Genomic DNA, 275,273 nt, shown 5'->3' with positions numbered 1-275,273 from the left:
TAATACATAGAGCTTTAAGGTTTGCAGAGAGCTTTATATACACTTTACATCAACAACACTGTGAAGTAGGTGCCGCAGTTATTGCTATTACAAATGAAGACATTAAGGGTTTCAGTAACTTGCCAATTCAGGGTCAGGCTCTGAACTCAGAAGTGGCTGCTCCAGATAATCTTCATTGGAAATGTGCAACCATTCATGGCCTTCAATTGTGTCTGGCCTCTGAGCTTTACGAATAAGTGGAAAATAACAATAATAATGATAATAATCTGCTCCAACACTCTCAAACTTATCTTTTAGTACCAATATTCTTTCATTGGTGCTAGTTAGCTGGGAATGTGCAATGACAGGATATCAGAAGACTCAGAACTGCAGGTAACCTGAAGGTCAATCAATGGAGAAGTTTATAATGGACATAAGTAGGTGGTAGCATATCACCAACAGAGACGTGTGTATGTGTTTGTGTGTGTTTGTGTGTATGTGTGTGTGTTTGTATGTGTGTGGGGGGGGGTATATGTGGGTGAGCACAAGAAATGATGTAAAAACTCTCATCCAGGAAATGGATAATTAGAACAGGAGGTGGGTGAGTCATGTTGTGAGGCCCGTTTGTCCAGATCACAGGACTGGGGGAGGGAGAACAATGAGGCTGGAAGAAGTCATGCTCATAATTCATACTAGTCGAGTGACCACAGGCAGGATAAGTCATTTATCCTTGCTGACCCTCAGTTTCCTCATCTGTAAAATGGAGATAACAAAAAGCACCTGCTTCACAGAGTTGTTGTGAGGATCAGGTAAGTGTCCATCTTCAGTCACTTTCTAGCTGTGTGACCCGGGTAAATCACTTAACCTCTGTCTGCCTCAGTTTCCTCATCTGTAAAATGGGGATAATTAATAATACCTACCTCCCAGGCTTATGGTCAGGATCAAATGAGCTAATATTTGTAAAGTGATTGGCATATCTTGAAACTCCATGTAATTATTAGCTATTATGATCTATGGAAAGGGCTTTGCAAATCTTAAAGTACTATCTTTTATTTTATTTTAGAGGTAGCTAGGTGGCCACGGTAGAAAGAATGCTGGGCCTTGAGTTAGGAAGACCTGTGATCAAATCTAGCCTCAGACACTCACTAGCTATGTAACCCTGGGCAAGTCACTTAACCTCTGTCTGCCTCAGTTTCCTCATCTGTAAAATGGGGATAATTAATACCTACCTCCCAGGCTTATGGTCAGGATCAAATGAGATATCTATAAAAAGCACTTAGCGGGGGCAGCCAGGTGGTGCAGTGGATAGATCACCACCCTGGATTCGGGAGGACCTGAGTTCAAATGTGACCTCCGACACATAACACTTACTAGCTGTGTGACCCTGGGCAAGTCACTTAACCCCATTGCCTAGCCAAAAAAAAAAGCACTTAGGCCAGAGCCTGACACATAGTAGGGACTAAATAAGTGCTTATTCCTTCTGCTATAGAAATGTGAGCTATTATCATTGACCATTGGATTTAAAGCTTGAAAGGACCTCAGAGACTATCTACTCTAACCTCCATTTTACAAATGAGGAAACTGATGCCCAGAAAAGTTACATGATTTGCCCAAGGTTATCCAGGTAGTAGATAAAAGAACTGGAACTGGAAACTAGGTCCTGCACCTCTTCAATCCAGAGACCTTTCCACTTCACCATGGAAGAACTCAGACTTCTAAAAGGCCCTTCGAGGTCTTCAGCTTTTACCAATGAGCAAAGGCAGACAGGAGGAGATTAAATGACTTACCCAGGGTCACCCTGTCTGAAGTAGGATTCAAACTCAGGTCTATCCTGCCTCCACTCACCACAACAAAGGGTTCATGAAAATGCTTAATTTAAGGCGAGCGACTTGAAGGAAAAATGGGTCAGAGTGAGGGCGTCAATGATCCCCAGGAAATATTCAAAGACCTAGAGGAAGACCTTCATGGGTTGGGTAGATCCTCGAGACACTGGGGAAGGCCAGGAAGGAAGGCACATGCAAAGTCAGAGTAGAATAGCTTGAATACCCCAGGGAGGCATCTGGGGAAGCAGAGTGGGAGATAAAGAATTAGATAAGAGTTTCATGATTTGCAAAAGTCAGATCTCTGCTTTAGTATATTGTTTTATTTTACTTTTCACTTAGTTACCTAGTGAGGCTGTTTTTTTATACTTAATATTATTTTATTTTTTCCAATTACATGGTGAACATAGTTTTCAACATTTACTTTCATCAAATTTTGAGTTCCAAATTTTTTTTCTCTCCCTCCTACCCTCCCCAAAACAGCAAGCGATCTGATATAGGCCACACATGTACAATCCTATTAAACACATTTCCACCTTAGTCATGTTATGAAAGAAGAATCGGAACAAAAGGGAAAAACCATGAGAAAGAAAAAACAAACAACAAAAAAGAAAAAACAGTACGCTTCCTTCCATCTGCTTTCAGACTCCATCGTTCTTTCTCTGGATGTGGATAGCATTTTCCATCATGAGTCTTATGGAATTGTCTTAGATCGGGGTGGGGAACCTGCAGCCTCGAGGCCACGCGTGGCATCCAGGTCCTCAAGTTTGGCCCTTTGACTGAAAGTTTGGCCTCCAGGGTGCGGGTTCCCCACCCCTGTCTGAGATCATTGCATTGCTGAAAAGAGCTAAATCTGTCACAGCTAATCATTGCACCATGTCGTTACTGTGTACAATGTCCTCCTGGTTCTGTTCACTTCACTCAGCATCAGTTCATGTAAGTCTTTCCAGGGTTTTCTGAAGTCCGCCTGCTCATCATTTCTTATGGCACAGTTGCATTCCATTACATGCCTGTACCACAACTTGGTGAAACTATTTTTGAAAAACCCAACCTTTATATTTCTTGTATTTAGAAAAGAGGAATAGGCCACACCCAACTGTGGAAAACTAGGGGATTTTGTCCTAGTGCTTGCTTAGTCTGGTGACATTCTGACAAATGTTTAACAACCAAGGGGGGAGGGAAGTACCCAAAAAACATTTTTAAGTTTAATCTGAATTATTAAAATTTTCACTGTCATTTTCTTAAGTCTAGACAAGCAACAAAACAATAAATCAAGCCCTGATGTGCAACACTAGGGGACTTCCAAGGTGTAAATGCTTACACTGAAAATTTTACAATTGGCTCTTTCCAGCTGACTTAGACCATTCTCCAATGTGAGTGTGTGTATAAGAAAGCTTTATGCACAATTCAAAATGGCTGGAATGGACTCCTAGGGAAGGTCAAAGACAAAAATCATTTCCCCTTACAAGAGAGATGACTTCCAGTTCCCAGTCCACCAAATTTACTGACACCTGAAATCTTCTACCAGGAACCACAGACATATGGAAGCAACTATTTTTATATTTAGTATTTTTTTTCTTTTTCCTCAGTTACATGTAAAAACAATTTTTAACATTCATTTCTAAAACTTTGAGTTCCAAATTCTCTCCCTTCCTCCCTCCCTACACCCCCTCATTCAGAAGGCAAGCAATTCGATATAGGGTTACATATATGTAGTTATCCAAAGCATATCTATAATAGCCATATTGTGAGAGAAAACACAGACAAAAAAAAACTCAGGGAAAATAAAGTAAGTTAAAAAAAAAAAGAATGCTCAATCCGTATTCAGACACCATCAGTTCTTTCTCTGGGGATGGTTAGCATTATTCATCACAAATTCTTCAGACTTGCCTTGGATCGTTGTATTGCTGAGAATAACTGATCACAGCTGATCATCACACAATATTGCTGTTACTTTATACATAGTACATTTCACTTTGCATCAGCCCATGCAAGTCTTTCCAGGTTTTTCTGAGAGCATCCTGCTCATTATTTCTTATAGGACAATAGTATTCCATCATAATCATATACCACAACTTGCTCAGCCACTCCCCAATTGATGGGCATCCCCTCAATTTCTAATTCTTTGCCCCCAGAAAAGAGCAGCTATAAATATTTTTGTACATATAGGACCTTTTTTGCTTTTTATCTCTTTTGGGATACAGGCATTGTAGTGGTTTTGCTAGGTCAAAGGGTATGCATGGTTTTATAGCCCTCTGGGCATAGTTCCAAATTGCTCTACAGAATGGTTGAATCAGTTTACAACTCCACCAACAATGCATTAATGTCTCATTTTTCCCACATCCCCTCCAACATTTGTCATTTACCTTTTCTGTCCTATTAGCCAATCTAATAGGTATGAGGTGGTACCTCAGAATTGTTTTAATTTGCATTCCTCCAATCAATAGTAAATTAGAGTATTTTTTCATATGGCTATAAATTGCTTTGGTTACTTCATCTGAAAACTGATCATATCTTTTGATCATTTTTCCATTGGGGAATGGCTCTTATTTTTATAAATTTGACTCAGCTCTCCATATGTTTGAGAAATGAGGCCTTTATCAGTGAAACTTGCTTCAAAAATTTTTTCACAGCAACTGTTTTTATATACTTTACAACCATCCTGGAACATGGAACTGTCACCGAAGCTCTTGAGCTAGCAGGAAAGGCATGAGAAAGTTTACTCCTTGCAACTTGCACCTTGCTGCCTGGGGTGATGATGAATTGGACTCTTGTATTAAGAAAGGCAACAACTGCTCAGTGGTGGTGTGTGTGTGCCTCCACCCATCCATAAATCTCTGACTGACCCAGCAAAAATGAGCATGATCTTTCAGGGCAGGAGATGGACATTCAACGAAATAGGGGACTTCCAAACCTTTCTGATAAAAAGACCAGAGCTCAACAGAAAATTTGATCTTCAAATACAAGACTCAAGAGAGACACAAAAAGGTAAACGGAACAGAAAGAAACTTGTTATTAATAAGGGCAAACTGTTTACATCCCTACAAGGGCAGATGACACTTGTAACCCTTGAGAACTATATTGTTATTACACCATTTTAAAGGGGTATACATAAAGGGGGTGGGTATAAATTGACTTTGATGTAATGATCAAAAAAAATCTAATCCAGTGGGTTAAATGGATCCAAGTAAGTGGATCAATCTGATCTAACTAAGAAAATGTACTGAGAGAAAAGGAAAGGAGGAGGCAGAAAAGGCTAAATTACATCACAGGAAAAGACACAAAAACCTATTAGAGCAGAGGTAAAGAAGGGAGAAGGATGAGCATTGTTTGAACCTTACTCTCATCAGATTTGGCTGGAGGAGGGAATAACATAATCAGTTAAGTATAGAAATCTAACTTGCCCTGTAAGCTGTAGGAGGGAAAGGGGGAAAGAAAAGGGAGAAAAGATAGAAGGGAGGGAAAAAGTAGTAAGAGTAAAGGGGAAGAAAAGGGAGGAGGCTACTAGAAGGGAGGCGGGACTGAGGGAGGCGGTGGTCAAAAGCAAAACACTAGTGAGGAAGGAAAAGGAGAAAGGAGAAAGAAAAGCATAAACGGAGGGGGGGGCAGATAGAATGGAGAGAAAGACAAAGATAGTCATCATAAATGTGAATGTGAATGGCATGAACTCTCCCATAAAACAGAAGCAGATACAGAAGTAGATAGTAGAATGGATTAAAAACCAAAATCCTACAATATGTTGTTTACAGGAAACACATTTGAAACAGAGGGACACACACAGGGTAAAGGTAAAAGGCTGGAGCAGAATATATTATGCTTCAGCTGAAGTAAAAAAAGCAGGGGTAGCAATACTGATCTCAGACAAAGCAAAAGCAAAAATAGATCTTATCAAAAGAGATAAGGAAGGAAACTATATCCTGCTAAAAAGGCATCATAGACAATGAAGTAATATCATTACTAAACATATATGCACCAAATGGTATAATATCCAGATTCTTAGAGGAGAAGTTTAAGGAGTTACAGGAAGAAATAGACAGCAAAACTAAACTAGTGGGGAACCTCAACCTCCCCCTCTCTGAACTAGATAAATCTAACCACAAAATAAACAAGAAAGAAGTTAAAGAGGTGAATAGAATATTAGAAAAGTTAGGTATGATAGATCTCTGGAGAAAATTGAATGGGGATAGAAAGGAATATACTTTTTTCTTGGTGGTACATGGCACATACACATAAATCTCTAATTAGAAAGGACAACAAATGACTATTTAAAGGATGCCTGGATTCCATGTTATCTTAGGACTCTCAACAACCATCCAGTGTCAGTAATTTTCAGTGGAATATATCTGTGTGAAATACACAAATTTAACATTTTTGTAATTCAATTTTCATTCATTTGGAAGCTTACTGAGCTCTCCAGCCAAGTACATTTCGTCTTAGCAGTAGTTAAATGTTACTGTGGCTTCAAAGAAGTTATTGATTTTGTAGCAGTGGGTTGTGATTGTAAAAATATATATGTTTAGATTTTAATTGTGATGCAGTAGTTAAAGTAACAAATATTGGGTCTTATGCAAACTTTTATTTCCACTCTGGTGGATAAGTTAAAAAAAAACTATGTTTTCCTCACACACCACACACACACACATACACATCTTGCTGTGGTTATTCAGTTGTGTCCAACTCTTTATGACCCCATTTAGGGTTTTCTTGGTAAATTTACTAGAGTGGTTTGCCATTTCCTTCTCTAGCTCATCTTACAGATGAGGAAATTCAGGCAAATGGGGTTATGTGACTTGCCCAGGGTCACACAGTTATTGTCTGAGGTCAGATTTGAACTCGGGAAGTTGAGTCTTCCTGACTCCAAACCTGGCATTCTATCCTTTGCACACCTAGTTGTCCTTTAAGGAGTAATAGGGAGTCCCTAGATATTTGGGATGTCAGCTAGGTGGCACAGTGGATAGAGTGCCTGGCCTGGAGTTAGGAAGACCTGAGCTCAAATCTCACCTCAGACACTAACTGTGTGACCCTGGGCAAGTCACATAAGCCTGTTTGCCTGTTTCCTCATCTGTAAAATGAGCTGGAGAAGGAAATGGCAAAGCATTTCAGTATCTTTGCTAAGAAAACTCCAAATAGGGTCATGAAGAGTTGGAATAGGACTAATTGACAAATTTAAAAACATATATATATCTGTGTGTGTATGTATATATATGCATATCTACACACATATGTATATGTGTGTATGTATGTGTACATGTGTGTGTGTGTATTTTGGGAGTTTGGCATATTTAGACCTGTGCTTTTGGAAAATTATTGTGCTATCTATGACAAATTGGCAAGGGGGGGATACTAGCAGCAGAAATAGAGATTACAAGGGCTATTATATTAGCAGAATACTATCTTAATTAGGGGCATGTCCCTAAGAATAGAGGTGATGCATGTGAGAGATGCTGGGTACATAGACTTATACAACACTTAGCAACTGATTGGATAAAGAGTCAAGGCTGACTCCAAGGTTTTGAACCTGGGTGACAAGGAGCTAATTCTTAACAGAACTAGGGAAGTTGGGAGGGGAATGGCAAAGCTGAGTTCAGTCTTCTAGGTATTTTTCTTTCTTTCTTTCCTTCTTTTTTGGTGAGGCAATTGGCATTAAGTGACTTGCCCAGAGTCACACTGCTAGTGAGTGTTTATGTGTCTGAGGTCGCATTTGAACTCAGGTCCTCCTGACTCCAGGGCCGGTGCTTTTATCCACTGCGCCACCTACCGGCCCCCTTCCTGGGTATTTCTAAACTACACTCAAACGATTTATGATTTTTAATCCAAGACCAAGGTTCTAAGGAACAACACTCGGGAGAATTTATGTGAATTCTGCGAAACGCAGAAGAGGCCTGTGGGGCGGGACCTGCTCTCGCCCCGCCCCCTCCTCCAGGAAGGAATTCCAAGTCGCCGAGAGCCCTCTCCTGGCTTCTCTCGGCTCCTTCTCCTCTTCTTCCAACCTCCTTAATCCTCCCCTCCTCCCAGAGCCTTAAAGACACTCACTGCGCAGGCGCAAACATCTCACGCGTCTTTCTCTTTTTCTCCCTTCTCCCCCTTTAAAAAAAAAAATTAGGGAGGGGGTGGGACCTTTTCGGTGGCTCCTCCTCCGAAGGGGTCCACGTCCAACGTGCTGACGGAGCGCATGCGCAGGCGCAGGGCTCGTCTCCGCTGTCAGAGTGCCGGGGTCGCCATTGTTACTGCTTCTGACTTCGGCGCTGGTCGGAGCCCATGCGCGGCTCCTTGTCGGGGGGCAGCCCTCCCTCACCCCTAGCGAGGGCCTCCGAAGACTGAGGTGGGGGAGGCCCCGAGCTGGGGCTCCAGTCCATTCCGCCATGAGCAAACGGAAGGCGCCGCAGGAGACTCTCAACGCAGGCATCACCGACTTCCTGACGGGTCAGAGGACGCCCCCTCCCCCTCCGCGCCCCCCCCAGACACAACCTACACCCTCCTCTCCCCCCCCGGGGCCCCCGCAAAGGCCACGCAGACCCCGATAGGTTTTCCCGAAAAACCAATTGCTTTGTTATCGTCATTCACATAATGGTGTTAATAAACCTCATTTTATTTGTTGGGGGGGAGCTGGGCGTTGAGGGGGCAGTGGCCTGGATGGGGGTCACTCAAGAGGAGGGCAGGGCAAGGTGCTCTACCTGCCGCTACCTGATCCCGGTTGGCTCACCTGTCAGACAGGATGGTGATAACAGGCGCTGCTGACCTCGGCAGGATTGCTGTGAAGAAAGTGCCTTGTTGACTTGTAAAGTGCTTTTAGAAATTCGGACTGGGGCTTTGGAGTCAGGAGACCTGAGTTCAAATCCTGGTTCAGACACCTCCCGTGTAACTCATGGACAAGTCGTTTTAATAATAGCATTCGTATGGCTCTTTAAGATTTGCAAAGCCCTTTACAAATATTATCTAATTTTATTCTCACAACAAACTTGGGAAGTAGGAGCTATTTATTGCCCCTATTTTAAGGATGGGGAAAATGAAGCAGAGGTTTAATGACTTGACCAGGATCACAGCTAGTAAGTGTCTGAGGTTGGATTTGAACTCAGATATTCCTGACTCCAGGTCCAGCACTGTACCCACTGTGTCATCTAGCTTCAACTTCCTTAACCTGTATAACATTGGGATGATACTTGTCTACCTCGATGTGGTGGGGCAAATGCCTTGCAAATATAAAAGCACTATAGAAATGTTATTTATTATTATTTGCAGTTCAAAGGTTATTTGACTGATGCCCTCCTTACCAAGGCCATCTTCTTGGCCTGGTTCTCCCTGTCACAAACAACAGTGGATGTGAGTCAGTAGGGGTATTTTTGCCCAGTCTCCTTGCAGGAAGTCCAGTTACCACAAATATGCCTATTAGATAGTCTAGCTCACCATATGCTTCTTGCTGCTTTTCCAGAGCTTGCAAATTATGAGAGGAATGTGAACCGAGCAATCCATAAGTACAGTGCTTACAGGTAAGAGGGTACTGTGGTTTCTGGTTACACTTGGTCTCACAGAATGAACTAGAACAATTTGTCATGTAAATTAGTAGTAATTTAAGTGAGCAGAGTTGAACATTATTGGACTGTCTTCAAGGGAGCTGAGTCTGTTGTGGTCAAATTATTCCTCTTTAACTATTCCTGGATAAAACTTGGCCAGAGCCTTTTAGGATTAGCTATCAGTGTGTTTTTTAGTCCATAATTCATTGCAGGAGATGTGATCTTGGATAGTAAAGATGTAAGTAGTGATGAAAACAAGATCAAAAGCTTCTAGTTCTCAAATTCTTTTAGTCTACTTCTTTTAAGTGTTTGCAATTTTCACTGACTTGTCCAGTGCTGTGGCATCAGTGAGAAATTGACTTTTGTGAAAGTATGACCAGTCATGTCAAGTGATGGCATTCTGTCAGACTCATTCCCCATTACTAATGGAGCACTTTACAAGTACTTACTCAGTTTGAATGCCTATGTGCCCAACACAGCTGTAGTCAGCCAGTTCTAAGATAACTGATATAATGATATTGAAGGATACAGCACGGACTCAGAAGCTGACATCAGACTGTTTTCAGATGATGTGGGAAATTCAGAACTACATAAGAATCACTTAAGCTTTTCAAAAATTACTCCTAGAGCTTCTTCTTGTTTAGTCATTTCAGTCATATCCAATTCTTTGTGATTCCATTTCTTGGCAAAGATACTGGAGTGGTTTGCCGTTTCCTTCTGCAGGTCATTTTACAGATGAGGAACTGAGGCAAACAGGGTTAAGTGACTTGCCCAGGGTCACGTAGTTAGTAAGTATCTGAGGCCAGATTTGAACTCAGGAAGATGAGTCTTCTGACTCTGGGCCCAGCACTCTCCACTGTGCCACCTAACTTATTTATGCTTTAATTATATATCTAAGGGTAGTATTGATATTACAAGTCAAAACAGTATTGTATACTACAGCTTCTATCACTAAAATCACATATATAGCCAAAACTTTTCATTAGCAATACAGAATGAAAAAATGTCACTGAAATTCTGCACATAGCAGAATATTATTGGTGATAGCCTGTTAGAGAAATTAAAATACAAATCAAGAAGTTCAGTTTTTTTTTGTTTGTTTTTTGGTATGGCAGAATAACAAAGTAAGGCTCTATTAAAAGCACTGAGAGACTTACTGTTGACTATGTGTATAAGTTTTTGAGCAATTTTGTCATCTTCACTTACAATGCAGAGTTCCTATTAAATGACAAGATTAGATTGCCAGCAGTGAGATTCTACAGTGTTCCTCATCTGCCATCCAGTATGTTCACTGAACTGGATGAATATAGAACAGTTCTCAAATTGTGGAGTATAAAGACCCCTTTTTATTATCAAATTTCACAGGACTTCATGATAGTAGATATACTACTGGTATATCCATTGATTGAGAAAATACATAGTAACAAAACACTGCTATAAATTCAGTAATACTTTTAAATTAATTTATATTTTATTAATCACAATAATGCCTAAATATAATAAAAAATTTGAAATCTCTACTTTTAATACTTATTAATGTTCAATTTGCAGAAGATATATTTGCTTATTTATGGTATCTTGAACTCCCTGTAAAAATTCCAAAGTCCCCCAGTGTTCATGACCTACACAGATTAGAAACCACAACTTTACAGCTGAAATTGCCTGGACAGCTAGCTAAAAATAGTTTTTACATTTTAAAATACAATAAAACTTTATTTTAAAATGTAAAAACCATTCTTAGCTTGGGCCCACATAGTTTGCTGACCCAAGTATAGAGGATGGGTGGCAGCAAGGAACCACAAGTGACTACTTTGAGATGAACTAAAATGAGGCAAACAAGTAAGGCAAAGTGAAGAAACATCATAAGAATGTTTTGAAGCATAAGTTCAAAATAAATGATAAATAGTTGTTAAAATATTGAGGAAGTAACAGTTAATAGATTAGCTTGCCATGGAGTGGTCAAAATGTGGGGGATACATTTCAGTTGAAAAGGTAGACCTGTAAAGAAAGTCCTATTGATTGGCTATTTCACAAACAATTCATTAAATACATATTAAGTACTTATAATATGCAATAGTATATTATCTAGGACCTGGGAAAGAAAAAAAAAAGATACAGTATCTTTCCTGGCCCTTAAAAGCTTACCATCTAGTTAGGATAGGAATTCATGTACAAAGATAGATAATACAAACTTGATGTAGTAGATTTTTGATCACATTGATGTATGAATACTCCCATCAGAAGTGCAGATAGCAAGTACCTTAATTCTTGTACATGTTCTGCAAGTCTTCCACAGAAGGACAACCCAATGTGCTTTCTTTAGATCTCTTGACATTTAGATCCATTGGAGCCCATGGATTATTTAACACCCTCAAACTTGTGTATCTCCAACATGAACTTCCCCTGTACATACAATATAGACTATGGGCAGATAAAATATTATAAGAGTAGATAAGAAACTACTTCCATCTTAGGTTAGGGTTAGGGAATGAGGGGAGGCTTCTTGGAGGAGGTGACAATTGATCTGATCCTAGAAAGATGAGTAGGTTATCAACAGAAGGGAACGACCAGGTATAATGAACAATGCATACAAAGACTCCAGGGTAGGGAAACCTGGGATTTTTTTTTTTTTAGATGACAGTAAGTTTGACTGGAATATTATATCTGTAATGAGAAAGAGTGTGGGGTAAGGCTGAAATGGTAGGTTAGTGCCAGATAGTTGAGGGCTTGTAATACCAGGGTAAGAATTTATTTAATATGGATAGAATCCTCGATTTAATACTGAGAGGCATCTTAGAGCATATCTTATAAAACCCAACAGTGGAAAGCCCTCAGAGTTTTGAGCTATGACATAATATGATCTGATCTGTGTGTTAGGAAGATTACACTGACAACTGTATATAGGAATGGAGTGGGGAGGGAGACTAGTTGGGGCAACCAAGCATTGTGTTAGCCTAGACAAAAATATGACAAGGGCTTGAACAAAGTTGGTGGCTGTAAGAATGAGAAAGATAGAAAAGATATAGTGTGAAGTTAATAGCTTATGACAGTCTTGGCCTATGCATGGTGAAAAGAGACTGTTGCTGAAAAAACACTTGAAAAACACCCCTGTGCCCAAAAGTTGAGGAATGGTTAAACAAATTTTGGTCTGTAAAAGTAATGGAATATTAGTTTACTGTAAGAAGTGACAGGGAATTAATGGCTAGAGAGGTGTCTTTAGAGGGAGGAAAACCTGGATTCAGAAGTATGTGCCTCTGGCATATACTATGAGACCCTGCAAGTCATTTAATCTTCCAATGATGAGACAGTCCACTGAGTTCATTTCCAAACAGTTGTTGATATGTTTTGGTGGAGGGAGTTTCTTCATGGGAGTACCCTACACCAATGAAATCACAGGTTCTGGCCAAAAAAGAAAAAAGGAAATGACAAAGAAATAAAGGAGCAATTTATATGAATTAATACATAATAATACATAGATTGTCTCCAATTAGGTTTTAAAAAGAGGCAAAATAAAACTATACATAGAGCTTAAAAGTGAACAGAAAAGCAAACCAAACTTTTGTACTGTCTTATTAAAATTAATATACATACTTTTTAAAAAATTGAAAATGACCTTTTTGTTTCATGTTTTTATTTTTGTTTGTGAATATTTTCATTAATAGTACCTAAGCTTAGAATACATTTTTAAAAGCACTGCTAGTGTTATGTTAGTCTTTATGACCAAAACATGAAGGTGGACACAGTATTTACACAGATAGAGCAGTGGAGGTTCAATAAATGGGTTGGTGCATCACATATGAGAAGCATAAAAGTTGTGTTTTGAGGAAGAAATGATGTTATTTTGGTAGAAATTGAGGGGTGGATGTTTGAGTGTATCTTAGTTCCGTAATAGAAAAGCTTAAAATCTGACTTTGTTGGATTTGGTTTTTATTTATTTATTTATTTATTTATTTATTTATTTTGTAAAGAAAAGCAGCCTCTGTGATAGCCAAGTACCCAAGCAAAATAAAAAGTGGAGCGGAAGCAAAGAAGCTGGTAAGATGTATAACCAATTAAAATAAAGAATTTGCATCCTGTCCAGAGACTCCCTTTTCTTGGAATGACTCTAATATATCATCTAGCCTGCTGAAACAGCTAAAACCCAAAGATTAATTTTAAAGGTCTTTTTTGTTTTTTTAAAATTAAAAGTGCTAACAAATTTGGAACTCTGCCCAAAAGGCTATAAAAATGTGCATGCCCTTTGACCCAGCAGTAGCACTTCTCGGGCTGTATCCCAAAGAAATCATAAAAATGGGAAAAGGACCCACATGTACGAAAATATTTATAGGAGCTCTTTCTGTGGTGGCAAAGAGTTGGAAACTGAGAGGATGCCCATCAATTGGGGAATTGAACAAGTGGTATATGAATGTAATGGAATACTATTGTGCTATAAGAAATGATGAGCAAGTGACTTCAGAAAAACCTGGAAAGACTTGTATTGACTGATGCTAAGTGAAGTGAGCAGAACCAGGAGAACGTTGTACACAATAACAGCCACATTGTTCAATGATTGACCTTGATAGACTTAGCCCTTCTCAGCAATGCAGGGATCTAAGACATTTCTAAAAGTCTCATGATGGGAAATACTATCCACATCCAGAGAAAGAGCTATGGAGTTTGAATGCAGATCAAAGCATACTATTTACTCTTTTTTTTTCTTTTTCTTCTGTTTTGTTTCTTCTTTCTTGTGGTTCCTCCTAATGGTTCTAATTCTTCTTTTCAACATAACTAATGTGAAAATATGTTTAATAGGAATGTATATCTGTAGCCTATAGTAGATTGCGTGCTGTCTTGGGGAAGGAGGGAAAGAAAATTTGAAACTCAAAAACTTATGGAAGTGAATGCTGAAAACTAAAAATAAATTAATAAAATGAAAAAAATGATATAAAAACAAAAACAAAGTGCTAACAGGTTTTCAAAAAATCTCCTATGGAATAGATAATAATACAGTACAGGACTTAGTAACCTAGCAGGCACCTTTTTTTGTGTGGCCCAAGAGCTAAGAATGGTTTGAACATTTTAAAATTCAGTAATTTTTTTTAATGTAAAAATATTCTTAGCTCTTAGGTCATACAAAAATCGTGTTACCCTAGCATAGTTCATAGAATACTAGGCATCAAGTCAAAAAGACTGTTTCAAGTTCTATTTCTGACATTTACCAGCTATGCCACCATGAGCAAAGGTACTTCACTTTCTGAGTCTTTGTCCTCATCTCAAAAATGAAAATAATAATATTTGTAGTGCTTATATTACATAGTTGTTATGAGACTCAAATGAGATTGTGATGCAAAGCATTTTTCAAACCTTAAACTGTTATGTAGATGTCAGCTAAACTTATCACAACTGCTCCCACTACTTCCACATCCCTGTTGATCCACAATCTGAACATCAAATCTCAACTGCAAACCAGTTTCCCTTTTCATTATTGTTTTGAGAGTCTATGAGCTGTTTACTATTATGTGATACGTATATTTGACAGCACCTGCATGTTTAGAAAAATTGGGTTTTTAAAGCATGACTAATTTTCCTTCATAACTTTTAATGTTAGAATGGGAAACATTTTCCCCTTCCTTGAACATTGCTCTATTTAATGTTTTATTCGTGCTCTTTTCTCATCAATAACTTCCCAATGACCCCATCCCCCCGTAGAATACTTAACTCCTCACAAAGTAGAATTAAGCAAAGCAAACCATCTTATTCTCTCTTTAGTGAAGATTTAAAGCTTCTAAGTATAAAAATAGGTTGTCACCAATATTCTTTTCATCAGTTAGAAGAGGCAGCATGGCACAGTGAAAGGGATACAGAATTTGGTGTCAGAGGACCTCAGAAACCTGGCTTTTCCTCTTACTATCTCGAACAAGTCACTTAACCTCTGTAGGTCTTAGTTTCCTCATCATTAAACTGAGGGGATTGGACGAGGTGGTCTCTAATTTGATAATCCTTTGACTACCTTGGCATGCCTAACAAGATATGCCTCACTTTGCACCTGTAGTCCACCTCCTCTTTGCCAAGAAGAGGGAAGTATGTTTCATCATCTGATCCTCTGATGTCCTTCAGTGCATTGCTTCACTCTACATCAGTTTATACAAATCTTCCCTAGTTCCTCTGAATTCCTCACATTTGTCTTCTCTTAAAGCACAGTGATACTATGTTTAATTTTTATAACACATTTGTTCAACTATTTCCCTCTTTGTTTCCAGTAATTTGATACTCTGTAGAAAATACTATATATCAATGGAACTTTTTTCTCTGTCTTTGACCTTCTTGTGGTTTAATTCGTATAGTTTCCCTGGGTCAGAGAGTGTATACATTTTAGTTCCAAATTATTTCCCAGAATGGTGGACCAGTTCACAGCTCCAGAAGCGCATTGGTGTGCCTGTTTCCTTAAAGCCTTCAAAATTCACAATTTTCATCTTTGTTACCTTTGCCAGTGGAATAACTGAAAGGCAAAACCTCAGAATTTTAAAAATTTGCCTTCTTTTTGCTCTTAGTAATTTGGGGCATTTTTTTGTGTGTTGACACTTTGTATTTCTTTTGAAAATTGACTGCTCCTGTCCTTCTGCTTATTCACTATGGAAAGGCTCTTGTCAAACATGAGAGAAGTGTATTTTTAGTTTTAAGAGGGGAAAAAATCTGTATCCCGCTACAGAAACTCAAAGGTCTTGAACTTTTTTCCTATTACTCACTTTTTTACTTTCAGCCTTTAATTTTTTTTTTATAGTAACTTAGACTTACCTCCAGTGAGCTTGAGAAATTGATTTAATATTTAATTAAGATCTGTTTACTCCATTTTCAATAATTGTGTGTTTTGATGCATATTTAAATCTTCTACCCCTCAGAGGAGATACTTTTAATTGGAGCAGTGTTTTTACCTATCCCTTATTTGAAGATTTTCTAGGTGATGGTCACTTATTTTCTTTTTTGCTTTTTATTTACTTTTAGTTAATGTAGTAGACTCCAAAGGTTTCATATTTTATTTGTGTGTACCCTACTTAGCATGTAGTAAGTGCTTAGTAAATGCTCATTGATTAATCTTTATTTCCAATTTAGGATGGAGTAGGAACAAAAATTGCTGAGAAGATTGATGAGTTTTTAACTACTGGAAAATTACGTAAACTGGAAAAGGTAAATCCTTATTTGATTTTCTTATAATTTTTTATACTTTTATGATGTATTCAGAATTAGTAATGTCTCCTAAAAATATTAATAAGATTACTAAAGAAAAGAGATATTACTGATAATGAAATCCATTAAGAACATTATATTTTTAAAATGTTTATCATTCTAATAAAACATTCACTTTTTACTCATTGTTTTGAGAGATGGCTTCAGCTGCTATGATCTGATGAGTTCCATATTCTCATTGTTATTCCAGAGGAGAGAATATAAGAACTAGCTAAGTGAAGAATTTACCTCAAATAGCTTTGCAACTTTGTTTCAGAAGTCTTATACAAATCAGTAGCTTTGTCTCTTCTGATTCTTTGTGTAGAATTGGATAAACTGGAGATAGGAAATCTTCAGGAGGTTCTATAACTGGCTCTGCCAGTTTAGAAAATTCCTTATATTATCCATTATACTTGAATATTTTCTCTCTGCAGATCAGAAAATGTCACCTGAAATGGCTATGCACATCTGTTGACTGACTGATGACTTAAATGAAATCATATTAGTTTTAAAGGCAACCCAGATTCACATGTGCCTTTTTTTTTTTCTTTTTTCAAGATTAGGGAGGATGATACAAGTTCATCCATCAATTTGCTGACACGAGTTAGTGGTATTGGGTAAGAAATGCATTTAAAATTATACTCTGCTAGTTTGTTTTGTTTATTTAGTATACATAACCTTTTAATTTTGTATCAAAGTAGGCCTTTTGGCACTGAGCAAAATAAAATATAGCAATGAAATATTAATATAGGAATGCCCATTTTATCTTTACAGAATGAAATATTCTTCCAGATTTCAAAAGACAAAACTTTTAACTCTTTTTAATAAACATCTTACTAAAATATGTGCTCACCTGTCTTGAACAGTGCATATTGGGTGTATGTGCACAGATTATGTTAACCTTGTCTTAATGACTACACTCTACTTACAGCTACATCATGTTCTAGGAAGTGGCACTATAGGAGATTGGAAAGAACACTGGATGGAAGATATTTGAGGCCTGGGTTCCAATCCAGCTTTGCTTTTTTACTACTTGTGTGACCTTAGGAAAGTCACTTAACTTCTTTGATCCTCAGTTTCCTCATCTTTTAATTGAATTTATAATGAAACTGGATGACTTCTACATTCCCTTTCAGATCTAAATCTATGTTTCTATGACCATCTAGTCCTTTCTTAATTTGGAATCTGTGAACTTGTTGTTTTTTTTTTTTTAGTGTGTTGATAACTGTATTCCAATATTGTTGGTTCCCTTTGTTTTCTCATTTATCATTTGGTTTCCTATTTTATGCATTTAAAAACTCTTTTCTGAGAAGAGGTCTACAGGCTTCACCAGGTTGCCAAAGGATTCCATGATGGGGGGAAAGATGTTAAGAACTGAACTAGTTCAGTCCTATCAATTTATAGATGAGGAAAATGAAGTTCATAGAGATACAGTGATATGCACAAGGTCACATAACTAGTGAGCTGGGACTAGAATCCATTTTAGTGCTTTTTATGTTACCACTGCCTTGCCATTGTGAATTTGAGTTATTGTAAAATACAGTCATGGTGCCCTTAAGGACTGCAAGGTATAAAACGCTTTTTTCCTCCCCAGTAAATGACCCGAGACCATTTATGATATTTGTGTCTACTTTATTATTTCCCATTATTTCTCTTTACTTTCTCTTCCAACTAAACTGGACTGCTAGCTATTCCCTGAATTCAGCATTCTGTCTTCTGCCTTTATTCACACCAGTGTTCTGTATGTCTCAAATATACTCCCTATTTATCTGTGCCTTTTAAAGTCCTTATATTCCTTCAAAGCTTCACTTGGATGCCACTTCTTCCTTTAAGCCTTCCCTGATCATCTTCCTCTTCCAACCCTCTGACATTTTAGTGAGCTCTCCTTCCCCGAATTTCCCTTTAAAATTTCCATCTCTGCTTTGCCCCTTCACTCCTTACTTTGTATTATATTTACTTGCATACACATTGTAAGTCCCCCTCCCCCAGGGAAATGTAAGCTCCATGAGGGCAGGGACTATTACACTTTCCTGTCCCCCAACTTCTGGTATGTGCCTTGCCTTGCACATAGAAGATGCTTAATAAATGTTTGTTGAATTGAGCTGAATTTCTTCCTCTTGCTATGAGCTGGCACTTCTTTAGGTGAGCAGTTTATGCTCTGTTCTTCTAATACAGGATAGGGGCCAGCTAGTGCCTCCGTAATTATCCTGTGGAGTAAGGAGCATAGACTTTGTGATAACTGGTCTAACATATGCCTTTTTCAATTTCGGATTCATGACGGTGTTACTTAATGATCGAAGTTAGTAGAGTAAATGATAAATTATCGTAGTAGCACTCTTTAGCTTAAATAGCAACTTCTAGGTTCAGTTGTTTATGAAGACATAATAACTATATATAGCATTCTATTTCAAGGACATAAAGTTTTCGCTTTTCATGTGTAGTTGATGATTTTCTTTCTTTGCAGTCCATCTGCTGCAAGGAAGCTTGTAGATGAAGGAATTAAAACATTGGAAGGTGAGTGTAAATTATTAGTCATCATTTGTAAGCTAAATTTTTAAAAATTATTTTTATTTCATTAAATGTTTCCCAATTACACGTAAAAAATTTTAACAATCATTTAAAAAAATTTTTGGTTCCAAATACTCCCCCTCCCTTTCCCCACCCTCCTCCTTGAGAAGACATACATTTTGATATCAGTTATACATGTGAGGTCATGTAAAACATTTTCATATTAGCCATGTTGCAAAAGAAAACACAAAATAAAACAATGAAAACAAAGTTTAAAAAAGTATGCTTTAACCTGCATTCAGAGTTCATAAGTTCTCTCTAGAGATAGATAAGATTTTTCATCATGTGTGCTCTGGAATTGTCTTGGCTCATTGTCTTGATCATAGTAGTAAACTAAATTTAGTCTTAGGAAGGGTCATTAGTATTATATGGAACCCAAAAAACCTATCACTTGTGTTGCACAAACGATAAATTATGGCTGTAGCTCTACTACCAAGATCTGAGATATAGTATTCATATGTATTTAGATATATGTAAGCTTATAACTCACAGGAAAGAAACTAATTTGGCAATAAAACTTACTAGCCAATATAATTTCTGTTTACATATTTCCTAAGTTTAAGATTGGAAAAAATTGCTTCTTTTTCCTTTAATAAAGGAAATGGGATAATTTATAGTATTTTTGTACTAGTTTCTAAGGTTGTAAGTTGCCTTTTTTCATTGTATAATATTTACGGATTGCTAGACCTTTACAGGTTATTATAGAATTAAAGTTTGTATGTGGAGAAAGGCTCTATAAAAGGTATAGTTACTGGAGAAATTGCTGCTTCCTAGGAACAGTCCTAGGTTTGTTTATAGTAGAAGAATGTACTTAGAAGCCAGAGCCTAAATCAAGTAATTGTAAAGCTTTTTAAAAATCTCATGTAGATACCTACTAAACGTAATGTGCATCTTTTCATACTTTTCAAGGCTATGATTTACCTTGGACAAGAACACACGATTATATTCCACAACGCCTTTCAACTCATTGATTTGGAACGTAACAACTGTTTATGTCCATGTTTTCATTTAACTATTCAGATACTGATTGAGTGCCTGCTATATGTATGCCTCTAGGGTATATAAAAGAGAAGACAGGTATGAGAAATTATTAAAACCCTTAAAAGTATCTTACTGAAGAATCAAGATTCAAACACATGAAACATTTAGAAAACAATATTGTAGTTAATAGTTAAACTGTGTAGAACTGATTATAGAAATTCAGTGCTATAGACATTTAGAAGAGGAGAGCAATGCTTATGAGCTGGAGTTTTCCAGGAAAAGGGGGTAAGTATTTAAAAAACAAAACAAAACAGAATTTAGGTATATAGAAGTGTAGGGAGGGTGTTTTAATATGGGAACACTATGAACAAAAGTATGAAGGTAAGACTACAGTTTGTATTGGGGAATTTTATGAATTAAGGTTAGAGAGGGTAAGGCCAGATTACTGAGAACCTTGAATACCAGGTTGGGATTTAATGATTTAGAACCCGTTATAGGTTTTAGAAAGGCAGGTAGATAACTCAGTGGATATAATGCTGGGCCTGCAGTTAGGAGGACCCAAGTTAAAAAATGGCCTCCAACATTTACTAGTTGGATGACCCTGGGCAAGTCACTTAATCTCTCTGTTTGCCTTGGAGGCAGCAAGGTGTTTCAGTAGACAGAGTGCTAGATTCAAGAAGACCTGAGTTCAAATCCAGCCTCAGCTATGTGACCCTGAGTAAGTCACTTAACTTGTCTTTGTCTTAATCCACTGGAGAAGGAAATAGCAAATAATTCCAATATTTTTGTCAAGAAAACCCCAAAGGAAATTGTAATCACAGAGAGTTGGATATGACTGAACGTCATAGATTCTAGAGCAGCAAAGTAGCATGATAAAAGGGATATTTTAGGAATGTTAATCTGACCAGAGATATGTTGGGTGTTTTGGAGAGGGGAAAGACTAGAAGACAGAGAAATATGTTTGAGGCTGTCATAATAATCTAGAGAAAAGTGAGAGAAGCTTGGGCAAGGGAGATTCTAGTTTATGAGGACGTAATAACTATATAGCATTCTATTTCAAGGACGTAATAGGCAGTTTTCAAAAGAAGAAATGCAAGCTATCACTGGCCAAAAGAATAATTAGAAATGCAAAGTAAAGCAAATCCAGAGGTTCTCCCTCACCTTGATTGGACTGGCAAAGATGACCAAAAAAAAAACCGATAATGACAAATAATTGACAAATAGAAAATGAGCACATTAATGCATTGTTAATAAAACCGTGAATTACTTCAGCTATTTGGAAAACAATTTGGAACTGTACCCCCAGAGTCATTAAACTGTACATACATCTTGATCCAGCAGTACTACTCTAGGGCTGTACCTTAAAGCGATCCAAAAATAGGAAAAGCACCCTGTTACACAGAAATATTTATAGTAGCTTTTTGTAGTGGCAAGTAACTGGGAACTAAAGGGATATCCATCAGTTGGCTAATAGCTGAACAAATTATAGTCTATGAATGTATTGGAATACTATTGTGCAATAAGAAATTATGAAAGAGAAGGGTTCAGATAAACCTGAGAGCATTTGTATGAACTGATGAAGAGTGAAGTAAGCAGAACTGGGAGAACAGTCTCTAAAATCACAACATCGTAGGGACAAACAACTCTGAAAGACGTAAGCACTGATCAGTGCTATAACCAACCACAAATCCAGTGGACTGATGGGGAAGTATGCTACCCACTTTCTCATAAAACGGTGAATGGATTCAATATGCAAGATGATACAGATATTTTTGGACACCGTCAATGCGGGAATTTATTTTGTTCTAGTTATATATGTTATAAGAATTTGGTATTTCTTTTTCTTTTTGTTGGGGAAGAAAATAAATGTTGTGAATTTTTTAAAAAAAAATTTTTAAAGAAAGAACTAATAGGGAGAGGAAAAAACTATTCCAAGAAGCATTTTAATGAAAGGAATGACATGGCTTAGTGACAGATAGAATATAGTTTCCCAGGGAAGGAAAGAGTCAAAGGTGACTCCAGGGTATTTGACTTAAGTGAATAGAAGAGTACAACTCCCTGACAGAAATAAGAAAGTTGAAAAGGGGAATAGTTTTGAAAGAGAAAGGTAATGCACTTTGTTTGAAACCTTTTAAATGAGGCGGCTGAGGACACCCAAATAGAGATGTCCTAATGATCATTTTAAAATATTAGATGTGGTGCACAAATGAGGTCAGGACGGGAAATGTAATTTTGGGAATCACCAACATAGAAGTGAGAATTAGTACAGTGTAGTAGAAAGAGTATCTAGACTTTGAGTCAGAAGACCCAGGGGTTAGTTCTGTAACTCGTGGCTATAAGCAAATCACTTAACTTTTTAAGTCTCCATTTCCTCCTCTGTAAAATGAGAATAATATTACTTGCCCTATCTATAGGGTTGTTCTGAAGAAAGTGGTTCGTAAACTTTAAAGGGTTACTTAGTTGTGTGTTTATGGTGATAGGCAAAGTCAGAATAAATGGACTCCCTGAAGAAGGAAGGGTAAAGAAAAGAGCAGAGAACCCATAGTTAGATGTTTGAATAAGGATCCAGAAAAGGAAAAAGAGCAGTTCAAAGGAAGGAGAGCTCAAGGAGGAGGAGATTTTGAAAAGAAATATGGTCAACAGTGTCAAATTCCTGAGAAGGTAAGGAGAGTGAGAAACAGTAGAAAAGAAGGTTTTGTTTTAGCCAGATTGATTCATAAGAGAGTAGTTTTAGTAGAGTGATGAGGACACAAGGTTGTAGGTGGAGATAATTAATAAGGAAATGGGTGTAGACCATCTGTTCATGGAATTTCACAGTGAAGAAAAGAGATAGATTGGAACAAGTAAGACTTAAGATTTGTTTGTTTGTTTGTTTCTTTTTCTTTCCTTTTTTTAAAGATGGGGAGTCTGAGTATGTTTGAAGCTAGGAAGCAATAAGCCAGTGTAGAAGGGTGGATTTTCCAACTAAAACTGCAGTGGCTGTTCCTTTCTCCATCCCTTCCAGCTACTTTTGGAAATCCTGAAATCCTTTTCATTTACTGCTGCATGTAGTCATTATTTTGTAGTTTTTGTGCATACAAAAGTGTTTTGTTTGTTTGTTTTTTTTAATTTTACCACAGTTCATATGAAGACTCAACTATATTATGTGACTACCTTGAATCTGTGATTGTTAGGTATATTGATTTGCTTTAGGTAGTCTGAAGGTGCTTAATTTTCTCTATTATATTATTCTCTTGCATCTTTTTATCCATCAGATTAAGGGTTTATCAGTTAGCTTTTGAACATATTAATATTGCTACATTGTTGTTCAAATGTAGTTCAGAGCCGGTGGTACTAGATTCAAGAATGTTATGTTGAACCTGTATCTGTTCTGTCAAGACGAAGAATTGACCATTCAAACTGTTTATCCGAGGAGATAAGTAATTTCCAGTACAAGTACCGTGTAGTGCTGTTCTATACTATACCCTGAGGAATTAGCCTCACACTTTGCTAATTTCATGAAATTATGTTACAAAACTTGAATGTAGTTAAACCATATCCACCATAAGAGCAGCAGTTTGTGGTAGTATGATTATGAAATGTCTGATTTGTAATCTCATCAAAGTATTTTTATCTTTAATTTCTTTTCGGATAAGCTTTTGAAAGATCATTTCAATGAACTAATACTTTGTTTAGTTCTTATTTTAAAATGAAGTAATTTTCGAAAGTGTTAAATTTTACTTCTCAGAGTTTTTTCTATTTCTGACATAGATCTTAGGAAAAATGAACGCAAATTGAACCATCATCAGCGAATTGGGCTGAGGTGAGATAGTTTTTTTGTTGTTGACACTTAAAATTTTAAGGCCAATTTCAAAAACATATACTTACATACTTCAAAAGACTCATATTTAAACCAGTGTAAGTACTTCTTCTACCCACACCAGTTATAACCCCTTTGTGCCTTTTGGTGATGAATCTCCCTGAAATTAGACTGGTTTTAGAGTGACAATCTTTTTTGTTACATTGACACTTGAAGATTTTCCAGCTTGTTAGGATCTTCCAAAGCTTACAATTCATTGAGGGTTAACCTTCAGGAACCCACTGTCACTTCCATGTCTTGTTGAGTCATTAGGAAAAGGCTTTATTGTAGGATATATATAATGTATATGTGTATACATATACACATTTATATGCTCTCAAATAAATATGTATTCTCCTTCACTAAAATCCTTCTCTGATATCTTATCATGGCATTGATGTTACCTTGGTTCTCAAATGCTATTCTGTGATAGGTGCCACTGAAAGGAAAGGACTTTTGGTCTCACTGATAAAATTGTAAGTTTCTTATCCAAGAACCAGCCTGAGTTTAGAGAGGCTTATCATTAGCCTGAATGCATAACGATGAATTATTCAGGCACAGTAATTCTGGGTAAGGCCATCTATAAAATTGTGGAGGATGTGTAGTCTGGTTCAGTGGCTGGAGTAACCACCCACACGGGCAAATACCAAATCTTAAAAAGTACTGTGTATGTGGTGTGGTGTGGTATTGATGTATGTGTATATATAATACATACATAATGGTTGAGTAACAAGACCAGAAGGTGAAAAATTTAATAGCAGTATGGGAAGGAAGTAAGTTATGGTTACTCAAATATTAGTTAAGTGTGTGGAACAATTATAGCTCACGTTTATACAGGTCTTTACATTTCTTGTATCATGTTGCTTAAAGCAGTCTTGGTAATGCAAGTCTCATCATCTCCAGAGGCTTTGCAAGGTTAAAGGCCTTTTCTTGTCACACAACTAGTGAGCAGTAGAGCCAGGACGTGAAGCCTAAAGGCCTCAGATTCCAAGTTCAGTGCTCTTTCCATCGTTGTCTTGGAAGGTTACCAATAATTTCTTCTCTCCCAAGTCCAGGTTGCATATAACAGGCATTTAACAGTCTACCTTGTCTCAGTCCTTATTCTCCTTGGTCTTTCTGCATCTTTTGACATTTAACTGCTCCATTCTCTTAGACATTTTTTCCTCAGTTGGCTATTTTGACACACTGCATTCTAGTTTTCTTCCTAATCAGTGACCAGCAGTTACCAAGGCCTTCCAAGTCCACCTCTGCAACATCTGTGATATTTGTCTCCTATCTGTCACTTACACAGCCACCACCCTGGTTCAGGATATCATCACTTCTCATCTGAACTCTTTTGATAGCCTTGTAATTGAATTCTGCTTCCAGGATCCCTTTGTTCTAGTATGACCTCTGCACATTTGCCAAAATAATTTTCTAAGGTACAGTTCTCTAGAGTAAAATACAAACTCCTTAGCCTAACTGTAAGACCATCTCATAGTCTAGTGCCAGCCTGCCTTTCCAGACTTATTTCATATTACTCTCCTTCACCTGCTTTATATTCCACTCAAGTCTGACTACAAGCTGTTTGTACCATGAACTTGTATTCATGCCTCTTGTCTTCATGTATTTACTCAAGCAGTCTTCTCGTTCCCACAATATATTCATCAACTCTGAATCCTTATTTTCCATTCAAGTTTTATCTGAGGTGTTCCCTCTGTGAAGCTATCCCTGCTCTCAGTTGTCTATGTTCTGCTTTTCCTTAGTGTTTTAATTTACTTGTGTCTATATAGCTCTCCTGACTCCCCAGTAAAGTTTAACTACTAGAAGGCAGAAATTATTTTATTTTTGTCTTTGTTTCTGCAGTGCCTTGCATATAACAGGCATTTAACAAGTGTTTTGTGATTTGACTTAAATTTCCACTGTATCACATTGTAGGAGAAGCAGACTGATATAGTGGAAAGGAAACTTAATCACTTAACTTTTTTGAGTGAGGAGACGTGGATTTGAGTCTGAACTGCCTGACACTTAGTAATTTTGTGACCCTGGGCAGGTCATTTCACCTATCTGAGCCTTAGTTTCTTCATCTGTAAAAAAGGGGAAAGTAATTTTTATACTCCCTACTTCATAAGATTGTTGTAAAAAAAGCAAAAACTTTAAATCACTGTATAATATTAACTGTTATTGTAGTCAGCATTAGTGACTAAATTTTTCTTGGTTCTCTTAGCTTTTAGAAAGGCTTAATTTTATGTTTATACTCTCTTTAAAAAGTGGGAACTATTTTTAGAAAGTGTTATCAGCCTTCTCAAATTTCCCCTTCTTGGGATAAGCATACTTTATACTGTACAGTAATCTTTCTAACTATAGAATACTTGATTTTAGAATATTCTATCATTTCTTTATCTAAACATTTCTATGAGTTAGATGAATATCCTTCTATCTAAACTTAACCTTTCCTAGGTTTTCTTCCAGGAAGAGACCAGTGTTGTTAGGTCATTACTTTCCAAGCTTTTATCCAATAATCTGAAATGTTACAAAGAATCTGGTTGTCCTAAGGGATCATATTAATTAATTGGTGCCTTTGTGAAGCCAATTGGCTTAACAAAATGCAGATTCAGGAAAATAGAAGCTGTAACTCTCTGAATTACCAGCAGAGAGTGATTTAATTTGTAAACAAACTTGCTGACTTGAATTCATTCATTTCTCTTCTTAGAAAGTGAGTCAGAACATAATATTTACTTATCACTAAGTGTAGATAAAGTTTTCTGAATTGTTATAGCACTTAAGGTTTTGGCTCCATCTTTAGGAGTTGAGGTTAAGAAACAAGTTGCTATTACTTAGCTAGTTCATAATGAAGCTTTATTTTTATGTAAGATTTGGTTGCCGAAAAGTCTTTTAATGGGAGGTCACTTACTTGGAGTGTTTAATTTTAACGACAATTGAAGCTCACTGTTTTTGATTTATTTTTTTTTGCGGTTGTAGATATTTTGAAGACTTTGAGAAGAGAATTCCTAGGGAAGAAATGTTACAAATGCAAGTAAGAGATTATTTTATTGTATTCTGATGGTTTGAGGGAAAAGTGACTAAAATAAAACAAAGCATTTTTAGATTTTGATTTACCTTTTTGCCCCCCTCTTGCTTAGGATATTGTACTGAATGAAATTAAGAAAGTTGATTCAAAATACATTGCTACAGTTTGTGGAAGTTTCCGACGAGGTGAGTGATTCCTAGTCCTATAATGTCATATAATAATTGGATTTCCCTGTAAGGGCTAAGATTGTAAACCCCAACAAAGTCATTAAAACCCAGTAGTATTGTCTTGAAGAAATGTGTGTTTGTTTCTGGGTGATTATTATCTAAGTTGGTTAGATTCAAGGAACAGTTAACTTGTTTTTGTTGTAGAATGATATTATAATAACTTTCACAGAATCTATGAAAATAATCTTATAAAACTGACCTGACCATTTTCAGCCACTTTTACCTAAGAAATAAAAATTAGGTAGTCAGAAGTGCTGTTGGCAATTGCAATTGCAATTCTCCTATACTAGATTAGGAGAAACCAGAAAGATTAATACTATGGCTTCCTTTTCTTAGAGTTAAAACTTAGAAGCAACAGTTGAGAAAAGGGGCTAGAAATACTAAAATTAGGGAGAGGAACTCATCTTCGTTCTTCCCATGGCACACTACTGGGAGAAAATGTGGGTGAATTCACCAAGAGTGTTAATCTTTCCAGTTAGGCACCCACCTTCGACATATGGTCAGGTGCCCATTTAACAGACTTATTTGCTTGCCATTAGTTAGGAAAGAATTCTGTCTTCATTATCTTTTCCCCCAGAAGTTGTGGACTTTAAAATAAAATAACTACAGCAAGCATCCATGGACCAAAATCCTCAGTGGTTTTAAATTTGGTGGGCGTGAAGGAAATTCAGTAATTTGGGGAGACAGGGCAAATGGTAGGCAGACAAAGTGATAGGAGGAAATTATTTTAAAAAGCAACATCTAGGATGTGTCCTGGAATCAGTACATATTCAATGTAATCTGTTCCTTGTTTACAGTACTGGACAAAGATCATTCATTGATGTTTAGGATGAAGATCCTCAGTCACCAAAAAAGCTTATGTTCACAATGCTGTACTTACCAGGACAGGAAAGTGTACCAATGTATTTATGAAAAATTTCCAACCATAAGGTTTGAACAAGGGTTTTTTGGTTAACATTAATTTATCCAAAATACATGAATGTTCCAGTTAATTAAGGTTTTCTGTTTTGAAGCTTAAACCATAGATGCATTTTCTAATACATTGAAATAACTTGTTTGTATAAACAGCATCAGTATTTACCCAAATAGTTAGACAGTTAAGATCTTTTTAACTTGCTCTGAATGTGAAGAACAGTGAAATAGAAAGTTAAGCAAAAAAGTAGCATCTTCCTATGTCATCAGCCAAGTTCCATGTCAGTCTGATTTCATGACTTTGCATTAAGAATGTAATTTATTGGTATTTATATTCACAGGTGCAGAGTCAAGTGGAGATATGGATATTCTCCTTACCCATCCTAGCTTCACTTCTGAGTCAACTAAACAGGTAGCTAAATCCATCAGTTAAGTCTAGTCGGTTTCTCATAGCAATGCTTATGCTTGTTTTGTTTGTTGGCATTTGAGTAGTCATAGTAGGTCTTATTCATGACAAGACACTGATTTAGGAGAAGTTTTTTGTGCTGAGTTCTATGATGAGGAAGACAGGTTAAGGAAATTAGGTAAAATATCTTTTCCCCCAACAAGCTGTGAAAAGGGCAATTGAACTTTGAGAGGGATAAGTTTTGGTAAAGCATTTCTGTTGCTGATTGACTATGTCAGGATTTAGTAGTAAATATTATAGTTAGTTTTTCATTAAAGGAGGATTTTTCAGTTAAAACGAAGTTGGTATTAATGAAAATGCAGATGACATAAACCTGGATATAGCTAACCACACAGGAATTATAGGCTCGTGACAATCTTGATAGCCTAGAATATTGGTTTGAATTGAAGGGATAAATGTAAAGTTTTATATTTGAATTCAAGAAATCAACTTTGTAAGATAGAGAAGACACGGTTAGATGGCAATTTTAGAAAGATCTGGGTGTTTTAGTGGACTGTGGCATTGAGAGCCCTTCCAACTCTGAATTATGTGATTCAGTGAAAAATGCCATTGCCCTGCACAAGAGATGCAAATATATTAAATTTGTTTTGGGGAATGTGTACTTTAAACATGACCTAGTTTATTAATATGATTTATTCAGATAAAAATATTAGTGAATTATGTATACTTCCTGGTTTGATGATTTTTTTTTTAATGAGCAACTATCTTTTCTAAAAATGTATTTCATTTACTTACATCAGTTTTTACTGGAGAAAAAAGTATTTCATGAAGAAAATAAGAATGCCAGATGTTCTTTTGTAGGTCTTTGGAAAGGTGATTTTTAATTCTTCTTCATTAACTTCTAACTTTTTCTTTTCCTTTTGTTTGTTTCACTAATTTTGATCCTCTAGCCCAAGCTGTTGCATCAAGTTGTAGAACAACTACAGAAAGTCCACTTCATCACAGATACTCTGTCAAAGGGGGACACAAAATTTATGGTGAGGTTTTGGATTTTTTTGAGTAACATGGTTGAAAAAACCTTGGAGACTTCTCAGTAACCTTCCCAGTAACCAGCCTGATTGGTTGCAAGCTTTTCTTCTCTGAAGTTCAATATTACAGTAAACAAAACTGGCATTTATAGTGCAGTGTAGATAAATTTATTTAAAAATTTGCTTGAAATGTCCCACTTGTTATTGATCTTTACTGTTGAAGTAGATAATCAAGGGGGAGCAGCTAGGAGGGTCAGTGGCTAGAGCACTGGGCCTGGAGGCAGGAAAACTTATCTTCTGAGTTCAAATCTGGCTTCAGACACTTACTAGTTGTGTGATCCTGGCTAAATCACTCAACCCTGTTTGCCTCAGGTTCTCATCTATAAAATGGTCTGGAGAAGGAAATCACAAACCACTCCAGTACCTTTGCCAAGAAAACTCCAAATGGGGTCATGAAGAGTCAGTCACAACTGCAATAACTAAACGACAACAGGATAATCAAGGGAACTCTGCAGTGCTCTTTAATTCAACTGGTATTTTCTAAATTACTAAAATGATTTAGATATAGAATTGTTACCATTGAAGTAAATTTGTTACTAAAATTTTCTACCAAAGTCTTATTCTTATGGAGGTGACCCTGAGTTATTGACAGCTAGGTTAGCAGATGCATAAGCCCTGGAAGGTTCTGTGAATCCGGAAAAGCTTTCAATATTCACCTAATAATAGCTTAGATATCTTGTGTCCAAGAATAAATCTAGCCAAGTTCAGAAAGGTTCATCCAAAGTTGACGGCAAGGTGATAAATTTTTTGGCTGCAACAGCTCTCAAAGTCCATCTTCTAAGTTATAGTGACGTCTGTGTCAGCAGAAATATCTACTCTAGTGAAATTGCAGCATTCCTAAAATTCATCTTTAATTTGAAATTTCTGGCAGACCTTTTCCATCATCGAGATTAGAATTAATCTGAAAAGTATTAGTTTACACAGGGGAAAAAAGGAGTAGGAGGTCTACAGGAAGATGCAGGAGGGAAGTGGCAGGGAATGCAAACAAGGCATAATTAGAGAAGGAAATGGAAGAACACTGTTACAGCAGTCTTTTACAATGAAACAAAGTCTAATCAGTCATCATAATCCCTCAGTCTTCCTAGAGGCTTAGGGGATAAGGATGTAAGAAGAAAAACTTCATATGGATTAAAGATAGATTATCAAACAGTACTTCATAAATATCAACGGAAAGCTTCTTCATAAATCTAGAAAATCCTTTTCCTTTTTGACTTGTTAATGTTTGTAATCATATCCTTCTAGCCTCTAATTGGAAGTGTAAAACCTCTGGTCTAAATTCCATCTATTGCTTAAATTAATTTGCCCAGTAACAAATAGAGTAAGAACTTTGTCATCTGGGATGTTATCATACACCCACAACCACCCCTACCTTTGCAAAAACCCTTCAGGAGTAATGAGCTATACTATATAGTTACTCAGCTATTCTTGTTAAACTTTCAGAGTCTCTATTCTGAATGGCATAACCACAGCCTAGCAGCACAGAAAACTATATTCAGGACTGTAGCAGTTGGCTGAATAATATAATAATAATAATAATAATAATATTAATTTATGTAGTGTCTTATCATTTTAAAGGTGCTTTAATATATTTATCTTATTTGATTGTACAGAACTGTTTACCAGAAGGAAAGAGTTATAAAAGGGAAAAGTAGCTGGTTTTAAATAGAGTAACTCAGACCAGACATAATGTTAGGAAATTGTAAGGCTCTGTTTGCTACACAAAATAGGAAGCATTTGAGTTTTGCACATAGCTATTAACTTGTCCCTGGCACTCATAGGGACCCTAGTTTGGTACTTTTGTTTTCAGAGGACCAAAGCCAGTGTTTATTTATAAGGATGAGGAACGCTTTACTTCAGCTTCTAAGTGTGATTGGAATTGTTTTGCCTGGGGCATCAGAATGTGTTTGAAAAGGGAAAGTAGCTGTATGTTTCAGGACTGTGGAAAAAGCAATAGACTAGGAAATGAGATGTAGATTGCAATTCCAACTATCTATCTACCTTCCCCATTTCTGGGCCTTGGTTTTCTCATCAGTAGAATTAGGATTATATCTGTTTTGCCTACCTCAGACATAAAGTTGTTATAAGACTCAAATGAAATGATACCTGTGAAACCGATTTGAAAAAAGTACAAAGTACACATACATAGTTGATGTATTATTTTCATTATAATATACCAGTAATCACTTAATTGCCAAATCTAATGTCTTTTCTCAGTCTACCTCCTCCTTGGCCTTTCTGCAGTACTTGACCCTTGCTCATCTCCTCCTGGATACTTTCTCTCCAGGTTTTTAAGTGTTCCTTTTTGATTTTCCTAAATGTCTGACCTCTCTTCAGTGTGCTTTGCTGACTGTGTCATACCTGCTAACTGTAGGTGTCCCTCAAACCTCTCTCCTAGGCCTTCTGTTTTCTCTCTACAGTATCTGACTTGATGATTTCTTCAGTTACGGTGGGTTCAGTCATCTCTATACAGATGATTCCCAAATCTATTTATCCAGCTCTGTTTTCTGTCCTGAATTCCATTCCCACATCATCAGCCATGTTTTAGACATCTCAATGTGGATATTACATAGACATCATAAATTCAACATGTGAAAACAGAGCTCCTGATCTTTTCTCCCAAACAGTCTCCTCTTTGCAAGTACCGTTCAGGGCACTACCATCCTTCCAGTAACCCTGGCTCTTCCCCTCATCTCCTCATTCTCACTTACCCCATATATGCAATTCTTGCCAAATCATCTTGTTTCTATCTACACAACATCTATATATGTCCCCTTTTTACCACTTACTCAGCCACTACCTTAGTTCATGCCCTCATCATCTCAGTCCGGACTGTTGTAGTTGATTGGTCTCCCAACCTTCAGTCTTTCCCCATTCTAATCCATTCAGCTAAAGTGATTTTCCTAATAGGTCTGCCCATGTGTCTCCATTTTACTCCAGAGTCAAATATAAAGCCCTCTATTTGTCATTTAAAGCTCTTAACAACCTGACTCCTTTCTCTCTTTCCAGGCTTTTTATATTTTGCTTCTCCTTACTCTGTCTGTGGTCCCTCTTTTCTGACCTACTTGCCGTTTTTGTACACAATACTCCATCCTCCATCTCACTTCCCTTGCCCTGGCTTCTGCCCCATGCCTAAAATGCTTATCCTTCTCTCTGCCTTTTTAGTTTGCTTGATGACTTAGTTCTAATCCCACTGTCTTCAGGTGGCCTTTTCCAGGCCCCTTAGCTGCTAGTGCTTTTCCCCCTGAGATCACTTACCTCCCATCTACTTTCTATGTAATTTTTACGCACCCCATTGTCTCCTCCATTAGAATATGAGTTCCTTGAGGTCAGGAGCTGTTTTTGCCTCTTTTTTTTTTTTTAAGGCAATTGGGGTTAAGTGACTTGCCTAGGGTCACACAGCTAGTAAGTGTCAAGTGTTTGGTCTGGGGCTGGATTTGAACTCAGGTCCTCCTGACTTCAGGGCTGGTGCTCTATCCACTGTGCCACCTGGCTGTCCCTGTTTTTGCCTTTCTTTGTGTTCCCATAGCTTAGCACAGTGCTTGGCACGTATAAATGCTTAATAAATGTTTGTTGACTGATTGATTGTCTGGGAATGGATTGTTAGAACAGAGGGAACTTGCTGAGGAAAACATTGAGGAATGGAAAATGAAAAGTGAGGATGAAATAATAGGAGTAAAATGGAGAGAATGACTACCAAGGAGTAGGCAAACAGGTGGTAAAACAATAGAAGAGATGTTTTAGGGAACTTAGACTACCTGACCTTAAAGTCAATTCAAATAGAATTAAACTATCAAAGTCATATCCCCTAACCTTTTGATGATACAACCTGTAGGCTGGCAATCATGAACATTTTCTGACCTACTACAAGGAAGTAGCTTGACGTTATTCCTAAATGCCTATTAAGTTGTGAGCATCTATGTTGTGTTAGTTATCCTCAGGATAGAATATAATTTTTTTTAAACAAAAAAATCCTGTAAGCAACAGTAATCCAGCCTTTTAAAAGCTGGGGCTAGTCCAAATCTTTTTTTGTTTTGTTTGTTTAATCAGACTCTAGATAATTGTACTGTTTATTCTTTAGCCATATCATTTAGAAGGGTCAAAAAAATGAACATTTCTCCTTTTATATGCCTACTATTGACCATAATAGGAATCAGTTTAACTGTAGTATTGAGTGTGAACTTGGCCTCAAAAAATTTCTATAGAATAGGGTAGTAAGGATTTCAAGGACAATAGAAGGTACCTAGAATTCCCTGAGGAAATGAAAGAGGTTTTATTTCAAACACTCCACATGAATCCATCCAATTGAAATGCCAAACAGAGCTAATCCATTCAATCCAGCAAGGAATTTTCAATAATACACAGAAATTCTTTAACACTAGCTCTCTAGCAAAGGTGCAGGAAATCAAATTAGCCTTGAGGAAAGGAGCAAAACCATTAGATAAATCCTTTTACCAACTTGACAAACTGCAAGATCATTGCCTCAGGAACAAAAACAGCCATATCCGTAAGGTATTACCGTGTGGTAATTCCAGATGGAAATAATTTCTGATCCAGCTGAGGGTAGAAGTTGAGTTGAAACTTGTTAATGCCTCAGGAAGATGAGCTTCATGTCGTGAAGCTAACCTAAAGTTTTACTGATCCTCTAGCCATGGGCCCCTTTCTGTGTGGGAAAGTCCTAAGTATAGTCTGCAAAATGAAGATAATCTAGTCTTTAGGGACTCATTAAATTACAGCACTTTAGACTAAATTCCACCCCAGTTTTAGTTTCATGTGTGGCTGTGTTTTTATCATGAAGACTGGATGAATGAATAAAAAAGCATTTAGTAAGTGTTTATTATGTAGAAAGCACTGTGCTATATAAGTGCTTGAGATTTAAATAAAAAGTAAAAAGTTCTTCCTCTCAAAGGGCACACATACTAATGCAGGGAGACAACATATATAGCACTTTTCAGCATCGAAGTAAAATGGAAAAGTCCCATGGTTGATAGGATACAATAGCAAAGCAGATGATAATGCATTGTCTTTAATATCAGTTCCACCAATCAAATCCTATCAGTTACATCATTTGACAGGGCCCAAGGACTTTGGTGGCAAGAACTTTGTTTTGGGGATCTTTAGTATTTGTGCCTGAAGTTCCTGAAGAAGCAGTTGCCAGGCCACATTTTCATAGGGATTGCTACCCAGTGGGCTAAGGTAAAAGGAACGCCAGTAGACTGGGGCCCTGCCTTTTCCAAGGCTTCTGGATTTACCTGTTGGTCAGCTGTTGATGTTAGTGGCAAGGAAGGTAGAGCCCTTCTCTGCAGATATTGGTCCTCTCAGTCATGGCCGTGGAGCATAAGCTAGAAGCAGGACTGCTAGTCTGGAGGGCACTGCTATTTCCAAGACTTTTGGGTTCAGGGCCCTGGGCTACCTACCTAAGTCTTAGGAGGTAGTGATGGGGATTTGACTTTCGTATCATCATGTCTCCTGGTTCTTCCTTAGGGTACCTTGCTGCTTCAGCTAGGCTGCCTTGCGCTAAGTTTGGTGGGGACAGCTGGTCTCTTCTCTACAGGATTTGCTTCCTTAGATGTTGTGCTAAATGCAGGACTGTAGGGGTGGCGGGGGGGGGGGGGACTATTATTTGTAAGGCTCTTGGGGTCAGGGTCCTAAGCTATCTCCACCCAAGTCTCACTGGAAGTAGTAGTTGATTTGATATTTGTGGCAGGTTGACTGGCCTGGTACAAACTGTCTCCTGTGTCTCCTATAGGGTTCCTTGATCTTCGTATAAGTGATAAATGAAGGAATCTGACCTACCTTTTTTTTTTTTTAAACATTAATATGAAATTGTTAGAAAGTATAGATTAGTGCCCTTATAGGTCTTTCTACTCAAATTTCTGGAAATGACAAAGAATTCATCTTACTGTATACATTTGTTTGGTGACTAGAAATGCATTGTGGGCTCATACCTATAAAGTAATAAAATACAGTAGTTTCTTTATCACCTGAAAAGCCCTTCAAGGAATTAGAATTGAATTTAGTAGTACCCTCAGCATTAATCTGTATGTACTTACTCATATTGTTTCAACCTATTGAAAGTCCACTTATTACACTTTCTGCTTCAAAGAAACTAATGTTTCACTGTCTATATGACACTGATGTTTTCTTTGCAGTGGAATGGATTTTTAAAATTTGTGGAATAGAGTTACATGTATAGTTTGACTTCTGGATTCTTTCCAGGATAAGGAAAGTTATAGTCCCATTGTCCTCTGCCCTGGTCAGACGACATCTGGAGTATTGTGTTTAGTTCTGGATGTCATATTTTAGGAAGGAAGTTGATAAACTGGAGAATATCCAGAAGAGGATGACGAGGATGGTAAAGGGTCTTATGTTCCAGCCTGCATAAGCATTAGTTTAAAGAATTAGGAATATTTAACCCGAAGGAGAGAGGATGTAGGGCAGCATGACAGCTGTCTTTAATTTTGTGAAAAACAGTCATGTGAAACAGTGCTCCACAGGACCAGTGGGGTCGAAATCACAGGCAGACAGAGTGCTGGGACTTGGAGTCAGGAAGTCTTGGGCTTGAATCCTGTATCAAACATTGAATAGTTCTGTGAACAGAGGCAAGTAATTTAAACCCTCTGAGCCTCAACTTCCTCATCTGTAAAATGGAGATAATAATGCCTGTAGCACCTAAGTCTAAGGGTTGTGAGTCTCAAATGAGATAATGTGTGTAAAGAAAGTACTTTACACAATTTGAAGTGCAATATAAAGAACCATGGAAAAAGTCAGGATGAGATCTAGGACCAAAGAATATTGATAACAATAGCAGCATTTATATAGTGCCTACTGTGCCAGACACTGTACTAAGTACTTTACAAATATGATATGATTGAACCTTACAGCAATTCTGGGAGGTAGGTACTATTATTACCCCCATTTCACAGTTGAGGAAACTAAGGCAAACAGATTTAAGTGACTTGCCCAGAGTCACACAACCAGTTTGAATACAGATTTTAATTCAGGGCTTCCTGACTCCAGGCCCAAGCCCCTATCCGTTGAGCCACCTAGCTGCCTACTCCATTGTAGCTAGAATGGAGAATGTATAAAGAACAATATTTGTGTAATAAGATTGAAAAGGAAGGCTGGAGCCACATTATGAGAGGTCTTAAATATAAACTTAAGGGAGTTGTATTTTAGTAATTTTATTTAAATAAATTTATATAATGTATAAATGTATTTATATATAAATTTAAATAATTTTAGTAATGTTGTATTTTAATAATGAAGTAGTGATGAGCTACTGAAGATTTTTCAGTGGTTAGTGACCTATATATCAGTGAACTCATTCAGAAGATAGTAATATAAAAACAGAAAAGCTGGTAGAATAGATATAGGGTTCTGATCTAAAATTTAAGCTTTCAAAAGTATAGATTTAAACATTTGCATTTTTTAAAATATGTAATTAAAAGTAAGTTTTCATTTTTTAAATTATCTTTTCTGTTTTTTATCATTTGTTTGCTCTTAGGGTGTTTGTCAGCTGTCAAGTGAAGATGAGAAAGTTGCATATCCATATAGAAGAATTGATATCAGGTACTCTTCACAGTCTGTCTCAAAACTACTTGAGCAGGGCAGCTAGGTGGCACAGTGGATAGAGCACTGGCCCTGGAGTCAGGAGGACCTGAGTTCAAATCTGGCTTCAGATACTTGACACTTACAAGCTGTGTGACCCTAGGCAAGTCACTTAATCCCATTGCCTAACAAACAAACAAAAAAAAAGACAAACAAACAACTTGAGCAATTTTTCTTCTGTTTCTCTTTCTTATCCAGTTCTCTTCTACTAAATAGACAAACCCTGGACTTTATTTCTACTTTCATAGTGTGCTTATTTTTTAGTAAAATAATAGTTTTCAAAAGACCATATATTCCTTCTGCAGATGTTGTTTAGTTTGAAGAAGTATGTAACGAAGTCAGATTCTAAACTCTGATTTTTGTCGTTAAACAAATATTTATTCTGTTCTTTGCAGAGAAGCTGAATATCACAATGGACTATATCTTACCTCTTTTTTTTAGCACCTAAAAAGATTCATGTTTGAAGGTCAAAGACTGTTGGGATGAAACATTCAAGGATGTTGCCATTTCACTCTTCCTTTACTTTCAACAGAACATTGCCTCCTGACATCCTGCAGTCACTCTCACTAGCCCCATTGTGGGTATATTTAAGTTAAGATCCACAAAAGGAGCCTTTCTTGGCCAATTTCATTTTCATGGCACTGTTTTCCTCAGGTTATCTGGCCACCTTGTTAAAGCAGAACATTTTGTGGCCTTGGCATCAGGAGACTGAGGCAGAGCTCCATCTGTCCTTGAACATTCCCTGTGCCACCATGGGCATATTATTTCACCTCTAAAAACCTCCATTTTCTCCTCTCTAACATGGGCATGATGGGAATTCCTGTTCTACCCGCCTACCTACCTCAGAGGGCTATTGAGGAGCACTATCAAAGGGTTAAAGCACTATGTCATATGATGTTTTTCTTATTAACAGCTTTTTAGGTGTTTTTTCACCTTTAATGGTACCTTAAAAATCTTCATACATACCACATTAGATAAAAAATTTTGTCCATTTTTTCTGTATTTTTAGATTGATTCCCAAGGACCAGTATTACTGTGGTGTTCTTTACTTCACTGGCAGTGATATTTTCAATAAGAATATGAGGGCCCACGCCCTAGAAATGGGCTTCACAATCAATGAGTATACGATCCGGCCCTTGGGAGTCACTGGTAAGTATCGTTCTTTTGTTGGCAATGATCGATGGGCGTTTTGAGTGAAAAAAGTCATTTACAGAGAAATTTTATTCTTAGCAACTTTGATCTGTTAGAAAACCTTCCATTAAATAATGTGGTTAATTTTAGCAAGGCCCTGTATCTTTATTCTTAGAGGCAGTATTCAATACTCATCCCAGGAAACATTCCCATCTCCATCAAAGCATAAAACCTGTTAGGGTATCCTTTTTAAAAAATAATATTTCATTTTCCCCCAATTATATGTAAAAACAATTTTTAACATACATTTTTTAAAAATTTTAAGTTCCAAATTCTCTCCCATCCCCTCCCTGAGACAGTAAGTAGTTTGATATAGGTTATACATGTGCAGTCGTGCAAAACATTTCCATATTAGTTATGTTGTGAAAGAAAATGTAGGGAAATCCCCCCCCCCCAAAAAAACCCACGAAAAAAATAAAGTGAAAAATAATATGCTTTGATCTGTATTCAGACTCCATCAGTTTTTTCTCTGGTTGTGGATAGCATTTTTCATCATCCAAATCCTTTGGAATTTTCTTGGACTGTTGTATTGCTGAGAAAATACCCAAGTCATTCACAGTTGATCATCTTACAGTATTGCTGTTACTTTGTACAATGTTCTCCAAGTTCTGCTCACTTCACTTTGCATCAGTTCATGGAAGTCTTTCCAGGTTTTTCTTAAATCATCTTCCTCATCATTTCTTACAACACAATAGTATTCCATTACAATCATAAACTACAACTTGTTCAACCATTCCCCAATTGATGGCATTTCCTTAATTTCCAATTCTTTGCCACCACAAAAAGAGCTGCTATAAATATTTTTGTACAAATAGGTCCTTTCCCTCTTTTTTTTTATTTCTTTGGGATACAAACCCAATAGTAGTATTGTTGGATCAAAGGGTATGCACAATTTATTTGGGCATAGTTCCAAATGGCTTTCCAGAATGGTTGGATCAGTTCACAACTGCACCAACAGTGCATTAGTGTTCCAGTTCTCCCACATCTCCTCCAACATTTATCTTTTTCCTTTTCTTTCATAATAGCCGATCTGACAGGTATGTGGTGGTACCTCAGAGTTGTTTTAATTTTCATTTCTCTAATCAATAATGATTTAGAGCATTTTTTAAATATGACTATAGGTAGCTTTGATTTCTTCTTGTGAAAACTGCCTGTTCATATTCTTTGACCATTTATCAATTGGGGAATGACTTGTATTCTTATAAATTGGATTCATTTCTTTATATATTTGAGAAATGAGTCTTTTATCAGAGATACTTGCTGTAAAAATTCTTTTCCAGTTTTCTGCTTTCCTTCTAATCTTGGCTGCATTGATTTTGTTTGTGCAAAACCTTTTTAATTTGATATAATCAAAATTATCCATTTTACATCCCATAATGCTCTCTGTCTCCTGCTTGATCATACATTATTCACTTTTCAGGATAACTTTTTTAACACTTGCAGATTACTTACTTTATTCCTGTCCATTTAACAAGCATTTATTAAGAACCTAATCTGCAAAGCACTATGAATATAGAGTTAGAAACACAAAAATGAAAATAGTCCTGTTTTTCAGGAGTCTTCCAAGAGTCTATATTCTGATAGGGTATTTGACATAGATACGGATAAATAAATACAAGAAAATCTGAAGAGAGAAAAAGCATTTAGAACTAGGAAATCAGGAAAGGTTTACTGTAGGAAGCTGCACCTGACCTGAATCTTAAACTCAAACTTCTCAGAGGGATTGTGAGAAGAGAGTGCATTCCAAGCAAGGGTATCAACCTGTAGAAAGTCACAGAGGCAAGGGAGAAGTGCTGAGTTTGGGGAACAGCAAGGAGGCCATTTAATTTGAACATAGCATGTGTGAAAAGATATATTGTGAAATAAGTCTGAAACTTTAGGCTAGAGCCATATTGTGACAGGCTTTAAAGGCCTGAGGAGTTTTTATTTTAGCCCAAAGGCAAATAGAAAGCCACTGAAGATTGAATAAGGGAGTGACACCATCAGATCTGTGTCTTAGGAATTTGGTAGCTATGTATAGGATGTGCAAGATGGCCTAGGACCAGAGGCTATTGCAGTTTCCAGTAAGAGGTGATGAGGGAGGGACTCAGCAAGGGTAGTGGCTGTGTGAATGAAGATAAGGGGACAGATGAGAGAGATTAATCAAGAGGCATTTATTTATGTGTCAGGCATTGGGCATACATGTACAAAGAATGAAACAATTTCTACTCTCAAGTAGCTTACATTCTAACATGTCAGTACTTGGCAACTGATTGGATGTGGGGGATGAATGAAAGTGAGCCATAGGAATTAAACCCCAAATCTAAACTCTAGAAATCTTTTTCTCCTCCATTTTACAGGAGTTGCTGGAGAACCCCTCCCAGTTGACAGTGAGAAAGACATCTTTGACTATATCCAGTGGAAATACCGAGAACCCAAAGACAGAAGCGAGTGATGCCTGTGTCAATGCCAAGAACCACCACACAGCAATCTTTATTTCTTGAACTTTACTGTGTAAGGGTCCTTACTGTTTATAAATAATAGCTTCCTTTTCACTCTTTAGCCTTGTAATCATTAAACTATCCAGCACAATCAAGTGGTATTATTCTTATTTTATTAGCAAATAGATCAATTTAAATATACACATTTTATTCAGATTTATTCTTTATGAAGGGTTTAAGATAAATATTATGAAGGGAGAAAAGGAAAACTGGTTGATCTCTGCAAGAGATTTTACTCTGCCACGTTTTGCCCCGCTTAAGAAGGATTTTTCAGTGCTGTTTCCTAGATCCTACCTGTACTTCAGTCAGATACCTTGTGCCTGGGCTTCAGGAAACAATGGCTTATTCTAGAAATTAGGGTTTTGTTTTTTTTAGCTCCATTTCATTCTTCTGTTGTTCTTATATTTTAGTCATAACTAATACTTGTAACCCAAACAGCTGCAATTTCCCTTGAAAAGAAACTGGCACTAGTAAATTGGCTTCTGAATCAAACTAGTTCATCTTTCTGTGTTTACAACTATTAAATTATGTCCTCTTCACTTTTTCTTGGCATTATCATTCAGATGTTATGGATAAAGATAAGTACGAAAGCCAGGTTTTTTAAGGTGAAATGTGTATTTTTAGTTCTAGAATTCCTTGGGAGTTATAATTCCATAACACAAAAATAAGTCATCTGCTAAACAAAACTTTTTTTCTAATACTGTATTTAATGTAAACTCTCATATAATTTCACCTACACATGATGATATGGCATTTGTGTGTTAGTGGATGAGAAATCAGTATCAAACCAGCAGGTGTTTGGTTTACCAATATTTGTGGGGGTTATTTTCACTGTAAGTCTGCAGGCATTTACTACTGCCTTCAAACCCCTTTACTTTTCTTCCGTATCTGTCAAGAAACCACTTAATGGTTTGTTATTAATTGAGTCACCAGGTTAAAACTACATGTTTTTGTTTTCAGGAACCTCAGTTTTCATGTACATTGAAGAACACAGACAAAGAACCAGCTCCTTTTCCACCATGGTTTACAGTAGTAGTTTCAAAGTATCAGATAGTCTAGCTTTAACTTACTTCAAGTGTTGCATGATCTATTACAAGAAATGTCTATATTAAAGGCTTTAAGAATCAGTTTGAGTTTGTGTTTCCACAAGATTCCAAGTATTTGAAGACTAGATTTTTTGGCAGACTCTTAAACGTGAATGTTTTCGAGGCCCAGTACTTTGACTTCGGCAAAACAGTCCAGGACCACAATCACAACGCTGGAAAATTTCTGGAGCTTGAGCACCATCTTTATGGCCACGTCTAGAACAAACTTGCCCCTCCAGGAGGACTGGCTTACAAATTTTTGTCCAAAAATGACGAGCACAGCAAAGTCCAGGATTGCAGTCAAAAGTTCGTAGACAGCTTTCGCCTTCTTGCCCTGTAGAAAAATCAAGATAGGTTTTTTAGTAACACTACACTTGTATCAGAAGATGGTGGTAGTTGTTTAGTAGTTTTTCAGTCATGTCTGACTCTTCATGACTCCATTTGGGGTTTTCTTGACAAATACTAGAGTGGTTTGCCATTTCCTTCTCCAGCTCATTTGACAGATGAGGAAACTGGAGCAAACAGAGTTCAGTGACTTGCGCAGAGTCACACAGCTAATAAGTGTCTGAGGCCAGATTTGAACTTAGAAAGATGAGTCTTCCTGACTTCAGACTTCCGTCCACTGTGCCACCTAGCTGCCCTGAAATTAATATTATCTATGCTTCATTGATTTTTATCTATCTTGTTAAACACTTCACAATTACATTTTAATCTGATTCCCCTTGGGAGTTTTGAAGGCCACAATGTTTACAACACAGCTTTAGGACATGGACACGCACGCACACACACACACATACATATATACACACATGTATATATGATGTCTGCTAAAGTCCCAACATTGAAATTATATGATGCTTTAAATTTCCATGGGATTGGAAGTTAAGCTTTCTTACCTAAGAATTGCCATGAAAGTACTTTAGTACTAAAGTTTTATGTTTACTATTTTAGAGAGGAAAATATTGCTGTCAGAATCTATATTCTGATCATGGAGTTATCTCTGGATTCTGTGGAACAATTTAGGGACTTCTATCCTAGTAATATATATTATAAATTAAAACAGAATGAAACATCTAGAAAATTACACATAACTTGATAAGGTTTGTTTTTCTGCAAAGGTAAAGAGTACAATTCTTTTACTAATGCAGTCTAAGGATCAAAGGATGTAACCTTGTGGGTTCTCTCATCATTGAATAATTTGTGATTAGTATATTCATGTTGCACTGCACTGGTTTCTGCTATTCTAATTTCATGTTCCCTATCCCTTTACCCCAAATTTGTCCTTTACCCACTATCTCTCTTAACACTGAGCCTCCTGCTTTCAGCAGAACTAAATTAGAAGGCAGAAGACAGGTTTTGTTTCATCTAGTCCCTTAACCCCAGAAGCCTAGAGGAAAAAAGGAAATCATTTTACTGTGTTAATGGTGTTCCCTTACCTTTGCTGCCTTGGGATCTGTTAATGTTGGGCTTCTTTTTGGGTTTGCTTTCTTGAATTGGATGCTGAGTTGTCACCTTGGAATCCAAGCCTTCTTGGCCATCATTTCTCTCCAGGATTGGGGTTGTCTCCTCAATGAGTGTACAAACATCTGAGAGACAGTCATTCAGGGCTTGAGTTACTACATTTTGTGGAGCAGGCACATGAGCATATCATAGTATGCTTTGGCAGCAACCGTATTTTCTACTTCTGTTATTTTAAATACTTGTTGCATGTTTCAGTACTTAAAAGAACCATGATTTCATCATTGTTAGTACTCCTTTCAATGATAGAGAACGTAATCCAGATAGTATTGAACTGCTTTGGCTAAAAAAATCAATTGTCTGGTGGTTTGTTTTATATTTTGTATTACCTAGGTAGTATGTAATGTCCTTGAGAACCAAGACTATTTGTTTTTATCTTTATTTCCCCAGTACATGGTAGATGTTTTAATAAATGCCTATTGAATTCACATACACACCAGTTTATGCAGTCCATGCTTTTAAGCCTTTCCAGTTTAATAAAGGACCTGCTTATGGTCTATTAGCATAACCTGCAAAAATCCAGGGTCACTTCCATACTGTGATGAAGACTAGAGGATAACTTTAGTGGAAGATTTTTTACATGTCCCAGAAAGTTAAAGTCAGTTTTATAATTAAGAGGGAAACATGAAATATGTATCATGAGAAAAAGTAATAATTACAAGATATAATATTCAATTTTGGATTATTACTTTTAAGCAACAAATTCTTAACACAAATGAAATTAAGAGTAACTCATTAAGAAATGTTTAAGTTAAGGAAGCATAAGTTGAATGTGAAACTATAAGAAACCTAAAATTTTTAGAGGAGCCTTTTAAGTGTTCTTGTATATATGGTATACATGTGCAGTGTCTTTTAAGGGCTATATCCCATTTAATGCACTGCATAGGTTCATGGCGGCTTACCATTGACACAGAGAGTCCCTGGGCAACACATGCCATTCCGCTGGCATCGTCTCCGTAACCCCCGGCACATTGTACAGAATGGCTTTTCATCTCTGGATTTGAGGCAGAATTTTTTGGAACCACAATCTTTGTCATTCAAGCACTGTGAAGAACCCTGTGGAGTAAAAATACTTACAAGAAATAGAAACTACAGAGCAAGAAAACCCATCAGTATTTCAAATATCTCAAAGGACTTGGAACAAAGAGACGCTAGAGATTATCCAGCGGTCCCCAAAGTAAGGGAAACCACCCCTGGGGGGCCGTGGGAATGATCCAGGGGGGCCATAGTGGCCTTGGGTACAATTGTACTCTTAATCTGAGACTTCTTTCCTAATTTGTAAAATTTCCAGGGAAGCGCTGAATAATTTTTTTCTAAGGGGGTGATAGGCCAAATAAGTTTGGGAACCTCTGATCCAACCCTCCTCATTTTACAAATTAGGGAACTGAGACCTTGAGAAGCAAAGCCAGGATAAAAGTCAAATGCCTACATTTTAAAATTCGCCCCACCAAACATTTATTAAGCAACTACTGTATGCCAACTTCATTCCAAGAGTCCACATTTGGCTTCTTAAGATCATCAAATTTCATGCCATTATGGTATTTATCTTTACCGTAGCAACTTCCACCATTCATGGAATTGTCATTTGCTCTTTGTGAACCTTCCTGAAAATTTAGCGCTGTGGCTTTGTGGCAGTGCCTTCACACATAATAAAGGATGCTAACAAACAAAATGAAGTTAGGTTCTTTATCCTTAAAATAACATAAGTACCACATATTCAGTTGTTTTCTTCCCAAGAGCCTTTAGGTTTATTATTGGAAAGAGTCTTAGCATCTCATTGTTCAGTGGCATTAGATTATTAGCTTCACTTTATGTGTGGAAAAACACAAGTTTCACTGTGTGTGTGTGTATATATACATATATATATGTATATATATATATATATATATAAAACACTATTTTTACTACTATTTAATTTTTTTTCTATTTTATTTTTTTACTATTTTATTACTATTTCCTATTGCCTATGCCAAAGCCCCCTCCCTTCCAGGTAAGAGACTGTAACCTATGGATTATAATGATTTCATTATAAAATCTGGAACTTCAGCAATGAGACAGACAGCATACCCGATTATAAGCATTCATCCCCAGCACAAATTTTACCTTCCGAGGGTCTTGTACCTCAGCAGAACTCTTGATGGTATTAGAATCCAGAACCAAGGCTCCCAGGGGAGAGCACAAATAACTTAGTCCCAGCAAGAAAACTACCACCATTTTTCAGGTATCCAGATCCCAGTGTTTGCTATTCTTAGGAGACTTGCTTGCAGATTTCACTCTATCTGCCCTCTGCACGCGTGCTCCTGCAAACTAGTAATTAGTTTTGCCAAGATATGAAAATATAAAGTCTTGCAAAGCTTCTTCTGCAATAGAGAATTTCAGGTCTAAGTAATGTGTGTGAAACGTGATGAATGAAAGCTGACCAGTAGGCTCCTTCCTGGAGTATTTATAGCCAGATGTGCCCATTTCTCTCATCCTCCCCCCAACATTTCCTTCCTCTTCAGCCCCACACAGGCTTCAACAAATCCCTTCAAATCTGTTTGATCAATAGTTCAAAACATGGACTCAATAGAGTGAGAGAGGAGGCAGGGCTGCAGCAGCTTCTTCTCCTCCTGGGGCTGAATCCCTCCTAATTATTGCATATCAAAGTGAGTTCAAAGGGCTCAGAGAGGAGCAGGATGTCTGTATCAAAGGCAAGCTCTGATAATCACCTGCATTTCCTACCTTCAGTAATCCTTTGCAAAAAAAAGAGTCTAAGATCTGTTTTCACAGCTAATTGTGCTCAAAGAAAGAATGAATCATATTGGCCTGTGTTGGAGAGAGGATGCCAAAAATTAACGAGTTACAAAATATACTGAGAATCTTTAAACTGTGCCTCAAATAGTGAAAAAGGTAGAAAAACACTTTCTGATTAGCTCTAGCATCCAGATGTAAAAAATCCTACCAGCTTAAAAGCAGCTGCCACAATAGCACCTGTTCCAACTAAATATCAATTTGGAAAGAAAGTACAATGTTCCTTAAATAAAAAAAAAAAAATTGTTTGAAGTAGGGTTGATTAATTCCGAAAATGACGAGTTTCATAAAAAATCTTTTTTTGATGTTACAGATGTAAGCAAAAAGTGCATTTTTTTTTTACTGAGTTACACACCACATTTGAAAGAACTAGCAAAAAGCTATTGGTTCATTTTATATGTGATGTAATTTATATCGTATTCTCTCAAATTGAATTAAATGGAAGCAGACTCCTTATGCTAGCTGATTTCTTATTATCCTGATCCATTTCCAAACTTCCTAATTAAAAATTGCTTTTCTCCAGCTCCAGCTCCTTCCTATCAGATTTTCAGTCAGAACAATTGAGAAGACAGGTCAAATGTCTTAAGGAATTTAAGATTGGAGTCTAAAGGGAGAACAAAAACAATTGCTACTTTCCCTCTTCATTTTCTTTTCTTTTTTTTTTTTCATTTTAAATTCATTCCAGTATTTCAGATGTGAGGTGTTTCTAACTGAATTCAGCCTTTGTCACATTTTCACTTATGGCTTATCATGATTTAAAGTGTTTCCAGAAAGTTTTCACGATATAGCAATCCATTAGAATTTATCTAAATATTCCTTTACAAGTATGAGATCTCTCCATTTTAAAGTTCACTATAGATAATAACCAATATAAAACTGGCTTACATAGGTTGCCTTAATAACCCAAGTCTTAACTTTATGGCTCTATTTCTCTTCACAGCCTTACTGGATTATTTACTGCTTATATAGTGTAATAATAGCTATTTATGCTAGCTAACACCACTCCCCCAATTGGAGAAAATATACTTTGTTAGGATAGTAAGGATATGGCTGGATTGTGTTTTATGGTTATTTTGATGCTTGCCAATCATTACAGAGAGTAATAAGGAAAGCCCCCAAGGCTTCCTCTCTTCCATTCATTCATTTAATATTTACTGATTACCTGTGTGTAAGTTCTTGTGCTAAGCACTGAAAGGACTTTAAAGATAAATAACAATGGTCCCTTTCCTCAAAGAGTTGATGCTAAAAGGGGAAATGAAATTTGTATGAATAAATATGATACAAAGGCCAAAAAAGTGCCTATGAAAAGTGTAAGCGCTATCTGAACTCTGGTTGGGGGAAGAGGGAAGACTTCATAGAGGCAGAGGCATTTGAGAAAAATCTTGAAGGATGGATATAAAATCAACAGGCGGAGATGGGTGGAGATAATCTAGATACATAATACATTGCAGAGGCATGGAGGGAAGGAAGCATAGGCTGTACTGGAAGACAGTGAGTAGTCAGGTTTAGTTGAAATGCAGAGGATATGAGTAGTATAAGATAAGGTAGGTTTGTGAGGATTGTGAGGAGCCTTGAAAAGCAAGATAAAGATTGTAGACAGGATCATAGATCTAGTACTAGAAAGTAAGGCCCAAAGGTGTTTTTGATTTGCTCACAATTGCATAGGTGGTAATGAGCAGAATTAGTACTTAAATTCAATCATTAATTAGGGAGTCATTGAAGGTTTTTGAGCAGGGAAGTGAGGTGATTAGGCCATAGAGTAAAGGATGAATTAGTTGTGAGAGGGACCAGAAGTAGTGAAACTCACTAGGAGATTTATTTCAATAACCCAGGGGCAGACTAAGATGGACTAAGATGGTGGCAACAGGAATGGAAAGGAGGAAACAAGGAGACATCAAGGTCTATGGCGGCAGAGAGCTATATAAAGCACTGGCCTGGGAGTCAGATGGGTTCTAGTCACATGTCTGTCACCAACAAGCTGTGCATTAAAGAATCACTGGTGGGACCAAAGAGACCTTAAAAATCATCTAATCCAACGCTCTCCTTTTTATGGATGAAGAAAGAGTTAAGTTATAGTCTAGAAGAGTTAAATGGTTTGCTCACAGTCACATCTGGTTAGGGGGCAATGACTAGAAATAGAAGATACATCTCTAGGCTTCAATTATCCCAAGTGGAAAATCAGTTTGGACTAGATAATTTCCAAAACTTCACTTCACATCTAACATCATTCTACAATTCCAGTTCTACAGTTCTCCTTGAATGCCTCCTCCTGATCTGGAGGTAGTGTTGGTTTTCCAAAGGCTAATCTAGCATTATGTAAATTTCTACAGTTCTAAGGATGCAAGAAATACTGTGAAGGTCAAGCCAAAAGAAACTGGCAAATAATTAGATGGGCATTACTAGATGACCTTTTTTTGGCTAGACAATGGGGTTAAGTGACTTGCCCAGAGTCATACAGCTAGTGAGTGTAATGTGTCTGAGAGGCTGGATTTGAACTCAGGTCCTTCTGACTCCAAGGCCAGATCTCTATCCACTACACCACCTAGCTACTCCAATCATGGGTCCTTTGGAATTGTCATGGATCATTGTCTTGATCAGAGCAGCTAAGTCTTTCACAGTTGATCATTCTTACAATATTGCTGTTACTGATGATGAGCAGGATCCATTCAGAAAAACCTGGGAAGACTTATATGGAGTGATGCAAGGTGAAGCAAGCAAAACCAGGAGAACATTGTACACAGTAACAATCAGACACTTGACACTTACTAGCTGTGTGACCCTGGGCAAGTCACTTAACCCCGATTACCAAAGCAAAAAAAAAAAAAAAAAAAAAAGGACCTATGATGAAAAATACATGGTTAGCATGGAAATATGTTTTGTATGATTTCACATGTATAATCCATATTATATTGCTTGCCTTCTCAAGGAGTGGGGCAGGGGCAGAAGGAGGGAGAGAATTCGGAATTCAAAATTTTAAAATGAATGTTTAAATTTTTATATGTAATTGGAAAATATTTAATGAAATAAGATATATTTAAAATAATTAGATAGGGTGAGGATATGGGATTAGCAATGGGCTAGGGAGAAATTTTTTTAATGACATTTTTTGACATTTTTTACCATTAGTAAAATGGTATCATTACCAGGGATATGCTAGAGCCAGCTTAAACTTGAAGGAGCCAGTTATTAAATTTTCAGTGTCAACATTTACACCTCGGAAATCAGGGCTTGATTTTTTTGTTTTCTTGATTGTCAGAAGGCTGCACCTGAGGACCTAGAAGGCCATGTGTGGCCTCGAGGCCACAGGTTCCCCACCCCTGACTGGACCCTTCTTACATTTCCAGTCTTCTTGCACTTGATTCCCTTTCATGCAGTCTACACTCCAGCAGCACAGGACCCTTCCTATTCCTTGCACATGCCATGCCATTTCCCTACTCTGCCTTTCATTGACTTACCTAGAATGTTCTAGGCCCCTTGCCTAGACTGTTCTCCCTCTTACTCTCAGCCTCCTGGTTTACTTCAAGCTTAAATCTCACCTTCTACAATAGGCCTTTCATGGCCCCATTCAATTTAGTGCCTTTCCTCTGAGATTACCTCCAATTTACCCTGTATGTATCTTAAATGCAAATAATTGTTTGCAAGTCATCTCCCTCGTTAGACTACAAGCTGCTTGAGACCAGGGCCAATTTTTTGCTGTGTTATGTTTTAACATATCTATCACATAGTACATGGAACATAGTAAGCACTCAATAAATGCTTATTTTGCATCAGTCCATTTATGTTCCTATGCTCCTCTATATGCTTCAAATTCATCACTTCTTGTTCAATAACATTCTATCCCATTCACATACCACAATTTGTTTAGCCTTCTCCACTTAACAAGCATTTACTTTGACTCCAGCTCTTTACTACTACAAAAGAGGCTGCTTTAAATATATTGGTGTCTATGACCTACTTCTACCATTATTTCTACCTTTGATCTCCTTGAAATCTATGTGTAGCAGTGAGTTCTCTCAGTTAAAGGTTAGGGACATTTTTGTCACTTACTTAACCACAATATTTATCCAGTGCTTATCAATTATCAAGGATTTGATCATTCCCACCTGACTGTTCTCCTGGATTTCATGATCTCTAGAAACTCATGCAAGATAAAATCAATTCCATAACTCACACCTCTCAGGTCATTTCTCACCTTGGCTGCAGGAATTCATCATGCCCCCATTCCTGGTACCTCCTCACCTTTTCCAGATTCTTTTTCTATATTTTCTTCCCCCATTAGAATGTGAGCTCCTTGAGAGCAGGGGCTGTCTTTTGCCTTTCTTTGTGTCTCCAGTACTTAGCACAACGTCTGGCACACCCTAGGCAATTAATAAATGTTTATTGACACTGATTCTGATTTATTGAGTATCTACTAGAGAAGTAAACACCTCTGCTTTTATCTCTGGTGCTTTCCTGAAGGGAGTACAATTATGTTCTCCTGGTCACTAAGAAGCATGAGGGTAGAACTAAGAAAGATTGGGCCTCCTCTGCTCAAAATTGTTAATGGCTTTGTATTGCCCAATGAGTCAAATTCAGACTCCTTTGCCTGGTATTGAAGATCCTCCTCAACCTTGTGCCAGCTGACCTTTCTAGCCTTATCTCATGGTATTACCCTCCATGGATTCTACATTCCATGAACTACTGACCCTAGACACATCCCACACTGGGCTTTTGAATTATAGGTTCCCTACACCCATAACGCTCTTCCCCAATCCATCTCCTCTTATTGAAACCCTACCTATTCTCCTCAAATGCCACCTCCTCTATGAAGCTTTTTCTGACAACTCCGTTCCAAGCAATAATGATCCCTCCTCACCCTCTCACCTCAAAAAAGCATCTCATATGTATTTATCACTTTTCATTACAGTTATGTCACCATATGACATTTATTCCTGTTACATTGTGAACTCCATGATAGTCAGGCCCCGTTTTACTTAATTCTTCCATCTCTCCAGAGCCTAGCACAATGTTCTGCATATAGTAGGAATGGAGATAGGGACCAGAACTATGATGTATAACTCCTTTCTCTTCTCTACCCTGCCCCTCAAATTGACCTACCTGAGTTATCTCAAAAGGGCTGCTAGGTGGCACAGTGGAAGGAACATCCAGGCCTTGAGCCAAGAAGACTCTTCTTCCTGAGTTCAAATCCAGCCTCAGACACTTACTAGCTGTGTGACCCTGGGCAAGTTGCTTAACCTTGTTTGCTTCAGTTTCCTCATTTGTGAAAATGAGCTGGAGAAAGAAATGGCCAAACCATTCCTGTATCTTTGCCAAGAAAACCCCAAATGGGATCACAAAGAGTCAGACATGACTGAAAAATGACTCAATGACAACAGAGTTATTTCGTTGAAAAACTGTCTCCTAGTAAGAAAAAGTTATTTTGAAAAGAATTCATTCCACAAAGTACTCCCTGGAAAACTTCTTTTGGAATAAGGAGACTATTTCTTCGTGAATGCTTTTTCGTGAACTCTGCCTAGTATGTCACCATTACTAACTAAAGAATCCCCCCCGAGCTTGTAGAAAGGTACTGTAATCTAGGATCACAATTACTAGAGCATTAAAGAGGGGGCGGGGAGGAAGAGGGATGGACGTTTGGGGGGGGGGGGGACTGTGAAAGGTTTAAAAATGTTCATTTCTACTTGAAAAGTATTTTCCATAATGGATAGTTTCAGGCTACTAAAGTTCACAGTTCTGACTCCAACAGTAAAATACTGTAGAACATGCACAGACGGCTCCCCTACTTAGCAATACCTTAAAGCCAAGAGGGCAGTGAGGCTGCCCTTAGAATGTAGCTTGAATTCACAAAGACAGCCAGAGCTGGTAGAACAAAGGCAGAAACCCAATCCACACATCACCCGCCAGGGAGCTGGCATTTTCACTTCTCCTGGCAAGGATTATAAATTCAGGTTCATATTTCAAATAGATCCATTTAGGAAGGCCAAAGGAGCACTAAAACTGAGCAATCTTGATCATTGTTTGGAAGCGATGAGAGGTCCTGGAAACAAATGTGCTCCCCAGCTCCTCTTTTCCAGGGCTCGGGTTTCATTCCATTTCCTGGAGTCAGTTGGCCTGCCCACAGAGAAGAATTCCAGACTCATTTTGATAGTTGTTCACCTGTAGCCTGCAGAATTACAGCTGCTATCACTTAAGTCAAAAGCAAGATGTCAAGACAGGTGATTTATAGTTCACATAGAAATGGAGATTTTAATTTTGTTAGAGCTCCTGTGTCGAAACCAGCTTATTTGCAATAAACTTTACTTTTCTCTAAAGAAAAAAAAAAATCAAAAAAACGAGAAAAAGTCACTCCCTGGCAGAATCTCACAGGAATTAATGAGTGAAGGTAAAAAGATGAAAAGGGATGGCATGTCATGTTATGGGAGTAGACAAAACATGGCTGCTTGGTTAGCTGAGGTCAGGGAATATTTACAACAGCATGGAAAGCTAGAAGTTTCCAGACTGCGGGGTGGGGCACCATGGTTGTAGGCTTAAGGGAAGACAGCAGCGGAATGGGACAGAAAAACATAAAAGAAAGGAGAAATGATTGTTAGTGTGAGGTTTCAGACTTAGCTAAGTAAGGTTTCAGATTGTTAGAGTAAATGGGGTGAGGGTCCAGATCGGGCAAATCTCCCTTCTCCAGTGAGAGTTGTTCAAATAGCCTTCCAGCTAGCTTGCACAGTAGATGGAACACTCTTGGAGTTGGGAAGACTCAAGTTAAAAAATCTGGCCTCAGAAATATACTGTGTGACCCTGAGCAAGTCACGAAACCCCTGTCTGCCTCAGTTTTCTCATCTATAAAATGGGAATCATATTAGCTTGTGCGAGGATCAAATGAGATGTTTGTAAAGTATTCTGCAATCATAACAGTTATAGAAATTCAAGCTATTGTTGTTATCCCAGCATCAACACTAGAAGCTAAGCCAGGTGCAACCACAGAAACAAGCTGCCTTCTAGCTTGACCCTCTTGCAGACATGAACTTCTCAATATATCACTACCTACATTTCTAGCCTTATTTAATATATTTCTAGAACTTGATATAGTTCTCCAAGCACTTTACAAACATCTTAACCCTGTGAAGTAATTGCTATGGGGTACTATTATCTCCATTTTATAGATGGGGAAGCTGCAGCTCAGAGAGGCTAACTGACTTGTCAAAAGTCATGCAGCTGTTAAGCATCAGAGGTAGGTTTCACACGAAGATCTCTGCTGACTTCAAGTCCAATATTCTTCACACAGCAACCTGCTGCCTTTCTGCTTATTTCTTTGTGCTTTTCTTCACACAACATTTTAGCCACACTGGACTAGCTGTTATTGGTTCCTGCTCTGCAGTCTCCCACATATGTGCAGAACATGAATTTGCACACCAATTGTTGGCACAGGTAAATATATATGTATACATGTATGCATATATATGTACACACACACACACACACACATACACACAGCAGAACTCTACTGGCATAAGCCTAAGAAAACCCAGCATCATCACAGTACCACAATGAGAACTGAGAGGAGGGCTTTTGTGACAGAAGACATAATTAATTATACTTCAAAGGACAATGTGGCAAATACACAAGATGGGTACCAAGGACTAAATGGGGAGATGGAGTAAAGGCTGATAAAGTAGCAGGAAGAAATAAAGCAAGCTTCCCCCCCCCCAAAAAAAACTTCCTCTAACAGATCTAGAGAACACACCAGACCAAATCCTTATTGGGAAACCCAAGTGCTATGAGAATTCAGAAAGGGATGAATTTTTAGCTTCAGCTTAAAGACAATCAGCTAGAAGAATCAAAGAAAGCTTGATATAATTATATAGAGTAGTTCATCAATGAAACAGATTAGATACACAATATACAGAAGCAAATGAGCCCAGTAATCTAGTTTTGATAAGCCCAAAGATTCTACTTATTGTAGTAAAAAGTCACCATTTGACAAAAACTTAAGAATACTGAGAAATAGTTGGCAGAAATTAAGGAGAAGACCAACATCTTAGACTGTATAACAAGATAAGCTCAAAATGGGTATATAATTTAGACATTAAGGGTAATAGTATAAGTAAAGTAGTGGGGCATAGAACAAATTACTTGTCAGATCTATGACTAGAGTAAAGAGTTCATGACCAAACAAGAGATATAGAGGTTCACAAAAGATAAAACTGCACAAACAAAACAAATGCAGCTAACATTAGAATAAAAACTGAAAACTTGGGGGGAAATCTTGGCAGCAAGTTTCTCTTATAAAGGATTCATTTCTCAAATATATAGGGAAGTAAACCAAATTTATAAGAATAAGAGACATTCTCCAATTGATGAATGGTCTAAGGGATATGAATAGGTAGTTTTGAGAGAAAGAAATCAAAACTATCAATAGTCAAATTAAAAAAGTACTCTAAATCACTAATACTTACACAACTGAAAATTAAACAAGTAGATTGGCTAAAAGGACAGAAAAAGAAAATGACAAATGCTTGAGAGAATGTGGGAAAAAGAGGTATACTAATGCATTGTTAGTGGATCTGTGCACTAGTCCAACCATTCTGGAAAGCAATTAGGAATTACGTCCAAAAGGCTATAAAACTGTTTATAACTTTTGACCCAGCAATACTACTACCAAGTCTATAACTCTATGAGATCAAAAAAAGAGGAAAAGGACCCACATGTACAAAAATATTTATAGTAATTGTTTTTGAGGTGGCAAAGAATTCAAAACTGGGGGGATGCCCATCAATTGGAAAATGGCTATACAAGTTATGGTAGGTGGTACAATGAATAGAGCACCAGGCCTGGAATCAGGAAGACTCATCTTCTTCAGTTCAACTCCGGCCTCAAATACTTACTAGCTGTGTGACCCTTGGCAAGTCACTTAAACTGTGTTTGCTTTAATCCACTGGAGAAGGAAATGGCAAACCATTCCAGTATGTTTGCCAGGAAAACTCTATGGAGTGTACGGTCCATGGGGTCATGCAGAGTTGGATACAATTGAACAACAAGATTAAAGGAAAGGATGGGAGGACTCCAAGACAAATTCAGTGACTAAGAGAATGATACTGCCATTAACAGTGATATGGTCATCCAGATGCAAGTGCCCAAAAGGCAATTGGAGATAATGCTCTGGAGCCTGGGAGAAAGATCAAGGGTAAAGGTAAGGTTTGAGAGTTATCTACACCGAAATAATAACTGAAAACTTGGAAGGAGACAAGAAGGTTAAGGAAGAGAGAGTACAGAGAAAAGAGAGCCTAGGAGAGAACCTTAGGGAATCTTTGTTTCATGTATGAGAGGAAGGTACTGGCAAAGAAGGCAGAGAAGGCATAGCCAGAGAGGTGGTAAGAGAGCCAGGATAGTGTAATGTCAGAGAAGCCAAGGCAGTTTCAATTAAGAAGAGGTCAGTCAACAGGGCCAAATGCTATAAAGATCCAGGAGGATGAGTACTGTGAAATGACTACTGGGTTTAGGGGTTGACTTTTGGTAGAGCAATTCAAATAGTGGAGGGAAATGAAGTTAGATTGAAATTGAAAAAGGAGAGAGTGAAGCTTGATGAAATAGAGGCAGCAAACAGACTACTCTTTCAAGAAGTTTGTCAGCAAAAGGGAATAGAGACATAAAATACTAATCATTGGGGTAGAAGCGTGGAAGGCAGTTTTCTTGCCTAGGGGAGACTGGGAGACTTAGTTATAGGCTTAGGGGAAGACAGTAGTGGAGAAGAAGAGCTGAATATATGAGAAATGGAGAATGATTGTTAAGGTAGAGTCCTAGAAGAGGATGGAAAGGATAGAAATGAGGACACAGAACTAAACAAAAAGAGGAGAGTGTACTGAATTGCCTTTGAGAAATTGCAGAGCCTCTACAGTGACTCCAAATTTTTCCCAGAAACAAAGGCTCATATTTTTAATACCAATGTTCTAACAGTGTTCTATGTCTGCAACTCATAGAATACTGCAGTCTCTGAAGAATTAAAAAGGAGTATCACTCATAGGTCAATAGAGAGGTGTGATGGGTGTGGTCAGGTTGCAACTTATAACAAACAGGAATGGCGAAATAAAGGGTTGAGCAAAGGTGAAAGGAATTAAGAGTTGTTTAGCTAAGAGAAAAACTGATGAAATTGCATATAACAATGAGATTCAAGTATTACCTATAAAAGCACAGCACATTGTTACAGTTAGCAATGTATCAGCTCCCCAGTTTCAAGTGGATCCCTCTGCTGCTCTAAGGATTTTGTATTAAATAAACAGTTAGAGTATATTCACAGTTACCCTAAGCCCCCAATTAGGAAAATTCCCAATACATGGACAGAAGTTTGAATATCTGCTTTAATTTAACTCAGCCTTCTTTGTGGTTTAAGGCAAAATTCAGGTTATTTGAAACTTTCAGGTAAAGAAGCAGCCAAGTATATTACAGTGTCTGTTAATACATAGGCACTGGGAGGGAAAGTTAGGGGGAAAGCAAACATTTTCTTAAAACTTCCTCCAGTCCTTGAGGAGATTAGTACAACTGATGGTGACGGCTTGAATATTCTGAGCTAAGATGGCTTCAGTACCGATGGCACTCCCTGATCTCTCCTCCTCTGCACAGTTGTGTCCAACTTTCTCTTTCTCCTTTTGCTGGTTTCTCCTGGGTTGCTGTTTCTTTCCAACTCAGCCCATGATGTCCAATTGATTGACTCAGTAAATGTTTTTACCCTAAAGTTACTAAAAAGTAAAGATTACTTTTTGTTGTTCAGTCGTGACTCTTCATGACTCAATTTGGGATTTTCTTGGCAAAGATACTTGAGTGGTTTGCCATTTTGTTCTCCAGTTCATTTTACAGAAGAGAGAACTGAGGTCAACAGAGTTAAGCAACTTGCCAGGCAGCTAGGTGGAGCAGTAGATAGAGCACTGGCCTCAAATCTGGCCTTAGACCAAACACTTGACACTCACTAGCTGTGTGACCCCGGGCAAGTCACTTAACCCCAATTGCCCCCCCCAAAAAATGGGGTAATCTTTGTAATGTTATTGGTCCTCTTCAAGAACAAAAGACAACAATAACAACGATCAATGGTCCCTCACTCTGACAAAAGAATACTGTGAAGATACTTTTTACTAGATTTCTCCGATTTAATTGATTCAGGGATGAAGCAGTCTACCATAGATTAGATTTTCACAGATGTTAATTGATCAATAATCTTATATATTGTGGGAATGATAATAACTTTCATATAGCACTTTAGAGTTTGCAAAGCATCTTACATATATTATCTCATTCAGTCCTTGTAACAACCCTATGGGGTAGGTGCTATTATCATCACTATTTTACTGGTGAGGAAACTGAGGCTGAGAGAGGTCAAATGACTTGCCCAGGGTCACACAGCTAGTAAGTGTCAGAGACTGAGATGTTGAATTCATGTTTCCTTGATTCAAAGTTCAACACTCTCTATTATGCCATCTAGAATCACTATGAAAATGACTAAGATAAAGAAAGCAATGCTGATAAAAATGAATTAAATTTCTCTAGCTTGAAAGGAATATTGAAAGAGAACCTTTTATAATATATTTTATATTATATACATTTAGAAATATTATGGCATAAAATATATACGATAATAAAACACATTTTATACCTTAATTTTGTCAACTTTTTTTCCCCTAAAGATCTCATTTTATGAGTATAGCCATACAATCAGATTACAAAGGAATTTGGGGGATGGGAATAGCTTTTCCATAACCCTTAAATCATCCTAATAATTTACTTTGCTTCTGCACAAAGCTGGCCCTAGCTTAGGCGGTAGGAGAGGAAAGGTGTATTTTGTAACCTTTAGTCTCCTCCCCTGTAGATGGAAAAGAGATCTGTGCTTTGCTTTCTTCCTCCCTAATTGGCACTCCCAGCTTTCTGTTTGAAGTCTGAGGTTTAGACTGACATGGGTTTGATCTTAATTTCTCAATGAAGGCATACTTGCGGAACTCCTAGTGCAGGGACTGGTTATAGAGCTGGACAACTCCAGAAACACCTTAGGATGGCCATGTGCACCTCTCAGTTCTTTTTTATTGTTCTGTAATGAGAACTGGCCAATGAGCTCTGTTCTCACGAGCACACTCTGCATGCTCTGCTGAATCAATTTCATGTACACTTCAGAGCACGGATTCTGGAGCCTTTCAGCTGGCTGCTGAGTCATAAATGACAATGCTTACAAAACACACCATCCAAGATGATTCTGTTTTCCTTCTGAGCTATGATTGAGGGAAAACATGTGGTAAGCCTTCTGGTAGTAAGAGAGGCCTTAAGCCTTAGCCTCCTCACCTCGAGCCACACATGGCCATGAATTCTGCCAAATACAACCATTTGTACTTCGTCCCTTTCTGTTTATTTCCTGCTCTTAGATAAAGGAGTATTAGGCCGGGTTGTAACCCTATGAGCTTTAAACATTCTAAAAAGGAAGCCTCCAGAGATGTAGGAGCTGGACTCCATGCCAGACTTTGCAGACAGCTGAGCCCCGTGAATCAACCTGCTTGACCCAGCACAGAAATAGCTGTCATAAAAAAGGAGTCAGTGACTTCCTCATTAGCTATTATCATATTAGAAGAAAATGTATACATATATATATAAAAAGTGCTATATATAAATTCCTTTAAGTTTGAGCCCATTCCTTGCCCCAGGGGTGAAGGTAGCATAGAGATGAGTGTGCTCCTGGATAATTAGGGAGCAATTTGTACTTCTGTTCTTGTTTAAATATCCCTTTGTAAAAGCTAAGTGAAACTGAGGCACTAATCACTGACTACTGACACCTGGGAGAAAACACCAAAGTGGACGCTTGAGCTGATATTGTCAGAGAAAGAACCTCTTTCCCCAGCAGCTCTGGGGTAAGCCTAGAATCTTGAGATGTGGCCTTTCTCTGGGGGACCAGACTCATCATGGATGGTGTGGTTTTAAGTCCCATCACAACTCCGATCATTCTCCTCTAATGGTATATGAACCCAGTTTGTCATTGTCCTTCCACAGATGCAATGACTGAACAGGGTACTCGAGATGTGTTTTGAGTAGAGTGAAATACAACACTACTCTTACCTCCCTCATTTTTAGGTATTATGCTTACGTTAATACAGGCTAAAACAGTATCATTTTGGGGGGAAAGCTGCCATACAATGCCATTGACTTATAATGAGTCTATGGCCACTGAAAAACATCCAGGTCTATTTCAGTTGAACTAGTCACATCTCTCTCGTCTGGTATTTGTGCAGTTGATCTTTTGAATTTGAGTGTAGTTTCCATAATTGTTTCATCTTATTAGATTTATCCAATTATTTTAGCTTTTCAAGATCTCTTGGGCTTTCATTTTTGTCACCCAATGTTTTACTTTTCCCAGCTCTGTGTCTTCTACAAATCTGATAAGCATGCTATCTATGCTTTCATCCAAGTCACAAAGAAAAATGATGGACAGAGAAGATTAAAATACCTCATAGGATTTTGAGGAAAATACTTTGTTGACCTTAAAACATTATATAAATGTGATTTACTACTACTAACAGGCCAAGGACAAAGCCCTATAACATCCTCCCTAGGGATTCCTCATGGCTAATAGTTATTCCTTAATAATCACCATTCTTTGAACCCAGCCATCCAGTCTGTTCTGAATCCACCTAATAGTGCTATCACTCAGCTCATTCAGTTATCAAGGATATTATAAGAAATTTTGTTGAAGGTCTCACTTCCACTCAGGTATTTGACCTCTATGGCCTCCCCCTAAACCATAATCAGTCCAGTAAGTAAACCTAACCAAAAAATCTGAAGTTGATCTGGCATACCTCGCTCTTTATAAATCCATACTGGCTCAAAATGATCAAAAGTGACTGTTTCTCTGAGTGTACACAAATCATACCTTCAATAAAGCTTTCTAAAAATTTACCAGAAACCAAAGTCAATGTTGTTGTTTAATTATCTGAGAATTTACCTTTTTTCCCATTTTGGGAAATCAAGTGGTTTGCTTATCTCTAGGTCTGTGGTCCTCTCATTCTCCATGATTAAAAAACCCTCCAAAACCTACATGTACTTAATATAAAACATTTTTCTTAATTCTTAATTCAAATATGAAAGCATATCTTAACTTGGTAGGTAAGCCATTGCGCGAACAATCCAATCATGATAGCTTTTGTTAAGTACATTTTAAGATGTGAATGATGAGGTAGTAAGAGAGGCATCATGTTGTAGTGGATAGAGGACCAGTTCAAATACTGTCTCTAACATATACATACTAGCTATGTGTTGGTAGATAAGTTCCTTAAACTCGAAATGCCCCTCAAGAAACTCTCTGACTACGAATTATAAGGGAATAAACAACTGATCACATAGGTAGAAAGGATTTCCCCATCAGGAATGAAATTACAAGTCCGATCCCAGCCCTTCCTATATCCCTGCCCCGCCCCCCCCCAAATCCAACAGCCTAGAGCAGAGCATTCTCCTGTACTTTGATAAGACAATGGCAAGGTATTGTCCTGTGTATGAAGTAGGAGTTGATGCTCTGCACCTACCATTTTTGTTTGTGTTTTCTTATTTCCTTGCTCCACCTTGTGGCCTAAAATGGGGCCAGGGCTCAGAAGAGTTTAATTTGGTAGAGGCATTATTCCAGAAGCAGTTCTCAATTTCTGATTGAGAGCTTCTGAAATCACAGAACCTCTTCCAAATAAATCTAAATACTCTTCCAACTTCTACCAATGGTCACGACTTCCATTTTTAAGGAAGAGTTTCCACTTCTACTATAAGAGTTTGTGCAATCATGTGTTACTATCCTATTTCTACAATGCAGTGAATGAGTTTGGAGATGACTGAAGATTTAATTCATTCATACTATCATTCAACAAACACGTATTGAGTGCAAGGACTATGTATAAACTCTTGCTAGGGGCTGTGGGAGAATATGAAGATGTGTACAAGGATCACAGCTTCCTGTAGCTAATAAGGATTCACATTTCACATCTATAGGGACACCTCCTTTAAATTCATGTTATAGCTATGTGATTTTTTAAAATAAAATTTTATCTTTTTCAGTGCTTTTTATCAAGAATATTTTTTTCTCCCTTTTACCTCCTCCTTCCCCATAGATGGGTGAAAAAAGAAAAAAAAACACTATATTAAGCACAGTCAGGTAAAACAAATCCCCATAATTGAAATATCCCCAAAAGGTTTGTCTCATTCCACATATTAATTAACTACCTCTGTTATAAGGTGAGTAGCATTTGTCATCATTGGTCCTCTGGAATCATAGTTGTTCATTTTGTTGAATCCATTCTTAAGTCTTTCAGAATTGTTCATTGTTTACAGTAAGGACATTATGGCATAAATGAGCTTATGTAATATTAGATTAATTGCTCTTTGAGTATTTGATAGAAATTGCTTATGAATCCATATAGTCCTGAGTTTTTTACTTTGGTAATTCACTTATAAATTTTTTCTGAAAGTGTTTTTTTTAATATTCTATTTTATGTTGTATTAATCTGGACAGTTCATATTTTTTACAAATAATCATCCATTTCGTTTGTCAGTTTTATTGGCATATAGTTAGGTAAAAAAAATTTCTAACAATATCCTTTATTTCTTCTACATTTATTATGAAATGTCCTTTTTCATTTTTGATACTGGTAATTTGGTTTAGCTCTTCTTTTTAATCAAATTAGCTGATGACTTGTCTCTTTTTATTTTTGGGGGAGGAAGCTCCTACTTTTATTTATTCAATGGTTTTTTTCTTTCAATTTCATTACTTTATTGTTTTTAGACTATTTCGGTATCTAATTGGGGTGTGTGTGTGTGTGTGTGTGTGTGTTTGGCTAGGCAGTGAGGTTAAGTGACTTACCTAGGGTTACACAGCTATTAAGTGTCAAGTGACTGAGGCCAGATTTGAATTCAGATCCTCCTGACTCCAGGGCCTGTGCTCTATCCACTGTGGCACCTAGCTGCCCCTTAATTGAGTTTTAAAAATTCATTAGCTTTCTAGGTTTTTTAGTCACATGCTGAATTTATCGAACTGTTCTTTCTGTCTTTTGTTGATGAAAATTTTTAGAAATAAAAGTTTTCCCCAAACAACTGTTTTGGCTGCATCCAAAAACTTTTGATATGTTTTTTATTGCTGTTATAATCTTTAATTAAATTATCTATTATTTCTATAATGTGTTCTTTGACTCACCGATTCTTTAGGATTAAGTTATTTAGTCTCCATTTGATTTTTAATCCTTTTTCCAACAGCCTTTATTCAATGTAATTTTATTCTATTGTGGTTAGTAAAGGATGTGTTTAATTGCTTTTCAGCATTTGTTTGTAAGGTTTTTATGCCCTAATACATGATTATTTTTCCTTCCTTCCTTTCTCACTCTCTCTTCTGCCCTCCCCCTCTCTCTTCCTTCCTTTCTTTTTTTGATCTGTGATTTCATTAGTGTAGGGAACTCCTGGATGAGGAAATTCCCTCTACCAATTCAGGCCAGAATCTTTTCTGCAGTTTATAGACTTGGAGGTCTGCTTAGAGCACTGAGAGAGTAAGTGACTAACTCCACATCACACAGCCAGCTTATGGCAGAGGTGTGACTTAAATTCAAGCCTAACTGGTTCCAAGGCCAGTTCTCTATTAACTTTACTACCCTGCTTCTCTATGTGGTTAGTTTATTTAAGCATTGAAATGAATTCATCGTCTATGGTATCATTCAATAAAATGCACTGTCCTACTGTTTCTCTCTTTTAATTAAATATATTTTTGCTGTTGACTCTTTTAAAATCGTGATTTTTCTAAACACTTTATTTTAATTCTATGTGTGTTACAAATAACATAATAGATTCTTTTTTCTAATTCAATCTGTTATACTATCCTGTTTTACCGATATGAGAGGTGATTATTTTTCTATTATGTTAATAACCAATTATTAAATTAGGATTGAGGTTTTTCCTTTCTATTTTTTCATTCAGGGACTAACCTTTGCAAGGCAGTCAGTCTCTGCAGAACATTGCTGATAGGTGAGATTGCCTAAATCCCTTGGGTACATGATCTGCAAAGAAGAAATGGAGTAGCCCTCACAGTTAATAAAAGGGTGATAAAAGCAATATTGGGGTGAAATCTCAAAAATGACAAAATGATGGCTGTTCCAATCCAAGGCAAACCATTTAATATCACAATAATACAACTCTATGCTCCAACCACTGATGCCAAGAGGCCAAAATTGATCAGTTTTATGAAGTCCTACATTTTCTAGAAATAATACCAAAAAAGATGTCATATTCATCATAGAGGATTAGAATGCTAAAGTAGGAAATTAAAACATAATTAGAATAATAGGCAAGTTTGGCCTTGGAGTACGAAATGAAGCAGGGCAGAGACAACAAAGTTTTGTCAAGATAACTTGCTGGTCATAGCAAACACTCTTTTTTAAAAGTTTTTACACAGTTTATTTGTGCTCTGATGAAAAAAATCCATACTATCTTCACAGATAAACATCATCCATAGTGCCTTTTATTCCTTGTTACGAAATCTCCAGCTCACTTTTTGCCAGCACTGACATTTGCCTTTGTAGTACCCCTGACTTTCTTCATTCTGTCCTAGTGTTCCTTTTGCTGCTTTCTTGATGTCTTTTTCTTCTCATAAAGGCCATGCCTTGCAAGATTGTTCTTTGGTTCATCTTTTTCTTTTTTTTTTTTTGCATAGCCAAGGGAATCATAAACCATGCCAAATCCTGTTTTTTTGCCACCACCAAAATGGGTTCTGAATCCAAAGACAAAAATCACATCTGGAGTTGCCTTGTGCATCTTAGTTTTTTTCCAATTTCAGTCTTAGGCACTGTATCCTTTCTAGGATGAAAGACACCTATACCCATCTGTTTACATGGAAGAAATGTTTGTCATGAACTTACTTGCTCTGATGGTTACAGTGTCATTCGCTCTTAGAGGAGGTTCCCCGATAGTTTCAACACTGGAGCAGACAAGAGGCCTCCAGGAGATGGGCTGAGAGGAGAGTCAAGAGCCAAGTTGAAGGATGGGGTGAATTCGAGACAGATGGTGTTGAGACTCTTTTTCAACAATCTAAAAGGCAACTCTACATGTGAACATCACCAGATCGTCAATATTGAAATCAGATTGATTATATACTTTGCAGCCAAAGGTAGAGAAGCTCTATACAGCCAGTTAAAGCAAGACGTGAAGCTGACTGTAGCTTAGATCATGAGTTTCTTATTGTAAAATTAGGCTTAAATTGAAGAAAGTAGGGAAAACCATCAGACTGTATAGGCGTGACCTAAATAACATCCCTTATGAATATGAAGTGAAAGTGATGAATAGATTTAAGGCATTGGATCTAGTAGAGAGAGTGCCTGAAGAACTATGGACAGAGGTCGCAATATTGTATAGGAGGCAGCAACAAAAAAAATTTCAAAGAAAAAGAAGAGCAAGAAAGCAAAATGGCTGTCTGATGAGGCTTTACAAATAGGTGAGGAAAGAAGGAAAGCTACGTCTAACTGAATGCAAAATTCCAAGGAGAGATAAGAAAGTTTTCTTAAATGAGCAATGCAGAGAAATAGAAAAAAACAATAAAATGGAAAAACAAGAGAGCTCTTCAAGAAAATCAGAAATATCAAGGGAAAGTTTCATGCAAAAAAAATGGGCATGATAAAAGACAAAAATGGTAGGGACTAAACAGAAGTTGAAGACATTAAAAAGAGTTGGCAAGACAATACAGAAGATAAAAGGAAGACCTTAACATTACCCATAACCATGATGGTGTGTTTACTGATCCAGTCACACATTCTGCAGAATGAAGTCAAGTAGGCCTTAGGAAACGTTGCTAATAATAAGGCTAGTGGAGGTGATGGAATTCCAGCTGAGCTATTTAAAATCATAAAAGATGAGGTTCTTAAAGTACCTCACTCCATATGCCAGCAAATTTGGAAAAACTCAATAGTAACCACTGGATTAGAAAAGATCAATTTATGCCCCAATCCTAAAGAAAGGCAATGCCAAAGAATCTTCAAGTTACTGAACAAATGCACTCATCTGACATGCCAGCAAGGTTTTGATTAAGATTCTGCAAGCTAAGCTTCAGCAATATGTGAACCAAGAAATACCAAAAGAGCAGGCTAGTTGTCAAAGAGGCAGAGAAACTAGAGACAAAATCGCCAGTATTTGTTGGATTACAGAGAAAGCAAGGGAGTTCCAGAAAAATATCTACTTCTGCTTCATTGACTACACTAATCAAACTTGGAACAAGTGACTGATTTAAGATTGGAAAAGAGTACGGCAAGGGTATATATTGTCACTTTATTTAACTTATATGCAGAGTACATAATGCAAAATGATAGGCTGGACAAATCAAAAGCCAGAATTAAGGCTGCCAGAAGAAATATCAATAATCTCAGATATTCAGACAATACTACTCTGAGGGCAGACAGTGAAGAAGAATTAAGCCTGTTGATGAGGGTGAAAGAGGAGAGTGTAAAAGCTGGCTTGAAGCTTAACATCAAAAAAACTAAGATTTTGGCAACTGATCCCATCACTTCCTGGCAAACAGAGGGAGAAGAAATGGAAGCAGTGTCAGATTTTATATTTTTAGGCTCAAAGATCACTGCACACAGCGATTGTAGCCACGAAATTAAAAGATGTTTGGTTCTTGGAAGGAAAGGTATGGCAAATCTGGATGGCATATTAAAAAACAGAGACATCTTGCCAACAAAGGTCCATATAGTCAAAACTATGGTTTTTTCTTTATCAATGTATGGCTGTGAGAGTTGGACTATAAGGCAAGCTGAATGCTTTCAAACTGTGGTGCTAGAGAAGACTTTTGAGAGTCCCTTGGACAACAAGGAAGTCAAATCAATCAATAATTGAAGAAATTAATTCAAACCATTCACTGGAAGGTCAAATACTGAAGCTGAAGCTTAAACACTTTGTCCTCATAATGAGAAGACAAGACTCACTGAAAGGTTGGGAAAGATTGAAGGCAAATGGAAAAGGGGACTGCAGAAGATGAAATGGATAGGTAGTGTTATGGAAGCAAAGCACATGAGCTTAGACAGACATCAAGAGATAGTGGAAGATAGAAGGGCCTGATGGCTATAGTCCATGGGACCACAAATAGTCACATACAACTGAATGACTCAACAACAACAAAATGACCACTTGTGACATTAAAGTTATAGAGGTACCTTTCATCATTCTCTTCCCCCAAAAGAACAGGAACAGTTCATTATTATAAAGTTTCTTCCTATTGGTCCCTTGTATTTAACTTTTTAGTGTTTCTTGTGCCTCCTGTATTTATATTTCAAAGTTTCCAATCAGCTCTGGTCTTTTCATCAGGAATGCTTGGAAGTCCTCTCTTTCATTGAAGATCTATTTTTTTCTCCTGTAGGACCACAACTGATTTTGTTGGGTATGTTATTTTTGGCTGTAGGCCTATGTCTTTTGCCTTTTGGAATATTACATTCCATGCTCTCTAATTTCTAATACTGGCAGCTGATAAATCTTGTGTGATCATGACTATAGTCCTTTGTACTTGAGAATGTTCTTGCTGGCTACTTACAGGATTTTTTTTCTTTGATCTGGAAGCTCTGGACTTTGTGATGCTCCTGAGAGTTTTCACTTTGGAGTTTCTTTCAAGAGGTAACTAATGGATTCTTTTCTATTTTCACTTTGCCTTCTTGTTCTAACTGATCTGGGCAGTTTTCTTTCATAATATCTGGAAATATGATAAACAGACTCCTTTTTTGGTCATGGATTTTTGGTACTCTTAAATTATCTATCCTTGTTCAGTTTTCCAAGCCAGTTGCCTTTTGATATGAGATTCCTTACGTTTTCTTCTATTTTTTCAGTCTTTTGACTTTATCTTAATATTTCTTTTTTTCTCCTAGAGTCATTAACTTAACTCTGTTTAGTCCATCCTAATTTTCAAGGGGTCTGTTATTTGGGTAAGGTCTTATACCTCTTGTGCTTACTCACTTTCCAACTCTCTTCTCTATAACTCATTTCTTTTCAATTCTTTCCTTTAGTGCTCTCATTTAATTTATAAGTTTTAAATGCCTTAAAAAACAAAACCAACAAACTTCTTACTTCATGTCTTCTAGAGACTCTTATTGATTTGGTGACCAAACTGTGTTTTCTTCTTTTTTGAGCCTTTGTTTGAAACAGTTTTAGAATTATTCTCCTCTTCTGAATTTGTGACTTAGATATCTAAGTCATCATAATGGTGCTTTATCTTTTTTTGTTTACTAATTTTTCCAGTTTTACTTCCCAGATTAGGATTTTGTGTTAGGGCTAGCCTCTGCTCATTTCTAGTGAGACTGTCACAGCTTTGAATAGCTCTGGCCTATTTTATCTGTAGTTCTGCTGCTGGGGTCACAGCAACCATGCTTTGGCCCATGCTTTAGCCCTGACTTTGAATCGAATCTACTCCCAAGATCTCCTCTCCTGGGTTATAGAGTCAGAGTTGTGACTCTTCCGCTCCAGAAGTATGGTTCTGACATTACCTCTCTTGGGTAGAACAACAACACCATGGGCCTCTGTGCCAGGGAACTGAGTCTTAGATTGCCTAATGACAAAGCTGGGACCCCTGTGCCATGAGGCCATATCCTGAGTGCTGAGGCCCTGTTCTTTGTAGGAGAGTGAGCCTAACCTGGATTAAAGAAATACACCTACACCCAGGGCCTGAGTCTGAGATCTTAATCTCCCTGTTTTGTTCCTGGGGTCTGGCTCCATGATTTCAAGCCACCTCTATTCCAGAGTTCCTGCCCTGGTCATTTGCCTGTGGGTTGAACCTGTTTTGGAAAGATGACCCACCCTGATCTCTTCCTAGATTTCTGATCACTATTCAATCTTGTACTTGTTTGACATCTTTGTTCATATAGCTGTTGGAAGGGTTAGACTGTACTTTGTTCTTCTATTCCACCAGCTTGGTTAGTCTCAAACTGTTCTAGCAATGTGATTTTTGAGGCACTTATCAAGAAGGACCTGATCAGAAAAATCTGAAAAGACTTACATGAATATATATAAATAAATGTAATATAAATATATGTTATATAATATATTAACAATAATACATAAAATAAAGTGAAACAAGCATAACCAGAACATTGTACAAAGTAAGAGCAACATTGCTTGATGATCAACTATGATTGACTTAGCTCTTCTCAGTAATACGACACAAGACAATTCCAAAAGACTCATGATGGAAAACGTTATCCACATCCAGAAAAAGAACCAATGGAATCTGGATACAGATCGAAGCATACAATTTTCACTTTATTTTTTGTAGTTTTTTTCTTTTGTTCTGTTTCTTATTTTACAACATGGCTAATATGAAAATAAGTTTTACATGATTGCACATATATAACCTACATCAAATTGCTTACCTTCTTAGGGTGGAGGGAGGGGAAGGAGGAAGAGAGAAAATTTGGAACTCAAAATTTTATTTAAAAAATTGATGTTAAAAATTGTCTTTACATATAATTGAAAAAAAATACTATTTAAAGAAGTATCTGATCACTTCTACATACCTTGGTTAAGTTTTCTCCATGAGATGCTGTGACTAAGTTTCCTCAAAGCTAGTTAGATCCTTGGACAAGTCTTCCAAATTTGTTAAGTCCTGAGAACTCAGTCACCCACACACTAAGATTAGGTGTTGGAATATTTACATAGCTAAGGAGAAAAATAATTGACTCCTGGTATTTCCACTATTTGTGAAGATTGATTGAGGAAAGAGTATAAAAGGGAGTGAAGCCGAATTATTCTGAGGCTGTAATTTTAGCAAGCTATTGTTTGAAATAAATTTTAGATAAATCTTAGAGGAGAATTTTTCCAATATATAAGGGAAGGAGAATATGCCCACATGGGTGAGCTGAGATTGCTCTCATAGGGAGGCCTTTGAAGAAAGAGCTGTTGAAAGGAACAATTTCCAAATCTCTGTTCTCCATCATATAAAGAGCAGGCTCAGGCCAATCCAGGTCAGATCTCTTCTTCAAGGCAATGTGATGCAGTGCAAAGAAAATGTAATTTGGAGTTAATGGACTTGGACTTCAATCCTGTCTCTAATCTTACTACCTGGGTGGCCTAGGCCAGAACACTGAACTTCTCAGAACTTTGGTTTCTTGATCTATAAAATAGGGGACTGGATAGAAGAGACTAAATGACCTTTTGGATACCTTCCAAATCTAAATGAATAATATGATATAGGAACACAGGTTTCTTAAGACATATCTGTTTTAACATTAGGCCTTGTAAGAAGGTCCAAAGACACTCCCAGTCATTAAACAAACCATCCTTTTCTACTTGATCTCATAGCACCCCCCTCCCCCCAGGGTTGTTGTGAAGATCAAATGAAATAATAATAGTAAAGAGCTTAGCGCCGTGCCTGGCATGTGGTAAGCCCTATATAAATGTTAGCTACTATTATTACATCATTCAATTTTTAACCATTTCTGGGTGAAGCATAAAATTAAGGAGTCCAAAGCATCCACTCAGGATGGAAGCAGAAGGGTTCAGGGTGAGGGGTGGGGAACCTGCGTCCTGGAGGCCACACGTGGCCCTCTAGGTCCTCAAGGGCGGCCCTTTGACTGAATCCAAACGTCACAGAACAAATTTCAAGTTTCCTCACCTACAAAGTAAGGAGTTGGACTAGGTGGTTTCTAAAATCTCTTCTAGCTCTAACACCCTATGCTAGGGGTGTGGAACCTGCGGCCTGGAGGCCGCAGATTTTCCCATCCCTGGTACAGGCTATTCCTAAATAATACATAATAAAAAAAAACCCAAAAAATCAACTAATTCATAGAGCCCTTCAAGGTGTTTGCAAAGCTCTTTATATTCCCGAACTTGAACCTCACAACAAGCCTGAGGTGGGCCGGTTATTATCACCATTTCCATTTTACAGAGGAGGAGACCGAGGGTCAGAGCACTGCAATGGCTGTCCCAGGGCCACACGGGATCCGAACCTGGCAAAGAGTGCCTAGCACCAGGCGAGCCCTCCGGAGCAGCAGCGCTCCGCCTTCCTTCGCCTTGGTAACAGAACCGGGGTCCCGCCCCCGGCAGTTCTCGCGAGAGCAGCCACATTTAGGGATGGTCGCATTTTTCTAGAGTCCATTCCCTCGCTCGCCTAGCTCCTCGGCTCCTCTGTGTGTCGGGGAGCCTTCCCGCGCACGTGTACACGGTAAGCGATTAGAGTCTGGCCCTTTTCGGGATGGCTTTGCGCCCTCCTGGATACCTCAAGTTCTCCCTTTTCCCCACCACACCACGTCCCGCCGCGCCGGCACTCCCCTCGGCAGGTGCCCGAAAACCAGAGCGCAGGCGCCGCAGAAGCGAGCGCTCAGGGGTGGGGTTGGGAGAGCGGCTTGGGCGGGGCGGAGCGGAAGAACGAGCCTCCCGCCGTGCGCAGGCGCCGCTCTGGGAGCGATTTCGGCGCAGGCGCACGCGGGGTCGGTGTGGAGAAGACCTTCAGCTTTGCCCTGGTGAAGAGGAGAGACTGGCTGCTCAGTTAGAGGTGAGCAGGCCGCAGGCTCGCGAGCCACGCATACCGGCCCCAGGCTAGGGGAACGGATCTGGGGATTGGGGTGGAATACGACGAGGAGGCAGGAATGGACGGGGGAGGAGAAGAGAACGCTTTGTAACTGTGAGAACGGCGCCTTGGGGGGCGGGGAAGCGCCGGAATGGGGGAGTGGTGAGGGAGGGAGGGAGTGAGGGAGCGAGCGAGGGTAGGGGGTTTTGTGTTAGGGCCGAAGGTGCAGGGCAGGACTGGGCGGGCGAGCGGGGGGAGGGGGAGCCCGCCCCTTGTAGTCCTCAATCTGAATGTCTGGAGCGCCTGTCGCGAGCCTCCGAACGTGCCCGGGAGCGTGCCCGGGGTGGGGGGAGGGGTTGTCACCTGCTCCCGGAACTTGGCACCCGGACCCCCCGCTGCGGTCCCGTGGGAGGAGCCGCGGCCGCGCCGGCGCCCTTGGGTCCTCGCGTTTTAGTGCCCGAGCTCCGTTAATAGAGGAAAGATGATAATATTCGAGCAAAGTTTGTACTTCTGGAATGCTAGGGCCCCGTCATAGATAAGTTGTTTAAAGTCTAAACCAGGACGCTCTCAGTACAGACTCCAAGAGAGTAACCCGGAACGGCTAAGTTAATATAATACTGTAGTCGGTGATGTGTTATATAGTTTTATCTAATAACTACCCGCACATGGTGCATAGCAGAGCTCAACAGCTATATTTCATTTAGCTAACATAAATAAAACATCACAGACTCTTTAGCAACATAGAGCCCCAGATTCTTCTTGCCTACCGTTTTAAAAAAAATGCCACTAATTAGCATTTGGAAAAAATGACATTGGACCAAGCAAAGTAGAGATCAGTAAAGAAAATAGAAACTAAATCATGAAATTTGCTCTATTTGGGAGAGGTTTTGAAGTTGAATGAAAAACTAAAACTCTTTGTAGGACTAAGTCAGACAGTGTCTCCTAAAAATAGCAACATAAAAAAGACCCTAGTACGGTCTTATTTTAATAAAATTGTCCTAGAAGTAAAATAAGAAATTTTGTATTTCAGGACAAAATTGAAGTTTATACTATTTAGTGATGTTGATAGAGGTCTTTCGTTACTCTTTTTTGAACAGCTAAACCTTTTTTTTTTTAACATTTTTTCATTTTTTGCAATATTTGATGGGTTTAGATTAAATAACTAGCAGAGGGCTGGGTTTAAGAATGGCATCATTCACTTAACATATTTTGCCTTGAATATGCAAATAGTCCAGGTACCCAGACTGTGCCTTCAGGAGCACTGTGCTTCCTAGTAATAACCACAAGTTTGGACTAAGGGGATGGTGTGAAATAGTTCTGCATTTGATTGATTTAGTCTTTTATATCTGATTGTCAGAAACGTAACCTAGATTTCTTATTATATAAAGAGGGCAGAGGAACATTAGGCTCACAAAGGCAGTGTGAGAACTTGGCAAAAATCATAATGGCAGGTGATGAATATTTCACAGTAAAAGTGAAAGGTCAAGCCACTTTGGACTTTTGAAGGATTTAATCTCTGTCTTTGCACCATTTTTATCTTGGATCAGAAAGGTTTTTGACCATACAGATTATTGTGTTTAGGCCTGGTTCCAGAACCCCATTTTTAGTGAATGATGTTCAATTATAGGATAATTCATTTTTTGAAGAACTGAATTTGCAAAGTTATGTTGAGTTTGTTATTTCCTTTCCAGGGTTCATAAAAAGTTTCCCTCCTGTGCTTTTTATTTATTTGTCTTTTGTCATTACATACCGGTCATTTCCTACCCCTTATTGTATCCTTATGTCCCAAGGTTGAACTCTCCCTTGTGACAATGAAAAACACTTATGCAACTGCATTCAATAAAGAAACCTTGTCTGACAATGTATACGATATTCTTTCTTAGTAGTCTTCCACTTCTGCCATGGAGGTATGTTCATTATCTCTTTTCCAAGGCCTTTATTGGCTTTTTCATTACTTGAGATTAAATTTCCTTTTGGTGATCTTTTCATTTACCTTAATGTAGTCATTTTGTATATTCTCTTGGTTCTGCTTATTTTGCTCTGCGTCTGAGATACTTTTTACCTCAGTTTTTATAACAGTTCCAAGAGAGGTTTTTATCTACAGGGGTTTTTTGCACGTTGTTTGAAAAACATCAAGCGTTATTGGTCTAGATATCTGGTTGCATTTAAAAGAAGAGAGTTCTTTTATATTCCATCAAGAGCACCTCTGAATATAAATTATGAGAGTGCTCTTTTATTTTTCTCATCTGGAAAAGCTCCATTATAAACAGCAGAGTGATCTAGAATTTTATTTTTTTTTAGCCTTTTGTAATTGTGTCAGTTAATGGATAACAAAATTTAATTTGAATGTGGGAATGTTAATCAAGTTTTTTTTTTCTAGTATTATATTACAGGTCTGGATGCAAACATCTTTCTTGTTGCTCATTTCTTATTCAGTCATGTTAAACTTTGAAATCTAAACAGTATATCTAAATAGTAGACAAGCTTTAAATACTTCTCTTTGATACTGGATAGTTGTTAATTTTACTTTATTGCTTTTCTTAAAAGTCTTAATGAGATAGCACTACCCCTTTAATTGGACAAGGTAATGAAAGAACTATTCTATTTTTGTTAAATTATTCTATTTCTTTGTTTCTCTTTTTCTTAGAAGAAATGTGTGAGACACCAACTTACTGTGACCTAGGAAAGGCTGCCAGAGATGTCTTCAACAAAGGATATGGTATGTATGCTGTTAGTGAATTTTAGTTCCTTTGCTTATAAAATAATGTTAATATTTTAACTGTTTTCATATTATTTAGAGAGATAAAGAGTAGATTTATATTAAAGCCCTGATACTCATTAAGAGAAGTAATATATTTTAAGAAAGACTTTTTTTGCTTTTGTTACTTTATTTCTAGTTCTAGACCAATATTCTTGTTAGGCAGTGCAGAAGACTGACAAGTAAATAAATATCATATTTACCCATAATCATAGAATTTGAGAGTTGGAATGGATCTTAGTAATCATGTAGTCTAACCCATACCCTAAAAAGAATCCTAGCAAATAGTCATCCAGCCTTTGCTTGAAGACCTCCATTGAGAGGGAATCCCCAGGTAGCCCATTCTATTTTTGGACAATTCTAATTATTAGTTTATAATGACGTTAAGATTAAGTTGCTTCTTTGCAGCTTATGATTGCTTGGGGTTTTGCCCACTGAGGCCCAGCAGAATAAATGCAATGCCTCTTCCATGTGACAGTCTTTGATATACTTGAAAATAGCCATTATAATCCTTTTCAGTCTTTTCTTCTTCAAGCCAGATATCCCCAGTTTCTTTACCCAATCCACATATAGAATGGGTTCAAGACCCATCACTATCCTAGTTGCCCTCGAGCTTATCAGTGCCCTTCCTAAGCAATAACGTACACAAAATCATTACTTTATCTGGAGCAGTGGATAGAGTGCCAGGCCCAGAATCAGGAAGTCTGATTTTCCTGAGTTCAAATCTGGCCTCAGGCCTTGTAACCCAGGGCAGGTCACTTAACTCTCTTGGCATCAGTTTCCTCATCTGTCAGATGAGTTGGAGAAGGGAATGGCAAACCATTCCAGTATCTATGCCACGAAAACCCCAGATGAGATCACAGAGAATCAGACGTGGCTGAACAGCAACAATTTATGTAGCAATCTCAGTGACTGAAAAATATTTTTAAATTGAATCGTGCTGGTGTTATTTTCCTTTGCTGAATGTATTATGACTATTCAGTAAATGTTATGAAACTTAGCTGTCATTTTTAGCTTGGGTATAGGTACATGTCAGCTAAATTGTTTTCCAGTGTGCTCAGTTCTCTCTTGTAATGTGGCAGAAGTATTTCTCATCTTTATGAATAACTAGGCTAATTCTCTTCTTCCTGGTCTTGTAAAGCTGCCTTGGAGTTACCTAGATATAATAGCCATATTAGATTGTAGCATGCATAGCTCTTTTTAATGCCTTCTAATTTAAAAAATATTGTTCACTTTCACCTTTTTAATATTATGATACTCTTTTCTATTTCAGGGTTTGGTATGGTTAAAATAGATCTTAGAACCAAGTCTTGCAGTGGAGTGGTGAGTACCTGAGGTTTTAAATGGCAGTTGGCCTAAAGGAACACTTAATGATTTGTGTCATTTTCCACATTTTTCATAGATGTGTACTTTGTTTTTCCTGTTGGCTCTTCAAAAAAATCTTTCATTGCAATTCCTTAAAGTTACATAATTTTAAAAAGAAGTCATGCCTATTTCTAATGGTGAATATCACTTGTTTTGGATATTCTGTCTCTTTATTCTAGGCTGTAGCACTTAGGTTCTTCTTCAGAGAATGAGCTAAGGTAGTTACAGTGTGCTTTGTGCACTTTGCTCTTTTTTCCTAGTCATAATCTTGATCCCATGATCATTCCTATTTAATTTTTCATTTAATAAGCATTTATTTTCTCTCCCATATTTTACCTTTCATTTAAAAGAAAAATACAACCTTGTAAAAATATGCATAGTCAAGCAAAACAAATTCCCATATTTGCCATGTCCAAAAATACATATCTCATTCTGTATCTTGAATCCATTAGCTGTCTTCTGGAATTATGGTTGGTTATTGCATTGATCCAAGATCTTAAGCCTTTCAGAATTGTTTTGTCTTTACAAAGTTGTGATTTTATAAATTATTCTCCTGATTCTGCTCACTTCACTCTATATCAGTTCCTACAAGCCTTCCCAAGGTTCTCTGAACCACTTCATCATTTCTTAGAGCTCTATGCAATTCTATCTCACTCATAATTTATTCAGTATTTTCCCAATTTATGGGCATTTCCAGCTCTTTGCCACTACAAAAAAGAACTGCTCTAAATGGATTCATTTTCTTTGCTCTTACTGGGATTTGGGCCTAGTAGAAATATCACTAAGTCAGAAGATATGCATAGTTTAGTGACTTTTTGGGCATAGTTCCAAAATGGCTATGCCAGTTCATAGTTCCATAGTGCATTAATATGCCTGTTTTCCCATAGCCACTCTAACATCTGTCATTGTGTATCTTTGTCAATATGATGGGTGTGGTGTGGAGTTTCAGAGTTCCTTTAGTTTGCATTTCTCTATCATTAGTGATTTGGAGCATATTTTCACACATATAGCAGTTGATAGCTTGTATATCATCATTTAGGAGTTGCCTTTTAGTATCTTTTAACCATTTATCAATTGGAGAATGATTCTTATTCTTATAAACTTGAATTTGTTTTACATATGTGTGTATGTATATGTGTATTGTATGTGTATGTATTATGTATGTATACATATATGTGTGAAATTAAATTTTTATCAAAGAAACCTGCTACAAAATTTTTTTCCAAGATAACTATTTCTCTCCTAAAGCCAGCAGCCCTATTTAGACAATTAAGCATAGGGATAAAGAGAGCAAATTTTTTCTTTGAATATACGTCATATTTTTAAAAGAGCTTTTTGAATCTGTCAAAGGTAAAGACAGATGGTAGGTATCTATCCCAGGACCAAAGTCATATGAATATGTCTATTTTTAATTTTACTGAAAATTTAGAATTTACTTATACACTCCATTAAAGTTTTAGTCTCCTTCACTTTCACAAACTGATTCATTATTGTCTCTCTAATCCTTTGTTGATTAATTGACAAAATAAAACACAAGCCCAGACTAGGCTTTAATGGATGCTCTTAAAAGCTTTTTATTGGAAATCATGAACATAGGGTTTTGTTGGTTTACTTTCAGGGGCACCTTAGCCATTAATTTCATTCAAGAGAGGTCCAGGAAGTATAAACAATTTCCAGTCTACCTTTTTGTTTTATTGTCGCTGGCATCATCTCTTGCATGTCCTTCAGGACCTTTGTAAATCACTGCAGCCATCATTTTGGGACATTATGATGTGGTTAGAATAGAAGATTAGAATTGAAAGATTTGTGTTCTTCTATCAGTGGCTTTGGCACTAACTCTGATCTTGTATTGGCATTGCCATTCTATGTCTCAGTATTTCTATTTGTTAAATAAGGATGAATACCTGCTTCGTAGGGATAGCATGTATTCATGAACATTTTATTTATTTGCCCTTTTAGAGGAAGCCTCTTATATAGAGAATATCATTGTTTTTCCATTTGGATTTTTCTTTTTTTAAAAGCTGTGTAAGATTTTGTATTAAATAATAATGATATTTTTAAAAGGTATATGGGAACCTAAAGAAGTAGCTTTCATGTTCAGAAAAATCACAAAACTTTAAAAATTTATCTTTTCATGCTGCTGTGGTTTGGGATTATTCATCCAGCTGGTAAGAATAAAGAGTGTGCTTATGTGCTTGCTTTTTTATTCCTTATGTATGTTTTTGGTCTGGTAATAAGCTTTTTTCATCACAGCTATCAAAATTCCAAAACAGAATGACATCCTTTTCATTTTCCAGACGTGGAAAATGATATTGTAATATTTTCATCATACAAACAACCCATCTGTGTTGCAATAATATTTTTTGTGATTGGTATTGCTAACTAGCATGTAATATAGAGTTGTAAAATGCCTAGCATATTTTTTAAGCATGCCACTAATATTTTACTAGTGTAAAACATTATTAGGTAGTTATACAAAAACTTAATTTTGTGTCTATAATTCAACATGTTTAAAACTCATGTACTATATGAACCACAGCTTTCTTAGATCTATGATACTTCTAAATGAGAAATAACCAGAAGTAATGGAATTTGGAAGATAGGAGCAATTTATCTTGATACATTATAGCTGAAATTTCCTTGACAATGTAATCATTTTTATATTCATTATTGTAGTTGTCATTGTCACCAAGATTTCAGATTTTTTGTCACTAAACTGAAATACTTTATGCTAGTAACCAGTGGAAAAATAGGATTATCCCATTAAAAGAACTTTGTGCAATGTCAATACGATTAAAATGTGATAATTTTTAACTAGCGTTTGAGCTAACTGAGCTTCATGGACTTTTCCTCTAAAAGTCTGCTTTGTGTTGATAAGTATATCATAACTGTCTAGTCATGTTTCTCTAACATAGTCTGTTTAACTAGCATTAGATGGCAGGGTGTTTGCTAATTGGAGGAAGCAAACCTATGAGAACTGTGAAATGGTACCATAGAGAACTGACAGTACTTTTGAATTGTTTGCCTTAAGAATACCAATCAGCATTTTGTTCCTGATAGTTTACATATTAATGGTGATAAATTTTGACTATTCAGCTGATATTTTCAGGTGAAGAATAGGGCAGATGCTTTTCATTACAGTTGATTGAGGATACTATAAATACTGCAAATTATAATTTCTAAAACAATCATTAGAATTCAGACCATAAAAAAACTAATTATTCTACTCTTATTAATGGTAGTTTGAGAGGCATAATATAGAACTAGGTAATCATTTTCATTTAAGAGTCACATGAATTACTGCGAATTTCACTATGAAATGGTGAGCTAGTTAATAGAACAAAGAATTAGGGAAAAACTAATTTCTTTCAACATCTTAGAACTAAGGGTTTGACCTAAATGTCAAAAATTTAAGTGTGTTGGGACAGCTAGGTGGTACAGTGGATGGAGCACCAGCCCTCAAGTCAGGAGAATCTGAGTTCAGATACAGCCTCAGACACATAACACTCACTAGCTGTGTGACTCGGGGCAAGTCACTTAGCTCTAATTGCCTCACCAAACAAATAAAAATAAATAAAAAATGTAAGTGTTTTAAGATGATGTTGATTTCTTATTTTGGAGTAACTTTTCATTCAGTAAATATTGAGTAACAACTAAGCATAAAGCTAATATAAGTATTGAAGACAGTCTTTATACTTAAATAGTTTTGTATAGTACTGTTATGTAGGAGGCCAAAAAAATGAGTGTTAGAGAACCCTAATGATTGAAGGGTATCTAGAAATTATTAAAATATTCAACATTTGCAAAAAAAAAAAAAGATAAAGGAAATTTGGAGGTTAAAGTTGCTACAGAAACTCATTCTAGGTGTTGGGGCTATGTAAATGGTGAACTTTTATAGTTTTGAGCAGTGTAGTAGATTAGAAAGCATTAACTTTTTAAAATTAGTTTAATTTGACATGTTAATTCTGAAATTGTTATCTGATTTCTCATTTTCACAGGAATTTTCTACATCTGGTCATTCATACACTGACACAGGTAAAGCTTCGGGTAATTTGGAAACGAAGTACAAGATCTGTGACTATGGGCTTACCTTCGTTCAAAAATGGAACACAGACAATACCCTGGGGACAGAAATCAGCATGGAGGATAAAGTAAGAGAAGAGGGTAGAAGTTTAGTATTGAAGTATAAGTATATTTTGCAAATTGAGTGTTGATGAAACCAGAAAATGTGTTCTTAATAGCGTATTGTAACTAGTCTAGTTTATTCTCTTCTTCTCTGTCCATACAAATTTATCCTACCATGATCTTTTATAAAGGGAGTGAGAATTGTTCAATGATGTAAAGAAACACCCTTTATGGCATCAAACTCAGATAGAAATGGGGCAGCATAATGACTTAGAAAACCTCAAATTAACCTTATCTATGTTGTATTGTATTTTTATTACATTTTAATCTGTTTCAGCACTTAGGTTTGACAACTGTGCTGTGCAGTGTTAACTATTTCATTATTTCTTCATTATGAAGTGTAGTACCATTCCATTCTAGACCTTGACTAGATCTGGATTAACATTTCAGAAAAATTCTATTAGATTATTTATGTCAGATATTAATTCAGTGCCAGATGTATGTAGGGTACTATTTCACTATCTATAAAAAGGCATTTATGAAATTTGTAAATATTTCCTTATGTTGACTTAAATGTTAGTGTAACATTTAAATGTTAGAATAAGATGTCCAAAATTAATTTTTAACACTAGAACTGTAGTCCTTTAAAGATTCTTGAAATTCTTGGGCCACCAACTTTTAAAAAAATTTGTTATAGAAAGATTTTTATCCTAATAATATTTGTTTTATTGGGATTTGGTCGTCTTTGTTGGGAAGGGTAGAGAACTTTGTTGAGGAAAATGCTTTGATAGGTAGTGTTGTAATAGATTTTGTATTGTGAATTCTCTTCTCCTTAAACATAAAATTAAAAGGTGCTTAAAATTGGCTTGAGTACTAAGTTTTGGTAATATTAAATGTTTCTATCTTTTTCAGTTGGCTGAAGGTTTGAAGGTGACTCTTGACACCATATTTGTACCAAACACAGGGTAATTATATGCTCATGATTTTATAAAGCGTCCTTTGTGGTCAAGAGGACATAGGAAAATAGGCATATAACTTGAAAGAGATTATAGATTGGAGGAGATAATATGGAGGATATGTTAAGGATAAAGAAATTATGGGACTTGAGAACTTGGAATATGAAAATTGAAAAGTGGATCACAAATTTGTTAAAATGCCAAAGTGGGGGTGGGGTAGTTGGTAGAAAATGTTTATGATGCATGGTAGTCTAACACTACATAGCTATTTTCCCATACTGTATTCTTGAAAGTTAAACAGAATAGTGTAATGGATAGAGTCCTGTCTTTGAGGTGGCAAGACCCAAGTTCAAGTGCTGCCTCTGACACCTACTAGCTGTGTGACCCTAGGCAAGTTAAACCCTCAGTGCCCTCTGGCAACACTTTAAGATTATTAATTGCTGATCTGCACTAGTAGGGTGTTTCCTTACTGGGAATTCTTTTTACCAACGAAATCACAAGTATGGGCCCCCACAAATGTAGAAGTTACTGAAGACCTGAAAAAGAAAGTTCATATGTGTGTTCTCTTGATACAGAATTGAGAGCAGGGTCTGTCTTGTTTTTTTATTTGCATCCTTACTGCATTACACATAGTAAACACTTAGTGCTTTCATTTATTCATTATAATTAGTTTCTTTAACAGGAAAATTGTTTATTAAGGAGGTAGCATGATCTAATGACCAAAGAACTAGACTGTTAGGAAACCAGGATTTGGTTCCAATTTATGCCACTAATTTGTTCTCTGAAATTGAGAAAGCTTCACTGTGTCTCAGTATTCTCATGTGTAATTTGGGAATACTGTTGCTCTCTACATGTTGAACTGGTGTGCTGTGAGAATGAATTGGATAGCTTCCTGAGAGAAAGGTGATAGACTGAAGGAGCAGACATATGTTTTTCTGACATAGCCATTGTGGAAATTTGTTTTGTATGGGTATGCACATTTGTTGTAAGAGTTCTGCTTTTCTTTTCCTTTTTTTTTTTTTTTTTTTTTTCTAAATTTCAGTTTGGGGAGGGGAAGTGGGAGTAGTGGGGGGCTAGTGATAGCATTACAAAAAAGAGGAGATGAAAATTACTGAAACACTTTTAAAAATGCACAAAAGAGAAGCAAGTCCAGAGAAGTGTAGGCATAAAATCCACTTTCTCTTCTAATTTGTATTTGGAAATGGTCATTTTATTTGACATTTGATTTTAGAATTTTTTTTAAGTTAAAAGAAAATCAATTGAATGGTAAATAGGCAAAGACAGTAATCCACGGAGAAAGGTGCTAAAATAAATATAGCAGCTGTAATACCAGATAAAGTTCTTATATACTCTTCCATTTATGCTCAAAGGGAATGACTAGAGTTAGATAAATCTGTAGAGCTCTAGAATAGGGACATGCTTATTTGTGTGAACTAAATAACTTCGTTATAGATTAATAACTTTAAAATGCTTAAAAGCGTTACCTTTGTGGCATTTGGAAGACTTTTAAAGAAGTTTGGAATCTGACATGTATCCTAAAATATCTTGAAATAATATTGGTCTCTTGTTTCAGTACATGCAATTGTGATTTATAAATGGATTCACCAGAATAGCTTCTCAGTCCCTTATATCTGTGAAATTGGTAATAATGGTAATAATGGCCCATCATTTGTACCTACACTAAGGAGTAGGTGTTAAAAAATGTCACAAGTTCTTATTACTAATAAATTATATTTATGTTACTAAGATGTTTATAACAGTTTTTTATATGTAGTGCATATCATTAAAGGAAACTTTCATTTTGGGGTCTGATGCTATAAAGATCTATGATTAGGGTTACCAACTAAACAGTTATTGTAACTGGGAAGAATAAAATTAAATGTTTCTCTTTACAGAAAGAAGAGTGGGAAATTAAAGGCCTCCTATAAGCGGGACTGTTTCAGTCTTGGTGGAAATGTTGACATTGATTTCTCTGGACCCACCATCTATGGCTGGGCTGTATTGGCTTACGAAGGATGGCTCGCTGGCTATCAGATGAGTTTTGACACGGCTAAATCCAAACTGTCTCAGAATAATTTTGCCTTGGGTTATAAGGCTGTTGACTTCCAACTGCACACACATGTGTGAGTATTGATAGTTCATTATTGCTATTAGATGCCAGAATGGAACAATTAAAGTTATTGTCACTTGGTATATTGGATGTGGAGTAGTGAGCAGCGTGAGGAAAAGTACGTATTTAGGAAATAGTGACCAGTTTCTGTGCAGTGTGTGTGAAATGGAATATAATGAGAAATCTAAGAGAAAAGCTTAAGTTGGAGCCAGACTATGGAGAATATTGAATACTATTTCTTTTAATGTTGTGCTTTTACCTTTTGATTGTATTATTTATTGTCAGTTGTCTGCCATGAACCTCAATTCTCAGAGTCTGTGGATTCTAGGAAAATTCAATAGATAGAACCTGTTTTCTTTTGGACACAGTTGAATTGTCTGGGAAATGCTACATGCAAATTTTATGTGATGCTTAGACACCTTAAATTACCTGCTCCTCATTTGAGCGACAGCATAGACAATTTTAGCTCATTTATTAATATCTGAGTTAGGTTTAAGTTCAGTTTAGGAGTCATTCATTTATATAAGAAGTTGTAAAATGGGGTCCAAATTTATAAGTATTTGTTTCTTAATCATGTAAGAAAACCTAAGCAAGACTGGATTTTTATATCTTTTCTCTGTATTGTAAATACAGGAATGATGGCACTGAATTTGGAGGGTCAATCTACCAAAAGGTTAATGAGAAAATTGAAACGTCAATAAATCTTGCCTGGACAGCTGGCAGTAACAACACCCGTTTTGGCATAGCTGCTAAGTACAAGCTGGATCCAAAAACTTCTCTATCTGTAAGAATGGATGCCCCAATGGCATTCTGCTCTTGAATTTTCACCCACAAGTTTTGTTTGTTTTATGTGAAAGTCAGGACACCTGAGTATTAATTTACTGTTCTGCCACTGATTAGCTTTGTGACCTTGGGCAGGTTGTTTTCCCTCTCTGGGCCTTAATTTACTCCTTTGTAAAATGAGAGTTTGAATTTTGATTCCTTAGGCTCTTTTGAATTCTAAAATTCTCTAGTTCTCTGTGATAAGTGAGACTTATTACTATTGCTACTATTTTGTGGCAAGATAGCTTTCAGTAATAGGCGTGATAATTGCTTACATTTCTAGCATTTTAAAGTTACAAAGCATTTCATATATAATAATAATAGTAGCTAGCATTTATATAGCACTTAGTATTTGTAAAGCACTTTGCAAACCTTAATCTCGTTTTGTCTTTATAACTGGGAAAGTATGTGATGTTATTATCCCTATTTTAAAGATGAGGAAACAGAGGCAGAGATTAAGTGATTCACTCAAAAGTCACATAGTTAGTGCCTTCGGTCAGATTTGAACTTGGTTCTTCCTCACTCCTGGTGCAACACAATATTCACTATACCAATTAGCTGCCGATTATCTCATTTCATATGTTGTCTTTTGTCAGGGCACATGCCATCTTCCCCATGTTAAAGATGAAGAAACTGAAGCACAGCCAGATTTAAGTAATTTGCTTTAAATACCAAATGGTGAATCAAAAATTTTGCAGTGTATGGTGTATACCATGTACAGTGAAACATCATTAAGACTTTACTAATTCACATACTAACTCGATACAATTGGGACAGTTATTTATCTTATATGGCATCTTAGAAAAAATTATTTTGAAGGATTTACTTTACTTTTTCATCTTTACTTTCATTAAAGCAGGCCTGGTAGCACCTCCAATTGGCAGTGTTTTGTCAGTAGTTAGTTCATGTATATGTACATATGTGTATGTGAAAATAATAAAACTGTCTTTCTTTTTAAAAAATCTATAATTCAAGTTTTATAAGTATTGAGACTTCTCTTTCTCTCAAGAAGGCATCATGGCACAGTGGATAGAAATCCACTCAGAATCAGGGAGAAATTGGGTTCAAGTCTTGGTCTCTGATATATGCTGCCTGTGTGACCCTGGCCAAGTTATTTAACCCCTCAGTGCCACAGGCAACTCTCTAAGACTAAATTGTACAGGTACTAGTATGCATTGGTGGAGAGAATTCCCTGTGCCAATGAAATCCCAGGTCTGTGGTCCAAAATTTTTTTTTATGTGAATTAGTTTGATTTGTGCTTATTACTTGAGTAATTGGATAGCCAGGTTTTACAAAGTATATACCCTGCATAAAAGTTAATGCTTTGGAAACTTCGTGCTTCTAGGTCAGCAGTTCTCAAATTTTTGGGTCTCAGGACCCTTTTATGCTTTTAAAAATTACTGAGGACCCCAAACTGGTTTTGTTTATGTGAGTTACATCTATCTATATGGCATTAGAAATTAAAAGTGATAAATTTTCAAAATATTCATTTTAAAAACAGCATTACATGTTTAACATATTTTTTTTTTCACTATTTTCCAAACTAAAGAAAGTAGTGAGAAGTGGCATTGTTCTGTATATATTTGTAAATCTCTTTAATGTCTGGCTTAAAAGAAGAGAGACTAGACTGTTTTATCTGCTGTGATGTGTTATTCTAGTAGAAGTATATGATCCAGCATCACACAGATGTATAGTTGGAAAAAGGAGGAGTATTTTAATAGGCAAATAACATCTTAGTATTATTATGATAAGTCAGGAAGATGGTACAATGGATAGAGTGCTGGGCCTGGAGTCAGGAAGACTCCTCTTCCTGAGTTCAGATCTAGCCTCAGACACTTAGAAGCTCTCTGACCCTGGGCAAGGCACTTAACCCTGATTGCCTCAGTTTCCTCATCTGTAAGATGAGCTGGGGAAGGAAATGGCAAACCATTCCAGGATCTCTGCAAACAAAATCCCAAGGGGGTCACAAAGAGTGGGACACGACTGAAAAACAAATATTGTGAAAATTTTGACCTCATGGATTAATCCCCAAAGGGTCTATGAGCCTCATGTTGAGAACTGCTATTTTAGGTCACTTGGTAACCTCTCAATAGTAATTATAATATCTTATGTTTCTATACTGATTCATAATAAAACATTTAAAACATTTTTACATACATGTCTTTCTTAACAGTCTTGATAAAGGAGGCAGGATGGATAAAATTACTGTTACTTTACAGACAAGGAAATAGGTTTAGAGAATCTAAATATCTTGTCCAATGTGATATAGCTAGTAAATGGCAGAGCGCGGTCTTAAATCAAGTTCTTTTAACTCATAGTCTAGTACCATTTTTACAGTATCATGATGTTTTATTTTTTGCTCATAGTAGATAATAGATAAATTCACCGAACAAGACATGGTACCCATACATTAGGTATGTGGTAAATATTTTTTTGAATGAATGTCAGTGTTCTAAAAAGTACTTTATTATACTAATTAGAATCTTAACATTTTTAGTGAGGTATTCAATATAATATTATAGTATATTCTCATCTGCTTTTAAGCATAAATTAAGATTGCTTTATCAGGTTCAAAAAATTTGAATCCGTAAAAAAAAGATAAAAATTGTCTGGGAACTATAAGTAGCAGTAATCGAGTCACCATATATTTATTGAGTAGCTACTATAAAATTAAGGTAATGTCAAAATAGCTGTCAGGAAAAAATATCTTTAATCATAAAGATTTTAAATCTTGGAACCGACTTCTGGATGACTCTAGGAACCACTATTATAGTAGTATCCTAGGAATAATTTAAATGATGTCATAGAAATTAACCCTTTTATCTCAAGCTTTTAATACAGTAGTTATCAATTGTATCCTAAGATGCTTCTGATATTTGGAGAGTATAGGTAGAACCTACTAGTGATGATTACCTCCATGTGAAGTAACTCCTGTGTCTCCTAATTTTAGGGTAAAGTGAATAATGCCAGCCTTATTGGACTTGGTTATACTCAGACACTCCGAGCAGGTAAGCAAAGATGATGTTAATGGAAGGAAGATGGGGGATGGAATAACAAAACAGATTTTCATTGTAAGGCTGGAATAAATTAATCAGTAGTAATTATTAAAACAAAAAGAAAAATGTTTTTATTATAAAAATCCTGATTTTGGTATTGTTCACACACCAGAGCTTATAATGTCTGATTATAAACCATAAATTTTTATAAATCGCAATTTTTTTTTTCCCAATCATACCATTAATCAGATTACTGAATTAAGTAGGTGATCATAGGTAAGGTCTGGAATGCACTTGTTTAAAATTTAGATTTTTTTTTTCAGTAATAATGTGATGATGGATTTTTTTTTTCTTTGTAGGTGTAAAATTGACGCTTTCAGCTTTAATTGATGGGAAAAACTTCAATGCAGGAGGTCACAAGGTTGGGTTAGGATTTGAATTGGAAGCTTAATATAGATTTTAGTAAAGTATCAAATCTATTCCTGGAAATGAAGAGAAATGAACCCACTCTGTTTTGGCCTTAATATTCTTCTGTGAAATTTCAACAATGTGAACTTTTTATTCTTCCAAAGAATTGTTGTAGCGCCACCACACTGAAGTCTAGAGGTTTTTGAGTCTATTATAAGAAAGAGATACTTGAAGGCATGCATGGAAGTTGTAATGTTTGTGCCACATTTCAGTTCAGTTTCTCAGTGTTACTTTAAATTTGTTCTTCAACAACAGTGTAGTGTCATGTTATAAAGGAAATGACCCGATCCTCCAGTTTGTACATCATGTCCTGCATGTCCTACACCACTTTTTCATGACCTTTTATCAAATTGGTCTCTGTGCTATAGTGAAAGCTTTGGTTTTGCATCAGAGTAAAATAAATTCATCACATTTGGAACATAATTGCTTTTATGTGTTGCCTAGAGGTGGTTTACTTGAATGATACAAATGCTTTGGTATGAATGATAGTTCGGGTAGGGTTTGTGTAAAGATTTATTATATCCAGGATACTTACCCCAAAATTGTTAAACTATTGTTGCCTGTCTCTTCCAACCAACTACTTTGCCTCATCTCCTTTATTGCTTAAAATATTCAGCCTGACCAGAAGACTGCTCTCAACTCCACTCTTCTTAGATCTACTCAGAAAAACATTTTGACTGTGATTCACTCCATTTCCAGGGTCAGTTAGAGTTATGTAGGAAGTGTTGAAGGCTGCCAAGAACTTAATAGAGAAGGTGAGTAGGTAGAAGCAAAACCATACAAATTTACAGTGGGAAGAAAAAAAAACTTAGAGACGTGTGTGAGGTACAAGAGTGGAACTATCACAAAGACCACAAAAAAGAGTTACCATATCTTTTTTAAAAATTGTAACTGCAGGGGCAGCTAGGTGGCGCAGTGATAGAGCACCGGCCCTGGATTCAGGAGGACCTGAGTTCAAATCCGGCCTCAGAAACATAACACTCACTAGCTGTGTGACCCGGGTCAAGTCGCTTAACCCCATTGCCTAGCAAACAAACAAACAAAATTATAACTGCAGTTTAAGATTGACAGATTAATGGCAAAAGTGCTAAACAGAAATACAAGGTTGTCCCAAAAGTCTTCGTGCAGTTTAAAGTATTACAAACTTGTGATGTTCTGTATTTTGAATAAGCAATTGTATTTGCTAGTAATAATTTATACTAGTAGAATTAATTTTTAACAGAAGATTGTTATAGAAGAGGTAGAGGAAAGCATATGGACTTCTTTCCTTCTTTCTGCGGAATAACTCAGCTTAATGAAGAAATTTCAAATCTGATTTCCTATTTTATAAGCAAGAGCTTTTAAGAGAAAAAACAGTTTCATACTGATCTTTAGGGACAGAGGTTTTATTTCTGAATGTTGGCAGTGTGCTAAATTTTACCTGATTTGACCTATCAAAGGGCAGGTTAAAATAACCAATAATCAAATTAGGCATTTAACACCACTTCCCCTCCACACTACACATACACACAAAATTTCAATACAGTTCCCTGTAGTGAACGGAAATTCCAAACACCAATTATTTGAATCCCACTCCCCGTCAAAAAAAACCAACTTAATCCTACCCAGAAATTTTTGCGCAGAACCCATTAAAAAAGAAAATTGGATGAAAAAAACTACATTTAGGAACAAATAATGTGAGTTACAAGCAATTTTCAAAATTTTACTAGAAAAACCTTCCTATTTACCAAATAATAAATAACTATATATAGTGGCTTCTGCACATAGACTAATCATGCAGATAGGGCTATTCCTGCTTTGTATAAATGGAGTAATACTGCAGAGCAACTCGTCAATTTTGGTTGCCATTCTTGGCTTCCCATGGAGATCAGAGTCAGGGAAAGAACAAGAAGGATGAAGGGGTCGAGAAGCTTGGTTACCTAGTTTTAGTTGCTAAGTTGGTTGAGCTTAATCCTGTTCTAGACTTTAATCTATAGAAACAATTACTGAAGCTTTGTAGTTGTATACTTGTACTTAGTTTGTATAAATGAAAATATTTCATTGCTTAGCAACCATTCTTTATGTATAGAGAAAAATACAGAAATAGGAATTTATAATGTAAATTTAACATGCAGTAGGTATGTTAAACATATCTCTGTGGATTTCTCTTCTGAATGGTTGGGGAATGGGGAATTGGATCCCCAAAGTAGGATCACCTAAACTCATTTTTTATCTTTCTCATTCCAAGGGAATTAGCCATTAGCGTTATCCCTCTGACATCACATTCTGTCATTCTCATGAGTAGCCAAGAGAAAGAAAAACCTGCCATCGTGTTTTTTCCTCTTCCACACTATTACTTTTTCTCAGTCCCTCCAGTATAAAGAAGTCTGTGTGTTGGACTCTGGAGCTACAAATACGATTTCTAACCATCATTTTGAGTGCTGGTAAATAAATACTCTTTGAATCTCATACACATGCTGAAAACTTCTGTCTTCTGTGAGCATGTGATGACTAGCTCCTTTCATGTTGTTTCATCTGTGTTGGGGGTGGGGGGGTGTCCGGAGAAGAGTACTTGATTTCTAAGCAGGCAGCTCAGGTTTATAACTAAGCTTATGCCACTAATTAGATGTGCCACCTGGGCAAGTTCACCTCTGTGGGTCCAACAGTGGCTGAACGTGAATGGTCCTACAGTTCAGCATCATCTCAAAATGCAAAAAATACACCCAGTAATGTAAAGAAACAACAAAAATAGAAAAGAAATCACAAGGAAAATCCTTCAGATAATCCAGAACTGAGTCCAAAGAAAGGAATAAACAGACAATCTTGTACTACACTGAAAAAATGAGGTAAAGGAATGCTGAGAAGCAATGAATAAAAGAAGGAATGAATTCCCATAGTAGTTGAGAAGTAATCTATAATTAGAGATAACTCAGATGCCCAAATAGATTCGTGATCTCATCAGTGTCCGCGTTCCTTCCAGCTATGTAGATTGCAAATAATCTATGCCTGCTTATACTGTAAATTGACCATGTCAAAATTTGCCATGTAACTGAAACTGTGTTTCAGCCTCCTGCACAAAGTACGATGAAACAAAGAGTCTTAATGTTTCAGGCAAGAAGATTGCCCCAAAGTATTGGGATTAGATCTTAGGTTTTTGTTTTGTTTTGTTTTTTTGGTGAGGCAATTGGAGTTAAATGACTTGCCCAGACTCGCACAGCTAGTGAGTGTTATGTGTCTGAGGCTGGATTTGAACTTGGGTTGTCCTGGCCCCAGGGCCAGTGTTCTAAGCACTGCGCCACCTAGGTGCCCCAACCCATTTTGATAACGTCCGTAGGACTCCAAATTTACTTCACTCAGAAATGTCACTGCCCACATACAGGGGCCATATCTGAAGATGTTATGTCTTATTCCACTGCCTCTCTGCTGGGAAGTTGGAAGCCTGCTGCACTGTTAGTCCTTTGAAGTTGTGATGCCAAAACAATCCCCTTAAAATGGAAAGCCAGTTTGAATCATGCAGGGCTACTCTTTTAACAAAGAAAACGAAAGACTGCAATATTATGTGATGAAAAGCAAAGAAGAATGGCTTCCACTAAAGTGGAAGTAAAACTGAAAATGTGCTGACATCAAAAAAGACAAAATCAGTCACTACCAATCTTGAGAGTCAGAGATGAGCAGGTTCTCTGAAACTAAAACAGTGGGCTAAAGAAACTATAAAAGGTAAATAGATAGCTAACATAGGTAAGGCGCTCACTAAGTTTGAGAGCAGAGTAAAGATTGAGAGTAGTATCTCATGTTTCTCACATAGTTACTTTATTTAAAAAAATGTTTTTTAATCCAAAATAAAATAATAGTTAACATATAGCATTTACTGTGAGCAAGGCACAGTGCTAAGTGCTTTGTAAATATTATTTATCACAACAACCCTAGGAAGTGCCATTATTCCCATTTTACAGATGAGGAAACAGGTAAATGGGTTAAGTGACTTGCCCAGTCCTACACAGGAAGTATAAGGCCAGATTTGAACTCAGGCCCTCCTGATTTCAGGCCTGGTGCTCTATCTGTTGTACCACCTAACTACCCCTGAAGTTTAAAAATCATGACAAGGCTTATGAGATGAATCTGAAACCGATTGATGGTGTGTCAGTATTATAAAACATGACAAATTTCAATGCAAAAGAGACCTGTAAACTTGGGGCACCCCAACGCATAGTGTGAACGGAGTAGGCACCTAATAAGGCACGCGAGTAGAAAAACCACGTGCTTCAGTCAGCTCCTGACTCTGGATGGCAGGCCTTGATGTCTTTGGTCTCTCTTGAAAATAGTATCTCTCTTTAGTCTCTTTAGAGAACGTGTCACCTGCAGGAAAAACCAAACCAAAGCACTTCTCTGCTTGCTGTCTGCTCCCCTTCTGGTCCTCATAGATTTCCTGTTGGACAAAGCTGCTTCTCTGCTACTCTTGGTCCATTGAAACGATATCGAGCTCTTTTAGCACACAGCCATTTTTGGCAGGGTGATTAAAAAGTATACTTTTTAAATTAAATATATCAGTATAGCTCAAAATGATACCAAGCCTGTCTTTCCCATTTTCCTTGCTTGGACAGTAAGGATCAACAACAGGCATCCCTGAGAAGTTTGCCCTCCCCCTTAGGCAATAGATTGGTCCAGATGGCAATACATCTTAACTCTTCAAATAACAGGATCCTGCTTTATTCTAATCAGCTTTCACAACTACAGAGAGCCTATTCACCTTTAATCAGCTATGTTGGCTGACAAGCCGTTCTCCAGCCGATCGACCTTCAGCAAAAGAATTCTGTTCCAAACATCATGGCTTCCAAAAAAACAGAGCCTGCCGGCCTGTCAGCTCAGTCCCCATCAGCTTCTGTATTGTCTTTTGTAAAACAATTTCTGTTGCCTTCTGTGTCTTTCTCCTGCTTCTGTCTTTATCTGATCATCTGCTACCCTCCTCTGACTGCTAATTCCTCTAATCAAAAGGCTTCCATTTCTAATTTATGATGTGAAAAAGTTTAAATCCACATTTCTGTCAGGTGTGACCACAACAGGCCTTTTATAATCATCCCATAGTCCCCAAATAGTTGTTTGAGTCATAGTTTATAAGCTGCATCCATCAAAATTCTGAAAATAATCATATGTAAATTGTGGTAAGGACCACAATGCACTGCATCCATCTTTAACTCAGTGCTCTGCTTTCAAACAAGTCATCTCAGTATACTTACTTGAGGGCCAGTTTTCTCTCGTGTTCAGGGCAGTCTCTCTCCTCAAGCATTTTTGGGTGTGGGTGTGCTTCTTCTCAAGCTGGTTTTATTAATGTTCCTTAGACAAATACTCTGTTTCTGCCCCATTCAGCAAACAAAATATCCACACAACAAAGACCAGTATCTTATATTTATATAATACAAGGAGATAAGAATATTATTCTTTAGAAGTTTCACCTGCTTAAAGGTAATTGAGGAAACAAAGAAGAACTATGTCATTGGGTAATCAGAATGAAATATCCTAGAGAAGGGAAAAAAGAAGAGGAGAATGAAGTGACTTAGTGTTTCCTGAAATCAGGACACTCCAAGTGAAGGTCATTCAAACAATGACATAGAAGGAGGAAGAGAAGAGAGGAAGCTCATGAACCCTACTTTTATCTGTGAGCAAGGCAAGGGTAAAAATTATTGCATCAGTAAAAGGAGAATCAAGGGATCAGTATCTAGGCTAGGCAGAGGAGCTGGGTTGAATCTGTTTAAAGGAGAAAATTGGGATCAGATTTCTTTAAATAAAACAAGCTGGAGGTACCTAAAGAAATTTTTTGTTTTGGGCTAGGCAATGGGTTTAAGTGACTTGCTTAGGGTCACACAGCTAGTAAGTGTCATGTGTCTGAGGTCGGATTTGAACTCAGGTCCTCCTGACTCCAGGGCCACTGCTCTATCCATTGTGCCACCTAGCTGCCCCTAGGAAAGTTTTTAAAAAGGCAAGATTTAGTGATCTGAATTTGGCCTAGGTGTGAAGTGAATATGTGAGGAGACTTGAGATAATTATTTTAAACAAAACAAAATGCAGGTATAGTTTGGAGAAAAAATTTTAAAGAAGGTCCGTAATAGGATTTGATATAAGAAAAAAAATTATATTCTTGATGTTAATGGACTGAACTAAAAAATGGAAAATTATTGAGTAAAATAGAGATACTGAGTCATTTCAGTTGTGTCCAGCTCTTCATGATCCCATTTGGGGTTTTCTTGGCAAAGATACTGGAGTGGTTTGCCATTTCCTTCTCATTTTACAGATGAGGAAACTGAGGCAAATGGGATTTAAATGACTTGCTCAGGGTCACACAACTAGTAAGTGTCTGAGGCTGGATTTGAACTGATGTTCTCCTGACTCCAAGGCTGGCACTCCGTCCACTGTGCCACCTAGCTGCCACCCAAAATAGAGATAGAATCCAGCAAATTGATGCAGATAAGAAACGTGCTTAAAACATACATAGTCATGCAGAGTTAAATTGAGGGGGCTCAAGAGAGCTTCCTCATGAGAGTTAAATTGAGAGTAACATTATGCTTCAGTAGTATCTCTCAAAAAGGAAGGACATAGAAATAATGATTTTAGATAAGGTAATAGTAAAAATAGATGCTATAAGAGAGACAAAGATAAATTGCATCTTAGAAAAATAATTGAACAAGTTATAAGTGAACTTTCAGTGGGAAATAAAAATAGGGCCAGATGAATTTACTCCTATAAATTCTACCAAACATTTAAAAAGCAATTAACTATGATACTACATAAATGGCTTGAAAAAATAGGAAAATAAGCTATTCTGGAAAGCAATTCTGGAATTCTGCCAAAAAAGCTATTAAATGGTGTATGCTCTTTGACCCAGCAATTCTACTACTAGGTCTATATCCAATAGAAATTAAAGAGGAGAAGGATTCATAATATTTTGAAAGAACAAGTAAAAAAAGATAAGAAAAAAGAAAAAAAACAAGTAAAATAGATATTTTTATATCTATGCATACAAAAATATCTATACCAGCTATTTTTGTGGTGGAAAAGAATTGGAAACTGAGGAGGTGACCTTCAGTTGGGGAATAGCTGAACAAATTATGGCATATGAAGGTGGTGGAATACTATTGTGCTGTAAAAAATGATACAGGGAGCAGTCAGGTGGTGCAGTGGATAGAGCACCAGCACTGGATTCAGGAGAACCTGAGTTCAAATCCAGCCTCAGACCCATAACACTTACCAGCTGTGTGAGCCTGGGCAAGCCACTTAACACCGTTGCCTAGCCAAAAAAAAAAAAAAAACAAAAGATACAGGGAATGTTTTCAGAAAAACTTAAATAGACTTGCATGAAATGATGTGAAGGGAAGTAAGCAGAACCAGGAGAGCAATTTGTACAATACAAACAATACTGGAAAGACAAACAACATTGAAAGACCTGGGAACTCATATCAACACAATGACCACAATTCCAAAGGACTCATGATAAAGTATACTATTCACCATCAGATAGAGAAGTGGGGAGATGCTTGGGGATGAAGGGGAAGGGGAGAATTTAGAACTGAAAATTAAATAAAATTGAATTTAAAAAAATAGGAAAAAGGAGTCCTACCAAATTCCTTTTATGACACAAACATAGTCTTGATACCTAAACCAAGAAGAGCCAAAATAGAGAAAACTATTGACCAATATCCAAATTTTATATAAAATATTAGCAAGAACACTACAGTAACATATCACAAAGATTATACACTATGACCAGGTTGGACTTATACCAGGAATGCAGTGTTGATCCATTTTTAGGAAAACTATAAATATAATTGACCATATTAATGACAAAAATCATATAGTTATATCAATAGATGGAGAAAAAGCTTTTGACAAGATACAATACCTGTTCCTATTAAAAATAATAGAAAGCATAGGAATAAATGGAGCTTTCCTGAAAATGGTATTATCTACTACTGCTAAAACCAAGAGCCATGATAAGCAGTTATCTATATAAAACCATTGATTGTAAGGGGGTTAAATCTTTTTAATAAGATTGGAGTAAAGCAAGGATATCTATTATCATCATTCAGGATGGTGCTAGAAAATGCAATATAATGTTAAAATGCTAGCTATATCAATAAGACAAGAAAAAGAAATTGAAAGAATAAGCACAGGCAAAGAAGAAACAAAACTACCACTTTTTGCAGACGATGTGATAGCTCGTATGATAAACTGTACTTAGAAAGTCAACTAAAAAACTAATTGAAACAACTTTAGAAAAGTTGCAGGATATAAAATAAATCCATCCAAGTCATCAGCATTTCTGTATATTGCCAATAAAGTCCAGCAGAAGGAGTCAAAAAGGGACAGTCAAGAGAGTGGAGCAGAGGTAGTAACTCAGCTCTCCCAGAGGTCTGTGACACTGGGGTGGGGGCTAGTCCAAAGTGCCCCTGGCAGCAGCACCAGTGGTAGCTGTTGCTGGCAGGAATGACAGCAGCAGCAGCAGCAGCTTTGGAAACTTTCCACTCAGAGTTGTCTGACAACTGGTCAGAAATAGATTACAGGGGACCTTTTTGCTGGCACTGACTACAGAATCTGGTACTGTTTGGCAACTTCATTGCCCATATGCAGTTCTGGGTCATAGTATCAGGGCAGAGAGGAGTGCATGTGGTCAGTCACAAGGGAGCAGGGGCCCTGGTCACAGTCCAAAGCCTGAGAGGAGTGCTAGTGCTTGTGGCTGCAGGGGAGCAGTGGCCCTTTCTGGGTAAAGACCAGAGCTCAGACCAGGAGAACAATGACCAAAACCTCTACCTGGCTCACACCACTTTGGAAGCTCCTAAAACTTACAGACCCACAGAACTATCTCTGAAAACAGCAGGGCAAAAAGCCTAAAGCTTGAGATAGTGCTTCCCAAGCTCCCGGTGAGTAGAGCCCAACTTTAACATAAGGTTTAAAGTCAAGAAATAGAGTGGAAAAATGAGCAAACAACTAAAAAATAACCTGACCATAAAAAGATATTATGGTGACAGGGAAGATCGAGACACAAACTCAGAAAACAGCAATGTGAAAACGGCTACAAGCAAAGCCTCAAAGGAAAAATGCAAACTGGACACAAGTCCAAGAATTCCTGGAAAAGCTAAAGATAGGTGGGGTAAAGGAAAAATTGGGAAAAGAAATGAAAGCAATGCAAGAAAACTATGAAAAAAGAATTAACAACTAGGTAAAAGAGGTCCAAAAATACTGAAGAAAATAATACCTTAAAAAGATAATTGGCTAAGTGGTAAAAGAGGCACAAAAATTCACTGAAGAAAAGAACTCCTTACAAAGCAAAATTGACCAAATAGTAAAAGAGATACAAAAACTCACTAAAGAAAATAATTCCTTAAAAATTAGAATTGGGCAAATGGAAACTAGTGACTCCATGAGACATCAAAAAACAATACAACAGAGTCCAAAGAAGGATAAAATAGAAAAAAATGTGAACTATCTCATTGGAAAAACAACTAACCTGGAAAATAGATCGAGGAGAGATAATTGAAGAATTATTAGACTACTTGAAAGTCATAATCAAAGAAAAAATCTATACATATTTTGAGAAATTATAAAGGAAAACTTCCCTGATATTCTAGAAACAGAGGGTAAAATATAAATTGAGGGGGCAGCTAGGTGGCACAGTGGATAGAACACCAGCCCTGAAGCCAGGAGGACCTGAGTTTAAATCTGGCCTTAGACACTTACTAGCTGTGTGACCCTGGGCAAGTCACTTAACCCCAATTGCCTAAAAAACAAACAAATAATAAAATATAAATTGAAAGAATTCCACCAATCACCTCCTGAAAGAGATCCTAAAAGAAAAACTCCCAGGAATACTGTAGGCCCAATTCCAGAGCTCCCAGGTCAAGGAGAAAATATTGCCAGCAGCCAGAAAAAAACAATTCAAATATCGTGGGGTTATGGTCAGAATCACACAAGACTAAGAGGCTTCCATATTAAAGGTGTAGAGAGCTTGGAATATAATCCAGAAGGCAAAGGACCTAGGATTACAACTGAAAATAACCTACCCAGAAAAAAATGAGTATAATCCTTGGGGGCAGGGGGTGGGGAGAGGAATGGATATTCAGTGGAATAGATGACATTCAAGCATTCCTGATGAAAAGACCAGAGCTGAATAGAAAACTTGACATTTAAACACAAGACAAGAGAAGCATGAAAAGGTAAACATGAAAGAGAAATCCTAAGGGACTTATAAGATTAAACAGTTTACTTTCCTACGTAGGAAAATAATACATGTAACTTCTAGGAGTCTACATAGACAGAGGGCATGGTATGCATCAATTATGTTGGGATGATGAAAAAAAAAATGAAGGATTGAGAAAGAAGGATGCACAAGGAGAAGAACGGGGAAAATTATTTCACATACAAGAGGCATTCAAGGAAGAGCTTTTATAGTGGTGGGGAAATGGTGGGGCAGGCAACACTTGAACCTCACTCTTGTTGGAAGTTGTTCAAAGAGGGAAGAATACATACATACATACATACATACACACACACACTCAGTTGGGTATAGAAACTATCTTATCCAACAAGGAAGTAGGGGGAGAAGGGACGAAGAAAAAAGGAGGGAGGCTTAAGAGATGCAATGTTCAGAAGCAAAACAGACTTTTGAAGAGGGACAGGATAAAAAAAGAGAAGGATGAACAGAAGAAATAGAATGGAGAGTTATCGTAACTGTGATGTGAATGGGATGAATTCCCATATGAAATGGAAATGGATAGCAGAATGGATTAGAACCAGAATTCAACAATATGTTGTTTATGAGAAACACACTTCAAACAGAAAGATGTGTGTATATGCGACAGAGTTAAAATAAGGGGCTGGAGAAGAATCTATTATGCTTCAGCTGAGGTACAAAAGGCAGGGGTAGCAATCATGATCTCAGTCAAAACAAAAACAGATCTAATTATAAGAGATAATCAGGGAAATGACATTTTGCTAAAAGGTACTATAGTCAAGGAAGTAATGTCAATGCTAAATACATATGCACCAAATGCCAGAGCATTAAATTCTCAAAGGAAAAGTTAAATGAGTTACAGGAGGCAATAGATAGTAAAATTATACCAGTGGGAGATCTCAACTTTACTTTCACAGAATTAAATCAATACAACCATAAAATAAATAAGAAGTTAAGGAGAGGAATATAATTTTAGAAAAGTTAGATATGGAAAAAAAAAGAAAAGTTAGAGATGATAGGCTTCTGGAAAAATTTAATGAGAATTAAAAAGTATAGATATTTTTCTCAGCTGTACTTGTTACCTTTACAAAAATCGATTATGTATTAGGGCATAAAAACCTCACAAACAAATGCACAAAATAAGAATAATCAAATACACCCTTTTCAGACCATAATGCAATACCAATTACATTCAATAAAGGGCTTTGGAAGCATAGATTAAAAATTAATTGGAAACTGAATAATTTAATCCTAAAAATGGGTGGGTCAAAGAACAATCATAGACAAATAATTTCACTAAAGAGAATGACAGCAATGAGACAGCATACCAAAATTTATGGGATGCAGCCAGAGCAGTATTTAGGAGAAATTTTATATCTTTAAATGTTTACATCAATAAAAGAGAGAAAGAGCAGATCAATGAATTGGGCATGCAATTAAAAAAAAAAAAACTAGAAAAAGAACAAATTAAAGATTTCCCTATTAAACACCAAAATGGAAATTCTGAAAATCAATGGAGAGATTGATAAAATTTAAAGTAGAAAAACCATTGAACTAATAAATAAACTAGGAACTAGTTTCAGGAGAAAACCAATAAAATAGATGAGATGTTGGTTAATTTAATTAAAAAAAAGAAAACCAGCACCAATGAGCATGAAATCAAAGCAATTATTAGGAGTTATTTTACCTAATTATATGCCAATAAAACTGACAATCTTAGTAAAATGGATGAATATTTATATGATATAAATTGCCCAAATTAACAGAAGAGGAAACAAAAAATTTACATACCCCTATTTTAGAAAAAGAAATTGAACAAGCCATCAATGAACTCCCTAAGAAAAAATCTGCAGGGCCAGATGGATTTACAAGTGAATTCTACCAAACATTTAAAGAACAATTAATTCCAATACTATAGAAGCAATTTGAAAAAATAGGTAAAGGGACAGCTAGATGGTGCAGTGGATATAGCTCCAGCCTTGGAGTCAGGAGGACCTGAGTTAAAATCTGGCCTCAGACACTTGACACTTACTAGCTGTGTGACCCTTGGCAAGTCACTTAACCCTGATTTCCTTACCAAAAAGCAAACCCCTCCCCCCCCCAAAAAAACAGGTAAAGAAGGAGTCCTTCCATGGCCAATTCCTTCTAAGATACAAATGTGGTTTTGATACCTAAACAATAAAGAGCAAAAACAGAGAAAGAAAGCTGTAGACAAATTTCCCTAATAAATATTGATGATACAAAATATTTAAATAAAATACTTGCAAGGAGACTATAGCAATATATCATAAAGATCATACATTATGACCAGGTGAGAATCATACCAAGAATGCAGAGATGATTGAACATTGGAAAACTATAAGCAAAATTGAACATATCAATAACAAAACAACAGAAATCAGATGATTATATGCATAGGTGCAAGAAAAGCTTTTGACAATACCCATTCCTGTTAAAAACACTATAAAGCATAGGAATAAATGGAGCTTTTAAAAAAATAAGTAGTATCTACCTAAAACCAAAAGTAAGTATTATCTGTAGTGGGGATAAACTAGAAGCCTCCCTAATAAGATCAGGGGTGAAGTACGAGAATGTCCATTATCACCAATGTTATTCAGTATTGTACTAGAAATGCTAGCTATAGCAATGAGAAGAAAAAGAAATTGAAGGAATAAAAATAGGCAATGAGAAAACAAAAGTAGTTGAAATAAGTAAGAACTTTAGCAAAGTTGCAGCATATAAAATAAACCCACATAAATCATCAGCATTTCTATATATTACACACAAAGTCCAGCAGCAAGAGATAGAGAAATTCCATTTAAAATAACTATAGACAACATAAAATATTTATTAATCTCCCTGTCAACATATACCCAGGAACTATATGAACATAATTACAAAACACTTTTCACACAAATAAAGACAGTTTTAAACAATTGGAGCAATATTAGTAGCTCATGGGTAGGCTGAGCCAACATAATAAAAATGACAATTCTCCCTAAATTAATTTACTCATTTAGTTCTATATCAAACTACCAAAAAATTATTTTCTAGACCTAGAAAAAAAGATAAAAAAAATTCATCTGGCAGAAGAAAAAGTCAAGAATGTCAAAGGAATCAATAAAAAAAAATGTGAAGGACAGTGGCCTAACAGTACCAGATTTCAAACTTTATTATAAAGAAGTAATCATTTAAATAATCTGATTGTTCAGTTTGGTTTTCAATTGTGTCCAACTCTGTGTGACCCCATTTGTTGTTGTTGTTGTTGTTTTTGGCAAAGATACTGAAATGCTTTGCCATTTCCTTCTCCAACTTGTTTTACAGATGAGGACATTGAGGTAAATATGGTTAAGTGACTTACCTAAGGTCACTTAGCTAATAAGTCAGGAAGACGAGTATTTCTGACTCTAGGCCCAGCACTCTACTGCATCACCTAGTTGTCCCAATCTGGTACTGGCTAAGAAATAGAATGGTGGATCAGTGGAATAGATTAGGTATACAATACACAGTAATAAATGACCATCCTAATCTAGTATTGAAAATCTAAAGATCTAAGCTTTTGGGGTAAGAACCTACTATTTGACAAATTGCTGGGAAAACTGGAAAGCAGTTTGGAAGAAACTAGGGAGAAACCACCATCTCACACTGTATACCAAGATAGGGTCAAAACGGGTACATGGTTTAGACAGAAAGATTAATATCATCAGCAAATTAGAGGAGCATGAAAAAATTTACCTGTCAGATTATGAATAAGGGAAGAATATATAACCAAATGAGTTGAAGTTTCATAGGATATAAAATGGATAACTTTGATTACATGAAATTAGAAAGGGTTTGTGCAAACAAAATCAATGCAACCAAAATTAGAAAGAAAGCAGGAAACTGAGGAGAAAAATTTACAGGCATTCTCTGACGAAAGTCTCATTTCTCGACTATATAGGGAACTGAACCAAATTTATAAAAATAAGAGCCATTCCCCAATTGATAAATGATCAAAGGATGTGAACATACAATTTTAAGAAGAACTCAAAGCTATCAATAGTCATAAAAATGCTTTAATTCAATAATAGAGAAATGCAAATTAAAACTCTGAGGTGCCACCTCATACTTATCATATTGGCTAACATGACAGAAAAGGAAAAGGAAAATACTGGAAGGCATGTAGAAAAGCAGTGACCCTAATATATTATTGGTGGAGTTGTGAACTGATCCAACCATTCTGGAGAACAATTTGGAACTATGCCCAAAGGACTACAAAACTGTGCATATCCTTTGTCCCAACAATATTATTATGGAATGTCTATATGCCAAAAGGATCAAAGAAAAAGGAGAAGCACCTTTATGTACAAAAATATTGATAACAGCTATGTTTGTGGTAGCAAAGAATTGGAAATTGAGGGGATGACCATCAGTTGTGGAATGGTTGAACAGGTTGTGGTATATAATTCTGATGGAATACTGTTATACTATAAGAAATGATAAGCAGGATGGTTTCAGAAAAACCATGAACTGATGCAAAGAAAAGTGAGCAGAACTAAGAGAACATTGTACACTGTAATAGAAATATCATAATGATGATCAACTATGAAAGACTTAGCTACTCTGCTCAAATCAATGACCCAAGACAGTTCCAAATGACTCACGATGAAAAATGCTGTCCACCTCCAGAAAGAGAACTGATGCACTCTGAATGCAATAGAATTATGTTTTACATGACTTTGTATGTATGATATATCACATTGCTTGTCTTCTCAATGTGTGTGGGAGGGGCTTAATGAGGGAGGGAATTTGGAGCTCAAAATAATAAAAAATGAATGTAAAAAAAGGAAATGATAACAAAATTCTCCTGGAGGAACAAAAGGTCAAGAATATCAGGAGAATTAATGAAAAAGAGGAAAACCCAAAGTTTCCAGCAAGATGCAGTAATACAATAGGAAATATGCTCTGAATTAGGGGAGGAAAGGTGGAGGCCCCATTCCTTCCATTATATATTTACATGAAGCAGGCTAACCCAAGCATCCATATGGATTGACAGATAGTGCGCCATATTACCATGTGGACTGGGCCATCACTGGCTAGTATCTCCCCATTCCATTCCATTTGTGTTTATTCTCTATTTATTCTCTGCACACTTACAAACATACTTGTTCCTTCTACTAGAACGTAGGCTACTTGAGAGAAGAAATTGTTTCTTTTTTTGTGGCTGGTTTATTTTTTTCCTGTCTTCCTGCTGCATCTCCTGGTGTGTATGTATATATACACACACATATATATATATGTATATATATACACATATATACACACATATACACACACACACACATATATATATGTATATATGTATATATATATATTTCTTTTTGGTGAGGCAACCAGGGTTAAGTGACTTGCCCAGGGTCACACAGTTAGTGTCAAGTGTCTGAGGGCAGATTTGAACTCAGGTCCTGCTGACTCCAAGGCCAGAGCTCTACCCACTGCACAACCTAGCTGCCCCACTCCTGCTATGGAAGAGCAGAAAAAACACTGGCTTTGGAATCAGAGAACCCAAGTTAAAATGCCTTCCCCTGATGTTTACTACTTGGGTAATTTTAGGCTAGTCACTAACCTGCTTGGATTTTAGTTTTCTCCTCTGCAAAATGAGGGAGTTACATCACATGGCCTCTAAGGTATCTCCCAGGTCAAAATTCATAGGCTTGTAAATACTACCACTTAATGGGGCTTCTGAGCAATCTAGTTCCAATCCCTTCAGTCACCCCAGACATTTAAATTAGCATGGCCCCCATAGACATAATTCCCAAATTGAAGTGTAGGGAAATGAAAATGCCAATTTGCGCTATTAGCCTGGGGACCCACTAGATGTCGCTGTTGTTCTGTTCCATTGAGGAACGCCTGGGTTTCATAGCACAGGGTTGATTTCGTCCATCCTTCCCACCTCCCCCACCAAACACACACCCGCTTTTTGGCAGGACCACCCCTTATCCATCCTACACAGATGGGAACCTCTAATGTTTAAAGCCTTCCGGAGAGAGGAGGAGATTCCACAGCCTCCCTTGGTAACCTATTCTAACGTTTAACAGAGCTAGCTCTCAGGAAATTCCTTCTCATATCTGGCCTAAATCCCTTTTGATTCAGTTTGAGCAAGTTTCCTTTTGTTCTGTCCTTGGTGAAGATGGTGAACAGCTGATCCTCATCCCTTGCAGAATAGCCCTTCGTGTACTTGAAGCCTTATTAAATCATCCCTCTGCTCCCCAACATTTTTGGGGTAATCAGTATCCTTAGCCTTTCTTCTCAGGCCTTCTTTTCTTTCTTTTTAAAAAATTTATTTATTTTTAGTTTTCAACATTCACTTTTGTAAGATTTTGAGTTCTACATGTTCCCCCCTCCCTACCTTCTCCCCTCCCCAAGATGGCAAGCAATCTGATATAGATTATACATGTACAATCGTATTAAACATATTCCACATTAGTCATGTTGTGAAAGAAGAATCAGAACAAAAGGGAAAAACAGAGAGAGAGAGATTGAGACTGAAATTGAGAAAGAATGAGAATAGTATGCTTTGACCTGCATTCAGGCTCCTAAGTTCTTTCTCTGGCTGTGTATAGCTTTTTCCATCATGAGTCTTTTGAAGTTGTTTTAGATCCTTGCATTGCCAAGAAGAGATGTCTGTCAAAGTCAGTCATCGCACCTCGTGGTAGTTACTGTGTACGATGTTCTCCTGGTTCTGCTCATTTCACTCAGCATCAGTTCATGTAAGTCTTTCCAGGTTTTTCTGAAATTTGCCTGCTCTTCATTTCTTATAGCTCAACAGTATTACATTACATTCATATACCACAACTTGTTCAGCCATTCCCCTACCGATGGGCATCCCCTCAATTTCATTTCTTTGCCACCACAAAAAAAGCTACTATAAATATTTTTGTACATGTAGATCCTTTTCCCTTTTTTATGATCTCTTTGGGATACAAACCTAGTAGTGGTATTGCTGGATCAAAGAGTATGCACAGTTTTATGGTCAGGCCTTCTTTTCAAAAGTTGTTTTTTTTTTTTTATCATGTGGTAGCAATTTTCCCAACCATCCTACACTCAGGGTTCAGGTTAACTTTTTTTGGTTTTGGGGACCCAGAATACTGCTCAGAAATGGGCCAATAATGAGAAGAAATATAACTAGACTACGAATCAGGAGACCCAGGCCCTGAAACTAGCTCCCTGACCATGAGCAAGTCACTTAGTCTCTGGCCCTCATTTTACCTGCTCTGTATAAAGGACTTTGATCAGTGGAGCTAATGGGAAATGAGTTGAAGTGCCTTTCTCGTTAGAAGGTGTGGCTATACCCATGAGCATATCCATCAAGGGTGAGTAATTGAGTCTCAGTGGTGGGGTGCTTTGATTAGCTTAGGCTATTGTGGCTTATAGCTACCCCTGGGCAGCAGGCTTATAGAACAGTGATTCTTAACCATTTTTTGATGTTATAGACATCTTTGATAGTTTATTGAGAGACCTAAAGGCTCTTTTGTGGAATGTTTTAAAATACGTAATATAAAATATGTAGAATTATTAATAAAATCAATTATATTGAAATAAATATTTAGTTTTTTCCCATGTAAGTTCACAGACCCAGGAAGGGATCTGTGGACCCTGGCTTAAGAACCTCTGCTTTAGAAGGTCCCTAAAATATTGGTGGCAGTCTCTTTTTTGGAGAGGTCCAGAGAAAACCAAGTCCAGTGATCTGAGAGTAGACTTTGATCATTGTCCACAATGTTGGAAGGGAGGGGTGATGGCTATATAGCGACTCTGGGACTGACAGACCATCTCCCAAGTCCTAAAGATCACAGCCTTTCAGCCCAAAAGATGGCAGCAGGTAGTTCAGTGGTATAATAACCAGGGGTCAACTCCACAGCAGTTACCTTGCTCCTTCTTCTCTGATCCTCCCCTCCCCCATTTGTAGCAACACATAGGTGTCGAAGGCCCTGGGTCAGCTTCACACTGAAGCTGAACCCTTTGGACAATAACCTATTTGGACTTATTCCTCAATTATTAACATACTTCAATCGCCATTATAACCTCCCTATACTAGTGATTCTGAACCCCTGGAAGCCATTCAAAGTCTCTTACCATCCCCCTTGACCCAATATTACCAACATTCCACTCCAAATCTATCCATCCCTTCCTCTGTGCTCTTTGGAACGCTCGCTCCATAGGTAACAAACCATCTTTTATCTTAAACCTTTTCCCTCCACCTTCTTGAACTCACCAAGACCTGGCTCCCTCTTGATAACCCAGTTTCCTTGGCCACCCTTTCTAGCACTAGTTGTACTTTCATTCATACCCCTATTCACTGGTCAAGGTGGGAGCTGGAATACTCCTTGCTCCCCATTGCCACTTCCAGTCTTTCCATCATCACTTAGCAAACTCTCCTTTGAGATTCATTCAATCCATATCTATCAGTCAATCAAGATACCTGGGGCTGTGATCCACCAGCCTTCAGGATACGTTTCTTCCTTCCTTCCTTAATGCCCTCCCCACCTCCTGCCATACTCATACTCGGGACTTCACCATACATATTGATACTCCCTCAAATACCCTAACCTCCCAATTCCTCACCTTCTCCTCTACCTCACCATAGCTACATACAGAGATGATCATTTCCTTGATCTTATCATCACCCACTCACACAAGTGTTCCACTTCCATGTTCATGTTCTGAAATTCCTTTATCTGATCATCATCTATATTCATCCCACCTCTTCTTCATCTTGAAACTCCAAACCTTGTTCTTTATCCTCGCCTCTATCTCCAATACCTCTGCCCCTCAGTCCTTTCCTAAGACATCATCCTCGTCTCATATGAAGAGGTGGCCCTTCTCCTAGCCAAAGCAAATGCCTCTACATGCACAAGTGATCTCATTCCGTCCCACTTCTCCAGCAGATAGCCCCCTCTATCATCCTTACTCTCTCTTATGTTCAATCTCTCCCTGACATCTGCTTCCCTACTGTCTATGTCACCCCCCTTCTCAAAAAACCCCCCTTTAATTTGTCCACTACCTCTGTTGTTGTTGCTCAGTCAATTAGTTGTGTCTGACTCTTTGTGACCCCATTTGAGATTTTCTTGACAAAGATACTGGAGTGGTTTGCTACTTTACGGATTACAGTTTGCTATTTTACAGATGAGCAAACTGAGGAAACAAGGTTAAGTGACTTGTCCAATTGAATTCAGAAAGAAGAGTCTTCCTGACTATAGGCCCAGCACTTCATCTACCACACCACATAGTTGTCCAAAAGAAAAGTCTACAAATTCGCAATTCTACCAGTAATGAATAAGCGTACCTGTTTCTTATAACCCTTCCAACACTGAATTTCCTTGATTTTAATTGTTTTTTTTTCTAGTATAATAGGTACCTCAAAGTTGTTTTAATTTATAACTCTGATTATTAGCAAGGTTGAACACTTTTTCAAGTGATCATTAGCAATTTATTTTTCCTCTTTTGAAAAGTCTGTTTATTTTCTTTGAACATTTATTCATCATTAATTGGAAATTACAACTTTTGTGACTTTTTATGTTTCCCCATTTTCTTGGTCTTACTTATACATTTACTCTATGCTCTAGCCCAGCAGTTCACAAACTTTTGGTCTCAGGGCTCTTTTACACTCTTAAAAAATTATTGAGGACTTCTTTTACGTGAGTAATTTTGTTTTGTCAGTCATCCAACTCTCCATGATACCATTGAGGGTTTTCTTGGCAAAGGTACTGGAGTGGTTTGCCATTTCCTTCTCCAACTCATTTTACAGAAGAGGAAACTGAGGCAAGCAGGGTTAAGTGACTTGTCCAAGGTCACATAGCTACTAAGTATCTGAGGCCAGATTTGAACTAAGGTCCTTTTGATTCCAGGGCAAGTGGTCTATGCACTGAGCCACCTAGCTGCCTCTATCATCTCCAGCTATTTTCCTATTATACCTTCTCTGGCTAGAGAAGCCCATTGATAATGTGGATAAGATAACCCTCTGCTCCTGGATACTCTCCTATCTCTGGGTCTCCATGACATCATTCTCTCATTGTCCTACCTGTAAGACCATTCCTTCTTAGTCTCCTTTGCTGGATCTTCCTCATTACTACCAGCATCAAATAAAAATCCTGTTTGGCTTTTGAAGCTCTTCCCCATCTGTCTCCTTCCTACCTTTCCAGTTTTCTTACACCTTCCTCCCCTCCTCCTTTCTTGCTGTCGCCTCACAGAGGACGCTTCATCACCTGAGCATTTTCACTGACTGTACACTTATGCCTGGAGTCCTCTCCTCTCTCATCTCTGTCTTCTGGCTTTCTTGGCTCCCTTCCAGTCTCAACCAAAGTCCTGCCTTCTCCAGGAAGCTTTTCTCAGTCCTCCTGAACTTTCTTATTTATGTTTTTTTAATTTTTTATGTATTTTATTTTTGATTTATGGAATAGAACAAACATTTCCATAACATGGTATAATTTTTTAAAAAATGATTGCACATGAAACTGCAAATCCATTATGTACAACTTGGTATTCTTTTAAAATATATAATAAAGATATCATGTAAATTTTTTCCCCTCTCCCTTTCCCCTCCCCTCCAGAGCTGGCTACCACTAGACACAAATATGTGTATGTATGTAAAACCATTCTATACATACTTCTATTTATCAGTTCTTTTTCTGGATGCAGACAGCATCTTCTTTCATATGTCCTTTGTAGTTAATTTGGATATTTATAGTAGTCAAAATGATTTATTGGCTCAAACCTCCTTAACCTTAGTGCCTTCCCCAGTAAATCCTATTTATATCTTGTTTGTACATTGTCCTCTCTCCCATTAGACTGTGAATCCCTTGAGAACAAAGAATGTTTTTGATTTTTTCTTTTTGCCTTTCTTTGTATCCTCAGTAGTTAACTCAGGGCCTGGCACATAGGAAGTACTTAACAAATGTTTGTTGGCTGGCTAACTCCCAGGTATTGGCCCTAGGCGTGGAAAGACATTGGGATCACTTGTATGGAGAGACATCAGCAGTGCAGAGAATTTTCATGTGGCCAAGTGGTGAGAAATTGTGAAACCCAGCTTTCAGGAAGAGTTAAAAATTCCTGAAAGCCAGCGTTCTGGGGAATCATGAAGAGCTCTTGGGCTGATATTCTAGCATATGACTCTAGAGTTGGGAGAACAACAAGGGCCTAGGAAATAGTGGAACAACAAAGTTGACCTTTTGTCTCTGGTACTTCTGGTAATTTCGATCTAGGGCAATGGGGGTGCTGCTCTCTCAGACCAAGTTCCTTTGTTTTCCTTAAATCACCTGGTGATCAATGAGTCTGGAGACCTATATTGGTCTCTGAGGTAAAGCTAGAACTCTTCACAAAAATCACAGAATTGGACAGCTGGTTTCTTAAAATTTAGTATCCAGGCTTTTTTTTTTTTTAGTCAGGGTTTTCTGAGAGTTCTTAAATTCTCTCTCCTTTTCCTGTTTTCCAGATCAGATCATATACACACACACATACACATATATATACATACATATATACAGATGTGTATGTGTAGATATGTATTGATATGTATACACACGTATATGTATGTGCACACATATATGTGTGCATTTTAAAACTCACATACACATATATACACACACATATAAAATACATATATATACATAAACATACCTAGATATCAGCTTATATTTTCTTCCATTTTCTGGTTTTCTGAGAGTCCTTTACTTTGTTAAGTTAGCACTTTCTTTTCTAATTATTTATTTTCTTTCCAATTCTCTCTCCAAGAGTTCTCTTTCTTATTGTATCTGCTCCTAGATGGGGGGCAGGCAGCAGAGGTCTAAGGGACAAGTTGGACTTATCTTCATGACCCCAAGAAGACCCCAAGGCCTTCCTTCCAGGGTGGGGCCATCACATGGGCAGAAGCAGCCATGAAGTCTGCCATCCCTAAAAGGCCCCAATGTGGAGTCACCCTGTGCCTGGAGACCCTGGAAGCATCCAAGGGCTCTCTGGGTGAATGTTTCCTGAGGTGGCTTCATAGGTCAATTCAACCTCTACCAAGCTGGGTTCTGAGATTTTCCAAAAGAACTCTGGAAGGGGGCAAAAAATGAGGCATAGAGTTGAGGCTGCCCTCAAGATGGAACCTTGTCTGTATAAACCTAGAGCTTGAAGTGTTGGGCCATGTAAAATTAGGGGGTTAATATGTTCCCAAAGTAGGTGACACTGCCCCCTCGGGGCTCTGGACTGATCCAGGGGAGTGATAGTAGCTTCATTTGATGCAAATTAAAAAAAAAAAGTTAAAAGATTAAAGAAAATAGATTTCCAGGGGGCTCTGAGTAATTTTTTTTAAAGGGAGTGGTAGGCCAAATAAGTTTTGGAACCTTTGGTAGACTTTTCAAGTAAATGATACTTCTTTCTTTGTCCTGGAAAAACTACTGTCATGCACTTATCACGTTAGCTAACACTTATGCTGCACTTTAAGGCCTGGAAAGAACTTTACATATATTATCTCATTTTATGTGCCAGTCAGACAATTAGCACTTTTTGTATAGTTGTTTTCAGTCTTGTCTGACTCTTCGTGACCCCATTTGGGGTTTTCTTGGCAAAGACACTGGAGTGGTTTGCCATTTCCTTCTCCAACTCTTTTTACAAATGAGGAAACTGAAGCAAGTAGGATTAAGTGACTTGCCCAAGGTCACACAGCTAGTCAATGTCTGAGGCCAGATTTGAACTCAGGAAGATGAGTGTTCCTGACTTCAGACCTGGTGTTCTATTGACTGGGTCACCTAGCTGCTAGAGTATTTATTAAGCTTGGCACTCTATGTGCTTAGCACAGTAGCACACAGTAGGGGCTTAATCAATGCTAATTGCCTGACTAGCAGATAAAACAAGATAATACACATACAACCATGCTAAGCACTGGGGATACAAAGAAAGGCAGATAGTCCCAGTTCTCAAAAAGCTCACAGTCTAACGGGGGAGTGCACATGCAAATAGCTGTGAATAAACAAGCTATGCAGTGGATAAATTGGAGAGAATCAAAAGAGTGAAGGCACTAGAATTACGAAGAATTAGAAAACTGAGGAAGACCAAGTAACTTGCTCAGGGTCACACAGCTAGTAAGTGCCTTAGGCTAGATATGAACTCAGGTCTTCCCGATTCCGTCCCGGCTCTCAGTTCTCTTTGGGACCTTGCTGCCTCTATGCATTTCATTCCAGAATAAGACAATCAGAGCTGGAAGGCCACTCTGCAACAGCTGTGACAAGTGGTGACTTTGAGAGGCCTCCAGTCACCGGGAAGTCACTGTCCAGAAGCAGGCCAGGACAGTTTCCAGCAGCTGTGGCCGTTAAGAAGTTTTTCCCAACATTCACCCCACATTCGCTTCTCCCCACCCCCAACTTCTATCCAGCGCTCTTCAGCCTGCCATCTGAGGCCCAACAAAAACAAATTTAATCTCCCTTCAAATATTTGAAGAAACTTATTACTGCTCTCCCTTCCTTCCCCGCCACCGAACTCTGCTCTAACCATTCCTGGTTCCTTTAACCTAACTTCATCCAATCAGCAATTAGTCAACGGTGGTTAAGCGCCTGCTTTATTCCAGGCTCTGGACTAGGCAGCGACAGGGTACAAGCACAAGCAACCCCGTTCTCTGGTAGTGGGAGCTCGGCCGGGTCTGGGAGGTGAGAGGCCAGAGAAACCCCCGGAGGCTGCAGCAGGGAGCCAGGTCCTGGGGCCACCTGGGGGAAGGGGGGCAGATCCTGTTTGGCCAAGGAGGCCTTCCTCCTTTGGGGCTTTAATAATGAGGGTCTAAATACGAACGTTCCCTATTGCAAAGAGCTTGTATTCGAAAGGGGAAGACAAGTACATTTACAATATAAATAATAACAAACTCTCTACAACCCCTCCAACCATTACCATCCAGGAGCCCAGGGCCCTTCTGAGGACTCAGTGAAACAAAAGAGCAAGCTCGCTGGCTCGGGGACTTGCGCACTCTTGCTCTCTCTTTTTTTCTATCCTTCTCTCCCTTTCTTTCTCTGTCTTTCTCCTCTCTATTCCTCTCTCCCTTTCTCTCTTTCTCCTCCCTCTCTCTTCCCCCCCTCTCCTTCTCTTTCTCCCTCTCTCTTTCCCCTCTTTCTATTCCTCTCTTCCTTTCTCTTTCCCCTCCCTATCCCTCTCTCTATTCCTCTCTTCCTTTTTCTCTCTCTCCCTCTCTCTTTCTCCTCTCTCTCTTCCCCCCCTCTCCTTCTCTTTCTCCCTCTATCCCTCTCTCCCTTTCTCTCTCTCTCCTCCCCCCTCTCTTTCTCTCTCCCCTCTTTTCTTCCCCACCTTTCTCTCTCTCCTCTCTTTCTCTCTCTGCCTCAAGTTCCCCATATGTAAAAAAAAAAAAAAAAGAAAAAGAAAAAAGGGAGAATATAATACTTTTACTACCTACCTCACACTGTTGATGGGAAGGAGTTGGAAATGAGTCATTATTATCATAAAGGGTGTGAAGACATGATCTAAGACAGAGTTGGGTGCCTCAAGCCCGGATGGGAGAGGCAGAACGTGGGAGCCTGCCAGTCTGGAAGTCCCTCTGAGCATGAATGAACTAGCCTTGGGAGAGGGCTAATCAACACCAATTTTCCCCACTTGGGGCCTGGGATTTATTGTGCGATTGAATGTGGGAGGTAAGAAGACCCGGGATCTCAAACCTGCTTTTCCAATCAGCTGACACTGATTTCGTATGCAGTCACAAGAGAACAAATGACTAGGTGCTTGGGAGACAGAAGAGTAAAGGAAGGGAATCAGCATTTGTCAAGTACCTACTGTGTGTAGTACTAAGTGCTTTAATAATATTATCTCATTTGATAAAATAGTAAAAAGAAAAATAAACAAGACCCAGTCCCTGCCCTCAGAATTCAGCTGTTGTTCAGTTATTTTCAATTATGTCTGATTCTTCACGACCCCATTTGGTGTTCTCTTGGCAAAGACACTGGAGTGGTTTGCTACTTTCTTCTCTAGCCATTTTACAGATGAGGAAACTGAGGCAAACAAGGTTAAGTGACTTGTCCAAGGTCACACAGCTAGTAAATGTCTGAGGCCGGATTTGAACTCAAGAAGATGAATCTTTCTTTTTTTTAAATTTGTCTATTCATTTATTTATTCATTCATTCATTCATTTTTATTTTTAACATTTGTTTTTAAAACTTTGGGTTACAAATTTTCTTCCTTCCTCCCTCCCCACCCACACTCACTGAAAAGGCAAGCATTTCAACCCAGGTCATAGATGTGCAGTCATGCAAAACACCTCCACAGTAGTCCTGTTGCAAAAAACTAAGTATATTTCCCTTCATCCTATCCTAGCCCCCATTTATTCTATTCTCTCTTTTGACCCTGTCCCTCCTCACAAGTGTTTGCTTCTGATTATCCCCTCCCTCAATCTGCCCTCCCCTCTATCAACCCCCTGGTCTCTTGTCCCCTTCCCTCCTTATTTTCCTGTAGAGTAAGATAGATTTCCATACCCCATTGTGTATGTTATTCCCTCCTTAAGCCAAATCCTGTGAGAATGAGATTCACTCATTCCCTCACTTTCCCCCATTTCCCCTACACTGTAAAACCCTTTTCTTGTCTGTTTCATGTGAGATATTTTACCTCATTCCACTTCTCCCTTTTTCCTTCTCCCAGTATAATCTTCTCCCATCTCTTAATTTTATTTTCCAGATATCCCTTCATCTTCAACTCACCGTGTGTCCTCTATCTATCTGTATAAACATATAATTTTTCCCTACCACTACCCTAATACTGACAAAGTTCTCATGAGTTACAAATATCATCTTTCCCTGCAGGAATGTAAACAGTTCAACATTAATAAGTCTCTTATAATTTCTCTTTCCTGTTTACCTCTTCCATATTTCACTTGAGTCTTGTATTTGAAGGTCAAATTTTCTATTCAGCTCTGGTCTTTTCCACAGGAATGCTTGAAAGTCCTCTATTTCATTGAATGACCATTTTTAACCCTGAAGGATTATACTCAGTTTTGCTGGGTAGATGATTCCAGGTTGTAGTCCTAATTCCTTTGCCCTCTGGAATATCATACTCCATGCCCTCTGGACCCTTAATGTAGAAGCTGCTAAATCTTGTGTTATCCTGATTGTGTTTCTACAATACTTAAATTGTTTCCTTCTGGCTGCTTGCAATATCTTCTCCTTGACCTGGGAATTCTGGAATTTGGCTACAACATTCCTAGGAGTTTTCCTTTGGGGATCTCTTTCAGGAGGTGATCTGTGGATTCTTTCAATTTCTATTTTGCCCTCTGGTTCTAAAATATCGGGGTAGTTTTCCTTGGTAATTTCTTGAAAGATGATGTCAAGGCTCTCTTTTTGATCATGGCTTTCAGATAGTCCAATAATTTTTAAGTTCTCTCTCCTGGATTTATTTTCCAGGTCAGTTGTTTTTCCAATGAGATATTTCACATTCTCTTCTATTTTTTTATTCCTTTCGATTAGTGTTACAATGCCTTGATTTCTCAAATTGTCCCTCTCTTCCAATTTCTCCATTCTAATTTTTAAGGAAGCATTTTCTTCAGTAAGTTTTTGGACTTCCTTTTCCATTTGGCTAAGTTTGCTTTTAAGGGCATTCTTCTCCTCATTGGCTTTTTGGATCTCTTTTGCCATTTGGGTTAGGCTATTTTTTAAGGTGTTATTTTCTCCAGTATTTTTTTGGGTCTCCTTTAGCATCACTCTCAGTTTTTCCTCTACTTCTCTCACTTGCTTCTCAAAATCCTTTTTGAGTTCTTCCATGGCCTGGGACTAATTCATATTTTTCTTGGAGGCTTTGGATGTAGGAGCTTTGGCTTTATTGTCTTCTTCTGGTTGTATGTTTTGATCTTCTTTGTTATCAAAGTAAGATAATATAGTCTGACTCTTTTTGCACTGCTTGCTCATGATCCTGGCCAATTACTTGAGTTATAAACTCTTTGTTAAGGTAGGAGTCTGTTTCCAGTGTGGAGAATGTACTGTCCCAAGCTTCGGGGGTTTTGTGTAGTTGTTTTCATAGATACTTCTAGGGACCTGTAAATTTTCAGTTCTTCCAAGGGCAAGGTGTTTACTCCTTTCCTGGCCTGTGCTATGGTCTATGAGCACTCTTTTCTGTCTTGGAACGGTGAGGAGGGTTTCCTCTCCACAGCCACCACAAGCTCCACCAGGCCAGCGCTCCTCCTCGCCCCAGGACCACCACCCAGAACTGTGACCCAGATCCAAGCACAGGCAAAGCAAGAGAATCCTGCACCAGCAGAGAGATCCCTGCAATCCCCTCTGATCAGCCACTCGATTCCCCCTCAGTCTGTGACCCAGAAGCTCAGGAGGCAGCCGCTGCCCAGAGGGTAAGCTCCGGACTTGTTGCTGAGACCTAGCTCCTTCTCTCACCGCAGTCACAGACTTTTCCCACTGACCTTCCACGTTGTCTTTGGCATTCGTGGGTTGAGAAGTCTGGAGACCGCCACAGGTGCCTATGAACCAGCCTTCTGAGGCCTGTTCCAGGGTCGCTGCGGCCTGCACGCCCTCGTTGCACTGCGCTCCTCTCCCCACCCGGCGCGATATACCTTTCTGATCAGCCAACCAGGTTGTCTTGGGCTGGAAATTTGTTTCGCTTTTTCTTTTTGTGGGTTCTGCTGCTTTAGAATTTGTTTAGAGCCATTTTTTATAGGTATTTGGAGGGGTTTGGGGGAGAGCTCAAGCAAGTCACTGCTTTCCCTCCGCCATCTTGGCTCCGCCCCCCCAAGATGAGTCTTTCTGACTCCAGGCTCAGCGTTCTATGCACTATGGCACCACCTAGCTGCCCTTTGGAATCTAGTAGGGGGCACACAGAAAACATAATACAAGATAGAAAATGGGGAGGGCACAGTAGTAATTAGAACAACTGCTAGGATTTATATAGGGTTTGAAAGTGCTTCAAATCATATCTCAGGAGATCCTCCATGTAGGTGTGCAAGAAGGCAGGTAGATGGCATAACGGGTAGAGTCAGCGTCAGATACTAGCTGTGTGACTGTGGGCAAACCAGGTAACCTCCTTTGGCCTCAGTTTACCTCATCTATAAAATGGGGATAATAGGAGCCCCCCCACCTCAGGGGGTTGTTAAGATAAAAAATGTGAGCAAAGCACTTTGCAAAACCTAATGTTCCTTATAAATGCAAGTTATCATTATCATCATCATTATTATTATTAAAATGAGGATCAGAAAAGTGCTGGGTGAGAACTTGAGTTCTGACTGAGGGGATCGTGGCAGGTTTTGTGGAGGCCATAGCAGGTGATCTGGGTCCTGAAGGAAGGGAGTCTTTAAACAGGTGGAAGGAGAGAGGAAAGGGCATCCCAGGCATCAGGGAATTGTGTGAGCAAAGGCAGGGAGGGTGGAAACGCTCATAGTTTCTCCCAGATGGAGCAAGGAGAAGGAGCTCCCAGATTTGGGCATTTCTGACTCCACACCACAGTCTAGAGGAAAGGGGCCCAGCCTGGACAGAGAAGGGGAAAATGAGATGCAGACTTAGTTCCTGAGGCATTTGACCGGGATTACCTGTGCTGGCCATGGTGGGGACAAATGTTCCCTTTGTCATTCTACCTCCTGTCGTGCTTGATATTAATATTATTTTTAAGAAAGAAGATAGAGAAAGTCTGTGTACAGTTTCCAAGCCTCAGGCCTCGGGATGTGGAATCTCTTTCTCTGGCAGTGGGTGCTCAGCCCATAGTAGGGAGGTGAGAGCAGGGAGAAACCCCAACAGGGCGCCATGGAGTCAGGCCCTGGGCCTGGCTGGTGGAAGGATGAGGAGGCCACAGCTGACCAAAGGGGTCCTCTTCCTTTGGGGATCTCATACAGCCTTAGGTTTTTAACCCAAGGAACATTCTGAAATGACTAGGGAGTTTGCCAAATCCACAGTCTGGGCCAGAGGAGGGCGCCTGTTTAACCCGAGTCATCCTTGTGACTGGAGGGAATCATTTTTCCAATGGGCTCCATCTTATTTTTACAGACAGGTCCCCGAAGGGTTAGTTAATCCTTCCTGGAACTGAAACAAAACCAAAAACTCTCACACAGTAAACAGAAGAGGCCAGCTCTTTGCATCTGGAAAATGTAGTCATCCTGATTCTTTAGTCATCTTCCCTTCCCAGGATTTGCAGGGTTATTGATGGATTTGGTAAAAATCCCTGAGTGCAACTGAACTCAGGTTCGGAAGTTTTGGGACACTTAGTCCAAGGTATCAGAGATGAGCTTCCCTGAGTGGAACAGAATTCCCTTCTGAGCCTCATAGGATATGGCAGGAGAGTTGAATTCAACCAATTAATTATGCAATTACAACGTACCAGGCACTGTGCTAACAGCAGAGGTATAAAAAGTGGCACTACAGTCCCTGCCCTCAAGGAGCTTACAATCTAATGGGGAATACAACATTCAAACAAATACATACAAAGCAAGCTGCATACATGATAAATAGGAAATAATTAATGGAAGGAAGGCACTAGAATTAAGAGGGGTTGGGGAAGGTTTCTAGTAAAAGACAGGATTTTAGGTGGGACTTGTCAATAGTTGGAGTGGAAAACAGAGAGAGCCAGAGAAAATACCAAGAGCAGAGGGATGGAGTGTCTTGTTTGTGGAACAATTAGACTTGCCCTGCCCAGTTCCAAGAAGCTGGGGCTAAGGGAGAAGGACCCTGGCCAGTGGTAGGACCTGCATCCAGGTCCACAGGTCATTTGAGCCTGAAACTATGGCAGGCAGTGTGGTTTAATAGAAAGAGCTCTGGATTTGGAATCAAATGGAACTTAAGTTTTCATTCCTCTCCAGGCTCCACACTAGACTTTTCCCACCATGCCCCAGGAGTCTCTTCACTCTCCACTTACCCCTGGACATCTTACACTGGAAATACATTCTATAGAGTCCTGATAAATGTTTAACAACCAGCTTTTGGGGGTGGGGAGGGGAGAAAGAAATGCATGCCAGACATCCCTCAGCTTTTCAGCTGAATTTGCATTATTAACATTTTCTCCCTCGTTTTCTTAAGTCTAGATAATAAAATGATAAACCAAGCCCAGATTTGTAGCATCTGCGGGTTTCTGAGGTCTACATGCTCACACTGAAAATTCAGGGACTTCTGAAAGTTTCCAGGGCCTCCAGCACACCCCTGCCCTCCGGCCTCTTTCTCTGACTGGTTCTCCCCAGAGCCTTCATTTTGAGGATAACGTCCAAGCTGCCCAGGTCTGCATTCCTCTTTCTCGGGTCCCACTCCTCTCAGGGTTTTCTCTTTTACGTTGTCTTTCTTCATAGGAATTTTTCTGCTTGTATTTATATCTTCAGGACTTAGCAAAGTGTCCAGCATATAGTAAGTTGAAAACCACTGCTTATTACTTGTGTGACCTTGGGCAAGTTACTTATTGATGCGTTCTAGAGGTAAGGAGGATTGTTTTGAAGGTGATTGATGACAGCCGGGAAGAGTCACCAACTTTGTGGATTATAAAATGAACCGAGGAGAAACAGCCCCGTCTCTTTTGGGATTCATCAATAAACCAGGCATTCTTCTACGTGACAGACACTACAAGGCGCTGGGGATACAAACACATAAGCAGGAGGCAGCTAGGTGGCACCATAGTGCACAGAGCGCTGGGCCTGGAGTCAGGAAGACCTGAGTTCAAATTTAGCCTCACGGCCTTACTAGCTGTGTGACCTTGCGCAAGTCACTTGACCACTGTCTGCTTCCATTTCCACCACCGTAAAATGGGGATCATAATAGTATCTACCTCACAGGGTTGTTAAGATCAAACTAGACAATATGTAAAAAGTACTTTGTACAGTGTCCCTTCCCAAAACAAACTGCTTCTCTAAAGGATCTTTAAAAATTTAATTAAAAAATATTTAGTAAATATTTTTCTCTTCCCTCCCAATCCTCCTTTTAAAAAAAGAAAAAACTTGTAATAAATATTAATAGTCAAGCAAAACAAATTCCTGTATAGGCCATCTCTCTCTTTCCCCCTCTCTCTCTCTCTCTCTCTCTCTCTCTCTCTCTCTCTCTTTCTCTCTGTCTCTGTCTCTCTGTCTCTCTATCTCTCTCTGTCTCTCCCTCTTCCTCCTTTGTCATCTAGGTTGTACAGTGGATAGAACACTTACATATACATCTTGGGTCTATCACCCCTCTGTCAGGAAGTGGGTAGCCCACTTCATCATCAGTCCTCTGAAATCGTGGTTGGAAATTGCTCTATTAAAATTCTTGGATCTGAAACAACAAGTAGCTTTATAGACATGTGCAAAGTACATACAAAATGGAAAGGAGATGTTGGAAGGCACTAGGAGGCATCTGGCCTTGGGGATTTCAAGAAGCAGAGGCAAGAAAGGAGAAGGAGATTTACAGCTTAGCTGATAATCAGTACAAGGCACAGAAATGGAAGGCGACATCTGGTGTGTTATGAGCAGAAAGGAGGCTATTATGGTTGGACAATAAAGTGTATGGAAGAGAATAATCTCTAAGAAGGCTGCAAAGTAGGACAGGGCAGAACAGGTTATAGAGAGTTTTAAACGCCCAAATGAGGACTTTTTATTGGGTCTTAGAAGTGATAAGGAGCCATTATAGTTTACTGAGGACAGGGGTGACACAGTCGGGTCTGTGCTTTAGGAAAATCACTTCATTGCTGTGTCAAGTCATCTGTATGGAGAATGGATTGGTGTAGGGAGAAATTTGAGGCAGGGACTGTGCTAGGCACTGAGGATTTGAGGCCAGGGGACCAATTTCAAGGCTATTGTAATAGTCCAGGGAAAGGAGTTGAGGGTCTGAAGTCACCTGATGGCTGTGAAGGTGAGAGAGAAGAGGGTGTAGCTGGGAGATGTTACAGAGATAGAAACAAAAAGATTCCTCAGAGTTGGCCAGGGTGAGAATGAGAAGTCAGAGATAACACTGAGCTTGTAAACCTGGGTCACTGGAAGGATGATGGCGCCATAAATAGGGAAGGTTGGAAGAAGAGAAGGGTTGTTTTTTTTTTTGTTTTTTGTTTTTTTTTGGAGGGGGGGAAGGCAATGGGTTCTTCTTTGGATGTGTGAGTTTAAGATGTCTATGGGACATCCGGTTCAAAACGTCCAGCAGGAAGTTGGCGATGTGGGATGGGAGCTCAAGAGACTAGGGCTGGATTTATAAATTTCCAAGTCATTGGTTGGATGGTTGGAATTGATCACAAATACAAGAGGAAAGGTCCCTAGACAGAACTGTGGGGGATAACCACATTTACAAAGGCTAGGTGTTGAAGTGCATAGAGAGCTGGACTTGGAAGGCCTGAGTTCAAATTCTGCCTTATATCATAGCTGTACGTTTTCCTGAGAAATCGGCATTTCCAGCCCTGGTGTTAATCTCATGAGTTTGGTAAGTTGAGTTTCTGAGTTGGGTGCTGGCTGTCCAGTAGGAGATGGACTGCAACAGCATATTCTTTAGAGAGGGCTACCCCTAATAGGATTATCCTGAGACCTGAAGGTCTGAAAGCCATGCCCAGCTGACCAGGAGATATGGACCTGGTGTGTTCCTTGAACAGTGCAGGTCCAAGGTGAACATGAAATAGCCCAGTTACTGAAGAGGCTCCACAAGGTTTCCTTACCTCCTGGGAGAATGTGAGTATAATGGGACATTTGTTTTCTGTTTCTGTATTTGTCAACAAAGGGGCAGCTAGGTAGATAGAGCCCTGGGCCTAGAGTCAGGAAGACCAGTTCAAATCTAGCCTCAGATACTTACTACCCGTGTGACCCTGGACAAGTCTCTTAGCCTTGTTTGCCTCAGTTTCCTCATCTGGAAAATGAGCTGGAGAAGGAAATGGTAAACCACTCTAGTATCTTTGCCAAGAAAACTCCAAATGGGGTCATAAAGAGGGGACCCAACTAAACAACAACAATTTGTCAATAAATGCTTAGGAGACTTTTGTGTTGTAAGCACTTGTCTTGTATCTAACATCCATACGACACACCGGGAACCTTTTCTAGAAGGGCTCCCAATATCCCTTTTGGGGAGAACCTAGAATTGAGCCATACACAAAAGTTTTCCCTGGAGCTACTCTGGGGCAGGGACAACTAGTCAGGCAGAGAAATCAGAAAAGTCTGACCTGTCCCCCTCCCACTTGGGGTCAGCCCCAGCCCTTTCCAGAATGAATCTGGGTTAAGCCCAGAGCTGAACCCCTTGTAGGAAGGGACCATGAGTCACATGCAAAATGAAAGAGTTGGACCAGATGATCCCTAAGGTCCCTTCTGGGTCTAAATTCTTTCATCTTATGGCCCAGGCCCATCAATAATAAACAGTACACGCGTGTAATAGATTGTGTGTATCTTCCCAAGGACCAACTAAGTGTTCAACAATGTATTACCAGGTTGGCTGGTAGGATGATGATTTTTTTAGCCATATTAACTCTAAAAGACCACCTCCTTAATCATGGAGGGATTACAAACCACAGTAGGAGGAGGGAATGCTTACACCAATAAAATCAACATTGTATAGAAGAAAGGAGGATTTATTTGAAATCAGGGGACTTGGGATCAAATCCCAGCTCTGCTGCCTAAAACCTATGCGATCTTGGGCAAGCTACTTACCTTCTCTGGGCCTCAGTTTCCTACTCTGTAAAATGAGGTGAAGGGGTAGAGTTAAGGGCCACTCACTGCAGCTGTCTGAATGGGGGCTACTTGTGTGAGTTACAAGATTTTTAAAATGAGATGACAATCTTTCCTATCCATTTCATTTCCTACATTTGGTGGCCAAAACCTCTCCAAATGAGTGGGTCCACTCTAGGAAGGTCAAAAGAAAAAAAATGAATGCCCAGGACTTACATGTCCAAATGAGATTTATTAAAGGATGTCTTTTTATTTTAAAATTAAAATTTTTTCCCAATTAACAAACATTTTTTTCTCTCTCTCCCACTCATCCACTCTCTACAAAAACAAAAACAAAAAGAAAAACAAAACAAAGCATATTCCTTACAGCCAACCAGACACAGAAGGTCTGCTCCAATCCTTTCACTCTGCATTTATCTTTTGATGATTGAGTGACAGCCCCAAGACCTCTTCCCAGCCTCCTCTTCCTTTTGTACAGGAAATATACCACGTCTGACATGGGTTAGGGGCTTCCTCTCTTTGCTAAAGCACTTATTAAATGCTTATTATGTGCCAGGCACTGTGCTAAGTGCTAGGGATGCAAACAAAAATTAAAACAAGACGGTCCCTACTCCCAAGGAACTTAGATTCTAATAGGGAGGACAAAACATAGAGGGGAATAGGAAAAGAGGAGGGGGAAGATAGGGTGCTGGTAAGGAAACAGCAGTCAGGAGAGAGAGTTCAGTTGGGAATGAAGTGTGTTGTGGTTGTATCCATCATAGCGACCCCAGCCTAGGACTCATCCATCTGGAGAACAGACCCCGGCCAGAAGCATCTCTAGATGGGCAAGGTTTCTGGTGAGGAGAGGGACGAGTGCAAGAGAACCCCAAGGTGGGGATAGTGGGGAATCTAGGCATGATCTGTTACCTCTCCTGGCTTTATACTCTGCGACGCTGTGATCGAAAGGACAAAGGAAAACGAGGCGAGGATCTGACTCATCCCAGGGCTGACTTTAGAACTGTTCTCAGAGAAAGAATGTGTCCTGCCTTTCACAGCCTTGGCTGGGCTTCTGAGAAATTCTCCCCTGCCTAGGAGGTCATGAGCTCACATAAAGGACAAAGGTGCCAAAGTTTGTTCCTGGCCTGAATTTCTGATTTAACCCTTAGCTCTTCTATGCCAGCCTCCAGCCTCCAGGCTCCAGCCTCCAGCCTCCAAAGCAGGATTTCTTCATCTTTTTGTGTGTGTCATGGACCCCTTTTGGTGGTGAAACCTATGGACCCCTTCTCCGAACATTTTTAAATGCTTAAAATAAAACACATAGGATTCCAAAGGAAATCAAGTGAAATATAGTAAATCTAGTGAAATGTAGTTATCTGTCTATCATTCTATGCGCACATACATAAAACACCACCAAGTCCGTAGATTCCAGGTGAGGAACCCCTCCATCTCAGGGATACAGTAGTCACAACAAACAGGTTAATGTTCACTCGAGACCTTACGCTTGTTCACTGCTTTCTATACCGGAGATGGGCCAGCAGGCAACTGCTTGCTTAGATCGGCATAAAACAAGGGACCGGACCAAATGATTTTTATGGACTCTTCTAGCTCTGAATTTATGATCACGGATCATTAAAGTATGGAAACATAGGCTGAGGCTTGGGGCAAATGAGGGGGAGTCTGGACCGGCAAGAGGACCACCTGCGGGGAGAGCAGGCCGGCTTCAGTTTCTTTGCCAAAGGGACCAAAAAGAAGGTTGGTGAAGTTTGAATCAACAGCAAACCAAATGAGGTGAGGTCACTTTAAATGTTGGGCTGATGGGGAAGAACACAGCGGCAGCTGGACTGTGGAGCTGCAGGGGGTGGGAAGTGTCAGGTGTTTCCAATTCCCTGGCTTATTGAAGAGAGTCAGGCTGTAGTTATGGCCGGCACTGGGCCAATGCAGGGTAGAGGATGACCTCAGTGGGGAGGGGCAGTGATGGCAGGACGTGGCTGGAGAACAAGGGTTTGTAGGGGAAAGGTGCAAGTGGCGATAAAGGGAATGGACCTAACTGGATGTCACATTAAGCCTGGGGAAGGAGAGATTGTCAGTCCCCTCGAAGACTTTTAAATGGGCTGAAATGTGGGGCAGTTGTGAATACCAGCTGGGAAGCTGTGGCCGGGGGGCCCTGGTCCTCGTGACCCCTCCTCAATCCCAACCCCTCCCCACCTTCTTTGCTACACACATGGGATCGGGGAAGAAGGGTGAGGAAGGCTTGTAAGTTCTATGAGACTATGTCTCATGCGGGATGTTTGAGTCATGTTTCTGAGCTCCTCTTTGAAAAAATAATGCCTGGAAGGTACAGGGGCACTTCGGCACAGGGCATGCACGACGGCACTGTCACACATCGGGGGAAAAGAAAACAGAGACCAAAGTTCATGTACACAGGCGTCCACAGAGGTGGGTAGAGGGGCGGCCAGAGCTTGACCTGAAGTTCCCCGGGGCAATACAAAAACAGGGATTATCGTGCGGGCGGAGACCTTCCCGGGGCTGACCAGAGGAGCTAACTTGGAGCAGGGACCTGCCTAGGAATTTTTATGAGGGAAACCACCTAAGTGAGGGAGGACGTCCCTTACGATGGCGTGAGGCCACTTCTGGAGCGACTGCTTCAAGGCTGAGGTGAGCAAAGAGTGGCTCTCTCCCCCTAGCACACAGGACCACGAGGGCTCTCAGCCCCCTCTAAATATAGTTAGTACTCTGGGACAAAATCCCAGTGGCCCTACCCTAATTACACCTCAGTTTCCCCATGGCAGTTACTGTCAGGCGCATTTGAAAGACAGTGGAAAATGAGAAAAAGTACCACCAATTAGAGAAGGGCAACTCTCCCAATGTTCAAAAAAGGGAAGAGAGCAAAGAGGTTTGACTTCTATTCCTGGGAAAATTCCAGAACAGATCGTTAAAGAGATAGATGGCAAACAACCAGAAAAGGAAGCAGCGGCGACAGCCAGCAAATCTTCACGATCTTGCCAAAATAACTGTTTTTATTTGTTTGTTTGTTTATTACAGGCACTACATAAAGGGGTAGATGAAGGCAATGCTATTGACATAGTTACCCCAGATCTTAGTAAGGCTTTTGATAAAGTATCTCCTGCTGTTCTTGTGGAGAAAATGGAGAGATGTGGGCCTGGAGAATAATGTTTGGAAATTATTTTTAAAGGGAAAAACTGTACAATTCAAAGCAATGGATTCTAATTCTCTAACGACTGGATTTAAAATGCTCTGGCACATGGCGATAGGAAAGATAATTTGAGGTAGGGGAGTCCTTCCTGGTGCCCAAGAAATCACAACATCTAGATTTATTTGAGACCAGGCAGAGGCATCCACTTGTATAACTTTAACCCTTTAGTATCAACCATCTACCAGAAATGTTGTCTGGAACTGCATCTCCAATATCAGACCTAAAGACCCTCGCCCTTGAATTCCAAACACATTGATGAGCTCCTGCTCAGCCTAGCAATAAACAATGGGAAAGGGAGAGGAGTGGGAGGAGTCAAAGTTGGTGAGCAGGGCTTTCTTTCCCTACTCTAAGGAAAGCTGGTTTACCAAGTGGTCATCTAAACATTCCTTTCTGTCTTTAGCAACCGTGACACTAAATGAGGGAAAACAGGGGTGTGCTGGAACCAAGTCTTGAAAGTTGATTGTTAAATTTTCAGTGTGAATAGTTACACCTCGAAAATTGGCAAACAATAATTTGCAGTGAAGCCATCCCAGACAAGAGGGATACATGAGGGTGTGAGTCACAGGGAAGCCAGAACAGACGTGAATCTCTAGCATTTCCTTCCGTAAGCCTTCTCCAAGGGGGACTCCTGGTTTCCTGTCAGGAGGGGAAGCAAGAGGGCAGGGCTGGAGTCCACCACTCTGCTCTCCTCAGAGGGGGATACCAGGCTAGAATTATGTCTATCTGCTTCTTTAAATGTTAATAGTCTAAGGGATGCAGTTTTCAGGTTCAAGCTAAACTCCCGATTGCTCTTTCTTAATGGGGAAAGGTGGACCAACGCTTTATATCCAAGGCTTGACTTCCTTTCCAAGCGCCAGTTCCACAATGAACAAACATAGCAAATAGCAAATAAGTCCATTTATCCAAGTCCATAGCAAAACATAAATTGGAGAAAGTACAGACATGAGAAAATATACCAGACAATAGAGTGAAGGAGTCCTCTCATTGGGAGTGAGGTAACTCAATTCAACCAAGAGAGTCTCAGATCTCACCCAAAGGGTGAAATTCCCCTAAATCTCTAGTGCAGTAAACTGAGAATAAGGGCATGAAGGAGACTGCCTGCTCCTCTCATGTACATTTCTTCCCAGAGTCTTTCCCACCCCTAAGCAACCTGAAGGGAGATTGGCATCATCCATTTTCTTTCTCAAAGTTGGAAGCCAGAAGTACCAGAAGAAACCAAAGAGCCGGATGACACTGAAGGGTCTAGATATCTCTTCTCTCTCCTCTCATCAGCTCTGACCCTTACTCAGGCACATGGTGCTGATCTCCACCAATGAAGAGATTCTCATGCTTTTGGTGCTTGGGTTACATTCCTCCCCTGGACCACAACTCTTTGCAGTCCGTTGCAAAGATCATTGGGGCAAGTCCAGTGTAAACACAAACATAAATGCTTTTAAGTAAAAACCGTGATTTTCCTGCATGCAAGGTAACCAACTTTCAGGATTGTTGAAACACAAATAAAAGAAATGCACATTAACAGTACATGCAAAAGACACAATGTCTGGCACTATACAGAGCATCATTTGGAAGGATACTTCCCTGAAAACATGCCTAACTACATACTGGACACAACACATGTACATTTTGAAGATATATGCATATCCATAGTACACAGCAATCAATCAAAAGCAATAAGCATGGCTAATTAACAAAGCAAAACTAGCAGTTGCAATAATAGCACTACCAATAGAACTATATAAAAATATATCTTAGGGCAGCTAGGTGGTGCAGTGGATAGAGCACCGGCCCTAAAGTCAGGAGGACCTGAGTTCAAATCCAGCCTCAGACCAAACACTTGACACTAGCTGTGTGACCCTGGACAAGTCACTTAGCCCCAATTGCCTTATTAAAAAAAAAAAATATATATATATATATATATATCTTAATTATAAGTAGTAATGTCTATTCAAAACAATTTACAGACATTGCTATAGCATGAACGTAACACAAAATATAGTCAATTGACCATAACGATAAAATAAAATACAAGCATACTCAAACATGCAGAAATTCACATGTACAGAAGAAAACATGATTACATTCGAGGTACATCTCACAGGATCAATATCTGGTATTGTTGGGCAATATCTTCAGGTTTACTTACACAATTATATATATATATATATATATATGTAGTACTTTAAATTTGTTATATATATTATACTTTAAATCATAACTTAGTGACTGGTCTAATAGAACTAGTTCTCCAGTCACTGATTATCTCTCTGCTCCCAACCAGAGCTAGCAATTGGTATGGGCTGACCACCAGGACCAGTATAGACTTGTGTGTCTACACCTGGGCCAGCAGCCATGCTACATTAGCTACCGTTAGGTCCTATACTCCAGGAGTATCTATCTGTAGCCATTGTTGGCAGATAAAGAGTTGTCTCTGGCTTCAGTTCTCCTGCCCTGTAATAATACACAGTCTCCGTCATAGGATGAATCACTTTCAGTGCCCCTATCTGGGTCAGAAAGTCTGTTGAACAGTCTCTTTAATTTAATTCTTCACTAGGCGATTGTCCATTAGTTTTCTTTACCTGCTCTAGGGTGTGGATTCCGTCTGCATCACCTGGGTGGTCTGCTTTCCCTTTTGGCCTCTTCACTGGCCTGCATGAGCAATGTCTCCCTCTAACCTTCACTTGGGCACCCCTGCCTTTCTCTCTAAGGACAGGGATACAGAGCTTGAGAAAGCAGGCTAGAGGGCACCTGTCTTATACACAGGCGACCAGTTACAGCCCTGAGAGTATAGGTAGGCCTTTCCTATCCCAGCTTTAGGAAGCCTGGGCCCACTTGTTCCTTAGCTGCTGCCTCCCGCAGCCCAGTGACAAGGAGCATCATGATAACTTTTCCCAAAACTCCTCTCCACCCTAGCTGACTTTGACAAAAAAAATGCAATTTCATGGGGAAAAAAGAACCTAATGAATATTAAACTTTAATCATTTCTCTTTATTCTACTCCTCTTCCAACTTCTATTAGCATACCTACATACATCAATGATTTTTGTCAGCGGGTATATGCTATTTTGTGCTCTGCTTTTCTTAGCTGACATTATTTTGCATATATATGTATGTGTGTGTGTGTGTGTGTACGCACACACAAAGCATTTTGTAAACTTTAAGGCACTGTACAAATGTGAGCTATTCTTGTCTTTTTTTATAGCACTAGAACAGGAATTCTTAACGTGGGGTCCATGGATAGATTTCAGTTGGTCTGGCTGGGTAATTGAAATGCTGCATTTCCTTAAATTATGAATATAAGTACGATATGTAGGGGTCCATAGGCTTTCGATGCACAAAAGAGGGTAAGAGTTCTAGTGAATTCCATTTTGTTAACATTCTTTGCTTAGATATTCCTCTAGTGTGAAACATTTGCCCTTTGCCCATTTTCACTTAAAAACCAAAACATATATGACATTCTTTGCCATTTTTGCTTATTTATTCTTTCAGATTAATTTCTCTATCAATCTATCAGATTCTATAAAATATCCCAAGGCCTTGCTGACCTTTAAAATTTTTTGTATTTTACTCTGAACTTAATCAACACCAAATAAAATGAGCATTTCCATATACAAAGTAGAACAAAAAGGATTGTACAGAAAACTAAAAATTTCTATTATGTCCAGCTTGCCTTTTTTAAAAAAGTATACAATATATTCAATATGTAACTTTAAAAGCAGTACCACTTGTTCTCTGACTCTTATAAAGCTTCGTTCAAGATGTAAGACGTGATTTGTGTGTTATGTGGGTTATGCATGTCTATATAGATATTTCTAGATAGATACAGCTTGCAGGGAGGCATGAACAAATATCTCTGGAGTCTTCTCCAGGAGACTGGCCCAGAGGATGGCCATTCGGTTCTCCCCAAAGAAAGGAGACTGGGTTCGAATTATATCAGTTTGTCCCCCAGCTAAATATTGTTAGTCTAGGGGAAATATTTTTCAGGTTCAAACTGAGCTTCTGATCAATATCCCTTAAAGGGGAAGGACTGCCCCATGCTTTATATTTAAAGCTTGACTCCTTTCCCACCAAATGCTAGATCCACAAAACATATGTAGTGAATGGGAAATAAACCTATTTATATAAGCTAATGGCAAACAGAAATAAGAGAAGGTATACAGATGAAAATATACCAGACAACCCAAACAGGGGTGAGTTGAGAGAGATGGGGAGAGAGGGAAAGAGGGAAAGGGAAAGAGGGGGAGAGGGAAATAGAGACAGAGAGACAGAGAGAGAGAGAGAGAGAAAGAGAGAGAGAGAGAGAGAGAGAGAGAGAGAGAGAGAGAGAGAGAGATCTATCGCCCAAGGAGAAATTCCCCCCCAGTGTCCAGGGTAGTAAGCTAGGGATAAGGAGATGGTTGAGGTGCCATTTCTACCTGTTGGCTTCTTCCCAGAGCCTTTCCCTCCCTTAAGGTACCTGGAAAGAACCTGGAATTCAGTGTCTCCTCTATTAAAGCCAAAAACCAGGAAACCAGAATCTTTCTTCTCTCTCCTGCTTTCACCAACTCTACCCTTCATGCAGGTGGGATTCATTGAGTTCATTGAATCAATCTCTACCAATAAGGTGAATTTTATGCAAATCATTTTGAGCCTTTGGTTACACAGAAATACAAAATCTGAGAGTAGGAAGAGGATCTGAAGTCCAAACAACACCTGAACAGCTATCAGTATGTTCTTGATATTTCTCCAGCAGTCAACCATGAAGACCTGAAATGATGAGGAGCTCACTCCCTCTCAATGCAGCCTATTACCCTTTTGAACAGTTCTAGCTGTAAGGATGTTTTCCTTATGTCATTCTGAAATCTGCCTCTCAATAGTAATAATAATTTAAGGCTTGCAAAGCGTTTATATACATTATCTCATTTTTTTGTTTTGTTTTTTTTTTTGGTTTAGGCAATGGGGGTTAAGTGACTTGCCCAGGGTCACACAGTTAGTAAGTGTCAAGTGTTTGGGCTGAGGCCGGATTTGAACTCAGGTCCTCCTGACTCCAGGGCCGGGGCTCTATCCACTGCGCCACCCAGAGGCCCCTACATTATGCTCTCTTCAACCACTTACTTGTAGCGCTGCCTTTTGGGGCCAAGCAAAACAAATCTAATTCCTCTTCCACACGACTACTTTAAGGCAGAAATAACTCCCTCTACATTTTCTCTTCTTCAGGCTGAACACCTTCAATCCCTTCCATCCATCCACACAGTCCATTCTTTCCAGCTCTTTCGCCATTCTTCCTCAGAGGACATGCTCAAGCTTGTTTATGTCCTAGAGGCAAGGCTAGACAGCAGTTTGCCTGAAAAAGATTTGTGGGTCTTAGTGGACTGCAAGCCCCCAAATGGGTCAACAATGTGATATGTAAATGAAAAACAGTCAACGTGATCTCAGAATACCTTCTTCCAGGAGTAAGGAGGTGAACAAGGAGTCCATTTATACTCTACCCTGGTCAGACCATGCGGAGTATTGGTTTCAGTTCAGGGTTTCACAGTTTAGGAAAGACATTAAGCTGGAGATCTGATGATAAACTGGAGAACATGAAGAGAATGACAACCAGGATGGTGAAAGGCTTTGAGTTCATGCCCTGTGAGGATCATCTGAAGATACTGGGGATGTTTCGTCTGGAGAAGGGAAGATTTGGGAAGAAAGAATAACTATATTCAAGTATTCAAAGGGTGGTCATATTGAAGAGGAATTAGCCTTATTTTGCTCGATTCCAAAGGAAAGAACCAGGAATAATGAGTGGATGTTGCAAAGAGGCACATATAGGCTTGATGTCGGGGGAAAAAAAAAACAACAAACTCCCTAAAAATTTGTGCTTGATGGAAAGTGGAACAGGCTGCCTAGCAGCCACAAGCAGAGGCTGGGTGACCACTCGTTGGGTATAGTATGGGAGGAATTTGGGGGGCGGGTTACCTGCTAGAACAGAAAGTCTCCAACTCCAAAGTTCAGTGGTTCCTAAAATGTCAAGTCTCACACTGAACACAACCACCAGACACGATCCAGTCAGGATACAGTATGGCTATAACCTTCCTTGTTCTGCATACCATGTTTCTGGTAATGCAGCTCAAATCAAATCACATCATTAGTTTTCTGAGGTAATCAGGGTTAAGTGACTTGCCCAGGGTGACACAGTTAATAAGTGTCTGAGGCAGGTTTTGAACTCATGTCCTCTTGACTCCAGGGCTAGTGCTCTCTATCCACTGCGCCTAGCAGCCCCAATATTCCATTAGCTGTTTCAACTACTAGATGTTGAGTCCTGTTGAGCCAGCAGTCTGCTAATATTCTGAGGACTTTTGCCCTTTTCACATCCTGTACTCAGGCAGTTGAGGTTTTGAACCCAAGTACAGGACTTTACATTTACACAAAATACTTCAAGGGAGCTGTGATTTCATTGATTTGGTTGTTCCCTCCAAGGGTGCAAATCAATCAATCAATAAACATTTTGTAAGCACCTGTATTCTACCTGGCGGGATACAAAGATTAAAAAAAAATGAAACAATCCCTCCCCTCAAGGAGCTTATGTTCTAGCCAGGGAGATTTCATTCATCTATATCTATAATCCAAATTATATATTCACATATGTACATATATGTATGTAAAATACACGTGTATATACATACAAATATATATTCACAAATACACACGTGTGTATATATGTATGTATATGTGTGTATATATATGTGTATGTATGTGTATATATACATATTTAGTAACATGCACAGAATAAATACAAAATAAATCCAAGACAGAGGTGTCAGGAAGAATTGTACAGAAGATGATACTTGAAGCAAGTGAGGGATTCTGTGAGGCACAAGGGAGGTACAAGTGCATTCTAGGCAAAGGCAGGGAGATAAGATATGGGGTGTTGTTTGTGAGGACAAAGAGAAGACCAGTTTAGCTGGACCATAGAATATAGCAAGTAGGAGCAATGAGGCTGGAAAGATTGGTTGAGACCAGATTGTGAGGGGTTTTAAAAATCAAACAGAGGAGTTTATATTTGGCACAGTGGACAGTGCCGGGCCGGGAATCAGGAAGATTCATCTTCCTGAGTTCAAATCCAGCCTCAGACTCTTACTAGCTGTGTGACTGTGGGCAAGTCACTTGACCCTGGTTGCCTCAGTTTCCTCATCTGTAAAAAGAGCTAGAGAAGGAAATGGCAAAACACTCCAGTATCTCTCCCAAGAAAACCCCAAATGAGGTCACAAAGAGTAGGACACAACTGAAAACCTGAACAATATAAGGGGCATTAGGTAGACAACGGAATTTGGTTAGGTGACATAGCCAGATCTGTGCTTAAGGAAAATCACTCTGGCAGCTACGTGCAAGATGAATTGCAGTGGGGAATGACCCGAGGCAGACAGACCAAAAGAAGGCCTGAAAGTGGAGGTGAGACATTTATCCCTGTTAAATTACATCTTATTTTAGTTAGTGTATCATTTGCTGCTTTGATTTTTTGGATTCTGATGAAGTCATCCCCTATACTAGTTATACCCTTCAACTGCATATAATTTGCAAATCTGGATAAGCATGCCATCGACATTTTCATCCATGTGCTGGTAAAAATGCTGAATAGGATGCCATGGAGATACTCTTGTGGTACTCCACTAGAAAGCTCCTCCTTCCAGGATGACTTCTATTTCTTTTCCAAATTTTCCAATTCTCTCCCTCCCTCCACCTTTCCCCCTTCCATTGAGAAAACAAGAAATATAGCACCCAGATTGACATCAATTCTCACTCACCTTTCTCTAGTTCTAGCAATTCAATCAGACCCTAAATGAATCTAACTATTTCTTCAGCCCACATCTCTTCAGCTTCTCTACAAGGATATCATGAAATATTGTCAGATGCCTCTATAACCCTATCAAAAGAAAGGAAATGAGCTAGGTTAGCATTTCTTGCTCTTGATAAACCCATGTTGGCTTGTAATGATCAATGCTTCCCTTCTAAGAAGTGTCCATCCTATGTGTACAAAAATATTTATAGCCGCTCTTTTCTGGGGGCAAAGAATTAGAAGTTGAGGGGAAATCCATCAATTGGAGAATGGCTGAACAAGTTATAGCCTGTGATTATGATGGAACACTATTGTACTGTAAGGATGAACAGGGTGATCTCTGAAAAACCTGAAAGACTTGCATGGGCTGATGCAAAGTGAAATGTACTGTGTACAAAGTAACAGCAGTATTGTAAGATGATCAGCTGTGAATGACTTAGCTATTCTCAGCAATACAATGATTCGAGACAACTCTGAAGGACTTATGATGAAGAATGCTATCCATCCCCAGAGAAAGAACTGATGATGTCTGAATATAGATTAAAGCATACTTTTTTAACTTTATTTTTCTTCAGGATTATTTTTGGTCTATGCTTTCTTTCACAACATGATTAATATGGAAATGTTTGGCATGATGACACATGTATAACTATATCAAACTGCTTGCCTTCTCAATTGGGGGGCATGGGGAGGGAGGAAGGGAGAGAATTTGGAACTCAAAAGTTTTAAAAACGGAATGTTAAGATTGTTTTCACATGTAACTGGGGAAAAATAAAATACAGAATAAAAACAAAAAATAAAGCAAAAACAAGAAGTGTCCATAAACTACCTCTTTAATAATGTATCGTAGAAATTTGTCAAAGATTATGTCATCGGCTTACAGTTTGAATTCTTCTGTTTTTTGGTTTTTTTGGGGGGGGGAGTGTATGTGTATGTGCAGTATGTGTAGAAGTAAGGCCTTTGTTTTTTCATAATGAGTTTGGAGGACTGGTGTTTTTTTACCCTCTGAGATCTAGCATTGCTTACCGAGGTGGATACAACTTTTTTAAAATTTTTAATTAATTTATTTTGAATTATCAACAATCACTTCCATAAGCTTTTGAATTTTAACTTTTTCTCCCCCTCCCTCCCCAAGATGGCTCACAGTCTGATAAAGGCTACACATATACATTCATTCACATTAGTGATGTTGTAGGTGAGAATTAGAACCAATAGGACGAACCACGAGGTGGATATAATTTGCAAGGAACAGATTTCTGCTGATATCCTGATGCCGTCAGTGGGTGTACAAAGCTTCTGTCTGCTGGAAGGTCTTTTGGAGAACCCCAACCTCCAGACCCTTCTCTCCTCCTCCTTTCTCTTTTCCTTCCTGGTCAGACACTTATCTCACCTCTTCAGTGTGCTACTTTCTTCTTTTCTGGATCTGATCATCAAAATACACTGTTTACTGGACACCAAGCAAGTGCCTACTTTTGGTACTGAACTGGATTGTTCAATGGTGGGTGGAGGAGGAATTAAGATGGAACAGCTGGGACTCCCCCAGGTCCTTTTCTGCTGAGCTACGTGTTTTAAAATTTAGTGGTTTTATTGCTACCAAACCATTTTTACTAAATAGTACCATGTCCCTGTAGATAAGATGTCATGCAAAATGTGAATTAGGAACAAGTACTGGAATGTTCATTCTTTGGGTGCCTCCAGGGTGGCATATCACCAAGGCCCTGAAAAACAGAAACTCGTACTGTGAACTGACAGTGTGCTAGTTAGAGTCAAGACAGGGTTGGACATTCCTGCTTTTGGTAGGGTGTGAAAAAGAGAAGTAAATCATTGCTTAAAGGAGTTGCTAACTCTTAGTAATGGGGCAGCAAGGTGGCTCAGTAGATAGAACGGGGCCTAGGGTCAGGAGGACTTGAGTTCAAATCCAGTCGCAGACACTAGCTGTGTGACCCTGGGCAAGTCACTTAACCCTGTTGGCCTCAGTTTCCTCATCTGTAAAATGAGCTAAAGAAGGAAATGGCAAACTACTCCAGTATTTTTGCCAAGAAAACCTCAAAGGGGGCCACAAAGAGTTGGACGTGACTGAAAATGACTGAAGAACAACAACATATGATATGTTTTGAGATAATCATTATAGGGAAGGCACTAGCATCACAGGGGTTCAACAAAGATGCCCTACAGAAAGGTGGGGAAGCCCAGAGGGGGAGATAAGAAGGGAGAGCATTCTAGGCACGGGGGCACAGTGGGCAGAAATGGCTGGATTCAGATGGCATTATACAGATATAAAATATTCCCATTAAAATTCATCCATACCACATGCAAACCCCAACCTCTGCACTTTCAAACAAAAAAGTAAGACAATACAAAGATAATCCAATTTTAAGTTAAAAAAAAAAAAAGAATTCCAACAAGCAGCATTTTCAGGGGTCATTTTTATTATAAATTTAATATGGCTGATTAATGAAAAAATCACAATGAAGTACCAATAAAATGTCTGTCAATATCAAAAATTTAGCAGCATTTCAATAGTTCCTAAGCATTAGTTAAGCTTTCTCCCTCCCTCACACCTACAAAAAACAACAGCTGAAGGATGGGGTAGGGTCCTGGTTTCATCAGCTCCTGTCCTCCAATACATGCCCTAAGCCAATGGACATTCTGATCAGTGACTGTTTCGACTAAAATCAAAATCAGAATTTCCTTCTTGAATTGTAGCTGAATAGTTCTATAATGTCCCCTCATAGAATATATAACACTTATTTCAAAGTCTGTGACTGGAGTTTCTTTGATGAGCTGACAGGGGTAGGGAGAAGGGTTGGGGGGGACCATTTGAAGTGCAGACCGGATATTGCACCATTTTATCACATTTCCTTAAAATTGTATTGTTCTCTCTAATAAGCCACATAACTCTAGAACACTCAAGAGCTTCCTGATACGCAGTATATGGGCAAGGAGGGGAGAGGAGGGAAGATAAAGTAGCGAGATCGTCGATGCTACATGGGAATGATGGGTACATCAGTCACGACAAACTACTCTGGGGCAGGGTCAAATATGATTGGTCTTGCCACATCCCGGTTTAATAGTGGAAACAAGGAAGGAGATAAATATAGTGTGAAAATGTAATACTGGCGAAATACTCCCCTGCTTCTTTGGTACTCTCTAAAACTTTCTGATCCAAAATGTATAAGGGAAATGCACCATTAAAAAGTTACAGTTTTAAGTATTTACAAAAGCAATTACAATATATTACACAATAATCAATACAGTATATGGACAAATTATTCATGAAAGCACTTGTGAACTTTTGTTCCAGTATCATTTCCATAGCACAGAGACCATTACAGACCTACATACAGTGTGTTCAAATGTGTGTTACATAGCCTGTACCTCATTTATCTTACAAACAGGGGAAAAAAGAAGCATTTCCCAATCTACAATTGCCTTGAAAAGGCTTTTAAAAACCGCCACTGAAATAATTATATACAGATTTATTGGATAATTCTAGGGAATTCTCTCCACCCAACTCTGAATATATTTGCAGTAGTAGTGTTTCCTACTCTATGTAGATAGTATATATTTAATATATAAGTAACGGCATCACATGTTATATCACCAATTGAGCACACGTTTTTATAGACAGTAGTTAAGTTAGATGACGGAAGCTGGGATCCTGCCACTTGGGTGGATAGTGTAGTGAGTAGGGTCACTGTCTGTACTCCAGGATACAGCGAAGCTGGTGGCTTAGAGCGAGCATGTATGTGCGTGCTGTAGACGTGTGTGCCATGTGTATGCCAGGAAGAGCCAGCCACACCGTGTCACACCCATACACACACTGGACTCTCCCTTTACTGATGTATGTATTTATATCCTGGTGCCCCTTCACACATACGGCAGGATGCCGTACATTAAGATGGCCATCACCGCAGCGCTGAATAAGCCAGCCACTGGGACGGTCACAAACCAGGCCACAAAGATGTTCCGGAAGAGATGCCAGTCGACGGCCTTTCGTGAACGGATCCAGCCCACTGCTACCACGGAGCCGACCTGGAGGGATTTGAGTGTTTACAAGTGAAAACATGGTCTGGGAAAGCAAGAAAAGGGTTTTACAATCAACTAATGCCAGCTTGCTGATACCATGGCTGACCTGAGAGATGAACAAGTCCCAGGACAACGAGTGAAATTATTCCTTCAGCTTCCTATTGCCCATGTCTCTAAGCAGGGCATCAGTCGGCAGTCCTGTCTGCCTTCTTGCCACTGTTTGGACCCAGGGGAGTTTAAATAATTAAATGTTTCTTATTATAAATTCCATGTGAAAACCAAAGAAAACATCTTTGTTTTAAGTCCTAATAGGTCTGATCAGGTGTCCCCTTCCCCTCCACAAGATCCTGCCCATTGTAACATCTGCATTTATAGACAAGCATACTATTTACTTAAGTCCCTTCCATATATTTGGTAACAATTCTGAAGTAAAACACTCATTAACACAAACATCGCCATTATGGGAGGCATGACTGCCAATTTCTGCGTCTCCTACTAGAGACACATGGACATTATAAATCCCCAAATGCCTTAGCTATCTTCTGAACACCTGCTTCTGATTTTCTAGTGGTTTAGGGATTGAATTTTAAAAAGCAAACTTTGCTTCAGGGTCTCTGGACACATTCATAAAGTGGAAAAAAATGAAATGATTAAAAATGAACCTGTGACTTAGAATGGGTCTTGACCTTCAAAGACAGCCCCAAATGACAGGCTAACTGAATGCCACCGTGGCACACTGGAGATGCCTCCCTAGGAATACCTGGGCTCTGCTGATCCCCTACATCAAACTGAGTGCCAGTAAAAGCATACTAGCCAATCATCCAGATGATAAGACTCAGAATAGGAAGGGTTGTTGTGACGTTGCCAGCATCTACAGACCAGATGTACCTATATGAAGGGCAACACTTAGAATTATATCTGGATGCAAGTGATGGAGACAACTGTGGTCCACCAAAAGAGAGCTAAGCCTGTGTTCTACCCACTGTAAATTGTGATCAACCTCTGCTTCTGCACCTCTTCAGCCATGGTGGTGTCACACAAAGGCCACTGACTTTGGAAGACAGAGGCCAAGGGTTTTTGATGACTCAATTATCTCTTTCACCTTCAGTTTCCTTATCTGTAAAAGGGGGACAGTAGGATTTGCCTACCTCCTGGGATTGTTGTGAGGATGAAATAATAAGGCGCCATGCTTAGGATTTTTAAATGAACGTTTTTATCCCCTATTATTAATGATTGATTTTCATAATGGTGACCCTGACACTGCAGAATCTCAAGGGCTGCCCCCATCAGATGTTCCCTCATGGTCAGCGTGTGTCGGTGTTAGCGTCATAGACTTAGAGATGGAAGGTCAGTGGAGGTCATCTAGCCCAGCCACCCCATGGGGCAGATGAGGAAACTGAGGTGCAGAGATGTTAAGTGACCTGCCCATGTTCATAGAGATATCATGGGGCAGAGCTGGGATTCAAACCCAAGTCCTCTGACTGGCTCCAGCAGCCTTTCCATTGTACCCCATGAATGTCACATGCACGGTAACTCTGATGACTGAGATTCTGATGGAGAACAACCTATTCTTGGACTATCAATTGTTTTTCAGTTGTGTCTGACTCTCTGTGACCCTCTTTGGAGTTTTCTTAGCAAAGATACTGGAGTGGTTTGCCATTTCCTTCTCCAGGTCATTTTACTCATGAGGAAACTGAGGCAGACAGGATTAGTGAGCTGACCAGGGTCACACAGCTAGGAAGTGTCTGAGGCCAGATCTGAACTCAGGAATATGATTCTTCCTGACTCCAGGCTCGGAGTCCTATCCATTGCCCACTTCTGGACTACAGAAGAGATTATGGTAATTTTTTTTAAATTTCCCATTTGTGGAGAATAGGTTCGAGAGGTCCCCGCCAGTATAATACTTTCAGTTTTTTAGATGCAAACAGTAAAGAAAGCCTCCAGTAGGTAGGAATGGGAATGTGTGTGTGGGGGGGAATTCTGAACCCTCCAATCAGGAGGGTTTCCTGCATATGTTCCATACTGACTGTTTTCTCCAGTAAACGAGAAGTCATATCTTACCCTTCATCAGGAAGTTGTAAAGGGACAAGCAAAGAGAACAAGGTCTCTACCTGGGAGGAAAAATCACAACAGTAATTATTCCCTTAATCAAAACTCAAATTCTTTAGCAGGATCAAATATTTTCCATTTGTCTGCCCAGTTTCTGGGTTAATTTGAATGTGCTTCCTCGGCAAATCCCACCAGGAGGGAAAAGAATCTCAGCTAATTAATGAACTGAGAAAATTCTAAGCGTGGCTTTCGAAATTCCCTACACCTGGCAAACAACTCTTTTCCAGTAACACTAACTCTTCCGCTGCCTCTGTTCTCCAGGTGAAGGGGGATTCTCTGCAATCACTTGGTGAATCTTGAGGAGGCAGCATTGGGGAGCAGAGAGAGAAGCAGGGAGCCTCGAGGCAGAAGAGTTGGGATCTAGTGCTGCTAACGACACACATGGCTGTGCATCCCTGGCCAGGGAAGGTCTGTGTTTGCACTGGAAGAGGGAGTTTCCAGTATAGGAAACACAGGTCTGGGCCAAAAAAAGGGGGAGTGGGGTGGAGTTTCATCGGAGAGAGTGCTGGCCATGGCGTCCAGAAGACCAGAGTCTAATTCCTGCCTCAGACGCTTCTTGGTTGTGTGAGCCTGGGCAAGTCACCAAACCTCCTTCTCCTTCAGCTATAAAATGAGTACCTATCTCCTAAAATAGCACCTACCTCCTGGGGTTATCGAGATGAAATGGGCTCATGAATATGAAGTGCTTTGCAAACTGGAAAATGCTCTATATTATTTTTATGAAGAAAATCTATGTAACTCTGGGGAACTGATTTAACTTCTATGTGCCTCAGTTAAGTCAGAGAGGATTTATCCACTAAGTCACAGTAGGGTCATTTAAAATGGAAAACCAAACCAAACAGCTTCCTTTCAATCATCCAGACTGGCTGTCTGGAGCCAAGACTACTCCAGTCAAGAGGTGCCCTGTGCTGTTCTTTACCCTCTAGTATGAACAATCCACACTAATGGCGACAACAGGAGTGTGGATTCTAAGAACTCTCATAGCGCTTTAGGGTTTACAAAATACGTTCCTTTACACGGCTGTCACATGAGAAATACAAACAGTAGATAATCCAAAATCTGCACCGTCTGGAAGTGAAAAAGACTCTTGAATTGGGTCTAAATTTGTATCAGAGAGTTCACAGATATTGCCTATATATAGTAGTTGAGACCCTATCATTAGTCAGCTATCTAAAGTTCACCGCAAGAAAGGATCATTAGCAAATTAGTGAACTGTGCTTCTGTGAACATTTCTATTCTCAAGGCTAACTGCCTGTTTAAAATTTTTCTGCTTTGATCAGAGGTATTATTAAACTGACGTGTCTGATGGGCTTAGGTCTTTGGTAATGAAATGCATAATTTTAAGAATGTAAAAAGAAGGAAGTCAAAAGACAAGGGTTCAAGTCCTACCTGTCAGACTATAAATCCTTGAGGGCAGGAAATGTCTTTGGCCACTTTTTGTGACCCTGGAGCTTACTGCAGTACCTGGGGTACACCGGAAGAGCTTAATAAACGTTTATTGATTGACCGATTGCCTCTCCCACTAACTAGAAGTATGACCATGGGCAAGTCACCTCACCCCGACTCTGCATCTAGTTTCCTGACTAGTAAAAACTGGACGGTTACACTAGGTGACCTCTCTAAGCCGACTGTGTGGGAGAAGCCACGGTCATTTACTAGTGGCCACTAGGAACTCTCACAGACACAGCTACAGCAAGGAAGAGAACACACTCAGCAACCTGGCTGGGGGACTGGACTTGGGGTAAGGTTCGCCGGGAGGAACAGCCGAGATAGTGTGTGTTGCCTGCAAACCTTAGATGGCAGTGTAAAAGTCAGTTTAAAGGATTATTATTTTTACTGTCTTTTCTCCTATTGTCCCGTTTTCCTTCGGTGCTTCTCCTTCGGGAGGAGCTGCGCCAATGCTGAGAAGAGCCAGCACCTGGATGTTTGTTCTTTCCTAGCTCTCCAGGTCTTGATTTTCTGGGGTAAGGGAGAAGAGCATGCCTAAAAATTCACGGATAATTCCAAAAGCTCATCTTCATTCTTTACTGCAATCTTCTCTCTGAAAACATTGCAAAGAGCAATGGTAACACCTGGTGCCCTGCCCTGGGTTTCACTGCCTTATTCCACTAGCATCAACCCCATTCTAAAGTGACACTCCAAAGAGATAATGTATGTGAAGGGCTTTGTAGACTTTCAAATGCTCTAAGGCAGGGGTGGGGAACATGTGACCCTCCAGGTCCTCAAGTGCGGCCCTTGGACTGAATCCAAACTTCACTGAACAAATCCCCTTAACAAAAGATTTGTTCTGTAAACTGTGGACTCAGTCCAACGGCCACACCCGAGGACCTGGAGTTCCCCACCCTTGCTCTAAGGTGTCAGCTAATAATAAAGATAAGCACAATGAGAAAAGTGATAGGGAATTAGCGACAACTAGCTAGGGATATGGATAATAAAACCCCGCCTTCCTACCCTTTTCCAGGTCTGCCCAGTGCCTCGCCATGTGTGGTAGGTAGTAGATGCCCAGTCCGTGTGCATGCTTCTGCTTTACCAAAGTTGGTGCTGAAGCTCCCAAGAGGGTGAGACTTAACACAAGTCACACAGCTAGCCAGTGTCTAGGCCAGGATCTGAATCCAGGCCAGGCACTACGACTGCCAACTGTCAGGCTCCTTCCCCTACACCATGTCTGCTATCTTCTCAAACAACGTGTGTAGACCCATCTCTGCACAACCATTTAGGACAAACCAGAAAAACTCTCAAGGATGTTTCATTATCATTTATGATTTACAATGTGCCACCAGAAACAGCTAACTGCTTGGGGATTCACGACTCTGCTTCCATTGGGCCCGATTCCTCATCCCCACTCTCACATATTTCAGCCCACGTATTCCTCTCAGGGATCGAGGCACGCAGAAGAAATATGTGGTGGATGCCATCTGACCTAGGGAATGACTGGACACTGTGAAGCAATGCCTGAAGCTCTGGCCCACAGGCACATTTTATGTGGCAGAGTCCTTCCTCGTTCAAAGGTAAGGATGGTACCCACTCATCATCCAGGAATGTCTTGACATTTTTTTTTGGAGGGTGGACAGCAGATCTGCTTTCCCTGTTTCCTTGCCCACAAATGGTGCCAAGAGAAGCTGACTCCTTCTTCTCCTTGCCTTCCAACCCTATCCCTGGCAGGACCCAAAATGAAAGCTCTTGGTCACACCCAGGAACATGGGCGCTTTTTCATTAGCAGGAGCATTCTGAACCACATGACCAACACTTCTCATAGGCCTCCTTTGAGCTGGATTAAGAAATTCTTGGGAGATACTTGAGAAATTTGGGAGTACTCACACTACTGGTAACAATTAAACCATAAATTGTGAGGCAAACAACGCCTCCCTTTCTAAATTTTGATACTATATGCAGTTAGTAAAACCACAAAGCGTGAGTTTGTGTTTGAAGGCTGCTTCATTTCATTGCTCCCCTTGGGGCTGTCTTGCCCTCCTGCCTCTGCCCCCCCCCCCCCTTCCCCATAGGGATGGAGAAGTCCCCCAGGGGTGCGCTTTTGTAGGACCTCACTCTCCCTAAGGTTATCTTTGTATGGGTTTTGCATAGATCCATGTCGGGGGATGATAGGGGATCTCCCCACTCCCACCCAATCTGTTGGACAAGCAGGTGTTCTGGTTCTCTAAACACACACACATAATATCTCTATAGACATGTTGTCTCTCCATGAGAATGTAAACTCCATTCGGTAAAGTACTGTTTCTTTTCTGTTTTTGTATTCCTACTTAGTAGGTGCTTAGTAAATGTTTTACTGATAAAATTTAAATTAAATTAAATTAAATTAAATTAAATTAAAATTTTCCTTTCCAGATTCTGTTTCCTCAGGGCTTACATTCATTAATCAGATTATTCCTCCTACGTGACAGAATGTCTTAACCCACACTACTAATGGTAGGCATTTCAGGAACAGTGGAAGGCTAATATGAAAAATAAATACTTGGTCTCCAGGAATAGTTCTCCAGTGCAGGTCTAATGATTCTTTAGTACTTAAAAAACAAAAACAAAAAAAACAAATGAAAAACCTGTGATTCCATCAGCGTGAGTACTACAAGACTTACTGCTTTTTTTCCCCCACAAATTTCTCTGTCCAAAACTACTCATGACCTATTGGCCACTCTTCTGCTGACCTTTCTCCCTGCACTGCTCACGGGTTGGCAGGCACACAGTCCATCACTGGGGCCCCCCTGAAAGCTCTTCTAGGCTGGCAGACTTGGCAAAGCTTCTCACACCTTGGCAGAAGTGGTCAGGCTCACCTCCAGCAGAAGCAGAGTTTAGGGGAGGGGTCTACAGAGTGAATTAATCATAATACAACGTTTCAGAGGCAAAGAGAATTGCTTCTTTATTGAAGCTTGAACATCAAATTAGGTTTCTAGGTGCTGCTCTCCCATGATTGATGTACTAATATTAATCTGATATTCATATCCTTCTAGCTCTGTCACAGCTACCCTTTTGGCAGTCAGTCTGATGAAGTCCTTTATCAAAACAAAATTTTTATAGGCATAAAATAAAACACATAGAGTTGCAAAGGAAACCAATTACACTAAAATGCAGTTATTAAAAATTTTTTTTTCCAAAAAAGTCACAGGCTCCAGATGGTTCCAAGACAACTATTACTTTCTAAAACATCCTTCATTTCTGATACGCTACGGTTGAGGAAATGCCGAGATGTTTATCTAGGTAAGAGGAATCGGCTTCTAATATACAGATGATGTTTGAAGGATACTTTAAAATAAAATAGCTTAGACACTTGTTACTGGTTGTCCCAAATCTAGCTGAGGTTTAAAAATCTCAGGACAAATTCTTTATCTATAGTCAACCTAAATATATTATTCTAGCATAAATACATTGCTAATAGCTTCTTTTCATTACCATTGAAGTTCACTGATTGACTTGTAGAAAATTATACTTTAAGATAAAATACTGGAGTTTGTTATTCATGTGGAGGTTGTACTTTCTAGTTTCTAAGTAGTTTACATTCGGAATACTGGTGGTATCAGCAAGACTGGCATTACTTATTATTAAATTCTGTTGTAGGATTTAGTTATTATATTAAAAACAATATAACAAGTTAGTTTGTTAATAAACATTCTGATGAATGAAAAGTTAGGAAAGCAGTTAGCAAACTAGAGAAACTAAAGAAACAATTTGCAATATTTCTTCAAGAGATTTCTTTAGTTGCTTTGAAACAGTTTGATTTCATTAGGATTGCTCCTTAAATAGTGTCCATGTTCATTCACAAGCCAATAATACTTTCCTCCTCTCCAACCCGTTAAAAAAATAATTTTTAGGAAAGGATTGTAATTGGTAACATGCACTTCTAACACACATTAAGATACAATTTTTAAAAGCCCAACAGTTATTTGTGACCCACAAGTGGTTTGGAAAGGCCACCCTTTCCTTAACTATCCATGTGAACCTGGCTGTGTCACTGCTTTGGGCCTCACTTTTCTCATCTGTAAAATGAAGTGTTGGTCCACAAGGTCTCAAAGGTTCTAAGTCCTATGATCCTAGAGTGGTAAGAGCTGAAAAAAATGTTCACTTCTAATGACAGGGACAGAATGATTCCCTCTAAAGGGTATTTTAAAAAATCACTCTTTCCCCACCCCTCTTAAGCTAGGGGGGAATTTCTATACTTTCTGGTGAAAAAAGAAATCCTCTCCCTCCTGCTGCTGAATCTTTTATACACCAAGTGAGGGTCCTAGGTTAGTCTTAAATATTAATTATGATCAATTTAGAACCTTCCCTCAGCAATGCTGTGTAATTTTATTAGAAAATCACTTCTAGTCCATTCTCTTTAGATGGAGCCCATAACATCTGTGGGTGAATTCAGAAGCATCTAGGATAATTGGGAAGTATTTTTTAATTTATGGAGTCTGAATAATAATGGTGGGCATTTCTGGATGTATCCCAATGTGTTTGGCATTTTCTCTGTAACCTCTCCATTTATCTACTATGACAGGAATTATCCTTGGTGTTCTTTTGAGTGAGAAGCTCACTCACATGTAGGCAAACAGAGATTACGGAGTGCAATTATCATCGTAATTCCTACAGAAGAGGAGACTGAGGTTCAAGGTGCGTGCCTTGCCCAGAGTCATAAGGTTAGTGTCGGCACCAGGTTCTGAACCCAGCACTGCTGACTCCAAGACCAATGCTCTTTCCACTACCCCACACTGCTGGTGGTCAACTTCATGCTAACTTGTAAACTGGAAGTGACCATAAGACCTGGTGGTCCCTTTGAGGGCTACCTAAAGAAAGCAAACTGAAACAACTGTTTATTTCAATTTCATTTGGATGATTGATTTTAGCTCGATTTCCTCTATCAACTCCCAATACCTTGCAGTGAGTGGAGCTGATTGGAATGCCCCCATTTGAGGCTAATAGCACGGTTAGCGAACACATTACTTCAATGCAAAATCCACTGTGGAAACAACGAAAGAAAAAGAAGAGAAAGGACAAATGGATAATCTGCAGCCCAGATTTGATGAGGGGAAGCCCTTGCCATGCGTGCATGCATCAAGGAAGCAGAGATGTCCCAGCTGCTGAACAGGAAGTGAGAGCTCGGGGCCAAGCTTGAGTGGCACAGCCTGGGGAAGGCTGCACCATCCACTTCCGAGTGTTCTAGAAAACACAGGCTACTCTCTATCGGAGGGAGCCATTGTCAACAAAGCTGGGCAGGCGCCTGTTTCGAAAAGAGCGAAGCTACGTATAGGCATCAGCTTTCCCCACCTTCCCTTTGCCACTCGAAACTGACCCTGGCAGCCCGAGGACTGAAGTCCAGTGGGACCCCCCACCTGGACTGCAGTCGCTTGGCAGAGGCATACCTTGCAGTGTGTAGTACTGACAGGAAGTCCAACATTGGAAGCTATCACAACTGTGAACGCCGAAGCCAACTCAATAGTGAATCCACTGCAGGGGGCATAAGAAAACACTGCACAGTCATTCTTTGTATCAGTCCTAAGTGACACCGGGCAGGGTGCCAGAGTCTTACCAGAATACTCTTTGGTTCAATTGTTTACTGCTGACTGTCCCAGAATCACATTAATAGAACAAGGGTCTGCTGAATGGAAGCGATGCACACTCAAGAATCTGCATCAGCGTGTGGGGAGCTTCTCATCTAGCCTTCCTACTCTTAAAGCCACGCATTCATTGGAGCAAACTGTTAGAAACCACCACAGGAGTGTGACAAACACAAATAAGGGAGACGTTTTCAATCTCTGGAGGAGGCTAGGTGCTCAGGAATTGCTACCTTCTCACTTTATAGATCTGTACTTATTAGGAAACCAGTGGACTCCTCAGTTCACAGGGGTTTCTGTAAACCAGATATCTATCAGGACCTTTATTAAAATTATCAACGAAAAAGAAATTTATAATTAGAAATAAAAGGAAAACGAAAACCTCTCACATGGTCAACATTCATTCATTCATTCATTCATTCATTCATTCATTCATTCATTCATTGGTTTGTAAATGGTCATCATACTATGGGCTGAGTCACTCACATTGATAACTTGGCACTCACCTGGATGGGGTGATTGGAGTGAGGTCTTTCCCCATCGTCTGGATAACTCTTCTCCCCCAAACCCAGAGACCCGCACAAATTCCAACTCCTCCATAGAACAGCAACCAGACTGGAGTAACTGCTTCTTGTAGTACCCCACCTTGTTGGTAAATAAGCCAGAGAGCTACCAGAGGGCCAATTGCATTACTAGGAGGGGAAAAAAACAATCATCATACATACAAGTTACATGGTACCTACCTCTTCAACCTCATTTCCTAGTCCTACAGTTCACTTTCTAGTATTTCAGGCCTATCTAAAATAACATTTACTCTTGTAGGGATGATAAATAAAACGATTTTTTTTTTTTTGGCTAGACAATGGGCTGAAGTGACTCGCCCAGAGTCATACAGCTAGTAACTGTCAAGTGTCTGAGGCTAGAGATTTTTTTTTTTTAAAGAAGGCAAACTAGTTATAAAAAGGAGTCATTTTGTTTTAAGGAAACTATAGGCACAGAAACTAAGAAATCATACAAGACACCAAGTCCCATACATTCTTCCTTCACAATGTCTCTTACAACTTTCCCTTCCTTTCTATCCCCACTGCCACCACCCAAATTTAGGTCTTAGCACCTGTGGCCATGGCTTCTTAACTGGACTCTGCTTCTCAGTTTCTTTGTCCTCCCGTTAAAGCTGCCCACCACCGTAAGGATAATGTTCTTTTGCCATCGACTGCTCCCCATTACCTACAGGATAAAGTCTAACAGCTCAGCCCTCCCATCCAGTATCTCTCACTACCTTTCTTTCCCGCTACTCTCTCCTATGCACCCCTCCTTCCAACCTCCAGGCCTCTGCTCACTGCCGCCCCGACCCTCACCTGGATCCCTTAGCATGCCCAGCTTCCTTTCAGGTGCCTCCTCCGGTAGGAGGGGATTTCTGACCCTCTCCCCACCCCCACAGCCTCTCCCTCTTCCTTTATCCCGCATGGCATTTCTCCAGGGAGCTCTCAGAAGGGAGCAATGTTAGATCTCTAGCCTCAGGGTCACGTCCAGGGCCTGGGTTCAGAACCTCCCCTGCGCCGAGCTGAACTGGAGAATCTGAACCCCGACATCCACACTGTTTTTAGTCCCGACTGTCTTTCTGCTTAAGACCAGAAGCCTGCTGGGAAGAGCACAGAGCCCGGCGCAGGCGCGGCGCGTCCCCTCTTACCCTCACCTCACGTCGTTGCCTCCATGGGCAAAGGAGCCGAAGCAGGCGGTGAGGACCTGCAGGAAATGGAAGAGAAGGTGCACTTCGGCCGTGTCCTTCTCCTCCTTCTCCTCTTCGCCCGAGTCCTCGAGCGGCTGGCTGGGGTCGGCGAGCTCCGAGGCCAGCCTCATCTCCACGCCGCCTTCTTCCGCCTCTATCTCGGCCTCGGCCACGGCATTGCAGTAGCTGGAGTAGCTGTCGTAGCGGAGCCTCTTCTTGGAGTAGGACACGGCGTCGCTCACCAGCTTCTCACTGTCTTCCGGCGCCGAGGACGAGTCGGCGGCCTTGAAGGCCGAGTGCACCGGCATCCCGCAGATGGCCGCCGTGTAGCAGGTGTAACTATTGTTGCGGCGGAGCAACTTGTAATTGGTTTCTTGCGAGGGCTTCTCGTCAGGCCCCCGGTCGAGGTGGATCTTGTGCAGCAAGTCTTTATAGAGCCCCGAGTCCTTGTGCACGGTGTGATAGACGTGCCCGTCGCTTCTCGTCTGGCTGTCAAAGCCAAAGGTGCCATTGGACACGGGCGACTTCACCGAGCCGTGGGTCATGGAAAGCGCCCTTCCTGAAAGGGTCAAGAAGAACGCTCACTCTGGGCCCAATACAGACAAGAGCCCCAGAAATTTCTAAATGACAAATGCATGAAAGAATTACACTTTTAAAAGTACATCAAGTTCCCTTAAAAAAAAAAAAAAAAAAGAGGATCCTTCAGCAATCACTGCAGTGTGTCCACAGACTAAAGAGGACTGGTGGGTTTGGCGGCACTTGACATCCCTGGGGAGAAACCCCCCTGACCCTGACCTTTATTTACCCTGCTTCCCATTCTGGCCTGGATTTTCCCAGCCTGCTGCGTTGTTCTGCCCTCACTCCCACCCCATCTTACCCATGCGGTTTTACCTAGATGAGGGGAACCATTCCAGAGGCAGTCCACTCCTTGGTCTCACCCCAATAAGGCTCAGGGATCCCTGGGAGGCTAAACTTGCCGGCTTTCATTCAGATCTTTGGTTCTCCTCGCCTTCTTACTCACATTTTCAGCATTTACGCACAGACATCTGAGGACACACGTTTCATTGCGGGATCTTGTCTCCTGTGAATTTCTGGGCCCTCTACCCCTCCTCTTTTTTCTATACTGTAGCCGCTCTCTCCGGTATATGTGGGTAATTTTCTCCCTTACCCTTCCTTTTCAGTTTGAAAACCTTTTGACTAGGCTTGTCCAGGCAAATGCATTTTTCACCAGCCCTTGTTAGGTGTACTCTATGGTTAGCCCTGGCTCCTTCATTCTTTTATTTTAAGCCATGGCTCAGCAGTTATGTGTTACTGAAAAGTCTGATCAGCACAGCAAAAGGAGATATTTTTTCACGTCCAAGTGACACAGACATTTTACATTCTTTGGGTCAAACCAGATCTTGACTCCCTTGCTCCTAAGACAGTAACTTTGGAAAGCTGCCCTAGAGACATCCTTCAGCAAGGCCCTGGGGAGGACTGGGGAGCTGTGTCCTTGCCATCATCCCCAGACACAGTTGGGAAGAGAGTGGTTCTGGCCCTTCACGAAGCGCCATGTTATTTGTGTACCCCACACCTCCAAGTACTGGAGGGAAGCCAGCCAAAGGTTCACAATATTTTAGCTGTATGGAGGAGGATGACAGATAGACAACTTGGCAGGGAATTTCCCTTCATCATGGCAGAATGAGGACTGTCTGACGGAGCATCTTAAATCGGTGGTTTATGCACGAATATTCTAATGGCTGCAGCATGATCGGACTGACGCGGATACTCCCTTCACAGATGCTGACTGCAACCAGCCCACAGACTGAAGCAGGCAGTGGCACTTGTAGAAATGGGGGGCACCCCACCAAAATGAGCTGAACTCTCCCTCTTCGAGGTAGGGGCTACCTGGATCTAACTTATGCTTATGGAGAATATAAAAGAGGTCCCTGGTAAGAGCTGTCTCTTCTGTTCTGATGCTCCCTTTCTGTGGTTCTAGCCACACTTTCTTACACGTATTTAATTCTCAAAAACAGCTCCTACTGAGTCACTCCTGCAAGTGAAGAAAATACACACGACTACCGTGGGTATCATGTGGAAGTGTACAGCGTGTGGCATAGCAATCTTTGATAACACGACTGGCACAGATCCTGTGTTAGGGGAACACCCCCACCCCACCCCAAACACACCCTAGCCACAGTCCTGCACCTCTTGTTTGCTGGCCTGGTCTCCTGAGCTTTCTTCAGCCTCTAGATTTTGGTAGATATTGAACTTTAGGGAAGTCATGTAGGGCGTCAATGAAACATAACTGTTGTATAGAGATACAGGCTTCACCCCTTACCATAGGGCACTCGCGAGTGGCTTCCATTCACTGTGCCTTCAGACACTCCAGGGGCTTCGGGGGCTGAGCTAGTGAGGGGAACAGTGCTGTCATCACTTGTCTTGGCACCGGGGAGTTCCTTAAATACCGGGGACTCTGCTTCTTGGATTTTATGGAGACTTTCATTAGATATTCCTGACAAGGCACCCTCTTTCTTTAATTTGCCTAAAGAAAACAGTTAAAACTATAACTTAACCTTCACAAAGCAAAAAGATCTTCATAAATATAATAATTAACATTTACAGATATGACTTTAAAGTTTGAAAAGTTCTTTACATACATTATTTCATTTGAGCCTCACAACAACTCTGTAAGGTAGGCGCGCTGTTCTCCCCATTTTACAGATGAAGAAACTAAGACTGAGAGAAATTAAATGACTTGCCCAGGGTCAAAGGGTTAGTCAAGTATCACTCTGAGTAAAAGCTAAGTAAAATTCAGCTCTTCCTAACTCCAAGTTCAGTGTGCTGGACATACACTATGCCAAGCTGCCTTTAGTCAGATAATGATTCTGCTAGTACATAAATGTAATTTTACTTTTAAAAATAGTATTTTATTTTTTCCCAATTACATATAAAGACAATTTTTAACAGTCATTTTTAAAAAATTATGTTCTAAATTTTCTCCCTCCCTTCTTTAGCTCCTTCCCTCCCTGAGATTAGTAATTTGGTATAGGTTATACATGTATAATCTTGCAAAACATTTAAATGTAATTTTTTAAAATGCTCAGTAGTGTTCACACCACAATATGTTCAAAATATGTTTTAAACTGGAGTATGTTCAGTACCTCCTTTGGGAGCCAAGAAAACATTAGCTGTATCTAGAAAGGGAAAATGAAGTGCAGAATTGAAGGCAATTTTACAGACACAGACACACACACATACACACGAAGATTTAGGTTTGAAGGAGTTTAAGAACTCAATTATTCAAATTGGCTCTCTAATTACACTGAACTGATCTGATAATTATCACTGAAATCATTACTCTTTACTGCTATTGATGCATGTCTGTTTCCATAGCCATTCAGCTAGAGCTCAATAAATTGTTAGTCGAGTGTGTGAGTGTGTGTGTGTGTGTGCTCTCAATTTACTGAAAACATGTCAATCCTTTTCCTTACAACAAACAGGGAAATTCCTTTTGATTTTTATAAAAATTTTCATAATTTAAAAATAATGGGTTTCAAAAAGAACCTGTCCCCAATATATTTATAATCTAGTTGAGAGGACAAAACTTACTTATACACGTAAACCAATTAAAGAACAATATAATAAAGGCACAACAAAGTGCCAATGTGTGTAGCAGAGCTAATAAGCACACTTGAGGTCAGGAAAGTGAGAATGAGATGGAACACTGAGTCAGGAAGAGTCAGGGCAAAGATGGGGTGAGTATGTGGTAAGTTTATGCATGTATCTTTCTTACTACTTAGCAAAAAGTATCATAATGCCATATGTAAACAATTTAATGATAACCTGCTGATTGTTATTACCCTTGCCTTATATTCTCTCCATTATATAACAGAGTTAAGTATAACCAAAGATTTAAGGAACTGCAAGCTTTTTGGCAATCAAAGTATATAGGACCTTACCTGCTATCTTCCTCTTCATCCACGGACAAACGACCAACCACACAAAAATAGCAAATATGATAGCGACGCCAAATGAAATGAGAGCAATTGCCCATATTGGAAGAACCAAACCTAACACTGTGAAATTAAAAAAAAAACCAACACAATATTTAATATATTTTTCCTCAACTGAGCACAAATAACATGTTAATATTTACACATTTGATTTATTATCTCAAATATTTATTTAATTTCTATGTATAAAACACCACGTTATGCACCGAGGGAGAGCATGGTGTAATATGAAGGGCCCAAGACTAGAAATTAAGAGAGGACCTGGGATCTACTCTGGTTCTGATGGGAGCCAGCTGTGAGACCTCAGGCAATGTAGTGTGATTTTCTGAGCCTTGGTTTACTCTTTTGTAAAACGAGGCTTGATTTGATGATCTCTAAGGTCCCTTCCAACTCTTAAGTCCTGGGATAGGGCAGAGATAAATAACACACTTGGCACCAAGGAGCTTACAAGCTAGCAAGGTAGAAAAGGTATGTACACAAATAATTACATAATAAAGTAAATGCAGAAAAATGATACAATGTAGAGTAAGAGCTCCAAGAAGGAAGAAAAAGCACTTCCAGTTGGGGCATCAGAGAAGGCTTCATAGGCACTTCAGCAGGGCTTTAAATAATGTAGGATTTAAAGTCAAAATGGGTACATGATTTAGACATAAAGGCTGATACTATATAAGCAAACTGGGAAAGCAAGGAACGGTTTACCTGTCAGATCTATGGAGAACCAAAGAATTTATGACCAAACAAGAGATAGAGAACATTGCGAAATGTAAAATGGATAATTTTTACTACATTAAAATGAAAAGTTTTTGCAGAAAGCCAATGCAACCAAGATTAGAAAGGAAGCAGAAAACTGGGAAAGTATTTTTTACTATCCAGTGTCTCTGATAAAAGCTCCATTTCTAAAAATACATAGAGAACTGAGTCAAATTTATAAGAATACAAATCATTCTCCAATTGATAAATGGTAAAGGATAAGAACAGGCAGTTTTCAGATGAAGAAATTGAAGCTATCTATAGTCATATGAAAAGATGCTCTAAATCACTATTGATTAAAGAAATGCAAATCAGAACAACTCTGAGGTACCACATCACACCTATCAGATTCGCTAACATGACAAAAGAGGAAAATAATAAATGCTGGAGAAGATGTGGGAAAATTGGAACACTAATACATTGTTGGTGGAGTTGTGAACTGGTCCAAACATTATGGAGAGCAATTTGGAACTATGCCCAAAGGGCTATAAAACTGTGCATACCCTTTGACCCAGCAATACCACTTCTAGATCTGTATCCCAAAGAGATCATATAAATGGGAAAAGGACCCACATGTACAAAATATTTATAGCAGCTCTTTTTGTGGTGGCCAAGAATTGGAAATTGAGGGGATGCCCATCATTTGGGGAATGGCTAAACAAGTTGTGGTACATGAATGTCATGGAATATTATTGTTCTACAAGAAATGATGAGCAGGTGGACTCCAGAAAAAACTGGAAAGACTTAAATGAACTGATACTGAGTGAAGTGAGCAGAACCAGGAGAACATTGCACACAGTAACAGCCACATTGTGCAGTGACTAACTTTGAAAGACTTATCTCTTCTTAGCAATGCAAGAATCTAACACCACTCCAAAAGACTCATGATGGAAAATGCTGCCCACATCCAGAGAAAGAACTATGGAGTCTGAATGCAAATTGAAGCATACTATTTTCTCTCTCTCTCTTTTTTTTCTTTTGTTTACTTCTTCTTTCTCATGGTTCCTCTCACTGGTTCTAATTCTTCTTTATAACATGACTAATGTGAAAATGTTTAAAATGAATGTGCATGTAGAGCTTACATCAAATTATATGCCAGGGGGGAGGGGAGAGATGGGGACAAAATTTGGAACTCAAAATCTTATAGAAGTGAATGTTGAAAGCTAAAAATAAATAAATAAAATTTTTTAAAAAGAAGGTAGGATTTCAGTAGGTGAAGATGATGGAGAGGAATAAACCAGGAAGAGGAGATGGCCTCAATACTGGCATGAAGAAATGGAGGCAGAAATCATGTTGGGGAAACAGTGGGTGGTACAGTTTGGATAAAGTATTAAGTAAGTGAAGCATTAATTTTATGATGGAAAATAGTGTGAGACCAGGCAAGGAAGGTAGGCTTTAGTTAAAGTATAGCAGGCAATGGATGGCAGGCAATGAGTGTGGTCCTTATTAGGTGGGCTGTACAGCAGGACGTGATCAGATCTGCCCATCAGAAGATGAGTCTGGCAGTGCTGTGTAGGATGGACTGGAGAACAGAAAGAACTATATAGGGAGGGAGACCAGCTGGGAAGCTATGACAGGAGTGCGGGTGTAAGGGAATGAGACACTTGCCTAGAATGGTCATATGGACCGTGAGGGCACAGATCCAAGTGATAGCTTGTACAGTTAATCAAGAGAACCTGACACACATGCAGAGGCAAAAGAGAAGGAGTCCAAGATGACACAAAAGTTTAAACTATGATTAGGAGAGAGTGTCATTAACAGTAATAAGGTGGCTATTAGTATGATTAACAATAATATTAACAGTATTACTAACAGTAATAGTGCTACTAACAGTAAATGGACAGATAGGTGGCACTCTGGATAGAGCATTGAACCTGGAGTCAAGAAAACCTGACTAGACTGAGGTAAGTCTTTGCTATGTGACCCTGGGCAAGTCACTTAACCACTATGTGCCTCAGTTTCCCCATCTGTTAAACAAGGATAATAATAGCACCTATCTCCCAGGGTGGTTGTGAGGCTTAAATGAAATAATATTTGTAAAGCCCAGAGCCTGGCACATAATAATAAATGATGAATATTATTTTATCATTTTACTTATTTATACTATTTAAATTAATTAGTACCCCTAACAGAGAAGTTGGGTAGAGGATCAAGTTTTTTTCTGGGCAAGGTAACAGTTGGTTTTGGGAAGCATGAAGAGTGATCAAACTCGGCATACAGGTGGAGATGTCCAGCAGGTGGAGATGAGAATACAGAACAAACTCAGAAGGTCAGAGGTGGAGGGACAAATCTGATTTTTACCTATAAGGAATTACAGCTGCAAATGCAGACGTATGTGCCGTAGCCCATACAGAAAGGACATAGAAAAAAAAGAGAAGGGGTGCTGAGGAATGCCTATGCATTCTAATAGAAAACAGATGGAAGAGCAGGAAAGAGAGGTAAGAGGAGAGACATCAGAGGTGGCTTCAAGGAGGGAGGGAGAGATTAACGCTGTCAAATGCTAGAGGTGAGTCAAGGAGGACAAGTGGAAAAGGCCACTGGATTACCAACAAAGCATGGCAGCAAGAGATAGAAAGAGAAATTTCATTTAAAATAACTATACAATATAAAATACTTGGGAATCTACCTGCTAAGATAAACCCAGGAACTATATGAACAAAATTACAAAAAACTTGTAATACAAATAAAGTCAGATTTCTAAACAATTGGAAAAATATTAATTGCTCAATTCCAATATAATAAAAATTACAATTATACCTAACTTAACTTACCTATTCAATGCTATATAAATCAAACTGCCAAAAAATTTCATAGAGCTAGAAAAAATAATAGCAAAATTCATCCAGAAGAACAAAAGTCAAGAATATCAAAGAAATTAATGAAAACAAATGTGAAGGAAGGTGGCCTAGTCGTACTGGAACTCAAACTATTATTATAAAGTGGTAATCACCAAAATTATCTGGTACTGGCTAAGAAATAGAGTGATGGATCAGTAGCAATAGATTACATACACAAGACCCAGTAGTTAATGATCACAGTAATTGAGTATTTGATAAACCCAAAGACCCTAGCTTTTGGGACAAGAACTCACTATTTGACAAAAACTGCTGGGAAAACTGGAAAACAGTAGGGCAGAAACTAGGTACAGACCAACAAATTATACCATATACCAAGATAAATCAAAATAAGTACATGATTTAAACATAAAGGACAAATTAGGAGAGCAAGGAATAGTTTACCTGTCAGATCTATGGAGAAGGGAAGAATTTATGACTAAATAAGAGATAAAGAGCATTACTAGATGCAAAATGGACAATTTTGATTATATTAAATTTAAAAAGTTTTGTACAAACAAAACCAATACAACCAAGATTAGAAGGAAAGCAGAAAGCTGGGAAACAATTTTTACAGCAAGAGTCTCTGATAAATGCCTCATTTTTCAAATGTATAGAGAACTGAGTCAAATTTATAAGAATACAAGTCATTCCCCAATTGACAAATTGTCAAAGGATATGAACAGTTTTCAGATGATGAAATCAAAGCTATCTATAATTATATGAAAAAAATGCTCTAAATCACCATTGATTAGAGAAATGCACATTAAAACAACTCTGAAGTACCACTTCACACCTATCAGATTGGCTAATATGACAGAAAAGGAAAAGAATAAATGTCAGAGGGGATGTGGGAAAATTGTGACACTAATGCATTGTTGGTAGAGTTGTGAACTGATCCTTTTTTTTTTTTTTTTTTTTGAGGCAATCAGGATTAAGTGACTTGCCCAGGGTCACACACTTACTAAGTGTCTGAGGCTAGATTTGAACTCAGGTCCTCCTCACTCGAGTGCCAGTGCTCTATCCACTGTGCCACCTAGCTGCCCCAAATCCAACCATTCTTGAGAACAATTTGGAACTATGCCCAAAGGGCTACAAAACTGTGCCTTTGATCCAGCAATGTTACTACTGGGTTTGTATCCCAAAGAGATTTTAAAAAAAGGAGAAGGGACCTATTTGTACAAAAATACTTACAGGAACTCTTTTAGTGGTAGCAAATAATTGGAAATTGAGGAGATGACCACCAATTGGGGAATGGCTGAACAAGTTGTGATATGTGATTGTGATGGACTATTACTGTGCTATAAGAAATGATGGGCAAGATACTTCCAGAAAAAAACATGGGAAGATTTATATGAACTGATGCAATGTGAAATGAGCAGAATCAGAAGAAAATTGTACACAGTAATAGCAATACCATATGATAAAGAACCATGAATGACTTAGCTATTCTCAGCAATACAATGATCCAAGACAATTCCAAAGGACTCAAGATGAAAAAGTGATCTACCTCCAGAGAAAGAACTGATGGAGTCTGAATGCAAATCAAAGCATACTATTTTTCATTTTCTATATTTTTTCATGTTTTTTTTTTTGCTTTGGGTCTGTGTCTTCTTTCACAACATAATTAATATGGTATTATGTTTTGCATGATTGAATATGTATAATCTGTATCAAATTGCTTACTGTCTTAGGGAAAGGGGGGAGGTGAGGAAGGAAAAGAGAAAATTTGGAACTCAGAATTTTAAAAAAATGAATGTTAAAAATTGTCTTTACATGTAACTAGGGAAAAAGAAAATATTAAAAAAAAAAAAGAAAAGAAAAGGTCATTGGAGTTGACCATTTATTCAGAGGTCATTGGCAACCTTAGAGAAAAGTTTCAGTAGAGTGTGGGGAAAGGAGCCAGACTGCCAGGGGTTGAGGAGTGAGTTGTAAGAAGTGCAAAAAGTGAACAAATGCAGATTGCCCTTTCAAGAAGTCTGGCAGAGAAAAGTAGGAGAGGAGATGCTAGTTCAATTTAACAGAGCAAGTTCAAAGGAAGGGTTGTGAATTTTTTAGGATTGAGCATATTTGTAGGCAGGGGAAAAAGAGCCCAAGTGAATCTGGTAAATCTCTGAATTTATGATTAGACAAATGTAACTACAAGATGAGTCAGTCAATCTCCCCCCAAGGTCAATAAAGCTGAGGTCTGGAACACCATACACATCCAAACAACTGCGGCCTCCTCTGGCTTCTCAGTGTTCAGTAGTAACGGTAAAATGTACATGGCAAACATTCTGACCACATACACAAATCTCATTTTTTTTAAACAAGAGCAGAAATAAAGAGGTTTTTTAAGGACAATGGATTTCATAATTCCCCTTGCCTTTTAAACATTAGCTGTTTATGGAATCAGAATATGGAAAGACTCTTTTCAACTAAATCCAAAAATGGATATTAAGGCAGAACCATGTTAACCAATCAAGAGAATAGAAATGGATACTGTTTGTGAACTGCTCAATTTTCTAGCCATGTATGTATGTATCAGGGTTCATGATTCTAGATGTCTCATTATGCATGTTTCAAGCATTCAGATGCACAGCATTTTTAAAGCTCATTCACAGAATGAGCCCTACTCATCTTTAATAGTGTTTATCTCAGGCGAAATGACTTGATTCAGATAGCTGAATGTACAATTAAGTAGATTTTGTCACATCGTGAGACAAATTTGTACAAACTATCCTTTTTCTCATTTCAGTTAATAGTATTTATTAAGCTTCTACTCTGTGCAAAATATATTAGTAGGTTAACAACAATAACCAGTATTTGTAGAGCACTTTAAAGTTTGCAAAATGCTTTACAAACTCTGAGGAGCTGACAGTCTACTGGTGAGACAGGACCAACATAAATGAGAATACAAAAGAATACATCCACAGAGGCCTTTGAACACAAGCATATATTAGCAGCTAAATGCAAATTCTGAGGGGATACTCTGGCTAATTACACGTGTTTCCTCCTCAGCTCTACTGGACTTTCCAACTTTTGTTGGATGCCAAAGGAGATAGTAGAGCTTTACTGAATGATAAAAGATGGGAATGGCTAATGCTGAAGGGGTTGTGGAAAGATGAGCACACTGGTTCATTGTTGGTAGAACTGTGCATCAGTACAACTATTTTGGAAATCAATTTGGAATTCGGCAAATTGAGTGGCTAAAAAGTACTCTTCTGACCCAGGGATTCCATCACTGAGCTTATACCCTAAGGGTCTCTGATAAGAACCAAGTTACCTACCACACCCAAATATTTACAGAAACACTTCCAGTGACAGAAGAGAGCTGCAAACAAAGTAGATGCTCATTGATTGGGAAATGGATAAACAAAACTGTGGTACATGAATGCAATGGCACATGAACATGAATTTCTTATTGTGCTGTAAGAAATGATGGGTGTGATGAATACAGAAAAACACATAAAGATACACATGCACTGATACAGAATGGTTAAACAGAGTCAAGAAAACAATACACACAATGATGATAATGTAAATGGGAAGAACAACCACATACCAAAAAAAAAAAAGAGTCAAAAGTGAATGCTCTAAAATGATAGAGAACAAGCCTGACTCAAAAGAGATATGAGAAGGCACTCCGACCCTATCTCTTTGCAGGGGTGGAAGATCCACAAATGTTGCACAGAGCACATACTTTCATCAGACTTTTTTGATGTATTCTATCAGTTATGTTGACCCTCCCCCTCCTTTTTTGTTTTAAAAAATACTATTTGTTACAGAAGAAGGCTCTCTGGGAGGCAGAAGGGAAAAAGAGGGGGCCTGGAGAAAACCATGCTGATGTAAAGAACAAAAGACATCAATAAAAACTTACTTTACAAAGGCAAGGGAGAGTTTTACCACTTGTGGTCACCAACACTGGAAGTTAGTAAGCCTGGTTTAAAATCTAGTTTGGAGTGCACTGGGGGAAAGAGGGGACCTGAATAACCAAGTCAACCAAGGAGGGTAAGGGAAGTTGATCAGGTAAAGCAATAGGAATCTGAAGGGCACATTCTCAGTGAGCAAAACTCAGCAAACTCCTCCACCACCCTCATTTTTACATTTTGTCCTTAGCCCAATCAAGCAGGTTCCAAAAAGGAAACAGACTCTTTCAAAGTGGAGGAAGTGTCCTTTCCCCATCTTGTTTATAGGAGTCAAGAAGGAGAACCAGGTGACTGACTAAATAATTAGGGCAGGAGCCTAGAGGGTAAATGTAAAGAAATTAAGAGAAAAAAGACAAAGAGATAATGAATAAACCCTAGGAAAAACAGGAACAAGTAATCAAGTGGGTGCCTAGAATACATAGATAGAATAATAATAAGTAGAAAGAGAAAAAGGTCCATAAAGATCAGGGAATTTAGTGATTAGTAATCATAGCCGAAGAACATAAATGCTTTAAGAAGCTATCATTAAGAAAAATAAACTGCCAATTTGCTTGTTTAGAGCTTTAAATCACACCAAAATCATTGAAATAAAGTTTTGTGGATACAAAATTATTAAGAAAAAAATGTGAACAGAGAACCTAATATAAATCCAGAACAAAATTTGTTTCTCAAATTTCAAGGTTGTTTTATATGCAACAAAATCTGTAATAAAAATACTTTATAGGAGAATGCCTTTCTCATGAAGATCTCCAGTTATTTCTAAGTGATTACATCACAGCATTCTGGTACAGCTATATATAGGTATCCTATAAATACCACAAGTCCTATAAAAACTATAGAGGCATTACTACAATTTATGGATAAATAAAGTAGGGTATAGCCTTAGTTTCTTGAGATAAGCTAGCCAAAAAAATGACTGCCAGGAACAAAACTCTGAGAATTCAAGATTCCAGTTCAAATTCAGCCACTGAAGCACCTTTCATCTTCAGCTCTACTTTTCTGAATAGCAAAGATATGATGAATAATGGTTTAGCTCCAATCTTAAGCATCTTTATAATTTGTATTCCGAATCATTCAGAGTTAAGGGGAATTTTCAAATATCTTGTGAAGAAAGGAACTGAACCAAACCTCTTATGGTCCTTACATTGTCAATGGTGGTACATTACATAGTCATTCCTTTACATTTTATTTATTTTTGATTTAATATAATAAGGAGGAGAGTGGCTAACGATTGAAGTCCCCGACCTGGAAAAGACTGGGGAGCCTGCTTCTAAGAAAGGCATGAGGATGTGTATTGGAAATGCCTTGAAGACATTTGGAGAGTAGACAGAAATTGTTACTGGTTTCAGGCTGCTAAACATTTAGTGAAGGGGAGGAGCCTCCATGACTGAGCCTGGAACCAGAAATGGGGCCCACTCCAAAAGGCCCCAGTCAAACAAGGTCAGTCTCTCCTGATAGGGGCTCTAGAGGAGGAAGAGAAGCTGCAGAGGGCTGGTGGGTGGGGAACCTCTCTCGGCTAGCAAGAAGTGGAGAACAAATTGCTCCTCCATTGTTTCTGTCTGTGTTGGGTATGCTGGAGATGGCTAATAGCATCAGAAGAGTGAATCATCAGGAGATCTAAGCACAGAATCCACGCTGGGATTTGAGGCTGGCCAGTCTAGCACTGAGATCCTGAAGAATGAATCTGGACACCCACCCTACAGCAACTAAGACAAAAACTCATTTGGCAGCCAGGCTGTATCTGGAAGTCAGCTTGGTGAGGCCAATGCTATGCAGAAACTGAATGAAGTCTGAACCCCCTTTTCCCAAGGACCAAAGAAGGGAAAGACCCTAGGGTTTGCTGCCCTGCTCCTCTTATTGGGGAGGGGGTAGGAATTTTGTGCTTCTATTCTTGCTATATCTTGGCAGTAAATATTCTTTTGTAAAACTGCTTAAATGGAATTGGTGTGATAATCCTTGGTATTAGTAATGGGGGAACACACTAGAATGGGAGACCAAGCCAAAAGCATTAGATGACTTCCCCCATTCCCTGAGAGAGTGTGTCTTCTCTTATTAGAATGTTAGCACTACATCATCACATAGCTCCTTCAAATTACTCAATTATCTTTCTGAGTTTCTCTTGACTCTCATGTTTGCATTTCAAAGTTCCCACTCAGTTCTGATCTTTTCAGAGGAAAGCTTGAAAGTCCTCTGTTCCATTAAAGATGGATTTTCCCCCAAGTAGGGTTGTACTTTGCATTGCAATGTAAATCATTCTTGGTTGCAAACCCCTTTTGTCTTTTGTAATACTGTACAACAAAATTTCCTCTATTTTTGGTAGAAGCTTCCAGGTCTTGTAGGATCCTGACTGTGGTTTGTCAGTACTTGAAATGCTTCTTTATGGATGTTTGCAGTATTTTTAATTTGATTTTAATTTGTGGGAGCTCTGAATTTTGACTATGACATTCCTAGGACTTTATATTTTAGTGTTTCTTTCCGGAGATGACTGATCAGTGGACTCTCTATTTTCACCCCCCTCTGCCTTTTTTTGTACCATGGTTTTCAGGGAGCCTGTTGATTCTAAAATTATCTCTCATTTACCTGTTTTCTAGGTTAGGTGTTTCTGATAACAGATACCTTACGTATTCCTCTATTTTTTCAATCTTTTGATTTTGTCCTAATATTTCTTATTGTTTCACGGAGTGATTGATTTCTGTTTGGTCCATTCTAATTTTCAGGGAGTCCATTTACTTGGGTAAGATTTACCATTTTGCATTCTAAGCTACAGATCCTTCTTCTAATTCTGTCCTCCTGAATTTTTATTTCACGTTTTATTTTTTCTAGGTATTCACACAGTCCTTGAAGAAAATCCATTTATTCCTTTGAGACTGTAGTTAGTGGTTAAAGAGTTACGGTCTTTTTCTAGGTTGGATTTTTTTGGTATCTCTGGATCTATAACAGTTCTTGATAGTGGTCAGTACCTTCTTCTGTTCACTCATCTTTCCAGTCTTCATTGCTGAATTGGGGCTTTACGCCAGGGCCAGCCTTGGACCCCTCCTATACTTTTGGATAGGATAGTTGGTCATGCTCGATTTTCACCTGGGTCACCCGAGTTCCTGTGCTAACTTCTACCTCCTCAGCGTGTTTCTCTGCTAAGAGCTCAAGGTTTGGGCCTCTCTTGGATTTTTGAGGTTCAGAGTGCTGAAAGAAGCTAAGGAAGTCAGGATGCTGAGATGAAGCAGGAGAGAGCTCCAGGAATAGAGATAATGAGTGAAGATGTTTGGAGTCGTGATATGGCTTGTCTTAGGTAAGGAACAAGCAGGAGGCCAGTGTCACTGGATCAAAGAGTAAGGTGGGAGAGTAAGGTCTAAGAAGACTGGAAAGGTAGGAAGGGGCTAGGTTATGAAGGGCTTTGAAGCCAAACAGAGCATTTTGTATATGATCCTGGAGTTAACTTGTAGCCACATAGAGTTTATAAATGGGGGGGGGGGACCAGGGAGAAAAGGATGAAATGGCCAGACCTGCATTTTAGGATGACAGGTGAATAGAGAGTGAACTGGAGTGGGGAAGCGATTGGAATAGTCCAGTGATAAGGGCCTACACCAAGGTGATTGAAGTGTCAAAGGGCAGAAGGGGACAGGTAAGAGAGATGTCATGAAGATAAGATATGATGAGACCTAGCAGTTGATTGGATATGGGGAGCTGGAGAGAGTGAGGAGTTGAGGGAAACACTTAGACTGAGAGTCTGGGTGACTAGGAGGATGGTGTTACCTTTGATAGTAACAGGGAAGTTCAGAAGAAGGCAGGGTTTTGGGGAGAAAAGAATGAATTCCATTTTGGACATGCTGAGTTTAATCAAAACCATGGGAGCTGATAAGATCACCAAGTGAAACAGTATGGAGGAAGAAGAGAAGAGGGACCAGGATAAATTGGGGGACCCCAATGGTTAATGGGCATGACATGGGTGAAGATCCAACAAAGGAAAGAGAGTAGCCAGAAAGGTGGGAGAGAACCAGGAGAAAACAGTGTCACAAAACCTAGAGAAGAGATTATCAAGGAGAAGAGGGTGATAGACAAGTGTCAGAAGCTGCAGAGTGGTCAAGATAAATGAGTATTGAGAAGAAGCCATTTAAATGTTGCAATTAAGAGATCATTAAGGGGCAGCTAGGTGGTGCAGTGGATACAGCGCTGGCCCTGGAGTCTGGAGGACCCGAGTTCAAATCCAGCCTCAGACAAATAACACTCACTAGCTATGTGACTGGGCAAATCACCTAACCCTAATTACCTCACCAAAAAAAGAAAAAAAAAAAAAGGTCATTAATAACTCATGTACACTTGGAGCTTATCTTGGTATATGATATGAGGTGTTGCTCTAAACCTAATTTATTCCATATTGCTATCCAGTTTTCCTAGCAATTTTTGTTAAATAGTGAGTCTGTACCTTAGGAGCTGGGGTCTTTGGGTCTATCAAACACCAGGTTATTGGGTTGGTTTGTTTTGGTAATCTATTCCCCTGACCAACCTCTCTACTTTTTAATGAGCACCCAAAAATTTTGATGGTTGCTGTGCTACATTATAAGTTGAAATCTGGTACTACTGAGCCCCCTCCTTTCTTCCCATTTATTATTTCCCTTGAAATTCTTGACCTTTTGTCCCACTAGATTAACTGTTATTAGTTTTTCTAGTTCCATAAAGCAATCCTTTGGTAGTTTGATTGGCATAGCACTGAATTAATAAACTAATTTAGATAGAATTATCCCTATAATTACATTGGCTCATTCTCCAATTATTTAGGTGTGTCTTTATCCCAATAAATAGTACTTTAGCTATATTCATATAGTTTCTGGGTGTACCTTAGTAGGCAGACTCCCAAGTATATTCTGTATTCTGTGGTCATCTTTAATGGAATTTCTTGATTTCTTCCTGTTAGGTTTGCTGGTGATATACAGAATACTAATGATTTATGTGGTTTTATTTTATAGCCTGAAGTTTGCTGAAGTTATAGAAACAATTTTTTTGTGGTAGTCAAGACTGGAAACAAAGTAGGTTCCCATCAGTTAGGGAACTGCTGAACAAATTGTGGTATATGAAAGCAATAGAATATTATTATACTGTAAGAAATTATGAATATGATGAATTCAACAAACTTGGACAAGCTTGTTTGAACTTATATAGAGTCAAGTAAACAGAACCAAGAGAATAATTTACAGAATAATGCAAAGGAAAACAATATTGAATAACATAAAGATCCTGATGTATACCAGGACTAACCAATTTCAGAAGACTAATGAAGAAATATACCTCTTTTCTCAGAGCAGAGAGAAGGTAAACTGTAGGTACAAAATGAGGTATAAACTTTCTGACATAGTCAACATGTTGGTTTGTTTTACTAAACTTACAAGAGAGGGTTCTATTGGAAGAAAGGGCATTATTGGGAAGTGAGAGTACAGTTAAAAAAAAACATTTATTTAAAAAATAATCAAATGAGAAAAAGTTCATCGGGCAGATGAAGCTAATATTAAAGCAATTTAGGACGTTGCTGGTCCAAATGAGATACATTATTTAAAGTAACATAATAAATCACCCTAATCGGGGGATACAGAAACTTGACAATAAAAATACTGTCAGAATCATGTGCAAGCAAAAGGATGGATACTCTAGAAATCTCCAAGAGCAAAAGTACTAGCAACCTCCTTTTTTGGCTCTTAGAATGTATGAAATGTGGTTCCTTCAGATTCATCAGTCTACCAGAAATTCAAAGAACCCTTGTTGGTGTCATCCTCTATGATAGAAGTCATTATGAAAATTTATAAATAGGAACCCTAGTTTTCTTCCTCTGTAAGATGAGTTGGAAAATATGGTTTCTAAGATTTTTTTTTCCTCCCAAATCTGGAACTCTAGGAAGTCTATACAAACATATGGAAATATGACTCTGAATACCCCAGAACTTTTAAGAAGAAACAGAAGTATGTTAGGGTTAAATTACTGATGTTACAACAATAATTGGCACATACATGAACGTTATTTACTTGCTAGTCAAAAAATAGAATAAAAGATAGCAAGGATATTCATCACTAGAACAGGTAGGTCCAAGTGCTGAGCTGGTACCCTAAAAATACAAAAAGAACAGGAGGAAGGCATCCAGTGAGCTGCGTAGATATTCTTTGTGGAATCACAAAATCTCAGCACTGCAAGGGACTTCAGACTCTAGCTAGGCTAACCCACATCTGCATAATAATCCCCATAAATATCCCAAACAAGGGGCAGGTAGGTGGCGCAGTGGATAAGCTCTGGCCTTGGAGTCAGGAGGACCCGAGTTCAAATGTGACCTTAGATACACGACACTAACTGTGTGACCCTGGGCAAGTCACTTAACCCCCATTGCCTCACCAAAAAGCAAAAAAAAAAAGAAAATTATTTCTCTCCCTTCCCCTTACCTTCCCCCTCACCTAAAAAAAAGGAAAAAAAAAAACACTGAGAACCAATTCTGGGGGGAAGGAGTTAGTGTTTTGCCATAAAGACTGTAACACCATTTTCCAAATGTGATCCAGTCTGATCTCACAAAATCACACAGAAAGAAAACTGGGACTGTTTGGTTCAAATCCCTGCACCTGATTATTTAACATTTATGATACCTAGGGCGAGTCACTGTGTCTCTTTGGGCCTCTGTTTCCTTATCTGTATTACAAGGAAGCTGGACTAAATGATCTCTAAGCTACCTTTAAGTTCCAAATCCTAGGATCTTCCTTCAATTCAATTCTGAGTTCATTTCATCATTCATCTATAGTATCTGCCCAAATTATATGTACATATGCACTAACGCAAATGAATTGTCCATACAATCACACAATCATTTCTAAGATAGACATTTTTCATTCACTTATTTTGCGTGTGCTCATTAGATTATTAGGCCAGTTTTCTTTTGAGTGGCCGTGGGCATCCATGAAAAGGCCCCGTTGTGTTCTGAGGTTTGGTGCAATCAACACAATGTTATACACAAAGAGGAGCATCTGGAGAACCTCATCATCCACTGCTATTCCTTCTTCCAGTTGTACTCTGGGAGACGTACTTCATGATAGTTCAAACACCTTAATTCTCCCCGTTTTATGCTTTGTTTGATACCGATAATCAGAGAATCACTGAACAAAATTATCTTTGATTGCAGCTAACAATGAACCTTGCATGAGCTGAGCACATGGACGGGAATTACCTTAATGAAGGAGAAGGTGAGGATTTAAAGCTGTATTTGCTCTATCAAGTTGTTTGTTTTATTTTATGTTATTTTTTTGGTAACAGCAAAGTAACAGCCTTGATTCTCTATACATTATAGCCAACCATGTGACTGAAGATTTGGGAAGATAAAGGGAATTGTCTGTGAATTCCTGCCCATTCCTTTGATATTTTCATCAAGAGTATTCTCAGTTTGTATGTAGATAATACTTGTAAACATTTTATAGAAATGAGAAAGCAGACAGGTGGGTAGTTATTAACATCTTTTTGATCATTTTTGTTCAATAGTAGTAACCTGTGATTTTTTCCCCCAGGTATCTTGAGAATTGCTCTCTCAATACTCAAAATTATGTTGTCTCTAGTATTGATTTTCTCTGTGTACAAGTTTCTTCTACAAAAGTCTACAAAAGATTCATTATGGTGGCAAGGAAGAGACTGTGGGTTCTCAAAGGTTATGGTAGCTATGTACAAGCTCTGGCAAGATACACCAAACCGTAAAGGCTTCAAGCATGATTTTGAGCACAGACTGTCCACACTATAACTAAAGTGTGAAGAGGCTCATTAGGCCACTACATAGTGAATTCCTTGACGATAATATTTCATGAAAAAGATGCAAACTACAAAATGGCTCTCACTCCTGCACAGCAGATGCTTTTACTTCCATGATGGAAAGGGGAGGACAAGACACTAATGATAACAAAGTTTTTAGACTTTTTACAAATATAAATTTATATATTTGCACTCTGAATGACAGATCTTTGTCTAACACCAAAGTAAGTGGATGAACAGTATGGATATACCATGGTATGAACAGAGGCACATCAATATTGACATCACTACATAAATGACTCTAGAAGACATAAGATGTTAGAGCTCACAAGTTCTATTTCAAAAAAACAAATTAAATGTGTTGGTGCAATTATCTTTGCACAAAAGGGCAACAAACATCATTTCATGGGACATTTGGACATCTTACTTATTCAACGCTTGTGAGAGCACAGGCAAAGAGATCAACATGAGTACAGTCATAGATTATACACCAATATCTGTTATAGATGACAAAGCCCTAGAGAAATATCGTGTGCAATTATAATAACTTGAACCCAAGCTATTCTGACAAACTCTGTTTCTGGACAACAGATGGTTTAAATGGATTCTTAGTGAAGTTTGCCCAACAAACTTAACAGGAAGAGCTAGCAAGAGAAACTTCATTCAAAATAACTAGAGAATGTATAAAATATTTGAAAGTCTACCTACCAAAACACATCTAGTAACTATTAACTACAACTACAAAATAGCACTCTTTACATAACTAAAACAAATGACAAATAATTAGAGAGACATTAATTATTCAAGGCTGGGTTATGCCAATATAATAAAAATGATTATGTTGCTTAAGTTGAATTACTTATTCAGTGGCATGCCAATCAAACTGCCACAAGGTTTGATTATCAAGAGAAAACCAAACCAAAACAATAACAACAAACCTGTTCATCTGGAGCATGAAAAGGTCAAGAATCTCAAGAGGTAAAAAAATGAAAAAAAGTGGGAAGGAAGTAAGGAAGGGGACATAGCAATACAAAATCTCAAAATATACTACAAAGCAGTAATCATCAAAATTATTTGGTACTGATTAAAAAACAGAAAATGAGATTAGTGGAACAGATTAGGCATATAACATAGAAGCAAAAGAACATAATAGCAAAGTGTTCAATAAACTCCAAGACCCTAACTACAGGGGTTAGGTCAATCTGACAAAAACTGCAGGGAAAACTGGAAAGCAGTCTAACAGAAATTAGTTTTAGATAAAACATATCATGCAATATACCATAACAAACTCCAAATTGATACATGATCTATATAAAAGGTCACATCATAAGCAAATTAACAGGAGAAGAAAAAGAGATATCTTTCACAATTATGGAATACAGAAGAGTTTCTGACAAAACACGAGATAGAGAAGATCACAGTAGATAAAATGTACAATTTTGATTACATAAAATCTAAAAGCTTTTGCACAAATATAATCAATGCTGTTAAGTTAGAAGGGAAAGATTTAAGTGGGAAAAAACTCTGCAGCAAATTATTCTTACAAAGGTCTGATACCCAAGATAGGGAAGTGATTTAAATATGTAAGAATAATGCCCTCAATAGATGAATGATCAAAAGGTGTGATCAGGCAGAGTTCTCAAAATAAATAATCATATGAAATAAACTCCAAATTATTAAAAATAATTTTTAAAATTGAAATAACTCTGAAGTTACATTCTTCATACTGGCAAAGATGACCTAAAAGTGGAAAACGACAATTTCTGGAGGGTCTGTGGGAAGTCAGGGATACTAAACAAGGACACTAATTCTCTGTTGGGGGAGCTGTGAATTGATTTACACTTCGTTAGATAAGCTGGAACTTATTAAAAAGTCACTAAACTGTGCATTCCTTTAGACCCCACTACCAGGCCACAATAACTCAAAGATATCAAAGAAAATGAGAAGTGATTTTTATGTACAGAAACATTTCCAGCAGCACTTTTTGTTGTAGCAAAAAACCAGAAATTAAGGGGTACCCATTAATTGGGGAGACTAGTTGGACAAATTATGGAATATCAATGTAATGGAATATTATTGCACTGTAAGAAATGATGAAAGGGTTAGGTTCAGGAAAACCTAGAAAGACTTACATGAACTGATGCAGAACCAGGAGAATAATTTCTTTGAAAACAGTGTAAAGAAAAACAACTTTCAAGGAAAAACTTTTAAACTTTGATCAATGCAATGACCAGCCATGACTCCTTACCCACCTTCTGAAAGAAAGATGACTGAGCAGAGGAGCAGAATGAGATGTACATTTTGAACATGGACAACATGTGGATTTATTTTCTTTGACCCTACTTATTTGTTACAAGGAAAGGCTTTAAAATTGTAGGAGAGGGGAACTAGTCATAGTGATCCTCCAAAAAAGAAGAAAAGGGGGTCACTGGAGCACTTTTTAAAATGCACAGAAGAGGACAGAAGTAAGTTCAAATGGAGACACAGACAGGGAGGATTTGAAACTAACCTAATGAATTTATATTATACTTTTAAAAAAAACAAGTCACATGTAATACAGATTCATGGTTTCATACATAATCCTCTTTTTCTGTTCTTTGTATATGAGAATTTTCATGTTTTTTACTGTTTATAGAGTTCAGAATAACAAAAAATAATTATTTAAAGAAAGTTTGACCATCTTAACAGTTGTCCCAACAAGTAGAACCAAAAGCCCAGAATACTGCCTCAACTAACAAGAGACTTAATCTTTTTGCCAAGCAGAAACATGGCAGCCGAGGACAATACTATTTTAGAATAAAAACTAATTTTCAAAACATTACAGAGGAGGATATCAGAAGATTTCTAGCAAAATCATCCTTCAAAACAGCAAAAAACAGCATTAAAGGGGAAAAAATGTCTGCAGAAGGCTTGGCACAAGACTGGAAGGCTGGATCATCTCAGGAGCATTTAGAGATGAAAGTGGAAAGAAGATCATAAATAAATATTAAAAAAAACAACAATAATTCTACCAGTGATTCTATAGTGATATATTCTCATCATTGATGACAGTGGAATTAAAACATTTGGATTCTAATCCCTCAGTCCACTAAGTGTTACATGAGGAAGGAGAAATGACACTTTAAGTCAAAAAGAGTGGCTGGATCTGTCCAAATAGATATAGAAAAGTCTTTGGTGGAGGTCATACATATTCTGAAGGCATTAAAGGACTGATTTTCAAGGAACCTTAAAGGGAAAATAATTTCAAGATCACAACAGCATTCAAAAAATACTCAAAAAGGCAATCAAGAAGATAAGCCATTTGCTTACTTTCTCATCTCTATAAAATCTTTATGAAAAACAGTCTCTAAGGCCGCCCAGGATCCAGAGTGAAAATTATAACAAGACTAGACAAAAGCACTGACCATGGTCCATTCTTAGCACAAAAAACACGCAATGAACTTATGATCTTTGATCTTGTTCTCAAGATACTTTGATTATTTGAAAGATCTATGATTTCGTCAGGATGAGAAGTCTTTCTGTTGAACCGAACTATGACCTCTTCACACTTGTTTCATCTCGTGCAGCTCCTGTACATATTTTATCATCGTTCTTCCACAGAGGCTTTATCCACTACTCTGTAAGGCTGTTCATCAGGCATTTTTTTATTTTGAGGGTGCTAGTATACTCTTCCTATCATCCATCTGCTGCCTCTCCTTTGTGGTACATGACTAGACAACTTTCTTTTCTAATTGTATATAACTTTGCTTAAGTCTTTTACTCCAACATGCACAGTATAAGTAAATTACTGTCCTTATTTTTCTAGTGCTTAATGTTACTAGATATATATATATATATATATGTGTATACACACACATATGCATACACACAGATATACATACACACATGTGTGTGCATAGCAATTTCTTTAAATCACAAATTGTCTTCTTTTCCTGAAACCAGGAAGAAGACTCAAAGACATTAACCCTAAGGACCAACATCTCTATAAATTTTAACAGAATTAAAGCAATGCTGTCAAGGTGGCAAAAAAGCAGAAAATATTGTGAAGCATGAACTATTATGAATTAAAATAAAAACTGCTGCCAAAATATTCACCTCTAAGTCTTTTGTATCACCTTGCTCATTTAAAATGTTTTCATTCATAGTTCAAAAGAGGTGTGGTCACAGGGGCTTTAACGCTTTAGGTTCACCCAGCAAAAAAGTTTGGAAATGAATGGTATCAGATACAATTCAACACAGCAAGGATTGATTGAGGCATGGAGCGTGGACATTGAATAACTCAAGTATATGGGGAGTAGCAAGTAGGCCAATATGAGAAGAGCTAGGGTCAGCAATGTGAGATCAGCAGTTTAGAAACCTAGACTGAAACTTATTTGCAACTGAAAAAAAGAGGGTCCAAATGAGAGCCCTGAAGTACAGCTGTGCAAGTAAGGGCGGAACATGGATGATGATCCATGAAAGGAGCCGAAAAGGAATGAGAGAACAGGGAAAGTTCAGGGTCGTGAAAACTCATGGAGAAGAGGGTATTCCCTAGAAGAGAGTAGTAAACAGTGTCAAAAGCAGCAGAAACATCAAGAAGGACGATGACACAGAAAAAGCTATTGGATTTGGCAATCTGAAGATTGTTGTTAACCTTGGGGAGAATGGTTCCAGTAGAAGGGTGGGATCAAGAATCAGAATGCCAGTGAATAGAAGGTAAGAAAGGGATGGTATTGAATATAGACAGCTTTTTCTAGAAGTTTGGCAGTATAAAAGAATAAGAAGTTTAGGATGATAGCTTGAGGGGATGGCAGGTTCAGGTAAAGGTTTTTTTTTTTTAAATGATGGGGGATATATACCAACAAAGTCCAGCAGCAAGAGATAGAAACAGAAATTACACTTAAAATAACTGTAGACAAATATAAAATACTTGGGAGTCTACCTGTCAAGGCAAACCCAGGAGCTATATGAATACAATTACAAAACACTTTTCACACAGATAAAGTTAGATCTAAACAACTAAAATATATTAATTGCTCATGGGGAGGCCGAGCCAATATAATCAAAATGCCAATTCTACCTAAATTAATTTACTTATTCAGTGCCATACCAACCAGACTATTAAAAAATTTTATAGAGCTAAAAAAAAAATAACAAAATTCATTTGGAAGAACAAAAGGTCAAGAATATCAAGAGAATCAATGAAAAAAAAATGTGAAGGAAGGTGGTATAGCTGTACCAGATCTCAAACTGTATTATAAAGTGATAGTCATCAAAACAATCTAGTATTGGTTAAGAAATGGAGAGGTGGATCAGATGACCATAGTAATCTAGTATATGATAAACCCAAAGATTCAAGCCTTTGAGACAAAAACTCATTATTTGACAACTGCTGGGAAAACTGAAAAATAGTACAGACCAACATCTCACACCATATATCAAGATAAGGTCAAAATGGGCATAATTTACACATAAGAGGTGATACTATAAGCAAATTAAGAGAGCGTGGAATTGTTTACTTATCAGATCTAGGGATAAGAGAAGAATTTAGGATCAGACAAGATAGAAAGAGTATTACAAAATGTAAAATACATAATTTTGATTACATAAAATTTAAAAGTTTTTGCACAAACGAAACCAGTGAAACCAAAATTAGAAAGAAAGCAGAAAACAAAGAAAATTTTTTGTAGCAAGTATCTTTGAGAAAGGCCTTAGTTCTCACATATATAGAGAACTGAGTCAAATTTATAAGAATACAAGTCATTCCCCAATTGATAAATGGTCAAAGGATATGAACAGGCAGTTTTCAGAAGTCAAAGCTATCTAGTCCTATGAAAAAAAGTGCTCTAAATCATTATTGATTAGAGAAATGCAAATTAAAACAACTCTGAGGTACCACCTCACACTTATTAGATTGGCTTATTGACAAAAAAGGAAAATGATAAATACTGGAGGGGATGTGGAAAAGCAAGGACACCAATGCACTGTTGGTGGGGTTGTAAACTGGTCCAACCATGCTGGAGAGCAATTTGGAACTATCCCAAAGGGCTATAAAACTCTGCATACCCTTTGATTCAGTAACACCACTGCTAGATCTGTATCCCAAAGAGAGATAAAAAAGGGAAAAGGATCTATTTGTACAAAAATATTTATAGCAGTTCTTTTTGCGGTGGATAAGAATTGGAAATTAAGGGGATGGCCACCAATTAGGGAATGGTTGAACAAGTTGTGGTATATAATTGTGATGGAGCATTATTGTGTGATAAGAAATGATGAGCAAGATGATTTTGGAAAGACTTACATGAACTGATGCAAAGTGAAATAAGCAGAACAAGAATGTTGTACACAGTAATAGCAACACTGTTTGATAAAGAACTGTGAATAACTTAGTTATTCTCAACAATAAAATGATCCAAGACAATCCCAAAGGACTTATGATGAAACATGCTACTCACTTCCAGAGAAAGAACTGATATTGTCAGAAGACAGACTGAAGCGTATCATTTTTCTCTTTTTTTCTCTCTTTCTTTCTTCGAGTCTTTTTGTACAAAATGACTACTATGGAAATGTTTTACAAGTTTGCACGTGTGTAAAACATATTGGATTGCTTACTGTCTTAGGGAAGGGGGAGGGGAGGGATAGAATTTAGAACCCAAAACTTTTTTTTTTTAAAACCCACAAATGTTAAAAATTGTTTTAATACATAATTAGGGGAAAAATAAAATATTATTTTAAAAAAAAATGGGGAAGATGTGAGCAAACAGGGAAGGAACCAGTATGTAAAGATGGGAGATGACTGATTAAAGGGCATAGAAAAAGAGTGAAAAAAGAGGGCTTTGAAAATTGTTAAATGATACTACAAACAAAAATTAGAAGTTGAAAGGAAAAAATAGAGCAACTATATAAATTTGGTTAGGAGTTGGAGTTATAAATAGTTCAAATCAAAGTATATGATCTTTTCCACTTTTTTGGAACTATCTTAAAAAAAAACAATCCCCAAGTATCTTAAAATTATGTTGCTTCTAGCACGCATATTTTTGGTATATATTTGGTTTAGGTCCAGCTATCCTTTCCAGTTTTGCCTTCTTAAATTCAACTGTTACTTTTTCACTTAGTCTATCAGGTACGGAGGTGGCAGAATCCATGTGGGGCAGTTGCAGTATTGCTGCTGATGAAAAAGATTGCTACAGAAACAGGAGCCGATCTTTTTCATTTCATTCCTACTTATTATCTTCTTTACAGATTCACCTGCAAATGGTCTCAGGAGGATCTGGCTTGGCTAGTTTTCTTAAGGCTTGTTTTCTTTTAAACCTTTATTACTGTTTTTCGAGGTAATATATGTTTACGATCTTCCATCCTCCTCTGTAATAATGTGCAATTATGCTTATACTCTATAAAGGTACTACCTTTAGCTGCTAAGAATCTCCATTTGGCAAGGAGCAAAGAGATCAGGTTTTTGCTGCGGGAGGCAGTTTCTGGGTTCTTTTGGTCTCTTTGTGTTGGCAACTATTTTTCCTTGCTGTCTCTAAGAAACAGTGATATTATTTTAATGACCACTTCTCACTTTTTGGAGTCCACAGCTTAACAAATAGGTTGGACTGGAGCTACTATATTCATGATCAACATCCCCATCTTTACGTCTCCTTCTCACTCGACAATGACTTTGACCTCGGTTCTATCAGTATAGGCTGTGATGGCTAATTCAGACACCAAAGGTCTGTTGACCACTCAAAAGCCTTATGCTTATACGTTGTGCTGAATATATTAGGGCATATGGTTTGACAAGATAGTATTTGCTGCAAGATGTGGTGAGTAAGGAGTAAGTCAGCAAACATTTATTCAGCCTCCACATGTGCCAGACACTATGCTAAGTGCTGGGGATACAAAGAAAGATAAAAGACAGTCCCCTGTTCTCAAGGAGCTCACAGTCTAAGGAGGAGACGACATGTAAACAACTATGTACAAATGAGCTGTATACAGGGCCAATTGGACATAATCAACAGAGGGAAAGCACTAGAATTAAGGTGGATCAGGAAAGGCTTCCTGTAGGAGGGATTTTAGTTGGGACTTGAAGGAATGAAAGATCAAGACAGATGCTCTCTTTCTATCTCTTCATTTGTCTTACATTTTATCTCCCTATTAAAATTTTGTGTTCTGTCCTTGCCTGTCCAAAGAGCATTCTCCTTTGTAAAGAAAACAGAAGAAAAAGTTTCAGGCCCCAGAAGGTGACCACCACGTGATAATTTTTTTTTTCTTTTGGCTAAGTCACAGAGTTTCTGTAATCTGCATCTACACAATACTTAAATGCCATCCTGCTGTTTTGTGACAGTTTCTGCACACCACAAGGAAATGAGTCCCCACACCAATGAAATCACAGATCCTTGAAGGAATGAAGGAAATTGCATCAATAAGAATGTGTTAAGTAACACAATTTATAACAGCATTTCCATGAGACAGTTTGATATAATTGGAGTTTCCTGAAACTTCTGTGGATTCTGGTTGAGTTGAAATTACATACCACATACAGGATAGCAGGAGAATTCTACAGAAACTGAATGTAAAAGTACTGAGTGTGTTGAACTATTAATCAACATTAATATGTGTCATTAGGAGGTACCATATTCATGAATCTTTTCAAAAAGATGAAACAATACTTAAAGTTCTCATGCACATATATACATCTAAGAACAAAAGCCTTTACGGAAGGGTTGAGTTAGTAATTTACCCTCTTGGCTAGTAGGTCTGAACAATATTTTTTTTTTTTTGCCTTTGTAGTTGTAGTATCATAAAACCTTATGGGTGCAAAAGCAGGCAAATGCATTACTACTCAGTTTCAAGGTAACAGCATATAATGTTTTACTGTCCAAATCCTAGAAGGTTAGTGCTAAGGACTACCCAGTCTACCCCCCTTACTTTATTTGTGAAGAAGCCAACCCCCAGAGATGCGAAATGCCTCACCCAAGAGACACAGAGCTAGGATTCCAACATACATTTTCTGATAACAAGTTACAAGATCACAGATTTGTAAATGAAAGGGACCCCTGAGGTCAACCAGCACCATGCTCTTTGTTTTTATTACACCACACCACTCTCTAAAGTCATCACTGATAGACAAGCGATAAAAAAATCATAGTAGTTTAAAAAAATACTACAATCCTTTCCTACTGGACTTGAACATCCAAGTAATTCTTACCTGGTGCCCCTGTGTACATGATGGAAAATACATTAATTGCAATGGTAGCAGCATAGAATAGTGGAAGTGCACGGAGACCGTTGGGGACTGGGTCCTCCTGTGTAATAATGAGACACGTTGGAATGTCAAAATTCATCAGCTTCTATAAACAACATAGTCAAACTGAAACAAAAGAAAAGGCTGTAAGACATTCTCCCCAATTCCAGTTGGGATGGGAAGGGCTGGCCACTTTCCCCGCTCTGGGGAGGGCATGGCACATTGACACCACAGCACCAGCATATGGCAGCTTTCCCTAAACAAATGGTCATTCAAAGGCCTGGGTATTCTGTGCCAGCAGATGGCTCAAAGCAGTGGCTCTTGCATTAGAATTACAAGCAGGAAATAACTGATAGGTACAGGTCCACCTAGGCTAGAGAAGAGAGTTCCTAATTTACAGCACATACTATTTTGGCTAATTATTGTGTTTAATGACTACTTCTTTTTTAACCTTTTTTTGGGGGGGAGGGGCCTAGGCAATGGGGTTAAGTGACTTGCCCAGGGTCACACACAGCTAGTAAGTGGCAAGTGTCTGAGACCAGATTTGAACTCAGGTCCTCCTGACTCCAGAGCCGGTGCCACCTAGCTGTCCCATGTCTACTTCTGAAAAATAAACTTAAAGCTATGATCCCCTAAAAAAAGGCCAAGAATACTTCTCCAAAACATGTACAGGGGCAATTTTGTTTTTTTTTTTGATGACCCTGATGATTCTTCTGAGATATAAGTTCCATTTAACTCCTCTTAGTAGTTAAATGGTCTAGCAGTGGATAGAGTGAAGACCTGAGTTCAAATGTGGTCTCAGACACTTACTAGCTATGTGACCCTGGCCAAGTCACTTAACTCTGTTTGCCTCAGTTTCCTCATCTGTCAAATGAGCTGGAGAAGGAAATGGCAAACCACTCTAGTCTCTTTATCAAGAAAACCCCAAATGGGGTCATGAAGAGTCGGACGCAACTGAACAAGAATTTAACCCCAGAAGACTATAAGCTCCCTGGAGGCAGGGACTATTTTTCATTTTGTATTTGAAGTCTCAGCACCTAGCACAATAACTTGAATACAGAAGGTGATTAATAAATTCTTTCTGGCTTGAATTAGATTAAGAATTACACTCCTTATAAAACATTCCTATATATTAATTACATTCAGTATGAAAACTTACCCAGTCATTTGCGCTATAAAATGACAATTTCAATACTAATTATTGAAGTGCAGTTTATTCAACAAAAAACTCACTGAACTATGTTGCTTCCTAATAAAACTCGTACAATAAGAGTGAGAAGCCAAACCTCAGCTCCCTGTTTATCTGCTTACCTGCAATTCTCCTAAAACATTTAACAATCTAACCTTAAGTGGTTGATACTGCATTAAAATCACCCATAAAATGGAAACTCTATAATGGATTTCCGGATAAGATTGCTAGATAAGCCACTAAGAAAACAATGCCATTCTCCAGGGAGAACATAGTTCATAGTCTTCACCAGGGATGACCTCTCCAGAACATGCTTCAGCCTAGCTTTTAAGGCATCATGAAGATCCTTCACCACCCTATATTAATCTATACTAACAGTCTGAACACGCTTTCATTTACATTTCAGGATGTTCTTTCCAACAGACACTCCCTCCCTTCACCTTAGGATCAGAGATCGAGTTGGAAAGGACCCCAAGGCCGTGGAGTCCCACCCCTCCATTTCATAGATGAGGAGATGGAGGCCATCGCTCTTGCTCTCGACACAGAGAACCAGAATTTGAACCCAGGCCAACTACTTTCAAATCTAGCACTTTTTCTACTACATCCTACTGTTCTCTCTCCTGGTCCCATCATTGTTTTCCCCTCAAATCATCAGTTTATCAAGGCTGCTGAATCATAAGCAACGTGGAAATAACCTGGGTTTAAAGGAAACTCCAGCAGTGTTTCACTGCAAAGCTATACAATTTCCAAATCCTGACAAAATCTCATCTACGACAAATTTTAATTTCAGCAAAGAACTTTTTTACTCTTGGGAGGTCTTTGTAATATCAAAGGCATTGATTAATACCTAAATTACAAGACAAAGAGCGTATTCCTGTTGAGGTTAGGGAGATGCGTATGCGTGGGAAGTGGGGGGCAAAGGGTGAGGTGAGATGTCCCATCCTTGAACAATTAATTTCCTTCAAATTTCCTTTCTTGCTCCTTAAAAGAAAGTAGGTTTCTCCCTCCCAGAGGGATATGTTATAGAGTGTGAAAATCGTTCTGCTTTCATTCCCTCCCAATGTTACTTGCACTGAAAGACTGTGAAAATAGTCAGACTATATAATGAGGATATCAACCTTGCTTACCTTTTTTAGGATGAAAATTCTGATCAGCACAAACAGCACGCCAGACATGAAACCAGACAACAGTGGAGATATAAACCAAGAAGCAACTGAATAATTAAAAAAAAAAACAAACACAACATCTAATAAATGTTAATATTCTACAAAATTATGGATGAGTTTGTATAATATAATGATAACTGACACATTACACATAAAAAGATTCCTTGAATTATTTTACAATTCCATCAAAACATATTTTTAAAGGATGTGTTGTAGTTAGCGAAAGACAAAGACATTTATAACTTTTTCCTAATTAAGGACAAAAACATTTCTCTGTCCTTCCTAATTTCTTTTCTGACAACCAAATAATTTTTCCTACATACATTTTATTTTAGTTTTACAAATAGTTAAAAAATTATCAGGCCCACAAAAACTTTGATCCCAAAAATTTACAAAAGTCATACTGATATTAGGGGCCGGCTTAAACTATATTTTGTATATAAAGCCTCAGCATCAGTTTCTCACACAAATACAGCTAACATTTATACAAATACACACAAAGTTACACAAGAATACAGACATCATGGGTACACAGTCATATCACTTCCTCCTCTGATCTTCTTGTCTTAGGAAGCTGATTTTAGAATGCTCACTGGATTCCCTTTCTCCTTCCTCCCTCTATATTACAGAGACAGAGTACAATGTCTTAGCTATGCCAATTCCTAAGTTGAACAACCCCCAAATTGGTCTCTATGGACAGACAGCTTCCAAACGGTTATTTAGCCTTTTGACATCCATAAGGCTATGCTAGTATTTTCACTACTCTCAGGGAAGACTCTTAACTTCAAGTAACCACCAGGGACACCCCTGGAGGTTTGGGTCACTGCCGGTGAGGCCAGGTATTCAGCTTGTTCAGGATCTTCTCAGGTCACACTGCTCTTGACCAACAATGATCAACTAACAGGGAGACTGAAGGAGGGGGAAGAGAGGGAAGAGATCAGAATCATGCTGTGTCTCTGCAGAATCCCTGGGAATGATCTGGGACTGATGTGTGCTTTACAAAGGATTTGGGAGAGAGGTGGAGTATTTATGGGGTTGCATTTATTTACCTGACTGCTGATAGCCAAAAATATCTGGTGGAATGCCAGGATTTCCTGGCACTTCCATCCACATCCCTACTGCCTTGTTCCTCCTCAAGGCCATGGCATTAGATAAAATGTATGGCGGCTATGAAGGTGCCAACATGGGGAGAGGCAGGGTGTTTCCCTTGGGTAGAATCTAGGCCAGACAGATATCCAACTGAATAGATGATATTAGGAATTCTATGAGTTCAATGTCGTTTAGCTCAATGTGAGGTTCTCCCATTGCCACAAGCTACATTTCCTATTCATTTATTGCATTTTTCCTTACTAAGGGCTTACTAGCTGATCTTGGTCATTTTGGTCACATTCTAATTCTGTTTCTCCTGGGAACAATAGACATTGATTTTTTTTAAGGCTGAATGATTAATGGATATTTAAAAGGAATGACGATTTAACAAAAAAAAACTTTTAATATATAACATTTCACAATCTCCATTATAGTTACGTTTCAAACACAAAACAGCAATTTAAGGAAATAATATCACATACACATGACTCACAAATAAGCAAAATATGACAAAAAATGTTAAGAGTTTAGAAAAAGGGGGAGACATCCCTCTGTAAAATTTTTTCTCATTAACAAAGATTTTCTCAACTTATCCCTGTATATAAAAGGAAATGACAATTACCAATCTTGACAAGCTCCATCCACTGTACACCTTTTGTACCAATTGCAACAAGTGAGAATCCTATGGTAGAACCCACAATGCAATGGGTTCCTGAGATTGGAAGTCTCAAGAATGATGCTATCAGCTGCCAAACAGCAGAACCTAGAAGTTGAAAGATGAAAAGAAAAAAAATCAGATGAAGAGCATCTAGTATGGGCTTTAACAATAACTCCTTGGATTAGTCTTTCTATGGAATGTTTTTTTTTTTCATACAGTGTTACATCTAGATTAAAAAAACATCCTAATATGTTTAGTCAGATGTGTAGAATCTCAGCTTTTGATGCTATCAACCCATAACTTTTCCACATTTATAGCTGTTGGTGGTGATGGTGAACATGTACTATTACGTAGTTTGGTCAAAACCAAGCAGGGGATTAGACTCTAAAAAGAAAACAATAAAGATAACACCTATGCTGTAAGAGTTCACGATTCTTTAATCATTTCTTGTTTACATATTAGGGGGCTCAAGACAGTCCTAGCTCATAGACTAATCAGTTGTGTCACACCTGGCTTCTTGGGGTCTCAGTTTCCCCATCTCTATGGGCCTTTTCTGTTCTCACATTCCTACGTTGGCATGCCAGTTCAGACTGTAACAAAACATACCAACATTACTTGTTGGCATCTGGCCACCCAAAGGGGGCTGTTGGGGTACTACTGACATTTCAGCTCTATCTCACAGGTATTCACTTTCAGGTAGAGTCTCTCATGCTGGGTCTCCCTTATGCCTTTTATTGCTCAGGAATTAAAACAATACCTCAGTTTAGCACTCTGTCATTTCACCTTTATGTCACTGTCTTTTCTAGGCTTGATATTTTTCTAGGCTCTAGTTCTCTTCAGAACACATTTTCATAAGCAGATCAAATTTTGCAGTGAGTATTAAAAGCCTCAGCTGGGAGAGATCACTTTCAGAAACAGTTGTTGAAATGCTCATACTAAGCTGTAAGGGAACAAAGGTTTTGGCTGATAAGCAGAGTAGGTTATTAATCCCAAATGTTAATTCTGGAGAAAAGTTTAGTTGCTTGGCAGCAGCAGCAGTACTTTTAGGCAGACTCCTGGCATTTTATTCAAACAAAATCTTACGAGTCACAGGAAAACAAATGTCTGTATGGTCCCGGCGATTCTAACCACCTATTTGGTGAAGCAATAGAGACAGCTGCTTCAGTCAATGAGTGTTGTGCATGCTGACCTTTGATTCAATGAAAGCTAGGGAATGACATGTGCATGTACCAAAACGTGTGAAGGAGGGAGAAGGCCAGTGGTTACTAGTGTGCTTGCCAGCTGCCAGACTGGAAACAAACTCCATGGCAGCACCCAGGCTCGCACACCATGGGCCCTGAGATGTCCAAATCTGGCTCATTAGGAAAAATTTAAGATTTGAGAGAGCACTCCATGATATGAAATCATAGCTTTTTAAAAAAGAATTCTTCAATTTACATTTAAAAAAATTTTAATAGTCTAATGAGGTAACAGAACATTAAAAACTCACCCAACTGAATTCAGACCTTGCAGTTTTCCTTCATGAAAGTTGCTACTGCTTTCTCTGGCTGACCATATAATAATGTCCTGGAGCAGGAAAGCTTATGGGGAAAGGCAGGGGATACAGGGACTGACTGGAGGAGGAAGGAAGGGAGGGAGGATGGAAGGGAATGATGGGGCATCTGAAAGGACAGGAAGAGCGAGAGAGGAAACTTGGGAGAAAAAAAAATGAAAGACCCTGGATTAATGTTGGGATTTGATTAAGGACAATGGGGAAGAATTTTGAGGAGGGAGTAGAGAGAAGGATGAGGTTTGAGACTGAGGAGAAGACCTGTGGGAAATGAAAAGGAGTACTGTAACACAGGATGGAGGGGTCTTACACAAATAAAAGGATGAAATTACACTTAGGATTGGGGGTATAAGATAAAAGAATAGGAGGGTGGGGGAAAAGACAAACATCCTGGAACAAAAAGGTTTTTGGGACGGAGAAAAAGAATGGTAGAGGCAAGGCCAGGGTGGACATGGAAGAGATGAGAGAGAGAGTAGATGCTACAAAGAAGGGAGAGGTATTTTCAGAGTTGAAGGGCATGGAAGTGGTGACTGGAAGGGCTGCTAGGAGGAGGAATGTGGTGAGGGCAGTACAGGGCAGTGGTTTCTTCATGCAGCTGCAGGGGCTGCCATGAGAAGATGCTCAGCAACCCCAGAGGCTGGGGGCCCCTGGAGGTTTCTGCAAACACTGGTACTCTCAAATGAGGCAGCTAGCATAAGGAGTCAAAGCAAAGGGGCAGAGGCAATGAACAAGCCAGGTGGGGGCTGTGCTGGAGTGAAAGGAAAACAAAACGAGACCCCAAACCCACTTCCTGAAATTCAGTTGTTACTCACAACTCATCCTGCCCAAGTGAATCAACCTGACTCCAGCACAGCATCATGAGGATGCATGGAGACACAGAGCTTGCAGGGAGAGTTTCTAAAGTAAAAGAGCCAAGAAGGGGGAAAAAAAAGAGGGAACCAAGGGGAGAAGGGAAAAAGAAGAAATGGACGTTGAATTTAGAAGACGAGGACTGGGAGAATCCAGGCACCTGGACAGATGAGCTTTGGTTTTGGCAAGGGCAGGAATAACCACAAAACCAAAAACACCTTAAGTTCATAGAGTACCCAGGTCCAAAGAATTCCAATTATTTTAGTGGATAAAAACCTCATTAAATCTTATCCCTTCCCTCTAAAGTGGGAAGAGGGCCTTGGGTGTTTGTCTAAGTGTAAACCAAGAAGATGAAGCCAAAGCAAACAAGGCCAACAGGTACTATCAAGGAAGAAAAAAGGGAAAGTCCCGAGTTAGGTGACCAGCACCAGTCGTGGCCGAGGTGATGGGCATCCAGGAGCCTCTTGTTTTCCTGGCACAGAGCCAGTGCTTGAGAGGTGACACTCTGGACAAGTCCTAGCATGTGGCCAGGTAACAGCAACACAAATGTTGAAGCCACACTTCTGGTACTGCCCACAGTTGTGCTTTCTGGAAAACCTTTCTGCTGAAACATCACCTTTCCTGTGAACTAAAAGTAACAAGGGGACAAGTGGTCTGTTCAGTGGATGCTATGCTTTTTTTTCTCTCCTTCTTACTGTATGCCCAAACACCTCTCTTACATCTTACCCAAATCAACCTGATGGGAAATTTTAATTATAGCTAGGTTTGAATAAGTCTGAATATGTCATCACTGTTATTAAGGCAAAAGTGAATTCTACAAATCTCTCTCATTTCCCTAAAAGAAACTTCGATAATGTTCAACAAATTGTGATCAGCAATTTCAATGAAGAGGAGTTCAAAATTCCATAACAAGTGTTAGAATTAAAATGCCTTATGCTTTGGTTGAAAAGTAGACACTTTCTTGAGTAGAAACTAGAGTTAGTAGCATACACTGTTCATTAGATGCCTCAAGCAAATCCTTTCAAAATATCCTTGCTGAAATAAGCTATCCTGAATCAGACATGACAATCCTTTTGCTACCTGTATTTAAGCAAAGTTAGTGGTAAAAGAAACAATCGCAGGGCTGGCAAAATTCTCACTGTAGCCCGCTGTGATGCATTAGTGACTTCCCAGAAGTGCTACTGTACCCTCCCCACTAAAGGGGTCAAGTCAGAGCTGATAGGCTTTCTGCTGGTCCTCTCCTCCCACCTACCCTGCCTGCATGGATCATCTGCCTGCTGCCATTTCTACCTGGGGAAAAGAGAAAGAAGAGTGTCAGCTACACTCAACACATTTCTGTCTTGGAATTTTATTTTGGGGTATAGCAAATAACTGAATCAGGGGCTTTTAAGGGGTTTGTGAACTTGGATGGGGGAAAATACCTTTGTGTTTCAATTTCAACTGATTTAGCTGTAAAGTGGATAAGTATTTCCCTATCATCGGTTTCCTTTGTAATCCTATTTTTAAATTTTATACATTTAAAGAATTATTCTGAGAAGGGCTTGACCAGACTGTCAAAGGGATCCATGACACAAAAAACGATTAAGAAGCCTGGACTAAATGGTCTCTAAAGTCCTTTCTGCTTCTAACAGTCTATAAATCTCAGATCATAGCACTATCTCCAAATCCAGATTCCTGCCTAAGGGCTGTGGATATATTTTAGGGGTTGGAAAAATGAACTCTAACACTAGCATTTCAGGTCATTAGCATATTCCATTTAGCTCTGAACACATTTCCCCTCATTTGAGACAAGTCTAAGACTACCAAGAAAAGCTTATTACTGTGACTAGGTGACAAAAACACCTCCTAGCCAGAAACCAAACCATAGAGACCTCCCCTGGGTAGAGAGTTGACAGTCAAAACAAGAGCCAACAAGGGATTAAGATGACTGCAGAAAGCCAGAATTCAGTTAAAACATATGCAATTAAGACATTGTCTTACTGCTCCAGAATTAATTTGAAATAAAAAAATTAAATTGTTCAAAACTGTTATTGATTTTTTAAACAGTTAATCGATTATTGAAAGAAAATTTAAATATGTTAACGTATGCTAAGGGAACTTCATAAGTAAGCCTTCAAAATGGGGGATTACAGATAAATTTTACTTCTTAGTGATCTAATAATGCATTATAATTATAAATAATCCATAAGGTCATTCTATTACTGCAGGCTTTTCCTGATTATGAAAAACACCAAAAACTTATTTTCAGTGGTGTTTTTAACCTTGATGACAACTTGAAGAAATGAATTTCTGCTTGAAATAAAAAGACCACCAAAAAAAAAACCCAAAACAAAACATTAGAAAGTATAAACCTAGGAAGAAAAATAATCAGGTTTTAAGGGCCAAGCCCCACCTTTTTCTTAAACTAAAGCAAAATCACTTTTATAGATACATAACAAAAGAGATCTACAAGGAACTAGGCCAGTAGATAATTTTTCCATCAGTTATAAAAATACATCCACTTACCAACCATGGCGCTAACTTCCCCGGCCATCAGCGTTTCCACTGTCTCATTGTATAGGTTCACGTCAATAATACCTTTTCGAATAGTCTCTCCCACTTTTGCTCCTAACAACACTGATCCCGTCGTTTCAAATATTGATGCCAAAATGCAAGCCTGCTTCAAGGTCACCACGCCAGAACCCACAGCTGTGCCAAAGGAATTGGCCACATCATTTGCACCAACGGAAAATGCCAAGATAAAGGCTATGATAAAGCCCAAAATGACCATCCACAAGTAATCATCCATAGCCATTTTTGCAAGTGGACCACAGGAGTTTTTCTTTTGTAGAAATACTTAAATAAACCAAGCTTGAGGTTTTGTAAAAACCTTGTAAGGTAGAGTTCTTGTAAACAGAGATTTTGCTCTGGAAAGTGCTGGATAGTGTTAGAGCCTAAGCAAACTGCTAACTGCTGGTTCTCAAACTATTGTCTGTACAGTTTGTTTGGTTGTGTTCAGTCAGCAGTAAAACACATTCCATATTTTTCTCTGAGACTAGAAACGCTGTGATATCCCCTCCTGTAACAGAAAGAGAAGCAAAGAAATCAATTACCCTAAGCAACCTGTAACAATCCGTTCTTTCAGAAATAAATGTTTTAAGCCTACTAATGGGATCTAACTTGGCATGTGACACTTTGAACCATAGTGCAATTCAAATAAGATTATAATTAGGTCAATGCAAAAAGAAACACTAGCTTCTAATGGGATCATCGATGTCTAGATCATACGTTACTACCATATTTTGGAATAGGAAGCTTTAATGTGTCAAGGTTTTAATTTCACAATGATAAAACATAAATATAACTTATCATTGTTCTGAGAAATGAGTAACTATCTCCAAAGGACAAAAAAATGGATAATTTAGGACTTCAACATAAACATAATTTTCTAGAATGAGAATTGTCAACCATTGTTCTAGAGCAGAGACTGGCAATCTATAGTGGGGAGGACCAAACATGGACCTCTGACAACAAACAATAAAACTTTATTTTAAAATGTAAACACCATTCTTAGCTCATGGGTCTTACAAAAACAGACAGCAGGCCTGCCAATGCCTGTTTAAGAGTATCACTAATAATTACCTGTTAACATATATATGTATATGAGATGTGACTTGTGCTATCAGTTTCATTACATTTTAATTCTTCCTTGTAGATAGACATAAATATTTTTCACTAAGCAGTAGGAAGATAAGGAAAAGAGTATATCTTAGAAAAGAGTATATCTTAAAATTAAATGACTATAATCATAAACACTTCAAACAGTAATTTATTCACTCATTCATCTATTTATCCATTCATTCATTTATGTACTTGTTACTGGATGGACAAGGACCAGATTTAACTATTTGGGCAGTATGTTATAATGGGTTATAAAGAAGAGTATTTTGATAAATGATCAAAGGATGTGAACAGATACTTTTCAAAAGAAGAAATTAAAGCTATCTGTTGCCATATGAAAAATGCTCTATATCACTACTGAATAGAGAAATGCAAATTAAAACAACTCTGAGGTACCATCTCACACCTGTCAGATTGGCTAGCATGATAGAAAAGAAAAACAATAAATGTAGGAGGGGATGTATAAAAATTGGGACACTAATGGACCGTTGGTGAAGTTGTAAACTGATTCAACCATTCCAGAGAGCAATTTGGAACTACGCACAAAGGGCTATAAAACTGTGCATACCCTTTGACCCAGCAATAACTCTACTACCTCTGTATCCCAAAGATATCAAAGGAAAAAGGAAAAGGGCCTGTGTGTACAAAAATATTTATAGTAGCCTTTTCTGTGGTGGCAAAGAATTAGAAATTGAGGGGACATCCGTCAACTGGGGAATGGCTGAACAAGTTGTGGTATATGATTCTGATGGAATACTATTGTGCTATAAGAAATGGTGAGCAGGATGCTTTCAGAAAAATTTGGGAAGACCGACATGAATTGATGAAACATGAAGCAATTAGGAAAACACTGTACACAGTAACAGTAATATTGTATAATGATCAACTGCGAATGACTTAGTTATTCTCAACAAGACAATGATCCAAGACAATTCTGAAGAACTCATGATGAGAAATGCTATCTATCCATCTCCAAAGAAAACCGGAGTCTGAATGCAGACCGAAGCATATTTCTTTCTTTCTCTTTTTTGGTCTGTGTTCTCTTTTGCAACATGGCTAACATGGAAATATGCTTAACGTGACTGTACGTATACAGCCTATATCAAAGTGCCTGCTTTTTCATGGAGGGGAGAGGGGAAGGAGGAAGGAAACACGAAACTCAAAAAATTTGTAAATGAATGTTAAAAATTGCTTTTATATGTAATTGAGAAAAAAATAAAAACATTCTTAAAAAAAATAAGAGTGCGGTAGTCTAGAGCACTGTAATTGCAGAGAGAAGACTCAGAATTGAGTCCCAGATTACTATGTGCTAGCTGTGCAACTATGGGCAAATCATTAAGGCTTTGTAAATGGAAGTTTCCTCATCTGCACAATGGAGATGATAATATATACCTTACCTATCTCACATAGTTTCTGTGAAGATCAAATGAAATAATGTGTATGAAATCACTTTGTAAATTCTAAAACTCTATACAAATGCAAGTTTTTACAATCTCTGTATTCACTGTATTATATTTAGCAAAAAGCCATATATGCACTGAATATCATATAATGCTGGTGATGATGACAGAATTTACATAGTGCTTTAAGGTTTGCAAAGGGCTTTAAAAACATTATTTCATTTTTTATCTTCACAACAAACCTGAGAGGCAGGTGATGTTTCAGGAAACTGAGGCACAGAGAAGTTCACCGATAAATAAATGAACGTTTGTTCACTTATTTGGCAAACATTTGCTAAGTATCTACTCCATGCGAGGCCCTGTGCTTGGGACGATGGGGATATAAAGAAGTAGAAGATGAATATAATGTTATTGTTGATAATATTTTCATTCCAATTCTGCAGGTCCTAAAATTTTTCTATTATTTTACAGAATCTTATAGGCAGGGACCTCAGAGGCCAACCCATATCCCTTCCAGAACACGTGAACAAGTCTGGCCACGCAGCCTTTACTAGAACACCTGGTGAAGAGAAAACCAATACTTACTTCCTGACGTAGTCTACACCACTTTGGGAGAATGATAATCGTTAGTATTATCAAACCAAAAGGCTACTTCCATGCAACCATTTCTCCTAGTTATGACCACTGTGAACAAGGAAAAAAGGCTAACCCCCATCTCCCACAAGATGGGCTTCAGATATTAAAATACATTCAAAGTTGGTTATTATTGTACCTAGTAAGCCTTCCTTAGGAGGCAGCTAGTGGCTGGGCCTGCAGTCAAGAACACCTGAACATAACTCTGGCCTCAAACACTTTCTAGCTGTGTGACCCTGGGCAAGTCACTTAATCTCTGTTTGCCTTAATCCGCTGGAGAAGGAAATGGTAAACCACTCTGGTATCTTTTCCAAGAAAACCTCATGGACAGTATGGTCAGCAGGGTCATGAAGAGCAAGACACAGTAACAACAAGCCTTTTCTAGGCGAAATATTCCCGTTACTTTCAAGTGAAACTCACATGGCACCATCCTGTTTGCTCTCCTCCAGATGTTCTCAATCTTATCTAAGTCATTCCTAAAATGTATCTTCTAGACCTGAACATATTCCAAATGTACTCTAAGGGTAGAATACAGAGGGACTGATCACTTTCCTGGTTCTAGACACTCTCTTGGTGAAACCAGAGACAAACATTCGATTTTTTGGCTGCCATAGCAACCTGCTGAACTTCTCATCCACTAAAAACCCCTACAGGGTTTTTTCAGGAAAACTGCTATCTAGTAATACCTTCTCCATACTGTACTTATTAAATTGATTTTTTGAACCCAAACTTTATACTTATCCCTATTAAATTTCATTTTATTGGAGTCTACTCAATGTTCTAGCCTGTAGAGATGTTTTTGGATATAATTTAGTAATTCAATGTATTGGATTTAACCTTCCCAGCTTTGTGTTACCCACAGGTCTGATAACTGTGACACCTGTACCTTTATACAAGTCACTAGTCAAATGCTAAATGCAATGACATTAGGGACCATGTCTTATTTACACTCAATATCTCATCCAGGGCCCAGTCTGGGCTTCAAATATAATAGATATCTATTCAACAAACATCAGACACCTCTCATAAGGGAGGCAGGCAGACCCTAAGGGGAGAATTTATCAGGTACCATGGATGAAATTCATACCTTGTGGAAAAGTGCAGATGAGATATGATCTTAGTCCTTGAAGAACTGTGGTATTATCTAATCATGGCTTAGGGTATTACTCCTTTGGGAAATATTTATGGGTAAAAATGGCTGGGTCAGAAAGTTTGCTTCACTATCTTTTCCCTTTCTCCAGACCACCTGCAGCAGGCCAGGGGCTTGACTCACGGTATACCTCTTCCAGAAGACTGGCCCGCCGGTGATGCCAGGGTTAACAACTACCACCACCACTACCCACCACCCCTACCCACCACCCCCAACATTTAAAAATGAGTGTACGTGCACCCCTCCCCCCACAGCAGCAAGAAAGATTCCGTAATAACTGACATTCATATAAAGTTCATTCATGCAAGTCTGATGAGACACTTGACATACATTATCTCATTTGACTGCCAACCTTTGCTGCTCTGCAGGTTTTTCACGATAGCCCACCCAGGCCAAATACTACTCATGCTCATTATCATCCTCTAGGACTGGGTAGAAAAGGATTCCAAGTTATTTTTCAAGGATCTAGAGTTGAATTTCTATTTGCTCTCATTTTTAGGTAGAAGTAAAAAGATAATAACGCTTCATTTTATCTTCTCTGTTGTGTATAATACGTTCTATTTTCCCTTCTGGCTATGGATGGGTGAGCTGGAATATCTCTCTCCTAGACAAGAAGACTTCTTCCTTGCTTTCCCTTGCCTGATCTTATCTAAAAAACAACATAGAAGATTTCTTCTTGGCAAAAGTAGCTAGCTAATACAGAAGGTATTGTTTAATGTACTTTATGATTCAGGATACTGATCTGAACATATTGAGTTTGAATTAACTGTACTCTTTATTATTTCACTAAAAATGTCAAATTCAAGTACTTGAAAATACAGATAGTCCTGAAACTTGACTTAAAACACCTTCAAACAGCACATATACATATGGAGTATGTAAGCAGTTTTGCTTTAAATCACAAGCAAAATGCCAGGGATGGCAGGTCTACAGAGAAGGCCACAATCCTGGAGAGGAGCAGAGGAACTGAAAAACAGACCAGAGGGAGAGCCAAGAATGAAATATGGTTAAGGGAGTGACGGGGTGATAGGAGAATGCTACCTCTGACACGCAGTTTCCTCATCTATAAAATAGGGATAATATATAGTACTCATCTCAAAGGGTGCGGCTCAAAGGAGGTAATGTGTAAACAGTCCTTTGTAAAGCATTATACAAAATCAGTTATTATTATTACTACTGGAGAACAGAATCAGAAGTGAGGCTGAAGCTCCGAACAGTGGAGATGAAAGACATCCACAAAGGATACCCAAAGGAAGAAATGCAATGAGTTTTCATTCACTCAGTCCCCTATAAGCTGGGGAAAGAAGTGCCAAAAACAGTTTTCCAAGTACAGGGCCATACGTGCCCTGTATTATACATGGTGTACTTTCTAATGTTCCAGTTACCTCTACATTAAAAGAGCTATCTGATGTTTCCAAAGTGATGCTTCTCAGATTAGGGGGTCTGTCTCACAGCCCTAAACCTTCTAATTCTCTTCAGTTGTTTCCCTTCTTCGAGATCACATGGCCCTTGTTCCTCCCAAAACAGTAGGTCATATTTAGCTTGTAAGATGAACTGTGAGGTTTATTTTTGGTTAAGTACTAATATATGGGCATCTCCACTTCTTTGCAGAGGTAGGAGTCCATGGGTATGGAGCATTTCATATGTTGATTTTTTTCAATGTATTGATCAGTTTTACTAATCTTTTTTCTTTTCTCCTTTTAAAATTTTTTCTTTTTATATTCTTATACGGCTCTCTGGGAGGAGTGAGGGGGAAAATACAGGGGAAATCTGGGTGATATAAAAGCAAATTATAGCAATGAAAATGAGAGAGAGAGAGAAGAGAAGAAAAGAGAAGAGAAGAGAAGAGAAGAGAAGAGAAGAGAAGAGAAGAGAAGAGAGGAGAAGAGAAGAGAAGAGAAGAGAGGGGAGAGAGGAAGAGAGGAGAGGGAAAGGGGGAGGGAGAGGGAGAAAAAACAACTATCCTAAGTGGACAGTAGCTTTTTTGTGCTCTTCTCTAACAGGCAATGTTATGGATGGCAAACCTGCATGTGTTCTTGCCCTTCTATAAAGACTTGCTCCAATACCTCATTGTACCGTACAAGTGACCCAAGGTTCTCAAAGCTACATCAGTGAAGTGCCAGCACTGGCAAACTATAGCAGGCCGGAACGAATGTGAGTAGGGGCCCCTTGACAGATTAGATCACTGACATTCAACCTGGGACCAACCTAACTAAAGGAAGAGAGGCTCATCATCAGAGATTTGGCCACCAGGGGGTGATTTTTTTTTTTTTTGGCAACCCATGAAGATGTCTACTCAGGCATAGAGGAGTAGTGACCTATATCATTGGAGGAAGTACCCATGCTGATGAAATTACTATCTTTGCACTAGAATAATAATTAACATTCATACAATACTTTAAAGTTTGCAAAGAACTTTGCATACATTGTCTCATTTGATCCTTAGGACAGTCTTAGGGCGTAGGTACTAGGGTTATTACAGAAGAGGAAAATGAAGCTCAAATAAGTTAAATGATTTGCTCATGGTCACACATATGAAGTACTGGGGCAAAATCTGACTTCATGACTCCAAGACCAGCACTTTTTTTCCTTATAACAAGCTGAATTAATATAATTTAAAAGATATTTTCCTTTCCTAAAATGCCAGCTTGGCCCCCAAGAAAGGCCTGGGAAGAAATTATATAACTATGAAATACAAAAAAGTTATACAACTGTGCAAAAACAAAATACCCCCACTCAAACTACATTGCAATATGATCAAATTCAACCCTTCCAACAATATTCCAGCAGAGGGTCCTTTAAAAAACAATAAACACTTATTATGTCCCTACTATGTGCAGGTGCTGATACTAGGTGCTGAAGGAGAAATAAAATTTACTTAAGATATGATCCTTTCCTTCATCAAGTTATCTAGAAGAATCTAGAAGGGGGGATAGGGCATAAACATGATAAGTATAATACAAAATTTTAATTGGTTGGTGAATTAGAGAAATGCAAAGCAGAGTATTAAGTGAGTTCGTGTAAGAAAGATAATATTACCAATGGGCAAAATTATGGAAGGCTTTGTGAAGGTGGCATTTGAATTGGGCTTGGAACGAAGGAAGGAGAGGAAAGGAAGAAAAGAAAGAAGGGAAGGAAGAAAAGAAGGAAAAAATAATTAATTGCCTACTATGTGCCAGGAACTGTGCTAAGCACCTTATGAATAGTATCTCCTTTGGATCTCACAACAATCCTGGGAGGTGGGTGGTATTATTATCTCCATTTTACAGCTGAAGAAAGTGAGGCAAAGTGACTTGCTCAGGGTCAGATAGCTAGTAACATCACATTTGAATTCAGATCACATTTGAATTTAGGTCCTCCTAACTTTAGGTCCCTACTCTATCCCCTGCACCACCTAGCCACCTCCATCCAGCAGACCTTAAAGAATGTGTAAGACTTCAGTAATTTGTCCAATTCTAGATTTATCCCTTTGTTTATCTTTTTGTTAAATATGACCAAATCTGGGAGAGGGACATTAAAGTCTCCTTATGATTATTGTGTGACTATGTCTTCTTGTAATTCAGCTAATTTTTCTCTTTATGAATTTAAAAGCTATGGCAATTGGTGCCATGCCTACCAAATGCAAACAAACTGCCAATGAACTGCCACCCACAGAGCAGGCAAGCCAGCCTAGCTGAAGAAGCCAGGCACGCCAGCCTAGCTGAAGAAGTCAGGCACCCAGAAGGAGAAATAGAAGGCAGCAGGTGCCAGGCAAATCAAACCACCACTACCGCCACCTTGACTACCATCTCCCCTCAGACCATGATGGAGCCAGCTTAGGGCCCTGAACCTACGAGATGTGGGAATAGTAGTCCCCCAACATCCTAAAACTACTTGATCTGCTTCCTGTCTATCTCCTGCAGCCATCAACGAAGGAAGAAATCATTGGAGAGAAGAGGTCCATCTTCCTTCATGACCACCACCAACAACTGCTGACCAACTTCAATTGACAGGTAGAGAAGCCCAAGAGGCCTGGGAATAGAAGCACTCCCCAGAACACTAAATCTCCTTTTAAGTCTAGTTCTCCAAGCCATCATCCAGAGAAACAACTGCTACGGAGAAGGGGCCAGCCTTCCCCACCAACTACCAACCAACTGCCACCCAGAAAGCAGGAAAGCTAGTCTAACTGAAGCAACAAGCCCCCCGAGGGAAAGATAGGAGGCAATAGCTGCCAAGCAAGTCAAACCACTACCACTCCTGTGACTTTTACTACTATTTCACCTCAGACCCCGATGGAAATAGCCCAGGACCCTGAACCCAAGAGCCTTGGAAATAGCAATGCTTCCAGCCCAGTGACCTCAGCTGTCATCCTGGAAAGCCATCCCTGCTCCTCTAGGTGTCAAAGCCTCAGGTACTGACGACCCGGAAAACAAAGTGCCTATCCCCAAAGTCACTGGCACCATCAAATGGTTCAATATCAGAAACTGATATGATTTCAATGATGAAAATGACATTAAATTAGAGGCATTACCATGTGCTGGGGCTATGACTATGAGAACAATGGTACCTTCCCATCTGACTTGCAGCTAAAACCTTCCATATGAATTTTCTACCCCAGTGGGCCATGAACTCCTTGAGAGCAGGAACTATCCTACTTTTACATTTATATTCCCAGCACTTAGCACAGTGCTTTGTATAGTGTTTCATAAATACTTTTTTTCATTCATTCACATAAATTTACTAATGATAGTGATTTGTTGTCTATGGCTTCTTTTAATATAATGTAATTTTCTTGTTTATCATACCTATATCATGAATTTTGCTTTTTGCTTGTCTGACAGTGTTACTACAATTACTGCTTTTTTGGATTCACCTGAGGCACAGTAAATTTTATTCCAGCCTAAGAAATGTGAAGAAATTCAGTAGGCAAAAGCAGGAGGACATCACAAGCATAAATATGAAGGCATGGCAAGATGGCAGTACAGAGAATGTTTCAGTGATACAGAGTAGTCCAGTTTTGCTGAAACACAAAGTATATTAAATAGATTAATATAGAGAAAGCTGGAAAGGTAGGGTAGCACCAGATCATGAAAGACTTATATGCCAGGCAAAAAATTCTGAATTTTTACTTGGTAGGCAATAGGGATCCTGTGAAGATTTCTGAGCAAGAAAAGAATGTGAATTAGGTTTGTGCATAAAGACTAAACTATCATCTATACAAAGTATGGACTGCAAGGGAAAAAGAGTGGAATTGAGAAGATGTTTTAGCAGGTTATTTTGATAGCTCCAATGGGAATCAATGAGGGTGCTGGTAATGGAGGAAAAGAAGAAGGGATAGATAGAAGGGTTGTTACAGAGGTGGAGTCAACAGAATTTGATAAGTAACTGGCTATGAGAAAAGATAAAGAAGACTCACATCAAGATGGTGGGATCCTTGAAAGCAGAGACAAAATATGTTCTTCTGTTTGTATCCCTAGCACCCAGGGGTCTTTAATAAATGTCTACTGAATAGGAAGACTGGGTGAATGGTGATACTACAGATATAAACTGTGAAGTCACAAGGAGAAGTAGGACTGGGGAAAAGTTAATGAGCTCTGTTTGGCCTGTGCTGAGTTTAAGGTGACATAATGGGAACTGGAACAGGCAGCTAGAGATGCTAAGAAGAGAGAATGATGGCCTTCTCTTTTGGGCCTTAAGAGTAAAGTCGATAAAGAGGAGAGTTTTAAGGAAGCTCAGACAGCTCACACTGCATGGCATCAAATTTTCAGTGACACAGGAGGCTAAGTCATCTAGCGCACTTAAGTATTTGAAAAGAGGAAAACATTTGGAGCAGCCACGGTAAGGAATGAGAGAAATAGTCAGTCATTCAAAATTGCTGAAGAGCATGGAGGATCCAGACACACCATATTCAGACCACTGACGGTCCATGCAAGGAGCCAAGAGGTAAGAAAAAATGCTTCTGGTTATTAAGAGTTTTCTGCAGACTCCCAGAGGAGAGGAAAGCATGCATTGCTGCACCCTGGCCAGTGGCGAGAGAGACAATGCTATTTCCTCCACAAATCAGCAGACTGAAATCACTTCAGAGAAGATATTTTGCATTTTGGCAGGAATAAGAGAAAGTGACTTTTACAAAGATCCCATTCTGAAGTGTCATTATAAAATCCTGGTAATGGGGCTCTTGCAGGATCTGGAGGTGGGGCACAAAGTTCCAAAGGCCCTACCAAGCTGGAAAGGCAACCAGCTGCTCAATTCTTCATGTATTAAAACAAAAGTCTCATGAGGATTCAGGTAAAAAAAAAAAAAAGCCTGAAGACAATGAATGCTTAGAGTACAATAAAATGGTCATCTTCATATCCAATAATTCTAACTCCAGAAAGGAGACTCGGCCTATTGCTAGGACTGCAGCTCTCATGGTAATTACTTTACCTGTTGTGTAAAGGAGTACCATATTCCTTTTTATTTGTGCCAAATTACCGTTTTCAAGCTTCAAAGAGACTCTGTAGGTCTAGTACTCCAAAATCTGGCAAATGAGAATGGCACCTCACAATCATCTATGTAACTTCATAGACATATGGACATAGACACTTTCCTTTCCTATAGTCTCAATCTGTTAGTCTGTTGATATAAAGATCCTATCCCCTTGTTCATTTTAGTCATTCTTATTTTTTAAACAATATTTTATGTTCCCCCCAATTACATGTAAAGACAATTTTTAACATTTAGTTGTTTTTTTTTTAAAAAAATAATTAGCATTTATATAATGCTTTGAGGGTTGCAAAGCATTTTACAAATATTATCTCATTTTATCCTCCAACAACCTTGGAGGCAGGTGTCATTATTACCCTCATTTTACAAATGGAGAGATTGCTCACGTAGGGATATTAAATATGAAGTCTTGATTCTAAATGCTTGTTATTCTGAGCTCATCTGCCTTAACATATGACAAAAATATCTTTTGCTTCTCTTTGAGATAACAGAGAAATTCTTCCCTGCACAATGACAACTGTTATGTATATTCCTTAAGGCTTTTGTGTTACTCTGAAAAAGGTCAGTCATACTGGAACAAAAAATTAAACTGTAATTTTGAAGGCTAAAAAGGACCTAGTACTCATATTTTTTTTTATGGAGATGACTGAGGATAGATTTTCAGATTCCAATTCAAATTAAGTTATCTAATTACAGAAGTGAAACTTGAATGGAAACTAATAAAGAAATATAAAAAGTACAGATCTCAATGCCATATTATGTAAATGGAAGCATTTTAGAGTTAGAAATCACATCCTCTACTGATCTAATGTTGGATAAGAAGGTGCTTATCTACAGATAATAACAGAATAACTGTTTTTTGCCCAAAAAGAGGAAAAATTAAACGTACTAGCAGTTCCTTGCCTTTTACATGCAAATAAATACATCTGGCATAAAAATAACAACTCAACAAAAAAAAAATGAATGGAGAAATTGAGGCACTGAGATTAAATGACTTGCCCAGGGTCATAGAGCTACTAAGTATTTGAGGCTGGATTTTGAACACAGATCTTCCTGATTCCAAGCCAGAGCTCTATCTATTATGCCACCCACCTGCTCTGGACCTTCTTCATTTCCATTGTTTCTCCTGAGGTTTAGCATCAATATTTTACGTTCATACTGACCACAACTGTGTAACAGGATGATAATATTTTGTTTGCAACACCCTTCCAAGTCTTTTATACTCAGCATATTCCAAGTACAAATGTTACTTGGATAATTCCAAAGTATTTTAGGGTCTATGAGAAACAACACACAACAAAATCACAGAGTAGTGGAATTTTAAAGATGAAAGGAAGTTTAGAAGCCATCTAAATCTAACTCTCATTTTAAAGATGAGGAAACTGAAGCCCAGAGAGATTAAAATCATTACTAATTGCTTCATAAATCTGTGAGGCAGCTCATCATATAATGAGTATAATTCAGATTATTTTTTCCCTAAATGCATTACCTAGTTATAGAAAAAAACTAACATGATGCTAGCAAGCATGAAAAAAATACATGTAGAAACCAATACGTTAACATCGATCATAGCTCTCTTAAGAGCACTGTTTCTAATGGGAGAGGGGGAGGTGAAAAGAGGGTAGTCCAAAAGTCTCTGACGTCCTGGTAGTATCTAAGGACTTGAGGAGGAGACGAAAAGTAACTGTTGAAAAAAAAACTAGTTTCCCCAACCCTGTAGTCTTGCCCTCTGCCTCAGTGAGGAGTGAGAAACCCACCAACATTAGGGATTCCTATCTGATAGTGGTCCTCAGCAAACTGCTACACTGATGCTAGTTCAATGGAACGAACACCAGATTTGGGTTCAGAGAAACCGAGGTTTTGAATTTTGGATTTGCTCCCTGCCCGACCTTTGGAGTCATTTCACCCCTGAGCCTGTTTGGAGTTTGACAAGATAAACTCTAAGATCCCTTTCAGCATTAAATCCCATGATGCTATGATTAAATAAGGTAAAATAAAAGGAGTTAGAATGATTTAACCTAAAGAGGAGAGTAAAGAGAGGTGACAAGTGAAAAGCTAAGTTCTGAAAGGTTTTAGCACAACATAAAGAACAGTCCATCCACAGACTGGTCTCCCTTAGGAGATAGTGACCTCTTCCCCATGGGAAGCATTAGAGCCCAAGGCTGGAAGAGCATCTCTTACAAGGATTATAAAAGCATCATCTGCATCCTGTGGAAAGCAATATCAGACAACCTTCAATGTTCTCCTTTCCACCTCTAGGTGTTTCTAGGAAAGAGTCATAAGGAGGCTCATCATCTCTCCTAAGAATCTTTTGCAAGGAATAAAAATTTACATCTCAGCTGAAGTGGTTAAGTATTTTCATGTATCTAGAAGTGAACTCCTAAAGGACAGCCATGGAACCATGCAGAGATAACCATCTTGCACAATTGCCTCTGGGTAGGAGCTTTGAATAGATCTCAGGAAGTTTCTCTGCATTTTTGTATTTCTGTTTTGCATTTCTGCTGTAAACATTCTTCACTTTCTAATGTAATAATACGTTCTTCTGTTTTCACTGTCCAGACTGACATTTCCTCAAATTACTGGTTATGTCTTTTTTCTTAAATGGGTAAAGATTTTCCTTGAGCCAGTCACTTTACACACATAAACACATTTCTATTGCCCAACACCGTGACAAAACCCTGATAGTAGGTACACTGTCTCCTCAGATTACTCGTTCTAATCCCATGCTCTGGACGTTGGGCTGTTCGGCTTGGTTCCAAGAGCTATGTTGGGGAAATAGTTTGGTCTCAGCCACTATTTTAAAAAAGAACTGTTCTGTACATAAATAGATGTCTTTATCCTCACCTGCCTCTTTATTTGCTAGCTATAATGAACCTTTACCCCGCCAAAAAAAAAATCTGAGCACTACTTATAAAACCCTGATATTCTACATAATAACATCACTAATATAAGTGGAAAACTTGCCGGATGAAGGTTTTCATCTTAATCATTTTTCATGCTTTGCCATCAAATACTGTATTTTCTTGTCCTCATTCCATGAATTCTTAAGCAGCTGTTTTTAGGCAACGGCCCAAACAAGACAGAAAAGAAATAATTATTGAATTGACTTGGCCAGCCTCTTTCTTCTTGCTATATAAGAATATCTGTTCAGGTCTATTAAGAAATGGACCAGAAGTCAAGAAACCAGACTTATCTTTATCACTGATCTGCCAAATCAAATTAGAGAATTAATTTTTTATCTGTGGATCCACTAACATTTTCACCTGATTGTAAAAATTTCAACATGTTTCCTCTGCTCCCATTATCAATGCCCTCTCCATTTCCATCTTTACCACTATTCCCCTCCCATTACGATGAGAGACTATAAACTTCTGTTTACAGTCTTACCTCACAAAGTTTCATGAAAATCTAACCAAATATGTATATCAAATATTATTAGATTTTTTAAATCCACTCTAAATTTTTCTAGGCTCCAGGAAAATTTAATGGCTATGATAAATGTTGCTGGATAAATTATTTGATCATTTGGAAATAAGAATCTAAAAACCAATCAAACAAAAACTTCTCTATATCTATTTCCTTGAGATTTTATAAGGGTGAAATAGTTTACTTAATTTGCTTTGGTTTTTTTAGGTCTGTTTTATAAATATATGATTTTATTTTATTTTTTTTAAAGCTGTAAGAGCCAGAATAGGCAAAAAATAACTCTGCGTGTGTGTCTGTGTGTGTGTCTGTGAGTCTTAAAACTGCGTTATTATTCTGCCATGGCAAGAAATGGTGCTTTCTCATACAATGGAACCAATTATTAAATGTAGGCTGTCAGCAACTCTAATCTTCCTTGTGGGTAGAGGTTTGGGGAGCAAGTAGAAGAATAAATCACAGAACATCAGAATTGGAAGGAACCCTCCAGGCCGTCCCTAGTTCAATTCATACCAGTACAAGAATCCCTTGTAGAATATATGGAACAAGGGGTCACCTAGACTTTCCTTAAAGACTTCCAATTGGGGGGAAGGCATAACTTCCCAAAACAGCTCCAACTGTTAAGATGTTCGTCCCTATGTCAAATCCAAATATGCCTCTTTGCAATTCCCACCCATAGTTTTTCCCCTCTGGGGCCAAGCAAAACAAAATGAGTCTTTCCTCTACACAACAGTCCTTCAAACTTGAAATCAAACTTTAAAATAGTTATGGGAGAATGGTGGGTTATATCTTTCCCAAATGTCGTAACTGGCTACAGAGCAAAAATTATAATAAAAGATAAAATAGAAGATTTTGATTATTGGAGAGGGGGAAGTTTTGGTCACACACACAAAAATCAACATAGCTACAACAGTTTAGTCAAAACCACTGCCTGCTTACCCACCCTCTTCAAAATACAATATTGTTTAAATGACTTACTTGCAAGTGTCTGTCTTAAGAGGCTGTAAAAAAAAAAAAATCCAAACTCTGGACTGGCTTAATTATGAGCTTCTTCCGGCACAGGGAATCACCCTTGAATCATTCCTCTTCAGCTAGAACCTTTGTATCTCTTTAATCATCACAGACAAGTCTCCCAGAGCCTGAAGATGCCATAACCTAGCAGTTAGAGGAACACAGAAGAGAAGTCAATAGAAGTAAAGATGGCAAGAATTACAGATGAGAATAAGAGTGGCAGAGCTGGAGGTACAATCCTCTAAATCTGGACACAGTCTACACTTCTTTATTGCCCAGAAGTGTATCAGATTCCAGCTAGGGGCAATAGCCCCTGCCTAGGTACACAAGAACACGCCACTCTGAGACAGAAAGCTGGTTCGGATGGTGACGGCACATCCCAGCAATTCTCTCTCTGCTGCTTCAGCTGCCATTTCAATTTCAAATCAAAGCCTACAGCATGAGTCCTTGTTTTTAAAATTATTATAAAAGATGATATCATCTCATAAGCCCTTACCCCACCGTGCTAACACCACTCACAACACACTCTTTAACTTTTCGAATCTGTGGTGAAAGATGATAGAACAAAGAAGACCCACTTAATCCAAAATCCTAATCTCAGGGCCATCTTTTTCTCATGATATTTTCCTCTTTCTTCCACCTTAATTCTGTAATATCTGAAAATGTTTCTTTCTGCTCTTACACCTTTAAGACAAAAGGTGAATAGGCAGGTTTCTTTTTCCATTTAGGAGGGAAGGGAATTTAAAAAAAATTCAACTGGCAAAGAATTTTAATTCACTCAGTTTTAATCACTCTAATTATTCCCTCTAGATGTGGTATTCAATATGTCTGTGTTCATGCTGGGACCATGAAAGTTTTTTGATTAAACCGAGTTGAAAGTGCTTGGCTGAGGGGACAAGCTGAAGTAGCCACCTGAGTCTCACTAGGAGCACTACCAGGTCAGGGGTCCTTTGTGTCAAAGGCCTGAGATTCATTTTTCCCCACCAGGGAATAGAGAAATTAACCTGTTGAGAGGATCTCTGAACTTCCACACAGGGTAAGAATACTGTATCCAGATGGTGCTCACCTTGCACAAGATGAAACAGAGGAAAGCAAAACCCTCTGGAACTCTCCACCCTACATTTTACAGGATAAAGAGGAGAGACAAAAAGTTGAGGAAAGGGAGGAAAAACAGATGAAGTAAGAGCCTGGGAGACTGAAGAGTAGCAAAATGAAAAGGACAGTGGGAAAACCAGTCTTCTACTAGAGGTGACAAAACTCCCGGTGTGCTCCTTTGTGAGAACCCCAGCTTTCAACCCAGGGTAATTCTTCTTTGCTTGCATCTAAGCAAGGAAGCCACTCAGACATAACAGGTAGTTCAAAATGTGCCGGCCCAATCAATATGGGATGTTCCTTTTATTCCTGAAAGCCTCCACTATAGTTAATAATCAATATCGGTGCTTGTTTTTGAGTCCACATGAAAAGTCGACTTCATATGTACTCGAACCAAGGTCAAAGTTAGAAACAGACTGACTCTTCAAATACTTGTCCAACTGGGCACATGCTTCACGGCAACAAAGCGGCTAACAGGCCTTTTTGCACAGGTTTCTCTTATGTTGACTGCCATCAGCACAAACGACATTTACCCAAAATAACCTTCCTGATTGGTGGCTGTGAGGTCATCTTGACAGCAATGGCTGAAAGAATTTGTGGGACTCATAAACTCTCACGCTTGCAAGTCGTATCATTTCTAGTAAACACTGGTGTTGTACACGTTGATACTACAGAGACGGGTGCCTGAGAAATACTAGCTAGACGGCTTGATGCTTTCATCCTTCATCACTGATACTCTAAATATTCTCTTCGTGTCTCAATCTCATGATATTAGAACACAAAAAGTACTTGGAATCACTTTTGGATCTGGAAACATGATCCTTTGTGGGATTTGAAATGATCAGACACAATGTCAAATTCAGTGCTTTAATTAGTTAAAAAAAAATTTTTAATTCTTAACTTCAACACCAAATGGAACTGGCATTTCCATATTAACAAAAAATGAGGAATGCTTCATGAATTTACATGTTATCCTTACACAGGGGCCATGCTATTTTCTGTATCATTCCACTTTTGGTATATGTGCTGCTGAAGTGAGCACTTTAATCAGTTTTTTAAAAATATGCTGGATTCCCCCTCTTACTTTGCCAATTATGGGCACATTTCCCAGCCTCTTCTCCTTTCATCATCCAAAAAATACTGGGTCTAACATGCAGCCTAATTGAGGACCTAATCAGGGGAAGTCTGGCATATGGGTCAGCAGTCAAAATGGACCCTTTGCAAGGTGCCTCTCTCATCCTAAAGAGCTGCTTCACCCCTAACTGCTAGCATTGTACCTAATTGATATAATGTCCTCTTTCTTGGGGAAGTGAGGCAGCCCAGTGGATAGAGCACTGGGCCTGGAGTCAGGAAAACCTGAATTCAAATCCAGCCTCAGACACTTACTAGCTATGTGATCCTAGGCAAGTCACTTAACCTTGTTTGCCTCAGTTTCCATGTCTGTAAAATGAGCTGGAGAAGGAAACGGCAAATCACTTCAGTATCTCTGCCAAGAAAACTCCAAATAGGGTCACCGAGAGTCAGCCATGATTGAAAAATGAATAAACAACGACAACCACAACAACCTCTTTCTTGTGCCCTGGAGATGTTGCCACAACTACTTCCAACAAGGAAGCCAGGATGCCCCTGCTAAACTAGATCCCAAAGTGATAGACCAAAAACATGTGTGGTACTTCCAAAGCCTTTCTGGTGAAGAATTTAAGGCTAAGCCTGGTTCTATCAGATTTGACGCCGTGTTACTTAAGAAGAAACAACACAAAAAGTGCCGTGCACAAACTTTAAAGCACAACAGAAGTGCCTACCATGACTGTTGGTGCTGAAGTCAAGAGAGGTGGGTTCAAATCATTGCTCTGCCACTCTACCAATCAGTGCTCCCCTCTCTGCACCTGAGTTTTCTCACCTGATGAGAAGACAAGGATAGATTCTGACCCATAGCGTAGATACCATTACCTAACATAAACCTTTCCCCCAAACCTAGCCTCTTCCATATTTCACTTGCACTGGCATGGGCACCCTTAACCTTCTAGTCTCTCACAACCTGGTTGTCCTCTCAGACTCCTTGCTCTCTCTTACCACTCCCCCCATCCAATCATTTGCCAAATCTTCTTGGTTCTATCCTCCACATCCTGGAGGACCCAGGGCCCCTTCTCTCTGGTCACACTCACTCTACCTCGGCGCAGATCCTCATCACCTCTCCCCTCCACAGGCCAGCTTCCCCTTGGGCCAAAAGAATTCTCATAAAAGCCAGTTCTGAGCATCTTGTCCCCCTGCTCAAACTCCAGGGGCTCCCCACTGGCCCTAGAATTCCATACTGTTTCACCCTTTTAACATTTCTATGTTTATGTAAGTTTTATAATGTTCACAATTGTCAGTATAACAGAATATGTATGTTTATAAATAAGTATATATACATACATATATACACACACTGGGAATATGTGCTCATGTTCAAATTTTTCTTATTTTATTTTATATTTTGCTAATAAGAGAAGTGATTAAAAAAAAAAAAAGCCTGGAGGCCACTTCTCTAGAGAAACACTTTACACATGTTATCTTTCAACCTATAATTTAGAAGTCATTTGGTATAACATACATTGTAGGGATGAGTATGTGTACATATATATACACACACATACACACATATCAAATATACACAGAATTTATATATACATGCATCTATATAGATATAAAGAAAATTAAACTGTACTATAACAACAACAGCAGCTAGCATTTATAATAGCACTTCAAGTTATGCAAAGTGCTTTATAAATATCATCTCAATTTTATCTTCACAACAACCCTGGTAGGAAGGTGCTGTTATTACCTCCATTTTACAGATGAAGAAACTGAGGCGCAGGGAGTGTCTTGCCCAGGATCACACAGCTAGTAAGCATCTGAAATCAAATTTACTTTTTTTTTGGTGAGGCAATCAGGGTTAAGTAACTTGCCCAGGGTCACACAGCTAGTAAGTGTCAAGTGTCTGAGGCCAAATTTGAACTCAGATTCTCCTGACTGTAAGGCCAGAGCTCTATCCACTGCGCCACCAAGCTGCCCCCTGAAATCAAATCTGAATTCAGGATTTCTTGACTGGAAGTTCAACATTCTATCCATAATGCCACCTAGCTTCCTCAGCATTGTATGAAAACTGAATGAAGTTTTTTCATGCATCTTGCGAACTAAGAACTGACAATATCATATATAATTATATGATATAGCAATATAATGACAGTAGTGTCTCTACATATGCTACTTTTCTCCCAGCAATACACCCAACATGAGTTTAAATAACTATAACTACTGCCAACATTTATTATGTTCTTGTTTTCCAGTTGTTTCAGTCATATCCAACGCTTGGTGACCCCATTTGGGGTTTTCTTGGCAAAGATACTGGAGTGGTTTGTCATTTCCTTCTCTGACTCATTTTACAGATGAGGAAACTGAGGCAAGCAGGGTTAAGTGACAACTAGTAAGTGTCTGAGGCCAGTTTTGAACTCAGGAAGATGAGTCTTCCTGACTCTAAGCCCGGCACCCAGGTGTCCAATTAAGTCCCTGAGTTCCTGCCATTATGTCTTTTGTTGCTGTTCAGTCATTAACAGAGCACACGCACACGCGTGCGCACACACACACACAATAAAGAGATTGGGAAGGCAAAGTGATAGAAAATTGTGGGAGACCTTGAATGCCAGGTGGAAGAACACAAACTTGACTTGAGGTGATAGGAAGGCATGAAAGAGTCTGGAACAGAGGGGTGACAGATCTCTAGGTAAGAAAGATGACTTTGGAAAATGCAAAAACTTGGGCCCAAGTAGATTTCCAAATTGGAAGGAACCTTTGGATTAGTTCTGTCTTCATACCAGCTATCAGATGCATTGTATCTTTGATTCCAACTGCAACAACCATTCTAGGACAGGCTGTCATTACTAATCTCCTTTGGATATTGCATTTTCCAAACCTGACAGAGGGTCACCAGGCTTGTGGATCAAGGCAGAGAGGGGGGAAGAACCTATTTCTGAGCAGTAAGAATTTTGAAGAGCCTGATAAACCAAGATAAGCTATCCTTCCTTGCCTATGGTATCTGCCTTTTCTAACTTTAAAGATTATTAAAATATGCTGTAAATATGTATCCAATTACTGGTAGATGGGATTAATTCCATTATTACAAATTTGAACCTGGATTTTATGGAAGTAATAAACACCTAATGTGCCTAATGCTGTTATAAATCCAATGCTAAGACAATTCTCTAAGCCTATAAATGCCAAAATAGTTGGTAATCTGCATAGGTAGAGAATTTTCTCACAAGGAGTAAGACTAGTGAGGCACCAATGAAAACAAACGATTGTTGCCCCAAAACCTCACCTTCCCACCCCCTAAAGCCAGAGAGATTCATCTTTGGAGAAAGCAATGGTACACACCTCTTCTTAAACAGCACTGCTGACAAGTGTCCTCAAAGAACCCTTTCTTCTTCATTAGCATCAGAAGCATGTATCACAGTGCTAGATGCTGTCTTAAATACTTCAAAGAGGCAATCTCAGTATTTTGTTTACAACCTTGCGGATTTTTGCAGCTCCCTTTCTCCTTCCTAACCAGAGGAAATGACTGACTTGAGGAAGACAGCGTAGAGCAGGTTCGCTCTTGAAGGACAGTGGGGACTCACGCTGGAACATGTTCCGCAAAGATAATTTATAGTTGCCTTCTCTGACATGCGTTCAGAGGGCAGGCCTACCTAGTAGGCATCCTCGACACAAATGCAATGACTAATGGTCAAGATTAAAGGCTCCTTGATTTCGCACCAGTTTCATCACAAGACCTCCCTTCTTGCGGTAGACAGAGCTGAGTTTGATAACGACACCAGCACCATTGGGTGACTTTTGTAGAGGGATCTCGCTTTCACACGTGTCACCTCAAAGGATCACAGACATTGTATCACAGGAGGGAGACAGAGACAAGTTAAGAATGACTCCACCTCCCCGGGAAGTGACCAAGAGAGGTCACTGAGTCCAACCCCTTCATTTTACAGTTGAGGACACTGAGGCCCAGAGAAGTGAAATGATTTGCCTGTAGTCCCACAACTAGCAAGTGTTTGAGGCAGAATTTGAACCCAAGAACTATTCCTGACTTGAAGTCTGGTCTACTATGCTATGCTGCCTATTAGAAACAAAAATCTCATTCGACGCTCATCTAAGGCAGGCTTACTTAAATAAGGATTTGGGAAAGAAATCCTAATTATTATGAGGATTGGCTGATGGTTTTTTCCAAGTGATAAAAGATACTATCAGACCAAAATAATATCCTCTTAGGGCCAGAAGAGGCTTTAAAAGGTCATCTCTTGCCTGCAGACAATACCACATTGAAATCCTCCTGGATAAATGCATCAGTGGCCTGGCGTGTCAAGAGCTCTGGATTCTAGGGCTAGTATTGCTATTAACTAGTCATGTGACCTTTTTATTACATATTTCTGGGCCTGCTCTCAAGAAGCTGACATTCAATAGGGCAGAGGTTTTTAATCCGGGGTCCCATTAACTTATTTTTTGTAACATTTTGATAACTATATTTCAGCAGAATATAACTATGGATTACAGAGGAAATTCGGTAATATAAATTTTTCATTTTATGCATTTAGAAACATTATTTTGGGGGGCAACTCGGTGGCACAGTGGATAGAGCTCTGGTCTTAGAGTCAGGAGGACTTGAGTTCAAATCCAGCCTCAGACACCTGACACTTACTAGCTATGTGACCTTGGGCAAGTCATTTGACCCCAACTTTCTCACCAAAAAGAAAAAAAATTAGAAACATTATTTTGAGAAGGAATGCATAGCCTCCACCAGACTGACACAAACTGGCTAAGGGTTCCAGTTATAGAGAGAAAAAGCACCAAGGCATTTGAGAATAATGGAAAGGTTGAGTCATAGACCCTGCATGTGTCATTACTGTTTATTAATACCCAGCATCCATGCTTGTTTGACCTACTCCACTGACTCATGTCAATCCTACCCCACTGACTCATGTCCATCCTACCCCTTTATGTTATATAATAATGTTTGGTTGTCCTTTGTAATGCCTTTCTTCTGAGAAACTCAAAGCATTTTGTTAACCTATTTAGCTGAATAGATGACACAGCATTCTGCGAGGTTTATGGATGGGGAAACTGAGTCACTGCAAAGTGAAGTGATTCACTCTCAAAAGACCTAGCAAGCCAATAATGGAGCTGAAACTCAAATCAGAATTTATCATTATCATTATTATTATTATTTTTAATAGAGCTCCCACCTATCTTGAGATCACGGAGGAAGAAGTTCATTACATTCACTTAGGGATACAGTGGCCATCAAAGTCAAACTGTCTGTGTGTGTGTGTGTGAGTGAGAGAGAGTGAGAGAGAGAGAGAGAGAAAGAGAGAGCGAGAGAGAGGAGAGAGAGAACACGACAGAACTGAAACAAGAAAACTGAAATGGTCATGATTGAGTAAGGCCTACTAACAGGAACAGTAGCTGTCACTAAACTTTTGGGTGGAGGAGATAAGCAGCAACCCCTGGAGAGTTACCTTGTAACTTCATTCTACTTGGCAGAAGCACCGATAAACTGAACATTTAAATAGCCCCTTCCTTATCCCAACCTTCTCTCTCTCTCTGACTGTCTCTCTCCCTCTGTCTTCCAACCTCACTATGGTATGTGGAGTTGGGGGAAAGAAGGGGTAGGTACCTCTTCTAATATTAGTATGTAAGACTTTTGAAAGCTAAGACTGTGCTTTCTTTGTGCACTGTACATATTCGGTGGGTGCCTAATAAATGCTAAATAATAACAGTAGTCTCGTGTTTTCAATACTATTCCAGCAGAAATAAACTTTCTCACAGAGCCCCATTCTTTTACTATGAACTTGTGTTGAGGAGAGTCAATGCTGATGGCATCCCTCTGCTCAGTATTTCTTTTAATTTAGAGAAAACAGGTGCTATTTAATATAACAAAGTCCCTTTACTGCAGGATTTCCTTTTCAAAGAAAACAGCACAAAGAGATAGCCACAGATCTAGTACTTCTTGCTATGAATCAAAATACAATGGTTACAGATTATGGTCAGAGAGTAGCAATGGAGGCAAATAAGGTCAGAAGGGGATGAAGGGAGAATGGGAGAAAGAATTCTCCCGTTCTCCTCCTAGAAATTCCCATTTGGACTTAAGAGCAAATGTTTGGGTATACAGGAGCCTAGTTATGGGAACAGCCACATTCTGGGGCTTTCCTAAGAAAGTGGCAGTCTCATCAGAGAAGGCAAGTGCCAGGCAGCTACAACACAGTGTGTGGCCTGGACTCTTGCTATAGCGACAGAGGCTAAGCTTCTCTGAGCCAGGTCTCCTGGATTAGAGCTCCAGAAGAGTGGAGCTTACGCATGGTCCTGCATGGCCCAGGTCATAACCAGCCACCGATCAGGAGACAACACCACCTCTGGACAGGCCTGGTAATCAATCACTACCCCTGCAGCAGGCATATCACATTTCTGGGGGTGAGACAGTGTCCACAGCCCCAGCAGCTACACAATCACTCAGACCCCACTTCCTCCTGTAAAGCAGTCTCTTCTTGCTTTAACCGCTCTCTGCATCTCATATCATGTATGCATAGAATTCCTTAAAATTATTTAATTTTACAAACACTTTAGTGTCAGCTACAAGTTCTTTGGAAATTTCACTGTAATGGAAAAATGTTTAAAAATCTGTATGCAAAACTACTCCCAAAGTTGGCAATCATAGTGAATTATATCCTAAATGGCAACAGAATAGGAATTATATCCTAAAATTCAATTCTGTTATGCCATGGAGCGGTAGGAAGAGCACTAGATTTGGATTTAGAAGACCTGCCTCTGAATCCCAGCTATGATATCATTTAAGATTACTGATTTAGAACTGGAAGGGACCTTAGACCCCCCTCATTTCACAGATGAGAAACTGAGATACACAGAGGTGAAGGAACTTGCCCATGGCCTCAAGGAGGACAAGTAACAGAGTCATGATTTGAACCCAGATCCTCAGACTCCAAATTCAGCAGTTTTTCCACGGTATTGTTAGACCTTGAACAAGTCACTTCCCTTTCTGGGCCTCAATCTCCTCATTTGTAAAATAAGGGAGAAGGGCTAGATGACCTATAAAGTCCCCTCCAGTTGGATCGATATTTAATCAACAGTGATTTTCTTTAATTTACACTCCATTAAGATTTTAATAAAAACATAAAGAACTAGATTCCCTAGGCTTAATATATTCTATGATAAATAAATGCATTGCCACAAAAATACTGGGACTAAATAGTAAAGATTTCAAAATGAGAGAGCCCATTATAACAATCACAATTAATCTATACTGTCTTATCTTCAGGCCAGTAAAAAGTTTAAAAGTTTCCTCCTAAAAATAGTTAAAGAAATCAGTTCTACTTTATTTCCCATTTTATGTCAAAATATCCTTTCACAAATTACCACTGGAAATGTTTCCTTTTCTCAATCTTTTATTCAACAAGTGATACATAATGGCAGAGCAGCCTTTTAACTGGGGCACACTGCATTGCCTTTCCTAGTTGGCGTAGCACACCTTGTCGTCCCTTGCTTCATTATAGAAGCCTCTCAGATACAGATCTGTGGGGAGCATCTGAACTGCTTCACTGAGATTAAAATCCCTAAGGCCAGTAGTACAACTGAAGGGGTACCAGGCAAAGAAAATCCCTACATGGCTTTGAGCTGCAAGCACGGTACTGGCACGAGGTCAGGCACCTCTGAGTTCAAACACATTTCAGAACATGCAGCAGGATCCAAATCATTTAAAGCACTGACATTCTTTATTAAAATCTTTATTTTCATCTTCAAGCCAAGTTTAAGTTGACATGTGGTAACAAACACTGGCTAGACAAACAGAAGTTAAGATTTGAGATTTTCCAGAACTTTCATTACTTCAGAGATCTAACTTTATTCAACTTCCAAAAGATGTTTGACATTACTTCCTTCTGATGAAAAGTACTAACTCCTCTTTAAGTCGTTCCTGGCAATCTATTTTAAGTACCTCCTTTAAAAAATGGTACAAACTCTACAAAATATTGCATCTGACACGCCATTATTTTAGCAAAAACTCAGAGCTAAGAGAAAACTGATTATAAGAATAACTAATTTTAGTATTGCTATTAAAAGATTCAGGTTGCCAGAGAAAATAAAGTTTAACTGTACAACTTTTTTTTTGTAACTGCATGAACCATTTCATTAATGAAGTACTGTAACTAGCTCAATAAATAAATAGGCAATTAACCATAAGCCAGAGTTGGGGTGTTTTTTTTTTTGCGGGGAGGGGGGGAGGGAGGGTTGTTTAAGTATCTTGGAAATACTGAAAATTTACACTTACTGAAAAGACTTGCTAAAAAACAAATTTTTAAACAGTTCACATTGCTTTCTCATAAGTGCCCACCCACAAAGTTTCCAGGTTTCCCACGAGACAAAAGGTAACTAAAACTTTAAGAAATATCAACAGATTTAAGGGAGAAAAGAAAACAAAGCCAAGTTTTTTAAAGTCGCCCAGTACTTACAAGTCGTTTCAATAGAAACCTGAGCCCCAACAATTCTTCACAAGGCTGCTCTGCGGGTCATAAATACAATCTGAAGTCTAAAATAGAGCTCCTATCATATTAGGCAGAGCACTCACATTTCAGTCTTGGAGCTTCTACTTGGGTAAACAGTTTTACAACTTGTAGAACAAACCCTGGCTAAAATTAACTGCAGTCCCGGACAGCAGGCAGGAACACGCTGATTTGCATCATGTGTGCTGGGATTTATTCACTAGGACAACATCGGTGTCCTCTTAATGGGAAATTTGGCTGAGGGGCGTGCACTGATGAACAATGCACAGCATCATGATTATGCTAATTACAGAATCCCAGCCAGAAGCTCTAACTTTGTCTTTTAAGTTGTTTTTGCAAGTACTGACAAAGAGAAAGGGCAGGCTCCTCTGCACAACAGGCATTCACTTGATTTTTAAACACATTCAAATCAGGCAAGCTTTTGGCAACAAGGTGGCAGCACCGCTTGCTTCTCACCAGCAAAAAGGAAAAAATGAGAAAAGAAGAGATGACTTCAATCACACAATTAGAAGATCGGGGTAAAGTTTAGACTTTTGGAATGTGCCAAATGTAAATATTAATCCAATATATCCATACTGGCCTCAAACAACGACCACTGAAGAATTCCATTGTCTTTATTTTGCACCAACCTAGGTTACTCGATTCCTCGTTTTGCTTTTCTGCGCCCCTAAGGAGTTACTGAAAGGATACTGGATTTACTAATAAATGACAGCTGAGAAAAAGCATCTAAAATATTTGCAAGAAGCAACATTCCTTGCAAGAAATGTTCTGAAATGAACTGACAGCTATCTTCAGATGGAGGGAGCAGGGTCTAACGATCAAGCTCAAGCTGATGTTAAGAACCCCATGTGAAAACTAGTTGATGTTAATGGAACATACCTGCTTGGTATCTCCTAGGGGGTGGCTAGAGCACAGAATCTGCAATCAGGAACACCTGAGTTTGAATTCTGCCTTGGACACTTACTAGTGGTAAGATGGGGCAGTAGTCACTTAATCTCTCTGTGCCCAAGTTTCCTCATCTGCAAAATGGGGATAATAACAGCAACTATTTCACAGAGTTGTTATGGTGATCAAATGAATTAATGTATATAAAGTGCTTTGCAAACCTTAAAGCATTATATAAATGCTAGCTATTATTATTATTATCTCTTAGGCAGGTTTGTTTTTAAAGGCCAAGCTCTTATGAATTTTGCTCTTATGGTTATGCTTTATGGAATATTTCCAAGTACTCTAAAAGGGTTAATTAAATCTCCGAACATTTCTGTGAAGTATTAATATCCTATCTTACAGTGAGACTAAGTCACCATCACAAGGTTTCATTGAAAATCAGTGGCTGGATTTGTATGATAAACCACAGTAGTCTTGACGTTGCCTTCCTATTACTAATTTGGTTATAACATCTAAGATTTTTAGAGCTATTAATTTGTCTAGTTAAAAAATGTCACAAGTATGGATAGACGTCAGGAGCTGCCATTCTATGGCAATTCTCAAACCCCAGCTGAACCACAGGTTTAAAAACACTCCCTTGACCAGTTTCCTACTGTAATTTTCAAAATGTGTAGGAAGGACAGGTAGGTCCTTCAGCTGGTTCAGGAGTGGGTCAGCTATGGTTGAGGGTAAATTTAAAAGATGATATTGTCAACACCTAATAGGAGCAATCCGATAAGAATAACAGTGACATTTATGTAGGCTTGCCAAGTGCTTTATCCACATTATCTCCTAAGGACCAAAGAGAGCACTCAGGCTGATTTCCATTGGTAGGCGCTGCTGACTTGTCACAACTTTCTCCCCAATGCTGTTGAAAAGCCCCTGGCTATCAATGTAAGAGTCAGTTTCCAGTGTGGATTCTTTTTTCCCCTCAATTCTTGCTTCTAAATGACAAATGTTCTGACCTATTCAAGATTCTAAAACTCATATATCAAATCCCTTCCTTCCACTTCACACCCCATACTAGCATGGAAAGATGTCACAAGATTAGAACCCTTCTTTTCAAAGATTCTCTGCTCTAATATTATCAATAAATTTTACTCATTAGAAATCTACTCTCAAATTCTAATTGGCATAAAGTAAATTATCATCATTTTTGACACTTACCTACTGCTTGCTAACTTTTATTCTCTAATTCAGCCTTTGGCTCTGTAACTGACCTTTGAAATCCAAACTTTATTACTTCCCCAATCCAGAAAAGGTATGAAAAATTCTCACCCTGGGCTATTCTGGCATGGGTGTGTCTATATTTAGCATTAGTTAGGAGTAAGAGGAAGTAGGCAACTTTCTAGTCATTCCTGAGTTAGCTCTTCATAGCTTGACTCCATTTAAAAAAAAAAAAAAAACATAAACCACACCTAACACATTCCAGAGCCCCAGTAGGTGTTTTGGTTTTTTTTTTGGTTTTGATCAGCTACCATTTTGGATTTGGCCACATGAATGTCATATGTCTATATGCAAGATAACAGAGTTGGCTGTCATTTTGATGTCAGCATGAATAATTTACTTACGACACTAAAACAAATGTAGGCTTAATCTCATTTATTTCTTATACAAAACCAGTTTCAATTCCTCTCATTAATTCTGTAAAGTTTTTTGTTGTTGTTCAGGCGGTTTGGGTGGGTGGGTGGGTGTGTAAGAAGGTAGGCAGTTTTGGAAGCCATTGCTCATGTTCATCTATACAGTCAGTCAGTGCATAAGAATGAGAATGGTGAACAGTGCACTCCTTATGTAATATTGACAAAATTTTGATCAACAGAGAGACTTAAAAAGAAAAACAGAGGGAGGCAGAAAAGAGAGAAAAGCAAATATATAGAGAACTGAGTAAATTTATAAGAATATAAGGCATTCCCCAGTTGATAAATGGTCAAAGGACATAAACAGTTTTCAGATGAAGAAATCAAAGCTATCTATAGTCATATGAAGAAATGCTCTGAATCACTATTGATTAGAGAAATATAAACTAAAACAACTCTGAGGTACCACCTCACACCTGTCAATCTGGCTAGTATGATAGAAAACAACAAATGTTGGAGAAGATATGGAAAAATTAGGACACTAATGTATGGGCTGGTGAAGTTGTGAACTGATTCAACCATTCCGGAGAGCAATTTGCAACTATGGCCAAAAGGCTATAAAACTACTGCTAAGTCTACATCCCAAAGAGATTCAAAAAAAGAGAAATGGACCTATTTGTACAACAATATTTATAGGAGCTCTTTCTGGAGTGGCAAAGAAATGGAAATTGAGAGAATGCCTATCAGCTGGGGAATGGCTAAACAAGTTGTGGCATATGAATGTAATAGAATATTACTGTGCCATAAGAAATGACAAGCAGGTGGATTTCAGAAAACCTGGAAAGGCTTACATGAACTGATGCAAAGTGAAATGAGCAGAACCAGAATATTGTACACAGTAACAGAAATACTGTACCATAATCAACTATGATTGACTGAGCTCTTCCCAGCAACACAATGATCCAAAACAATTCCAAAAGACTCATGCTGGACAATGCTACCAACATCCAGAAAAAGAAGTATGGAAGTCTGAGTGCAGATTGAAACATTATTTTTACTTTATTGTTTTGTGGTTCTCTTCTTGTGGCCTGTTTCTTCTTTCACAACATGACTAATATGGAAATATGTTTTATATGACTGCACATACATAACCTATATCACACTACTTACTGTCTTAGGGAGGGGGTGGTGAGGCAGGGAGGAAGGGAGAAAATTTGGAACTCAAAATTTTAAAATGAATGTAAAAATTGACTTTGCATGTAATTGGAAAAAATAAAATACTATTAAATTAAAAAAAAGAAAAGGGAGAGAAAGAATAAATAAAAGGAAAGAAAGAGAATTTAGGAAAAAGGAAGAGACCTATAAGACAGATGAGGAAAAAAACAGAAAGAAAAAGAGTAAAGTCAGTCTAAGTCTATTGACTAAATTGATTTTGGCACACACATGCTATTCACTGAGGACGTGAACATCATCATCTGTTATTTCAGCCCACTGAAACACTGGTTTGGTTTCCAGCACTGTATAAGAATACTTTCTACCCTGGGAAACTATCTGCTTTTACTTTCAAACTTCAAAGTTTATTTTTGAAATGAAGGTTTACTTTATCAAAAAATTCTAAGAATTTTATGTAGGCATGAAGGAATGAGCTGGGTTTCAGAAATCTGCTTTGAAACCATAGAGGTGTCAATTAATCTATTAGCTAGAGGGAGCACAGTTCTCAACGTTGGATCCCTGAACTTGGATTTTTTTAAAAATGCACCTTCATTTTCACTAACTTCTAAATGAAATCTAGCATTTCGTTCAATTGTGAATCTGAAGGAAAGAAACTTTATTCTGAGGAATCCAAAGGCTTCACCGGACTGCCAAAGAACTCCACAACACAAAAAAAGTTAAGAATCCCTGGGCTAAAGACTAAAAGTCTCCTTGACAATGAAAAATTATCCAACTAGCTTATCTTTATTCTTTAAGAGATCTGACTTATTTGAAAATATTTTAAGCTTAAACAGTAAATCAACATTTATTTCATTGTTCTGGGTCCTATTCTTCCACAAATTAAATGTAGTTGTTTGTGTTCCAATTGGGTGCACACAGGTGTATTATGGGATGCAATAATTAATATTTGATATTTAGTTTTAAGACATTCAAAATGCTTATAGAGTCTCTCTACAACCTGAGGAAGATGGGAAGGGGGGAATAAGTATTATACTATAGGTATTATAATCTCAATTTTCAAATAAGGAAAATAGTCTCAGAGAGAGTAAGTAACTTGGCACAGACAATAAGGATGGGATGTGAACCCAGGGCTAACTCCATGCCCAGCACTCATTTCCACTATACCATGATGCTTCTCAAAAAAGACAAAGGTAAAATTTTTTGGATGAACAACTGTTCAAAGCTGTCCAACTGCTCCTATCAATCCTTCAGAATTGGAACAAAGTCTTCTTTGCAGGTTAGTGGTAGATCAACATCATCTTTTAGGTGCTTATTAAGGAATGGGTGAAATTAAAATTGATACTGATCCTAGGGGCCAGAAAGTACCCTACCCCTGGTCTAGCTGAAGGTTTTAAATGCATTATAAAGCTAGAAGGAACCTCTGATGACCTAGTTACTGGCTTTCAACTGTTCCAGGTAAACCTGGGGTTCTGTGAGGTAACTCTTAGAGTTCCTTGACATAAAGTCTCAACATGGCAAACATGTTTAATGTTTTACTCTCTCCTGCAAAGAATCAGACTCAGAGTTGGAAGGAACTACCATCTTCAGTTTCCACCCTAACAATGAACCAGATGAAAAGGTTCGAGGGTATCAAACAATGTAGAGGGCATCTACATTCAAAGTTTGAGTGACAAATCTAAATCATGCTTTTCTCTCTAAGGACACTGAAATCATTATACATAAATGTAATACTTAATTCTTTAAGTTCTCAAGGAGAATAGATCTTCACTTTTTTACTGTTATGATATATTATGTTTATTATATCAGTCAACTAGCAAGTACTCATTAAGCACCTACTATAGGCCAGGAACTGTGGTAGTAGGTACAGGAGATAGAAATACAACAAACAAAGTAATACCTACTCGCAGAGAGCTTACATACCAACAGCCATATGCGCCAAATGAAAATCATATAACAGCAGCATTTTATTTTTAAGTGTCTACATATCTACAGGTATCCCTTCCTTAGTCCCTAATTCAAAACATTAACAGTCATATTGTTGGCTGGATCTAGTTAATAAATGTGTAAAGAATGTTCAATATTTGAAAACAAAAGCACATTTGGGTGGTGTTGGAAAATGTTACTACTATATATACATATATACACATAGTTACTATATATATATATATATACATAAACATATACACACATATGTATACACACATATTTAAAGAACTCAATTTTATCATTTAAAACAAATAAACTAGAAGAATTCATGAGGATCCAGTCTGTCTTAGTATAACAGACACCAACTAAATCTTCTAGGGTTTACATACACCTACAAATTGCACAAAATCTTCAAAACCAATATAGTTGTTTCTTAAACTTCCATGGTTCATCTTTCACAAAGTTAAAAAACAAGTCACTAAATTGTCCAAAGGTAAAAGACAACCATTTTTTTTTTTTTAATTAAGGCAATTGGGGTTAAGTGACTTGCCCAGGGTCACACAGCTAGTAAGGGTGTCAAGTGTTTGGTCTGAGGCCAGATTTGAACTTAGGTCCTCCTGATTCCAGGGCCGGGGCTCTATCCACCGCGCCACCCAGCTACCCCAAAAGACAACTTTTCTTCGAGTGAATTCTTATTTGGATTTTGATAAAGATTTGATGCAATGTAACACCATACACCATTAAACTATACTTTGCCTTATAATTCTACTGTAATATCTTGGGATGGCAAAAAGTGACTCTTGATTCTCCAAGGCTATTCTAGTGAAGGGCAAGCTCTGGGTGGTCCTACCAATTTGTAAAGGCTTCACCTCCAATACAGGCAATGTGACTGTGCATCTCTGCTCATGTCAAGACCCCCCCAGGCTAAGGGGGAACATCTTAGAAAGACTGGCCACCAGGTGATGGTTTTTCCGGACATACTGTCTCCCAAGGTCATTTATTGAAGTGTGGTTGTTAGATAATTTTTTTTTGAAAGTTGTATATTGAATTTAATGTATACTTAAAAAAAAAGAGCAAGCTCTCTGTAAAAAGATTCACCGTTTCTTGTACAATCTTCTTTGTTCTGCTGTGTATATAGACTTTTTAGTTAATATTTTTTTTAGATAATTGTTATCAGTGGAAGGAGTAACCATACTGAAGAAATCACAGATCTTTCAAAATATCTAGATATGGTTTAATAATAATTACTAACATTTATATAGGGCTTACTGTATGCCAGGCACTGTGATAAGCACTTTACATATATTATCTCATTTGATCTTCAAAACAGTCCTAGAAGTTAGGTGCTATTATTATCTTTATTCTATATATGAGGAAACTGAGGCAAAGAAATGTTAAGTGACTTGCCGTGGGTCACACAGCTTGTAAGTGTCTGAGGCTGGATTTAAACTCAGGTCCTCCTGACTTCAGGCCCAGCACCCTGTGCACCATAGCACCACCTAGTAGCCAATTCTGTTTCTATGGGAAATGTTAAAGTAGGGGTAATAATATTATTATTGTTACAGCATTTATATCAAGAAAGCCAATGCTTAGTTCTCTTAAAAGAATCTCTGAGTCATACTGGCACATTTTGTCCTGACAGGTATACCTATACATTATTATACATGCAAAAATATTTACTGAGTACCTGCTGTGTGCCAAATATTGCACATGACAAAAAGTGGAATAGGGTGTAGTACCTCTCTTTAATCAAATAAGGAAGATAAGGAGCACACAAATATCTAAAACACAATCTGAGCTGAGCGTTAAAGAATGGGTAGACTTTTGACAAGTGAAGACAGAGTGGAATGAACTGCAGGGAGAGGGATAACATGAGTGAAGGTGATAAATTATTTTTTAGTAAACTGTGAGTAGTCTGGATTAGCTGAAGTCAGTTTCTCTCCTCCAGATGAGGGCAGCAGTACAAAAAACACTCTAATGCTGTCTGGAATGTACAAAGAAGCATGTACAGAAAGGATGGTAATCTTCCTATGCACCCTCCAAAAACACAAACTGTTACCCAACAGCAGGGAGAAAATAAGACCCTGCTCCTTCCTCTCCTTAGAAATTTATCTTCCCACCAAGATTCTCTCACTGGAGTAACTCATCAATTTAAAACCCACCACTATAGATGAATTGGGAAATGTGAAACAGGTGAATCTATCCATCTCCCCAGGTAAATAAAGGAAGCAAGACTATCCACTTTAAAGAACAGTGAAGGTGAGCGTCAACCTGTTATACTGATGAATCAAAAATCAAACATGTGCTTAATAAATATGACCTAAACTTTTTTTTTCCCCAACTGTCATCCATCCTAATCTAAAATAAGAAGAGAGTGCCCTCCTTAAAGTATACTATGCCTTACAATTTTGGAAAATAGTCCATCATAAAGAGATCAAAAGCTCCTTATCTCAAAAGGTGGTATAAGTAAAATCTCACTAATTTATCTTAATTTTGGTAAAGGTTGACCTGAATTAGAGGAAAATGAGAATTAAAGAGTATTTTTAACAACCATAGTTTTATTAAAAGTACGCTGTAAGTTCCTTAAAGGCAGGGGTCAGGTTTTATTTATCTTTGTAGCCCACAAAGCACCTAGCACAGTAAAAAGTAAATGCTTAATAATTTGATATTCTTAAAGCACAGGTCTGACCATGTCACTCCTTTGCTCAAAAAACTGTGGTGGTTCCAATTGCCTTGAGAGTCAAATGCAAACTCTGCCTGGCATAAAATCTAACTCTAGTCAGTCTTTCCAGGCTGATTCTATGTTGCACATAAGACTTTCCAGCCAAATTGACCTTGTTTCTATTCCCTGGTATTCCATCTCTCCACACCTTTTCACACAACCTAGCCACCCCTAGGCCTAGAATGATTTCACTCCTTACCTCCACCTCTTGGAAACCTAAGTTCTCTTCAAGGATCTTTTCAAGCACCATCTCCTCCAAGAAGGGTTGTAAGGACTCTGCCTATAACTGTGAATTTTTTGCACATATAATCTATTTACTTATTTGTGAATATGTTGTATCTGTTGGTAGAATGTAAATTCATTGGGGTCAGGGAGTAATCACTTTTGTATTTGTATCTCTAGGGTAGCATAATATCTGGCACATTAATAAATGTTTGTTGATTCAGTAGTAATAATAATAATGACAGGTAACATTTATATAATGCTTACTATGTACCAGGCACTATGCTAAGTGCTTTACAATTATTATCTCAGTTGATCCTCACAACAATTCTGGGAAGTAGGTGCTAGTATTATCCTTATTTTATATATAAGGAAATTGAGAGAGATGGAGGTTAATAACTTGCTCAGGGTCACACAGGAAGTGTCTGAGGCAGGATTTGAACTCAGATTTTTCTGAGTCCAAGTCCCAGGCCTGGGCCCCCAAGCTGGTATGAAGCCTTCAGGTATTGCCCCAGGCTAAAATACAAATTCCTGTTTAGCATTTAATATCCTTCACAGTCTGGCTCCGACCGATTTCACATGTCTCCCTTTCTTGCACTCTAGTAGTTCAAGCCAAACTGGTCTACTGGCCATTCCTCATACATCACTTGTCCCATTGCCAAACTTCCTCCTCCTCCCCCACCACCTAGTACAATGCCTGACAGATAACAGTGCTTAATCAATATCTGTTGAGCTGAAGTAAACTGCCAGCTGGTTCTGAGAGGCCAAGACATCACTGTTACTGTCATTGATGTTTACTAGTCTGAATTTAGGTTCTACTCTCTGAGGGTCCCCCCCTTTATTAATAGAAATAGCACCCAAGCATGACTGGATCTACTACTAGTAATATGGATTTCATCTAATATTAATGACATGTTGTAGAAATTAGCATTTAATATTAATAGCTTAATGGTTTTCTGGGTGCTGTTTGGCTGTTTTTGTGTGTGTGTGTGTTTTTTTTTAAGGAACTTGGAAAATTTATAATGCATCCTAAACCTTAATGGCATCTTTTGAAATGGCTTTGGTGCATCATCCAATGGTCAGTTTTAGAGAAAGCAATTGAAAATTATTTCTCTTGGGGGCAGCTAGGCGGCGCAGTAGATAGAGCTCCGGCCTTGGAGTCAGGAGGACCTGAGGTCAAATCCAGCCTCAGACACTTGACACTAGTTGTGTGACCCTGGGCAAGTCACTTAACCCCCACTGCCTCACCAAAAAGCAAAAAAAAAAAAAGAAAATTATTTCTCTCCCTTCCTCTTACCTTCCCCCTCACCTAAAAAAAAGGAAAAAAAAATACTGAGAACCGATTCTGGGGGGAAGGAGTTGGTGTTTTGCCATAAAGACTGTAATACATAACCATCTCCTCCAGGGGGCAGTCCTAGCTTGTCCTAGAATAAACATTCAGAAACTTGCCTAAAACATTACAACTTTGTCCATCAACGAGAATATCCCAATATATGCCCAGTGTTCACAGTTGAATCAATTTCTAAAAATCAAAAGAATAAGGAGTCTATTTTCTGAGAACTAGCAGTGACTATGGCCATTATTATGGCATTTGGGGAAGGCCAGTGAGGCAAGTCCCCTTTAAAGATGAATGAGTTCATGAAAAGAGAAATAAACACACACAATATGGCAATATAGGTAGCAGAGTTTTGACTGAAAATAGAAGAAAAAAAGGAATAGGATAGTTCGAATTTTGGTTCATTTTTGAACAAGTACAAACTACCACCATACTGTGTCTTCACCCTCTGACTGGCCCTTTACATTCTTTGGCCTTTCCTTCCTCATCCATTCTAAGTTCCAATGATTTTATGATAGTCGTTTATTTTTTTAACTTCATATTCCTGCCTCCCTTTAAGAACAGATGAAATTTTTTTTTACCATTTCCCCCTACCAAAACAAAAAGTACTTGGTCTCAATAAAGTGAAAATTTACAAAGGAAAAAAAAACACTAAACTGAGATTCTGTCATATGCAGACTGAGGGGGTACAGAGAGAAGAGAAGGAATAAAAGTAATTCCTAATATCCTACCCCACCCCACCTAAGGGTTTTTTTTTCTTTTTAAGTGGGGGTGAGGTGGGTAGATGGAAGTAGAGAAAAGTTAGCTTGTTTACAAATTCTAACCAGTTTCTGTTTTAAGCAAGAAAAATTTTGTCATTATTCAAGATTCTTAAATCAATGATCAAACTCAGTCAAATGAGGGTTATTTTATAATTAAGTATAGCGAGAGCCTGTAATAAATGTGTCCATTTAATCAAAATTTCACGTTTTCTTATACAATATGCTAAAGAGTACCCTCCCCCCCAAGAGTTCTGTATCTTATCATCATACCCCCAAATATCAATTGATAAATAGGAAGTAAACTCGTGTTTGTGATGTTTTATACAATGTTATGCCTGTTGCACATCCTGTTAATGTGAATTTGTTATCAATAGTACTATGGGATGCCTACCTGGGATGCCAGTAAAATTAGCCTTATTGATTTTAAAATTTTGTTTCTGACTTTGCTATAAAGTTACAGATTCCAAGTATTCTTGGTTGATTTTTACAAGGGATTTCAAAATCTGTGGCCCCAGAGAGGAGTGTAACCCTGCATCAGAATCTAACTCTGCACTGGTATCCCCAAGAGATACTTCCCAAAACTCCACTAGCCACCGATATCATGAAATTGGAGATATCTTGGATTCTTCATAAAGAATTTGGGCAAGAAGGGGAGACGAAGCCACAGCAAGAGATATAAAGTCACGTTCAGTCTAGGGGTCCTTCTCTAAGTTAATACTATTTGGACAATACACAGTTAAACATTTTAGCTCCTCCCCACAAAGATTCCGTCAGCTATTATTTGCAGTTGCTGGGGTCTTTGTTTTGCTGAGATGCTGCATAGACTGGTGAGATGAATTCTGCCCTTTCCTCCGTATCACTGAGTTTGAAAGGATTTTATCCCTTTAAACAAACTATTCTTCCAAAATCAGTTTATCCTCCTCCCTATGAGAGGAAAAGAGTCTAAGCAGGGAAAGTCTATCTTGGCTTCTGCAGCCAGAAGCATTTGGATTGGCTGTTGTTATTTCCAGTTGTTATTTCTAGTACCTCCTCTCCGCCTTGTTATTGTGTTGCCTAGTTCCTACTATAGGAAAGAAATTTGCATGTGATGTCAGCTGTCGAGGTTGGGAAACTGGGCAGTTCTGGAGAGAAGCAGAATACACATCCGGCACTTAGTATGAGAGAAGCTGCAGAGCTGACTGTTTCACTCCTGGGTAGAAGCCGTCTAACTATAAGCCACTAGAGTTTTCCTCAGGGTGATAAACAGGAGAAACAATGATCCAGGAATATAATGGGAGTCAGAAAGAAAGGGAAGGGCAGGGGAACCTCTCAAACCCTGCATTAGTAATACACAAGGGGAGCATGGTCTCTATACAAGCAACAAGTGGGAATCTTCCTTTAAATTTTCCTTACCCGTCGCAGCGAAGCCCCTCTATTTCTTGTTAGACATAATAATCTTAACATCAGCAACCCCAAAACAATAAGCAGGAAAACTACACTCAAAAGTATTCAAGGCAAACAAGTCCTTAGTCATTGTTACAAAGGAATAAGCCACACTAAAATGATTATGGGCTAGAAGGTCTTAAATAATAATGAGGAACAACTGGGGTGGGGTGGGGTGGGGTGAAGGGGAGGGGAGGGAAGTCTACCTAAAATAACCAAGGGGATTAAACAATGACTGAAATGGTTGGGCCAGAGATGATATCAAACTCAGTAATTTAGGATGCTTAGAGACCATTCTATGGAAGGGCATCTTTAAGTCAATGACTAAGCCAATATAGGCCATGAGGCAAAATAAACAGTGGCTTTCAGCATAAAAATGATTCTAAGTCTTTTAAACACATATCTTCATTGGGATTATCATGTGTCAAATAAAGAAGACATAACCAAATCTGAAGTTTAATAATGTCCCCACCTCTGCCTCTTAAAAGTCCTAGGGGACTTTTCCTTCCAGGGAAGCTCTTGCATCATCACTCACCACGCCTCAAGGAAGCCTTTCCTGATTCCCCTAGTTCTAAGTACTCTCTTTCCTCAATTATCCAGTTTATACTTAACTGTTTATATGTTGTAGCCACTCAGTTGAGTGGGGGGGGGGGGGCAGGCTATTTTTCATTCTGTTTCTGAATTCCTAGAACTTAACACAATACTTGCATACAGTAGGTGCTTCATAAAGACTGGTGGTATTGGATTACATTGCAATGTTAAAGATGATCTTAATTATGAGTCATGTAATTACAAAGCCACTGCTCATTAGTGATCAGTTTATAGACATTTGAAACTTTAGTTTCTGGCCTTTCCGGTGCCACAGAATAAATAAGCAACATTTACCTCATTCATTCTCTCTTCCTTCACAGTCAGATGGAAAAGGTCATGGTATTAGAAAAGGTTAGATGCCAATTGGGCCTTTCTACCACATTTATTTGATCATTTTGCAGAGGCAACTGGTGGCCCAGTGGATAACAGGCTTCATCTGGAATGTGAAAATCTTGAGTTCAAATCCAACCCCAGACACTAACTGTGTGACCCTGGTTAAGTCAACAGTTTGCCTCCATTTCCTTGAATGCAAAATGGGAATCCTAACAGCACTTATCTAACAGGGTTGCACTTAGCACTGTGCATAGTCCATAGGTGCTATATAAATGCTTATTTCCTTCACTTCCCTCTCATTTCCTCTCCTCCTGAGTATTTCTCCTGAGTCACCCACAAAATGCAGTGGTAAACAGAGTTGAACTCATCAGATTAGTGGTTAAAGGCAGGACTGTGGAGCAAAACTGCCAACGTTTAACCATTTTGTACTATGTAACATCAGAACAAGTAAGTGGACAATTCTAAGTCATACATCCTAATCTCCTACTCAATTTAAGAAGTAATTCCTTCTAAGGTGACCCTTCAATGGTAGCCTTCACTCCTTTCCTTCCCCAGCCGCCAGGACAGTCAGGGCCCCCTCCCACAGAATCCATTTAGGGGGCAGCAGCCCCCCAAAAGTGCGGCACAGCTCTGGACTTATCCCTATTACCCGAACGCATTTTCCCTAGCCCTCCCTCCCTTAAGCTTCCTAGTTCCTTCAGTGTATTGTTTTCCCCCAAAGGATGTGAGCTCTGCGAGGGCAGGTGTTTTACCTTGTTTTATATTCCCAGCACATAGCAGGGTGCTTGGCAGTAGCTGATGCTTGATAAATATTTACTGATAGATTGACTTGAATAACTCCAGTAAGGAGAGCTCAGAAATTCACAAGGCAAGCCCACCACAACGTTGGATATCTCTAATAATTAGCACCGTTATTACAACTCACAAAATTTCCTCAAAATTCTGTGAGGTGGATGGTATAAATATTATCCTCATTTTGCAGATGAGGAAACCCAGGCTTGGAAAGATTAAAAGACTTTCCCAAAGTTGTGCTTGAGTTGTTTCACTGGAGGAGACAAATAGGGTAAAGTGACTTGCCCAGGGTCACATAGCTAGTAAGTATCTGAGGTCGGATCTGAACTCAGGTCCTCCTGACTCCAGGGCTGGTGCTCTATCCACTGCACCACCTAGCTCCCCCAAGGTTGCTTAACAGTTAAATGCTGGAGCTGGGACTAAAACCCAGGTCCTTTGGACTTTAAGTTCAGGGCTCTTTCCATTACACTATACTAGCTCCTTTATGTCGGGCCCAAAATCTGTTTCCTAAATGCTTCCACCCTCTGGTCGTATTTCCACACAATGTAGGACAACACAGAACAAATCTATTCCTTACACGTGGCAGCGTTAGAAACCTCTGAAAACAGCTTCTCTGTGGCTCTTTGGTTTTCCCTAATAAACATATCCAATCCCTTCAACTATTTCTTAAAAAACACTTTGTTAATAAACAAATGAGTGTTTTCGAGAGTTCCCCTTATCCTTCCATGTGTCGGTGCCCCTCTTAAAAACGTGGTACCCAGTACTGAACACAGAACCAGTATGGAGTACAGTAGAACTATTACCTCTGGAAATCCAAACAACATTTCTGTCAATGCAGATTAAGAAGGTAGAAGCTTTTTAAGCAGCTCTATCACATTCTGTTTCTGATCACTGAATAGCACCAAGTCCTTTTTTCACATGAAAAAGTAACACAATCAGGGTTTTCCCCATTCTATCCTCATAAACACAATTTAAAAAAAAACTAATTGCAAAATTACATTTATCCCTAATAAATTCCATCTTGCTATATCGGCCCAACAATCTGGCCGATTGTGATTTTAAATTTAAATCTGTAGATTTTTAGATCCTGATGCTACTGTCTATTAATGTCCCTGTTCTGGTCTTGTGACAACTGCAAATTTGGCAAGTGTACTTCTGTGCCCTCCTAGCATTCTATCATTGTGTATTTATATCTATGGTGTCTTTTCCCCCAAAAATGCAAATCACTTACTAGATTCCCTAAGTGGATAAATCCCTATCTTTCCTTGTATCTTTTGACCCCTAACCCAACCTCTGTTGTCATCTTCACTGGAACCTCCATACCTTCCATCTTTCGGTTTTTTCCAAGGCCGTCCATCAACCCTGCACTAGCTACACTCTCCTTTTAGCTAGCTCAACCATGTAGTAATAGTAAGTGAGGTCAATTCAACTCTGTCCTCTACTTTGCAGTCCCTTGCCAAACTCTATCCCTAGACTATTCTCACTATCCTTTGCTCCTATTAACGTGTGGCTAAATAGAAAACACTGAAACTGTGCTGATTGGTCTGCTACACATTTATGTTATTAAATCTTAATTAGGCCTTTACAACACCAAGGCAAACTTTCTACTCCTTCCTAATGGGTTAGGCAGTTAGGTGGCACAATGGATAGCAGCTGGGCCTGAAGTCAGGAAGAACTTGCCTTAAAATCTAAACTGAGACGTTTGCTAGCTATGTGACCCTGATCAAGTCACTTAATCTTTGTTTGTCTCAGATTCCTCAACTGTAAAATGGGGATAATAACAGTAAATGCCTTACCAGGTTGTTGTGGGGATCAAATGAAATAATATTGGCTAAGCATGTCGCACAGTGCCTGGCACACAGCAGGCGCCACATAAAGGCTTATTCCTTTCCATCCTCCTAAGCTTCCATTTTAAACCTTCTCGTCTCTCCTCAACCCTCTCATAGTACCTATCTCCCCCTAAACTTTCAGCTGGGAACTTTGTCTCATACTCCACTAAAAAATGAGGCCATTTACTGAGAGCCCCCTCTCCTCCCCTCCTCATCTCATATTACTTAAACATCTTCCCTCGCTATCTCCACCTTCATTTGTCCCTAAACTCTTTACATCAGGGGTTTGCAGCCTGTTTGGTGTTATGGACCCCTTTGGCAGGCTGGTGAAACCTATGTACCCCTCAAAGAATAATGTTTTTTAAATGCTTAACATAAAATTTACAGTATTACAAAGGAAACCAAACATTAGTGAAAATCAAAATGAATCTAAGTTTACAAATCCTCTGAAATCTGTCCCTAGGGACAGTCTACATGCATCCTTGATCCCACTCTCCCCTTTTCTACAGAAGATTGCCCCAACTACCATCCCCACCTTGATCTAACATTCCCTGTTGCCTACAAATACACCCATATCTCCCTGATTAAAAAAATAACAACAAACCTCCCACTTGATCCTACCATCCTTTGCCTTCCCTCCTCTTTTCAGCTAAGCACTCTCTTCTAAATCCTTCATCACCTGGCTTTCAACCTCATCATTCAACTGAAAAAGTTCTCTCAGAGTTTACCAATGATCTTTCAATTGCCAAATCTAATGACAAATAAATTGCCTCAACCACCCACTAACTTCTCACACCTCCTAACTGTGGGAATCCCTCAAAGTTCTGGCCTAGGACAACTTCTTTCTTCCTTCTATCTCACTTAGTGATTTCATCATCTCTTATGGATTTATTTATGCTCGTTATGCAGATATGCCCAGATCCATCTATCCAGCCCTAATCTTTCTCCTAAGCTCTAATTCGCCACTGTTTCAAACTCATTATGTCAAAAGCAGAACTCATTGTCTTTCTCCCCAAAACCCTCTCCCCAACTTCTCCACTGCTGTAGAGGACACCACCACCCTCTTGGATATCCAGGCTCACAATTCTGCTGTTATCCTCAATTCCTCATTTTTACTTATGTCCCACGTCTGATCTTCTGTCTACCTTCAAAACATCCCTTGTTTATGTCCCCTTCTCTATACTTAAACAGCGACTGATTGGTCTCCTTGACTTCTGTCTCTCCCTACTCTGATTCATCCTCCACTTAACTGCTAAAGTGTCGGTCTGAGCACCCGTCACCCTTCCCTCTTCCCGCAATTCAATGAACTCAAGTGGCTCCCTCTTACCTCCAGGATCAAATATACTATATTTGATTTTATATAAAATCCTGTTTGGTATTTAGAGTTCTTTACACACTGGTTCCTTTCTACCCTTCCAGTCTTCTAACCGGGACTCCCTTGAGTGCCTTCTACGAGACCGTCCCACTGGCCTACTTGCTGTTCCTCTTACACTCTATAAAGCCTTCGTTCAATTTCAAGTTTTAGGAGCTATTGCTTGAGCACCGGCAGACCTCCAGTCTGTGATGTTCTTCCTCCTCACCTTCCTCACTTCCACCTCCCGGCTTCCTTAAAGACTCAGCTCAAATCCTATCTCTTGCAGGAGGCCATTCATGGTCTCCTGACCTGCTAGTGCCTTCCTCCACTTAAGGAATTACATTTCATTTACTCTGTAATTATCCTGTGCCTGCACCTGGTTATTTACAGGTTTTCTTACTCATTAGAATGTGAGCTCTTTCAGAACAGGGACTGTTTTTGCCTTTCTTTGTACCCCTAGCTAGGAGCATAGTATCTGGCACATAGAAAACACATAAAATGTATGCTCACTGACTTTGGGAAGTACAGCACTTTTTTCAGGTCACTAAGCCCCACTTTGTACCAAATACTTAACTAAGGTACTATTTTTCTGAAACATGCAATTAATTCTCTTCTCCTCCCGTTCCCTACCCCCCAACCCTTAACCACCTGTCAGAGAAATAACCTGTTAACCAAAAACCTACTCAAATATTATCTCATTAATCTGTCTCTATAAGACTGGAAAAGCCAACTTTAAAGATAGGCACAAAGAAAACAAAAACTTTATGATTAAAAAAACACTCAAGACTGGTACAACCATTCTTCCTTTTTCTACAATTTACCAAAGGTTATTCTCTAAATCTAGAAAAACTAAATTTATTGAACAGTGTCTATCTACTTGATCAACAAAATAATAAATTGTGCTTATTTTATCTTTTGTACTCAACCTAACAGTTTACTTAAAAGACAATTACTGTCTTCATTTGAAGACACTAGCACATCAAAATGGTGGTTATTGAGGCTGGCCAAAAAGGTTAATAACTGGAACACTAGCAGTTCTTAACTGGATAAATCACTTAATCTCTCATTACATCAGGGAACTCTTCTAATATTATAAATTGTAAAGCAAGTACCGATCTGCATTTGTAAAAAGAATTCCCTATACTAATGAAATCACAGATCCTATTAAAAAAAAAAAAACCAAAACAACCCAAATCTTTAAAGGTAAACTTTGGGTTAGAAACAAGGGAACCTGCAGCCCCCGAGACCACATGTGGCCCTCTAGGTCCTCAGGTGCAGCCCTTTGAATCCAAACTTCACAGAAGAAATCCCCCTAATAAAAGGATTTATTATGTAAAACTTGGACTCAGTCAAAAGGCTGCACCCAAGGACCTAGAAGGCCACACGTGGCTTGAGGCCACAGGTTTCCCGCTCCTAAAACCTAATCTTACCTACAAAATGTAGCCTTTTAGCCTTCAAAAACTCTTACAGCCAGATTCAAATGTAATTGGGAAATGTTTAACAAAATAAAAACACAAAACATAGGTAAAGTTAATTTGTGCTTTTCTAAGTCAATATGCAGCCTGGAGGACTGATTCTATTTCGGTTTAACAGCAGTGTTATAAATAAGAGTACTAGATGTTCTATAGATAGACTGTAGGTGGAGTTACTTTTTATGCTACCTAGTCCATAAACATTTAAAACACTCGAAGCTCCTACTATACTTTTTATTTCAAAGCCAAATAGTTACACCTAAAAATAATTTATTTTTTCTAAAATGAAAATCATTACATGACATTAAAAAAATTTCTTCTTTACACACTAAATCTATTATCTGAGTGAAGTAATATTATGTTCCATCCTGGGAAAATTACCAAGAAAATAATTTTTTTAAATAGGACTTCATTAGAGTGATGATATAATATTTGCTGAGTCTATCATACATTGTAATAATTCAGCACACAAAGATAAGATCTTGCACTTTGGCCTCATAATACAAATTAAACAAAGAAAGATAGGCAAACATTAAAAACAACAGGCAAATCACACTAGTTAGAACTAGCTGGCAGTAACAAAAAACTTGCCTTTATATATTCAATCATGCTAATTTGGTTATCATCCATTTTCAATGGAACCTGTACTGCTCCATAATAAAATGAATTTTGAAAAGAAAAGCTGAAGATGGTTTACTTGGGGAAACTGTTTCAGACTTAGTGATGAATTATTTTGTCCATGATAAATGCACAAAGGAAAGAAAAATATGAAATGGCCCTCGGTCTCATGGGGTCCACCTCCAAATTAATAATAATGATGGCAGAATATTTTTACATGGGCAAAAGATGTCATAAAATCAGTTTTTAGTCCACTTGTGAACATTAAATTGGATGTTAGTACTCTGAAGATGAGCTGTAGATACAATGACCAACAAGTGGACATGCCACTAGAAGAACCCAAATCACATCAATCTGGACGGTCTTGCCATAAGTAAAACCAGAATATAAAAGAAAGTTGCAATTAAATGAAAGGATGATTCCTAGATTTCTTTTTGGAGAAGCAACTAGTGAATTTCTCATGTGTCCAAAACCAACAAGAAATACTTCATGGGACACTTGGTCATTTTGTACAGCACTGCCCACGACAAACTTTATCTATAAGACCACCATGACGACAATTAGAGTTTATGCACCAAAATCTGTTGTAGAGAATTAGAAAGTTAAGAAATGATATGGAAAAGTCAATAAAACTCTTCAAAAATCAAAATAGATTCTTAATATCTGGTGAATTCAATGCAAAGGCGGGCATAGGTATAAAACACATTGGAATATATGGTTCAGGTGGAAGAGATGACAAAGGGTAAAGGTTTATAGGGTATGAAGACGCCCAACACCTGTTCAAGTAGAGAATTAGGAGGACAGAAATGATGAGCACCAGAGAAAATCATGAAAAATGAAACATTAAATGACAGAAAATTACTGGTTATTTCTATGGGAGCAGTCTCTGAATCAGCTGTCTATATAATCAGACTACCAACTTTTAAAACATATAAAAATAAATACCAAATAAAAATAAAAATGTGAATGTATGGTACCTAACTGAAATAACTTCAACCTAACCTATTAAACAAGTAATTGGATAAAAAATTAGAAATGAATAAAAGAACAGACAATGACACAGACTTTCATCATCTGCTAAGGAATTTAATCAATATAAATTAATGACCATAATGAGTAGACCTAGAAGGTCTATAATTACTTCAGTCAGCAAACATTTTATCTCATCACCAAGTATAAAATATGTGGAAGCTAAGAGTAATGCTGGTTTAAAATATCAAGTCATGGGGCATCTAGGTGGCACAGTGGACAGAGCACCGGCCCGGGAGTTAGGAGGACCCGAGTTCAAATCCGGCCTCAGACACATAACACTTACTAGCTGTGTGACTCTGGGCAAGTCACTTAACCCCAACTGCCTCACCAAAAAATAAAATAAAATATGAAGTAATTTGTCAAATTTTACAGAAGATGGAGGGAGACTCTGTACTATCACCTTGGAAAACAAAGAGTAATGTAGGGAAAAATGAGTTTATAAAAAGCTGGAAGAGATTATCCAACTTGGACAATCTCAAGGAAGTTTGATCTATAAAAATTTAAGTGACACACTTTTTTCACTATCAATTAAAGAAAAGCTGTCATTCAGATATTGAGCTACATAAGGAATGGCAATCAGAAAAACAATTAAGTCTACTTAGTTGAGACCAAGTTGATACAGAGGAGATGAGGGGTTGAGAGATGGAGTGTCCATGACTATGAAAGAAGGAAGGATGCTAAAGCCTCAAAAAAAAATGCCTCAGATAATTATCATGACTAAAGAAAAGCAATCAAGAGAAAATCAGTAACACTCATCCATGTGCCTGTTTTCCTATCTCTACAAAATTACAAGACTAATCACAGAGAGGCGTTCTTACTGAAACTATCCACAAGAAGGGAAAAAACAGGCTTTTGCAAATAATAGCCTGCATTACATAGCATCTTTAAAGTTACACAACTGACTGAATGGTGCAAAGAAAACAGGAACTTACCAGGCCATATTACTTGACAATTTTAAAAAAGTACACATTTAGTAGAGTAAAATACAGCCTTAAACACATTTCTCTAAAAAATATTTCCTACAAATGTAAGATTCCTCAAAATTTAGAATAATAAAAATAACTTTATTCAGTAGATCCTCTGGTTATTAATATCATGTGAGGTCTAAAAGGGAAATGTGCTTGCCAAATTATTTTCCTATTGCAATTAAAGAAGTCTAGCATAAAGTCCAAATGGAAGAGAAAGTCCTTCTATATTGGGGGATTTTCACCTGTGGTCCAAGAACGTGGTTTTTTAAAAAATATTTCTGCAACTGTATTTCAATTTAACTGGTTCCTTTACAATCCCGTGTATTTTACATCATGAACTTAAAAACATTATTTTGAGAAGGGGTGCGTAGGCTTCACAAGACTGCCCAAGAAATCCATGACACACAGGGCTGTTTGTCCTTCCTTCTAGAAGAGGACCATGATATCATGGAGGTGATGCCATGACACGCAAGTGAACTGGATGTAAATGAGGGAGGGCTGTGCAAAGTCACCAGCCTCACTTTCTCCTCGAGAGCCATCTGGGCCCAGTGGCCAGATACACATCAGGAGGACTGGAGAGAGCCCCAGATGCGTGAAAGACACACAAAAAGAATAAGAAACCCTGCTATAGTTGGTAAAGCCCTCCACATGCTCCTGCTTAGATAACATTCTACTGACTGGACCAAGCTCTGGAAGTCCATTCCCTCTATCTAGATGTACACACACAACATACACACACACACAGAGATTTTTTAATATAAAATATTATATATATATACATTCATTAACACACATATACATATGTATGTATGAATGTATGTATATACATACACATACACATCTATTGAAGAGATACTGTAGATGGACAATAAATAGGACCCAGAAACTGAATAGGACGGAAGGTGGGGCTGTCCCTGGGAAATTTCACAGTGTTTTTAAAGACCCTAAGCTTCTCCCCAAAATAAAGGTTCATCTCTTTTAAATAATTCTGTACTTCTATTTGTGTGGTATGGTTGTGGAGAATACTACCATCTCTCAAGAAATGAAACTATGAGTTACCAAAAAATTAAAGGAGAAGCACATGAAATGGTAGGTGACTAAGCTACAACACATTTCCAATGAAATACAGCTTCAAAGAAGAGGTCTAAAAGATGCAAATGGACAGCTTGCATATTTCACTAGTACTCGTGAGGTTTCAAGAGTTCTAATACTGGGAGAACTCTTCCACAGGGGATTTTAAAAAAGAGCACAGAATTATGATTTTAGAGCTAGAAAGAAAAACCTTAGAGGTTTCACAGAGAAGTGTGAATGGGGTTCAATCTGCACCAATGGAGGGAGTATCCATTTTAATGAGATCACAACTCCATCAGAGCACTGTACTTTGTATCTTCAAAGTATTTTATAATCACTGAGTGATACATGACATATTAATTAATATATATATGAACCTGTTGAGGAATGGGAGGTTTGCCCAAATTTTGTTTAACTAATAACAATTTGTAGTGGAAGAATTTATGGGAGGCAACGTGGTGGAGTGGAAAGTGCTGGATTTGAAGTCAAAGAACTTGGGTTTGAATTCTACTTCTGCTTTTTATTACTTGTGTTATCTTGGAAAGAGACTTACTTAATCTCTCTGGGGATTAGTTTTCTCACCATTAGATTAAATAACTTCTAAGGTCCCTTCCAACTCAAAGTCTATTATCTTCTTCAAAAGTATTCAACAAGTCAGAAGAGTAAATACAGTTGAGTCAAAACTTGAAGATGGAGGTAAACATTAGCAAAACAATCAATGGAAACATAAGAATTAAGTAAGCAATAACAAAGTCAACTCACACAAAGAGGGAGAAAAAACTATTAGTCAAGTAATATTGCTAGGCTAAAGATAGCATTAAGGTACTATTTTTCTGAAGCATTTAATTTTCCTCCTTTAAACCCTTATATAAAAGTAAGAAAGAACCTACTAATACCATCTCATAAATTGTCCCTACAAAGTAGAGAAGTCACTTTTAAAAATAGACACAAATGGAGTAAAACAGTTTCCCCAAACCAAGTAACACAGTAGTTTTGGGGCTAGTACTGGGACCTATTCAAAAAGACTCAGATCTACCTAAAATTCCAGGAAGGAGAAACTAATGTTGCTTATTTAATCCCAGGTCATTTATGCCACTTCATGCTCTAAACTATACTATTAAAGGCTCCATTCCCAAATCCTATAAATTTTCTCCCTCCATAGCTCTGCCCACGTCAATTTTTACACCTAAAATATCCTTCTTTCCCCTATTAAAATCACCTGTTAAAATCCTGTACATCATTTGAAGCCCAGATGAAATGTCACCTTTGCCAGGAAGCTTTTATCCTTCCAGTCAGGAGTGTGTTGGATCTGGACTTCACTTATTAAAACCTATTTGTAGTTACTTTGGGTACTTACTACGATCTGTTTTTATTATATTTCTTTCTTTTCCACATATCTCCCTTCCTAGAGCATCTCTAAGGCAGGGACATCATATTTTTAAGAAGTCCCCTATGTTTTGCATGACTTCACGTGTATAATCAATATATTGTTTGTCTTCTCAAAAGATGGAAGAAGGGTGGGAGGGTGAGAATTTGGAACTCAAAAATTTTTATAGTTTGTTATAGAATTAGTTATATAGTTATAGAATGTTTATAGTACCAGAACCTAGCACAATGATACGAAAATAAGTTCTTAATAAATCCAAATGTTATAGAAATAAAATATTATGTGAAAAAAGTAAAATAAAGTGAAATTAAATATCAAAGAATTAGGAATTTAGCTTTTATCACTTTTCTGCTAAATAAAATTGGGTTAGAGGAAAAGTTCTAGATGTTAATATTAGAATTCAATTAAATAAGCCTCTATTAAAGGCTTACAATATGCAAGGTCATGTAGGTCCTGTGCTAGGTACTGGTCATACAAAGACCTTACCCCACAAAAATAATGAATAACCCCTACCCTCAAGTAGCTTTCATTTTACTAGGGGAGGGGAGAAAAGGGGAAGAGGGAAGTGTTACATGTAGATAAGTAAATACAAAAAAATATCCTTAATAATTTCAAGAGGAAAAGAACAAAAAATAACTTGGGGAAACCAAGAAAGGCCTTGTGTAGCCAGGTTATCTACCAGGCACAAGTTGGGGGAAGGAGATTCCAACTATTGCATATGTAGGGAGAAGATGAAATATCACATACAAGGGATATAGCTTGCAGGCCAATTTGACTTGGAGAAAAGATGAAGGGCAGTAATATGAAATAAGGTGAGCACAAAGTGCATGAATAAAATATTAAGAGAATGTCTTATTCCCTAATATTTTAGTTCATACTTGGAACAAATATTTATTAAGCACTTATGTGAAGGGTGGAGTGGGGGTTGGTGGAATACAACTTGTACTGGAATATAATACCAGGTAATTGGAAGAGGATGAGAACACTAACTGCACCAAGTGACACTTGAGCTTAGCCTTAAAGAAAGACGAGGATTTCGAGAGGTGGTGATGAGAAGGGAGTCTATTCCAGGAATAGGGAATTCGTATATAGAGGCTGAGATAGGAGATGGAGTGGCTAGAAAGTAAGCTCCTTGACGGCAGAGCCTGTTCCGTTTTTGTCTTTATATCCCCAGGGCCAAGTATCGTGCCTTCTCTATATAAGACACAAGTATTTGTTGAATTGGCTTGAATGTTCTATTAACGGCTAGTACTTCAGTTTGGCTAGAAAGTAGAGCCCATAAATGAGGCTGGAAAGGTAGGAGCCATAGTCTACGTCAGGGATGGGGAACCTGCGGCCTCAAGGCCACATGTGGCCCATCAGGTCTTCAAGTGCGGCTCTTTGACTGAATCCAAACCTCACAAAACAAATCCCCTCAACAAAAGGATTTGTTCTGTAAAACTTGGGTTTGGTCCGCACCCACAGACCTAGAAGGCCGCATGTGGCCTGGAGGCTGCAGGTTCCCTGCCTCTGAATGATTAGTGTTTATTTCCTATTTCTGAGTTTATGTGGGTTTCTGTAACTTCCTCTATTTAATGTACACATGATGCATCTTACAAGCTTATAGTGAATGTGTCTTCATAACTTTTTTGGGGGGAAAATCTTTCTGGTAACCATTTTCACCACTTTTCATTATTGGCAGGGAATTAGCAGCCCTGATAACACCAAAAGCAAAACATCCCATTAAAAACCTAGTGTTTAGTTTGGACAAATGAGCATATGCCCACTAATGGAGGTTCAGAAGACTGTAAGATAATGTGTTTATTCATAAAGAACCAACTTGTTTATCAAAACTCATCTTTGCTGTGAGCTAGTTTTAAGTGAGATGAGGCAGACCATCAAAATTTTTAAAATATTTCTGCCCTTCTACTTCACCCCAGCTCCAAAGTCATGTAATACATCAAAGGGCTTCACCTGACCACTTCTAGGTAAATAAACAGGTAAGTGAAGAAAATTAATGTACTAGACAAAATCCTCAATGCAGATGTTATTGACTGTCCTCTCTTAAAAATTATCAAAGAATGTATATCTACCCCTTGAACATTCAAAAAATTACTTCTAGGTGACACTCTTAAGTCCCAAGAGACTTGATAAGTCACCCAATCAGTACTAGCTGAGTAATCAAACCCATTTAGTGCATTGAAGAGAATTCATTTTTTGTATGTTCAGCTTTCTATTAGATAGTCTCTGATACCAGAAGTATGTTTTCCAGTCATCTTCCTGAACCTCAATGATGATGCTGATTTCCCCAGAAACTGAACATCTTAATCCAAAGGGTGAGGTACAGAGATCTCATTTCCCAAACAATTCCTTTTTTTTTTTCTTAAACATAAAGGGATCTGGAGCAGAGCATTCATACCATCATATCCATGACTTCAACCTGATAGAAATCTGAAAGGTAATGCCCTCCAAACCCTTTTCCCACTAATGGACCAACATAACTGAACATAAAAAACAAACAAACAAAAAAAACCCAATTCTAACATATTCATTGTTGAACCTTTATTTCTCAGTCTCTTTAAGCATCTCAGGACAGACTGTGGTAATTATTTCCAGGCAAGACTGCTGAGACAAGGATTTTGACAAAGGCCATAACCATGAGAAAATTATTTTCTTTGGATTGGGGACACAATTAATTACACACTAAAGAATAGAGTTCTTAACCTTTTTTCTGTGTGTCACGGACTCATTTGGCAGTGTGGGGAGGTCTATGAATCCCTTGTCAGAATAATGTTTTTAAAGGCATAAAATAAACTACACAGGATTATAAAGGAAACCAATTATATTGAAATAATTATAGCAATTTTAAAGGTCCTCCCCCAAAAAAGAGATCCCAAGTTATGAACTCCTGAACTAGAGCCTAACTATAACTCACTCAACTACTTAGAGTCTGTAAGCTAAAACTGTAAGACCACATAACTAATGAAAATTAAATTGGTATTTTAGGATAACTAAACCCCCTTCAATGAAATCCCTAACAGGATTTCAGAAAACCAAATTCTCCCATTTACTAGGTCAAATAAGAGCAAAGATCCACTGTTTTTAAAAGAATGCCTTCAAAGAATGATTTGACATTAAAATAGCAGTGTTGTTTAAAAAAAAAAAGATCAATAGAAATCTCTAGGCTTGATTTGGCCATGTTACAAGTTGTATGATTCTAGATGTCAGTTTCCTCAGCAGTAAAATAGAAAGACTGGTCTAAATAATCCCTAAAGTTCTTTCTAGCTCCAAAAATCTATGATTCTATAAAAACAACGTACCTATTTTTCAAACTGATAATTTAAACGTTCCTAATGTTCTTTCTCTTTAGGTGACTAATCTTAGTAAAATGGCACAGACAGTCAAGGTATAACTCTCAAAGATTAGTTTCTTAAAATAATTCTTTAGCACTACCTGGCCCCATTCTTCCCACCTGTCCTGATCAAAAGAGGAGAAAAAAGAGAACAATGATGGTTGTGAGATTAATCTGGTAGAGCACAAAACCATAATGGAACTTTCTCTTTCATTAATTCAGTTCAATTCAATACAACAAACATCTGTTAAATGCTTACTATGTGCAAATGTCAGGTACTAATGATATAACAATGAAAACTATGGTACAGTCCTTGGTTTCAAGAAGCTTACAGTCTAACGGGAAATAAAACACCTAACTACTCAAAAAAGTATGATACAGGGTAGAATGTGAAGCTGGACAAAGTGTTATGAGAAATATGAAAGAAAGATTATTTTCAGATATGGGAAAAGCAGGGAAGACTTCACAAAGGAAGTAACATACAAAAAAAAGCTCGAAAGACTGTGAAATGCCTCCAATACCAGGCTGTGTGTATTTTAACCTAGAAATAACAGATACTACTTAAACTCAGAAGAGGGTAGGGACAGAGGAGGGTAGGCACATGGTCAGTTCTTTGGATTAGAAACATTTTGCAACTATGTGAGGAATGGATTGGAGAAGTGATTCCATTCAGAAAGCTTTCAGTTTAGTGTAGGAAATGAAGATATGATAAGGGTTTAATCAGAGTAGTAGCTGTGTGAGTTGTGAGAAAGTGGAAGAAGAAGAAAAAGTCAACACTCAATTTCCCAGGCTGAGTGACTGGGAGAAGGGGAAGAGGTGTAGGTTGAAATAAAGATGAGTTCAATTTTGAGCATGTTGAGTTTGAAGAGCTGGTAGCTAATTTCTACCCACAGATGGTTGGAAATCAGAGGAAAGATCAGGGCTAGACACAAAAAGTTGAAAGTTATTAATATAGAAGTAATAGTTGAGCATTGAAGATAAAAGCACGAAAGGTGAAAGATGCAGATACTGATGAGGGGGGCTGAGGACAAAGCTCTGAAAGATATCACACCTGTGGGGAGGGAAAAGGAAGTGCAAAGAAGGAAGCATGATCAGACGCATAGAATTAGGTGAGAGTAGTGTCACAGAACAATAATAAATCATGCATAATAAGCAATAAATAAGCATATACGGTCATTAAGCATAAGGGCTGAGAAAAGGCTAGAATTTAGCAACTAAAAAAATCACTGGAAATAGTTTTGTAGATTGGCGAGGATGAAGACCAGATAGCAAGAGACTGGAATGGGAGGGTGTACTAAAAGTTTAATGTAAAAGAGGTGATGGTGAGGGACAAGAGGAGGCAAGAAATTATTTTTTCTTGGATAGGGACATAGAGAGGAGGAGGCTGAAAAATTACCTTGATGGAACTTCCAGAGAGCTGAGACCTCAACAATCAAGTCAAAACTTTACTTAATTTTAGAAAACCTCGTTAGGAATTTTTAGTACAATTCAGTTACCTAAGAATTCTTCATGTGATATATTAAAAACAATCTTATCTGAAAGGCTATTTAAAATCCTTGGTAACTGAAAAGATGCATTTCCTCCACTCACCAAGCATATTACAAGCTATTTAATTCTAATTAAATTGGTTAGTATAAAGGACTACTCAACTTCAATGAATTTTAACTTGTGGTACAATGGAGTCTGAACTTTTCAAAGCTAACACCAACTACTGCTGTTTATAAATGTTTACACTGTCCCAAGAAAAAGGATATTTGAAAAACATTTATCCTTTACCAATCTACAGAAAGAATGTTAATATATACAGCATGAGGACATAGGAGCTAGAGAAATCCTTCTCTCAGAAGGATATGTATTTATAAAACCAATGGCAGCTGAATTTGTGTATGGATCAAAACAAGTAAAAAATGTAAAAATTAAAAATGAAGGTATCAAAAGGTAGGGGGGTGGAGCTATGGGAAATTAGTCTAGTAAAACAAACAATGTTCAATGTCTGCAGCTTTCCCCTGGCATAACTAGCTAATCAACTCAACAGGGAAGTTAAACCTTGCCACTATTAACATTTTCAAATCTCTGGTAATTTCCCTAAGAACTACAAATGAAAGCAATTTTCCTAATCATCAAAACCACCCTAAACTAAAATTGGAATAATAAAAGTGACAGCTGATATGTGCATAAGGTTTTAAGATTTGAAAAGCACTTTAAACATATTAACTCATCTGCTCTCATAACTCTGTAAGGTAAGCCCTGTAAGTACTGTGATGTATAAAAAGTTCAAAAGACATAGTTTTGGGGTAATTAATCATGCTATCAATAATTAATAAAAGGATCAGTGGCACTCCCGAATGCCAGAGGCCCTTCATGGAACCCACTCAACATTTATATGCCCTTGGAAGAGTGGGTATTCCTGAGGTGGCAATCAATGCTAATTGGTTAACAATTAATGAGAATAATGACTATTATAAAGAGAGGTGGGCTTATTCTAATGAGGGGCTGAGGAACATGACTAATCACTCAATCTTGGAAAAAGACTTATCTATACTCCTATCACTGGTCTAGGGTACTCTAGAAAAAGGAGGAATCCACTTTTATGCAGACCTGTAAGGGAAAAACACAATGGGCCACAATCCATCAATTCACCTAAACTAAATTTCTTTACCTTTTGATCAGATCTGAGTTTTCCAGTTGGGTCAGTTTTGCCCAAGATTTCATCTCATTATGAGCCCTGCACTTCACAGGTTCCCTGAATAACCTACAGGGGCTGATTTCTAAGTAAGGGAAGAGGGAAAACCTTAGTCAGAATTCAGTAATTGGTTATTAATATAAGAAATAATCATTTCTCTCAGTATTATTATCCCTATTATACAGATGAGGCTCAAGGAGGTAAAGTAATTCGCCCACAGTCACAGAGCCAGTATGTGTCAAAGGCTGGGTTCAAACCCAGGCGTTCTCCTGGTTCAATGTCTAGCATTCTTTACGCTGTTCATAGTTGCCTTTGGAATATACAAAAATCTCCTTTTATGGAAGAATACAAAATTATCTTGTTTAAAATATTTGATGATGATACAAATCTTATTCTGGGGACTGTCAAAGTAGTAGTAATCATGCAACCTCTTAACACCTAGCCATAAATTAAAACAAGCCCAATTTCTCTATGTAAATAAAAAAGCTGATTTTTCTAAATGGCATTAAAAGATATGAATGCTAATTACTTAAAATGACAACTTCATTTGGCAGTTGTCTTCCTATTTGCTACCGAAAAGTTTTAAAACTATCCATCATTTTACAACATGTAACATACACAAACATAAAGCAGAATAGATAAAACTGATCATTGGTGAGCCAGGATTCCTAAACTTAACAATAAAGAAGGAAAAAAATACCTAGTGCCAGAAGGGTCAATTTACCTCATGTAAAGTATGAGTTTATTCAGTCTAGCTTATCATGGGATCTGGCAGAAAACAGTATTCTAAAGAAATGATGAGTAATGGTTTAGAAAGAAATGTCATCAATAAGCAGAACAACAAATAAACTGATATGCTGCCAACTTCTACAACATTAGAGAAAAAAAGGGACATTCAGCACTGTCTAGTAAAAGGAAACCGATTATAGAATCAAAGAATTTTAGAGCCAGAGAGGTTCTTTGAGGTCATCTAGACTATTCCCTTCACTTTTACTGATTAGGAAACCTAAGTCTAGAGGGGAAATGTCAATGTAATTAAATAATCCTTTTTAAAAGAAAGAACATTTTAATTTTTGCTTAAGTTTCCACCTCTTGAGATATAATCCATGGTAGTACATTATCAAATTGTTCTGTATTTCAGTACATAAATCAACCTACTGTATGAGGCATGACTATAAAGAAATGTCTGATTTTTTAAAAAACAAATCTAATAGAAATTATATAAGTTGTTGTCTCCTTCAAAGTAGTCACCATGGAAAACTAGTTATTCCAGTGATAGGTTTTTAAACTACCCCTAACTACTACAATTGTGTTACACACAATCATATAAATAGAAGACTTAATTTATATGGTGAGCCATGATGAGTGACACCCAAGAAACTCACTGAAATGGTCAATTTACTTTACATAGGTGAATAGTTCACTCATGTTGGCCTGGCATTGGCTGTAGATGAGATCCGAATAAGCCATCATGCAGACATTTAACATTGGAGTAACTTTCTAAGCCTTTGGTACATTATTGAATATCTTCACTGCTGGAAAATATTCAAAGAATAGATTTGGTTTCTGAAAATAGCCACAAATCTTTTACGTCCTAAATATGGTGAACAAGGTTAGTGATCAGACCAAATAATTCCACTGTTGGTTTAATAGAAAAGTAGAATTTCAAACACATTTTGAACAACAGTGTGGTATAGTAGAAAGAGCACTGGATTTGCAATGAAAACACGGGGGAGCCGATCTGCGTTCTGCTATCTATAAACTGTGTGAACTTAGGGAAGTTAATTAACTTCTCTGGATCTCAGTTTCTTCATCTGTAAAATGAGGAGCTTAGCTTCATTCTCTAAGTCCTTTCCAGCTCCAAGGAAGGAACAATTAGCTCTAAGTGCATGAGTTAAGAAATGAGTGACTAGTCTTATGCTGGGAGTCTAGTCAAGGACAACACTCACATGGTTATAAAAGTTTTGATATGCTTGTTTAGGAAAAAGCAGTTTGCTCATTTCACATTTTGTACCTGTATATTTGGAATGGGGAATATAAAAATTTAGGTTTTGACTCTGTATAGATCAACCCTTGTTTAGATACTGCTTCTGAGTACCACTGATAGGAAGTGATTATCTCAGACCCATTAGCCCAGTGATGATCAGTATGATCAATAACAGATGAACTTGATATCTGAAAAAATCAACCAAGTATCAGAATATTTTTTAAATCTCACAAATGTATCATAGCTTACAATATTTTGGTTTTGTTCTTTTAAAAGTTTACTTTCTGAATTGTCTTTAAACCAACAGCTTTTCAGAAACATAGGAGAAAATTAGCCAACAGGCATTAAATCATCATTCCTAATAATATATCAATCTAAGAAAACTAGATACCACAAATCATAAATCAACCTAAAGCACTAGAAGTTCATAACCATTGTCTTTCCATTACATCGAGGCAAAGTACTGAAAAAGTATAAACACATACAAGCTGCTCATACCTTTCCCACATATGAACTTTCTGTTAGTTGTTAATGGAATTTTCAGGATAATCACACACAGTTACAACATGATACAGGTAAGAATTAAGCATATAACATACCAATTCTATCAAAATAAGGGAAACAGCATATTTTTAAAAATAGTCTCTAGTTTGTTAAATATTAAACACATATCAAAAAGCTATCTAAAAACAGAGAAAATGCTAAAACACATGACAGAATTGCTATTATTTTACTCTTAGAATATTTCTTTTCTACCAAATCTCTAAGAATTGGTTCTGCTCACTCCTTTGTTTCTTTTCCTGTTTCTAGCACAGAGCTTGGCACACAGTAGGCACTTAGTAAGTGCTTATTGAATTTAATTGAAATAGCTTAAAATTGGTTAAATAAGTCTTTTACATCATCTTTATTATTTCAAAACCATGAAATAAATTCAAATGATACTAGCTTTTTCATCAAAATATAAAGGTTAAAATAAAAGGGTAACAATTTAACTTTACATCTTTACCATGCTCAAAGTGACAGCAGGTTCCTTGTCTACCATACCAATCTTGTTTCAGCATTTTTAAAAAAGGCCTACCTTGTAGTTTTTATTTTACCTAATCCAAAGAAAAAGGAAAAGTAGAAATTGAGGAGAAGTACACTCTCCAAGAATGGGAGCTCTCTAGTTCTTTCCCAATAAAGTCTATGTAAGAAACTATACAGATGTTAACCTCTTGCGATGCATTTTGGAAGATATCCCAAGGTACAATGACCATAATAAAAGAAAATTAAAATGATGTCTTTTTTAAAGTTAGAAAGATTATGTAAGTCAAATCTTCAATTCAATTACAGACTGAATTGTCTTTGATTTATTAGAGAAAGAAGTGGGTCTCCTGACTAAAAAGACTGGACTAAGAAGCTACAATTTAAAACTGATATAGAAGAAGAATCAAACCACCAGACAGTATCTATTTATCTATACTACTCAATTATACATAAATTTCTGATTGCTATCATTTTAATGAATTAGTGGCATTTCTTCATCTACATTTCTATTTTAGTATCTCTATTCATAGTGAATAGCATCCTGATTATAAACAGAATCTATATGATGACATAGTTAGAAGAAAATCTGGAAGTGGATACCAAAGTAGACAGTAAGCATAACATCTTTGTAAGCTATTGTGTCACCCACATTATACAGGTATCTGAATTTTCTGAAATGTTTTTCATTGCATCTCAGTAATTCTATTGGCATTGGAGATTCCTCAAGATGATTCCCCCTTTCCCACTGTTACTCCTTTTTCCTTTCTTCCAAGAGCATCTTAACATATTCATCACACATTCCATGATCTTGTTCAAGGACATCTGACACATCTCAATTTACTTCTGAACAATGGTGGTGGGTCCTTAGGTGTCCTACTGGATTTTGAAGGAAGGAACTTCTTGAAGAACAGCAATCCTGGTAATCCATGGCTACTGAGAACATACTGAATCTAGTATACATACAATCCTTCATATTCAAAGATTACACTGATGCTGAATTTAGCTGCCCTCCAAAATACCTGGAAAAAAAAAAACATTCTCTTAAAATCAACCAAATTTTAGAATCTAAACAGCAGGCAGTACAAATTCTTAAAATAGTCCTACTGTTACAGCTAAGATTGAAATACTGGGTGTTAAAATTTTTAGTTTTCTCTTCCATTAAATTATAATATGTTTTTAAACTAAGCAGAAAGTCAGGAAAGTATGAAGAGTTTGTTTAAAATATTAGTTTTATTTTGCTGCAAAATAATTTTATTTTAATGCTTTTTTCAGATATGGCATATAGCCCTCAGGAAACATCAGTTTTCTGCATTTATGTGAACTATTTGTGAACATATTGAAATAATCTAACAATAAATAAAGCAAATTACATGCTGGTATATTTAATTGAACCTGTTTTCTATAAAAGGAAGGAATTGAACTAAATGATCTCTAAGATCTCCTGCTGATCTATAATTCTATGTCCTATCACCATAGGCTATATGACCTTAGGCAAAATAGTAAATCCCTTTATGCCTGCTTCCCTACATGAAACAAGAGGATTGTACTAAATAATCATATATGTCCCTTTGAACTCTAAAATTTCGTGATATATGAAGAAAGGAGCATCTTTTGTAGATCAATTTACAATAGGTCAATTTATCATTTTCTTCTTCCTTCATAGTCCACACCCAGGGGAATTGTCTAGAATTATGACTAAGTCTAACATGCTAATTAGGTAGCAATAAAATGATTTGAAAGAACCTCCATTTTTCCAAGTTCACAAGGCATGTATTGAGATGGAATACACAGTATTTGAGAGCATCCATAATTGTCTCTAATGCTACCTAGACGACCTTGGGCAAGTCACCTAATGTCTCTAGGCCCGAAGTATCCTCATCTGTAAAATGACAGGATGGGATTGAATGGCCTCTGAAATCCCTTTCTACTCTAAATCCATGATCCTGTTTCAGTGACAGATAATGACAAAATATGTGCAAATACACTATTAAGACGGCATCTATCATTTCTTCTACAAAGCCTTAGCCTAAAAGACAAACAGTAGTTTTTAAAAATGTAGCTGATCTATGATACCAAATACTATACCTGTAAGGAATGTGTCCTTCCCTGATTGCTAACCAGGGACCAGGTTTGCTGCCGATGCTTCATTCCGGGATAAATACTTCCTTCTCCAATTTCTGGACAGCTGTTGTGGTGGTGTATTAAACTGCCATATATGTGGTGTCATTCAAATTCAATAGCTCTATGGATGGCCTGATGCCCAAAATAGCATCTAGTCACTTCCCAACAAAAGAGACTTGTAATTCTGGGTTTCCAGAGTGCACCAGGTGCCCTTCACAGATTTTGCCGTATTTTGTTTGCAAGCCCTCATCTTGGTCTCCAAATGCTTCAAAATTACTTTATTACGGGTTTGGGACAAAAACTAAGGTGTAGTTTTACATATTGCTTTTTTTTCCCTCCCCACCAGAGAAACATCCTGTGGAAGCCACTTTGCCCCAAACATCAACTAGTCTATCTTGCTCAGCACAAGGTGAAAAATGAACGTCATTCCTTGCAAAGACAAAGAAAGCAGGTAACAGAACACAGGAAACCCTGAGGGGATGAGAGTAGTCTGGAAAATTACTACCACTAAAGGCTTTTTGAAAGGAAGGAAAGGTATTACGATACCAACTATCATTCTGTATTATTTCACTGAAGCAATGGATTACTGATGTCAATATTTTATGCCACCTTAAGAAATTTACTTATGGTAGCATAATCAGAGAGACTCCCTAAGACATGGATCTGAAGGGTCTGAGTTTCAGCTGCTCAAATGTCTATGTACTGACTAGATAAATTCCTAGAAAAATGTCTGTAAAACACACTTCTATATATAGAAGCCTACTTTCCCACACAACCTGAAAAACGGGAGCTGTACTCCCATGAGGAAAAATCATATGGCTAAAGCAAAAATAAAAATCTCTACCCCATGCCGTCTGCTGGGAGTTGTAATCCCCATCCGGTTCCACTTACAATTGTTTTGTCTCTGAACATTCAAAAAGTATCTCCCCTCTTGATTTTAGGCATCTCGAAGTATAATCTTCCTCTACTGTCCCTTCCTTATAAGTCTTCTCCACTTGGAATATCCAGATTTGTACAGCATCAAGGTAGTCCAAGGTTCCTGTAGTATTTTTTTTTTTTTTGGTAAGGCAATTGGGGTTAAGTGAATTGCCCAAGGTCACACAGGTCCTCCTGACTTCAGGGCCGGTGCTCTATCCACTGCGCCACCTAGCTGCCCTGTTACTGTACTATTCTACAGAACAGACTGGTTCCAATTCTTTGATCTTTCCACACTCTGCCAGGAGAGTCACATTCTGGTCCCTACTATGGTCATATTTTAACCTGGCCCTGTAATTTCATGTGAAAGTCTGTCTCCTCGGGCTCCAATCACATCATCTAATTCTTAGTTATCAATAACCCCTTTGGCACCTGACAGTCACTCAGTAAACACTGATAAACCTGTAACACAGTCTAATACCATCCCAGGAAATGAAAGGGGCAAACAAAAGCAGTACTGCACACAGTACTCCTGCTGCCCTCTAGGAGTTTACAATTTCACTTCAAGATGAAAAAAAGTTTAGTAGAACTGACAGTGAGTGCTATTAGAAAAGGGAGAATGATGTGGAGATGTTGTAGAAGAGGGGAAATCTTGACTTAGCCCTGAAGGATTAAGAAGGAACAGAAATCCACACAGGTAGAGAGTGGGGGTAAAGAGTAAGAACAAAGGCTTCTAATTAAGGAATGAGTAAAATGGTTCCTAGAGAATGGGACTGATTATCAGGGTCAAGGTGACTTGGTGTCAGTGACAATGTACAGAGAAGTTACAGACCAAGGAGACAAAAATTCAGCAAGACGAGATTTTTAGGCAATATATAACAAGTTAAACATTCCCTGGCTTCAAAGCTTCTTTACAGGAATACCTACCTATTTGTGGGCAAGTGCAGTATGTGAGGCTTAAGAGATTTAGAAGCCTATACAATTAAAATACAGGGTTATCATCTGTAAAATAGAGGGGGGAAGAACAGGGGATGTGGTCTTCTTGGATTTTGCCCCACATATAGGAATGGTTCCACTTTCTCATCTACATCCAACAGTCAACAGTTCCAAGAAGATATCAGTTAAGAAAAGGCTTTGAAATGCAGGTGCTGACAAGGAGCAGTCTCAAAGGATAGGATTAACTTTCAAATAATAAATGTGCATTTATTTCTTTTTTTCAATTTTAACAATTGTCTCGTCTCTTCCATCCCATTCCATTGTCTCCCCACCTTCCAGGGAACAGACTATTTAGGCAAGGGTAACTTCTTGCAAATATCACATAGCTATACAAACAGCCATAGCAAAACATCCTCTCAATCTTTTCCCCTTCCACACATCTAACTTAAAAGTGAAATGTAGGTAAGAAAGATCATTTTTCATCAAATACAAGACCTTTCATCAATCAATAGGGATGTATATGGCCTAGTGGATAGAAGGCTAGAATTGGAGTCAGGAAGATTTGGGTTCAAATCCTGTCTCAGCCACTTACTAGCTGTGTAACTCCCAGGAAAGTCACTTAACCTCTCAGTCTCAGTTTACACACCTATAAAATGGTTATAATGACATCTACTTCACAGGATTGTTCTGAGGATCAAGTAAGATAACATATGTAAAGTGCTTTTAAAACCTCAAAGCACGGCATTTAAATACTAATTAGCTACTATGTGCTAGGTGCTATGATAGGTCCTGTAGTTACAAATGCAAAAGTACATCACTCTGCCCTTAAGAAGCTTATATGTGGGAGGTAAAACATGTTCACATAGGATACATTCTACAAAAATACAAAGTGATTTGGAATAAGCAGGCACTATCAACTGAGGGATTCAGGTGGTCTCATGAAGGAGATGGTAGCTGAGTTAAGCCTTAAAGGGAGATAGGGGTTCAGAGGTGGAGGTGAGAAAGGACAGGTGTGCCAGGAATGGGGAACAGACTATGCAAAGGGACAGAAAAAGAAGATGGAATGCTACGTACCAGGAATAGCAAGTAGGACAATTTGGCTCAACACAGACTTCATGAGGGGAAGTAACATGTTGATGAGGTAGAAATGTCTAAACTTGGCAACTGTTTTGGATACGGCTGATGAGGGAAAATGAAGAGTCTGGCGATGAGTTGGAGGTTATGAAGCTAGATGACTAGAAGTATGTGGTGCCATCAGCACAAATAGGAAGTTAGGAGGAGGAATGGGTTTGGGGAAAAGATAATGAGTTCTATTTTAGAAATCTGTGGGCCATCTAAATGGAGATATCCAGAAGTTAATTGGGTAGGTGGGACTGGAATTCAGCATAGATATGAGGGCTGGATATGTAGATATGGAAGTCATCTGCTCAGAAATGATAGTTGACTCCATGGGACTTGATGAGTTCACTAAATGAGAAAATGTAAAGGGAGAAGAAAAGGCTCAGGACAGAACCCTGGAATAAATGCATGAAAGTGGTTCAAGAGAATCAGACTTTCCATTCCCTCTCATTCTCTATTGGAGCTCACTTCATCATTCATCTTCCATCTTCATAAGACACAAACTCCAAACCATACCACTCTCAGAAGCCATAAGTATCAAAGCAACAGTAATTTGAATCAACTGTACCTAGATGAATCATTAAACTTTAGTTATCTACTTGATTTTTAAAGGGATAGTAAACAAAATTAAAACAAATGAGGACTTAATGTATAGTAATGAAGCTGAATATACGATGAGATGCTTAAAGGAAAATTAGAACATCTACAATGTATCAATATTTATATCAACATCATTGAATATGCCTAACAACCCACAGGTACCTAAGACAGGATGTAAATACTATCAGCATACTTTCATGTTTTGTATTTCCTGGGCTTTGCGTTAAGAATAACTATTCTTTATGCCAGCTAATTACATTTAATTAAGAAGTGAATTTTGTGACCCAGAAAACAAAAGCAAGATTTAGGCAGAGGCTATCATGCCATCTGGCCTAACTTTTTCCATTACACAATTACACATTGCTCATGGGGTGACCAACTTAATGCAATTAGGCCACAGAATTGTAAGGATAGTTGACATGTGGTTGAATGGTTCCTATTTATGAGATTCTAATAACAGGCCTCAAACATAAAATATTAATTTGTCTAATGAACCCTGAAAAATCTGCATTCTTAAGTACTTAGCATATGTATGAAAGATTAGAGTCAGGAGTTAATCATTAAAGACTTTCAGATTCCCCAACCTTTGCTCTGACTATATCCATATATATCTGTTATTTATAACCAACCCCAATTTTTTATGAAATCATCATAACTGTACACTATGTGCTATTATACAAAAGTCATACAATATAATTTCTTTCTTATGGTTGTTTAACTTACTGGCCCACCAAATATGTAGAGGAAACTTGCTACTGCATAGTTTCAAAAATCAGCTCCTCCAGACACTAATCTATCATGAATTTGTCTACTACTTCCAGCAGTAAACTCAACATAGTTAGCATTCTATTAATGCAGCACTTTACTACCATATTAGCCAGTTTGGGTCAGTGGTTATTGGCAACGCTGCCCCAACCACTTAAATCTTAATACTTCAATATTATTGGTGAAAACCTATGAAAATTTATCACCTGCCCTTAAACTGAGAGCCATTAATTCACAAAAAAAAAAAATCACTTTATCAAACTAAGAAACTTTTCCAACAACATTTACTTCAACTAACGATCACTACCGCCAGCTGACCACAGCCTGATCCTATACCATTTCCTATCCTCCATCCCAAAGGTTCGTAGAGAAGAAGCAGGATTGGAAACTGGGGGCAAGAATACGAAAGCCATTTGTTTGGAAAGCGTAGTACCCCCTCAACGTTACAAGATAACCACGACTTTTTGTCATCGTCCCCCTTCCCGTCCTCCCCCACTGAAGAAAGTGAGCATTTTTACTGCTGAATCGTGACAGTCCGACGGACCTCGCTCCTTCTCCCACCCACGCGTGGACACCCTCAAACCTTCCACCTCTTTCCCCAACCCTAACCTTTCCACTCGCACCAAGGGCTCCAGAGCTCACCCTCGAGGGCAGGGCTGGGGCCGCACCAGCAGTCAACCTTTCCTGCCTAGCGCCGGGGAGCCCACTGCGCACGTGGTCCGGTCTAGCAGGGCAGCCGGACCGAGACCGCGCCTGGCCTTGGATCCTCCGCCCACACCCTGGGCGCCGCTCGCCTCCCCCTCCCCACCACCTCCCGCAGAGAGGGAGGCGGGCAGAGGAAGGGGGAGGGCACTGGCAGGCTCCGCCCCGCGCCTTGCCTCCCGAGGAGGGGGAGGGTGAAAAGAGGGAAGAGGGGAGCGCTCATCGGCTCCGCCCCCCGCCTCACCTCCCAGGGAAGGGGGGGCGCCCGCAAGCCCCACCCCCCGCCTCGCGCTCTCCTTCTGAGCGGGGGCGGGGCTGGAAATCGCCCCCCCTACCCCACCCTTCCCGCTCTCCGGCGAAACAGCGCGTGAGGGGGAAAACGCGCTGGCAGGACCCTCGAGTGTGGGGGAAAAGGGGCGGAGCAAGAAGGAAGGAAGAAAGTGCCGGACAGAGGGCGGGATCGCAGCTCCACCTACCCGCGAAGGGGGACACCCCCTAAGGCGGGCCGAAGGGCTCCGCCCGGTCTCGAGAAAGGGGTCCCCACCTCCCCTCCCCTTGAGCCCGCGGCTCGGGGTAAGGGAAAAGGGGGGGGGAGATAAGTGGTCTCTGGTGGACATGCGCACTTTCTGCGAGACCATTCACGAGGACCCCCTCAGCTCGGGGAGGGGGGGGGGGGAAAGGGGGGGGGGGGTCTTCAGAGGGGGCGGGGCAGTGACGCGTCCGAAGGGGGAGGGGAACCCGGGTCCACTCACGCGCCCGGAGGCGGCGCCAAGGCCGCAGCTTCTGTCCCGGTCAAAAATTGGGAGGACAAGGAAAAAACAAAAACAAAAAACAAGGAAAAAAAACTAACATATAGGCTATAAGCAGGTATAGGTGATATCAATCTATATCAGGCTTCTCCTCCTCTCCGGAAACAGACAGGCCGGCAGGAAATGACGACGGCAGGGATCGGCCGGGGCTGCTGGGTCTAAGCAATTCCTGTGCGCCGGGTCCCAAGCTAGGGGGAGAGAGGCCGAGAGCGGGCCGAGACGCCGGCCCCGGGGCCGCCTCCCGAGCGTGAGTTGGAGTCGTTCCCCTCCCTCGCCCCCCTCCCCGTCCTCCTTTCCCCTCCTTCCCCCTCGCGCTGAGGCCGCGTCACCGGTCGCAGGCCCCGCCCCCTACGCCGGCTCGCCCCGCCTCCTCGCGCTGCCTGCCTCACCCTCCCCTTTATCCTTGCTCCCTCCCCTATCCCCTCGCTCCTCTGCCCCCGCTCCCTCCCCTTTCCCCCATTCCTTCTTCTGCGTCTCTCCTCTTTCCCTTCCTCCCTCCCCCATACCCACTCGGTCTCCTGCCCTCTGTTCCAGTCCCTTTGTCCCAGTACTTCTGCTCCCTTCTCTCTTTTTTCTTCTCTCTCCCCTCCCCCACTCCATTCTCTTCCTTTTCTTCCCTCTCTTGTCACCAGTCTCTTATAGGGGAAAAAGGGAAGGGGAGGGGGAATCGGAGTTCAAAACCAGACTTCCTGTCCCCCTTAAGTGTGACTTTGGGCCCAGATTCCTCACCTCTTAAAATAAGTTGGCACTATGGATAGCTTTACAGGGTCCAGTGGATAGAATAGACCAGGAGTCAGGAAGACCTGAGTTCATATTCAGCTTGGGATATTTACTAGTTGAGTAATCCTTCCCACCCCTCCAGCCCCCATTTCTTTCCCTCCTTACTCAAGTAATTTCCCATCTTTGGTTTTCCTAATTTTTCTTCTGTAAAAGAAGAGGTTGGATGACCTCTAAGGTTGCTTGTACATCTCCATGATCCTTTCCCTTCCTCTGATCCTCCTCCTTTGTCCCTTTCTCCCAGACTCTTTCCTTGCCTTCATTTCCCTTCTTTTAATGGTTTCCCATAACCCTTCTCTTTGTCTCCTCACTTCCCACTGAACTTGTTGGGTGATAAGGGCAGTTTTCCCTGTTTACCTTATTCCTGAAATTCTCCAGGAATCACAGGAAGCAGTGTTTCCCAGATTTCTCTGGTGACAGGAATAGCAATAGTGATTTCAGTGTTACAGGGTATTCCCATGTAAGGAAATTCCCTTTTTTTAGTGGCACCTTCTTTGCCGTTTATACTTTTAGATGGTTACCTAGAATACCGAGAGGTAGAGTTACTTGGGCAAGTCTTGCCCAGTTAGTGTCAGTGGTAAAGCTAGAGTACAGTTGTTTCCAGTCTTCAAAGCTAGCTCTCTTATATACTATACTATTCTCCTTCAGTGATCATTCCATATGAATTTTAGAGAAAATACTGGGAAAAAATGATTAACCACTAACATTTCCAGTGAAAACTGGAGAGTTACAGCTTTACTTTCCTTAATTTTCTGAATGAGAGTTGGACTAGAAGAACTCCAAGGTCCCTTTCAGTTCTAATATCCTGGGGCAGCTAGGTGGTCCAATGGATAGAGCACTGGCCCTGGATTCAGGAGGACCTGAGTTTGAATCCGACCTCAGACACATAGCACTTACAAGCTGTGTGACCCTGGGCAAGTCACTTAACCCCCGATGCCCAACCAAAAAAAAAAAGTTCTAATATCCTAATAAAAGATTTCCTGAGCTATTTGATTTTAGAGGAATTTTTTTAAAGTAACAAGACACGTAACTCCAAATTGATTTCAGTCATTTATTTTCAAGAGCCCAGGTACTGCTGCTGATGGGAATTCACTGCCTGTTTCTGCATTGAGAGACACCTTAATTTAGATATTTTCTTTACCTTTCCCTGCTAAAATATACCTTCCAGCCCAGCCTTTTTTCTTGACTTTTTGCAAGAATTCAGAGGTCTTACAAATTTGTAGTTGACATTACAATCCTTTAGGCCTATGTTTGGGATCCTGAGACAACAAGAAACAAGCTCATTGAAAAATTTCCTTAGTACATAAGAATCAAGGTTAACTGCACGTTAGTTCTTTCCAGTGCCTTCTCATAAGCTTAAAATTCTGTATATCAACAAATATGAAACCTCTGCTTGAAAACTTCATATGTTTCTTGGACCTGTAATCAAGGTACCAGGGTCAAGACTTGATGGCAGAGCCGTTTGATTCCCAAGTCAACTTATGTACTTGTCCAAACTCGGAAATTCCTGACCACAGTTGTTTTGACTACTTTGTATTATGCCATTTTATCTTGATCTGATCAGATTTTTTTCCTGGAGTTTGTCAGATCTGCCTATCATCTCTGCATCTCGTCTCCTTTTTGAAATAACTGCAGTCCTTCACAAAAAACAGTTTGTGACAAAGGTCATTTGGCACTGTAGAGAGTCCCAAATGACATTCTAATCATGACTAGTCTATCAGGAATCTCATTGAAACATTAACTGGCTAGGTGAGTGCCATAGGAACAAATGCCCTTGGACATTTCGCTCCATAACTCGAGTTGAAGGCTATGGTGGCATACTTTGACCACACAACAGTTGCTTGTGTATACAGCTGGCTCAGCTGGTTGAGGTCAGGGTCCATCTCCATGTAGATCACTTAGTATTATTCTGTACCATGGTCACAGACCCATACTCCTGGCAGTTAGTCATCTCATTAATAATGCATATAATTGATCACAATAGGGGACTATACAAGAATGTGTTTGAGGGCAAGGTTAACAGAGTAGAAAAAATGCTGGACTGGGAATCAGAAGACTTGACTTAAGTCTGGCTCTGCCACTTTCCAGTTCTTTGACTGGGAATGAATAACTTTTCTGATCCTGTCTCCTCATTTCTCAAATAGAGTTCAAAATACTTGTACTATTGTGTCACAGGAATGGTGTGAGAAAGGTGCTTTAAAAAGCACTATGAGTTGATAGAATTTAGAACTGGAAGAGACCTTTGAAATGATCCAGTCCAATCTCTTAATTTTACAGATAAGGAAACAGGACCAGGTTGTGAGGTTGTGACTTGCCCGAGGTCAGTTCTACAGTGGTAGTACTGCATCCAGCAACTCAAACAAATTTGAGTCTCTGTAGCCTAAAAATCAGTGCAAATCTTTCATCATAAATGTACTAGAGAGTTGATTCAGATCATGTCCTACCAATACAGGATTCGTTTTTTAAATCACTCGGTTGACATTTCAGCACTTACTATGTGCCAGGAACTGCACTAAGCACTGAGAATACAAAGGAAGGCAAAAGGCCTTCCCTGCTTTCAAGGAGCTCACAGTCTTATGGGGAGGGAGAAGTGAGGGGAGGGATGGAGGTGACATGCAAATGTCGATATACAAACAAGACAAGATCAATTGGAGAAAATCGTATAAGGAAAGTAGTAGCGTTAAGAGGGATTGGGAAAGGCTTCTTGTAAAAGGTAGGATTTTAGCTGGGACTTGAAAGAAGCCATGAAGTGGAGATGAGAAGGGAAGGAATTCCAGTCCTGGAGTCAGCCAGTGAGAAGGCACTGAAAATTGGGAGATGGCATGTCTTGTTTGACAAATAGCAAAGAGGCCAGTGTTACTGGATTAAAAAAATATGTAGAGGAGAGTAAGGTTTAAGAAGACAGAAAAGTGGAAAGGGGTCAGGTTTTGAAGGGTTTTTAAAGCCAAATAGAGCATTTTATATTTAGTCCTGAAGGTAATGACCACTGGAGTCAGTTGAATACAGGGCTGACATGGTCAGACGTGTGCTTTAGGAAGTTCTATTTGACACTTGGGTGGAGGATGGAGTCGAGTGGGGAGAGACTTGAGGCAGGCAGACGTACCAGCAGGCTATTGTAATAGGGCCTTTTCTCAATTTTCATCTTTCTTGACCTCTCTGTAGCTTTTGATACTTCCTGCTACCCCTTCTTACATATCCTCTTCCCCCTTGGCTTCTGTAACAATGTTCTTCTGCAGTCTATCTGACTACTTTTTGGACTTCTTTTCAAGAGTGTCATGCAACTCCTTCACCCAACATGGCTGTCCTCAGAGGCTTTGTCCTAGGCTCTTCTCTCTACATCCTTTGCCTTGGTTGTCTTAAGTACTTTTAAATTCAGTTATCTTTTCTAGGTAGATGACTCCCAGATCTCTAGGCCTAGTCCTAAGCTCTCTCCTGAATTCTAGTTCCTCATCTCAAAATGCTTATTAGATGTCTCCATGTGGATATCTCATGTACATCTCAAAAAAAAAAAAAACCTGATGTTAAAAATGTGACTCGTTATCCCATCCCTTCAGGATTTCTGTTTCTATTGTTTGAGCTATATTCCTCATTGACTCTTTCACCTCCAGTATCTAATTAGTTACCAAGTCTTATTGATTCTGCCTCCATGTTTCCACAGCTGTCTCTATCTTTTTAGTCATAAAATCTCCACCTTGGTTCAGTTCTCCATCACCTCTTGCCTGTACAAAATTATATAGCCTCCTAATTGGTCTCAGTGCCTCTGATCTGTCCTTTCCAGTCTATCCTTCACAGAACTGTCAAACTCATCTTCCTAAGGCAGAGGTCTGATCATTTCACTCCTTTGTTCAAAAACCTGTTAGTGGCTCCTAAAGTAGAAGCTCGTCAGCCTAGCACTGAGGGTTCTTTACGGTCTCGGTCCACCCTAACCTATTTTTCCAGCCTTGTTTCTCATAATTTCTATTCTAACCCAACCAGAGCACAGTTCTTTGAACTGGACATGCCTTTTCCTGCCTTCATGCTTCAGCGCAGGCTGTCAACACCCATGCCTGGAATGCACTCACATATGTCTCTCCTCTCAGAATCTTCTTTCTCCAAGGCTCAGCTTAGGTGCCATCTCCTAAGTGAAGTCTTTCCTCAGTCCCCTAGTTTTAGTGCTTTCTTCCTCAGACTATCTTGCATTTACTATCAGTGTGAATAGTATGAGAATATAAGCTGTACCTTGTGTATAGCAAGTTAAATTGAATGAATAGGAAATTAAACAGGACCATAACAATGTATCAGCCAAATCCTGAACAACTGAGACACCGCTGCTTCCTTCCCACTTAAAACATTTTTTTTAAAAGAAGAAACCTGTTTTGCTTCTATTCAGAAGAAAATCTACAGCCAGACTTTTGAAGAAGAAGTAGTTCAACACAATTATATATAACATAGTATGTGGGTATAGCATCTCTAACATCTATATATTTCTACTTAATAATAATAATAATAATAATAATAATAATATTAATTTGCATTTACATAGCACTTACTATGTGCCAGGCATTGTGCTAAGCACTTTACCATTATTATCTCATTTGATCCTCACAATGACCCTGGGAGGTAGGTGCTATTATTACCCTCATTTTATTGATGAGGAAACTGAGATAAATGAAAGTTAAGTGACTTGCCCAGGGTCACACAAGTAAGTAAGTGTCTGAGGCCAGATTTGAACTTGTCTTCCTGACTATAGGCCTGGTGCTCTATTTCCTTCTGCCTAATTTCCAGAGGACATATCTTCATACATATCAAAATACAAATTGATTTTAAAGTAAGTGCTCACATACCCAACACCCTAATTTTAACCAAGTTAAACTTAACCTTACATAGTACCTACTGAATTTAAGCTAGTTCAGGACATCCAAAAACATCAGCTAGGGTTTTAAATGAGAGGCAATGTGATTTAGTGATATAAGGGCTAGGCTTGAAGAATTTTGGAGCCTAGAGAAGCCAAGGTTCCTCCTGCCTCCTATCTCTAGTACTTAGTAGTCATGTGACTCTATCTGAGCCTTAGTTTTGTCATCTGTAAAAGAGAAATAATAGTTATGGTACTTCTCTCATAGGCTGTGAAGATGAAAGGAGAATGTATGAGAAAAGCTTTACAAACCCTAGAGTGTTGGATAAACATCAATTATTATTAAATGTTCTGTAGCTAAGAATAGGTTTTGAGAAACATCATTCACACAAGGTGCAAGCTTCAGGAAAGGCAACCTACCTAGCACTTAGTAAATACTCTTTAACTCTAAAACCATGTTGATGAATTACCCTAATGGACCGTTTTGAAAACTTAGAAGAAGGGTTAACAATATTCATTTAGGGGAATAATAATCAGTGCAGTACTTCCATTGCTATAGGCAGTACAGAGAAAATTGCAAAAAGGACATCTTAGACATTCTAGATATTTTCAGTATCAGAAAATGAATGACTCATCTATAGTAACAGTCATCACCTGTTCAATTTTAGCCTTTTTTCTGTTGATGTTCATAATAACTAGATGGACTTCCATTAGATATTATAACATTTTATGGAAAATTTTCTATTTTAAACTATTCAACAACAGTCTTCATGGAAGGATTTAAGTAACTACTTAATAAAAATAAAACTATTGCCTTAATGTTTCATTTGCTTTGGATAAGAGCTATTGATTGTAATTTTAGTGGAAAACATCAAGTGGAAAAGATATTTCCTTTGAGTAGAAGACAAACTTGAGTTCAACATTTATTTAGGGATTTATTTAAGACCTACCTTGTATAAGTACCCTGTCCTAATTGTTATAGGTGTAAAGATGAAAATCAGTAGACACTAACCAGATAACTTAGGGGGGGGATAACAAGTATGATAAAAGGCAAAATGTTAGGGCAGAAGAGGGGTTTAGATAATGAGTTGAGAAGTATAAGAAAGGGGAGATTACAGGATGATAGATATAAACCTGGAAGGGATCCCTGAGGCCATCTTAGTATCAAAAAGATGATAGCATCAAAGTTGGGGGGGCCTGAGAAGTCATCTAGTCCAAGTCCTTCATTTTACAGATGAGGCCTCAGGTGACTCAGCAACTTGTCTGGGGTCATGAAGGCGGTGTCGGAGACCCTCGAGCCCATGTCACTTTTCTGGTCACATAAAGCTTGCTGAGGAAAAGTTTCACGAATGAACAAGGCACCTACACTGAATCTTAAAAGAAGAGAAGGATATTTATAGGTGGAGATGACGAGAAAGTGCCTTCTAGGCATGGCAGATGTCCTGTGTGAATGCATAAAGGTGTAAAAGGGTAGGATAAGATCAGAAAATTCCCCATAGTCTAGTTTGGCTCTAATGTAGAACTTGGGCAGTGCCATATAATGACATAAGGCTTGAAAAATATCCTGGAGCTAGATTGTAGAGGAACTCAAATGCCATATTAAGTAACTTCTATCCTGTAGACACTAGTGAGCCCTTGAAGGGTTTTGAGTATGGAAGTAATGTAACTAGCTTCAAGGATACAATGATTTCATCATTGCGAGTACTGCTCCTGAAGCACATCACAAGCTCTCTTAAGTCTTAGTAAGTTCCTGTGACTAAAAATTCTTCGCTCTGAAGCCAACCTGGTCCCCTGGCAACAAACATATGATCCTTCTTTGGGCCTGTGCTCCAGTTCAAGTCTTTCCAATTTGGAAAAACTTGGTGGCCTTTGAGACTCCAGAGTGACCTCCGTGCCATGATGATCATCAGCACAGAACTTTAGTAGAGGACATAAATAGCAGATCAGATAAATAGCAAAACAACTTTTCTATCCATATAATGAAGCATGTGGAGGAGAGAGTTCTAACCCCCTCAGTACCTAGAAAATTCTCACTGGCAGTATTAGGACTACCAAATATTTTCAAGGCTGGTATCATTTTTGCAGCATTGGCATCATAGCCAGAACCCTTTTGGTCTGCTCTTTTAAAGTGCCCTGCTGCCTTTATCTTCATTGTTGGTCAGATTAAGATTTGGAAAGTGTGCACTGACCATCCCAACCAGCTTCCTTTACTGCTGCTCAAAGAAGCCAGAACCATCACCCCTAGGACAAGTCTTGGAAAGTTGCGGATAATAAAAATTAAATTGTAGGATTTAGTTAAGTGGCCAGTCCTAGCAACATAACCATAAGAAAATATAATTTATTTTTTCTATTATAGTAACATGGCTGGAGGTTATGGAGTGATGGGAGATGATGGCTCTATTGATTACACTGTTCATGAAGCCTGGAATGAGGCCACCAATGTGTACCTGATAGTGATTCTTGTTAGCTTTGGCCTTTTCATGTATGCCAGAAGGTAAGTTTATAAAAACATGAGATTAGATGTGAAAATTGGATGTCATAATAACTCAAATAGTTAAAAGTATGTGGATTATGGGACTTTTCACCTCTTGATGTGGAAAAGTAATCCGTAATACCATTGATTGATAATCAAACCAATATCACTGTTGCTTCTGCAAAGAGTATGTGACTTAACTGCCCTGTCATTCCCCTCACCATCTCTCTGACTTCCCATACTAAAACACTGTTCCCTGGCCACTACACCCCCATATGGGTTGTTTCTTCTCATTGGAATGTAATCTTCTTGATGGTTTAAATATTGTGAATGAATAAATTAAGATATTTATTGGGCACTTACTAGGAATACTAGGAATAAAATATAAAAGCAAAGGCATTTCTTACCCTCAAGGAACTTATATTCAATATAGGGGTGTGGTGGCCAGGGAGGGTAATTTTGTTTGGAAAGTTAGAGGAATGGTGAGTGGAACCAGTCAGATCCGGAGGACCGGAGGGCAGGAGTTCTGGAGCTGATGAGATTAAGCCCTTAAGCAGGTAACATGTTTGGGAATAAAGTAAAGCATGGTTGGCATTGTCCTGGATATTTATAGTGGGCCACATGAGACATTCACCAATAAGAGTCTGTATTCTATCACTTGGTTTAATTTCTTCTGCTTCTCTTTTTAGCCTAATCTCTCATGACTTGAATTCAAGATATCTTGATACTGGGGACTTCCTGCTACTGCTGTCCTCCTAAACTGGAGTACTCTCCCTCCCCCATAAATTACCTTTTTCCAGATCCACTTTCGTTCACAATGTTCCCTTTGTTCCCTACTCCCAGAATGCCTTATGCTTCCTCACCTTCAGCTGCTGAAATACTACCCATCCTTCACACCCCAGATCAAATGCCACCTCCACAAAGTTATGAAATCTTGGCCATTTATTAATGTGATCCTGGGCAAGCCACTTCCCTCTCTGAGCCCATGTTTCCTCATTGGCAAAATGGAGATAATAATACTTAGACTACCTACCTTCTATAACTGTGGAGAAAGGCCTTTATAAGCCTTGTAGTTCTGTACAGATATGAGCTGTTATAAGGATGAGAGACCAGGGACAGATGTTGCTTGAATTATAGAATGGAAATTCTTACGTGGATTTATAAAGTCTACCCTTTGTAGATATACCTGAGCCAGAGAAGGGGCCAAAGTAGCACACTGGTCTTCTTCCCTTTCACAGATGACGTGACCTAGTCACTTGGTGGAACGAACAGATTATAATGAAATCATGTTTAAATACAAAATTAATTCTTTTGAATATTAGGGACAGGAGAATAACATATTAGAGGCAGCTAGGTAGCGCAGTGGATAGAGTACTGGCCCTGAAGTCAGGAGGACCTGAGTTCAAATGCGGCCTCAAACCAAACACTTGACACTTAACTAGCTGTGTGACCCTGGGCAAGTCACTTAACGCCAACTGCCTCACCAAAAAAAAATAAATAAATAAAAAGAATAACATTATATGAAAAGACGTTCTTTGTTGTCTTTCACATTTCTAATTACTTTTCAATGTGTGTTTTAGGAATAAAAGGAAAATCATGAGAATATTCAGTGTACCTCCTATGTCAGAAACTTTGACGGAGCCCAACTTCTATGACACAATGAGCAAAATCCGTTTAAGGCAACAACTAGAAATGTATTCTATTTGTAAGTATGTGGGTTCTGTTTCAGAGCTCTAGAGTTACATGAGTATGTTTTCTGTTTGGATTGTATCCATTAGCATTGGGACTTGGACAGTTCACATATTTAAATATTGAACATAATAACTCTCAAAAACTCGGTTAGAGGAAAATATGAATTTCTAATGTTTAAGTGCTACGTTACATGTTCACTTCCTCTGATTTGGGGTAGAAGTTCCAAATTAACTAAAGATATATCTGTATAATTTTGTTTTTAATAAGGTTGGCATTACAGATACTGATACTTTAATGGATCCATGATCTAACTGGTGTTACAAGCAGTGAAGTGGTGCATTAGAGTTCCAGGCCTGGAATCAGGAAGACCTGAGTTCAAATCTGGCCTCAGATACTTACTAGCTATGTGATCCTGGGCAAATCACTTCACTTCTATCAGTCTTACTTTCCTTCTCAGTAAAATGGGGATAATAATAGCACCCACCCACCAGGGCTGTTGTGAATCTCAAATAGGATAATATTTGTAAAGCCCTTAGCACAGTGCCTGGTACATAGTGAGAACTATAGAAATGTTAGCTATTGTTATCAATATTACTGTTATTAGTATTACTTCTGCCACTGATAGATTGCAAACTTTTCATGAGTTCTCATTGTTTGCTCTTCTTGTTCCTGTATCTTTCTGTAATTCCTCCATAGAAGATCTACACTATGCACTATTGGCCTTTCTCCAGTTTATGGATTTAGAGCTGGAAAGGATTGTAGAAGGCATTGAATCCAACCATCTCATTTTATAGATGAGGAAACTAAGGCACAGATGGGTTAATTGACTTACCCAAGATCATAGAGCTAATAAGTGTTTGAGGCAGGCTCTTAAGTTGTTCTTAAACTCAACCTGCCCAAAACTGAGCTAATTATGCCCCCCCCACCCTCCTCTTTCTAACTTCCTTGTTCCTGTCAAAGGCACTACCATCTTCCTCGTCACCCAGTCACAATCTAGGTGTCCTCCTTGACCCTTCTCTCTCATTCTCCATATCCAGTCTCTTTCGAAGTGCTGTTGATTCTCTGTTTGTAGCATCTCTCGTTGGCTCCTTCTCTTCTTTGATACCCCTACCACCCTAATACAAGCACTCACATTCAGTAGCCTTCTGGTTGATCTCTTTACCTCAAGTCTCTTCTCTGTTACACCCAGTACTGGATATATGATCCAGTACATGCTTAACCCAGCTATCAAAGTGATCTTAAAGCCCATGTCTGACTATGTCACCATCTCTTCCCCCTTCACCCATTTAATAAACTACAGTGGCTCCCTATTGTCTCTAGGATCTAATATAAAATCTTCTGTTTGGCATTCAAAGCCCTTTATAACCTGGCCTCCTCCTATCTTTCCAGTCATTTTTACACCTTATTTCTCCATTTATTCTGTAACCCAGTGGCCCTGGCCTTCTTGTTGTCCATCACTGCATTGATAATTAACTTATGAAATTATGAAATAGGGGCAGGGTTCTTTGGATACTTGTCAGGAAAGACCATACTTGGCAGTGGCAAAACAGGGTAACAATCATACTTTAATAACTAAAATGGGTGTAAGAACTAACAGCAAAGGAAATACGAAGAGAAGCAATGAAAAGTGGGGATATAGAGGCACATGACGTGGGGACGGGGGAGGAGGAGGGAGGGAAGGGAAGGGGAAGTTAATGGGGTGGTGAAGGAGGGCCAGCAGCGTGAAGAAAAGGGATGGAGAGGCGATGAGTTATTTATGTAATAGAGGATTGGAGTTGGGAGTACTTGGTAGCAAGGGCCTTTAGGAGATGGAAGAGGGCTCAGGGGGCAGGAGTTTGAGGTCTCATTTTTATAGGGTTTTTTGAGGAAACACCAACTCCTGTCTATGCCATCTTGGGGATCCAGATCATCTCAAAGTTATCAATAAAACTTCAAAGTCATTATCCCAAAGTTATCAACGCTTTTTTGATGTTCTGCTGGTCTAGAGGTGGGGAGGTCTGGAGTTTATCTGTAATTTACGAATCATAGAACCAAAATCTTGACATCATTGCCTAGATGGTTTCTCCTGATTGGGCATATATTACTAGGATGTGAATTTTGGTTAATATATGATAGAATTTGTAAATTATGCTCCTTTGAGCTTAGGGACAGTTTGTACATTATATCCAGGTTCCCCTTTGTAATCTTACTTCCTGCTATTGCTCCTTTTACTGGCTACCCATAAAATTTACATAATAACTGATTAGGAGGGGAAGTGGGGTGCTGGGGTGGACCAGAACATGATACAGCTTTAGCACAATCAAACAAAACATTCCATCTCCCTATTCCATGCCTTTTCACTGGCTGCCCCCTAGGCCTGGAATCCTTACTCTCCTCATCTCCAAGGTAACATGGAGATTTAATAAATATTTATTGTGTGCCATGCACTGTGCTAAACTTTGAGAATACAAATACAGCCAAAAAGGAAGACATTCCCTGCCCTCACGGAGCTTACATTCTAAGAGGGAAGACTATAGGCAAAAAGGATCTGAAAAGCAGAGAGTAAAGGAAAGGAAGATGAGGGGGATGAGGCAAGGTATCAAAATCTGGAAAGAGAACCAGAGCCTTAAAGGGAAGGTTAGCCAGCCTAGGCCCCTCCCCAAAACGGAGGCCCCAGGAGAAACTCACCGGTAGGAGAAAGGGACTGGCAGAGTGAATGGGGATTTCCAGGTTGAGATGACAAAGTCTGGAAAGTCAGAAGCAGAGCCAGGAGCACCTCTGGCCTTCCCTGGCTTCCATTAAATCTCAGCTAAAATCCCAGCTTTTGCAAGAAAGCATTTCCACTCCTCCTTGATATTAGTGCCTTCCCTCTGAGATTACCTTCCACTTCCACTGTCTGTGTCTTGTTTGAATAAAGTTGTTTGCATGTTGTCTCCCTTGTTGGACTGTAAGCTCCTTGAGGGCTAGGCTTGTTTTTGCCTTTCTAGCCCCAGCACTTAGCATGGTGCCTGGCATGGAGGATGTACTTAGTTAAGACTTGTTGGCTTGACTTCTTGACTCCAAGTCTAGTCCCCTATCCACTATGTTCAGCAAGCTGCTGACTCTTTTCATCCTCCTCGGATATCAGTGAAGCACTGAAATTGTCCATCTGTTAGTCTTCCCTTGTGACTAATCTGCCTCCTTTTTCTGGCCATACATGTCCTCAATGACATTTTTTTATGCCATAGACAAAATATAAGTTAATGTGTCATCATACTTGTCATTTAAAGTGTTGGCAAATTCCCCAAAGAATTGACAAAAAGTTATTATTTACTTACCCCAAAGTAGAAGTATTGTAGGAAGAAGAAAATTTATCATATGAATACATTTGGTAAGAGAAATAATTTTTACTTATACTATTAAGTTTTAATTAAAAGAACTTTGCTCATATATATGTTGTTTCTTGCTAAAAATGTGATGTTGGGCATTTAAGTTAAGTCTCAATTTTCTCATCTATAAAATGGGAATAAAGTAGTACACTACCAATCTACCCCATAGTACTGTTCTGAGGATCAAATTAAATAATGTATTAAAGTCCCTTTGTGGTCCCAAATACCCTCTAAATGAGTTATTATTATACTGTATATTAATATCCTAAATAAGCCTGATATGTACAGAACAAGCTACTATGTATTTGAAGATATATGTCTGGAAATGAGAGAAATATAAAGTAGATTAGCTTTCACTTAAGAAGTAGAATTGCATGCTAATTTAATTCAAAACTATTACTAATTCCTTATAGAGAGACTCATTAGTTGAATAATATTTTAATAATGTTAACTCAAATGACCAGTTGCTTTTATTATTTTAATAATAAATGTCATTAAACTGCTTCTATCTTTTTTTCATTTTATTTTTTTAACAGCAAGGAAATATGATTATCAGCAGCCACAAAACCAGACTGACAGTGTACAACTCTCCCTGGAATGAATGAATGCTTAGCACACTGACAGCACAAATTATATTTTGCTGACAGTTTGGTAGCAAAGTCAGTTCAGAATTCTTTTTTGCAAAAGCTGAAGAGCCTAAATTTCTTTGAATTTATGTATAAAATCATGTCACTTTTTAAATGATTTTTGCCTGTATAGATTATTTCATTATTGCATAAATGGAAATGGTACATCAACTTTGGGTACAGGGTAGCTTGGCAGGAGGAATACATTTGAGGAGATACCACTTTTGTTAAAAAGAGGATAGTTGTAGCACGTAGTTCATTTTTCGGTCTTAGGGAAGAACTGGTCAGTCAAAGATGAAAACGTATCTTCAGATTCCTGGCCATTAACCACAGCTAATGTGAAAGGGACCCTATATGTGGGGTAGTAGAAAGAGAGCTGGATTTGGAAGTAACTGACCCAAGACCACACCCCACTTCTGCCACTCAGTGCCTGCATGTCCCTGGGTAAATAAGTGAACCTCTCCAGGCCTCTGCTTTCTAAAATATGAATGAGAGGATTGGATCAGGTGAACCCCCGGGGGCCTTTCCAGGTCTACAACTATGACCTCAATCTCATTTCAGATATTTTTTAGAGTTTAAAAATGGAGGAGAGTTGCTGGCAGAATTTCTTGGATTCTGTGTACGTCATATTATTAGTTGAGCGTTATGCACCCTCATTTCTAGGATTTCTTTGTTAGTTTGACCCAACAGCCTCTGCAAATGATTGTCTTTTTTATTGCATGATTTTACCTTTTCCTAATTTTAAAAGTCTTTTTGTGGTTGCTTTTTTCCCTTTTCCTTTGATTATATTGCTGTGGTTTATCCCTCCCCCCCCCCACTTTTTTTACTCTAACCCTCTAGTTGGTGGGGGGAAGGGGACAGCCAGAAGGAGAGTGGGTGGGTACCCTGATGAGTCACTGGGGTGAACTGTGCCTGCCTGGGCCTCTGTGTTTGGGTGCTGGCCCCATTACAACCATTGTGTATTGTTTATGCTTTTCAGCTATCAGCTTCTTGGAAAAATCTTGTATATTATGTGCTTCACTATATTATGATGTTCAGGAGAATATTTATGGAATATGCATATTTTTCATGTTTTATTTAATATCAATGCAATTATTTAAATAGAGGATAGTTAATTAGAAGGTAGTAAAACTGTAGAAGTTTAACTGCCCATTTATTTAGCCAAGATTCGATATCTGAGTCATAACTATTCTTAGTTTTCAAAGACAAAGCAAGTATTGTTATTTATCAACACTTCTACAAATGTAAGAATTGATTCATAATACAATTTTGAAGATTAAAAACAGATAAAATCAAGAAAACCTAATTTCCTTTTTTTAAAAGTTAAATTACGTCTCACCACATGAAGCAGTTCATTCGGGCCACATAAGTTAGTTTCAGTGCCAGTTCAGTCTAGGAATTAAAGATCAGCTAAAAATTTATAAACAAATACATCTAGTTAGAAGAAAGTAGAAAAAGGAGTGCAAGGGGACCAGTCTTCTTTCACAAGACTTTGTTCTTGTGAGACGTGCCCTCTAGTCCCAAGAATAGAGCACCAAAGGTTCAGTCCACAGTTTGCCACTGAGATGCAGAGCAATCAATCTTAGGCAAACCACATAAGGGGACTTAATTGCTTCATTTCCCTTCGCTGAAAGAGGATTGTCACAATAAAACAGTAGATTATTTGGTAACCAGCAAACCTTGGCAACTAAGGGAAAAGTTTGTAGAGTTGAGCTGAGAGACAGGGTTCACCTCCACCAGCTACATTTTATGTTCTTGTTCCCAAGCCAATTCAAAATGTCTGGAAGAAGTCACGAATATTTGCTTACTGGGTCCTCTACAAATTCCAGCTATCCAGTTCATGGCTTAACTAGGCCTTCACCACTTGTTTTGCAATCCTTTTATCAATCTGACTCTTATCATACTACTTACAGTGGTTGTTCCAAACGTCCCCCTCAAGCCCTTGACTTCACCAGCACCCTTTCAGCAGATGACTTCTACTCAACTGAGGACTGAAGGTCTTAATTTGCTCACCTTCTCTTCATACACAGAACCTCTCTGTCCTCACCCATCCTATCCTCCCTTGATACAATCTTAGAAGATTCAGCTCAATTACTCAAGCAGTTCCATACCCACTGGGTGGAAAGCCCTGTGCTTGGTGCCAGAGATACAAAGACAAAAATGAAAGTCTCTGTCCTCAAGGAAATTATGTTCTATCCTTCTGGAGGCTTACGTACCCAGCCAATAAGTTCAAAATCATTTTAGTAAAGAAGAGAGTGCTGATAATGGCAGATCAGAAAGTCTCAGCTTGAATAGAGCTGGAGACTCCAAGAGACATGTGAGGAAGGACAGCATGCCAGGAAGGGAGGGTAGCTTGTGCCAAGGCACAGAGGCAGGGGACACAGTGTCTTATGTGGCAAACAGCCAAATGGGTGGCTGTCCTTAGCCAGGCTGATACTTGACACTCCTCTACTTATGTATGTCCATTATCTCCCCATCTCCTTTGGGTATCAGTTGTACCACACATTCCCACCTCTGTATTCAGTGTTTTCCTCTCATATCCCAAAACCCTGCTTAGATTTCGCTGTCCTAAAAAAACCCCACAGAAACCTTCCATTGATTTGCCATTTCCTCAAGCTATGATCTTCTGTTAGCTGTTAAACTACTAGTAACAGTAGTTTGCAATTATTATGTCTACTGATTCACTACTGATTCACTCCTCAAACTCTCCAACCTCTTGCAGTCTGACTTACGGCCCCACCATTCTACTAAAACAACTCCCTCCAGGGTTACTAATGACCTCATAGTTACTAAATCTGTGCCATTTGATACTGTTAACCAGTACAATACAATATAACCCCCATTTCCTTGATATTCTTTATTTTCAGTCTTTCCATGACATTATTTCCTTTGGTTCTCCTATCTGATTGTCCTTTTTTGGCCTTCTTTGCTGATTCTCTGCTCTCTCCATCTTCTCCCCCTCCCCCTAAGGTTTAACCTTGACCCCCTCCTTTACACTCTTTCCCTTTGTGATCTCAGCACCCATGTTTTCAGTTACCACCATTAAACAAATGACTGCGAAATCTATATAGCCAACTCCACATACACTCAGTGTCTGAGCCCTGTTGTTTACAACTCATTGTCTCTCACAACCATTCCTTTCCTCTCACAGTCACCACATTAGTTCAGATTCTCACCCCCTATCACCCAGACTATTGAAATCACTTCCTGACCTTCATAATTCTAGTTTCCCCCTCTCTAACTCTCCTTCACACAGATGTCAAAATATTCTTCCTGATGTACAAGTCTGACCAGTTCACTTACTTGCTCAAAAACCTTCAAAAGCTCAGGGCAGCTAGGTGGTGCAGTGGATAGAGCACCGGCCCTGAAGTCAGGAAGACCTGAGTTCAAATCCAGCCTCAGACCAAACACTTGTCACGTACTAGTTGTGTGACCTTGGGCAAGTCACTTAACCCCAATTGCCTCCCTAAAAAAACAACAACAACAAACCTTCAAGAGCTCCCTTTGGTGGGGGGAGCCTTAAAGAATAAAACCCAGATTCCTTAGATTGGTATTTAAGGCCCTCTACAGTCTGTCTCCAACTGGATTCTACAATCTTATTGCATACTATTCCCCTTCACTCACTCTGGGTTTCAGCCAAAGTGAATTTCCTAGCCATTCTAGATCGCATCTGGCTGTCAGCCACCTTTGCCCTTTAATACAGACTGTCCATCATCTTTGGAATTCACTCCCTCTTCATTTCTGCCTGTTAAAATCCTTATCTTCCTTCAAGGCCCAGTCAATTCAGGTGACTTGTCTTTGATAAAGCCTTCCCTGATCCACACACACACACACACACACACATACACACACACACACACATTAAATTTGTCTGTCAACCAGTTATTAAGTACCTAATACATGTTAGGCACTATTCTAGGTACTGGGTATACACAGCAAAAAAGGCCTTTGTCTTCAAGGAGCTTACAGTTTTATTAGGTGCAACAATATGTACATATATAGGCACATACAAAATAAATACCCAGTATTTTGTGAGTGTGTGCACGTTCCTGTTTGTGTGTGTGTGTGGTGGTGGTGGGTGTTCAGGAAGGGCTTCATGTAAAAGGTGGTCCCTGAGCTGGTTCTTGAAGGAAAGAAGGGATTCCGACAGGCAGAGGCAATAAGGGAGTGCATCCCAGGCATGGCAGATAGCCAGTGAGAGGCAAGGAGACCCAAGATGAAGTGTTAGGCATGAGGAACAATAAGACCAACTTGGCTAGGCTAGGCTTGTGAAGGGAATAATGTATAATAAAGCTGGAAAGGTAAATGAGGACCAAATTGTAAAATACTTAAAAATTTTGAATCAATGAAATAAATCTCAAATTTTCTTCCAGCATTGGTTCTGTTCTCTCTATTTCCTATGTTTTGCCTGTTGCCTTATATTGTACTTATTTGGGTTTATAATTTTACTTATAGAAAAACTGAGGCAGACAGCTATTAAGTGAATTGCATAGAACATAGAACACTTAATGAATGTTTGTTGATTGATTTCCATCTTCCTAATTTTGGCAACTCAGAAACCAACCAAGGATGAAGTTGCAGTTAAAACTGTAACTTCCTTAGGTCGCACAGCTAGTAAATACCTGAGGCCAGGTTTGAACTCAAGGTTTTCCTGATTTCATGTCCAGTGCTGTATCCATTGTACCACCTAGCCATCTCTCCTTGGTTTTCACTGAACCCTTGTTCTGACCTAGAGATCATAAGCTTTTTAAGGGAAAAGATTGTACTTCTATGCCTAACACAAAACTTTGCACATAATAGGCACTTAATAAATGTTGGTTGAAATTAACTGATTTTTTTTCTTTCTTGAGACTAAGTTGAAATACAAGCTGTTTACTTAAACATAGTAATTTATTTAATTACATGTTATGGGAGCCAAAAACTGGGGAGGAGGAATATATGTGGCCCTCCCCACTCTGGATTTGGTTTGGAGCACCGATCAAACAATGGGCACAAATAAAATACACTTTCTTCGGCCTCTACCTTGCACCCTAATGAAGCTGGGATCAGTCCTAGTTATGAAAGAGACAAAATGTCTGTGCCATCCTGAAACACAATCCAATCCCTTCTCACTTCTTTCACAGAATCTTTAGTTTCCATCAAAACTCAGACAATGGAATACCTCCATCAGGCTCTGATCTGGCAGCTAATGCCTTCTCAAAATTGCCTTGTATTTCTCTTCTATATATTTTGTACACATTGTTGTCTTTCCAGTAGAAGGTAAGCTCCTTGAAGACAAGGATTGCTTAATTTTTGTCTGTGTCCCCATCACCTAACTGGTACCTGGAACATACTAGGCATTTAATAAATACTGATTGATTGATTGATTGATCCCCACCTTCCTAATTTTTGCAAATCAAAAACCAAAGAAATCTGTAACTAAAATTGCAAATTCTTTGGGGTTTTCTCTCATCTTCTATGACAACCCTCCCCATTTCTCCAGTACCCATTGTTCTCACATTGTTGGATGCCCAAAAATTCTCCTCTGCAATAACCCCACCCAGGCCTACCCTTGCCAAACAGTGCAATGCCTAAAATTATCACTCTTTCCTTTCTACTAAAACAATAATTCCTCAATAGCCACTGGTCAGAGAAGAAAAGCAATCTAACAAGCCAATTCTTAAGGATTGATGATAGCTGAGTGTTCTTCCCGGGAATATTTGCATTATTTCATAAGGAAACACCTTGCAACTCTGATGCCCTAACACTGATGTTTGGATTATAGGCACTATGTCCAAGAAGGCATGATGCAGTTTGGATCAGGAAAGCCTTCCTAGAAACTCACCATGTACCATTCTCTATATCTGAAGCCAGCCCTGAACAAAATATTACAAGCAGGGATGAGAGAATCCATTCAGTGCTATCCTAGTGAGCCCCACAAATTTCTATAACATAAATTTGAGCTCAGAACAGCAAACAAGTCATCTTGTTCCTTCATCCTTTCTTCTTCCAGTGCCAACATGGATCCTCTTAAATCCTCCCAAGAGACCTATGATTTTTTTCGCTAAAACATTTGCAATTTCTCTACCATTTAGTAGAGAGTTTTCAAAATCTGGAGGCTGTGGCCTCCAAAATTCATCAGCCGGTTGTCAGCTTTTTAGTGATGAGACTCTCCAAACTTGGCTCAGAAGATCATCTGATGATAGACATATAATCTATACTCAAAGCCTTTCCAGGTAAGCAGATCTACCAAAGCTTATGTGTGTTCTTCCATCCAGAACCTGATATAGTCAGAATAATCACTAAACCAAAAATTGGTATCAAAGGAGGGTTTGAGTAAAAGTCACTCAAAATAGTGAATTAAATTTTATGGCAGAGTTATGGAAGGGACTTGGTAGTTATTTATATATGCTCCACAGTGTACCCTTTACTAAATTTGATTATATGTAATTATGAAAACTGCTGGGCAGCTAGGTGGAAGCAGTAGATAGAGCATCAAACCTGGAGTCAGGAAAAGACTCATCTTGAATTCAAGTCTGGCCTCAGACCCTTGCTAGCTGGGTGACCCTGGGCAAGTCACTTAACCCTGTTTCCCTCAGTTCCTCATCTATAAAATGAACTGGAGAAGGAAATGGCAAACCACTTCAGTATCTTTACCAGAAAAACCCCAAATGGGGACATTACTGAAACAACTGAACAACAACAAAATTGTGAAAATTTTATTTTTATCCAAAATAAAAACAGTGCACATTCTAGGTTACATATGTACAAAACTGAAAAGACTGATGACTAGGTCAGACTCAGGTGGTGGTGGTGGTGGTGGTGGTGGTCCATCTCAGCATTTGGCAACAAGGTAGATGGTATGCACCAATTCTTTAAACAGCTGGGGGGTTTTTTGACGGTTTTGAAGGAAAGTAAGGATTCTATGAGGAGAAGATGAGGGGTTGGACTGTGTTCCAGGATGGCACAGACATTTTGCTTCTTTCACAGGTAGGACTGATCCCAGCCTCAACTGCTGATACATACATACATACATACATACATACATACATACATACATACATACATATATACATATATATATTTTTTTTTTTAAGTTCTAAGACAGGGGTTCTTAACTTTTTTGTGTCATGCATGAGACATGGCAGTCTTGTGAAGCCTATGAACCCCTTCTCAGAATAATGTTTTTAGGTTCCTAAATACATAGGATTACAGAGGAAACCAATTATATTGGAATAGTCATTAAAAAAAAGTCCACAGATCCTAGGCTAAGAATCTTTGCTCTAGGGTAACACTTATCTCAAGCCATGGACTAATGGCTCCATCCCTCAGATTTTCATGTATGAGGACTTTGGTCAATCAGAAACAAACAAAACAAAGTCCAAGATTCAAAAATTGTAAATGCCTATGACCTTAGAGAACTTTTTATAATTCCCTTGAGTTGTTGTTATTGCTGTTGTTTTTCAGTCATGTCCAATTCTTCCAGACCCCATTTGGGGTTTTCTCGGCAAGGATACTGGAATGGTTTGCCTTTTCCTGTGCCAGCTCCTTTTACAGATGAAGAAATGAGGTACAGGGTTAATTGACTTGCCCGAGGTCACCCAGGTAGTCAAGTGTCTGAGGTTGCATTTGAACTCAGATCCTCATGATTCCAGCCCCGGCACTTTGTCCACTTCACTGTCTACCTGCCCCAATTCTCTTGAGACAGCTGCCCAAATGTAAAATAAAACAATAAGAATACATTCAAAGCAATGGGCTTCAGTGGAATGTCAGCCAATGGAGTGTCAGACTGATTTCTGTTTCCTTGTGAAATGATGCCTGAAGTATCTTTCAACCTGGAGATTCTGTGGTTCTCTATGCTCATGATTTTCATGGGATTTTATTTGGGGTTTATGGTTCAAAATGCCATTTCATTTTTTAGTTAAAAATGTAAAAGTGTTCCTTTAATCAAATTGATTACTAAAGAGAATATGAAAATTACACAGGAAACAAAGATAGGGCTCTTTTATAATCTGTGCCAGCAAAGGAAATACCTTCATTGAGGAGATACTATATCCATTGACATATTTAAAACACATGTAGTCCCTTGTTGCCTTATTTCTATGGTGAGATAAAGAACATTTTGATCATCAAGTGAGGGGAAGTGAAACATTATAATAACTCATTCAGTTTTCAACTTTTGTTTTTGTGAGGGGGCAATGCTGAGAGATTAAGTAGGGACCACTGACTAGGGAGCAAACAGTGATTTTTTAAAAGCTAGCCATAAATAGGCATTTGAAAAAAAAATGGTAATGGATGGATGGACAGAGAATTACTCTTAAGTTGTTGAATGTTTTTCTTTTTTTTTAAATTTTATTGATATCTTTTTTTAATCACCTGTTTCCTCAATGTACTTCTTCTCACATCCCACCTCTTCCAAAGAGCCATCCTTTATAACAATGAATATCAATGTGTTTTACTAACAATTTCTTTAATATATGCTGATATGCCAATTGGTCAAATAAGCAATACCATCACTGGAATTTCCTATAGAGGCATTACATTTTGGATGATCCAGGGTGCCCAAGCAGGAAAATTCTGGGGGGCGGTAGGAAAATTGGGGAGATGACTCTCTTTTATTACCTTTTATAGAGAAGAGAGAGAGAGAGAGAGAGAGAACAATAATCAGTCAATCAACAAACATTTATTGAAAGAGCTTACCAGGTACCAGGCTCCATGCTAGGTGCTGAGGGTACAATCACACAGAATAAAACAATCCCTGTTTGCAAGTTTACATTCTCTAGTCTCATCATTATCTATGCCTATTCTACCATATCTGTTTCTATATCATTTTAGCATCCCAAGGAGACACAGGACTGTGACTTTCAGTTGTTTCAAGTGCAGGATCACAAATTATCAGGGTTTTTGGCACCAGTTAAGGGTCTGGTATACAGTGTGCTATTAATGTGTGGGAAGTAATTCCAAAAAACAAATGGTCATGTAATTATTATTCTTTGATACTGTCAGTTTAATACACCCAAACCTCATTAAATTATCCATGTTTAAGGGAATAAACAGTGAGATGTATAGTTTCAAATAGCAGCTAATTTCCCAAATAATGAATATTCATTAAATGATTATTTTCTTTTTCCTAAAAATTTGTCTGTTAAAACTTCACTAAGACTTTTGGGACCCTAAGTATAATTATTTGCTTTCTCCTATTTTCACTTTTTTTCTTGCTTTTTCTTTCTTGTGGTTTTTCCCTGTTGTTCTGATTCTTCTTTCACAACATGATTAATGTGGAAGTATGTTTAACAGGATTGGACATGTTTAACCTATATCAGATTACTTGCTGGGGAAAGAGAAGAGAGGAAGGAAGAAAAATTTGGAATGCAAAATCTTACAAAAATGAATGATGACAACTATCTTTACATATAATTTGAAAAAACTGCTATTAAATTTTTAAAAATTAGTTGCTTTCTCTGGGTACATGAAAAGCTGAATTAGAAGTGTATGGAGTAGCAAGGGGGAGAAAGTTTGGGGGGCTAAAGATTCACAATGAATAATCCACAAAACAATTCATGTCTGCATAATCTTGAATTATACCATGGAAATGAGCTGTGGATGGGAGAACTGGGAGAGGGTACCAGCTCATGTTATTAATAGCTGTATAACCATGAGCAAGTCAGTTAACATCTCTAAAGTTTGGATTCCTTGTCTGTAGAATGGGGATCTGCTTCATGATGTTGTTGGTGCTTTATAAAGGGCTGGAGAAAGGTGAATTATTATTACTTTTATTTATTTCTTCCACATGATAGTTTTATTATTATTCCCATTCAGAAACCAACTACTATTATAGTCACACAAGCACTGCCTTCCAAAGTTTACTTTTTTCTAAAAAGACCTTTCCAATATGCTGCTATCTTCTGAGTTCCTAGTATCATTTGCAAATCAAATATGATGACTGAAAAACACTGGTCACAGCCACGCATTGGTCAAACAGTTCAGATACAGGGAAGGCAGGCAAAACTTGCCTTCTCTAATTCCATAATTCCAAAAAGACTTTCTGACCCCTTTTTGGGCTGTTGAGAGTTTCATCAGTATATCTTTTTTGGGAAAGCAATTGCTGTCTTTCTTGCTTGAGGTTTTTAATCATTGAAGTCAGTATCTTCTTTTCATCTCCTAGGCCTGTGATATTTTCCTCAGAGGACTGAAGACTTGGTTTCAAAGAGGCCAATTCCAAGGAAAGATTCTCATTTATCTTCAGTTATAAATGACTTAAAGAATTTCCAGGAGTTGGGAAGGAAATTATTTAAAATGAAGTTATTTAATACCATCTAACTTTGCTTAAGAGTATTTATCTATTTGGCATCTTCACAGTTCTCCCACATGGTTTTTCTAGTCAACATTTGCAAAATTATTCCCTCTCTCCCCCACCATGCAAAGGTATATCAATCAATAAACATTATTAAGTGCTTAATAACTGCTCCCACTGTACCAGCTGCCATGTATAAACAGAATCCATATCGTCAACTCAATTGTTCATTCCAATTTAATAACAAACAAAACTTTCTTCCTGAAAAGACAACTATTTGACTAAAGGGAAAAAAAAGGAATAATACCCTACTACTTAAATCACAACCATATTCACTATGAGTTTGCTGGCCAATTAAGTAGTATTTTAACAATGTGGCAACTTACAGTTCTGCTGGCCATCAGCCTTGACCAGAACATGAGGTTTTTTTTTTTCAAGCTGTTTGGCAATGAATCTAGCTTGAAGTTGGAAGTGATGAGAAGTCACTTCATCTCCAAAGCCTTTCTTTCCTTTGGGGCACCATTGCAATTGGTCATGACTTGCTCATCAAAATGATATAGTCCAGGGGCAGCTAGGTGGCGCAGTGGATAGAGCACCAGCCCTGGAGTCAAGAGGACCTGAGTTCAAATCCAGCTTCAGATACTTGACACTTATTAGCTGTGTGACCCTGGGCAAGTCACTTAACCCCAATTGCCTCACTAAAAAAAAAAATGATATCCATTCTTCTCCTGTTAAAATAAACTTAATTTTACCTTTTTTTTTTTACTAGTTAAGCTAGAATTAAAGGCAACAAAGGAGAAGTCATTCCTGGGCTGTATATAATTTTACAGTTCTAAAAGCAAAGCAGTGACAAAGTCAGACACAAAGAATGGGACTAGAAACCAAGAGCCTTGGACTGTATTTTAGTCAGCATTTGTTAAGAGAATGACTGTAGGACAAACCTCTTGACCTCCCTGTGCCTGAATTGCTTTGTAGGCAAAATGGGAATGATAAGAGGACCTTAGCTAACTATATTTTTCAGAGGATGTGCAGATAACAAATGAGCATATACTGTGTATGAGCTCATATAGGCAGCTAGTGATGTAATAGATAGAGCACTCAATCAGGAAGACCTGAGTTCAAATCCTGTCTCAAACACTAGCTATGTGAACCTGGGCAAATCACTTAGTTAACTTGCTTCTCTCTGAATTTTCTCATCTATAAAACAGAGATAATAATATCACCTACCTCCCAGAGCTGTTGTGAGGATTCATAATAATGATGATGGCTAACATTTATATGTCATTTACTACGTGCCAGGGAAATACTAAGCGCTTTACAATTATTATCTCATTTGATCCTCACAACCGCCTTGGGAGGTAGATGCTGTTATTGTCCCCA

At 38.7% G+C, this 275,273-nt stretch overlaps 5 protein-coding genes and 1 non-coding gene across 22 annotated transcripts; 3 read left to right on the top strand and 3 right to left on the bottom strand.

The window, feature by feature from the left end:
• The first annotated feature begins 7,991 nt into the window (after positions 1-7,991).
• On the top strand, positions 7,992-41,875 carry POLB (DNA polymerase beta). Of its 2 annotated transcripts, XR_003569372.1 has the most exons (15): positions 7,992-8,222; positions 9,229-9,286; positions 13,279-13,345; positions 16,400-16,474; positions 17,072-17,130; positions 18,978-19,027; positions 23,813-23,864; positions 26,862-26,916; positions 27,023-27,095; positions 28,391-28,461; positions 29,406-29,492; positions 37,048-37,112; positions 38,161-38,300; positions 40,682-40,835; positions 41,783-41,875. XR_003569372.1 is itself a non-coding variant. In XM_027865437.1 (14 exons), the coding sequence occupies exons 1-14, from the start codon at positions 8,162-8,164 to the stop codon at positions 40,774-40,776; spliced, it is 1,008 nt and encodes a 335-aa protein (XP_027721238.1). In that variant the 5' UTR covers positions 7,992-8,161; the 3' UTR covers positions 40,777-40,917. The 2 variants fall into 2 exon arrangements, 1 of the variants encoding a protein (XP_027721238.1); XM_027865437.1 differs by lacking the exon at positions 41,783-41,875 and having other exon boundaries at positions 40,682-40,917.
• Positions 41,876-41,972: 97 nt separating this feature from the next.
• DKK4 (dickkopf WNT signaling pathway inhibitor 4) lies at positions 41,973-45,639 on the bottom strand. The gene is made up of 4 exons (XM_027865438.1): positions 45,529-45,639; positions 44,328-44,481; positions 43,344-43,493; positions 41,973-42,241 (listed from the first exon to the last, which is right to left on the bottom strand). Exons 1-4 carry the CDS (start codon positions 45,637-45,639, stop codon positions 41,991-41,993), a joined length of 666 nt encoding a protein of 221 aa, XP_027721239.1. The 3' UTR covers positions 41,973-41,990.
• A 24,626-nt stretch (positions 45,640-70,265) lies between these two features.
• Positions 70,266-86,743, top strand: VDAC3 (voltage dependent anion channel 3). 5 transcript variants are annotated; one of them, XM_027865555.1, is made up of 9 exons: positions 70,266-70,375; positions 73,371-73,439; positions 74,752-74,801; positions 78,842-78,994; positions 79,881-79,933; positions 81,820-82,047; positions 82,668-82,818; positions 85,807-85,864; positions 86,212-86,743. In XM_027865555.1, exons 2-9 carry the CDS (start codon positions 73,373-73,375, stop codon positions 86,301-86,303), a joined length of 852 nt encoding a protein of 283 aa, XP_027721356.1. In that variant the 5' UTR covers positions 70,266-70,375; positions 73,371-73,372; the 3' UTR covers positions 86,304-86,743. The 5 variants fall into 5 exon arrangements, with proteins under 5 accessions (XP_027721356.1, XP_027721353.1, XP_027721352.1 ...); XM_027865552.1 differs by having other exon boundaries at positions 73,368-73,439; XM_027865551.1 differs by lacking the exon at positions 70,266-70,375 and adding an exon at positions 70,601-70,705 and having other exon boundaries at positions 73,368-73,439.
• A 46,754-nt stretch (positions 86,744-133,497) lies between these two features.
• SLC20A2 (solute carrier family 20 member 2) lies at positions 133,498-249,093 on the bottom strand. Of its 9 annotated transcripts, none has more exons than XM_027865172.1 (12): positions 248,973-249,093; positions 198,647-198,823; positions 183,446-183,998; positions 178,507-178,647; positions 176,757-176,842; positions 174,405-174,501; positions 149,929-150,045; positions 148,308-148,511; positions 145,955-146,546; positions 144,765-144,950; positions 144,067-144,151; positions 133,498-135,109 (listed from the first exon to the last, which is right to left on the bottom strand). In XM_027865172.1, the coding sequence occupies exons 3-12, from the start codon at positions 183,732-183,734 to the stop codon at positions 134,945-134,947; spliced, it is 1,962 nt and encodes a 653-aa protein (XP_027720973.1). In that variant the 5' UTR covers positions 183,735-183,998; positions 198,647-198,823; positions 248,973-249,093; the 3' UTR covers positions 133,498-134,944. The 9 variants fall into 9 exon arrangements, with proteins under 9 accessions (XP_027720973.1, XP_027720974.1, XP_027720971.1 ...); XM_027865173.1 differs by having other exon boundaries at positions 249,006-249,089; XM_027865170.1 differs by lacking the exon at positions 248,973-249,093 and adding an exon at positions 209,317-209,577.
• On the bottom strand, positions 200,710-200,813 carry LOC114045559. The gene has a single exon (XR_003569390.1). It is a non-coding gene; the product is annotated as a U6 spliceosomal RNA (small nuclear RNA).
• A 313-nt stretch (positions 249,094-249,406) lies between the features above and the next one.
• On the top strand, positions 249,407-273,914 carry SMIM19 (small integral membrane protein 19). Of its 4 annotated transcripts, XM_027865353.1 has the most exons (6): positions 249,425-249,726; positions 249,983-250,121; positions 257,839-257,976; positions 259,536-259,660; positions 269,613-269,835; positions 273,765-273,914. In XM_027865353.1, exons 1-6 carry the CDS (start codon positions 249,681-249,683, stop codon positions 273,790-273,792), a joined length of 699 nt encoding a protein of 232 aa, XP_027721154.1. In that variant the 5' UTR covers positions 249,425-249,680; the 3' UTR covers positions 273,793-273,914. The 4 variants fall into 4 exon arrangements, with proteins under 4 accessions (XP_027721155.1, XP_027721157.1, XP_027721154.1 ...); XM_027865354.1 differs by lacking the exons at positions 269,613-269,835; positions 273,765-273,914 and adding an exon at positions 263,531-264,406 and having other exon boundaries at positions 249,407-249,726; XM_027865356.1 differs by lacking the exon at positions 249,983-250,121 and having other exon boundaries at positions 249,424-249,726.
• Positions 273,915-275,273: the final 1,359 nt, after the last annotated feature.

Source organism: Vombatus ursinus, unplaced genomic scaffold, assembly GCF_900497805.2.
Source record: "Vombatus ursinus unplaced genomic scaffold, bare-nosed wombat genome assembly UNPS02014778.1, whole genome shotgun sequence".
NCBI classification, from domain to species: Eukaryota; Metazoa; Chordata; class Mammalia; order Diprotodontia; family Vombatidae; genus Vombatus; species Vombatus ursinus.
Note: the sequence above shows the minus strand (reverse complement) of the source record. Positions and strands in the feature narration are given on the sequence as shown.

Coding starts and splice junctions, on each gene's coding strand:
- POLB (XM_027865437.1), top strand. CDS start 8,162: ATGAGCAAACGGAAGGCGCCGCAGGAGACTCTCAACGCAGGCATCACC. Junction 16,475..17,071: donor AATTACGTAAACTGGAAAAG/GTAAATCCTTAT, acceptor TCTTTTTTCAAG/ATTAGGGAGGATGATACAAG. Junction 27,096..28,390: donor TTGTGGAAGTTTCCGACGAG/GTGAGTGATTCC, acceptor TTATATTCACAG/GTGCAGAGTCAAGTGGAGAT.
- DKK4 (XM_027865438.1), bottom strand. CDS start 45,639: ATGGTGGTAGTTTTCTTGCTGGGACTAAGTTATTTGTGCTCTCCCCTG. Junction 43,494..44,327: donor AGGGACTCTCTGTGTCAATG/GTAAGCCGCCAT, acceptor ACTGTCTCTCAG/ATGTTTGTACACTCATTGAG. Junction 42,242..43,343: donor CAGATCCCAAGGCAGCAAAG/GTAAGGGAACAC, acceptor ATTTTTCTACAG/GGCAAGAAGGCGAAAGCTGT.
- VDAC3 (XM_027865555.1), top strand. CDS start 73,373: ATGTGTGAGACACCAACTTACTGTGACCTAGGAAAGGCTGCCAGAGAT. Junction 73,440..74,751: donor TGTCTTCAACAAAGGATATG/GTATGTATGCTG, acceptor TTTCTATTTCAG/GGTTTGGTATGGTTAAAATA. Junction 82,819..85,806: donor ATCCAAAAACTTCTCTATCT/GTAAGAATGGAT, acceptor TCCTAATTTTAG/GGTAAAGTGAATAATGCCAG.
- SLC20A2 (XM_027865172.1), bottom strand. CDS start 183,734: ATGGCTATGGATGATTACTTGTGGATGGTCATTTTGGGCTTTATCATA. Junction 148,512..149,928: donor GATGAAGAGGAAGATAGCAG/GTAAGGTCCTAT, acceptor TGTTTTCTTTAG/GCAAATTAAAGAAAGAGGGT. Junction 135,110..144,066: donor TCAGTACTACACACTGCAAG/GTATGCCTCTGC, acceptor AAATCCCTCCAG/GTCGGCTCCGTGGTAGCAGT.
- SMIM19 (XM_027865353.1), top strand. CDS start 249,681: ATGCGCACTTTCTGCGAGACCATTCACGAGGACCCCCTCAGCTCGG. Junction 250,122..257,838: donor CCCGGGGCCGCCTCCCGAGC/GTGAGTTGGAGT, acceptor TTTCTATTATAG/TAACATGGCTGGAGGTTATG. Junction 257,977..259,535: donor CTTTTCATGTATGCCAGAAG/GTAAGTTTATAA, acceptor TGTGTGTTTTAG/GAATAAAAGGAAAATCATGA.